General features: G+C 39.7%; 10 protein-coding genes across 18 annotated transcripts in view; 7 read left to right on the top strand and 3 right to left on the bottom strand.

Annotated features, from left to right (window-relative positions):
• Window positions 1–53622, top strand: part of khdrbs2 (KH domain containing, RNA binding, signal transduction associated 2) — an 86414-nt gene extending 32792 nt beyond the window's left edge. The window contains exons 4-13 of one of the 2 annotated variants that reach the window (XM_085477934.1): window positions 3039–3185; window positions 12747–12874; window positions 15189–15375; window positions 35164–35246; window positions 35917–35975; window positions 43504–43600; window positions 46064–46116; window positions 48677–48770; window positions 49830–49897; window positions 51770–53622. In XM_085477934.1, the coding sequence (XP_085334060.1) occupies window positions 3039–3185; window positions 12747–12874; window positions 15189–15375; window positions 35164–35246; window positions 35917–35975; window positions 43504–43598 (699 nt within the window). In that variant the 3' untranslated portion in view covers window positions 43599–43600; window positions 46064–46116; window positions 48677–48770; window positions 49830–49897; window positions 51770–53622. The other variant, XM_085477933.1, reaches the window with a different exon arrangement.
• Window positions 53623–67249: 13627 nt separating this feature from the next.
• On the bottom strand, window positions 67250–95844 carry prim2 (DNA primase subunit 2). Of its 2 annotated transcripts, none has more exons than XM_085477930.1 (14): window positions 95590–95844; window positions 93334–93483; window positions 93090–93202; window positions 90147–90241; window positions 89925–90045; window positions 89070–89165; window positions 87951–88088; window positions 83235–83302; window positions 82449–82521; window positions 82023–82208; window positions 73737–73863; window positions 73469–73551; window positions 70351–70419; window positions 67250–68128 (listed from the first exon to the last, which is right to left on the bottom strand). In XM_085477930.1, the coding sequence occupies exons 2-14, from the start codon at window positions 93476–93478 to the stop codon at window positions 67901–67903; spliced, it is 1542 nt and encodes a 513-aa protein (XP_085334056.1). In that variant the 5' UTR covers window positions 93479–93483; window positions 95590–95844; the 3' UTR covers window positions 67250–67900. The 2 variants fall into 2 exon arrangements, with proteins under 2 accessions (XP_085334056.1, XP_085334055.1); XM_085477929.1 differs by lacking the exon at window positions 95590–95844 and adding an exon at window positions 94316–94430.
• Window positions 95845–95876: 32 nt separating this feature from the next.
• On the top strand, window positions 95877–102948 carry rab23 (RAB23, member RAS oncogene family). Its single transcript, XM_085477931.1, has 7 exons — window positions 95877–96240; window positions 98380–98613; window positions 99522–99607; window positions 99867–100023; window positions 100152–100234; window positions 100334–100426; window positions 100531–102948. The coding sequence occupies exons 2-7, from the start codon at window positions 98459–98461 to the stop codon at window positions 100662–100664; spliced, it is 708 nt and encodes a 235-aa protein (XP_085334057.1). The 5' UTR covers window positions 95877–96240; window positions 98380–98458; the 3' UTR covers window positions 100665–102948.
• Window positions 102949–103523: 575 nt separating this feature from the next.
• On the bottom strand, window positions 103524–106085 carry bag2 (BCL2 associated athanogene 2). Its single transcript, XM_085477932.1, has 3 exons — window positions 105964–106085; window positions 105571–105680; window positions 103524–104315 (listed from the first exon to the last, which is right to left on the bottom strand). Exons 1-3 carry the CDS (start codon window positions 106083–106085, stop codon window positions 103921–103923), a joined length of 627 nt encoding a protein of 208 aa, XP_085334058.1. The 3' UTR covers window positions 103524–103920.
• Window positions 106086–107377: 1292 nt separating this feature from the next.
• Window positions 107378–115585, bottom strand: znf451 (zinc finger protein 451). 6 transcript variants are annotated; one of them, XM_085477925.1, is made up of 14 exons: window positions 114681–114891; window positions 114535–114577; window positions 114371–114434; window positions 114044–114127; window positions 113829–113942; window positions 113195–113306; window positions 112664–112811; window positions 112430–112556; window positions 112183–112342; window positions 111862–112000; window positions 110208–111724; window positions 110070–110138; window positions 108738–108803; window positions 107378–107520 (listed from the first exon to the last, which is right to left on the bottom strand). In XM_085477925.1, exons 3-14 carry the CDS (start codon window positions 114428–114430, stop codon window positions 107480–107482), a joined length of 2637 nt encoding a protein of 878 aa, XP_085334051.1. In that variant the 5' UTR covers window positions 114431–114434; window positions 114535–114577; window positions 114681–114891; the 3' UTR covers window positions 107378–107479. The 6 variants fall into 6 exon arrangements, with proteins under 6 accessions (XP_085334051.1, XP_085334052.1, XP_085334054.1 ...); XM_085477926.1 differs by lacking the exons at window positions 114535–114577; window positions 114681–114891 and adding an exon at window positions 115507–115585; XM_085477928.1 differs by lacking the exons at window positions 114535–114577; window positions 114681–114891 and adding an exon at window positions 114898–114953.
• Window positions 115586–118151: 2566 nt separating this feature from the next.
• On the top strand, window positions 118152–221494 carry dst (dystonin). 2 transcript variants are annotated; one of them, XM_085477919.1, is made up of 105 exons: window positions 118152–118511; window positions 118833–118864; window positions 120025–120213; window positions 124116–124329; window positions 140564–140625; window positions 142788–142877; window positions 144526–144624; window positions 145442–145519; window positions 147978–148070; window positions 157087–157253; window positions 157455–157567; window positions 157677–157783; window positions 157867–157986; window positions 158236–158331; window positions 158424–158551; window positions 159946–160039; window positions 160125–160279; window positions 160373–160841; window positions 160939–161067; window positions 161186–161263; window positions 161370–161531; window positions 161780–161884; window positions 162096–162191; window positions 162276–162401; window positions 162489–162641; window positions 162734–162888; window positions 162997–163123; window positions 163292–163475; window positions 164081–164238; window positions 164329–164507; window positions 164606–164744; window positions 164830–165023; window positions 165137–165299; window positions 165377–165460; window positions 165677–165784; window positions 165876–165974; window positions 172152–172298; window positions 173471–173559; window positions 173645–173753; window positions 174331–179742; window positions 179846–179992; window positions 180109–180324; window positions 180403–180546; window positions 180637–180873; window positions 181570–181722; window positions 181811–182044; window positions 182155–182439; window positions 182716–183264; window positions 183681–183857; window positions 184694–184817; window positions 185488–185696; window positions 185820–186137; window positions 186221–186387; window positions 186524–186680; window positions 187080–187206; window positions 187394–187444; window positions 187705–187940; window positions 188087–188216; window positions 188489–188688; window positions 188786–189284; window positions 189393–190861; window positions 197525–197686; window positions 197786–197956; window positions 198474–198640; window positions 198780–198939; window positions 199161–199487; window positions 199644–199728; window positions 200424–200665; window positions 200761–200967; window positions 201061–201180; window positions 201313–201420; window positions 201508–201726; window positions 201814–202017; window positions 202329–202560; window positions 202788–203014; window positions 203119–203241; window positions 203326–203427; window positions 204261–204362; window positions 204716–204889; window positions 205150–205305; window positions 205571–205768; window positions 206097–206225; window positions 206790–206960; window positions 207943–208098; window positions 208442–208648; window positions 208906–209025; window positions 209556–209725; window positions 209805–209964; window positions 210501–210695; window positions 210782–210910; window positions 211267–211410; window positions 211700–211888; window positions 212014–212143; window positions 212336–212499; window positions 212587–212749; window positions 212834–212988; window positions 213069–213143; window positions 213344–213361; window positions 214189–214305; window positions 216180–216297; window positions 216929–217042; window positions 219055–219245; window positions 219494–219604; window positions 220153–220279; window positions 220397–221494. In XM_085477919.1, the coding sequence occupies exons 1-105, from the start codon at window positions 118328–118330 to the stop codon at window positions 220651–220653; spliced, it is 23511 nt and encodes a 7836-aa protein (XP_085334045.1). In that variant the 5' UTR covers window positions 118152–118327; the 3' UTR covers window positions 220654–221494. The 2 variants fall into 2 exon arrangements, with proteins under 2 accessions (XP_085334045.1, XP_085334046.1); XM_085477920.1 differs by lacking the exon at window positions 144526–144624 and having other exon boundaries at window positions 216929–216994.
• On the top strand, window positions 166463–172200 carry LOC146695620 (uncharacterized). Its single transcript, XM_085477921.1, has 2 exons — window positions 166463–169618; window positions 169789–172200. Exons 1-2 carry the CDS (start codon window positions 166679–166681, stop codon window positions 171787–171789), a joined length of 4941 nt encoding a protein of 1646 aa, XP_085334047.1. The 5' UTR covers window positions 166463–166678; the 3' UTR covers window positions 171790–172200.
• Window positions 221495–222823: 1329 nt separating the features above from the next.
• Window positions 222824–239215, top strand: LOC146695618 (uncharacterized). The gene is made up of 26 exons (XM_085476735.1): window positions 222824–222902; window positions 223965–224088; window positions 225188–225581; window positions 225682–225759; window positions 225854–225949; window positions 226031–226084; window positions 229819–229872; window positions 229975–230028; window positions 230101–230154; window positions 230284–230337; window positions 230425–230478; window positions 230557–230610; window positions 231012–231065; window positions 231166–231210; window positions 231288–231341; window positions 231436–231489; window positions 231580–231633; window positions 231775–231846; window positions 231932–231967; window positions 232870–232914; window positions 232995–233027; window positions 235146–235292; window positions 235775–235951; window positions 236673–236763; window positions 238539–238616; window positions 238877–239215. Exons 1-26 carry the CDS (start codon window positions 222824–222826, stop codon window positions 239077–239079), a joined length of 2292 nt encoding a protein of 763 aa, XP_085332861.1. The 3' UTR covers window positions 239080–239215.
• Window positions 239216–247766: 8551 nt separating this feature from the next.
• On the top strand, window positions 247767–271748 carry col21a1 (collagen, type XXI, alpha 1). The gene is made up of 29 exons (XM_085477918.1): window positions 247767–247890; window positions 251972–252099; window positions 252227–252781; window positions 252955–253120; window positions 253212–253440; window positions 254519–254689; window positions 255954–256031; window positions 257152–257226; window positions 258375–258437; window positions 258860–258913; window positions 258997–259050; window positions 259141–259194; window positions 262948–263001; window positions 263087–263140; window positions 263216–263269; window positions 263642–263695; window positions 265411–265455; window positions 265549–265602; window positions 265674–265727; window positions 266741–266794; window positions 267348–267419; window positions 267758–267793; window positions 268417–268461; window positions 268830–268862; window positions 268953–269099; window positions 269205–269259; window positions 269342–269533; window positions 269612–269689; window positions 269826–271748. Exons 2-29 carry the CDS (start codon window positions 252003–252005, stop codon window positions 270011–270013), a joined length of 2865 nt encoding a protein of 954 aa, XP_085334044.1. The 5' UTR covers window positions 247767–247890; window positions 251972–252002; the 3' UTR covers window positions 270014–271748.
• Window positions 271749–272801: 1053 nt separating this feature from the next.
• bmp5 (bone morphogenetic protein 5) lies at window positions 272802–286249 on the top strand. The gene is made up of 7 exons (XM_085477917.1): window positions 272802–273736; window positions 276144–276336; window positions 280280–280428; window positions 280790–280987; window positions 284752–284828; window positions 284954–285064; window positions 285197–286249. The coding sequence occupies exons 1-7, from the start codon at window positions 273244–273246 to the stop codon at window positions 285344–285346; spliced, it is 1371 nt and encodes a 456-aa protein (XP_085334043.1). The 5' UTR covers window positions 272802–273243; the 3' UTR covers window positions 285347–286249.
• Window positions 286250–288358: the final 2109 nt, after the last annotated feature.

The raw sequence follows: 288358 nt of genomic DNA, 5'->3' as shown, positions 1-288358 counted from the left end.
CAGTCTGGCTGCATTAGACGTTATGATTCTCACATGCACCTCGAGTCAGGTAATGTCTAGATATGTTCAGCTCTGCAGTACATGTCTGGAAACAGCATTATTAATACAAGACACATGCAGTTATTAATATTTATTTTACCAAGATCAATATTAATGCTATACATGCAAACACATTTTTTTTAAAAATGGACCAAATAGATTGAGATTATCTGCAGAATAGATGAAATCAGTCATTTTCTGTGTGATAATACCAAATATCAGTTACAGAAAATTTATATAACTGAATAACTGAGACTAAGTAATAAGTGTTTAAACTTTGTATTGTAAATAGAAATTAATACAATAAAAGTGACCTTTTATGGACCTAATGGTGAGATGGAAAGTCTTCCTTTTGAAGGCACTGAGATGAGGATATTTTTTTTGCACCATCTAATTCTTGGATGTACCTTGGCTGGTGCAGGAGTTCATTTACAATTTTGGCTTACTGCCACTAAGTCCATTGAGTTTGCTCATGTGCTACATTAACTTGTCTTTGGTGTGCTAAATTAAGTAAAGAGGCACTAAAATGTTAATAACAGTCAAACTGTCAGCAAAATAACAGTTCATTTACCTGCATGCTTTGCTGAGATTGTTATACTGAGCAAGCGGCAATTTTAATGTTCACTATGTCCCCTGCTATGTCGCTGACATGGAAATTCATCTTGAGGAAGACACGTGTTGTTTTTCTAGTCCTTGTCCTTATAAAGTCCCCGGCTGTATTCACCCAGCACACAGGACAATAATAGACTCTTAACAGTTGACTCTTACCAACAATGGCTACATAATGATCTGATTTTGCTTGGTGTTATCTGAGGGGTATTGATTTTGTGTACGGTCTAGGCAAGTCTGAGGCATTCTGTGATGAGACTGGCTCCCAGAGGTCCTGAGTGAAAGGCTGGCAGCCTTTCAAGGCATCTGGCCACAAGGCAGTGTCGAGCAGACGCCGCCAAAGCCCTATTACATTCAAAAGCACATTGCCTACACACATTTCTGCCACCTTATCCAGTTCCACATTTAGAAGCATCAGCCCAGCAGTAGGGTAAGGAGGGTAGGCTGGGAACATTTTCACAAGAGCACCTCACAAGCTAATATTAAACCATATGCTCAATATTACACTTCGTGTACAAGTAAGAGTTTATGTGGTGCTTAATCATAGAGTTGAAAAGTCCTTATTTCACCTCTCTGGTTCCAGACTATTTCCTGGTAGTCAAGGTTAACACCGCAGGCAGGACAGAATATTGTTTATATACACAACATATAATCCTTACAGCAGTGAACCACACAATAGCTTCAATTAAGCAGGCAGTCACGCTATCTAGCGTTTCAGGGACAAATTACTGTACCAGCTTGCAGACAGATTGGTCTGCCCACATGCATGTTTTGATCAGATACACAATAACCTAGGCTCGCTGACAGAGAAAGTGAAAAATGATGACATCTTGGGAGAAATTTTTAATTAAAGCCGGCTTCTCCCAGAGGGAAGGCATCGGCCCTGTGATGCAAGGACAAAAGTTTGAAGCCCCAGATTGGCTGATAAAGTAAAGTGCATGAGTGGCACTCTCACTTCTCTTAACAGCCACCATCAAGGTGTCCTTGAGAAAAGCACTCAATACCCAACTGTTGCAGCGAAGGATGAATGAAAACAGGTTTAAAAAAAAATCCTTAGTCAGTCTTTATTCTGACATGACTGAATATTCTGTACATTGTTCAGAATGCAGCCGCTGCGTTTGTAACTAGTACAAGTAGAAAAAAGGCCTCACATCACTTCTGATTATTTGTTAAATGTGGAATTGATTTAACGCTCCTTTTAAAACACAGTTACCACTTGCCCCGAGCTATACTGCAGATCTTTTAAGCCGTTAATGTCAGTGTGAAGCCTAAGGCAGGTCTCTGCAGGGCCCGGGTGAAGAATTAAAGGTGCTCCTGTGAACAGAGTCTGGAGGAGTTTTGTGTGGGAGTCTGTATTGAAAACATGTTTACTTCGGTGCACAATGTAAGATTGAGATCAGCGCAGTGTGCCCTATCCAAACTGAACTTTCTCTCCTGAAATTCTTTCTTTTTGCCCTGCATCTTTGCTAAATGTGCAGTGCTGCGTTGCTTTAAAGCAGTGGTTGTTATTATTTCCCTGGCATGACTTTCTCCATAAGCTGACAAAAACTCACTTCCATATCCCACAGCTTTTACCAAATATTAACAATGATAGGGGAAATGACTACTAGAAAAGCATCCAGCTGGAATTCTAGCAAGAATGGAAATCAGTGTGATAGCTTCAGCAAGCATTTGTTCATTTTCCCATTTAACTTAATTTTGATGGATATTTTCCTCTGGCAATCCATTACCTTTCTCTTCCATCTCAGAATATTTATTGAAAGGTTAATGCCTCACCTGTCCACCAGGAGACCTCACTCTGTCTGCCTGCTTAGTACACCTGCTCCTCAACCACCCTGAAATCTGCAATAAACACATAACAAAAAACTGATATCAAAATTAATAATTAATCAAACAGCTCTTTGATAATCCAGCAATTTATGCAGTAGTGCAATTACTATGTGTTAACCCGAAGCTTGTATTGTGCTCTTTCAGTCAAGACCACTACAATAAAAAGACCATTCTTCAACATGAAGTAAATGATATCTGGCGGCATGACTCTGTTCAGGGACCCCCTTCGCGCCTGGCATGTGCAGACGTGGAAAGCATAATGCGGGGAGAGCACACCTCCCCGCCCTTTTCCATCTGCATACATGAGGAGCTTGAGGCAGGGAGAATGATGGGAAGCCCCCGGCACAGAACTGATCAGTGACAATAGATAAGACATAAAAAGCATGAAAAGGAGGAGCTGGGGTGGAGGTGGCGTTCCAAAGCAGTTTACAGATGTGCAGCATCTGTAGGGAGGATAAATGGCGCCTTGATTTATTCAAATTAAACATTTATATTAATTTGGTGAATTTCTAAAAAAAAAAACACACAAAAAACTTCCCTTCCTCTTCTATTTTTTACAGGAAGAAGAATTAAGGAAAAGCGGGGAGGCCAAATACGCCCATCTGAGTAACGATCTGCACGTTTTAATTGAGGTCTTTGCTCCACCTGGAGAGGCCTATTCCCGCATGAGTCACGCCTTGGAGGAGATAAAGAAATTCCTAGTACCAGTAAGTTTAATACTTTACACGATTTTTCTTTGTAATTTTTATTCCTACACCGTCCTGTACAGTACAAACAAGCGCATTTACTGCTGACTTGACCATTTCTTCATCACCCTTATTAGCATGCAGCAGTACTGAGTTTACAGTATCGGGGGTTTGTTTAAATAAGAGGAAGATACGAGCGTGAAGCTTTTCTCTGCATTACAACTACCGTTCGACACTACATGCCCTTAGTTACAAATGAAAAATAATGTATTCAGCAATTAAAGTGCAGTATGGAACAACTTCCAAGACTCCAGCAACCTAGCCTGGAGAACTTAGCAATAATTAATGTGCAAGTTGTGTACTCTCGCTGAGTTTAAGCTGTAAATATTAATCAAGCTTTGCAAATGTGACAAGTCTAATAGAGGAGCTGTGCTGCATGAGTCTGCTTTATGAAGTTCATGCTTCTTGCTATACTGAACCAATATTCATGCAAGAATTTTGTCTTGGTGGGCCAGGAGGATGATGATACCGCACTGAACAAAAGCAGCTACTAATGACTTCACAAAGTCTGCCAAAAAACAGTAGGGAAGTACCTGATTATAGATCCGCTCCTGATGTTTCTGTGTGCACGCTTTTAGGGAGAATGCTCGAAAACAGTGGTTAAACACTCCATCAGAAGTTAAGCTAAAAGCCAAGAGAATCTATTTATGTGTTTGTTGGCTGGTGAAAGGGAAAACTGATGGGAACAATTTTACCACTTTCAGTTCCTTGGTGCATTCTTGCTGCTCCTAACACAAACTTGTGAACATGTGACTCATTACCAAGTGGTGCAAAACAACCACGAGAACTTACCCGTGCTGTAAAGTGTTGCATGCAAAGCAATTAGTTGAACCTTTAGCAGCTTATGTTTAAACCTGCTTTTCTAAGCCTTTTCCCCCTTAGTTTCCTATTTTTGCACCTGTGAGAAACTCAGTAATCTCTTCTAAAAAAGGACCCCTCTTACTTTTTTTTAGTAAACTGCATTATTTGATGCTAATCAGTGTGTACACAGGACCAGCCGTGATATAGGACTAGTTGTTTTTTAATATATCCACTCATTCAGAGATTTTAGGTTAGTTATTTTAGATCTTTTGTAAAGATTTGTCTGCAAAATGACCTGGGAAAGAAGCTTTTAATTGCAGTAATCCGAAAATGATTACCGTGGAAGTACATTTTGGGCAGGTGGATGTTAACAAAAATGCTCCTTTAATCCAAAATGAATGCAAGATTAAGAAAACTGTTAAATGTTGCTAGTTAATCAGACATTTCCAACACTAATTTCACGCTGAGTTAGAAAAATAAACCCCGTATTTACTGAAATTTGAAAAAAACACAACGCAGTAAGGTAGGCAACATCAAAATTCAGCTTACACCTTCTCCACATGACAATAAAATCACATTAAAAAAACTTTAGTACCAATTTCAGAGCACATGTCCGCTGCCTCGGGCATATTATTAGGATTTTGCAAATAAACTGCACATAATGCAACACAGCAGGCATCTGTCAGTAGTAGTAGTGACAGATGTTTCACGCCTCAGGTGAGGAGTGGCATATACATGTCCTGCTATTTTTTTTTTAATTGCTGCATAATGCATTAGGAGCTGCATTGTAAAACATGTTGTCAGAGACGTGCTCTGATAAATCGTGAAAAGCAACATATGGTTACAGGTGTATTTGCGGTGTACTCATGCATATGTGAAAGAAAAGTTGGATGAAGCCTTTGTGGACCCAGAGTGAGCTGAGCAGTGTCTAGTAGCCGAAACCAAGTAAAGAAACCAAGCTTAGCAATGCTGTCTTTAAAGACACAACTATAGTAGAACAGGATGCACAGTGCCAGAGCACTACAAAATGAACTCTAGCAGGCCACTGGTATGAATGCCTCTAACCAAACAAACACAAGCAACTTTCATGAGGGAGGCCAGAGGCCCAGACGTCGTCTAACGAGCTCTGTGCTCACTGCTCAATACTATGGGAGCAGATTGGCCTTTGCCATAAAATACCAGAATTGGCAGGTCCACCACTGGTGCCCTGTGCTTTTCACAGATGAGATCAGATTCACCTTGTGCACATGTGAGAGTCATGAAAGGGCCTGGAGAAGCAATGGAAAACTTTATGTTGTCATTGTTCAGCATGCCCAGTTTTTTGTGGATCAGTGATGGTCTGGGGAGGCACATCCATGGAGAGATCCACAGACCGCTACAGGCTAGGCAACGGCACCCTGACTGTTGTCAGGGACCTATTGTCAGACCATATGCTGGTGCTATAGTTGCTGGGTTCCTCCTAATGCCAGAGTATCCAGGCAGTTCCTGGAGAATGAAGGAATTATACCATTGATTGTGCCTGCCTAACATGAATCCAATAGTACAAATCTGGAACATTATGTTTCCGTCCAACCAACATTGCCAGGTTGTGCATCAGACTATCTGGAAGCTCAGTGATGCTGTGGTCCAGATCTGGTAGAAGATCAAAGGACCACATCATCAGGAACATGCCCACGCTTTGTCAGGCATCTATACAAGCACGTGGGGGGGGGGGGGCACACAAACTACTGAGTATTATTTTGAGTTGCTGCAATGAAATTTCCTTCTATAGGTTAATACATCATATTTCTATCAAATGATGCAGCATCCTTCTGTTTCTAACACATCCCACCCCATATCATTATAGCACCCAGCATGTTTTTTCCCATTGAGATCTGATGTGTTTTCAAAATGTTCCTTTAATTTTTTTTCCTTTTTTTAAAAAAAGCCCTAAAATATCCATCTCCTAAGAAACTTGGCAGCTGAAAAATGGGGAAAAAAAAGAAAAACCCCAAAGCCACAACAGTCTCTCAAGAGCACACTCCCAGCAGTATAGCAGAAGTTTACTCGGTCCTTCTCATCTTCACTTGTCTCTTTGGTCTCTCTTTGCCGAGTCTCCTGCTATTGCCAGAGCTCACTCCTTCTCTGTGCCAGGCATTCATCCCAAGAAAACAACTCCATGGCCTCCCAGCCCTGGGTGCCTTTGCCCATCTTTTTTTCCTTGCTTTGTTGTGGCGCTCTCTTGTCTCCATTTTTAAACATGGTTGACAGGGCAAGTGTGCCTCATTGCATTCATTTGGTAGATGCTGGAAGGACGTTAGACAACCCCCCAAAAAGTTTCAGAAAACATACAAATATCATACCAAAATAAAAACATGAAAACTATAAAATAATAAAATCTATTAGCAGTAAAATATTACGATGTGGCACCAGGTGACACATTAACCAAAACTTGCATCACAGGTTTCTTGGATTGGTTGTTAGTATAATTAACTACATAGGGACCCATGCTGAATGTCAAATTACTGTAAAGAAAGATCAAACTTGTTTTTCGCACCCTTCTTCTTTCTGCTCTGATTGACTCTCTGTTGGAGCTGGCCTCAAGTGGCCATTTGAGGAACTGCAGTTTATTGCAGGGGTCAGGTTCCATACTGTTTTATACTTGACACTGACTATTTTGTAAGAGCCTAATTATATTCAGCTACTCTTTTAATATGTTCAAAACAGAGGTTTCTTTTCAGCTCAATAGGAAATGTAGAGTGTAGCTCATACAGAAGTTGATCATCCTGCCACAAACATGCTCGATTTGAATCAGAGCTCCCCCGTGGAAACCTACCACTGACTCCCGCTGGCATTTTGCTGGATTATGCTTCATAAACCAACATGATGCAGCAGGCAGAGTCACAGAGATGCGTAGCTGTCTACCACAATGCCACATGCGTGCTATGGTCACTTTTAATTAGACATTAGCATCAGTTGATCATTTGTTGGCCATCAGAAACAGAGCACATACAACTAGATCTGAATTTTGTCAGAAGCTGATACAGAAAGCTTACCAGGACTTACAATGAAGCAGAATTGCAAATCAGAAATCAGTCCTGTTAGCTCACAATTTATGCATCTAAAAAGAAAAGAAAAGCCTAATCAGTGCGTTACTGTAAAGACAGACGCTTGTGAGGCCTTCATCTTGGGCCAAACTGCAGTGGAAGCATTTTGGCAGATAGCCGGTGACACAGATACTTTAATGAGATATACACTGCTTATTTGTTTTTCCATAAAGTCAAACAAAATTAAAACTGCTGTAAAAACTGACCCAGGTGTGCTTGGGTTTACTCATACTGCACTATCCTAATTATTTGGCCCAGACGTCCTGGGTGAGGAAGCTTAGAGACCACCTAAAAAATTGGTCAGGGATGCAGAGTTAAATATTCTGCATTATTATCTCCATAATAGAGCCAGACTGTGCACAGCTAATTGCTGTTTGTGTTGAGCTAACTTTGAAAGAACTTGTAATGTGAAAGAACTTAAAAAAAAAAGATGCATTAGTTAGAATTTGATTCTTTAATAGAGCTTATCATTGTATTATATACAACTGGTGTGCAAAAAATATGAAGTCTTTTATCTAGTACAGAGGACAAGATATGTCTGAGCACTTTTCCTGAGGCAGTCTATTCCCCACTCTTTGTTAGATACACCTTTCAGCCGCTTGGTAATGCAAGTGTCTAACCAGCCAGTAACATGGGAACAAGTCAAAGCATTTAGTCATGTGAACATTGGCAAGACAAGCTGCCGACTTTCAAACTGAGCATCGGAATGGGGAAGAAAGGTGACTTTGAATGTGACATGGTTGTTTATCAAACCAGTCAAAATATTGCCTGGTTTAATGAGTCTCAATTTCTGCTGCAGCATTTGGATGGTGAGGTCAGAATTTTGTGCAAACAACATGATCCATCCTGCCCTGTATCAACAGTTCAGATTATACTCGAGGATATATGGGAGGGATAATTCACTGGCGCACTTTGGGCTCCTCAGTACCACCTGAATATAATTCAAATGCCACACCATACCTGACTATGTCCATGCCCTTATGACCACAGTGCACCCATCTTCTGAGTCTTAGTATAACTAAGTGTTAATAGGAAAATTGTACTTAGTAGTCAGTATAATCTTTTAATGATATAAGTTTGCATATGGTAGAATACTGCATGTAATCATTTGTGTGTAGAAGTATATAGTTGGTGGCATATTGAAAGAATGTCTCATCCTAGGAGGTCTGTAACATTCCAGGGTGTTCACCCCCACATCCTAGGAGCATGGGAGAGGTCGTACCTTGTCTTATTGTTTTATGGTAGGATTAACGTAGTTATGTCAGTTTTAGTCTAAGTGCCTTCTTTACATATAGATGAACTGTTGGATTTTCCAGACCAGCAGGTTAAGGGAAGTCGTTTATGGGGTCACACACACACACACGTACACCTCCACATTCCAATGTAAGGAACAAACGCTCACTGAAGTATAAATAAAGACCGGGGCAGTTTCTCAGCGCGAGTCTCAGTTCTGGAGGCTGCCCTTGCTAGCAAGAAGTTCTGTGTGTTTCTCTTCTCTGAGTCTTTACTGAAGAAGTGTTTTAGAATATATTTCTTAACACTAAGTCAAGTTGCTTCCAGCAGGTTAACACACCATGTCACAAAGCTTAAATAATCTCAAACTGGTTTCTTAAACATCTCAGGGAGTTCACTGTACTCAAATGGCTTCCACAGTCACCAGATCTCAGTTCAACAAAGCACGTTTGGGATGTGGTGGAACAGAAGATTCACATCATGAATGTGGAGCTGATAAATCTGCATGTTTTTATCACGTCAAGATGAACCAACATCAGAGGAACGTTTCTAGCACCGTTTTGAATCTATACCACAAAGAATGAAGGCAGTTCTGAGGGTCCAGCCTGGTACTGGCATAGTTTACCTGATGCATAGCACCCACATTTAAACATAGATTTTGTTAACACCTTCAAATTCAAATACATACATTCACACTGCCAGACATTTCTACGAATCCAGTGAGTCTCTGAGTACACAGCTTTTTGATTCTTCAAACACAATAATAGCACTAATAGCACGACTCTACCCCTTAAATGCATTATGTTGGGAAACAAAACAATCTTATATAATCACTGTAATCCAACAAATGTCACACGATTTATTCAAAAACTAAGACTGATCCATTTTCTTTGGTTTGTTCATGTCTTTTAATATGATGTTTTTGTTGGATAAATGTATTTACCTTGTTCAATACTGCCGCAGGTGTCAAAGGTGATCTGACATGACAGCGTCACTTATAATAAAGCTGATGATTGAAGAATGCCAAATTAATTTGACTTGTTATTTTCTGGCCACAGAGACAAATAGCTGGCAGACGCAAACATCACAATGATTGGTAACACTGCACTTCATGTGTTGACCTCTTTAAGTCTAACTTAAGCTCTGTGAAGGGCATTGCATGTGTACAAGGTCATGCATGGTCAGAATTAATCACAGTGTGCAAACAATCTGGCTCGAGAAGCCTCAGCTTGGGCTTTATCTCTGTATACTCATGTTAACACCTTTGTCAACAGTCTACTTTCACAAGCTCTGGCAGGTTTGTTGAGCTTTGAATGAGCTGCCAGATTTCTTATTAAGAGCTCTGCCAGTCTCCTTGAATTAAACAGAATGCTGTAGGCCTTATTTGTTCATTATAAGAACGTGCACAGTCTGTCACATGTCCACCACCATGGTTTCATTTTCTTCTTTCACGGTATGTTGGTGTCAGTGTTTTCAGTCTTTATAATCTGTTCATCATATGGCCTGTGCATGACACACAGCCTGTTACTGTAAATGAAGACATGTCTGACATGCTGCAATTTAATGAATGCTCAGTTTTGCTGCAACAGTATCGAATGTGTTCACATTCACCGAATCAAGGTTGCTCACTATAACAATGATAAAAATTTCTCTTTTTTTCCACCTCAAAATCATGCTCCATAAACTTCTTAAGAAACAGTGAAGGTCAGACATGTAAAGAAGGAGAAGACAATTTAAGTAGAGAGACACTAACCTCTTGTTTTTAGATATTCTTTCTATGGTTTGAAAAATGAACAGTGTGTGCTGCAAATCCTTCGACAATATGTGGCTGAAAAATTTGATCCTGAGGAAAATTATGAATAAATTAAAGAAGAGCGTGATTGCAGATTTGTCTGCTAAAACTGACGACTGATAACAAGTCTGCAAAAAGGGTTACATTTCACACATTTAGACAGTTAATGAGTTCAGATTTTTTTGTGTTCACACAGAATTAGTTTAATCTAATAATAAGCTTTTGTTGAAGATCTGATTACATTCAGTCCTAACTATGCAAATCACAGAGTGGGTAAAGGATGTCTTGTAATATCCTCATGACTAAATGTGATGTGATCCATAAGCCTGGCCTGTAGGTAGGAAAGGACTAAACTCCACGTCAGGGGTATTGAACCTGTGCCTCTGGCTCCTTTGTCCACCCGCCCATGACAAAAAAAACAGATGACTTTGAAAATAGAAATAAAAAATTGCATTTTTAAACCATTTTTATATTTATTTAACATTGTTGTAAATGATAACTTGCATTGATTGTCCCCTAAACATAATAACTGCTGATGCCACCCTTGGCAGCAAAAACTGTAATCAAGCATGTGATAACTGGCAATGAGTCACATTATTGTGGAGGAATTTTGGCCCACTCTTCTTTGCCAAATTGCTTTAATTCAGCCACATTTAGGGCTTTCCAACATTAGGAGCCTGTTTACGGTCATACCAGAGCATCTCAATGTGATTTGAGTCTGAAATTTGTCTAGGCCACTCAAAAAAACTTAATTCTGGTTTTGTTTTTGAAATTTTTTGGTTCATTGTCCAGCTGCATAACCCAAGTGAGCTTGAGCTTCAGGTACAAACTGGTAGACGGACATTCTCCTTCAGGAGTAGAGAGCAGAATTCATGGTTCCATCACCAAGCAGCAAAGCAGCCCCAGACACTACCATCACACTACCACAGAGTTTTTTTATGAAAAACTCTGTTAGTTTTGCAGCAGATGTAACGGGTCTAAAACCTCCCAAAGAAATTCAGCTTTTATCTCATCAGTACACAGAACATTTTCACCAAAGTCTTGGGGAACATCAAGATGTTTTTTGGCAAATGTGAGCCTTTGTGTTCTTTTTGGTCAGCAGTGGTTTTCTCCTTAGAACTCTCCCATAGATGCCATTTATGCCCAGTCAGTTTCTTATTGTTGAGGAAAAGAGGCCTGCAGCTCTTTAGATGCTTTTCCCTGCTCTTTTGTGACCTCCTGGATGAGTCATTGAAGCGCTCTTGGAGTATTTTTGGCAGACCCACCAATCCTAGGAAGGTTCACCACTGTTTTCTCCATCTGTGGATAATTGTTCTCACCATTGTTCACTTGAGTCCCAACCCTTAGAAAAGGATTGTAACCTTTTACGGACTGATAGATGTCAATGCATTTGTTTCTAAGCCTGTTCTTAAGGGTTTTTTAAATCATGACATGATGTGTTGCTTTTTGAGGACTTTAAGCCTACTTCACTTTGTCAGACAAATTGCATCCCTTCCCTTCTCTTTATCAAGGAGAAGGGAAGGGATGCAATTTCCTTTTTACACAGGGCCACATAAATTTGAACATCTGTTTCCCCCCTTAATAAATAAAATCATGATTTAAAACGTAGATTTTGTTTTTATTTGGGTTATCAGTGTCTAATATTAAAATTTGTTGGAATGTGAAGTGTGACAAATGTGCACATACAATGGACACCACAAATTGGCTCTTTCATGAGTAAAAGTTGAAATTGCTGCTCATAGTAACATATATTGGGTTTTTATGTTTGTTCGAGAGGACGTATTTTTTTTGGGGCTCTCCTTTTAGTCTGTGACACCAGATCATGCGGTCGTAATGTGCTGTCATAAGCAGTGACAGCCAAAGAAATCTGTTGCTGCCTTGGTGTCATTATAGAAACATTTCGCCCATGGTATTGAATCCCGTGGACTCGGTTTAAGTGTTTCGTAAAAAAAAAAAAAAAACCCACACTTGTTTATCTGTCACCAGTGACAAGATAATGAAGGCTGTTTTGTCCACTCCCTTATCTGCTGTGTCGCGATCCATATCATGTTGATAGCGGGCTGAGAAAAATGGTTCAGAATCGCAAGATAGCGATATTCCACGCAAAGTTGTTGAAAGTGTCAATTACAGTCTGTGTGCAGACAAATCAAGGGCTATTTTTGTATTGCATTAAAGTGAGAAAAATATTTGTCTGATTTAATTTCCCGTTTCTGTTCTCCTCATCCAACATCAAGATAAATTTTGCCCTAAATTTTTTGGTTAGACACCTTTTCTTTTTAAAGGCCATCTGGGAAGTTAACACTAGTCTTCGAAACCTAAACAGGAAAATAGTTTTTCTTCTTTCCCCAACAAACCCGCGGCTCATTTGAGAAATATTTATTGCCTTTTTCTCCACCACTAATCTTTCCTCTGCGTTTTGAGTCAAACCATAACCAAAAGATTCTTCACTGGCTAGTCACCGCTCAGCAAAGCCACAAGCTCCCCTTGGGTGTCGAGATAATTTTAATTTGATGACATTTGCTGCTGTTGCAAGCATCTGTTGCAGTCAGAAGACAAATGACCTTGTCTGTTTTGTTTTCTTACGAGACGTGCTGCATTTTGTTTCCACAGGATTACAATGACGAGATCAGGCAGGAACAACTCCGGGAGTTATCCCTGTTGAACGGCTCTGACGAATCAAGCAGAGGGAGGAGTGTTCAAGGGAGGTGTCTACGACCAACAACCGCAATAACCACAAGGTAAAGTTTTAATTACACTCACAAGCACACATAAATACATAATATTTATACAGACACTTCTCATCCTAATTATTAGTTTATTTAAATTATTTTTTATTTTTGGTGTTTTATCATTTTTACTGGTGTGTTTCTTGTGTGATATTTAAAACCATTTCATTTTATTTCTACTCTTTTATGAATTCACTTGCTTACATCTGTGCAAAAGCCAAACTCACATTTCATTTCTTTATATTCTGAACTGCATTTTTTTAAGTCTTCTTAAACTATACTTTTATGTTTGAAGGTCTTTCCGAGTTTTTCCTTTGGACACTGGCTGGTTTATTACCAGTTTTTAAGCGCAGACTTTGTACTTGACCACTTGTTTGTTAGGCCACTTAATACTGACCTATGGAGCATTCAAGCATAAAAAAATCACCCAAACCAGTCTCATGTTTACACAAGAAACAATTCTAAATTGCTTCAGGCACTTTTTACTTTGTAACTTCTTGGCTGCTGCTAAAACTTCTTTAGCTGAAGTATCCGAAAATACTTGAATTTACCATGAATGGCATAAAATAGTATTTTTGCACCAACAAAGTGATTCCTAAAGAGCTTGTTGCTGAAAACTTGGTATATCTACAGCAACAGTATCTCAAAGTCATGTCTTTAAGAAATAGCAAAAAATCCAGCAAAGATGGAATACAGGACCTGAAATATGCGTCTACTGTTCGCCCAACCTCATTAGAAATCATCACCATGGAAGCACAGCTGTCAAAAAGCCATTCTTAAACAAGGGAAACAGGAAGAAAAGGCTGAGGTATGAAAAATTACACAACAACTGATTTTAAAATCAGCAGCAAAAAGGTCTTTTGGTACTCCATATTCCATATCTATAGTCTATATTCTTCTGTAAAACATGACAGGGGCTATGTCATGGTTTAAGGCTGGTTTAAGAAAAACAAGATCTCTCATGTCTAATAGTCAATGCAATAAAAATGTGTAATTTTATGCATTTGCAGGTAATACAGAGCCTAGCACCTAACCTGCTCTGAATGACAAAATAAATGTGTTAAAAAATAACAATGAGGCACCCACCTTCATGGTGAATTTTGACATTAATTGGTTCACCTGTACATGTTTCTGTATTTTATGCAAACCAGTTGTGAGTATTCCTAATCATATTGTATTTAATATTTTTTAATGGTTTCTTTTCATTTTTTTTAAATTTAAAATGTGAATTGTTTTCCGCGTAGCTCCTGTAGGCCAGCCTATGCAGAAACAATAAATGCTACAGAGCATTTCATTGGATCAGACGTTCACGCATCCCTCTATAAGTCTCCTTTTGAATTATTTATTTATCTAATTGTTGAGCAAACTGACCTTAATCTATGTGAGCTATGAAAGTCCCTCTGGAATAACCAGGTAGAGTGTGCCATGAAAGCCTGGCCTATTTCTGGCAGCACATCCATATGAGCAAAATCCACCAGCAACATTGGGACGCTCCCAATTCACCACCAGTACCACCACTTTCTTTTCCAGATTTTCCCCTTATGCTGCAATGATAAGCGATTTTTGTAAATCTCCATTAAAAATATGCACCAATAATTCCCATTTGAGTGTCTGTATTTTTGGATCACAATAGGTTGCCAGCTAGTGAAGAATAAGCTGGAGGAAGACAAATTGCCATACCCTAGCTGTATCATGCTGTAAAAATGTAAGTTAGCAGAAAATAGGCATCTTTGCAATGTTAAATCCTCCCTGCAGTCCCTACACCGAGCATGAAGTCGAGCTGCTGGATAGTCAGACTTTTATATAAAGAAACAACCTACCTTAAATTCCTCATGTCTGCCCCAGCCCTTTGGCCCTTGCTCTCCACCGGTGCATGTCAAGTAACAACTTGCTGTATTTGAAAACTATACCTGTCCGCCTGCAGCCTGACATTAATCAGCGGTTTCAGGCAGATGTGTTATCGTGCAAACGGAGACATGACATCGCTCTGTCACATTTTTGAAATAACCATGTTGCATCCCACAGGCATGTTTGCAGAGCAGACAAAACACAAAGTGACACTCGTCACCCTTCTGATCATAACAAGATCTACCCCAGTGCTGTGTTTATCTTATGTTTCACCTGAGCACAGTGTAAGGCAACCACCAGCTGTGGCAGCGTGGACGTATGCAGCACTAAAAAGGATTTAAATATAGTTTGAGGGGTTTTTTTTCTTCTTAATTCCACTTTCCCACTTAATTTACTGTGGCTTATTTATGAGTGTTGCACAGCAAGGTTCTTAGGGCAATGTTGAGGCCATGTTTGTTTGCTTTTTTTGCTTTACCAGGGGCCACAGAGGCGCGGGAAGGAGCGCGGCAACACCTCGGGGGACAGCGACGGCAGCACACAGCAAACTTCCCACGACAGTTTTGACGAGGGAGGTACAAGTCCCGAGAGCCAGAGGGGCAGCAGCAGCAAGTGTCGGATACAGGCCCCCGCTGTTAGCAGTCACACATGAATCATATGACGACTATGTAAGTCCAATCCTCTTTGCACACACTGAAAAGTATAGCTGATAGTAATTTTACTTGAAGTGTGTGTAAATCAGACTTGATTTACTTCCCTTTCATGTAATCTGGATGATTCGTGCTTTACATGGAAAGGTAGGGCATTCTGGGACATCTTTAAAAAGTAGGACAAGCAAGTATTACATTGTATATTTGCCTATTTTAAATGTTAAAAACTTGCAGAAGCGTATAATGATGGTTTTGGATCATTGAGTTCGACATAGTTGCAGGCAGTGATCGGTTTCCCTTTATCTCGTTTAAAAGCACAACATATTTTCCAAACTTATGATAACTAATGATAATTTGTCACACTAACTTAATAAAATGTTTGTTTGTTTTTTGTGTTCAAAGTAAGATTAACCTGTAAACAAAGTTTTCAAAGAAAAGGAGGCAAGAACCTGAACACATTTTTCTTGTTTTTCACCGTTGCCTCAGTTCTGCCACACAGGCAAGTCATGCTTTGACCTGACCCAAAAAAAAGCCTTAAATCGAGTATCTTTAACTGTGTAGCCTGATTTATTTTTGGCTGGCTCGGGTTAAGCCATCATAGACTGTGCTGAGGTTTGATATGTCTCAGCTTTAAACTCTGTTTATAGTGACAAACCTTCATCCTTGTACCCAGACACTATTTTTGACTGCTGTGCACAGCTTTTTAATATGGTAATTTGTGTGTTTATTCCTTACCCTGTTTTTAATTTGATGTATTTATTTATTCATTTGTTATGAGATATTTTTCAAAAAAAGAATTCTGAAAGCGTTATCGGCCCTCTTTGAGAGCCACTGTATTAGATAAGTATTTTTGCACCACTTGCACATACATTTATGCTAACTACAGACTGTTTGAGGAACAGCCCAGTTTAGGTAGTGTAGTATCCCAAGTTTCCATGTACATCCATGCAGGTGAGGAATCTGACCTGGAATCTGAGAAATGATTAGCAAACAGACCAGCTTACATACTGTTTAAAACACAGGCTATTTGAAAATAATTACTGGTGTTATTGGTTTGGAGTTTAATTAAAAAAACATTCATGTGAGCTATGGGAACTCTCTTTGTCTCCTTAACCCTGTGTCATATTAGACACGTGAGTTTTTGTGCATCAGCAGTGTGATATTTGGCTGTTTTTGCCCCGAAAAACCCTGAACAAGCAAAACCAGCACATTTAATGCAATAATTATAGCAAACATGATACAAATAAAACACTAAATTATTTTTTTTTATTTGCCCTAAGGTCCAATAAACACTCCACTTTTTAAAAAATTCTAATTTTCTGACAATTATTTAACGGTTCAGGCTTTGCACACCGTAAAAAAAAAAAATCCTAAAAAAACAGTAATATTCCGGCAGCTGGGATGACAAAATAATACCAGAAAATAACTTTCCCATGAAAATACGGTTATTTTCAGTAATGGCAATATAGTTTGTTGCCCTAATTTTACATGGGATTTTGCCTTTTTCAAGTGCTTTTAAACATTAAATTGGGAACTATTTAATGTGATTAAACAATGAAACTACCTATAAAAAAGGTCAATGAATGTGGCAATATGAATAATAATATTTAAATGTACAGAAATATACAGTTAACAGTTGGTTTAAATAACAATGGATTGCATTCATATAGCACTTTATAAAACCCTCAAAGCGCTTTACAATTCCACTTTATAATTCCCCTCAGGGTATCACCATTAGGTGGTAGGTGAAGTGTCTTGCCCAAGGACACAACGACCGAGAGTGTCCGAGCCGGGACCCAAACCGGCAACCTTCTGATTACAAGGCGAACTGCCAACTCTTGAGCCACGATCACCCTAACTAACAATAATGATAATCATTGTAAAAAAAGTTTATACGAATCATTTTATATATTTTTCCATAGCATTACATTTGGATTTAACAGTTCAATCTTTCAAATAACGGACAAATATTTGTGAAATTATGATGCATTTGTGAATGTATTTTAACAATCAAAATATGCATATGTATAGACAGTAGGGCTGCCACAAACGATTATTTTGATAGTTGACTAGTCACCGATTACTTTTGCATTAGTCAACTAATCAGATCATGCATCCATTAGACGTACAGCATACATCTGCTCTTATATAACTATCATTAGCTTACAGCTTTAAGTGTTTAAGGTAAGTGCTAACTAAAAATAAAGACAAGATGATAGTTTATTAAATTTTAATGAAATTTGCAGATTGTTTAGGTGAAGTTTAATAAACTCAGCCATCTGCTCCTTGCTATCTAAAAGAAAAACAGCACACCGGAGTATATTCTCGAGCATCTCACACTTCTGATGATCAGTTGCCTGGTGACGTTTATTCAGCTGTGTAAAAACTATAACTTTAATCTCAGACAAACTGACTTACTCAGGAACAAATAAAATACTAAAAAAAGGCCAAACAATAACATTGTTAAGTTATCTAAGTGACTTATATATGTTTAACCTGTGTAGCGAAAGACGGCGGTGGGTGTTCTCACGGGCTCTAGTGAGCCTTGCCCCCGGCTAGCTATCGAGCTAGTGGGTAACAGACGTCTCGGAAAACGTCGGAGCGCTTTTGAAAATATGTGGTGTCTTGATAAACTGAGAAGATATTTGAGGTTTACACAGCTACGTTCTCGCCTGAAAATATGTTAAACGTTTATTTTGTGACCCAGAAAGAATAATAAGTGTAATATTAAAACTAACTAGCTGCCGCCATTGTTGGAAACTGAGCTGGGCTGGCTATGAATTCTGGGACAGAGCTACTTCTTCTTCTTCGGGGTTTAACGGCAGCTGGCATCCTTGTACATGCAGTGCTGCCATCTTCTGTTTCAGTCCGTTATTACACTCTTAAATCCTACTACTTATTCCTGCGTCTTTTGGGATCTTACAAAGCTTCAAACGACGCGTCGACGATTTTGATAGTCGACGTAATCGTGATTAGTCGACTAATCGTGGCAGGCCTAATAGACAGATACATTTAAAAAACAAGAAAATTATGTTTTATTACTTTACAGTGATTTTACGTTCATTTACATTTGACATGTAAAATCACAGTCTATTTATGTGAATTTAATGATATTCTAGAAGAACAGTACAAACCTGTAAAATATACAGTAAAATACTTTTATATCACAATTTTTTTTTACAGTGCAGGGTTAAGTAAATTGTGCTGTAAATGTAAGAGAACATTGTACAGTGGGTTATCAGAAACCCGTGAAGCTCTGCATTGGGGATACAGTCGCCGCACTATCAGCTTGTGAAGAGAAAATGCTGCATTTCAAGGCATAATCAGTGCCTTGACCGGCGTTCTGTAAAATCTTTTATATCACTTCATATAATGCCATGTTCTGTATCCAAAAAAGAAATAAATCTTCAAGGCTTCAGTTTAAAAGTATGTTGTCTTCAGATATCACAAATTTCTCAAGGTCATTTTTCAAAAGACTACACAAGGTGAGCTGTAAGTTTCATCCAAATGAAAAAAGGCAACACTTTTACCAGCCTATTTCCTCAGAGCCTTCCTGCTAAGAAAAGCCCCCATGTGTGCAGGCAATTGAAGATTGGGCTGTCTGCATGGGGAAATGCACAAGCGCAGTCTCATTACCAAACCAAATTGAGTTCTGATGTAGAGCCTGTGTATTTCTGTGGAGTGAAGCGGGGCATTTCTTCTCTTTGTAATTGGAGGTTGGAAAGGAGGGTGGGAGCACAGAGACTAGGGGATTATGGAAAGATGAGTTTGTCCTGAACATTCTCTTCACTCATATCTCGCTTTGCTATTTTTTTCTACTACATTACGCAATTTTCCTTAAGCATGTTTCCAGATTGCAGCAAGGACTTTTTATGCAGGTCCTGGCTTTTTTTATTATTATCATTTTCTTCCTTCAATGAGTGTACATGATGCTGTATGACTTCTTGTTATTTCGCTACAAGAAGCCTGCAAAGAACAGTCTATTGAAACACGACAATATATCAGCAGCAGTTGCTGTGATTTTGTTGCTACACCCTGTATTTGTCTTTAGGAAAATATAGCGTGTATCAGTATTGTGTAATTTCTCCGGAGACTGTTGATTGATGGACTCTGTCAAACTGTCAGTCTGTCTCATAAATGCAATACTGTGAGAAAGTCTATAATTGTACCTAATCGAGGGTGGTATTGATTTATAACTTCAAAGGAAAGCACAAGGAAGCTGGCGGTTATCGTGTATCATTGTTTGCTTTATAATTTATGAACAAAGTGCTTTCTCTCTATCTTTCTCCCACAAATCTCACCTTGCTGTATCCTTTACACCAGCGCTCTTTCCTCCTTCCTGCCAGACCGAAGCTCTTTGTGAACCGATTCCAGTTAGTGATGCTACAATTTTCACATCATCAGTCAAAGCCAGAGATACGTGCTCCTTCATTAACATAACCATGCTGAATGGCTTTTTTTAAAAGTCATATAGGCAGCACACAGTGGGGGATCTGCTTCAGATGTGTTATCATTATTCGAAATACCCTTTTAGGAGCATCGGGATGATCACTGTGAAGTCTCTGGACTATTACCTGCACCTATTCTTACTTTGGCGCCTCCGGAAATCATGGACGTTGCATTAGGGAGCTCGGAGGATGCCGAGTTCTTACGTGCAGCTCTATCAAGTATATACTTATACTCACAAACACTATATTAGTAGACAGCGGTAGGTAATCCCAGTCAAAAAAAGGACTTTTTTCCACTTTAATTTATGGCTAAGCATCCAAAAAGTTACCGTGGATATTTTTGAGACACCTTTCTAAAATATTTGATTTGGCAGGATTACAAGTACTAAACCAACTACTCTGTTGCTGTCTTCTCCACGTGTACACTAGGAGCCAGGGATCTCCGAGGCTTGCACACCTACTCTGTTGTTATCTCCTGAGAAGGAGTTAGAAATTAATTGGTCATTTTTTAAAATCTCTCCTTTAAAAGAATATGAAAACTCTGCCAGCACAGTGGTGCAGTGGTTAGCAGCATTGCCTCCCAGCAAGAAGGTCTTGGTTTGGAATCTGGGTAGTCCAGACATGCAATTAGTGGGGTTAAGTTTAAATCTAAATTGGTCATAGATGTGAGTGCAAATGGTTGTCTCTTGTGTTAGCCCTGGGACAGCATGGAGACCTTTCCTCATTTTGCCCTATAAGGTAGACAGATCTACATATGCTCCAGCCCCCCTCACAACCCTGTATTGGATAACTAGAAAAACATGGACCAATGGATGAAATCAAGCCTTCATACAGTAAACAAAGGTTTATCCGCCAAAAAAGTTACCTAACTCTTTGATGATAACTCAATCTTTTTTTTCCTGCAGCAGTGAAATTTACAATTTTTATTTTAGCTTCTGCTTTTACACACAGTCACGACAAGTTATTAATATCACTGCGCTTCTGGTAGAAACCAATTTGCATAGCAGTGCTTATTAATAACCAGCACATACACATGTCTATATGTACTGTATGCATTGTGTAGTTTAGAGTCAGTGTGTTGTGTGCCGAATGAATGACAGAGTGTTGTTTTCTCCTTCATTTGAGGTGAAACTCCCGTAAACCTTTCTGCTGTTTTGCGGGTCATCATGTAACGGGGGCTCCTCTGGAGACTATTGTGATGAATGGACTCTGTCACGCTGTCAGTGTCGTAAAACTAATACAGTGACAGTGACCATTATTGTCCCTTTTAAATGATGGCAACAATTCACAAGTGAAGTGGATTACAGTGCTCTGCCATGGAGCGAGTTTAGGGGGTGTCAGTCTAGACATTGAGTCCGCGGAACACGTTTAAACGGTGTTTCTAACAGATTCTTCACGTGCTGACATTTGAAACGCTCCTAATCCAGAGATGATGACAGCCAGGCTTTCACTTTTGAGACAATGTATTAACATATTGCAGATGAAGTGCACCCAGAACATCTGCTGTGTGTCTGGTGCAGATCTCCATGTACTACAGTGAAGCGCCGCTGGGCTTTTTGCATCATTTCAGATAAACCGATAAGCCCTTTAGTAAAACTTTAATCTGTTTGCAATCACTAGGCCATCATTTTGGTCCTTTAAGGTTTGGTGTTCCTTATATTTTTAGTAAGATTATAAAAAAACACCCATAATACACTCAACCTAAGTAGGCTTCGCTTTCAGTTTTTCATCTATACCTTGATACATTTTAATAAACAGAGGAAAATAATTTGAAATATAAACAGTTAATGCTGGGTTAACCTTTTCTCAGTTTGTCTGATAGATATTTGTCATGTTTATTAATAATGTATCTAAGCAATCAGCAGCCGGTCTGCATGAAGCTGCTGCAAAATGAATCTCCCTTCTACCATATTTTAATGTGAAAGTGCTCAAAATCCAGATCTGTTATCCAGGGAAAGAAGCCTGTTTTTCAGTGATAAGGTATCTACAATTCCAGCGAGCGGCGACTGTCTTCAGTGTCAGTTTGTATTTTTGATTGTTTTACAATTGTTCCAGACAAAATGTCTTTTCCCCATCGAGGTTTTGGAGTACTGTGGGATGTGGCTTTTTTTTTTTGTTTTCCCAACCATGTAGGCTGCTTTTGATGATTTTGTTTTAAGGCTGATTTTTTTTTTTCATGTTTTCCACAAAGCACAGTTGGAATTGCTCTTATTATTAAATGTATTGTAGTCACACCACAGGAGCTTCTTCTCCCTACTGGGCTCTTACAGTATCTGATCTGATGTGCCAACACTTTTCTGGCTACGTGTTTTTGCCATTGTGGGATTTAAAGCTTTGAATCCTGGAAGATCGTCTAGATTTCCCATCTTTTGAGATATTAATAAGAAAATTACTCATCTCAGAAATGTCATTGTAGGTGTTGCACTGAGGTTTGTAATTTAAGTCGCTGCTGAAGTGCTAAAGTTACCATTAATAGCCATTACCTACTGGCATTGGTGGAAGTATTAAGGAATGAATTTTACTGATCCCCTAGAAAGAGCAGCAGAGAAACATTACACTGTAATCTGTATAAGTTACTCCATGTGAAAAGTGCAGATGGAGAGCAGAGGAAGATTAAAGATGTGATGAATGGAATTTTGTATAGCCTGGGACCATGGCCTTAGTTAAAGATCAGATCCCATCTAGATCAAATCTTATCTTTTAATGTCAGGGCTGATGACAGAAGAGAGGAGTCTGAGAGTGATACAGTGTTTCGTCCCTGACAGCAGACCATGAATTGTACAAATTGCTGGTAAAAATTGAAACGCATTGCTCGGTTTTTTTAAACCTGAGCCCTGCAACCATACTGAGGCAGCGCGGGAAATGCCATAATGTGATTAAACACAGAGCTTTGGGAGGCTTTGAAGAAAAAAACTCTAATCTATCAACTGTGGAAAAAAAGCAAAAGGACACCCTTTTGAAAAGGGGGGAAAAATTCTCGCCGTATCATCTAGTGCATGAACATAAAAAATGTCTAAGATTTGTAAGGTTCTGTGTATTGCTTAAAGGAGGGCAGTTTTCTAAGGGCACCATTGTGGGTGGGATGCACATCTGCTATAATTGCTTCATAACAATAGGTTCAGATACAGTGCTGAGTTCACATTTGTTATATTAATTATGGAAATTCTTCATGCAGAACTCTCCTGTTCATTAAAACAGATGTATGACACATTTCCTCTGGATTATTGAGTAGAGGTAAAGACTCAGGTAGAATGCATTATAGCCTCAGTTGTATCATCAGGGACTTAAGCTACCTGTGAGGGTATACGCAGACAAACATTTTCAAAGTGGAAAATGTCTGTTGTATTTATTTATTGTCTTCTTGAGCATCCCTAAACCTAGAGCGATTGCTTAATGTCCCTAAAGTAATCAAGGTTTGAGCTCATCATAATTATTCAGTGTAGTAAATATTATCATCCTATCAAATTTCCCATGGCACAATTTCAAGAGTAGCGTTCGGAAGTAAACTTGTATTTTATGTGCGTTCGGAACAACAAAAGGTGCATGCTGATTGAATTTGCACAGGTAGAAAGCAGCGAACAGCAACATCTATTCAGTGAGACAAAAGGCTGCAAATCTCATTTCCCCCCACATTCCTGCCACGTGGAGAGGCATTCACAGGCTGCTCCCTATGAAGATCAGTCACTGTCAGGGGACATACAGGTTGTCAATTGATAATGAAGCACAGTGCTAAGGGCCTTTAGGTTCTCGCTGTCCTAATTACACTGAGTGAGAACTCTCCAGCCTTGTGTTAACATTTGATTTATGTCCTCTGCCTTGTTGAAAAGGAGCAGTGTTAATTGTTTTTACAGATGAACGTCAAACGAGAGGAATCAAGCCTCATTAATTAGAGGGAGCCGTATTTACACATAGCACCTCTTCAGATCTGCATGTTTTGTTCATGAAACTAATGCTAAGGTCAGGAGTACTCGAAGAAAGGAAAGGGTAAACGTTTTTATATTTTTTCCTTTGAGTTTTGAATCACTGAATGCTGCATATCCCCTGTGATGCTTTTATTGCAAACTCTGTCATTTGAAACATACAGATATAGTTTAGCTTTAACCCTTGTATGGTGTTCGGGTCTGTGAGACCCGTGTTCAGTTTTTTTCAAAAGAAAAATTAAACAATTATTTTTTCACGTGTAAATGTGTTGTGTCTTTCCACTCACTCCACTTGATTATAACTGATTTATTTATAACATTTTATATAAAAGAAAAACGAGAAGCACATTAATTCATAAATGTGATCTAACAAAGGTAAAGGGAAAAAATTAACCATGTTTGCTGTTCATATGTCTTGTAATTGGGATGAAGTAAACATCTGTTGAGTAATTTAACATAAAATTGTTTGATAGTGTTAATTTGGAAAGCCAAAACTCTAGCGGGTCCACCAGACCCATGAACACTGGCTGAGTAACAAAAATACGAACACCACACAAGGGTTAAAAAGAAATGTCTTACGACAAGGGTAACCTACCTTTTTTTGCAGCTTTGCAACTGTATCTCATTGTGTTCCTCAGTGGATAGACTTTTCTGGGTTGTCATCACACAGTGCAATTGTAAGCGCTAGTATAATCCATCATAAACACAACTTCAGATGCCAAAACAAAACTGCTCCTTCATGACTCATGAACAGTCATAACATTGCTGTTTGCACATAAACGATGGAGGTGGCTACAATAATCTCACCATCGGTTTGTGAACTACCGTTTTAAAAGCTGAAGTTGAGCTTTTTAGTCTTTGCCATTTTGCTCATGAGTAAGCGATGGATCATACTTAGAAATGGAGGAAGCTGCATGCTTGTAGAGTAGAAACCTGTCAATCTCAAGGTAGCCACAGGATAAAGATATATCTGCTACTTTCCCTTTTTAAATAAAAGTCTTATTTGTAAAATAAAGGTCCTGCTGTATTAAATAAGACTTCAAACTAACATCAGAAACCATTAACTCAAAGGTCATTTTCTCAATTCATTCTGTACAACTCTTTTTTGTAACCCCTGTTGTTATTAGAAAAATGTGGCTGACTTAATATGTCACCTTGGACACAATATCCATCTTTTTTTATATCTGCTTATAAAAAGTTAGCAAATTGTATGCTGACGTGAAATTAAGTTCTTCATTGCTACATTACTACTGTTAATATAAGACATTTTAACGAAATCAGCTGGTTAACAGAGCATGGTAATGTTTAGTGGTGGCATCCATTGATTAATTCAATATAAATTTCACTGTATTATTTTTGTTTTTGATGTGAACAGATTAAAAGAAACTGCTCTTAAATCAAGTGCTTCTTCTAGAGGTTTTAGAGGATCCACAGCAACAAACACAAAGACTTAGATTTTGTAAATTATAGTAAGATACAAAGTGTTGAGTTAACCTTCACTTATTTGCATTTTGCTAGAAAAATGGGAAATAGGTGGAGCAGGTTACTGAAATGTGCAAACACACATTGAAACACACTATATAAGGCGAGAATAGAGTTTGTACAACTCTAATGAGCTTGAAAGTCAATATTTGTTATCACCACCTTTGTTCTTCAACGCAGCCTGAATGAAGGCTTTCTGGTCATTTCTTTAAGTGGTCTTCAGGAATAAGTTCTTTAGGCTTTAGGTCTTGAAGGACGTTCAAAGCTCATCTTTGGATGTTAGATGCCTTATGTTCCATTATCTGTCAAGATGATCCCACACCGCTTCAGTAAGGTTGAGGTCCGGGCTCTGGGGAGGCCAGTCCATGACTGATAGTTTCATTGTGTTTTTCTGCAGGTATACTTTTTTGCACTTGCTTTGTATGCAGGGAAAATGAGACAAATGCAGGCTAGAATAAACTAAAAAAAACACCTTTATTTGGTGGTTTACTGACGTCCATGAGCATAATTGAAAATCAGCAAAATTCAAAGTCAGAAGACAGAAGGGAACAAACACGAGGGAACAAATACTGAGATGACAAACAGGAAAGATAAACAGCCACTCTGACAACAACTGAATGAGAGACTGAAGCTATACATACACATGAGGTAATTAGGGAGAATGGAAACGTCAACAACAACAACAAGACTAAGCTAAAACTAATTATGAAAACGCTAAAGTAAAACTAGACACTATAGAAAAGACCAACAGCTAACAAAATAAAACAGGAAGTAAGACACAACTAAACAGGGGTAACAGATGAACTTGAACAAGGCAAAAGACAAACACATAAACAACACTGACAGAGGGACAGAAAGGGAACAGAGGGAAACTAACCGAAAACAAACGCCACAAAATCATCAGTAACTTAAACTAACAAGAACTAAGGACTCAACATATAAAGGAATCCCATTAGAATCCCAACTTAAAGCAGGAAAACAAAGATGAAAAGAACTCCCAAAGAAGCCAAAAATAAATCCTACTCAAAACACAACAGTGAACTCACAAAAACTCAAACCCCATGACAATGAATACTCGCCTTCTGGTGAGCTGAGCACGCACACATCTATCTCGTAAACAAGTAGCCTCAACAGTAAATTGGGCTGTGGGATGTTAGGATGAATTCTCCCTCTGTATCATTTATTGATTTTAGATTTCTCTTTTTTGTATCTGTAACAGTGACACAAGTCTTTTTATCCTTAAAATAAATATACTGCAAGTTTTCCATGACTTTACATTGCAGCAATGATGGAAGTCTTTTTAAATGATTATTTCACAGCTGACTGAAAATAATCCCCTCTTATATTTGTGGTCCAGTGTGAAGATTTTTTTTTTTCGTGTGGGATTGCTAACAAAACGGTTAATTACTTAGATATGCACGTTTCTGACTCGCTGCCTTTGTGAGGAAAGACTCATGCAAGAAAAAAGAGAAGTATAGGATCCCCAGAACAACTTAATCCCTGACATAATCCCTAACTTTAATTTAGTCAAATTCGTGTTCACACAAATAAAGCCACACAGGAACCAGAGGACTTTGAATCAGCATTTCCCGACAGGAGATGGAGAGTGTGTACTAGTGCTTTGAATGTAATTTCTTTTGTATAGCTGTACTTGATGTCCTTCACGCTGATAGCTATGCTTTTGTGACAGAGAGCATTACCAGAGGCAGCCACACCTAATACAAGATGCAATTACTCCATTACATAGACTGTATATGTTCTTTTATTACAGGCAGACTTGGAGGAATATTGAGCTATGAAGCTCCCGTCCGCCATCAACCAGTTTCACTGAAGCTTTCAACACATTTTATTCTGCTGATTTAAAATCCATTCAGCCTTTAAAAGGAACTGAACACTTGCATGTATCATAGTAAAGCTTGATTCGAAATAGCAAGCTTGGAAAGGATTAGAAGAGATTAGATCATGATGAAAAAGAAGCGTAAGCACTTTAAACTCCACTAAACCTCTTTAAATGAGCATGATCCAACAATTACAAAAAGAGACAATACCTTAGTCTACTGTTCTCCACACCCTTTGGCCTTACTCCAGTTTCAGGTTATGCTGTTTACATGAACCTTTGGTCTGCTGGGTCTGATTATCCCTGCCGTCATGAATAAACCATACAGCAGAATAGTGTGCTCTCTTCAGGCAGATCGTTCAACATAAAGGTGTTAGTTTGGTTTCAGAAGTGGGAAGTGATCCCCAAAAGGTGAACGCTATTTCAGATTTCACTTTAACAAATAAAATATGACATCGCTTCTTTTTATAAATCATAATCAACTCGAAAGCATAATTTTCTATCGACCAGACTGACGCGATTAACAATAAACAGTCGATGCAGGTCCCTCGTGAATATGGACTGACATTATGCTCTTCCGGGGATTAGAGTGGGTGTTAGAAATAAAATAATTGTGTGAGGCTGATATCTGCAGCAGCTATTACAGTTCCTGGAATTAAAGAAAGTGAAGATATTCTCTGTTGTGGACCAGTCAGTATACCGTGACTCATTGCTTTTGTTTTGTTCCTCATGCTTTAATTCAGCCATACAAACAAGTACATAGCGGTCAAAATCACACAGATGCCAACATCATATGATTGCCAAGTGGTTGAGGGGGCACTGGGGAGCAGAAAGGCATGGGTTCCATACTCAGGAGCACCGTGTGCTTCATGTCATTCTTTTATGACTTTCTTTAGTGGTGTCTCGATGCAAGAAAAGCAATAAATAAATCAAATCTAGTAAAACACAGAATGATAAATAGTGTGTTTATGTTTTTTTTAGTATCTTAGGTGCAGACTGACTTTTTTTTACCAGAGAGAAACACTGAAAAGTTGTTCCAATAGCTTGGTGTTATGCTCCATGGGCACCTGGAAAGTGTTCGATAAAGGGATTTTTCTGAAAATCTATTAAAAATCCTTGCAGTAATGTATTAGAAGACATAAATCCTTACATTTCTCCACAATTCGGTTTTTAAGAAATAAAATGATTATTATTTTGTTCGCTGATGTGATTACATGACATGAAATCAGGATGCTTGTGGTTGCTGTCTGGTAAGGACAAGCCAGATTTTGCAGAATCTGCCACCTGATGCACTCTGGCATCTCCTGCAATTCAAGGCTCTGTTGCCCACACCAAATCAGCTCCAGTTCTCTTCTGTGTTTTTCAGCTTTTGGGAACAAACTTGTGAAGCAGCACCAGATGTTTAGCAGTTTTATAATAGTTTAATAATAAAACAAAGAATTAATAGTCAAGATAGTCAAGAAATAGTCTTATGTACTTCATTTAGCTCCCTTCTCCAAAACATTTGTAAGCATCAGAGAATTTCTGCACTGACATGCACATTTTTCCATCAAATTTTATATATTTTATGCAGGAGGTGACATATGCAATGCTTCTAAACCACGCTCCTCATGCTTCACAATAAATAATGCCCCGTCTTTAAGGGCACAGCACCTTATCTTTCAGTGATGTTCACTTCCAGCTTATAACTATAAATAAAAAATAATAATTTTTGAAAGTCAGTGGAGGTTGAATCTATTTCTGACCTTTGTTGGTTCCTGCAATATTCTGATCTAAAAATCTCCTCCAGAAAGTTTCTCAAGGAGCAAAACCCTTGGAAAAGGTCCACTATGCCATCATATAGGTTCATATCATTTCATTCCCCAGAGTGCACAGTAGCAATTAAAACCCATCCTAATGAGTGTTTTTTTGGTCAAGTTCTCTCTTTTCAGAGCTGTGTTTTGGCACCTTGATAACTGTGTTCTGTTTAAAGAGATTTGAGTCATAAGTCAAAAGAAACTAAAAGTGATTTATTAGAAAGTGACAGCCTTCACAGTGGGAAAGAACAGATGATACTAATATGACAAAACACTTGAGGAATATGTTCACATGTCACTGTAATGGATGAAATATTAGAGGATTTAATGACTGAGACCTGTTAACCACGCTTTCTGAGCTTCCCTCTTCTGAATGTTAATTCTTATTTGAACTGATCCAAAAACAGGGTCCCTGCATAAATAAGCTGAGAAGAATCCTCTGTAGAAGTAAAGAGGCACAAACTGGATTAACACACCATCTGAGGCAACTAGGGGATCTGTAATAAGAATCATTTTCTACGTGCAGACTCTGACAAGTAATAAATGATATATATATATATATATATATATTAGGGGTGCAACGATACACAAAATTCACGGTTCGGTTCGGTTCGATACTTTGGTGTCACGGTTCGATATTTTTTCGATACAAAAAAATGTTCATGCCTTTTTAATTTGTCATTTATTAAAATTATAAATATATATTTTAACTCAAAAGCACAGTTTTTAAATTTAACCCTAACCCTTGTGCGTGTTTTTTATTTTGACAGCGAATGCGCACCTGCGGACCACTTATGTGCAGCCCTGGTTATTTAGCTCGTCATATTGCAGCCACAGAAATTCTTTTGTCCATGAAACCATAAAGCTGCACTTTCTTTTTGCCTTATACTCTGATTTGTCATAACTTCTCCGTTTTGTGGTGAGCTTTTCTTTGGCTGTCACTTCTTCACCCTGACCTGTCTTATTTGGCTCAGCAGAACTAAAATATATATCGTGCTGCTTTTACACACGCACTCACATAAGCTCAGCGATTCTCTGCGCGATCAACCTCTTACATGTTTAAGCTTGCTGCGGGAGATTTCACTTGTCATGTTTGCATAGTAAGCTAACGATTAATAAGACGATGTCAGAGGAATTGGTGCACAAATTATCATCACTCACAGATCAGTGCTGTCGCTCTCTATACACAGTTCGCACGATTGCAAAGTGAAAGCAAAAAAACGAGCGCAAATTCAAACGCGATTTCAATATGTCACATATTGACAGTGGCTCACCAATGCCAATGACATAATTACCCAGCTACATTTCTGAAAGAATGCAAAAGCATTGACATATATTTTTCCTTCCTACAATAGCCCGACGGGCAGGGAAGAGATAGATTTTGGTAGCCCGACTGAAAAAATCGCTAGCCCCAGGACGTCGGGCTAGCGATATTGCAAGCCCTGTATCTGATTGAGGAATCACTCATTTTGGAAAAGAGAGTTTATTACAGAGAAATGTCTCTTTCCAAAATAAAAGCTATACTATCCGCTTCTTCTGGGCTATATTCTCAGCAGCATAAGGAGAATCATGTGCTAACAGCTGTCTAAATGACTCCGCTAAAGTTAGTAGCATGCTTGTTGTTTTTGTCTTTGCACTAGGATGATGTTGGCGTAAATGTGCAGTCATATTCGTTGTGTTCCCACTAGTGCTTTCAGGTTAATCTCGTTGAAATGACCTTAACGCCACAACACGGCAAATCTCCGTTAACGAGCTACCGCCGATCGCCCCGTGCATGGGGCTAGACGGCCAGCACGTTAACGAGCTAACTGCGCTAACACACTAGTTCCCACCCATGTAATTGAGCATTGCATGGCACATCCAACATACTGTTTTACTTTAGTCCATGACGCGCTTACCTTCAGGGTCATATGTCACATGAAAACCAAAATAATTCCAAACGCCAGATCTGAATGAGGGTGGGGGAGGTTCAATTTGCCATGTTGCAAGGAGAGCTTAACTTCTGTCTCGCTAGCTTGCCCTGCGCTCTTCCTTCTTACAATGCTGTCTGTGTTGAACGCTCAGTAGATCTGCGCTCGACAGTGCAGCCTAGGCGGAGTAGTCGAACGCAGATTCACTGAGCGCTCAACACAGACAGCATCGTCAGAAGGAAAGTTGATAAAATAAATTACAAATGTTGTATTGTTCGATACATATGCGTACCGAACCGAAAGCACTGTATTGAATGGTTCAATATCGATACGAGTATCGTTGCACCCCTAATATATATATACATATATACATTAAGTGTAGGGCTGCTCAATTAATCGAATTTTAATCACGATTCCGATCTGGGCTTTCAACGATCATTAAAAATGACTAAGCCGATTATTAGCCCCTCCCTCATTTATCCGCGACACCTTAAAGGCCGGTCCGTGAAAATATTGTCGGGCATAAACCGGTCCGTGGCGCAAGACCGCTGATTAAGAGGACCCGGGGGAAGCTCGGAAAGCTAAACAGAAGTTATTTGGAGAGGAGAGAGTGACTGCCGTTGGTTGAAAAGAGAGGTAAAAAAAAAAAAAAAAAACTTCAGTGGTGTTGCACACTATTTTATATTATTTTTTTAAAGTCATTGTTAACCCTTTAAAGCTGGTCAGAGCAGCACGCTCCGTTTTGTGTAACTATTTTTAAATCCCTGTAGAACCTGAACCGTGTAAGCTAGTGTTACAATCCAATGTTGTCAGTGTTTTGTGTGACATAACGTAACATAAACGTAACATAAATGTCTTCGCTGGAGGGTCTGAGGTTTATGTTACGTTCTAGGTCTAGGCGTGTCCTGAACGCAACAAAACATTGGCCCACCACACTCCACCCAAAACAAGAACCCAAACAATAGTATCTTTTAAAATGCTAAGCAGCCATTTATTTGCTTCAGCAGTGAGCAGTGCCAAAAATAACAAACAAAACTCCCTAATGGTCCCTACGCTTTCCTACCCAAAATGAAAAACCAAACAAAAGACAATTCACTTACCTAACTTCCTAAACAAAAACAGGAGAAAACGTAATCAACAAAAATGGCTTCTCATGCCTACTAGGCTTCTGCAGTGAACAATATATACAAGGTGAACAAATTACTCAATTGCTACTTTACAAATCTATTTACAGCTATTTACAAAACTACGATACCAACACCACAATGATCACAACCCATGACAAACTGAAACACAGGGCTTAAATACATAGAGGGAGCAATCAGGGAATGGACAACAGGAGGGAAACACAGCTGGGGCAAATCAGAACTGACGAGACAAGGAAGCGGAAACTGAACACACTGAGATAAGACAGACCTTCAAAGTAAAACAGGAAACACATAACAGTCACGCCTAACACAAAACACTGGCAACATTGGATCGTAACACTAGCGCAATAATTTGTATTGCATACGAAACAGGAGGAGTTGTACTTACATCTTATGCCATCAGCTTCTCCTCGGTCACGGTTTCCTTCCACATACAGTGGGGCAAAAAAGTATTTAGTCAGCCACCGATTGTGCAAGTTCCCCCACTTAAAATGATGACAGAGGTCAGTAATTTGCACCAGAGGTACACTTCAACTGTGAGAGACAGAATGTGAAAAAAAAATCCATGAATCCACATGGTAGGATTTGTAAAGAATTTATTCGTAAATCAGGGTGGAAAATAAGTATTTGGTCAATAACAAAAATACAACTCAATACTTTGTAACATAACCTTTGTTGGCAATAACAGAGGTCAAACGTTTACTATAGGTCTTTACCAGGTTCGCACACACAGTAGCTGGTATTTTGGCCCATTCCTCCATGCAGATCTTCTCGAGAGCAGTGATGTTTTGGGGCTGTCACCGAGCAACACGGACTTTCAACTCCCGCCACAGATTTTCTATGGGGTTGAGGTCTGGAGACTGGCTAGGCCACTCCAGGACTTTCAAATGCTTCTTACGGAGCCACTCCTTTGTTGCCCGGGCGGTGTGTTTTGGATCATTGTCATGTTGGAAGACCCAGCCTCGTTTCATCTTCAAAGTTCTCACTGACGGAAGGAGGTTTTGGCTCAAAATCTCACGATACATGGCCCCATTCATTCTGTCCTTAACACGGATCAGTCGTCCTGTCCCCTTGGCAGAAAAACAGCCCCATAGCATGATGTTTCCACCCCCATGCTTCACAGTAGGTATGGTGTTCTTGGGATGCAACTCAGTATTCTTCTTCCTCCAAACACGACGAGTTGAGTTTATACCAAAAAGTTCTACTTTGGTTTCATCTGACCACATGACATTCTCCCAATCCTCTGCTGTATCATCCATGTGCTCTCTGGCAAACTTCAGACGGGCCTGGACATGCACTGGCTTCAGCAGCGGGACACGTCTGGCACTGCGGGATTTGATTCCCTGCCGTTGTAGTGTGTTACTGATGGTGACCTTTGTTACTTTGGTCCCAGCTCTCTGCAGGTCATTCACCAGGTCCCCCCGTGTGGTTCTGGGATCTTTGCTCACCGTTCTCATGATCATTTTGACCCCACGGGATGAGATCTTGCGTGGAGCCCCAGATCGAGGGAGATTATCAGTGGTCTTGTATGTCTTCCATTTTCTGATGATTGCTCCCACAGTTGATTTTTTCACACCAAGCTGCTTGCCTATTGTAGATTCACTCTTCCCAGTCTGGTGCAGGTCTACAATACTTTTCCTGGTGTCCTTCGAAAGCTCTTTGGTCTTGGCCATGGCGGAGTTTGGAGTCTGACTGTTTGAGGCTGTGGACAGGTGTCTTTTATACAGATGATGAGTTCAAACAGGTGCCATTCATACAGGTAACGAGTGGGGGACAGAAAAGCTTCTTACAGAAGACGTTACAGGTCTGTGAGGGCCAGAGATTTTCCTTGTTTGAGGTGACCAAATACTTATTTTCCACCCTGATTTACGAATAAATTCTTTACAAATCCTACCATGTGAATTCATGGATTTTTTTTTCACATTCTGTCTCTCACAGTTGAAGTGTACCTCTGGTGCAAATTACTGACCTCTGTCATCATTTTAAGTGGGGGAACTTGCACAATCGGTGGCTGACTAAATACTTTTTTACCCCACTGTAAAGCTTTGCAAAAATTGCATAAAAAGCGCTTGCAGCAACAAAAACATAATATTCCAGAAACACGCTTTGCCAATCCGATCAGCTGTTCGTAACACTTCCCACAGTGAAACAGACGTCACCGCTAACTATCGCATGTCCGCCATTTCCTGGCCAAAACCGGAAGTGACGTCATTTTCGCGGAAATGTAGTTTTTTTACTTGTAGGCCTTAAAAGCCTATACTGGTCATGTTTGACTTTTCTAAATAGTTTCTGGGATGCTTAGAACTCGAATTGCACTGCTGGAAATAGTTTATTTTGATGCACATGCTGTTTTCTTTACTAATTTGCATCATAGGATTGTTTTTTCGTTTTTCCTGCAGTATATAAAAATTGGTGTCTCTCCAAAATAAAACTATGAAGACACTCAAAATAAATTTCCTGTAGTTGTAAACTATTTTTTGCAACTTTTTTGTATTTAAAGTTTTGAGGGATAAACCTCTTAAATTTCTCCGTAGAAATATATGTAAAAAAACCAAAAACAATTTTCAATTTTTTTGTAGTTTATTGCACTTTTTTGCAATTAATGTAGTTACTATGGACTTAATGTATACATATTATTAAAATATGGGCTATAACAGTTGCATAGCAAATTGAAATGCTCCCACAAATGGCACTACAACATGTAAAAAAATAATATAAGCTCTGGCGGACATGGTTCTATAGTAGGTCTTAAAGGGTTAAATAAATATCGTCAAATAATCGAGATCTCAATTCCAGTGAAGATAATCGTGATTATCATTTTTGCCATAATCGAGCAGCCCTAATTAAGTGGTTTCTAATACTTACAGGTTGTTGGCAAAATATCTAACTTTAGGGCTTGTCTGTGGGCTGCGTGCTGTTTAGCCACTTGTATTGTTATCGAACACGAGTGTAAAGCTCCTGGCTGCATTTTGTGCTTATTTTCTGAATAGCTACTTATCAATAGTGCAGATCCATATTGCAGCTTGAGACTCAGAAGGTGTCCAATAAGCTTTACCAGTGAGACATGCTCCCTGCGAACCTTAATCAATAATCCCTGTTGGACATTAATTTTTCTGTTTCCTCTCCCATTACCGTCTCACTGTAATATAGTTAGCCCATGGAACTAACTATTGATTATTTTTATATTATTTATCTCCAACCAGTTAGACTGGATAGAGATGTGGAGACAAGTCAATGTTAATGTTTACCGCGTGTTCCCTCGCAGGCCTACGACGACGGATACGGTGGAGAGTATGATGATGAGAGTTATGAAGCCTATGAAGATAACTACAGCAATCAGTCAAAGAGGTAACGTTAACACACACACAGCAGGAAAGGCTTTTTCAACTTTTCTCAGTTACCATCCATCTGTTGTTACAATACAGAATGTTTAAGGTCCACTGTGACCAGCTGGGCCATCACAGGTGTACATTAGAGCAAGAAATCCCCAAACCAACAATGACTTGATCCTAACAGCAAAGCTACAGTATGTGTGTATACTAAAGCCTGATGAAAGTGTGCCAGAGACGTCTGTTGTCTGTTAAAAACACATCAGTGAGCAACTTGAGCAACATGGGCACAGTAGTTAATCCCACATACACCATCATGCTGCTGTAAATATTTAGTGATGCACTAAATCCGCAGCTGAGTCCCCAACAAATGGAGTAAAATTTGTTCAAATTTGCCCAGCTTTTCTAGGAATAACTTAGCCCTTCTGTGGTTGAAGATATGTTTATGACCACTTTTTAAAGATCTGTCTCTTCATTAAGAACTAATAGATAAGGGCTGAGTGACACAGACAGTGGAGAGGACTACTGAGAGATTTTGTAAAAAAGTGTTTGGTCTTGTTGATAATAGAACTGCAGTCCTTTCCCCCCCCAAAGAAATCACATTTATTCCTTATTTGACAAAAAAGAAAAGTCGTCTGCAGCTTATTATTTTTTTCTTTGACCCGTGTTTTCGCTTCATCTGCTTTCAGCATTTCAGACTATTATGAATATGGGCAGGGAACCAGTGATGAATCCTACAACAACTATGGTAAGTAGAGCTTATTTTATACCGACAAGAACAGAAATGAGTCACTGTCTTTTTCATGTATCCTCACTTTTCAGTACTGATACTCACTATAAATTGTTGAATCCAGCTAAAATGCAACACAACCCCATTATTAAAAATGAGAAAATGGGTTGATTATTTGATTAGTCGATTCATAAAAATGATTTGGCAGCTGGATGGCTGATTAAATGGTGAAGTCCTTTTTCACCTTGCACTGTGCTCTGCAGTTCCAGGTTCTCAGCTGTAAGAATGTGTTGATTTTCTTTGGTCCTGATTTTCTTTAGTTTGTACATCGACCGTTTTTTGGCATCCAGGTCTGAAATCTCGAGTTTTTACAGCTTACAGAAGCCAAATATTTCTCCAATCATCATGGGTTAAGGTAATAAAATACACCATTTAATATGTAATGCTTCATGGTCATAGGTCAAAAATCAGGGTCATTCAGGAAATTAGGAAAAAGCTTTAGTTTCCCCTGGAACATCTCAAAAATGTATTTGGGGGACAATAATATATCTTTTTCTGAGCTCTTTAAAACATTATTTTTAAGTAAAGACATTTTATGAATACACAATGACACAAAAGAATTAATATTCTACACCAGGGTTTTAATAGTTTTGCAATTTTCATTAGTTTTTATTTTTATTTAGTTTTGACTTCAGATTTTCAATTTTATATCAGTTTTAATTAGTTTTTACCAATTGTTTGCTAGTTTAGTTTTTATTTTTTTGAAAATCCTTAGTTTCAGTTTAGTTTTGATTAGTTTCAGTTATAGTTTTAGTTGTGTTTGCAATAATTAAGTGTAACAAAATCCCAGTTTCATCATATCAGTCATTCTCTTCTGCTTATCCTTGGGTATGTTGCTATTCCAGCTACCATACCCTGCATCCTGGACAGGTCGCCTGTCTGTCGCAGGGCTAACACGCAGAGACAGACAACTCACATTCCCACCTATGGGTTCTTTAAATAAATAAATAAAGGCAGATGAACAACCATTGATACCAGGCAACTATAAAATGTATAACTTGGCCCCAATGAGACTATTAACTCTTGCAGCACCGGGTGTTCATAATTTTGGTTCAAGTGAATTGATAAACTTTTTGAAGGCAATTGACTCACACAGTTATGTAGATATTCCAGTCCTGTTGTCTCGGGATGCATCACGCTGCCTTGCCTGGGGTTAGCGTCTGTTTCTGGGGATGAGGGTTACCTTCTCAAGGTAAGCTAGGTTAGCCTTCTTGTGTGAGCTTTTCAAGTGCACTTTAAAGTTTGTGGGATTTTCTTCCCTTTAGAAATGTCCCTCATAATTTGTCTCTTTCCACTACAAGACACTTGCTTTATCCAAAACACAGTCATATTCAAAGTAATCCCAAATTGGACTCTGGCGCTTTCTCCCGACCAGAGATGGGCAGTAATGCGTTACTGTAATCCGATTACTTTTTCAAGTAACGAGTAAAGTAAGGGATTACTATTGCAAAAACGGTTATTAGATTACCGTTACTTTCCCGTAGGAACGCTGCGTTACTGCGTTACTAAAACCTTGATTTCTTTTGCGAGAATGTCTCATGACAGTGACGTAAGTGAGTGCGATGTTCGTGACAACAGCTGTATGCAGATCAACAATGGATAATATATCGAGTGCGGGAGAGAGTATGAGCGTGCAGCATTTAAAGTGTGGAAGTACTGATCTTACTTTGAGTTTGATTCCATAAAAAGTGACAAAAACATTAGTGTCCGTTGTGCGTGGGAAGAAAACTTCTTTTTACAGCGAAAAAAACCCCTAAACTTCCAAGCAAGCACCGAGTGCGCTACAACGTGATGGGAAATTCACAGAGAAACTCGTGGATTCTTCCACTGACTGCTGCGGCACATCTGCACCAGGGTATACCTCCGCCTACCCCACTCCTGCTTTACAGGTGAAAATAGAGCAACAGGACCGCAACAGGACTCTTTGATTTTATTTATTTTCTGCTGTGTTTTACTTGCATCTATTTGAAAGAGTGAGTGTAAACACACACACACAAAAAAAAAACTTATGTGCTGGAATGTGCAGAAAATAGGTTTAAATATTAAACAAATTTCTTCCAGTCAGAGAATGTTGCATATAATAAATTTTTGCTTGATGCATAAAGTTAAAAGATTAAAACTAATAAAACAAGTTTTAAAAAGGGGCCTTTCCATTTGATTACATTTTGTATGATGGATTATGTAGAAAAAGTAGAATTGGGCTGAAAGATCTATCGCTTTATCACCTATTCAGGTTGTAAAACGTGTTTTTAAAAAGTAACTAAGTAACTAAGTAATTAATTACTTTAAAAAAATAAGTAATCAGTAAAGTAACAGGATTACTTTTTGGGGGAAGTAATCAGTAATTAGTTACTGATTACTTTTTTCAAGTAACTTGACCAACACTGCTCCCGACTTTTCCTGACATGATTCTGCGCGTGGACGGAGCAACAACACAGACGACTCGACTAACGTACTGCCACCTGCTGGCATAATTAGACAGCAAGAAATAAATCTGGAAACTAAACTTCATTTTCACCCTTGACTATTGTATGACACGCACACATCAATGAAAACTAAACACATTTTTGCTATAAATTCATTTAATTTTAGTTAGTTTTGTGAACACTCATTACAGTTTTAGTTAGTTTTCCTTTTTTTGTTTTTATTTTTATTTCCGTTAACGAAAATGTTTTTTCACTTCTAGTTTTCGTTATTTCGTTAGTTTTCGTTAACGATAATAACCTTGTTCTACACTACATTTCTATATTAGCAATGCTGACATCAGCACAAGTAATCTGTGAAAATAACGCTGTCATTATTCAGGATTTCAATATTACCAATACTGACATTAGCATAAAACATAAATGTTTTAGTATAGCCCTTGCCCTTTGGGGGGAGTTGTGCTGTCTGATTGCACTTGTTTAATAAGACATGATGCATATTTCTGTTAATTACACTCTCTTTTAGACTCAAATAGATGATAAACCAGAGTATGCTTCAGGGCTTGGCTAACTTTTCACTGAAAAGTTGCCACTATAAATGGATTCAGTGTTCATTGTTTTTCAGCCAGCTCTCATGTCTGTTATCAAAAAACTACGATGGCGACATCAGAATACAAAACCACAGATAACCACAACCATAATCTACAGATGTGATCAGAAGGGCTGAATGACACAGACAGTGTTGGGCATTTGTTTCATGGTAATTTGGGCTCTTTGTGACTTCTTCAAACTTTTCTTTTTCCAGGGTGGAATGATTATACAGCATACATATTTAATGAGTTTAAAAAGAAAGAATTGGGTCCACAGGTTTGAATTTATTTTGGATTTTCTGTGATCCACACAGGATCAAAAGAGTACATACAGGCTTAAATGTATACCATATCCCCACTGATATTTGGCTAACTGTCCATTAATAAGTTATACCTCAAACAGACACTTTTGGTAGCCATCAGCACTATTTAGGCATAATTGTGGCTGGATAGTTTACCGCTCTTCTTAACAGAATTGATAATGGTCTTTTAAATTGGCTGGTGTCCTGGCATTGAGCCGGCTTTTAAGCACAGGCGAAGGTTGGAGCTTTGGGAAGTCCATTAAGTAAGCTTTATGTTGGCCTAATTTATCCATTTCAGAATCAATTTGTTCTGTTTTTGGGATCATTCGACTGTTTCCACAATTCAGCTGCCTGCCTAGTTGTTGATCAAAGATATTAATTTGTAGATAGAGAAGGTAGTTCCAATACTTCTTTGCATCCTCCTTCTCATGTACCAGTACCAGTGGCAGCAAAACAGCCAGACTATGATGCTACCACCAACATGCTTGAAAGTTCCTCCTGTCATTTTGACTAAATAACTCAATCTTTGTCTTGTCTAAAGACAAAACTTCTCCAGACAGCATTTGACTTTTCGATGTGCTCTCTCTTCCCATGGCAATGTCAAACTCACAATACAGTGATGCTGGTGTTTCAGCAGTTTGCAGTTTATGGAGGTTGGTAGATTTATTGATCCTGAACCTTTTCTTTTCATTTAAAGTTGGGTTGGTAAAGTAGTGACACACCCTAATTGTAAACACTTACACATCAAAATTACGTACAATTGTTTCAATTGATGATCTTGGCCCTGAGAGATTTTTCCAACTTGTGTAAATTGTAGAACCTTGAGCACCACTTATTAAAAGATTTAAGTAAGTGTATGTATATATTTGAGCCTGTAATTTTGACTCTGTGTGGATAAGAGAAAATCTACACAGTCAAAAATAAATTCAAACTTGTGAACACAAGTCTTTCTTTTGTAAAGTTATTAAAGATCTATGCTGTTCAATTATTACACCTCGGATAAAGAGAAGTTCAAAGAATTCAGTAAAATCCCAAAATTACCATGACATTCATGCCCATGATGAGTGTATACAAGCTGCTGACCACTACTGTAGTATTTTGCTATCGATATAAAGTGAACACTTTTGTATTTTTCACTGTTGTTCACATAAAAACAAATATATTTTGGTTCTTCTGATTTTTTTTGTTTGTTTTTTTATTGTTTAAATAATTGAAGCATTACGTAAAAATGAAGATATTGTTAGATGCAGCCCTAAAGACTCTTTAGAAGAGTTTAATATTGTGGCGACCCACTAGAGGGCACCACTCACACCCAAGCTGGGAGGAAGGGTTCTGCTGCTGTGTTATATCCCCAGAGTCGGACCCCGGTATTCGCCCGCGCATGTCGCCTCAACCCCATGAAACTGTCCGTCGCTCGGGAGGAGTTCGCGGCTATGGAGCGCCTGGGCATTGTGCAACGCTTGAACAGCGCCTGGGCCTCTCCACTTCACATCGTGCCCAAGCCAGATGGGCGGTGGCAACCTTGTGGGGATTTAAAATACGGGGATTTAAATAACCTTACAGAGAACAACCGTTACCCGATTCCCCACATCCAGGATTTTTCCGCCCATCTTGCCGGGACCTCGATTTTTTTCCAAAATCGATTTGGTGCAGGGATATCACCAAGTGCCAGTGCGCGCTGAGGATGTTCTGAAAACCACTGTCATCACCCCCTTTGGTTTGTTCGAGTTTTTGCGCATGCCATTTGGGTTGAAAGGTGCCGCCCAGACCTTTCAGCGACTTATGGACTCTGTTTTGCGTGGGCTACCTTTCGTTTTCGTCTGTCTGGATGACATATTGGTGGCCAGCACGAATCCTGATCATGAACCCTTCGAAGTGCCAGTTTGGTTTACCGGTCCTGGATTTCCTGGGGCACCGCATCTCCGATGGTAGCGTGGTCCCGTTGCCAGACAAGGTGCAAGCCGTCGCAGCTTTTCCGCGTCCCGCCTCGGTTAAAACATTGAAGGAGTACCCGCTGACTGGTCCCCTGACTGCCTCCGTGTGTTTTCCGCGGCGAAGTCGGCGAAGTCCGGCATCTGGCAGCCCCTCACCTTTTTCAGTCGTTTACTACAGACATTCAGCACGTGGCTAGTAAGCGTTTTGGTCCCCCCGCTGACATTACCTCGGACAGAGGCCCTCGGTTTGTGTCGGAACTTTGGTCTGCGATGGAAGGTCCACCGCACCACGGCATACCACCCGCAGGCTAACGGGATGTGCGAGCGGTTTCACTAGTCACTCAAGGCCGCGCTCCGTGCTTCTTTAACGAGTGGTAACTGGGTCGACCGTCTGAGGCCCCTTTTCTGTCACTGGCCCGGTGCACCACTGCATGCCAGATGTTTTTGTTCAGCAGTCGTTGGAATCTTCTCCTTTCATTTTGGTTTGGCGTGACGCCCATCAACCCCCCTTGCGTCCGCTTTACGACAGCCCGTTTCGGGTTATTGCATCAGGTCCCAAGCATTTTGTTTTGGATTTGGGGGACGGTAGGAGGTAGTTTCAGTGAACCGCCTTAAGCCTGCACACGTTCTGCAGAATGCTCCTGTGGTGCTGGCCCATGCCCCCTGCCGCGACCGCCCACCTGCTGCCGGGACGTTGGACTCTGACCCTCCCTCTGAGATCGCTCCGTGCCCGCCGGTGCTCGTCCGGCCAGCAGAGGGTTCGGCATGTCTTTCCTGGCCTGGTGGACCCACAGCCAGTTCTCGGACTCCCCGTTTCAGCCGTTCTGGACGTTTGATTAAGCCCCGGGTCCTGGATTGTTTGGGTGTTCAGGGGGGACATGTGTGGCGACCCATTAGAGGGCTCCACTCACACCCAAGCTGGGAGGAAGGGTTCTGCTGTGTTTGGGCGCAATATGCTCAGTTTATGTTTGGAGGTGAATCAAGTTGGAGTGTAAAACTAGAGCTCCTGTGTCGTGTGTCACATGCCTCCATAGTGTCATATTTTTATATGATATCTAGCACCAGTGATTTTTTGGTCAGCACTATCCATCATTCTGTATTTTGAGAAGTTTTCACTAAAGACAGTTCCCACTAAAGTATTAGCATTACTAAAGGTAATACCCTACATTCATGGGCAAATAGTAGAATAGAAAGAAAACATTCTCAAAAATCCTTTGATTTGATTTAAAGTAAATCCTGACAAGAAAAAAATGTTGTGTTGACCACACTTTCCTGGCTGACACTGCTGCACTGCTATACAAAAAAAAATTCACAGCCGAGAAAGAAAAAGAAAACTGTGGTTTCGGCCCACTTGCAATCATCTTCACCCAGGGAGCCACTTCTGTGTGCATCAAATTCCTCCTACCTTCCTGGCTCCTCGCTGCATTTGGCCAGAGGAGTAAATGTGCCAGTGGAAGCTCATGGGGCTAACCAGTGCCTATTGCAGAGGTGGACTGTTTTGCCTTTTGGGCATGTGCCTTTAAAGGCTTATTCCAGAAAGCTGTTACTATCGGCTGACTAACCTTTGCTGTGCCCAAAAACAAACTCGCAAAAAAAGAAGAAAAAAACGCCAGTTTGCAATTTCCAAATCAGCACCTGCTCCAAATTTTATAAAGGAGTCTCTGGATTTCAACTAAAAACATTAAGAAACATCTAAAACTGCTATTTAAATAAAATTGCATAAATCACCAGAAGTCGAGTTACAACCTTGTCACATGACAACGGCGATAAGCCGGATGCCACAGCAGGTCTGCGGGGCTCATTCATTTTCAGCACAATGAGTTGTGCACTGGGGTGTTGAGGTCAGACCAAACCTAAACCAACGGGGCAATGATTTGATTTTCTGCTTCATAAACACTTTCTTATTTGGGAGCGGTGCGTTGTGCCTCGCAGCAGAGGTGGGCATCTTTATGTAATTTGGCTCTAAGGAAGGAGCTGCTGACAGTCGAATCTCAGTGTTGGTCCGTCAGAGGGCAAAGAGCTCATGAAATTAATTTTGTGTGAAGAGAAGCCCCCATAGTACCTGGGATATAATTTGCTTGCTTAAATTTTCTTGTCTTTGGTAAAATAGATTTAGGAGAGGCTAGAGAAGAGAGACAGTTTGCCTTTGTGACATGACGTTTCCGTTGTGAATGCAGCAGCTTTCTGCAATGCGTTTTTAACTCTTTTTTTCACCGTTTGTTTGCTTTAATCTGCAGAGGAGGAGTGGGGAACTACCCGAGCCAGTCTCAAAGCCCCTGTTTTACGGCTGACGCGAGGAGGCTACAGAAAACATCCTTATGGCAGATACTAAAGGTGGTCCAGACCTCCAATTCTCAGCTATTTATATCTATTTTTTAAATCCATTATAAATGTTGTAACAGTTATTTTATTTTTGGCCCATCTTCTTCAGAAAGTAAAAAGAAAATCCCCACCCCCACCCCCATAAAGCGCATAAAGCAACAATTATTGCAGTATACTGATGTTTGAGCCTTTTTTTAACAAAAGAGACACTTAACAGTTCTCATCCATATGCAGGAAGGTTGTTCTTGGCTGTTTAAATGCCCTTCATTCCAGCTCCCTCTGCCCTAAAACATTAATCTGCAGATTTATTCTTGTGGGATTTGCGTGACTAGTTGGTTTCCATTTAGTGTCTTTAATGTAGTGATTACTAAGGTCTAATAGCCAACCCCTGTTCACTGTGTTAAAGCAGGCAATCATAGAGACATAATTTGACTTAGAGAGCCTATCAAAACTCTGCTGCGTCTCTCTACTTGCTTTAATTGCTAAGGAGACTTCGGTGCCCCACATAATAGAGGCATTTTCGTGGTGTTGCGAAACATCCAGTGATGCCATGTCCGTTTTTATCCACCGTGACACGCTACTAGATGTGGAAAACAAGCAAAACTTTTTCTCATTTTAGTTGTGCCTGTTCTTCAAATACGAGTTTGTCTAGGGGGAAATTAGTTTTGCCCTCTTATGCGAGTATTTTTTTTTAAGTTATTCAAACCCTATTGGCACTTTTTTCCTAATTTGGAAAACGGCCCACAAAATCCAGCTTAGCTCTTTGTCAGTGACTTTACAGGCACGATGAGTCTTTAACCAGCCACAGCTACGGAGAAAATGTGTTCACTTTAAATTTGAAAAAGTTTTTTTTTTAAAAACTTCAACCTTTCTCCAGAGTTCACTGATTGGTGGCTGCTGTCTGGTTTAAATTACTTCATGGAGAAATTCAAACTGATTTCTTCAAGGCAATTTTTTTTCCACTTTTTTGATGATTTGGTTTAGTAAAAATAAAAACTGTTGCTTTTCTCTCACTTTATCTGAACAGAACTAATCTGCAACTTTGATTTGATTTGCAAAAACTATAACTAACCAACGGCAAGTCTAAACACTCCCCACAACACAAATAACATTAAATGCAACAAATGGAAACCTATCCTGAAGAAGAGTTGAAGACCTGAGTGCAGAGTGTCTAAATGACCTAAAATTTTCTTCTAAAAAAATGTTTAATGTTGAAATATCAGGCAAAATTACCCTAGGCCATGTTGTGACTTTAAATGATACAAAATGATGTGAGATCATGATCGTGCAAAACACAGTTTTGGTTGAAAGCAATGTACAGTGTGTAATTTCTAATGCGTGCTTTGTTCTGTGTGTAATCTGTATTTGTACATAAGGCATTTAATAAAAACAGCATAAACCTCCAACACAGTGTGTAAGACTTTCTAAATAGCAGCCTGTGAAGCATTAAATTGCTATTGTTCTGCAGTTTGTTAACGCGATACGTGACGCAATTCAAGCTTCTTGTTTCTAAAACCTAACATCTGCTTGCAGGTAACGGCTAACTCGTTTCATAAAGAAAACCCACCAACCTGTCCCAAATGAATCATTTGTAAAACACCGTATGTTATCCTTGAATATCTGATCACTTTCTTAAGAAACTAATAAATTTCTGTTCTTAATTCATTCTCTGAAGTTTTACATCATTAAACAGACACTGATTGACTCTGATATGGCGTTTAAAGAGGTAAGAAGTCCTCATATATTATCATAATAATGCCTTAAAAATTCTCAGCATTTGGAGCTTAAAGAAAAGCATGTGGGCAATACGGGATTTAGATGCTGGTATTTACCTTCTGATTGAATGTCATTGCTGAGGGGGGAAAACAACGGCCTCAGCAACTCATCAATGTCTCTGCTAACGCCTTTCTGCATTTCTGTCATTTAACCTGAGAAACCTGCTCTGTAACTTTCCGTTCTTTAAATATCGAAGCTGAGATCTATTTAGCAATTTGAATTCTCTTTTGTGATTAGTACACCTGAAGCCTGACTCTCATTAAGAGTGTAGATCACGGGACTCAAAGGAAGACTAAACACTAAGCAGGTAACCCTAATGATAATCCTAATCTAACCTCCACTTAAAAAAAAGTAAACCTGCCCGTTTTAACCCCAAATAAATGCATTGTTGAATTAAAATCCCTTCCCATCTCTAACTAGATCCACAAGGAATTCAGCTGTTATAAAAGAGAGAATAAATTTTAATAAAAAGACACTAAAATATTGTTCGGCAAACTAAACACCACATCGGTGGTATAAAAGTAATTCTAATAAAATGTCACTTTTATAATACCTTGAATTGGTTTACTTTTTTCACAGTGATGGAATGTAACAAGGCTTGTGTGTAAATATTGCATGCATGCATTCTATACTTGTGGACTAGCGATGATGCATAGGACCGATTCATTCTTTATAACGCTGATTTGTTCTTCTCCGTAGATAAGGAAACACACCGCGGTGTGTTTTGGTCAAAGAGGAGAGGAATGTAATAGGTGAGTGGAGACACTGTCACGACCTCAGTTGCAGAAATAATCAGTGATTCACACTTTTAACATGTAAATGGGGCATAATTGGGAGAGGATTAGAAAGTTTCTTCACTGGATTCCTTTCGCACATTCAGCAAAAACTCTAAATGCTAACTTGAAATCATAGGTGACACATTAAAACCACCTGAAAACTCATATATGTTGATGTCTGAATGTTCATTTTAACGTTAGCTCACTATCCACAGTATTATAAACCACATTATGTTTGTTTATATTTCTATGATTAAGAGCAATATTTTCTTGCGGCTGGCTGTGTCACACTTGAGGGATTGAAATATAATTTCCATCTCGTGGAATATTCTGATAGATTCTCTATTAATGCTCGTTTACATTAGCTGTAAGTGTGAGAGCTTTCACAGGTCTGACAGCTCATTAAGAACACAATAAAGCACAGACATGCAATTAAAATAATGGAAACAAAAGATGTATAGGAAGCAGAATCTAACTAAAACTGCAATATAATTAGAAATAATTAATCATCTGATTAGAAGAATGGTAGAGTACTGACTGTATGAGATTGGCTCAGAGTGAAGTATTTGCGCTGCGCAAGGCAAGATGTTAAGGTCAATTGTATGTGCAGAAATGAGGGGGGAGGTTTTGGAGTTGCAGAAAGCAACGTGTGTGTTATTGCCAAGATTATATGCTGTCAGTCTTGCGTGCTTTTGTCTCAGCTGGACCCGTTATTGCACATTTCCTTTCTGCTGTTCAGTAATGCTCTTATTGTAGCTCTGTGTGCATTTTTCACTTCAGTTTTTGTTTTATTACTCTGCAAATACAGTTCCGCTTAATCCCTACCCATATGGAAAAGATATATATAAATCTTATAAAGTTTGTATCTGTCTTGTGTGAAACTTGTATGTAAAGCATATAAGAGTGAAAACAGATATAAGATCCCTTGAAAAATTATATAATGAAACTTGTATGTTTTGGATACTTACGAAAACAATGTATGAAAGTAATGAGAAAGTGGCCACTTTCATGAGTAAATCATGTAAGCCTTATATGATTTACTCATGAAAGTGGCCACTTTCATGAGTAATCACATATAAGTTTTTACTATTTCTTTTCCATATGGGTATGGTCAGATACCTGCTGACTTATTCATAACTCGTCCACTTCTATTGACTTTTTTCAATAGAAGGGTGCGTTTTGTAACACCCGTGCATGTCATGCATAACAAGATATATGCACCTTGTGAGATGTAGCATCAGTAGTTGTTTATATTAGTGCTGAATCGTTGAGAATAGAATCGAGAGTTTTCACCTCTCACACTACAATCATTTTTGATTATGCATTTCCACAATAATACACACACAGCTTATTACAGCTGTAGCATTTACTAATTATTAACATTGCTTTATCTAAGACCTTCATCGCAACAGTTGCACATACCGTTATGAATGTCATTCATTCATCCATCCGTCCAAGGGCAAAAGTCCCCACTGGGAAAAAATACTGCTTTTAATCAAGGACAAAAACTGTTTCTATTAGTCTCTAATTCTTTTTACTATTATTATTATTATTATCATTATTATTATTATTATTATTATTATTATACCCGACCAGTTCATTACGTACACCTTTTCAACTGCTCATTAACACAAATATCTAATCACAGCCAAATGGCAGATACCCAGTGCATTTAGGTGTTTAAGCACGGTCAAGAACCTGCTGAACACAAGCATGTTGAGGGTTTAAATGGTCCGGTAAATAGAAAATATCCAATGAGCAGCACATCTCTGGGCGAAAATGCTCAGAGCCGATAGAAAGACTAGACTAACTTAAATAACCAAGTAACCGAATAACCAAGGTTTGCAGAAGAGCATCTCTTATTTTACATGTCAAACTTCAAAGCAGATGTGCTACAACAGCAGAAGACCACACTGGGTTCCTCGCCTGTCAGCAAAAAACAGGAAACTGAGGCTACAGTTCACTCAAAACTGGACAGTAAACAATGGTGAGACAAGTCTCGATTTGTGCTGTAACTTCCAGATGGTAGGGTCAGAATTTGGTGTAAACATGAATGGATCCGGTTACCTTGTATCATAGGTAATGGTATGGAGAATAGTTTCTTGGCACTCTTTGGGGACTTTAGTGCCAACTGGGCATTATTTAAACACCACAGCCTACCAGAGTATTGTTGCTGATCCCTTTATGACCACAGTGTACCCATCATCTGATGTGTCATGTCACAGAGCTCAAACTGGTTTCTTGAACAAGTCAATCAGTTCATTGTACCCACAATGCCCCCACATTTACTACATGTCAAAACAATAGAGCACCTTTGGGATGAGGTGGAATATGAGATTCACATTGTGGATGTGCATCTTTCCATTATGGACATATATATAACCTATAGACGGGGGTAAGAACTGCTTTTGAGCAAGCCTCAAACATACCTCACACTACCACACTGACATTGTCCTACATTTCTGACAAAAGTCATGTACTGTAAAATTAAGACACAATCATAATTGTTGCATTGTCATTGTTTACTCTTCTCCAGAGCAGAAGAAATTGAAAACGGCTCCTACAGACCTGAAGATTACACTTTGCCATCAAGCAAGTTCAGGTCCTTCACTGGCCGGGGAAGTATCTAGGTAGGTACGCAGTGTCGTCCTCCATAAATCACCTGACAAAACAGCTATATAATGCCTCCCTAAGCAATAAGGTGAAAATGTTTACTTGGGGAACATATATAAAGAATGTTTGTGTCAACATAATGCAATATTCACAAGATGTCGTCAATTTGTACGTCACCAGTAGCATTGTCACACAGGATATTTTCCAAGGTTATTTTCACAGTGTAATATTGTAGGCTAGCAGTGAGCCGCAGCACTGTGCGTCTTATTAAATGAACCCACAGAAAACAGCATTTTCATTGAAAACATTTCAGCGATACTGCAGTTAATTAAAAGGATTACATGTGATTGTTCAGTTTTTCTTTGAACAAGTGCAGGGGTTACATGACTGCTATGAATAAATTATAGATTAAATAGCTGAAGTTTGATTTTTATACTTGCAGTATGAATCGAAAATAGTTTCAGTAGTACTTTTCCTCTTAAAACTAGCTCTCCTGTTTATCTGCACCTATGAGTTGGAAGTAATCATTGCTGCTGGAAACTCTGTGCCTCTCAGTGATGTTCATGCCCCCTTTGCCAGAAGCGCTCTCGGATCCATTTTCATAACAAGCCTGCCGCCAGCTCAAGACCAGCCAAGAGATGAAATCCCAAAGCCTGCTATGGATGTTGATGTATTTCTTAAAATGAATGCCGCTAATAAAACTGCTCCCACACTGAGATTACAAAAGGGATCTTTTTAAATGAGTCATTATTCATTGTGACTTTTTTTTTCTTTGCACAAAGAATTAAACTCATGAAGACTTTGCAGTTGTCTTTGCATCTCCTCAGATGCCATTAGTCCACGCACGTATCCATGGTGATTCTTGTACATTGCGCAGACCTTTGCTGCAGCCTCAGGCACTATAAAAACCAGCAGCTGGTTTTTTCTCTCTTTTTTTTTTATAGCAAAAATGTTTATGCAGCCTCAATACTCCTAATAGAATACACAAAAGCCGAATCAGTAAAGATTCTCTTGGATTTTCATCTTTGCTGATGAAAAAGTAAAGATCATTTCTTTCCTCTGTTTGTTGCACACAGAAATAAGTTTGGACTTGGAGAGAAGGGATGATGCAACATGATGGAAAGAGATTACAGATCACAAATAGGTAAGGAGATACTGGTAACTATGATCATTTACTTTGCTCTTTTTTTAACCTTTTCATTCATATTTATTCATCAAGAGGTGATCTGATTTATATTTAAAAGGAAATTCTCACACTCTGGTAAATCTTTCTCCAGTTTTGCAGGTATAGCAGGAAACTTTTATTAACACAAACTTTTATGGCTAACCTGCTTTAACTGTGTTAAAGCAGGTTAGCCATAATTTCTGTGAGGAATCATCAAGTGATTGTTTTGATATTACTTCTTCATTATAGTTCCCGTTGGCCTGTGTAGTTGTTTATAACAGATGAGGTAGCGCTGTTAAAATCTGGCATCAGTAACAATGGCCAAAACACTCTAAAAGTAAAACACTCACTGCAATGAAGCTTTTTTAACACAAGTTAGCTGAAAGCAGGTCTGTGAGAAAATGGAGTTATAAAGCACTTTTTTTAGCTTACCTAAGCACAAAAAGAAGAATTTTGTCCAGCCAAGAAATGATATTGATACATAAAACCTACTAAATACTATAAAACCATTATGGATTTGTATGTTTTTTGTGCAGATTAAGCAAATTAACTGATGAACTGCAGACAAAACCAGACTGGCTGTTCTGTCCTGTGTCCCATCTTTATTGTTTGAATTGTATGATATTGTATTTATTTCTTATACAGACCTAAATAAATAGATATAGTAGACAGAATACAGCTAGAAGGTAAGTTTGTTTTCTATCATTCCCAAGCGGTGTACAAAGTCACACTTTGGAAGTGTCATCACTGACTTGGTAATCAGACAGGAAAATAAGTATAAATATAAATGATAGAAAATAGTCCTTGCACAGCTTGAAGTTATATCAACACATTCTGCAGTCGTGTAATGATACCATCTGCTTATGGGTTCAGACTGGCTGTGAGAGAGACGGAGACATTCACAGACATGCAACATGCTGCAGGCTAGTCGCTAATTCTGTAAAGCAGCTGTGCAAGCAAACGATGGCTTCACACTCTTTATTGACAGCTCTCGTGCTCACTTTCTTATTTTCTCAAGTAATTGCACCTATTTGTTTTTAACAAGACAATAAAAAGCTCATTTGAAAAGGTCTAGGTGAGAGAGAAGAGGTCTACCTCTTTCCATATCCATCTCAAGGACGAGCTGATTGTCTCCGGCTAAAAGCTGCGTCTCTATACAAAACATCACCCAGGATGTCAGACGCGTGTTGACAGATTATAACTGGGGGATTCATAAAGAGACAGCCAGTGGATGGAGGCGAATTACCGCACTGCATTTGATGCACATCCAGCCAAAATGTCAGACTCGGGGCTCAAAGGCTCTCCGCATAAACAAACAAACAGCTACACACCAAGGACACAAGTGTCATCTGTCATACAAATCAGAATCCATTCACACGACACGACTACATGTTTGTCACATGAATAGCTCCATTCATTGATGTATAGAAAGAAAAGAATCATTTGACATTTTGGGAAACATTCATTCATATTTCAGAGTCTGATAAAGAGGGTCCATGCCACACAGGCAGAAAATGGTTAACTTAGTCTATTTCTTCATTAATTCTGCAAGCTATCTATATCTCTATCTATGTAACTCAATCTACTAGTGAGCTTCAGAAGACCTTCCTCCCTGATTTTCAGGTTGATTGACTAGGATTGACTGGGAAAATCCAGTTTTTATTCTAGGCTTTATAATTAGAGTAGCAGCACAACCATAGTGTCAATCTTCTCATCCAATTCTTGCCAAGAAAGTAGAATATTACAAAAAAGCAAACCTGTAAAATGCTTTTCAACTATTTACTTTTATCAGTTTTTTTTTTTTTCCAGCAGTACACAAGTCCATTTACCTCTGCTCTATTTGTGTTACAGGTTGCTGTGCACTAAGAAGACAGCAGGTCACACTCCTGGTGGACAATTTTTTTTTTTAATGTTTTTATGTGTGCTTACGCCCTTAGACTACATGTGTATTATATATACAGACTTTTATTTATTTATTTAGTTTTGACCTGTAAAAATCTCCCAAGGTTAGAAAACTAGGATTCCTGTTTTTGGAGCTGAAAAGTCCCATTCATTTATTTTTGATATTTGAAATGCACTTTTGGCGTAATGTCACTTCTGTTCAGTATTCTTTTATTTTGCTGTGGCCTAAAGTGAAAATATATATATATATATTTTTTTTTTTAAAAGTCTCAACACGACTGCACCTTATTTTATTTAAAGGTGCTGTCATTTGGTGGCTGTTGTCATTACCAACCTGAGTGCACCCTGTGTCTGTTCCCAGCTCTCTAATAAATGCTTCAGTTAGGGCTGCCAACACGAACATGTTAGTTCATTAAATAAGTCGAGCCCACTGCTGGCATTCTGGCCAAGTGTCAAAGCTACTTTACGGGCCCGACCCGTCACTGCCTCCACAATACACTCCAGCAGCCAGTCACAGCTCACCTCTTGTCATTTTCAAAGTGGTAGTCATAATGAACGGTGCTGTCTCCAGCTCTACATATGGTTCACGGTGATTAACGCTTGAGATTGATAGAAGCAATACAAGCTCCCTACAATTCAAATAAATGTTCACGACTGTCTTCTTTCTGGATTTGTGTGTTCGTATTTGATTTACAAAACAATCGATTGCCTCATAAACCAGTCGCACCAAACCTTCTCGCGATGTGTTCAAGTCAAACAGCTCGCAGGTTTAACGACTCAAATTTGATGCGGGTGTTCGTCTTTGTGTTATCTTTTCGGGTGGAAAGGGGTGTTGTGAATCCGCTCAGATGAACAGCAGACTTGTTTCGTCAAAATATCCACCACCACCCCCCCTCATTCTGACATTGGTTTAATTCATTCGCTCGATGACATAGACTCCACAGAGTCAGTCAGACAGCATGGCATTTATCTTCCTGAAAAAAATCACTTGATCTAAATATCGGAAACACAAAGACACCAAAGTGGGTCAGGATCTAGGCGAGTACCCAGAAATGTTCAATGATGCAAAACAGAGCATGGTGATAATTCTCACACGCACAGCATTTCCTCTATCCAAGAACGGCTACCTGAGCAAACTCCGCTTTGTTTAGACAGCTGGTTTGATGAGCCAGAATAGAAAACGAGGGCTTATAATCACCAGAGTCTAAAAGAGCCTCCTCACCAGTGTAGTGCTTGTGATGAAATGGTGTGCAGAGTTAGAGCCCTGGATGTGTTTTGATCATTTTCATGTTGTTTCTCTGGCCTTGCGACAGCAGGCTGGGATCCAGGTGACAGTAGGTGTGTGCTACTGTAAGACGACTACCATAGCTGATCTTAGCTTCCTTCTAGCACCAAAGCCCGCCCCCTTAACTCATTAGAGCTGCAGTAATTTTAGAAAGATGATGAGCTTTGACATATTATGTTGCACTATGCACATGGATCAACTAAGGAGGAACTGAACTGAACTGCTCTTCCACACCTTCATAAATACAGTATAGTGCCGGCTGAATTCACCGCAGTGTATATTAAATAATAAAGGCTTCCATTATAAAAGGAATAAAGCAACACAAGAAGTGCCTCTAAAAAAAATTAATTTTCTAAGTAAATTTTGGATCCCATCGGAATTTGCTCGAGTCTCTTTCTATTAAAAATAAAACCAGTTCTCACTGAATAATGTCTTAAAGCAAACACTGATGTCTGCATCTGTTCCCAGTGAGTGTTTTTAATGCATAATGTAGACAGCTGTAAGCTTCTGCATACATCTCCTGTTTAAGATCACAAATATTTATGTAAAAATATCTAATATTTCCTTGGCAACTGAGCTGCTGCAGACCACAAACACATATAGTGGATAAACGGGATAAATTGTGCCTGAATATGGCGCGTGGTCTAATGATGGCAGGTGATTTATATCTCGTGTCTTTTACTAGAAACAGATATGCTTTGTGTTTAACATCCAGTCTGAATTAGTGCAGTTTTACTAATACAGATGGATATTTCCTGTCATCCTGTATTAAAAAGTCAGTGCTTTGATTCTGCCCTGCGAGCTTGTGTAAATATGTGATATTTCGCCTTTTCACTTATCTGAAAGGGAGCTTCAGGTTAACCCTCAGCTGTTGCTTATTATCCCGATCTGCTGTATTCTTTCCAATCTCATTCACTGCTGCTTGTTACAGCATGAATATATAACCATTAGATATTCTTTTATACATGGTGTAGATTTTATTGGAGTTTTTCTCATTTAAGGTGGGCTATTCTAGTCTTAAAAACCCAAAAGTCCAATTAGCTGACAGACTACTCAAGATTGTAAAAAATGAAGCCACAGCAGGTATCTTTTTTTTTTCTCCCAGCTCTTTAATATTGCGCATACACCCATGGGTAACACTGTTGGATAAATGCTTCCAACAGGCAACACTGTAATGTAGCTGTCAGGATTCAGAGTCACAGATGTCCCCAATGAAACCCTTTTGTTTTGCCTTCATTGTGTTTTCTTTCGCAGCTTTGGAAATAACACACAGTTGTTCATTTTGATCTGGATGGCAAAAGTAAACAACAACTATTGCTCGGAGGGCAAGGTGATTCATGAGGCCCACATAAAAACAGCCAACAATTGATTCAGCCGTTGATGCAGTCAAAGTCATGTTTGAGTCTTTTTGTCCCTGGGTGTTTTAATGGAGAGCACATGACAAGTCTGCACTTCCTACAGGGAACTCTTTACAGCCACACAAGGAAAATTAGATGTGCCACATCTCAGGAAAGGGCGTTCAGTGATGGCTTCAGCTAATGCTAAAAGTTTATATGTCTCAACACTGAGCTGACAATTAGTGTGTGCAGTACGAGCATGCTCATAATCACTCCGAACTAAATGTTGTTTTTGTAGGTCCATGCATATTAAATCCCCTGCATAACCTAAACATAACATATATACACACATATTCTGTTAGCACGTGTCCAACGTGGAGAAAATGTGGTAAAAGATGATCAATTATGTAACTTATTGAATCAAAAAATAATAATGCTGCTAGTTAAAATGCGGGGTACAAAAGCCAGCCAGTTGGTAAAATAAATTACAATTTCTGTGCTAATAGAATTTATTCATACGTTTCTCTTTCCCTTGCCTCGTTTTGCTTTTTAGTGAGCTCGCTTAATTTGCTCTTGGCAAGAAGTTGATTCTAATTTCCTATAGGAAATTAGAATAAGCACATATGCATGTATAGAGCAAAGCCTGCAAACTCGGGAGGCAAAGAGCAGTACTGATTCATAGATATGTGGCCTCACATCATATATCAAACGCACTCTCTCCATGTTATTGTCTGCATAAGCTGCAAAATGTCATGTTAAATTTACTGCCCTCCACCACTCCAGTAAACATCCACCTGTAGGAGCCATACGTACTCACCACTCCCCAGCTACTGTAGGTTAATGCATCTCAAAGCAATAAAATGCTGTGGAAAAATTCATTCTTTTCATAACCTTACCATTAAATGACTGAAGACCATGCTATCACTGTGCTTAATTGGCCAAACAAAACCCAATGATACATTATGGGGGTTCAGGTCACACTGGGTTATTGCTATAGAAGGTTCAGACAAGCTGAAGGCCATTATCAAAGGAAGGCTTAAGTAACACCATCATGCCACACCATGGTGATGCAGTAAGTTGTGGCACAGGAGCCCTGATCAAGTTCTGAGTGTATAAATGAACTTACATTTCAGAATTTAGAAATTTCTGTATCGTGTAGCATTTATTTTTCGTTGATCTCTCTGAGTTTCATGAGCTATAAGCCAGAATCTGCATTTATGCAGGCAGACACGTTCACAATGACCTGATGAAGTGAGACAGTTGTTGTTAGCAGATGGACTGGTCTGAGTATTTTAGAAAGTTCTGATCTACTGGGATTTTTCCACATAACCATCTCTAGGGTTCAGAGAGAATGGTCTGAAAAAGAGAAAATATCCACTGGGCAGCAGTTCTATGCGTGAAAATGCCTTGCCAATGCTAAAGATCAGAGGATAACGGTCAGACTGATTCAAGCTGATAGGAAGGCAACATTAAATCAAATAACCACTTTTACAACCAGGGTATGCAGATGAGCATCTCTGAACACACCAAACCATGAAAGCACATGAGCTACAGCAGCAGCAGGCAACTGTGGGTGATACTCGTGTCAGCCAAGAACAGGAAACCGAGGCTACAATTTGCAAAACTGGACAACAGAAGATTGGAAAAACATTGACTATTAAGCCTATTGACTACTGAATCTCGATTTCTGCTATGACATTCAGATTGCAGGGTCAGAATTTGGCGTAAACAACGTGAAAGCTTTTACTATCAGCGTCTTTTAAAAGCCACAACCTACCTGAGAATTGTTGCTGACCATGTTCATCCCTTTATCACCACATCTGGAGCCATCATCTGATGGCTCCAGCGGGATAACTCACCATGTCACAAAGCTCAGGTATTCTCAAACCGGTTCCTTCAGCAAATGCCCTCCACAGTCATCAGATCTTAATCCAACAGGGCACCTTTGGAGTTCATTTAATGAATGTGCCTCTGACATATTTGCAGCACTTATGTGATGCTTTCATGTCAGCATGGACCAACGTCTCTCATGAATGTTTCCAGCACCTTGTTGAAAGAATTAATGCAGCTCTGACAGCAAATATAGTACATACACCCACCAGTCACTAACAATGTGATATTTTTTAATTGTCTGTTAACTATATAGGCTTACTTAGGCCTCTATGTAACCAAAGGTTAATTTTAATATAATCACAGACAGAAACAACATTCCCAAGTCACAGTTAAGGCATTACTGAATTATCCCTTCACTGCTGCATTTCTTTACTAAAATGCTCTGAGGGTTGCTGCAGCAAGCTGATGAAATCGATTACAAGCTTACATTGACTTCACCTTATCAGCGAGGGAACCCTCGGGGAAGTATTAGCACTTTGTCTCAGTGAATGTTTTTCACATCATTTTCAGGATCGAAGAAAAGCCAACTATATGGGAACTGCACACAGAGCCTCTCTGGCATTTTGAATTAACATTTCTCTTAGTTTTTCTCCGCAGACTTACTTTTCAACCATGATGTGTGAATGGCAAGGAAATGTTAACAGGCCTTTAACAGAAAATTCTTCTTAGCCTGAATGCAGGCACTTGACGGATTACTTTAAACGCTCAATTCTGTAGGTTTTGAGCCTGATTTGATTGTGATGTACACATTTTCATGTATAAAGCTAAGTATGACATAGATTCAATTGCGGGTGAAAAATATGAGTCATTAGTCAGTGTGTGTTTGGTGTTGGAATTATGCTGTAGGGTCACACTGATGTAATTCAGGAGAAGAAAAAAAGGTATCTTTTTGTAGCTCTCTCTGAAGTTGCTGGCACACATGTGAGGTCTTGACCAGCTAAGACATCAAACTACAGACAATTATGGGGCCTGGGAAAACTGCAGTTCTCTATAGCGAGTGCTGCTTCAGACCCTGTGAAGATGAAACATGCATGTGAGTAGTGCAAAAAAAAATCCCACCTCCCCGAGGGGTGCCGAGGCTATGAACTACAAGGAGGAGATTAACCAATGCAGCTGTGGGAGAGAGAGAGAGAGGTGAGCTCCTGCACCCCACCCCCGCTCTGGCTGAGATTATTTCAAAACAGATTTATTTTTTAATAAATGTTCAACGGCAGGTGTGATTTAATGGAGCGAATAATTTGTGTCAACTTCCACGGCCCAAAGGATGGTTTGTTCTCTGAGTGATGAATGCAGTGCTTTTGAGAGAATAAAAACAAACTTACCAATTTTAGAATATACTGATGTTTCACTTTATGGCATTCATTTTCTTTTTATAACTAACCATGTTTGAGAAGACAGCAAAGACCATTCCTCTGTTATCTCATTTCCCAAAATGTGCCTGACAACAGTTTACAGAGATGAGCAAAGCGGTTAAACCAGCCTGCCTTCAGGAACTTACAAAGGGATACATCGTGTAAGGTCTTCATCTTAAAGCAGGCTTTAGATTTGAATTGAACGGCTAAGAAACAATACATTTTGACAGTGTTTTCATCTTACTGTAACACCCCCTTAAGGAGGTTATCTGCAGTAAAAATAAAGGGGCAAAAAAAATTCTTTTGTATCATTCAATCTCAAGGGGGCAATCTGGTGGATTGGCGAGATCTGACTGCTCAATTTATCAACGTCAAAGAGACAATCCAGGAGATTGCTCCCAACTCTTTCTTCCCCCCCTCACACTGCCCATCTTTCAGTTTCTTATCTACTGTCTGTTCAGACTGCTAACTCAGTGTCAGCTCACGAAGCATCAACAAGCTCCAGCTCTCCCTCTCCACCAACATCCCCCTGCAGGGAAAAGGGATGGGCACAGAGCTGGTTGATTGTCAGTGCCATTATGTCGCCCCAACATCTCACAGTCTCCACTTCCACAATTCCCTCCATTAACAAGGGGGTTCGCTTCCCATTTCCCCTTTGATGTGTCACACTCTGCTGCAGATTTGGTTTTAATATGTGTGACAGAATCCACTTAACTGGTAGTAGGAAGACGTGAGGGAGCTTCTTCTCCTTCTTTTTTTCCTGTGGAGAAACAGCAGCCATTCAATACAGACATCACATTTAAATTCAAGTGGGAGTTTCTGAGAATTAATTTAAACCAAAATCAATTATAGATGAGTTATCATCAGATATTTGCAGTAGGCCGCAAACGCATTTTAAAAAAAAAGTTTGTGTTTTTACTTAAAGGAATAGTTTGATTTTTAGAAACACTCTAATTAGCTTTCTATTAGATAAGAAGCCATTTATTTTTACAAAAAAATTTTTTACTCCCTCTTGTGATGATAACATATTTTACTTATCAAGTCACTGATGCGGTCTGAGAGAAAGCAAAGCGAGTTTGAAAATTTAAAGGTGCTCAAACTTATACTGTGATTATTTCTACAGTCGTGTGTTTATAATAATCCAAGCAGAACATGCACCCAAGCAAAACGAAGGAAAGCATTGTAAACAAAGATCTAAGTCATTTTCAAGTCAAATATGGATGCACAATATGATCTCATTAAATCCAACCTTCAAAGCTCAAATAACTCAGGGGAAAAATAACTAGAGGGAGAGAGAAGAAAAATGTAAATGTACGTTCAGTTAAGCAAACTTTGTAGTGTTTGGGGGCGGAAATAGATGGTCACTGTTTACCAAGCCGTTTGATCCAGAACAATACGAAGAAGCGTAAAGCCAAGTCGCATGCGTGCTGCTGCTGATTAAAACATTCCTGCAGGAGCGAAGGGGATGTTTAGAGCAACTAACGCACCACTTTCACGGGTTTTGTCCAACACGAAGCGACAACGTGGCTGCAGGTAAGGCTTAGAAGGAGCGCGGAGTTTGCGAGCGAAGTTAATCGCATGAGAAGAGACTCACACATCTGTCAGGTTAATGAGACAGCACCCGCAGGAATAGTGATGCATTTACATACAGCTGCAGGTGGTTTTGTGTCCAGTTTTGCAATCAAGAGTTTTGTCACGTCTCGAGGCTAATTTAGTGTTTGGGAACAATCTCGATGGCAAATATATTGTTTCTTAAATGATCATTTAGAGCCCAACATCACACTTTACAGCACTGCAAGAATTGCCAGGATTCACAAGAATGAGAGAAAATGCTGATGGGAGTGTAACTGATGCTTCCATCTGGTGTTACAATCAATACCACGCAGTGACACCGAGAGACGGTAACGGACACTCTCGGTTCTCTACATTTAGATCAGTGGAACGATGCCAACAGGTGCACGGACAAAGACATGTGGTGTGTAACACCTACAAATGTGACAAAAAAATCAAAACAAAGTAAAATGCATTTTTTAACTAGTCGTTGTGGGATAATTGAAAGAATCTCACTGTAAACACTGGTTTAGGATTATTTTCCAGTTCAATAATTGTATTTTGTGTTTGTGTGTGAAATATAAGCCACACCCATGTGGGAGTGGGGATTCCACTCTAGTCCAGCTGAGTACTGAGAGTAGTTGATTGGTGTGGATTTGGGCCCTTCTCTATAAATAGGACAGAAAGGCAGAAACAGGAAGGAAGTATGTTGTAGGACACGTTTAAAGCTGGTGAGAGAAAAAGGCATTTTAAAGGACAATAGTTTTAACCTGGCCTGGATGGTTTAGCTGCTAAAATAATTAAATTTTACTGGAAGGAGGATTTGTTTTAATTTGGGTTTATATGGATTTGTTGTGATAAAAGACCGGATTGGAAACTGCTGGTTTGTTGGACCTGTGTATTAGGAAGTTTAAGCCTACTCTGTAATTAGGGGGTGGCCAACCAGAAGAAATCGCTCACGACCTGGAGGAGAAGAGCTTTAGAGTTGTATTCCCAGGACCTGCTGTGAAAACGTACTCCCTACAAATGCAAAGCCTATCAAGGTGGGTAAAAAGCCTTTGTCGGGAAGATGCAGACCTTTTCCTGTTTGTAACCGTGGTGGCTTCAGCTCTTGAATTCCAGGCCAGAACTAAGCCTTCACTCCTCTACTCTGCTTAGAAAGAAAAATAAACCTTGTGTACTCTATTTTAAGTGAGTTTGGTGGTTTTCTACTCGTCACTATTAGAACTTTTTCTTTCTTCTACTGAGGCCTTTTTGTTGCCCACTTCTTAACATTGTGCTGTGCGTTGGTATCCGTAGCATCAGTATTCGGATCGATCCGCTCTCCTCTAATTTAAAGCCACCAAAAGAAAGTACAATCTTTCACTTCTAAGGTTTTACATATCAGGACATAATAAAAATTATCTAGTCATTACCATACATATTACACAGTGTCATTATTTATTTAACTAAAACTAAGCTAAAATGAAGAAGCAGCAAGTACACTTCATGATTCAGTAGCTTGTAGAACCACCTTTAGCAGCAATAACTTGAAGTAATGGTTTTCTGTGGGTTTATCAGCCTCTTACATCATTGTGGTGGAATACTGGCACACTCTTCTTTACAACATTGTTTCAGTTCATTGAGGTTTATGGGCATTTGTTTATGCACAGCTCTCTCCACGGCATTTCAATCAGGTTGAGGTCTGGACTTTGACTGGGCCATTGCACCTTGAGGTTTTTTTTCCCCTTTTTCAGCTACTCTGATGGAGATTTGCTGCTGTACTTGGGATTGGCAATTTAAAGAGGGTGTACTTTCTTTTTACCATGACTCAGTCTGTGCACACACAAAAAAATCATTTCTATTCTAGTGGTTTTCTAGGGCAATAATTCCCCATACACAGGACACAAGACATCACTAAATGATTTGAGAAGTATAAAATAATGAGTGCCGTATGTTACAGCCTTCGCAATCACCATCATCCACCCAGAAAGGCCTATGAGAGATTTTGGGGCACCCTGTTGCCATTCTCCACCATCATGATCAAAACACCAAATGAGGACATGTTTTAGTAGAATGTAGAATTCCAGAAGACTTCCAGAGGCCTGGAGAATCATTTCCAAACAGCTACCATAAAAAACAAGCAGGTAAATGAGGATACTGAAAGAATTTAAATCTGGTTGAATTAAACATTGACTCATAAACTGAGTCCTGTGAACTTTACTGCATGCTCCGGATGATTAAAATACTCTGAACAATGAAAATCAAACAGAAATGTAATCAAAGCTCTAAATGTTGAAAACGGTGCTTAGTAATAAAAAACACTTTAAATAGAAATTTCCATTATCGGTCTTGCAACAAACTGCAACACAATTGTACAGCCACTGCCTTCAACTTTGCAAACTAATCTAGCAGGGCAATTTCTTTAATAAGTGTCTCCATTATTAGGGAGTCATATGAGCGCTCACGGGGAAGTGAATTTGTTGAAAATTAAAAAATATTTTCCCGATTGGTTGTGTGGCACATCAGTCGTTTTAGCTGCTGTTAGTGGATGGAAGCAATTTTGTTTTTTACAGAAATAGTTTGTCTGCCAGAAAATTAAACACCCAAACAATGTTGGTTTTATGTTTCAGAAGGGCTTTGAGATGGAGGACAGACTCTGAATATTCTTTTTTTTTTTTCCTTCAATATTTGGATTATACCGCTTAGGTTTATTGGGAAACCACAGGAATCAGATGCTTAAATAAAACTACATTCATATTTACACACAGATACACTTAACAGCAAACCTAAAGAAGCTTAAAGAGCTTTTATTAGACCTTTTTATTGGTCTTTGTCTGCCATATACTGCTACAGTGATGGATGCTCCTGTTAAAACATGACCAGAGTTTCAAATTTTAGATCAGCAAATTTACAGACAGCTCAGAACATGGTTTCTCAGTTTACAGTCCAATAGTTTACTCACTTGGATGTGTGATGTCAAAGAGATGTGATATCCTTACCTTTCTTTGACGGGTAAAGTACAGCCAGGCACACAGCTGTGGCTGTACTGTTTTAAACTGTGAACTGTGCAAAGCAATTCTAGTATATCAGCAATAGTGACCTAGAAAGAAAGTGTAATAGATCCACTTTTAATAAAACCAACTACCTTGATCAGTTTGAACACTGTGGTCAGGTTACGTCTTGTTTTTCATTATCTTGACATTTTAGAAATGTATTAAATAGGCTGTACAGTAGCCACATGGCTAGATATACAGTTAGGTCCAGAAATATTTGGACAGAGCTAACGTTTTGTACATTAATACAATGGCTTTTAAATAAAACAACTCTGATGCAGTTCAAGTCCAGACTTTCAGCTTTAATTCAGTGGGCTGAACAAACATTGCATACAAATGTGAGGAACTGAAGCATTTTTTAACACAATGCCTGAATTTCAGGGCTTCAGAAGTAATTGGAAAAATGAAATAAGTGAAAATAAAAATTTCCATTCATTTCTAATACTTGGTTGAAAACCCTTGAAGTCTTGAATTCATGGACATCACCAGCTTCTGGGTTTCCTCCTTTGTAATGCTCTGCCAGGCCTTTACTGCAGCAGCCTTCAGTTGCTGTTTGTTTGTGGGTCTTGCTGTTCGAAGTTTTGAAATGCTCAGCTGGGTTAAGATCAGGTGACTACTTTGCCATTCAAGAATATTCCACTTCTTTTGTTTAATAAACTCCTGGGTTTCTGTAGCTGTATGTTTTGGGTCCATCTGTATTACAAAACACTGCCCAATCGATTTGACTGCATATAGCTGGATTTGAGCAGACAGTAAAGTAATTCTGTATGTATGCCCGAGTTCATTCGGCTGCTTCTGTTCTGTGTCACATCATCAATAAACAGCCAGTGTCACTGGCAGCCGTGCACGCCCAAGCCATCACATGGCCTCCGCCGTGTTTTACAGATGATGTGGTATGCTTTGGATCATGAGCTGTTCCATGCCTTCTTCATACTATTTCCAGAACTGAACTTTACTGAGACTTGGATCGATACGCTTATCTCCTGGAGAGTGTTGTGAAGGGGTTTCTCTTCACCATGGAAATTATTCTGTGATCATCCACCACTGTTGTCTCCACTGGACGTCCAGTTCTTTTTGCCGAGTTTACCAGTGCTTTCTTTCTTTCTCAGGATGTATCTGTAGATTTTGCCACTCACAATATTTTAGCAATTTCTCAATGTTTTGTTTTTTTTTTTTTCTTCTGTTTTCACTTAATGGTGGCTTGTTTCACCTGCATGGAGAGTTGTTGTCTGTTCACAGCAAAATCTTCCAAATGCAAGCAACCCACCTCAAATCAGCTCCAGGCCTTTTATCTGCTTAACTGATAATGACATAGCAAAGAAATTGCCCACACCTGCCCATGAAATAGTCTGAGTCAATTGTCCAGTTACTTTTGGTCCCATTAAATAGAGGGTGGCACATGTTAAGAACGTTTCAGTAAACAGGTAAAAAAAAACAAAAAAAAAACCTAAACTTGTGTCAATGTGTAAAAAATATTTGCGCCTAACTGTACCTAGTCAACTGCTCGTTGACACATATCTAATCAGCCAACCACATGGTTGAAACTTAATGCAAACATACACACAAGTTCATATCTATCATGTTTCATCCAAGTCGGGAACCTCGGCATCAATCATTTTGGACATTGATCTAAGTTTTGATAATCACATCAATAAGGTCACCATAACTGCTTTCTATCACTTAAAAAATATATCCAAGGTTAATTACTGTTTCGAAGTGACTCTGAGAATTGGTCCATGTAGACCAAGTGGTAAAATTATTGTAACGCTCTGTTTGCAGGAATCCCCAAATCAGCTGTAGGCATCTTCAGGAACTTCATTGGCTCCTAGAGCAATTTAGACTTACCTTTAAAATGTTTTATATTAGTTCACAAAGCTCTCAATCTCTGACTTGCTCACTGGCTGCAACCCAGTCAGACCTCTCAGGTCATCAGATTCAGATCTTATAATTGTTCCCAGAATCAGATTTCCCTCTGCTGAAAGTGCTTTCAGTTATTGTGGTCCTGTTCTTTGCAAAAGGCTGCCTGCTGATCTGAGATCAATTATATCTGTGTGTACATTCAAAAACAGACCATTTCAATTACACATGTCTACAGTTAGCAGGTGTTGTTCCCCTTTGCTGTTTTCACTGCTCTGTGGCATTTTTAAATGTCTTCTTGTTCCATATTAAGTACATCAAGTTCTCATATGATGAAATGTGCTATATAAATAAAATTGCCAATTGAGGTATTTAGACATGTTCAAATGACCAGATGAAGTGGAATGGTTGTTGGTGGCAAATGGGCTTTGAGAAACTGCTTATCTGCTGGGATTCCCACTCTATGCTTTATGGAGATTGTTCAGAAAAATGGAAAAATATTCACTGAGTGAAAGTTCTCTGGGTGAAAATGTCTTGCTGATGCAAGAGTATAATAACCAGACTGCTTCAAGTTAATAGGAAGGCAACAGCAACTCAAATAACCACTCATTACCGCCAAGGTATGCACAAGAGCATCTCACAACACATCAAACCGTGAAGTACATGTAATACAGTAGCAGAAGACCACACCAGGTGCCACTCCCACCAGCTAAAATCAGGAAACTGTGCAGCGTCAGTCTCATTATAAATGGACAATAGAATATTGCATCATTTGGTCAGTGAAGCCTTAATTTCTGCTGAAACAAAATTTGACGTAAACAGCTTGAAAACATGAATCAACAGTTTGGGCTGCTTTCGTGGTGTTGTTGTCACACAAGACCTGAACAATTTTCCAGCACTTTTCTTAATCTATGCTACAAAGCTCTGAGGCAAAAGGGAATCCAACCCAGCAAGTGCACCCAACAAAGTGGCAGGCGAGTAAGCTTATTAACAAATATAGTATTGGTCAGTTCAGCATTCAAAACTAAAATGCGCCCTGAAGTAAAACTAAGTAATACCAACATTACATCTCAGCAAACATCTTACACACCACTGCATGCAGAACGGCTCACTGACTCAGTTTTACATAATGAACGACAACTTTGACAAAACAATCTTTAGTTCTTTTAAATTGAGTTTAAAGAGTTCACTCAGTAGCTGTTTTTCTTTCGTAGCTCTAACTCACATTTCATGGTCTTGTGGAAATGGTTTCGCAGTCAAAGCAGCGACTGAGTGCATGATGAACCTTCCGATTCCATTTTTTTAAAGACAGATTTTTATATTTTTTCCACTATAAAGAAAGAGGGGGAAAAAAGCAGCATCAAGTACATGACTTTAAACTCACCAAACTAAAAATCCATCCATCAATCCCCTGCTTAACTGGGAGTGAGGGGACCTCCAGCTTATCCAGCTGTCACTGGAGCTAGGCAGAGTAAACCCTGGAGAGGTTTCCAGACTATCACAGGCCTTCACCAACTTAACCTGCAACAGGCTTTTTCTAGAAAAGCTCAAACTTTTTAGATTGAAGGAAAAAAAACAAGGATGCTGGCTCATTTAAAAAGAACTAAACATTGCCAAATCCTCCCACTGAAAAGCTAACACTCCGTAATGACTGCAAATCATTTATTCGATCTGAAATAAGGACTGAGACAGTTATCAAATACATTTTGCTAATTTTAATACAGCTCAAGGGTGAGATGTACAAGTATGCATTATTAGATGCTATCTAATCCTTAAAAAGAAATAAACTACGTGCACGCAAATCTCCAAATTAACCAGAGCTGCCTCTGGTGAGGCGTACTGAATAACAAATGACACTGCTGCAAATTTAGTCCCCTGGGTAAATTTATGCTGCATTAGGACAAAAAGATACATCATGCGCTGAGCAGAAACGAACAATAGAGTCAGAGAAGTAATCATTACCACTGATGAATAACCTTTTGATTCGCTGTGGTGCTCTTTCACATCCCAACAAATAACAATTGAGTATTTTTTTTATGTTTTCTGTAACTGGCTCATAGTTTAAGCTCAAGGTGCCTCTTTAAATTTTTTAAGTGTTAGTCAATATTATTTGCCTGTGCATGGAAAACAGATGAACTTGGGGATTTTCCAGATTGTAGTGCATTCACAAAGCCGCAGTAAAGGCATGGACGTCACTTTCCATATGAGGCTTCTGAAACAAATGCTGCGATTACGTCTTGGATTATGTTTCTCACCCTTTGCGTAATGCACCATCCCCACAGTACACCCCTGGTCCATGTAATGACTACAGGAAGAAAAGAAATCACACAACGAAAGCAAGTTCATGACTAATGATTGTAAATCCATTTGAAGGAGATAAACAGTCCTAGTCAAGTGCCTGCCCACAGTCTAAGAAAGTGCCAGCTTTGTCAGATGTAGTCATGCTCCACCAAATATTAAACATCAAGGGTTTCTTGCTGACAGCAGCCCGGCTGTGCACTGTTATCCAGTTGCCTTATTACACTGAATAAATCCTCTCCATGTCAAGCACCATGCTTGGATTTTAAGACCTAATTTAATTCCAGCCATGTGCAGCTCGGGCGCTCTGATGTTTAAAGTGAGAGACACTGATGCAGGATGCTTTGCATATGCCACAGGAAGTCGTGAAACAGAAATGTGCATTAATGGTACAAATAATGTTTTGGTCATCATCAGGGACATTTGTCTTAAATTCATCTATGATTAAATTACAGATTGAGGTTTCCACAAAATGACCCAAATGTTTCCTCCAGCCTCCTGAAAAATGCATTTACATTCATAAACTAACACTGCTGTCCCTCTAATTGGATCCAAAGTTAGCAGTCTGGTAAAGTGCATAGTATGAGGGGAGATAAGAGCACAAAACTGTACCTCCTAAAGAACCGAGATTGGAGGAGTCTGTGTTGCTAATTCCACAGCAGCACAAAAAGGTTAAGACTTTTAGACAGCCACCTTTTTATTTTTTTTAAACAAATTATTGAACTGAGGCTCAAGAGGAAAGTGAGGAAATATCTCTTGACCACGTATGCTTTGAATAAATTGCATTGTGCACTAGGAGGCAATATTCCAAGGCAGCATAATACAAGTGTGGAAATTGTTTATTTTCATCCGCCCTCCTGCCACCATTCATCCACACTGCTGCCAGCAAATACAATGACATTGTTTTTGAGACAGCTGGGAAATGTTCTAGTCATCAACCCCCAAACCATGTCTCTGCCAAAATACTGTGCACTGAGAATATAAGCCATCTGAGTTCAGACCAGAGTAAAAACAAAGAAGGAAAACAAACCAAGAGAGCAGTTTTAACGCATGGTTAGGCAGAAATAAATGCAGGATCACGGACATGTGAGCAAAGAATATCATACAGCGGAAAAAAAGAAACGTCTGTGTGAATTTTTGAAAGGTTGAATCAAAACCTGCAATAAATAAAATAGAAAAAAAAACATTTTTAGACAAAATACAAAAGCTTACTGTTTCAATTATAGATTTTTTTAATGTTATTTTTGGTCATAATCTTTCTATTTTTCCTTTCCATGAGCACTGTGGTGCACTCCTTTAATTTTCTTCACTTTTTCTCCCAAAGTCTGCTATGCTGGAATTAAAAGACTGAAAGACAGATTTTCAACTTTAATACTTAAAGTTGAAGTTTAGGGAATTTGTAAGATTCAGCAGAATTCAGAGCATGTCCAGAGATACAGAATTATTTGTATGTGTATTTAAACATTTGAGAATCAGGCCTCTTGAAAGAAAGATTCCAAATCTTCTGTCATCTCGGCCAAATGTTGGGAGGTGTTTGCTGCCACCTCTTGAGTTCCGGTTGATCCTTTGGAGGCGGAGTTTTCCTGTGACCTCTGCGGAGCATCCATCTCTCTCTTTATGTCCTTGCCTCCACCCAGAAGTTTCTGGCTCTCCAGAAAGTACTGGTTAGGGTGATTGAGTGAGAAAGATGAGTCTTCAATCTGTTAATAAAAAAAAGAGAAACCACAGGAGAAGGAAGGTCAGGAGATAGTAAGAACAGCAGGTTTAGTTTTCACAAAAGTGGCAGGTTGCTAGGGCAATGATTGACTGATTCAATAAAATGTCACCTTTTATAAGACGGTCATTTAGCATCTCCGTCAGTAAGGGGGATGTGCAATGGTTTACTAATTTACTAACGATTTACTAATGAGGACAGGAGGCTTTCACAGCCACATTAGTGCGCAAAGTCACCTGCTAACTATTCTATCGGAGCACAGTGAAAAGATGAAATGGCCTTTCAGGAAATAAAAATGTCAAAATCATTCATGATGAGTAAAAAAACCCATTAATCAATTAGTGGATGGAATACAAATTCTCTTTCTGTGACCTTTTCTGCGATTTTTTTTAAATAATTAAGTAATTTGATTGATGTTTTCAAAACATTTCAATGTGGAAAAAGTAAATGATTTAAAATACCCAAACAGCGTGTCAGCATCTTCAGTTACCAAGGAGATATTTCACTGGCTATTCGTACCTATTGAACCACTAGAGTACCGGCCTTCCTTTTAATAGTATTTTAAGGTATCTGCAAGTAGTAGACCTAAATGCTAGTCCGTCAGCTCCTAACATTTTTTTTTTGAGTTGTTGGGATGATAAAAATTTAAAATGTGCATTCAGTCTGTATATTGCCATGTGAGGCAAATAAATTTATTTTACACATGACTGCAAAACATACTGTTTGCTATTTTATTATTTGTTTGCCTGGAGAAAATAAATGTACATGTAATGACTTTAACTAAACAAGTGACCCACAAATTCTAAATAAAAAAACCAATAAACAACCCAAATAGCCCCGGGAATTTTCCCCACAAAAGGAACATCAGAGCAGATGTTCAACACCAGCACAGTTTATATCAGTGAATCAAATTTTGTTGCACTACTTAATTATACGGATAATAAGGACAGCAAAGATATATTTTACCAGTAGTAACTGTTTCAAGTGGTAAGATTTTCAATATGTAAAAATCTTCCTATAATGAGCAGCAAAAAGATAAGGCACAAAATAGACTAAGTAAGTCAATCTTTAGCAAATTAGAGTAAATTAGAGTTCTAATGTATATTGAAATAAAAATAATTGACATTATTTTTTAAAAAGAAGATATGAATGTAAAGTCCTGGAAATCTACAGATTTAAGATTGACATGTAACATGATAAACACAGGCTAATGGATCTATGGTTTAAATTAAGACCATGCTGAATTGTACTACTAGATGTACTATTAATGTACTCAGCAATACACACAGGGATTCACATCCCAAACCCAGCAGACCATTGTTTCGTTTATACTGCTTTAGTAGAGTGAAGAGATATAAATCACTGACAGAAAGACTGAATTTTAAAAATCTATCTAAATTCATGTAGTGTACATTTGTATACATTGAGTCCATTTAAATAAGGATAGGAACTTGTAATAACACTAAATAGTTACCTTACTAAAAGTGCAATGTGTCATTTTCCCCTATCAGCATTAATTGTAGTGATGCCTTCCTTTTGAAACTGAACACAATCACCTGTTGGTTTGTGAGCTAGTGGTTTTAGGCCTCATGTGAGGCCTGGATCTTCTCATTACGCACCGAGTCAAATGTCAAACATGAAGCTGCCACATCCTGACTCATACCTTGCTGTTAATCTTAGTATAATATAAGTATATGTAAAGATGTGCTTAAGAGGATAGACTCAGTATTAAAGTGTTTATTAAGGTAGGATTAGATGTAAAGTTTGACTTGTTCCTGAAGCCAGAGGCGTTGCCCCCTGCTGGTCATTAGAATGAATGAACTGACCTCTACTGTCCATTCACACTACACCAAAAGCTGTGTAAATGCAGTGCATCCATGTGTGCAAACTCCAGCTGAATGACCTGAACAATCTGCAGTAACAAGAAAATGTGTTGTCACTTTCAGTCCTAGCTTTGCTGACTGAACAGGATGATGACTCACGCACATAAAACAGCTTAAATTAAATAAGCATCAACAGGGAGGCAAAATAGATTGGAATGCTATAATAAACCTATGAAAATTAAGCGGCTGTGACAGACTGCTAATGATGGATGGGATGACAGTTTTGGGTCTCTCCTGAGCCTTCATGCATGAGATGCAAGGACCAAACCCCTGCCTCTGACACAGGTACCCCTGCTTACTCCCTGCATCAAATGACTCCACTTACATTGTGTGTCAGCTCAAAGTATTTCTGGCATGCCAGCTGGTAGTGCATTCCTTTAACCAGCTCCAGGATCTGCAACAAAAGGCACAGTTCACAAAAATTAAGGTTAAACTTCTACACCTTAGATACTGATACAGCAACTCTACAGAGAATACTGTTGCCAATTTTTGCTTCCCCCGCCCTCTATTTAAAATGACTTTACACATTCCTTTTTTTTAGTAAATCATCATGACAGAAGTGAATACATCCTTCAAAAAATCTCTTCAAACCTAATAAAAACAGATCACATACATATTTAGGCTAATCTAAATATTCATGCCCTGGGTCAGCTCTTTGGAGAATAACCAGTGGCAATGATTACAGATCTCAATTTTGGGGGATTTTTTTTTTTTTTGCCTTCTGAAGCTCTACAAAGCGGAAAAGGGAGAGGGTGAACACCCAGCCTGCAGCCCAACTTTTTACTGGGTCACATAAGAACGGCAACGTTCTGGTAATAAAGCCACTGTAGTGTGCAGTGAGACTGCATACTCGGGGTGAGTGACCTGCTGAAAAAAGAAAAATCCCAAGTTATCAGTACTCACTAGGAGAGAGACACTTCTGAGGAGTCTGCCTGAAATTAGTTCCTTCATTATTCCCCAGATTCCTGAAGGCTGCCTCCAGCATGAAACTGCCACCAGCATGCTAAACACTGAGGCTGGGGTTAGATCAGTGTCGAGCTACGCACCGTTTCAGTCAGACTTTGCCGTTTTTATCAGAGCTTTAGTTTGCTTAGTGGAATATGAGGAGCATTTGCTAAAATGCACACAAATGATGGATAATATAGGAACAATACAAGCTGTGTTATTATGGTAAGGCTTTTATTTTGTGAGGTTTATTTCTGAAGGTTCCTCTGGGATTATAGAACAACGTCTTAGATTCACAAGACATTTCGTGATACTATTACAGCCTTAGTTATCTTTACCTTTTTGGTCTCTCAGAAATAAATCTCTTTTATATTCACAAAACCTCATGTGTGAATATATACCCAAACGTCTCTACAAATGCTGCACAGATTGCCATAAATTATTGACTTGTATATTCGTTTTTCACCTTTTTTTGTAAGCAATCTGCACACCATCTCCCCGCTGAAAGGGTTCAGCAATTTTTAGAAGACTGTTTATTATCAGTAAAACTCAAAATATGTATATGTAGTTGTATTTACCTGTACTGATCTTTCTGTGTAAAACTGCTCCAAATCAAAGCTGTACCACATGGCATTAGCTTGTCCCGATCAGATGTGTGACAAAAAAGGTGATAATGTAGGTAGGGTCAAGTGATTAAAGCCCAGAGACCAGTCCATATATATATATATATATATATGTGTTAGGGGTGCAACGATACTCGTATCGATATTGAACCGTTCGATACAGTGCTTTCGGTTCGGTACGCATATGTATCGAACAATACAAAATTTGTAATTTATTTTATCAACTTTCCTTCTGATGATGCTGTCTGTGTTGAGCGCTCAGTGAATCTGCGTTCGACTACTCCGCCTAGGCTGCACTGTCGAGCGCAGATCCACTGAGCATTCAACACAGACAGCATTGTCAGAAGGAAGAGCGCAGGGCAAGCTAGCGAGACAGAAGTTAAGCTCTCTTTGCAACATGGCAAATTGAACCTCCCCCACCCTCATTCAGATCTGGCGTTTGGAATTATTTTGGTTTTCATGTGACGTATGACCCTGAAGGTAAGCGAGTCATGGACTAAAGTAAGACAGTATGTTGGATGTGCCACGCAATGCTCAATTACATGGGTGGGAACTAGTGTGTTAGCGCAGTTAGCTCGTTAACGTGTTGGCCGTCTAGCCCTACGCACGGGGCGATCAGGGGTAGCTCGTTAACGGAGATTTGCCGTGTTGTGGCGTTAACGTCATTTCAACGAGATTAACGCTGACAGCACTAGTGGGAACACAACGAATATGACTGCACATTTATGCCGACATCATCCTAGTGCAAAGACAAGTGGAAGCAGACGAAAACAACAAGCATGCTACAAACTTTACCCGAGTCATTTAGACAGCCGTTAGCACATGATTCTCCTTATGGGGACCTGATATGTTTAATATTGTGGCGAGCTCAGACAAGGAGGAGACAGAGGTGTCGTTTGGTCTTGCTTCCCGTGAGCTAGCCAGGGAGCACATCTGCAGATGAACACTGCCGCTAGCTAACTGCTCAGCGCGGCAACCGCACAGCAACAACAACAACAACACACAGGGCGCCCTCTGACCCCGGAAGGACACACCGTCGCAGCGAGAGGGCGTCACCCGTCACTATGGCAACATAAAAAAAATAACATAACTGTACAAACAGAACCCAGAACCCCCATTAGAACCCATGAGAAATGCAAGAAATGCATTATTGCTCAGTCTGCAATATCTTTCCCAGAACAAACACCAATTGCAAATAACATACTAAAAATAAACCTGAAAAATCTGTTTAGAACAGCGTACTATGTTGCAAAGAGTGAACTACCACTGGCAAAATTTAGCAGTCTTTGCAAACTTCAAAAAGCAAATGGCCTAGATCTTGGTTCCACTTGTCTCTTACCCGTGACTTCAGTGGAAATTTCAAATTCAGGATCTGACACAGACTGATTCAAGTCCTACACAGTTCTTACAAGTTCATAGAAATTTCTGTTCAATTAGAACCAATGATGATTGTAATTTTTATACAATGTTGTAATTTGTTTTTCAACAATTTTTTGATTAATGTTTTGTTTCCTTTACAATATTATACTTTAATGTATAATATTGTAAAGGAAACAAAACATTAATCAAAAAAATACTCTTTTTTATTTTATATTTATTATATATATATATATAAAAAACAAAAGAAGCTCTATTCTGCAGGGGGCATTTACAATATTTAAGACAAACTGCCATTGGCTACTAACATGAGTACTATTTGGTGGTTTCTAAATTATTTCTTTGACAGTTTTTATAAATCCAATAAGATTGCTGGCTGAGTTTTGTGAGACTGAAGAAGAAACATAACCCACATGCTGTCCCCAGTCAGAGAAGGGAATTGTGGCTAGAGGGCTGTTCAACCATTTGACAAACCGACTGTGGACAGATGGCACCCACCTGATTGATTCCACTGGGAGACACTTTGTACACTTGAAGCTTCTGCTTCAGCAGCTCCGGGTCGCTGTGACGGAATGGACATCCTACAAAGATAAGGCGGGATTTTATTTAAAGGGAAAAAATGCAAATAAAGAATTTCAACAGTTGGAAGAAAATAAAGGAGCATGAAAGCACATTAAACTATAACTGCAGATTTGCAAAGATTTAGCGAACACAAATGTGTTACTGTTTCCAAACCAACCACTTCTTCCAACAGCCGTCAACTCACCATGATGGTCTCCTTGGCTGGGTGGGTTTGATAAAATCACCTTCATGCAACTGTAGGGGGTGTAGTCTGTTCGCTTTCCTTCTTTGCCAAACATGTGGCGGATGCTGTAGGCATATGCTTTGTCAAACTACAGAAAGGGAGAGAAGGAGAGAGGAAGCGAAAGGCATTAGTGAGGATGAGAGTGTAAGAGGGACAAGGTAAGGGTGAAAAGAGTCATTGTCATACATCATGTCAGTTTTGACAGGGTGTTTTCCTCAATGAAATATAGAGCTATTAGAGAGAACCTGCTGTAGAGGTGTCGCCACACTCGAGATAGTTGAACCACGGATGCTGTAATATGGCCATCTTTCTCAGAACTTTTGCCCACTGCCCTGTAGAAGGACTCAATTCAATATGAAGTCTATTTTAAATTCAACAAAACAAGGCCCCAGAACACAGTTTAATGTACACAGCACTTTTGTAATCCTCAATGTGCAGCTCACACTCAGATGAGCAGTTCAATCCTCTAAACTGCTCTAATGAGTTTACTGTAAGTAAAGCAAGCATTTTATATTTCAGTACAGCAGTTGTTTGTGTGAATGTCTGCCGTTCATTGTGTAACAGGCGTTTTGGATTCAACCTATTGAAGGTGACATGCTCAACATGCCAGTCGTTTTAGCTTTGACCTGCCCAGAGTAGTACCCTGCCTTTCGCTCAGTGACAGCTGGGACAGGCCCCCTATGATCCCAAACTGGAAAGCAAATTAAGAAAATTGATGATATTATGGGATGGATATGCTGAATACATGGACTGTAATTACTACTCTTTAAATTTTATAGACTTAAAAAAAAATAGTGAGATTTCTTGACAATGAAAATGATCGTGTTTTTTGCCCTGCATAAACATGAATATTTTCATTTATACTACAACTTTGCATTAGTACTAACCATCAAGTGTACAGTCAGACTGAATTTACACTCAGATAAAGCCAGGTCTTGTTATATCTTATTCAACAGTTCAATGGCTTAAAGGCAGCAGAACTATGCAAATCCTGGTTTGACATCTTGAAAACCCTTTACCTGATCTGCCCTAAAAGTTGGAGATCAAAGTCAAGGACACATATGAACTGTATTACAGACCTCTGAAATCCTTCTCATCATCTTCTAGCTGGTTATACTTTTTGATGGGGGTCATTTTACACAATCTTTGCAGTGAACTTTTTATTGCACAGTAATTCTGTGCAGTCATTAAAATGCATCGCAGTGACCGTGCCTTTAAAAATCCGACTGTAAAATACAGGGAGGGCGCTCTGACAGTGGCAGAACACAATCAACATGACTGCACCCATCATAACACATTAATGTTGCAATAAAACCCTGCAAACTTACTAATGTGCCAAGCTGCAGTGGCAATTTAAAAACTTGTAAAACCTTCTTTAAGTACGATAAATCAAATAATAAATATAAGAGGTCTTTCCTGATTTAAGACTCCCTTACTCTATTAAAACAAAGCACGGGAACTCCACAAGTGTTACAGCATATTCAAGATGTTACCTGGAATTTAAAAAACAATCATTTCTAGGCTAAAAGTGACATAAAGCCTCAAAAACCATACTAAACAGTCATTTGTCCCAGCAAAGCTGAGGTAAAGCACAACCTGGCGTGTGAATGAAACCCCTCTAAATGTGTTTTTTTTATGTTTTTGTTTTGCCTCAACCTACACTTCAGATAATCCTGGATATACCCCGATACAGCTGACCCCCAAACTGAGCAAATTTACAAAAGATGCGTTCAATGGAGTTGAGCCAAAGCTGCTCTTATGCATATCTTGGCTCATGGGACTACATCACTATAACATCCCCCCACACTCTACAGCACATTCACAAAATCCTGAATTAGGTCACAATCAAAAGGGATTACTTAAGAGTGAGTGAGAGTGTGTGTGTGCGCGTGTGTAAACTTGGCATGGCTTCTTAGGCTCAGCCCATAGTGACTGATGTGCTTATAGCTCCAATCCCTCTCATGTTAAATACCATTATAATACATTTCCCTTTCAATCTGCACAACGGGCCTTTTCACACCAAAAAGCTACAACATAAAGGTGAGTGACTATAAAATGCAGGAGCAGCAGTTCAGTAGTTTGATGTTGCAGAAAAGAAGACATTGATCGCTTTTTAAAAAGGTCATTCACGCAAAATTAGCATTTAACTAAATATTTGAAAAATTAGAGCAGCAAAGTCACTGAGACAAAATCTGTAACTCATGAAACAGTTTAAACTAAATGGGAGGACTTAAAAAAACTTCACTGTGACAGTTGGAATTTTAAGGAATTTTTAATTTTAGCCTATTTTGACATGTCAAACTAGGAAAGCTGTGTGTGTGTGTGTGTGTGTGTGTGTGTGTGTGTGTGTGTGTGTGTGTGTGTGGAGGGGGTTGCATTGGTTTCTTCAGCTTCAGAGTCTGGTGTTGCTGTCTCACTGTCAAAAGTGTCATGGCTGACCGTTCTGCCTTAAAAGCACAGGGCCACAATGTTATTAGCAGCACCTGTGTCATATCTGCTATCCCATGTCATAACTTTTGCAGTAGGTGCCTATTATAGCTTCACCAATACAGAATTTGACATCACTGCCATGACACATGGGCTGTTATTCTTTACCGACAGATCCCATAAATTTAAATTTTGAAGAATTGTGACCAAAATATTGCCACTGGGTAGCTTTTAAACTCAGCATGAGCAGTAAAAATAAAGGAAAGTCTCAGACTATCTGGCTTTTAAACATTATACATCACATATGTGATTTACTGGCAAATATTCTGTTAATTTGGGTCTGGAATTGAGTTTTTCAAGCTGCTAAAATAGTGGTCCAAGAGGAGAAAAGACACAAAAATTCTAATTAATTCCTACATCCTGATGCTACTAATGAGTTGAATGTTGTTTAAGAAAGAAAGAAAGAATAAAAAGAGAGAAAGAAAGACAAAAATCATCTCAGGATTTATTTAATATGGGGTAGCAACAAAGAAGCGTGGGGCTCCTTTTAAATTATACTGAGATAAAAATAGCAAGGTGCACATTTGTAACACATCTCCAAAAGCAGTTAATATGACATGTCATCTAATGACTCATTTGTTTAACCTACATTATGAAAGAATGTGTCAGTTAGTGGAAGTTAATTAACCTTAAGTTAACATTTGAAAAACAAGTAGTTTAAAAGCAGGCCAACCCCCTCAAGGCAATGCAACACACTCAAATGTGGTACAAATAGACACTCCTCCAAATGAATTGGCCAACTTCTGTAGCAAGAATAATGGATAGATCAAGTTGATTTCATCAATTTTCTCTCCCCCTCTAGTCTAATATTACATTGCCTCTTCCTCCGGGCCTCCCTTTTGGCAACGCTGCCTCCCATCTTTTTCCTCTGTGCCTGTCGCATACTAATGAGCAAGCTTTGTGCAGCCTGGCACAAAGTGCAGTCCCTGACACAACACATACATCACAGAGAGCTGTGATCTGGTCAGCGTGATTCTGCTGCCTCTGCTGTGGAAGAAGAGCAGAGCTTTGTGCACAGCTACTTGCTCTGAGAACTTGTACACGGGACCCAAGCCACCTCTGTACAGGGTGCTAAAGAGGGCTGTGCTATACCATGGGGCTCTCACTGAGACTGCTTTACTAGGGTTAGTAAAGGGTTAGTAAATTAACAGCTTAAAAAAAGTGAATGGAATGCCTTTGTGGCTCAAGTAAAATTCCTTATTTAAATATCTGCATTCAAGAAAGAAAAAAAAAACCTCACTGAACTAAACTCTAAAATAGCTATCCTGACATCAATCATGGTTCGCATTAGTGCAAAACTATTTCTGAGTGCTCCACAAATTATTCAGTGATATTTTTACTTTTCATCTCCTTAGTATGCATGCATCTGTATGTTCTCCAACCAGAATTACCCTACTTTAACTATCTTTTGGAGTGAATATCTATATTTGAAATGGCAGAGTACATCTTTTAATAACACTCCTATTAACCGTTCCCAGAATACAAACACTACATATTGCCAAAAAAATATGCCTATTACAATTCCAATCAAATTGTATGTCCTAAACATGCAACTTTTTGTGGCTTTTATGGATTGCAATCATGCAATAAACAGCAGTGAACAACAGTTTCGTGTCTCTTCGATTAATATTAGACATCAGGGTTGCTAAAATTCATTAGCCTCCCATTGATCCCATGTACACCCTGCTTCTGCAAAGCTGGTCTTTCCCATGCAGCAAAAAGATTTGAACCTTACAAATGACAAAGCACCTGCTTTCTACGCAGCTACAACCATGTGCATCTTTGTGTATCCATTCTGGTCAGAATCCTGTAATCTGTTTCCTCATTACTCTTTCAACTGAGGCACCAGCAAGAAACAGGGGCTCAAGACAATCCCACATGCTTGGACAAAATGTCTGGCTGATGCAAAACATGACCCAGACTGGAAAGAGCGCAGGCTACCTGGGGTGACACGACCAGGATGCCAGCCATGTGATCTACTACTACAAATTAGTATTCAAAGACTACAGGGCTCTGGGATCAAGGCCCGTCCATAAGGACAACCACACCAGACTGCTACATCAGGTGTCTATTCAACTCAGCACAATCACTTCTTGGCACTTGCTGTGGAGTAGGGCTGGGCCATATTATACCGTTCACGGTAATACCGGTATAATGTTAGGCAACGATAGGAAAATGAAATATCGCGATAGAATGGGAGTAAAACGCGCATGCGCAGTGCCTTTGTTTTCATACGCACATGGCCGATTGTTGAGTGAAACAGATGAACCAGAATTGGTTTGTAAAAATGGTGCAACTTCAGTGATGTGGAACTGGTTTGGTGTTTGTCCGTCAGATACACAACAAAGCACATTTTTTTTCAGAACATGCAAGCGGCCGTTGTTATTGTCATATTTGTCAGACTAAGATGCTCTTAAATCTGGGAGTAATCTGGGTCCTAAACTCCGTATGCTTCAGGTCAAACGAACACTGCAGCATCACTTTGAGTTAAAAACTGTCTAAATTCTTTCATCTTTAATAAAACGATCAGCATTGCTGCTTTACCAGGTGTAACTATAAAGTTCAACTTCCAGGCATCCATGAAAACAAAAGTTATTACATTTAACGGAGTTAGAAGTTAGCAGGAAGCTAGCGGAAGTTAGCTCGCTAGTTTCGCTAGTTACCTAAGCATGATATTGCATGTTCTGACTGAGAGATTTCTGAAAAAAAATCAAACGTACAGCTCTGCTATCACTTCCAACATAAATGAAGACAGGAAACTAAACAGCAGTGACGTTTGTAGGGTTACTGTAGTTGGGCTAGCTGGTATATAATGATGTGCTACGTGATCGCTAGCGACACAGCTATGTTAGCATAACATAAACAGTGAAGCTGGAGGACGAACACTAACACTTTTCCACTTATAAAAGTTAACGTGAAGGTTCTTCATGGTTAGAGACAAATGCAATCGCATGGCAGGATGCTGTAAACGGACCAAACTTCAGTCAGGAGAACAACTGAGATAATCCATCCACAATATGAGGTTAGTCATTAATATACTGCAACAACATGGGAATAGAGCAGCTGCCAGAGAATTCAACATTAATGAATCAATGGTACAGAAGTGGAGGAAGCAAGAAGAATGAGTTTAATAAAGTTTGATTTATCTGACTGCTTTGTTTCACTTAATGTGCCTTATAATCCCGTGCACCTTATGGTCCGAAAAATGCGTACTGCACACTGCAGTTTAATGTTGCAAAGCACCTCTTTTTAACTTCAGTGGATATTATACATGGTTATGCTCAGGATATGTCAGCCCGTTTCTACTGGAAATGCCTTTTGGTTAAACTTTCAGCAAGGAATTTGCATTTGCACTGTTACATTTTTATAAAGCTTTAATGTACATAAAAACCAGCTTCTTGTTTAAGTGAAAATAAATGGAAGGTTGTCTTTTTGCGCTAGTAATGTTGTGGAGTTGTATTTTGTCTCGCATCAATTATATCGTCGGTTATATCGTTATCGCAAATTTTCAAATATATATCGTGATAAATATTTTTGGCCATATCGCCCTGCTCTACTGTGGAGTCTGTTAATACTGTATCTTTTGATGAGCACTCAAAGCTGCAATCCACTTATGTGTGAGCTCTGCATGGATGTCAGCATTAGTCAGATCCACAGTATTTCTGCACATCTTATAAAATATAAATGATTTGATGACAGCAGGTAAAAACACCTCATTCGCAAGTATTTTTGCAACTAACACAACAAACGTTTTCTCAATGCATCTTTTAATCTAGAACAAACGCACCAGGATTTAGAGGTTTCCAGACTTCAAGACAATGAAAGGTACCCATTTAAAGAAAATAAAGCTGACAAATATTTTGGATTTTGCATGTTGAGTGGTGCATATAATTAAAGTGAATAGAATTGCTGACTAATCAGCTCTTAAATTAGGTTGGAACAGAGCAGCAAACAGTCATAAGGTGTAACAGTGAGTTCAGTGTGGAAGAGCAAAACACACTCAAAGAACTGGTTGAGTAAGGTATGCTTAACCCGATATGTTTAGATCCCAACTTTAGGAGAGATTGTTTTCACATCTAATGAACATTAGAGTGCATCTTTTAGGAAACGTGATATCTCAAGAAATTCCCAAATGCCCACACTGTGGATGGAGCATTTTAAAACAAAAAGCCTACTCAAAAACCACAGGGCAGCCATATTTCACGTCTAAGATAGCCCAGACAAGGTGAGGCATGTGAGGAGGTTTCCCACATTCTGTAGTGCTTACTGTAAAGGCAACTAAAAAAGCAATTTGATACAACAAGAGAAATTAAGAAGTTATTTTCTTGATAGATGATAAGGAAATGCTTTAACATTTATCTGAATCGATGTACGCATGCCAGACCAATTCAGAGACATCCCATCTAACAAATGAGGTATGATCACAAAGTCCTGCAATGCTGCAAACCAAAAATACTTTGTGCGCTTTGATGCATAAAGCATCAAAGGGAAGGCTTGAACTGTGGTGAGTACAACACAAAGCGCTCGAAAATATGCTTGTTTATTGACATCAACAACAAAGTCTCCACCTTTAAAGGCTGTTATTTTTCACACAGAGAGGAAATCCAGCATGCATGGCGAGTAAGTGTGTTCATATCGCTGGAAGCCAGAGGTGAATAAGAGGATGGCTTTGAAAGTGAATAGCAGCATAGTTTGTGCTTTTAATAAACCCACTGAACTTTCTGATCACACCTCCTAAAGTATCTGCAACTATGGTGAATCAACACGGGAAACAAATCTCCCCGGCCCTGTTAACATAACACAAACAACACGATCATATCCAAACTTTTAGAGTCAAGTCAAAAAAATCTAAAAAAATTAATAGTCTAATAAATTTATATTTAAAGCCTTGCAAGACTAAAAAGCATGATTCATAGCTACTTAACTCCACAGCATGAAATTCTATTTGTTCTATCTGAGCTGGTCCATTATGTGGAGTCTCCTGTCACTTCTCTCTCTTACTCACATAAAGAGTGAGCGTTTTCTTCATGCAGAACAATTTTAATGTCTTTACTGTGTCTGTCTCCTACCGAGAGACATAATAACCCAACTCATAACCACTTCAGTTTTCATTAGCCTCATCAAAGCACTGAGTGCACCTAATGACACCAGTGAACTTTCCTTCAATCAATAAAGCTTTGATGGAACCACTTAATCTCCAATAAAAGCAGCCCCACCCACTGAAGTGTTGAGCAGACCAGACCAAAAACCCTCAGTCTGAGAAATTCAGACATCACTGTATCACTATATTTTACTTAACTTCCAGCAACATATGTACCATCATATGTTGTAAAAAAACAAAAAAAACCAAGAATGTTTTGAAATGGGATCAAATTTAGCCTGTAAAATTAAAAAAAATAAAAAACTGTAGCCCGTATCATTTCTGGGGTGGATGAACGGTTACCGAGTCAGGGCTCGCAAAATCGCTAGCCCAACGTCCCGGAGCTAGCGATATCTCCGGTCGGGCGACCAAAATCTATCTCAACCCCGCCCGTCGGGGTATATGATAACCCGACGGGCGGGGGCTGAGATAGATTTTGCGAGCCCTGCGAGTGATGCCTGTATGTTATGTAACATTTTGTTGACAATGAACCAATTATGAATAGGATGGACTGAACCACCCTTCACCAGGAGAGCAGGTAGAAGGCATCTGTTGACATCTTGTTTTAAAGATACTCAGAAAATATTCATTTACAAAGCATTAAAATGTATCAACATTACCTTGTCTGCATCCACTTTGCCTCTTATGAACTCCATTTTCCAGAACTGCAGTGCCTGCTCCAAAGACAGGCCGATACCTTTGAGGAAGAGACCGTATTGCATCCGACCTCCGTGGCGGAGATGATGGTTTTCTCTAAGAGACTGGTGGAGCTGCCTCATACACAATGGGAATGACTTCCCTGAAAGCTGTAAGCAGGTAATTGTTAATGACAAACCTGAAGAAATGCCTTATATAATTTATATTTTCCTATAAGTACATATTTTGTATCTATGGAGTACAAAGGATATTAATTAAGTGAAATTAAACACCACATATTTTTGTATTCACTGCCCCAGACCAGCAATAAGGCCCTTCTATGCAAAAAGGCACCTTGAAGAATTTGCCATGCGAAGAAATTTCAAGAACAGATGTTTAAAGCAACTTACTGAATCAATCTGATCCAAGGAGATTTTCCCAACATTCTTCTGGATGCTGTAATCCTGTCCCACATAGGCATGACTAAAAGAAGAAAAACAATACATTATACACGTGTGTAGTTGTCAACGATCTGCTGATTCAATGACAGCAGAGCCTCAAACCTGTGCACCAGGAGCTTCATATCATAGCTTTCCTGGCTGAACAGCACCTGTAGATGCTATAGTACTTTTGGCCAGTCTATTCAGTGTTTACTGTTTGCCAGGAACTTAAAGTAGAAAACTCAAATGATCTTTTTTAGATACATTCAGCAGATTTAAAAGTATTATACAAACACCCATAACAGCTTAAGATGACGTCTTCAATTGTCTTGCTTTGTCCAACCAAGACTACAAATAATAAAAAGAAGCCAAAATCAAAATATTTTCTATGAACTCAAAGATCTATACCATTTATTCCCTTACCCTGTTCTTAAAACTGCGACTGTCTCTCTACCTTGTAATTACCCATGTGAACTAACACGACTACCATCCAATATTTTCTCCCAGAAAAGCAGCAGGCATGGTAGATAAAACAGTGCACAAGTTGGATATTTCTAGTAACCTTATGCTGGAAGAATTATGCTGAACACGCACTAAGGGGCAAAAAGTTTCCACAACATCTGGACTTTATTTAAAGTGTCTGGGTTAACTCAGACCAACCAAAGACACTTTGGTGCAGAAGATCAATTGTGCTAGAAGTCTTTTTCATGGCCACACTGGCGAAACAGCAGAGATGTTATTCATCCTGCTTCTTACCTGAGGTGGTTAAGGAGAGGTTGGAGCCGTTCATCAGAATGCACTGCTGGTAGCGAGCGAGCCGTCAACTGCAGGAGAGATGGGCATCACATGAGTAATGGCAAACAGTCTAGGTCAAAGTGTTATAACGGCCCAAAGTTGCAGGTTAAGTGCACCTGATTCGTTTTAAACTATTTGCACTTTAAACTAGCGCACAGAATCTCGTAATTAAAGCTGTCTTTCTGGAGCGCCGTTATCCAAACAGATCAGAAACGTGTAAACAATTTAAACCAAAAGTTAAGTTCGCCACAGTATCTATCATTAAAGACCTTGATTATGTGTTGCTCAGTGTTTACTAATTTCCAACGAAAAAAAGAAAAAAGGAAATTGCTAGGAAATTGTGCGATCAATCCTGCGACACCTATGTGAATCCACGACATTCAAAACAAATTACAAAAATCCTGCTTTACTAAATTTATCCTTGCAGCCTCTTGTCAGCTTAGTGTATCAACGCCCTTAAGAGTGATAACGTTAATGCATCTCCACGCAACCTTGGCTTAAAAAACAGTAAGATGGTTTTTCTGACTTCAAGGTGAGCAAATCATCTACGCAACACATTTTAACACCATCCTAAAACATGTGACAGCAACTGTCAGGCTATTCTTTACAACATCCTCCGACTTGAAGCTTTCGCATGCTGTCTCAGTCTAAAAACAGGCAGCTGTAGGCCTGAATTATGTTTTTTTTATTTAAAAAAGAAAAAAGAAAAACAAGAAACACCCCTAAAGATCCATGTTCATTCCTCTGCAAAAAAAGCTTGAGTCTAAATCCTGACTCTTGACTTTTAGTCAGTTCCAGGTCTGCCTTGAACCATGCACCAAAGACATTTTAAGATGCAGCATTCTGTTTGTTAAACTGAACAACAAACCAATAAATGGAGTCACATGGAGAGGCAGCTTTCCGTTTCATACCTTTTTAATGACACGTTCTCTGTGATGTCCCCTTGCTGTCCCCAGCAAAGGAGAATAACCATTACAGTAACACACTGGCTCACTTACAAGAATACTAGTTTTGTTGAATTATTCCATTCCAGCAGTTAGTGGTCTGGATAATTACCTGAAAATTGGAGAATTGCAGAACCGAACAACTTTTTCATTTGAGCTTTATTTTTCTCTTCTAATTTCTAAGCTGGTCCTGCCTGAACAACTGTTGTATGTCAACAATAGTGCAAATGCAGTGACGTCGATCGTGGCTCAAGAGTTGGGAGTTCGCCTTGTAATCGGAAGGTTGCCGGTTCGAGCCCCGGCTCGGACAGTCTCGGTCGTTGTGTCCTTGGGCAAGACACTTCACCCGTTGCCTACTGGTGGTGGTCAGAGGGCCCGGTGGCGCCAGTGTCCGGCAGCCTCGCCTCTGTCAGTGCGCCCCAGGGTGGCTGTGGCTACAATGTAGCTTGCCATCACCAGTGTGTGAGTGAATGGGTGGATGACTGGATATGTAAAGCGCTTTGGGGTCCTTAGGGACTAGAAAAGCGCTATACAAATACAGGCCATTTACCATTTACGTCCTGTACTATACCATCCACGCAAACGGGTTTACCGACACTGGTTATACTACAACCTGAGAGGTTTTCAGAATCACAGGGAAAACTATGATTCTACTACACCTAAATGCTACACTTCTTTCTTTTTGAGAAATAAAAAGCACCAAATTGCTCTGCATTTATTCTCAGGTACATCTAAAACTACTCTCAGAAATCACAATCCAATCATTCTGGTTATCAAACAGTTCATTTAGACAGAAGGGAGTTTTAGATAAGTAGTTCAAATTGCCAGAGAGCATTTTAGCTCAGTGGCTCAAAGAAGCCCACTCTTTGTCATGAGGACACGGTATTAACTGAGAAGACAGTGAAAGTGGCTACTCTGTTACAGTGACAGACAACGTAACACAACCACATCACAAAGGCTGAAGTGTGCATTGAAATGATTTTCTCTTAGAACTGCCGCTCCTTTGTTTAAGCTACCGTTTAACTTAAAATCCGTCGCTAAAATCAGCGCTCTAGTTTAAAACACTACACGGAAGACTGATGTACAATTACAGAGGGGAAAACAATATGAAAGGTATGCACGGTAATGGCTGACACATATTTTGCAGGCACTGATAACATACTGTATGTGAAAAAAGCAAATGAAATAATCATGAAAGGTCTTTGAAGACAAATAAAAATAAAAAGTGATTAGTGTTTGTTTTTTTTTAAACAGGTGCACTTTTGATAAACTCAAAGGTCGTCTTTGGCTGTGTTACAACATGTGGCCGTACAAAGGAGTAATTTTGTCATGTAGAGTAAATGTATGTCTATCGTCTACTGGTTAATTAGGATGTGAGAACCTGGGTATTGATGTTTTGATGTCCAAATAAAGTGAACTCTGACCACCCGATGTGGATCTATACCAGGAAAAGAGCCAATTTTCAGCAAAGGGTGCCAAACTATAAAACACTGACCCCTCATATCGATCCAATATTTACTCCACCTTACTGTACCAATTAATGAGCAGAGTGTGGTCTACTTCAGACAACTTTGAGTTTCTTCCTACATTTTCAGCTTCTTGTGCCAAAAATAAAGCGACGTCTTCTCTATAATTCTTTTAAACAGTGGCTTCTCTAATCTCGAAATATGTGTAATTCCTGTATCCACCGCTCTTACCACTCTATAACACAAAATGTAATTCACAAATACTGGTAATTGTAATGAAATAAAATATTGTTTTCTGTGTCTCAGTACAGCAAGTCATCTATTTCAAGATTTCTTGCCTAATTAACGTTGATTAATGTCAATTCATAAACCACAAACTGACACTGCCTTTAGTTGCTGCTCCTTGTGCTCATTTCGCCATCTGGACTACTCGCCACCATGGAGCTGAGCTTGGGTTGTCTTCTCACATATATTATATATTTATTTTAAAAAAGAGAAAAAAAAAAAGGGGAAAAAGGCCTCTGGTTCCCAAAACATTGCATTTCAAGTCCCTCAGGACATTCTAAGCAATGCAAAAGCTTGGTGATACGGCCCCATCATAAACCCCCTTCAGCAGCCTTTAAAAAAAACATCATGCCTGCAGGGACAATAAGCACTTTCCTACTAGATGTCCCAAATCTTTCCTCCAGATATTTTCTGCCACATGTGCATACTTATTCCCCTCATTTGAACCCTGTGTTTCTACCATTTCCCTCGGGGCACTGAAAGCAACAATGGCAATTTAATAATTCTCCTTATGGAATCGGGGATTCTGCATGCACAAATGGCATGAAAATGGCCACTAGTGTAAAATAATATAAAGTGAAGGTGTGATGGAGTGAGTCACAAATAGGGCTGGGTATCGTCACTGATTTCTAGAATCGATTCGATCCACGACTCGATTCAATTCTATTTAAATCTGGCAAATTTTGCCTCAGACAGTCAGAAATATTATAATTCAGATCAGTACATTTACATATTTTTGTATCTATAAAAAGGAAGCTGACACTCGCAAGACTTTATCAAAGGTGTGAGCGTCACAGCAGATACCTTTGTGTCAAAGTAGCTGAAGATAAAACACAGAAAAACATGAAGGTGATTTTCCTGGCCTGGGATTTTATAAAAATATTCTGCAGTACATCAAAAATGAAAGAAAACCATTAATCAACATATTAACATTACCTCTGAAGTTACAGCGGTTTTATTAGAGACACGGCTAAGCGTTTTGCATTTTGCATAATTTTAAAGAGTTTAAATTTGTTCAGAAGCCTATTGAACGGCAGAAATTAGGTTTTCTTTTCGGAAGTAAGTAAAAGGGAAAAAAACAAAACAGCGGCCGACAGCGCTGTAAATGGTAGACTTGTGTGTAACAAGCAAGCGAATAATGCAGAAAACAGATTTTTAGACGGGAAACTGTTCTTGAAGTACAGAGAGAAAGCGAGAGAGAGAGAGAGAGAGAGCTGTGCATGACGTGTGATTTTATCGTGGTGGAAGCAAAACAGCAAAAGTCAGAGGGAATTCATGACGATGTTTTTGTGAAGCTTAGTTTGGATCTTCTTTTGCTGCTGGTTTGGTCAATATTGTTTGGAGAGAGATAAAACTAACAGCTTTAGAATCGCCGCAAAAAGGGTGTAAACACAAAGCGCAGACACGCCGAAACATCAGAATCAGCGAGCTGTCGGCTTTCAGCCCCGACCGTGTCCGTGCCGTCGGGTGAGAAATGCGACATCTCACTGATTCTGATCCGTTGGAGGCTCCGAGCTTTGTGTTTACATCTTTGTGCAGAATCCGTGTACCTGCTCTCATTTACTGTTTTAGCTGTTTGGTGGTTCTTGAAATTTTGTGAGGTTTAACCTGAGATTCTGGCGTTTCGGTCAAAATAAATTAATATTTAAAAAAATCGATTCAGGATTTTAATGAATCGATATCACGTTATCCAAGCCAGAATCGATTTTAATCGATAAATCGATGATCAAAACCCACCCCTAGTCACAAAGGTGATGATTAAAGATAGTATTGTACTGGAGGCAATAAAATGGGCCTACATGTGTACTGTAGTCTGAACAATACTGGAGTTCAAAGCATATTCAGATTTGGAGGTTTTAAAAAGCTCAGATTTAAGTTTGAACTCTTATGTTTAGGCTTAAAAAGCAACAAAATGCTGAGAATTCTCAATTGTGCTCCTCCATTATTGTGTTAACAACACAAAAAAATAAAATTTCACTTACTGCAAGAGCTTTAGACAGCCTTGTGCGGAAATCATTGAGAACAATGGTGACAATATCCTGATGGGGAATGTATGCATAGCCTTGTTTGAGGTACACTTTCCTCAGTCGCACAAGATCCAGGGCATCTTGAAAAGGCACCTTTAAAACATAATGACAGTTGGAGGAAGAAAAAAAAAAACAATTAAATCATTAATGTGTTCACAGTATAAAGGCCAGCCGTGTGTCCTTAGTAATTTGGCTGCTTAAATTGTGATCCAAGGATACAATTTAAGCTCAGCAAACCAAATGGGATGATTTACATTCTCCCAGTGAAAATGATTGTCAGTAGCAAGGAAATTTAAATTAAACTCTAGCTTTTAAATTCTGTTAATAGAAAAACTGCATTTAATCCATTTGCATGTTAAATCATTATGAGTAGAGACCTGACTGACAGAACATAATCACAGCCTTTAAAAGATTTGCCTACTATGCACATCGGAATATACAACATAATGTCAATGCATTTCTTTAGTAAGAGTAAGATAAACACATGTGGCGTTGTAATTCTACATTTGGAAAAGCTGGATTTTTTCCATAATGTTGGTTTAAACTGCCCCGGGGAGAAATATTTGCTCATTTATTTCATATCGGTGATGATCTGTCTCTATCTGATGAGATACTGGCTCCAGGGGATGAGGGGTTTATTAAAAAAAAAAAAAAAAAAAGTAGCGCTAAGCAGACAAATCAGAGTTTTACTCCAGTGTATAAAAGTACTCTCACACATGTAAGCATTACACAATAGATATGATGCAAATGAGAAAGCTTGAGGGGTAATTTGTCCAAGTCTAATACTGGACAAAAAGAAGACGTTACTAGAATTCAAAACACAGGATCCAAGATGTTCTGCAAAGTCTGACCAACCTACCTTACACCATATATTATCCTGCACTGTGCTATTACCTTTAATGATCGCTACTTCAAAAACTCTCCTGAATGACTCTTAACTATGCAGAAAGAGAACTCGAGCCATCATGACACATCAACCTAACAGGGCCACTGTCTAGATGTCTTGGAAGTTACATTCCCTCTGTGGTGTGTTCGTGAATATAAACTATAACCTACACTATATATATGTCTCACCTTGTAGAACTCGTGTTCCATCACCTTGATTCCACTGACGCCAAAGCTGGAGTTTATAAGTTGATCCTTCAGCGCAGTCTTCTCCTCGCTGCTAATCTGAAAAGTTGTGAGATTTCATTGAGGAGTTGCATAAGCTGAACTGTTAATATGATGTTAATAAGCTTGTGGAAAACAAACATTGTTTAAAAAAACAAAACAAAAACCTAAAGTTGGCTTTGCATTCTTGCTTACACCCCGCCACCACCATGTTATCCAAACCTACTGTAGTTCTTTCCTTTTGTGAGCCTAAAAGCAAAACAGAGACTAAGTACACTATATAATATATAGTGTAAACTATATATATTATATTTATGTTTTGGGATTTATTATTTAAAAAAATAATACACACATATTTGAAATATAATTTTTTTCACAATTAAATCTTTTACTGAATAGGGCCAACTTTTTAAAGATGGAAGATGTTATGATGATTGAACAGCTCCACCTAGTGAAAATACAACTGAACACCACTATGCTGTGTATAGAAACAACTGGCATGGATTTAGGCCCGTGTCCTCAACATACTCTGAGCCTGACATAGAAACAAAATCCAAGATATAGTTTCTAAAACACATTATGGTAAAGAGGCACTTAAATGTAAGTTAATCAAATATAAGTAAGTAAATTTTCAAGGTGATATAAAAAAAAAAAAGACTAATTGTGTGTTTCTGAATAAGTCACTATTACAAGAAGACAGAAATTCCCAGTTGTAAAAGTTCCCAGTTGGAATTTTTTTGTGGTAAGCCTCCTCAACTTAAATTTCCAGAAAAAAAACATTTTTGAAATATGTCAAGTGTTTTCTTTAGGAAAGCTTACTGTGTCATAATGGAGATTATTCTTGTGAAGAAATGCCAGTTGTTGTTTTGGGACCAACTCAGTAAAATGGAAGCGGAAAAGATCAACTTCCTGTTGTATAAACCAGCGCCTCAGATCTTCCCTTTGAGAGACAAATGGAAATAAACATTTATCTTTTGCAGCTGAACAACTTATATTCTGACCACATTTTCCAGTATTCCTAAATGGAGACTAAAGACTTACGTTTGGCAGTAGGCCAGTCTGAGAATGAAGTGGGAGATATGGTCTTTTCTTCGTTTTTCATATTCAATTGGTCCACTTTGAGATTTCTTGTCATCCTTAAGAGTTAGAAAACAATTAGTTAATTTGAAAGACAAATAGATGTCAATCATTTAATCATCATTCACCACTTCTTGTCATGTTGTACAGTTTTTGTTTTATGTACATATATGAAAAAATTATCATGTACTAAAAGTCATGTTTATGGTAGCTGTACACTAACTTCCATTATCTCAGGCTCTTGTAATTCAGCATAGGGTCTTAAAATGTTAGTAAATGAGTCACGTTTTCAGCAACACCCAGCAGTGTCTCTTCTTTACTAATACAAATACATTTTATTGCTAAATCATGCTATTTCATCACTATTGCAAAGAGAATTTGATGGATCCTGCGCAAGCTTAACTCCTCAAAGTCAATACTGTGTCAATACACATCGAGCTAAACACTGGTCTCACTCTAAAAGCTAGGGCTGAACGATATATCACATTTGCGATAATATCGCGACATGATCAAGTGCAATTTTCTAACCGCAAAGGCTGCGATTATACTCTGGACATGTCCAAATTCATGGGCTGCATCCTCCTGAGGCCGCATTTGTAGACCGATTACATCACAGCGACGCGCCGAAGGCTGTCCAAATTCGTAGACTCCTCCGAATGTAGCCGACAAATGCGTCCTCCTTTTCCCCGAATTTGAAGGATGGGTCGGGTGTGTCCTTCGTGGCCTACCATATTCCAGAATTCACAGCACGGCCCAGCCAAACTCCAGTTTCCAACAATGGCGGCCGCTACTAAGTTTTAAAATTACTCATACTAATCTTTCTGGGTCACAAAATAAACTTTTAACATATTTTCAGGCGAGAAAGTAGTTGTGTAAACATCAAATATCTGCTCGGTTTATCAAGATATCGCATATTTGCAAAAGTGCTTCGACGTTTTAGGAGGCGTCTGCTACCCACCAGCTCGATAGCTAGCCGGGAGCTCGAGGGTTACTGATGCGGCCGAGAACGGCACAACTCCCGGCACATCATTTTCAGATCACCGCGGACTTTCGCTGCTCGGGTTAAACGTAATATATAAGTCACTTAGACAACCTAAAAATGTTATTGTTGGGCTTTTTTCAGTGTTTTGTTTGTTCGTGATTAAATCGGTTTGGCTGAGATTAAAGTTATTAGATTAGATAAAATAAAACTTTATTAATCCCCCGGGTGGGTTCCTCCTTGGTTTTCACACAGCTGACTAAACGTCAAACAGAAAACTTATTAAACAGAAGTATGAGACAGTCGAGAATTTACACCAGTGTCTGGTTATATTTTAGATAGCAAGAAGCAGACGGCCGAGTTTATTAAGCTCCACCGAGACAGCGGTGACGCTAATCAGAAGGCTAGACCGTCCAATTTCATGGCCGTTTACTTCCGGCCTACCCGACCGTCTGAGGACCAGTGCGGCCTCTTCAGCTTTGCCTCTGCCACTTGAAGATGTCGTGAAGACAGAGTTGAATAGTTACCTGTTGACCCCTGTCATTGACGGAGAGGATGATCCCTTAGCCTGGTGGAAGGTGCACAACATTCACTTTCCACGACTGTGCAAGATGGCCCGCAAATATCTGTGTGTGCCAGCCACAAGTGCCCCCTCAGAGCGTCTGTTCAGCACTGGAGGGAATATAGTGACCTGCACTCGCTCATCCTTAAAGCCAGCAAAAGTAGATATGCTGGTCTTCCTAGCAAAAAACCTGTGAGCTAGGATGATTATGGCTAGCTGAGCCATACTCATTGTTTATACAATTGCTATTATGTTTGCACTTTATGTCAAATCAAATCAAATCACTTTTATTGTCACATCACATGTGCAGGTACATTGGTACAGCACATGTGAGTGAAATTCTTGTGTGCGAGCTTCACAAGCAACAGAGTTGTGCAAAATACAATAATGTAAACAAGCAAAATACAAGAATGGCTACATCTGAAACTAATAAATATATGTACAATATATAATAGTATATGCATTTCTGGATGTGTATACTAAATATTTTTCTACACGTGTGTGTGTGTGTGTGTGTGTGTACACATATTTTACAAATTAAATGGAGTAAACAATAAATAAAATATATAAAAATGTGTAATGTTACTGACTGCAGAGATCAGTAAGATGTGTGCATTTTTTATTTATTAGTTTTATTTATTTAATATTATTTTTTAATTTAATGACTGTCTAGTAGTTCACAGATGTCGAAAAACTGAGTGTGGTAAAGCCACCGATTTTTTTTTATGTATATTTCTGCAATCTGCACATTGCACTGACTTTCATTTTAATGTTTACACCAGGGTTCCTTGTCAGCACTTTATGCTCAGATGTTTGTAAGCTAAAAATAAACTATTGTGTATGTTCAAATATACTGTTGTGATTGAAGAAGTTAAATAAAAATGTCAGTCATCAATTCATGCATCACCTCATGTCATCATAACAGAGGTCTGTCTGACAGGAAAGAACAGTTTAAAATTAATGTAATATAGTATTGGCCATACTATATGATGTATTGCTTGTCTTTGTTTAATAATACAGAAGACAAAGACCTTAAAAAATAATCGCATATCGCATCGCAATCGCAATATTGGGGCAAAAAATCGCAATTAGATTATTTTCCATAATCGTTCAGCCCTACTAAAAGCTATGCCAGTTTATTAGATATGTCTCACTCACAAGGGGGGGACAAGCACCATGAAGTGCGGTGCGATATTACAGGACCCTAAACAAATCCAACCCCTGTGTTTTCATTAAAACACATAGCGGGTAAAAGTTTAAAAAGAAATCTCTTTGTGATAAAGCTTTAGTTGAAGTTGTTGACAACACAATGCAATAACTGACTCATTAATACTGTTTAAAGGTGCACAATGGGAAACATACTCACAGCATCTGGTCTGTAAGGAAAGTTCAGAGCTTTAAGCTGACTCTCAAGTTTGCGTCTATACGGATCTGTAAGCTTGACATGGCTCACACCCAAGTTCTCCACAGTCTTCAACACTACAGTGGCATTAAAACAAACATTACAAACCACATGTCCTAAATAAAATGTATTACACAAGAGCAGAGAAAACAATGCTTACAGTAATTTTCATCATTTGATTTCACAAGTAGTATGAGACAAATCTTACACTTCAGTCGTTCCGCAGCAAATGTTTCAAATTCAGAGAGAGAGATGTTTTCAAGAGGAGGCTGTCCATAAAACTGCAGGTGCTGCCCATAGAGCTCCGACTGAGGGATAGTGCTAATCTTCTTTTTTCTGCCTCCAAACTGCATAGTGCCTGATGGTAAAAGAAATCAAGCATGTTTTAATGTACCACTTGCTAACAAGCTGGGTCCCAAACCTGCCATATCTGATGTAGTGAGCCATTGACCAAAGCGACATTCAATACAAATTCATGGAAATTAAATAAGCTGTTCTTATTTCAAACGCATAACGCTTGATTTTGCCATTTTCTCCTTACTAGGAGTTGAATAAATAAAACACACTATTGTGGAGAAGACCCGAGCCACCATTAAAACGCTTATAACTAACAAACATTAAGAAATTCATTGAGCTTCTTTGATTTCAAACGGTAAAGGATGCTGCCATACAAAATCAGAACAAACGAATTTCTGCACAGCATCTGCTATTAACCTTTAACCAGTCAGTGCATAAGTGGCACCCGGTATCACTTAAAGCAAAACTTGGCAAACGGAGCTTCTCCTTGACTAATCGTCTCTTCAATCCATAGCTGAGAGACTGTGATGAAGAGTCGAAATGTTCCTGACATCTAAAAATCAGCCTCTGCACACAAACTGAACTGACAGTGTGAAGCTGTGTATGTTTTGTTATGTTACACTGGCTCAGCAGTCAGTAACTGTCGTTCTCATAAACTCAATTTCTACATTTAAGGCTAAATGTAGCCGCTAACAGAGACTATTTAGCTTAAGTTAGCAATAGAGCCCATAGCAAGACGTTAAGGGTAGTGAAAAACAATCCAACTTTGACGTTTGCTAGGTATCAGATTTGAGTTTAAACTGCATTGAAAAGACCGAGCTCAAAAACAGCCCGAGAAACTTATTTCACGGTTGAGGAGCAACAAGAAGCATATAATACTGTCGTTACATTACCGATTAGATGAAGCTTTTAGACTCCAAATAACGCAGTCCCGCCAAACAAAAGGGGCTGTTCAACAAACGCGGGTAAAAATATGACGTTGCATCCGACACCGGAAGAGAACGAAAGTTGTGAAGTGGTGTGTACTCGTTTTACTTTTTAGGACAGCCCGCCCCGTCTCTCAAAGTAACGATGACCTCCATGAAAAAAACAGGCAAACAGTTTCTTTTAAAATACTATTACCCAAACTTGGCTTGAGCCAAGACAAGCCACTGCTATTTCACACTATGTTTCTATTTCTGTTTTTTGGCGTTTGAACCAAATCCGACACAAACTCACGGGCGCACGTGTATTACATAACAAATGCCCCACTAAAACGCGGGTTCACCTTATCTTCAAATCAAGAAAATCATTGTTTTTCAAACGATTAATAACAGCTTTGAAATTAAACTTTAAAATTTAAAGATATTAAAAAAATCATACAGAAACCCCTTTCCCAAATGCCCATTTGATAAGGTTGGTTGAACTGATTTTCTTCTGAAATATCACTACTCCACAGACAGTTTACCTATCAGATCAGCAAATTTCCACAAATAAGGATTACTGGCATTGTCCTTAGCATATAAACTTCTCTTCACACAGACACTGCATATGGATATACGGGTGTGTATGTAGGAATGAATGAAACACCGCATGTTTGACACAAGAATGTTAGATTTAAAATAAACAGAATATATTCTGTAAAGCACTTTCAGGAAAGGTTTAAATTCCATGTCATTTATTCCTATGATTTTTGTGGTCGAAATAGATCAGACATTTCGCATTTATTTTTCCACTGTATGTAATCCAAAGTATTCTGTTTTGACGTACAAAAGTTTTGTATTTAGAGAAATTGGTAAATGGTCATGTTATATTATAGAGACATTTTAGTTTATTTTGTGGCTAACTCAATAAACAAAACAAAACAAAAATTCTAACCCAAATTCTGCTCATTTTTGGTAAGTTTCATATGCATACAGTAAAATGAACCTATACAAAAACAAACGTCGGTACGTTTTTAACTAACATCAACCATTGCTACAATTTTCTCAGCAGACGGTTAGGTGTTTTCTGCCTTTTTAAAAAAAAATGAAGCTGCAGTTATTTAAAGTTATTTAACAAACTATTTGATAGTTTCACATTAATGACACATATTCAGAAAGGGAGAAACTGTAGTGGAAAGTACATTTACTCCCTTTTAACACATTTCCGTGTTTCTGCTTTATAACATGCATTTTACTTCACATACCTGAAAGTAAAATTCACTTTTTAATCCGGTTGTGAGTAATTTTCACACGCTTTTTTCTTGGTTGTTGTGATCCGTCCACATAAAACACGCGTAGAAGACATATATAATGGTTGTGAATAAAAAAATATCAACAATAATTCAGCGTTTAAACAGACGTGACTTTTAGGGCTAACATATGAGAACTACAAGTGTTCCCAAGACTCCCGAGGACAGAGGCGCGTCCACGCCGACTCTCTTGCTTTGTGCATTCTTTGGCTCTGCTGCTTAGCAACAAACACTAGCGAGCTAGCCAACAGCCTGCCTGGCTAGCTCTCACGCGCAACGTAGCTCACTGAAATAGGCAGCAATGCATATCCATTCTATAAATGTCATGAGAGTGACCTCAGGTGTTGACAGTCAATAAACGGTATCTTTCGTTTAGGAGAGAACGTTTTTGCATTACACAGGGAAGAAGTCGTTAGCGAACGGAGCAGAAGGTTGTCTTTCTTCTGTGAAAAGTGGCTAATCTTAGCTAGGCACCCTTAGCAGCGGAGTCTCTTGCGTCTCTTGCCACGGAGAAGAGCGGCGGGAGGCTGTAGATATGTGGATGTGGGTTAGCTGACTGCATAGCTCGCCTAATGTCATTGGATGAGTTGTAGCGTCGTTTTACAGGTAAGAAACTGCACGCTTCTTTGGCATGCTTTCCCATCATTTCTTCACCGTTTATTTCACCCAGCTTTAACGCACTACCTCGGGAGCTGCTCTGTACTTCAAGGGGAGCCTCCTTTCAGCAATTCAACAGGTCTTATCTTGACCAAGGCAAGGGATTTGAGTGAAGAAGAGGAGTGGGAAGTTGACTTCAAACTTAATTCCCATCAGAGACTATGAACGCATTACATATAGCAAAAGTCTTCGACAGAGTTGAATAGCTTAGTTGCGTGTCATGGCGTTTTGATCTGTGTTATTCAGTCTTTGCTTCAAAAAATTGTGGTGCCCCGCCTTGAGGCCTGGACAAGTAACGGTGAGTCTATGAAGATGACTCACTGTCTAGCAAAGGGGGGTGTATTATCTGCTTCATACTGAGCAGAATTCAGTACTATGTGCATAGCAATGTAAAACATACCCTGCTACCATGTTATGTAAAAAATGCAGTAGGCCTGTATATTTCAGATTCTGTGTTATCACATTTGTATTGTATGAATATGGTAATGATGACCTGAAAGCCCAGAATTTACTCAGGACAGTTGTTTGTGCAGGTATGGAGAATATTGTGTTTAAATGTGTAGCTGATACCTGTCTTGAAGTGTTAAACTGCACCTTCCAGTCACTTCTTTAGAGCTTGAAAAAAGAAGGCAGCTGGACTTCTTTCAAGAGGCGTTTTCCCTTAAAAAAAACAAATGATGGAAAGTCACAAGTATTTACCCTGGGGGTACCCTTTTGGAAGTGATCCTTATTGATAATGTGAGTCACCAAATGAGCTAAGATGTAAAAACAAAAAAAAAACCCCAACTTGGGTCACTCACATTACCATCAGTGGGGGTTCAGAATGAAACCTCTGTGAGGTCTTGCCCTAACATGACCTATTGAGATCACCTGAGGAGAGTTGTAATTCATTTCAGAAATGTGGGGTATAAGACATGACCACAGTGCAAAAAGATTGCCCCACATTGTTGTTGATACTAAGAGCACAATTATTCAGATCTCATTTTCAAACACTGTTAAAGCGAATCATCATCATTTATCTAAATCTGAATCACGTTGCTCTGAACTTATAGTAGTTATAAATAAACAATACATAACCAGCTTCTTAACCTCCCAGTTTGACAGTTTCTGTGATGATAAAACATATTTAAAGTACAAATCGCAAACCGACTACACTTGAATAGGAGAGGACTAGCTGCTTGAAAGGAAGAGGAGGTCTTTGCTCAACTAAAGAGAAATGCAAAGTCAAGACTTTACAGTTTACAGAGTTTACATTAAAAGATGAGCATACTATTCTATTTTCAGCTGTGTTTTGCCTTCATGTTATACCAACTGATGTGTCATTCAGCTCAATTACAGATACATATTGTGACTCAAATTCAAGCAGGCTGTTGAACACTACAGTCACGCAGTAGGCTGTCAGTGTCCACTGAGAACAGCTTTCCCACAATATGTTGTTTAGCATAGCACTCAGCCACTCCAAGTATATAGCTGTGGGGACACGGTTGCTATGCGGAGTCTGCAGTTTTCTGCACTAATGGAACAATAAACATAGTGAACCACCTCTCCAGTCAAGCTGAAAATTTGTTTTACAACAGTTAGTAAAATGTGCACCCATAACAGTTTAAAAGCTAATTACAGACATTGTGTATGTGACACCATGTATTAGAGTGCAATGAAGTGCTTGTGTTGCTGGCGAATATGATAATTATACTATTAAGCCTATAAAAGTTGAGTTGTGACTGTTGGCTATAAAAATGTATTGTAAAACATTTTTTAGGCTTTGACAACTACATTTGTAACAGTATATTGACATATCAAACTGAAAATAAGTTTGATTAGTATTAAAAAGAAGTAGCAGTCAGTTGCGCCTCTGCTAATTTGCTTGATTGTCAGCCGCACTTTAACAGCATTTATAAGTAACTTATAAACTGAGTAACAAAGTTGGTTTTCATCATATTTGTTCAACTGACAATGTCTCTGAAGTGAGTGATTCATATATAAACCACATTTGAGTTGCACTTGTCCAGTGTTTGTGTGGCTTTTTTTTTGTGTTTTTTTTTTTTTTTTTTTTTTTGTAGTATCTAATATTTTATTTTACACTTTCAGCCGGTACATGTGCTCCCATCACAGCTCTGAAACAATACAGGCACAGTGGAACTGAGAAAATCAGCCAGACGTCATCACCATGTTGGAGGAGGACATGGAAGTGGCCATCAAAGTGGTCGTGGTCGGCAACGGAGCTGTCGGCAAGTCCAGTATGATCCAACGTTACTGCAAGGGCATTTTCACTAAAGACTACAAAAAGACAATTGGAGTGGACTTCCTGGAAAGGCAGATACTGTAAGATGTTCATTTGAAAGATGTTCCACATTATTTATCAGTTATAGTCTATAATCAAAGTCACAGAGGGTCTGTTAACTAACTACAACTTCAGCTGTATAAAATTGTTTTACAATATTAAATACATATTGGAATGTGGAATCCTGTTGGTACCCACATTTTAGGTTTAATCAGAAATTACTCTTTTTTTAAAAAACTGAATTTTACTAAATTTGACACATTTTACTTAAAAAGGCCACTTTGTTATATTATATTTAGCTTTTATTTAATTAACATTAATTATTATTATTTAATATTTTATTAACCACAGCACAGTGGTGCAGTAGTATTGTGGCCTCTCAGCAAGATGGTCCTGGGTTTGAATCCACAGGCTGGCTCGGGCTTTTCTGTGACTGCGTTGGTTCTCTCTGGGTACTCTGGTTTCCTCTGACAGTCCAAAGACATCCATGTTGGTTAATTAACCAGATTTTTTTTGTTTTATTTTGTTATTTTACTTCAATTCTTCTATTGAATGCCTATCTAGTTTTTACTTATTTTACTTTACTTAGTAACTGTGTACTGTATGTATGTACGCATGTATGTCATTACACTCCTGGAGGAACAAGAGCCCTCTTGAGTTAAATGAAATAATTTTCCACCCTAGAAGAAAACATGATAAAATATTTTTTTTCCATGTTATAAATAATAATTAAAAGAGAAAGTTATTTGACGAGAATTTAAAAAATATATTTAAATATTATTACTTTTGTTTATTGAAGGAAATGTTTTATTCCAAATGTCTTAAAATTGTTGTTTTTGTGATTGTCTATTAACATAGAAAAACAAGTAGAGTGTGCTGAGTAGGATATAATAGGATATTATAGATGGATGAATATGTAACTAGTCAATTTTTTTTCTCATCGTTTTAGTGTAAATGATGAAGATGTCCGATTAATGCTTTGGGACACTGCTGGGCAGGAGGAGTTTGATGCCATCACTAAGGCCTATTACCGCGGTAAGATTGCACCTCTGCAACAAATAACGTTTGCTTATCCCATATTTCTAGGCTATTTCTAGGCTTCCAACCAGTGTAAGTGTAAGCACTAGTATATATATACATATATATTTCCTAGAGGGCTTATTCTTAAATCCAATCTGTGTTTTTGCTCTTGGACAATGAATTATGCAACATGTTCAACATGCTTTTTTTTTTTTTTACAAGATGTAACAGCTTGAGAACGTGAACTGTTTGTGTATGTGATCTTACTTTGCAGGTGCGCAGGCATGTGTGCTTGTCTTCTCCACCACAGACCGGGACTCATTTCAGGCTATTGACAGCTGGAAGGAGAAGGTGGAAGCAGAAGTTGGAGATATTCCCACAGTTCTTGTGCAAAACAAAATTGACCTCCTGGAAGAGACTGTTATAAAAAAGTAAGGATTCGGTGGTACAGAAAAGCAATTAACTGTTAAAGAAAAGAGTGCTGACTGTTTATTGAAAATAAGCCTGTTAATTTAGAAGAAAATTAAGAAGTGCTGTATTTCCTTCACTTGTACTGCAGTGAGGAGGCAGAAGCATTGGCTAAGAGGCTTAAGCTAAGATTTTATCGCGCTTCAGTGAAAGAGGACCTAAATGTGAATGAGGGTAGGTTACTGAAAATCTGAACAACTGATCAGATGCAAGTAAAATGGCTTGTTTCTTAATGTTACTGTCATAACATTTCTGCTTGTTGTCTTCATTTAGTTTTTAAGTATTTAGCTGAGAAGTATCTACAGCGACTCAAACAGCAAACAGCAGAGGAGACAGAGGTGGTCCACACAACAAGCAATAAAATAGGTAAGAAATCTTTTTTCGTATCACAATTTAAGCTCTGGTGTTTTGTTTTGTTTTTGTTTCTTTTAAATAGCCTTTACTCATTCTTTCTGGGGTTTTTTCCAAAGGTGTTTTTAATACAACAAGTAGTAATGTCTGCAACCAGAGCTCCAGCAACGGCAGAGAAGTCATCACTTTGCGTCCTAACAAGCAAAGAACCAAGAAGACTAAAAATCCCTTTGGAAGCTGCAGCCTCCTCTAGAGAAAATCATTTCATTTTACTGACCGACAGTTATTTCTGACATTAGATTGCTCGTTATTGTAAGCTGTTGAGGTAGCGACAGTTAGTGACCAAAGCTCACATAGACTGGGAAACACTACACTACACTATATTACTTTATTAACCTAATGTTCATCTTCCTCGCCCCATGTTGATAGGTGTATTGCGGTCTCGAATATTCATCAGCGATCTGGGCACAAAACCTAACCTTTGTACATACTTGGATCCTCCTAATGGTTGCCTTAAGAAACAACTGCAGCTACAGTATGTTGTGTTATTAATCTAATGATGCCCAAAACAACTGAAGTTCTAGCTGTTGGTGCAGGTGGATTTTCCCCCTTATGGCCGAGGCTTTTGCTCTTTCTTTTTTTTTCACTCTTTTTTTTTTTTTGTTTGTTTGTTTTAATGAAACTTGACATACCGACTCTCATCAAAGTATGTAACAGCAAAAGTTGCACTCCATCGAGACTTTTCCTTCTGTACGTGGTTATTCTGTTTAACATTTCAGCTGTGCAATACATTTGCATGTATTATAAAAGATAAGCAGATTATTTTATTCCATATTTTTCTAACTGTTAAACAGATAATGGTTCAAACTATATTCTTCGTCCTGATTGAACGCTGAGTTAAATCTCTGCGTGAAGTATTTTTGTACGAAGCACAATAGCTTTGACTGATCTTATGTGCCAAATTTTCTCTTTCTGAGCTGTGGTTAAACATGTGCTCTCATAGATATAGGTATGTAACCAAATATCAATAACCAATGACACAAAAATAGTCCTTTTTCTGTCTGCTTACACTTGTTAAACAAATTATTTTAGACATAAAACACCATTTACACTAAAAAAAATCTGTTATTTCAATCATAGTACCTCAAGTTACAACCAATTGTCAGTTACAATACAATACTATGCTTTTGATTGCAGTTGTTTACATTGTTTTGTTTATTATTTCTATAGCTTTGACATATATATTCAGAGTACATTAAACACAATACAGAATTCTCCTATTAGTTTTTTGACCTGGATTGTGAAGAACTTTCTCCAGACTATAAAAAAGGAGCTGTATTGGGGCCAGAAAGTGAAAAGAAAAATGAAAGCTCACTGCTCAGTAGGTACTGTACCTGTGGTGTGGAGTTTAGGGCGGGATGTAAACGAATGCTCTCAGAAGGTGTTACAAAAAGTTGGCAATCAAGAGGGGATGTTTTGCTATTGAAGCGCTTACGTGTGCCTGATTATGCAAGAAAATTACATTTCTTTCTAACTAAATGAGAGTACTCCCAGAAACAATCTCCCAGTCCTAATCCTTAGTTTTCAATACAACTATCTGTGAAATGTATAATGTATTCACCTTTCCTTCTGTTTTTCAGAACTCATTATTGGGTTACACAGGTTTACCAAGCACAACAAAATATTTAGTAATATAGAAAAGTCTTAGATTAAATCTTCTGTCTTGAATGAACATTTCCTTAGTAGTTTCAGTTGTAGCTATCTAATGGAATTATAATACATAGGTCATCTGGGAATACATGTGCATGCATGCTTTACTCTTAAAAGAAAAAAAGATTTCAGATCTGTGTTCAGAATTTTTTTCTATTGTGAAAATACCAAAAGGTGCTTAAAATGTGTTCTACAGTTACACCGTTGGTACTAAGATTGTGTCACATTTCAGTTTCCCATTAGGGTTTTTTTTTTTTTTTTTGTAAACTGCTGTTTTGAGACAAGCAAAGTGGCATAACTGTAATGCATGCAGGCCTTTTCCCCTCCCATATCAGTGAATGTTTAATCATTACAATGCCTTGTCAATGTTTACATTCTTCAGAGTACACATTTTAATCCACCCTTTTGCTGTTTTTTTTTTAATTGCCTTCACAGTAGATCTGTAAGTAATGTTTTTCTCAAGCTTGTGCTAGTTTGTGTTTACTTTGTCTTTTGACTGACTTGATTCACTGCACTTTATCATTAAGATGGCGTATAATTTTAAAGAATCAGCAGTTAAAACTAACCATACTTAAGTGCTGTCACTCAGGTGTAATCTTTGTGTCTTAATTTTACTTTTACTTTTTCTCACATGACTTCATTAGCAGATTCACACCTTTAGAAAGACAAACCAACTTGTGTTGGCTTTCAGCCTGAGAAAAACGACACGACTTGCAGTTTTGTTGTGTCACACCCTGGAGTGTGCCACACAACTGTGTGTCTGTTGTTTTGTTTGTGAGACAGTGTTTAGTGGCAATCTGATATAAATAAAAAATTTCTTGAGCATCCATTGTATGATTTCATGACAGTTTCTTTAACCAGAATGTTGTTATTATTTTAACTGGGTACATTTAGTTAGAGTGAATAAGGTTAGGTAATTTTAGAAGTGCAGACAGTTTGGATAAAAGATGGTTATCTGTACCCGTGGCAGTTTTACAAGTTAATAAACAACTAACATGGGTGTAGAAGTTTAGCCTTGCTCTTAGTACCTTGACACGAGAAACTCATACCTCATGATCCTCATATTCTATGTTATTTCATATCCTTATGCCAAATGCCAAACAATAGATGAGTTTGCTCAAATGCCATCCGCTGGGGAAGAGCAAGTGATAATATGTAGGGCTCCTAGACAAAGGCAACCTTTACTTACTTAAAACATTGTATGCCCTTTGCACTGCTGACATTGTTTTTCTATTTGACACAAAACAACTAAGTGTTGTAAGTCTCGATTTTTAAATTTGTCCTATAGATTATCCTCTACACCACATGTGTGGACACGTGGTGTAGAGGATAATGCCTCTAAATAAACAGAGGCACTTGCCACATGCTGCACTGTATATTTAAAGAAGTCTCTGCCCGACACTCATAAGACAACAGGTTTATTTCGTTTTTTGACACGTGATCTGAAATAAAACTCATATGTGCAAATACAAAATAAAATCCATATATCTTGTGTTGATTTCACACAAAGAGGTAGTGTGTGCACTTACAAAATCAACTACCTAAATTTAAAAGTGAGGCAATGAAACAAAAAGAGAGTTGTTTAATTCATTGCTGTTCAGAATCTTTTACTGCACTAGGTGCATATGTGAACACACACGTACATTGTATAAACATTAAGTAACCAATATTAAGTAGATCAATGTAAAAATGACAATGATTTGGTAAAACTGGATATTTGTTGCTCACTTTTCTTGCTACAAGTAGCAGCCTTCTGAAAGCGAACATTCAAGGCACATTTAATGCTTTGGTGATGAGTCTTATTGACTACCGTTTGCTTTTGTGTTCTCGAGTTTTTGATGATCCATAATCTTGATGTTCTTTTCAGCATTTTCAACATTTCTCAATAGAGTCTCCAGCCTCCGCTTTATGTTCTTCTGGTCCTCCAGAGCGCAACCGATCACAATGGCCTGAAACTTCTGGTCGATGGGAATGGCCGGTGCTTCAGTCACACATGCGGCGTGCAGGGCCAGCAGCTTCTGCCTGCTCCCCTCCATGTCGTCCAGCAACTTTTTCACTATTTCATCTATGATGGATGTGGCTTTTTGTAGCGCCTCCTCCTGCTGCGGGTTTCTGATTGTCCCAACAGAGATTTCCACAGACAGCGTCCGGCCCATTAAACGGTCTGCAGTTAAAGTTAACTCCTCTCTCTCTCCTAAGAGACACGACACACAGGGGAAAAAATTAAATAAAATACATTAAGTGAAAAAATACATTTACCACAGATAACTAGGTTTTGTAAGGGGTAGCATGTTGGCTAGATTTATCTAAATTCAAATCCTTGCCCTTGTCTTTATTATCTGAAGTTTCCATGTTCATGACTGTGCTCAGTCTACCAGAAGCCAGGGACACAGTTATTTTATGCAGTGTAAAACAACAGGGTGGGCTTACACATCTACACTTCAGATCTGCAAAGCCTTTCTAAAAAAATTCTCTGAGAGACAAAGCAGCTGGTGTAAAAACAATCTACAGCAGATAAATAGAAAGAAAATCAAGTCTGCTGAATTTGAATTTTCTGCCTCAAACTGTCATCAGTATGTATGGAGGAGGTCAGGAAAGAGACACAGCAGTAAGTATCAGCGGTGTTAGGGATCTTGTCAAAATTGATGAATTATGAACACAGAAAACTACCGTCAGATTTTGATCCACCATGCAGTACCATCTGGAAAGCATCTGATTGGCTTCATTTTTCTGCATGACAATGATCCCAAACACATTGCTAATGGATTAAAAGCCAGACAGAGGAAACACACAATGGAACACTATCTGTAATGGACTGGACTCCCCAGAGCCCAAAGCACAACATTACTGAAGCAGGGTGGGATCGTTTTGACAGAGAACAGAACAAAAGGCAGTAGCCCAAATTCTGTTTTGCCACATATATTTTGTATTTCTATTTATTTGTGCATGTTTTACTACATCACTGCACTTATTTCCACTTTACTGTCAATGTAGAAAGAAATAAGGAGTGGCTCAAGACTTCTGCCTAATACTGTACACTGTAATGATTTCTTTGCAAGTGGACGCTTTCTTTGGAAACAAAAAAAAAAGAAAAGAAATACGGGTAATCAAATAAAGACTGCAGGTGGTTTTCAATGAGCATGTTCAGCCTAGTTTAGTGCCTTCATTAAAATAGAGCTTGATGTATAAATGACATCCATGAGCTGTAAACAACTACTTGGGTGGAACTCTTTAAATCCTCAGACATTCACGAGCCCACCTCCACCCAACAGCAAAGTTAACTTTCAAAGCGTGTCTTCATTGGATCACAATGTTGCAGTGGCATCAGAGCAGAAAATACAGGAATTCAAAACACAGCAAAATGATACTAGGAGGCTATATGTTCACAGTGACATCAACCAGCGCGTGACTTTTGAGTTCAAGTTGTGATAGTCAGCAAGCCGCCTCACCAGCACAGATGTTACGCATTTCTTGACTGTTCTGTAGAGATTGAATCATTTCCAGGATGCACTCCCTTTCCTGCTCCATGGCCGATGCCGCTTCGCGTAAAGACTCCACCCTGTTGGAAACAACAAAGCATGACAATAACCGTCCATTGAAAAGCATCCTTAAACTGCGAGAGTAATGATTATGATGCTGTGAGCTACGAACCTAAAGCAACCCACCTATAAAACATGTGATCATTAACTGTTCTCGGAAAACCGCTAAGAAATTAAAGCTACTTTTATGGCACATTTTAAGCGCTGTAATAACTTGTTATAGAAAATGTGAGCAGTCATATATATCCCACAAACGACAATGCTTGAATAGGTGGCTCATGCTAAGGCCCGTTACTTAACTACCTCATTTCCAGCTGGTCCAAACTTTCCAGCAGCCGCCCCGAGCGATCTGCCATGGATAGCGTCCTGCTGAACTTGCTACAGGTAGCCTCGTTCATCTTCGCCTGTATTTTTGCCTGAGCCATGATGATGAACACCCGTCACAAGGCTGATCCGTTCCGTAGTAAAAACAAATCCCGTGTGCGGTCAACTCCGAGCTGTCCAGCTGACTGTAGCTCCACCGGCTGCTGCTGCAGCGCCCCTGGGAGAACATTTCCAAACATGGGCTGTGACTTCCTTCACTCACTCCTCATAGAAGCTTCCCGAGGAGCCCAGAACTATGCTCTCAAAACGAGGGTCCGAGGACCCCCTGAAGGACCCCGGAAACGGCCGTCCGGCCCACAGAAAAACGAGCTAGGATTTAAATTAATAGGATAACAGTCACTTTTTTTTGATCAACAAAACTAGTTAATAGACTTTGCTGAATCCACCACCAAAACCTTTTAACTCTGACAGTGATTTATGTCAATGACTAAAGTACTATAAAATATATATATTAAAAAAAATTATACTATATTGTAAATTCCTTACATTACATGAGGAGTTTTTACTCACCAACAAAGGCATCTTCACCTCTGGCACTGCAGTTAGCCTGGAGCTGCCAAATTCTACAACCAGGAGCCCAGTGCTAATTAACTTGTACTGTGTCAGTGCAGAACACCCAAGACTTACCTCATAGTCAACTATCTTCAAAGTGTTTGCTCTTTAGCCAACTTGCCCAAAATCAGATATCTGGCTTGTAACAGCCAAGGGAATGGAAACTTTGACGGATATATTGCAGTTGAGTACAATATAATAATTCTGAATTCATATTTTCAGTGTTAATCCATGAAAAGGAATTGGCTACCCAGATCAGTGTATGCAGGGATGAGCTGTTAATTTTATCCAAGAGCCCACATGAGAAACTGGTACTGCGGTAGTCCCAGTTTGTAATGTGGGCCCCTTGGGAACATTAATTGCTGGGTATACGAGTTTTACTCGAGTGCACTCTTAAGTGTGTGCACCAAATTAACACATTTCTGGAGCACAACAATTATGTGAATTTATATTGCAGACTTCTGGGTATTGCAAAAGCTTTTTCCTTAAGAAAAATAATCTAACATTCTAGCATAGAAGGATCAGGATTCACATGACACCATGCGAAGAGTCTGTGACATACAATACACTGGAAAACAGAGCGCAACTGGAGACACAGCACTGTGGTCACATGTTCAGCTCAGGCATCTTGCAGTGTGGTGGATGCCATCTATAGCACACGTGTCGAAACACTCTGGCTCCTCACAAGTATCAAGCTTACAAAATTGCAAATCTGCAAGGTTCAGTTTGGTGTCCACTTACTGCAAATAATGAAAAACGCAGAAAAAGTAAGAAACAGGACAAACATTTAATTCTTTATTATATTCTGAACACGTTACCTTGTACAAAACATTCTAGTATAACGTTCGATGAACAGCATGTTACAAAAGCACTACTGGCTTTCTCAGAACTCCAGGAGGCTTCTTTTGAGAGCTTCTTCCAACTCTGTGAAAACAAATTACACGAGAAAACCTTCATTCATACCAGCATGGCCATATGGAAAACACTACAAACTGCATCATTTCAACAACACTGAGAACATTTTATGTTGACCACAATGTCATAACTTTAACATTTCTATTCTTTCATATCTCCAAATCTATTTATAGTGATCCCCAAAATGTTTCCTTCGTCTTTGAGCCAGCAGAGCCTTTAGGTCATCCACACTCCCCGCCCCCCTCTTCATGACTGATTGGAGTTTCTTACTCCATTCAAGAGATCAGCATGAATGCTAAATTTGGACTTGTCTGAAAATAACACCTTCAAAAGCTGCAGACTTTCTGTGCGTGTTATTTGTAAATTTAAGCCTAGCTGTCCCAGTCTGTGAGCTGGATAGTTTCCACTCCCCTCTACCCACACTTTGGCTTTGAAATGAGCTGTGTCTGTAATCCTGCTCAAAGCACTCCTCTGTGGCGTTTCTAAGCATTTTTTGTAATCTGATGGTGGCCTTTCTGAGTGCCTTTTGTTCCGAGGACTGACTTCTCTCTTCATCTTTCTGAAAATATTTCATAACCATGGAGGATTGAAGATTGAGATGGTCGGATGAACGTGTCATCCTATGCTTGAGCTCACATCACAGTCTTTTACTGTTTGTCCCCAGTAGGAAGGGAATTTATGAATTTCTGAAGAACCTGTTTACACAGATGTAATTCATCACATTACTTTCCGATTTAAGCAGCAGGTTCCTGCTTTCTCAAATGTAAGCCTGACATCATTTTAGTACACAAAACTACAGTCGAGTTTCTCTTTCATCCTTTTGATCAAACACATTCTTTATCTCGATGTTTGTTAAATGTGTTCAAATTCCTCCAAGCAGTGAGTCACGGTTCGATTCCTGGCCAGCCAGACTGCGAGTGCACATCACACTGCATCTCCCATATTTCCTGTCTGTTCCTATCTAATAAAAGAACAAAAAAACTCTCCCAGAAGGCTGGGAATAAACCTCACTGAACCAACTGTTCAAATATTTTTTAAGCCTGCATGTTATCCATTGACATTTTCATTCCTTAATGTGCAGGGCAATGTTAACAATCACCGACTGTATAACTTACTGGATGTTTATCTGAATACAATAACAAAAAAATACAATATGTCGTATTGTACTGACTTACAAACTGTTCAAAAGAGAAAGAGACTATATCCTCAGCCCTGCACACACATACCTGCTGACTCTTGTCCTTCTTCTGCGCTCAAAGACAGCGCGCGTTTCATTTCATCATCCGATTCAACTGTAACAGAATACAGAGTCGTTTATCCAAGCTGTTAAAAATCAAGATTAATGAGGATACTTTAAGACAAGTAAATCAGTGTGTTTTTGTTTGAGAGGACATTCATAGGATTAATTATGCAAATAATTATTAGCAGTTGAGCTAAAGCAAGAATTCTCTTTAAACAGACAGCCGTTAGGGTCTCATGACGAAAAGAGAGAAAAAAAGAAGTAGCGTTTATTTAGTATCCAGTCTTTTCTTTCTAGTTACAGGTGACAACAAAATTATTAGTCCCCTATTAAAATAAAATAAATTAAATTAAAAAATTTTGTCCATTTCAAACTTGCTCTAGTACTTTTTTAATAGAGCTAAGGATTTTCAATATAGGATTACTAAACACACTAGTTTTCTTTAGGAAGCATAAATTATTTCTATTTGCACACAATAACAGAATTGTTTCAGAATTTTTTTTTTTTTTTTTTTACCAGGGTCAATAATATTTGCTCCCTGAGAAAACTGGCCTTTTTATTTAGCTATAGCAAAAATCACCACTGTGCAATGATGTGCTTTATTTTTGTAATGCTCAAAGCTTTTAAAATCATTAAAGCTGTGGGTTCATCTTCCAATTTAAAGAAAGCATAAGAACCTCAAAAAGAGTTTGAGTTATCATGTGAAAAACACCTTTGTCAAAGTCAAAGAAATCCTGAAGGAAAAAAAGATATGAGAAAATTTTTAAAGAAAACCAGGAAAATTGGGTCTGAGCAGTCACTTTGTCTTTCAACATGACAACATAAACAATAAGTCACTCCTGGTGAAGAACTACCTCCAGAAGACCAAAGTCAGCATTACTGGCTGGACTGCTCAAAGACCTGACTTGATGTGGGGTAAACAGAAGACCAAGGACTATGCCAGGAGCCCATCAAATCTGAACGCATTTGAGAGACTCGGCAAAGAGGAATGGACAGGGATTGCTCAGGCGATGTGTGTGAGACTTGTTGAAAACTACAAAAAACTATTGCAGGCTGTTATCCAGCAAAAAGGATACACAACCTATTAGCATCAGGATGACTTATCTGGTAGTTTGTGTAAATAATTTGGTTCCTGTGTGCAAAATAAAAATAATGTAACCAATAAAAATCTAAGATTTTTTGAAAAGCTGTGATTAAAATTCTTTCCTCTGTTTAACAGCACTTTTTAAAAAAAAATAAAAATAAAAATTCATAGGGGGACTAATAATTCTGGCCTCATCTGTATATCAGTGATATATATGTATAGTTTACTGCCTACCTTCCTGCACTTCACTCTCGTCATTGGTGTGATCAATGTTCAAAAATGTCAGCGTTTCGTCGTCAATCTCTGCGAACATGAATACAAATTAACATCCAAAAACAAGACATTAAATGTGAATCATTTTAACAGATTTACCATTGCTGTCTGGTTTGATCTCCGCAGCATTAGGTATTATTGGAGTGGTGGGTTCGGCTTTTGAGCTTTTCCTGCAGGTCCTGGAACTCATGCAGGGATCCAGTGTACAATGTTGCAAGTGGTAGTGTTTATGGAAACTCGGTACATCCATAAAACTCTCTTGGCAGTCTTTGCATCTGATGTCAAAGCTCCTGTCCAGGTTCAAGGCTGTGTGTTTTGTGTGGACATGAGTCTTGATCTGTGCATAGGATGGAACAGATACATCGCAAGGCACACAGATGTACTGGCATTTTTCTTCCGCAGCCAGATTCCTCATGCATTGTGTGTAAGTGGCTTTCATGTCCTCTTTACTTTTTTCCGAACCCATGCACGGGCATGTAAACTGACTGGTCCTCTCAGCGGCAGCGGCAGCATCAGCGGCATCTGGCTGAACAACTTCAACCTCATCCATGCAGTAGTAGTCCTTACTGTGAAGATTCTTGTAGTGCTCAAAAAACTCCTCCTCAGATCCAAACTCCATGCTGTCGCAGAGGCCGCAGAAATAGGAAGTTTTTACAAGCCCATCATGCTCATTCATACAGTGTCTCCGTACGGTGGACTCTTTGAAGAACTTCTGTGGACAGTGTCCGCAGACGAATCTCTGAAAGCTGTGACTACTAACATCGCTGCAGTGTTTACGGACGGCAGCCTCCGAGTCAAAGACATCCTCGCACATCCTGCACATCCAAGACTGCTCTACTTTTGATGAAGACACCTCTGTGCTCAGCTGGACTTTGGCCACAGACGAGGAGTGAAATGTGACGTCACTGCTAGTGGATGGCTTGACATCAACAATTATGGGAAGCTGCTCAGGCACTTCTTGTTCACTGAAATACGTGTGTCCGCTGTGAGCTCCGGACACGTGTGACAGGATGTCTTCGTACCGAGGCATTTCCACTTTGCACTTGCGGCAGTAGAAGAGGAAGTTTGAGAGATGAGCGCCCCCGTGAAAGCGACTCATATGCAGACGTGCAATGGAAGACTCCCCCATATGTTTGCCACACACGCCACACTGATGGAAAATTTGGTTCACAGCCAGAAGGTGCTTACTGGCTCCAGCCTCGTCTGAGAACTGAAGACCGCACTCGCAACACCAAGCTGTTACGCTCCCGCTACTGGTAACAGTCACACTTGTCCCCAAGCTCTGCTGTTTAGCTGGAAATCTGTCATGGTCATCGCTCTTCCTGTTTCTTTTGAGAGGTGTTGCAAGGCCAGTGGTCTCCTCTGTGTCTGTTGAGTCTCTAGCTCTCTTCAAGTGTTGAATTTCACTAAACCTGCAGTGCTGAAGAAGTGCTTTTGCCATTGTTTGGTTGAGTTCAACTTCATGCTGCATCGACTCCCTGTGTCTCTCAATTTCAGCTTGGCTGAGGAAGATTTCACAGCAGACAGAACACTGTCCTCGCACTTGCAGCTGATTCATGACCTGCACTATCGTCTTGTCAGCTTTGGCCACAGCACAGCCCTGTCTGCAGTACACACTAAAAAGAGGAAAATGAGGGACAAGGGCCATAAAAATGAGTTTCATAAAGGATCTGAATACAATCAGTGAAATATATATAAAGAGGTTTCACTACATTCAAATGTTGTAAAAAAACAAAACAAAAACAAAACATACTTAAAGTGAGCTTGAGCTGCTTGATGGGAGATCAGTACGTTATGACACAAAGAGCAGCGGACACTGAACGCTACATCTTTGCACAAGGCGATGAGACGATTCTTGACATGTTGAGGGACAGGGACTGGCAGCGGACTTCCTGTGGGTTTTTTAAAATCAAATGTAAAATAAAATGCAAATTGGCTCATTTAGCTACTTTCCAGTATCTAAGATCCTCTAGAACCACACAAACAAAGGTAACCTGAGTAAATATAAAATGCTGTTTTTAAGTAATGATTTTATTTATTAGAGGAAAAAAAGAAAAAAAAAGAAAAAAATTACCTCTTAAGGCGAGTGAGTCTTTGAAGTGGCTTTCGGCTGACATGTGCTGGAGACACTCGTCTCTGAGGTTGAAGAGGTTGTAGCAGGCAGGACATGCAAAACACACAATTCGCTGATACATCTGGTTGATGCTATGACCATCGGCATTAGACGAGGACACCTAGTAACCAAAACAGTTCTGAATTATTACACCATGCAGGGATTCAGGCTGCAACTTCTAATTGCACAGTCAGAAAAGTGCACAGACCTTCGACTTAACGTGGTTCCTCCAGGATTCTTTGGCCTGAAAATTCTTTCCACATGCAACACAGGCAAAAAACTCTGATGGACTTCCTTTAAGATTGATAGTCGGGTCACATGGGGAGTGATCAAACCTGCATACAAGAGCTTTTACTCAATACATGTGCAAGAGACAACCATTTTTTGTGAGGAAAACAGTTAAGCCGCTGTACCAACACACTCACGAATGAAGAATTATTACCTTTTCAAGTGTCCATCAAGGAGGGAAGCATTATCATAAACTCGACCACAGTTAATTACTGGACAAGTATGCCTAGTTGAGATAGTTCTGTGGAAAGAAGCTCTTTGTCTTCCCTCGGAACCAGCACTGATCGCTCCAGGTTTAAGACCTAGATAAACACAATATTGCAGTATGTTAAGTCCCACAAGCCACTCCACTGACAACTATAACAGAAAATTGCACCAATAAATCATTGATTTGACCCCGGTGGATGCAAGCCACTCTACACCACTAGAAGGTTTGTTTAGAATTCATTCAAAACATTTCAAGCCATTGTGTTTACAGATAGACAGAATAACATGTACACATGCAAACACTACCAAAAACATGACCTCCTTGGCAGAGGCAATTAGCATAATGATAGAAATGTAAAAAACAAACCAAAAAGACAGAAACAAACAGCAACTACGTAACAGGAAAATGTTTTAAAAGTCGTTCTACTTATTTGAGTAAAACAACTACAACAGATTTCTAATTCCGATCAATAATTACCTGGCATCTTTAACCACATGTCTACACAACGTTTGGCTTCCTGATTAATCCCATTTACAGCGCTAACAGCCAGCTCCTGTTGTCCATGAGCTTTTTGTAGGATCTGCTTCTCCTGAAAAAGGGACAAAGACGTAACACGTAAGATATTTGCCTCACATAGAAAACACAAAACAAAACAAACAAACAAAACAACACATCAGTGAAAACCAGCTGACTGTTTAATGTTGGTTCTCCAAGTAATGTTGCATGTTATGAATAGACTACCTTCCCCATTTTTTGTGCCCACAGGGGGGCACTGCTGCTCATAAAGTTGGGCTTAATCTACCCATACACTAACCCAGTAAAATCTTGGTGAGGATCTAAAGTTGAGTTTAAATTTCATGTTCTTTGTGAATATGTTAATGAGCACATGTATGTGTTAGCAATTTAAAATTCATAGTAAAATTTATTTTACAACAGTTCACGTAAAGCATAAGGCAATGCATCTTTTCTTTCCTGCTGTGCATAAAAAAAAAGGTACAGATCTGAATGGAAACAGTGAAAACAGAATCAATTTTCTGACAGGCTAAATGATTAATGAAAGTCCAACAAACAACAAATGACAGTGGCTCAGTTTATTTGTCAACAACCTTACCTTGAATGCTCTGCATTTATCTGCTCGTTCCTTTTTCTGTACAGCCACTTGGTGTGCCAGTCTGTCCAGGGTAGATGTAACACGTGCTTTATGTCGGCTGATTTTATCTTCAAGCTACAATTGAAAGAAATAATGTGTTTTTAAGAAAAAAAGGATATTAACATATGAATTAAAAGGATTAAATAACCAAATGATCTGTTTAAAAAAAAACTTACTGTATTGGGCAATGATGAACATCCCTCATCCTCACTGTCACTCAACAGGTCAATACATTCCAATACTGGTCTGAGAGGGCCCTCCTGCATTAAAAAAAGAAAAAGAAAGAAAAACATCAACACTATTTCAGGCTTATAAAACACATCTAAAGTCCAAATCATAAGGACCTGGACAGTATGAGACATCAGTGAATTGAGAGAAAAAATAGCCGTCTGTTTATTAGGCTTCATTGACGTGACAGTGAACAATGCCACTAGTTTGAAAACCAAAATGTTATCATTTTCAACTAATATTTATTTAATAGAGCCAGAGTGCATATGACTTACTGATACAAACTCGACTTCTTTTTCCACCTCATCTTCATCTGCGTCAACTGTGGAGGACATGTTCCTAAAGGTAACGGGAAGATAACACACGTTTTCAAGCTGGAGTACGTGCTTATAAAGCTAAGCGACAGTTCTTCGGACAACACAGTAACAATTATAATTACCTCTTTTGGTGCAATTAGCTTAACAGTTACGTTTAAGCTAAGCCTGAACAACACAGACAGTTAGGCAAAGGAAACAGTAGCAGCTGGATAGCTTAGGTCTCGTAGCAAATATGCGAGACGTTGAGCAAACGAATATTAGCATGCACCTTTTTTTGAAAACTTCTTGTCGTTGTCAAGCCTTTTAAAAGTAGGAAAATACGACTTGCTTTAACGAGGGTCACCCGTGTAGAAATTCAACATGGGGGCATAGTTTCTTCCTCGTTTCGCCACCTCATTTAGTACTTCTCTTCGGTGCTGCCTCTCATGTGGGAGCTGCTCTACAGCAACTATTCAACGACTTAAATCAGTGTTGTTGCAGTATACCTGTTAACCAGCGGCGGCAGGAGTGAGCTGCGAGCTTCTAAACAGCACTTCAAAAGTGGAACGAAGAAGAAGTTACGCGCCACTACACTATGGTGGTGCGTTCACGGGCTGCATGAAGTTCGATGATCATAGTATGTAAATCAAAGCGATTTTTACACACATTGAAATGATCGAAGTTAAAAAGCCCTACATGTCACCGAGAATTCACTCATCTTCTGCTGGGGGATTGTTCTACCAACCATACTCTGGTGAAGACTATTATTAGCAGTGATATCTCCACTCTGAAAGAAATAACTCATGGGTCCCAAACACTCACTGTGTGAGATATGCAAGATAATATTATGTTGTGTAATGTTAGATTTTTAAAAAATTAAAAACTGTAAACGAGTGTTTGCAGTTTTGGCGTTTTCACACCGCTTAACTAATGTCCGCTTCGTAGGGTATTACTGGAAGTGTTTCTGAAACTAAAACCCCCATTCCCACAAGGTGCTACACGACCTTCTCTAAAAAAAATAAATGGATGCCGACGAGGGGCTAACGTCCGGTAAAACCGATCAAATGCGGCATAACTGAGACTCATGGTTTAAATTAAGATAAGCATCGCATTACCTGTGCCTGTGTTGCTCACTCTGTCAGATTGGTAGCTCACTGCTACAACATCCCAAATAAACGTAAACGCAGCTAGTCCGGACGTCATGACGTCATGCGGACGCGGGTGCGGTTTTTTTGTTTGCAGAGTGTGCGCCGCGTGGACGGAGCTTGGGCTTGCTACAAAATACACGAGAGAACAAAGTCCGCCTCTGCGCTCTTATCTAATCCGGGTCGAAGCGCGATGATGTTACCAACTACAACTATTTTAATATTCTAGTTATCCCCGCCAGAGGCGCCAACTTTACCTAGATTCATATTTATGTATCATATTTAACATCGTTTAGTGGAGAGATGAATTGTACACCTTCATATACATAAACACCAAACACATATGTAAATAGCAGCATTACATGGTGCTCATCTGCGCCCTTCTCTACCACGTTGTTGAATGCAGAATACACATCTACTCTATTCTGTAATTCCAGTTTCATCATGCATTGATTTGCAAATCTCATAAACAAATATTTTATTCACAATAAAAAAAGTATAACACATCTCAAAAGGGTGGGGGATAGGGCCATGTTTACTGCTGTGTAGCATGCCCTCTTCTTTTAAAAGGAGTCTGTAAACGTTTAGGTTCTCTAATGAGTCCAATTGTTGGACTTTTGGGAGAGGAATCTTTTCCAATTCTTTTCTTATATGGGATTGTAGTTGCTCCACATTCCTGGGTCTTCTTTGTTTTATGTTATTTTGTGATGTGTCAAATGTTGTCAGTTGGTGAAAGTATAGAGTTTAGTGTCACCTTGTTGAAATATGCACACCTTACAACATTGATTGTGGCCTTCCAGATGTGCAACCACAGAACAGTTTTGTACTTTAAAAGAGTCAATTTTAAGGGAGCTTTGTCCCAGATCAGACAGCAGCATTTCTGGATCATGTTCACATAAGGTTTTCTTGTTTGCATGCCTAAGCTTTAACTTGCATTTGTGGATGGTACTGTGAACTCTGTTCAAAACACATGCAGTGATTTCCATAGCAGGATCATCAGGTTCGTAATGCAGCGCTGTTTGAGGGCTCAAATATCGCAGGCACCCAATTTTGATTTTCTGTTGATGATGTTATGCACTGTAGACAATGAAATATTCAAGGTCTTCACAATTCTACACTGAGGAACGTCATTCTGAAACTGTTCCACATTTTTTAACCTCGTTTTTTGCCGACTGGTGAACCTATAGCCATCTTTACTTCTGAAACACTCTGTTTTGACCTGTTGGCACTGAGCCTAGTCCCTTGCAACATGCTACTCCAGCTGTTTCTTTTTAGCACCACCTCCAGGCTTTAGTTGCCCAAATCCTGACTGTTTCTAGATGTGCTGATGACATCAATAATAATAATGTTGTTTTTTTTCATGAAATAGTAAAATGTCTTAGTTGAAAGATTAGATTTTTTATAATGTTCTATTGTGACTAAAAAATTCAGTTACAATCTGTTTTTATCTACATTTTATACAGCATCTTACTTTTTTGGATATGGGTTTCATTCTGTTCTGTTCTCTTCTATTTATTAAAACTCATATGTTACATATTTGACACAGGCAATATGATATCACTGCATTTATGGCAATATGCAGTGATATTTATAGCAGGCCATGTAGTTAGAAAGTTAAAGCCAAGCACACAGACATAACCAGGATTCAAACAAGGTGAAAGAAGGTCTGTAGGTTGTGTTTTGTTGTTGTTGTTGCTTTTTTTATGACAAATGATAACACCTTCAGACATTTTAGTATAGCCTTGTGCAATCTAGGGCATCAGTTGCAGTTTGTAAGTACACAGCTTTTACAATAACTTATAAAGCTGACATTTTGTAACACAGTTTAATTCAATAATACTGAAAGCTGTACTCTTAAACATCAAAGATGACCTGATGGATAATGAGAACTAATTCTTTTATTTGAAAAATAAAATGTCGATTTTTATGTCTAACTATTGGGATGATTATATTTGTAAGTTGGTAAATGTATGAGTGACACATACAACTATACATATGTTGTTATACGTAGGTGGAAAACTATTTATTTACTAGTCTAAGAATTTAAATAGAATAGTCGTAATCTACATACCTACGCCCACAATGTGCGGTGTTGTATAAACACGTGTTTTTCTCCTGCCACACTTTGCTTGTCTGAGTCTTTCATTTAGCAGAAGGAGAGATGATGTCATCTCACCCCAAAATTACATAACCCGTGTTGGCTTATGATCAGAGTTTCTGCTCGCTCTAATCCTCAAAGTATCTGTGCATAGGACCTGCCTCATCTCAGCACCTATCATACATTTTAAAACCATACTGGGTAGACCTGCTCTACAAAATACAAACGATATTTCATTTCCGGCCAAAAACATGCTGTATGTGTATACAGTGGCGATGACACTCTAGATCACATTTAAAAATATTAAAGAAATATATATCCACCCTACTAGTGCAGTACATCCACGGGTCTACACGGATTAGTGTCATTTACTATTGCAGCGTTATTCGTGTGGGCAGCCCCCTCTGCAGCAGAGTGATGCTGGGATGAATCTGCTGACTCTCCCTGCCCCTGTTAAAAAATAAATAAATAATTTAAAGTGGCGTCTCTGCTGAGTCATGCATTGTACCCCACAATAATGATATCAATAGTCTGGGCTGTCCTTTCTGGACCCGTGCGCTCTCCACGGTTTACTGTGCGATGCTTCACGTATGTCAGTGAGTGTCTTTATTCTCTTGCCGAGTTATCAGCGACATAACGGCAGCGGAGGAGCCGGCTGTCTGAGGCTGCCAGATCTGCCCTATATCTCGTCTTATGATGATCGCTGCGGCGTTTTTGGTCCTACTAAGGCCGTACAGTATTCAATGTGTGCTGCTGTTGTTGTTGCTTTTGCTGGGGACTATTGCGACAATTTTGTTTTTCTGCTGCTGGCATCGCAGGCTTCGTAATGGAAAGCATCCAATAAAATCTGTGCTCTCTGGACGCCCCAAGAACCGCGGTGAGTAGCGTACAGGCCAGCCGCATCTTCTCCTCCTGACAGCTCAGGGTACATATATTCATGTAGCCTACAGACATTAGAGATACGTGTAATCGTTCATAGTCTGATTATGTTTATCTTTTGTATATAAAAGCAGAGTCATCACTGTTAACGCCTGTTCGGGCTGTGAGACTCAGAGGTGATGCTGTGCGTAAAGTAACCTGAAGCATCTTAAACTTGTTATTACTTCTGACCAAATGCATATCTCTTAGCCGAGCTGCAGTCATTGCAATGTTTTACATCCTAACATCTTTTTTGTAACATCTGTTATCTGTCTTATAGTTGGCCTGCGAACGCATCATTTTCGATCAGAGGTAGGATGAACTTTTTACATAATGGCTTTGTCACCTAATAGCCAGGAGGAATGATCACTTGTGTTAAAGTGAGACTACATTTAAGCTTTAAGCTGTGATTTAACCAACGCTTCACCTTAAAGAGCGTTTCTTTTAGACTTTTATCGAGGGCTGCATGGCTATTTTAGGGTCTATGCTGTGCGCAGTGCGCATGTGTTATCAATAAATGATGTGGGTGATATTGCAGTTTCACTACTGTTTTTCCCCAGAAACACATGGGTTAGAGCTAACTCTGAGTCCACAGAAACCGCTTTTTTTTTAAAAAAAAAAAAACGATCCACAATATCATTATGTTAAATGTCATTTGGTGCTGACGACTGAAAACACGAAGACCATTTTCTGTCGATCCGTTTCCGTTTTAAGCTTTTTTGCTTTCAAAATAAAAGTAGAAATGGTTTAAGAAAATAGCCATGTAAGTACTAAGCTTTTAGCCTGGAAGAGAATGATTACGAATAAAAATAAGCGCTACAACAGCTATGCTAAACTAAAAATTAACATTATGTTATGGATAAAGCTGTTTTAGTAGCCGGTTTTAATCTTCCTGACTTGGCCTATGAAAGAGATAACCTCTTTTTAATTACAATTGCAACTATGGAGTTGTTGGAAACTAATGACAGTGTAAGGTTTTAGTAAAGCTATTCTTTATTTCAAGTGCAACATTGGCAGACCAGTGTTATGGCCAACCACACTGCTATAGAATAGAATGCAGTTCTCTTGTTTTTATATTTGCAAAACCAAAAGCTTGCCTTCATTTGTAGGTCATGTTATTGAACCACATGATACAGAATCCCTACTGACTCAGTACTTTAGCTGGTAGGGATTCAGTATCATGTTCAAGGACATCAAATGCAGGGCAGTTTTAGAGCCTTAATGTTGTAAAACAGTGTCCTCAATCTTTAAGAAAACTTGAGATACATGTAATTTCAAAAAGCACATTTTCTCTTCAGAGTGACTGAAGTTTCTGTGTGATCAGCCTATAAAGTAACAGCATCCCACCTCTACTTTAAACCTGAACTGCAAACGCTGTAATTCTTCATAATCTAACACAGCTTTTAACTTCTTATGCTAAGGTATGCTTAATGCATAATCTGTTACCAGCTTGACATGTTCATGTTCCCCAGGGCTTCAGGCACAGTCCACATCGCCCGAGAAGGAGCATACATGCTCGAGTGACAGAGGAAAAGCCCAATCTGGTCGAGGTTCCTGAAAGTGAACCCGATTCATCATCGTCTCTAAGAAAACGCAAAGTGAAGAAGAGAGTCCTGCCAGAATTTTACCAGTCTGTACAAGTCACCCCTACACGTAAACCTGTAGGTACCCCACTTCACTGTTACCATTAAGAGTAATGATAAAACAATACGCTGGATTTGCTTGCTCCCCTCAACAGGAACATCACAATGTACATTTGATTCTGGGAAAGGAGTGCTAACTTGCTCTAGGGCAAAGGGGAGATGCTTATTTAAGGAACCTGACACTTGGGTGTGCTGTTGAATGATGGGTTTCTTCCCAAGAAATGAAACGTTGCTGTGCTGGTACTGCAGGGTGTCTTGTTCAGTTTCTAATCATCATAATCAAGACCAAACATTTAAAGATTTTTTTTTTTTTACTGCCAATCCGCTACCTGTACAGGACATAGTGAAGAATTGAAATACTGTCTCTCCCTAGTCTTACTATAAAGAAGAATTAAGAAAAGATAAAGGACACTCTAAGGAACTACTGCCACTATGTAGAATAGTGTCAGTGGTGCAAGATATACATTAAATAAAAAAAAAAAAGTAGCCTTTGAGCTGTACATGGACAGTAGTGCAAATAATCAACAGCAGCATTTACATTTAAAAATTTAAAAAAGATATTTACCAACAGATCCTGTAATCTTTGCTTTAAATATTTTCCCCCAGAAATTAAAAAGTACATGAACTCAACAGAAATAAAGTATTCTATGGATATGCCCCATGCCGCGGTGTTTTAAAGGAGCTGCATCATTAAAAAGGTTCAGTGGACTCAACAATCCAAACATATTTCACTTAATTATAACAATAATTATAGTAATAAACTCTGGTTTTGCTGCAGCTTGAAGTTCACAAGTGAATCACCCGTTTTATTAGATTTTATGACTCCTTAAATAATTTGAATTAGTCATCCTAGCCTGCATGCTAGTGCGTGCCTTTGGAAGCATAATATGGTACGCTCCCTGTGCCCTTTAACTCACCGCAGTTTTAGATCTTCACCTTTTCCACATCTCCACCTTCTTTGTGTTATCTTGTCTGTGAGCTGCACTGCTTGAGAACACGACTGGGCCTGTTGTCCTTCAATACTTTTGTCACTTTCAGATTGTGCTGGTAAAAATTTACAGTAAGGAAAGACAGGGACAACATTTGACCCAAAGACCGAGTGGGTGGGGGGATAACGTATGATTACAGGAGCACAAAGCAGAAGAAGGAGGGGACCTCCCCTTAAAGAAGGTGACTTACAGAAACAAAAGGTGCAACCACATTAAAGTCCTTTGGTTTGATGCCCTTTCTTTATGTATTGCTCCTCCAATCTGGGAATATATATTTGAATTCCTGAGACAGAAATTCTGATTTCACAAAATCATCTCATCTGTGGGTGTTTTTGAATGTGTCTGATTCAAATGTGACTGCATTGAGAATGTTAAATACACTAACCAGCATACAGCATACCCCTACTGCTTTACATTGGTGTTGTTTAGTATGAGTGTATAAATTTAGACTGACAAACTGTCCAAAGGATGATATTGATCTCCTCACACCCATCACTGGTGCAGACTCCACCAATAGTTGTTTGTTGTGTTGCAATACTGTAGATAACAGAAACACTTTTGTGCTTTTTACTATTTAACTGGTCAGCAGACAAGATGAATAACAACTTGACTGGAGCCAACTATGAGGAAAGACTTATCTATGAGATGTAGTCATTTGGCTTCTGAACCAGATGTTTTGCTGCCACCAGTTAACATTTTATGTGACGTTTTATTTATACATTTGTTATGCAGGTGAAATGTTTAACCAAGGATTAAGAAAAAGATAAATGATGCCATGACACAATCTTGTTAGTTTAACAACACAGCAAGAAAAGGAGGTTTGCAAATTACTTGAATTACAATGAGAATAACAATTAAGAGATGAATGCAATTATGAAAACAACAAGATCAGTGAGCACGGGCCTAATTCAGGCCACAATACATCATTTATAATGTGTTTACATGCCTAGCTCACAACAGTGTGTTTAAAATGAATAATCCACCATGGTTCGCTTGTTGTGATAAAACCAAATGTTCTTTGTGTATGTTTTTTTTTGATAAACATGTAATCTATATAAATGACACTGACCAGCAGCAGAATACAGCTTAAACAAGCAATTTCAGCCCAGTGTTGATTCAAACCAGGTCGTGAGTGGAAAAATTTGGTTTCTTTTACAGTAACCAAAAGAAGTCTTCACCGGTAAAGAGTAACCTTCGTGATGATCATGCTCATATTATTTTTAGCGCCAGTAACAGCTCTTGGGCAAAGATTACGAGGTTTTAAAAAGTAATAAAGAATCATCTACTTCCCCAAGTGATGTGAGAGTGGATCTAATATTTCAGCTAGTCTTATGCCTGTAATTTTCTTTAAATGAAACTAAGTGCAAACGGACTTCTGAGAACATGCTTTTATTCCAGTAGTAAGTTAGTACTAACTTTCCTCGAATCGTGCAGTTGTTTTGCATTTTATGAGTAGGAATTATGAAGAGAGCTGATAAAAACTGCAACACTAAGCTGCACTTTTTAGGACTGATCTCATCCTGATGAAAAGTGATGCGACAATTAAAAAAAAAAAGGCTGCTAATATTAACAGCATGTTGCTTTTATCAGCTCTGCAGACAGCCATGAAAGCAGTGGCTATTTTAAGCCACAAATCACTTTCTGTCACTCCAAAGAAATAATATCCTCCACTTTCACAATCTGTGCAGAAGCTCTAGGTTTACCTTTTAATAACACAGGACTAAGAGGAAGGCAGACCTCTTCCTTTCCTGTGCACAGATTATCTGTTTCAAGTGTCATTAAACTGCACTTTTGTCACTTAAGTGGTTGAAGTTGCTATAACTTTGCCCCACCCTATCCACTGGGCTGTGCTTGCCTGTATTTGTTCTCTTGCCCAACCTCAGGTGTGTTAGGGTGCAGCAAGGAATTGCAAAAGAAGGTAATCCATTTACCAGTCCTGCCTTTGAGCGTTTTTGTTGTGACTTGTGTTACAAAAGGAGAATGTGTGAGAACTGAACTAATTGGTCAATCCTGGAACTAAATGTCAGTTAATTTGGTTTTGTTCTAAAATATATATTTCTGATTTAATATTTAAACCAAGTGTGTCGTGTTGTGCAACCGCTGGACTCTGACTAGCACAGTGGTTTACTCTGTTTAACACTTCAGTGTCCATCCGCACGTAATTGTGTAACTGTGTGCAAAGTCAGAGCAGTGACCCAGGGGGGTCTGTTGTGGAGTCCTCGCCATGGTAATCAGTGGGATTACCCCCCGTCTTCATATTAACCCCGCGTTTAAGGTCGCTATTTGTAGCAACACATCAGATTTGTACAAGGATGGCGCTCTAACACCGCCGTCGCTGCTCCTGGAGCTGCTGTTGTTGGCTACCGGGTATGACGCGCAGACACATGCATTCTGCTCTCCCATCACGGTCCAGCTTTGCCTCGACAACACACAGCGTATCATCCCTCCAGCCCTCTGGAGATCTGACATCACCTCACATCTTTAATGCTCCGACAAGGAACGAACGCGTGGCCGGAGCATCACTCAAAGGGCGTGGCACCTTGTGAAAAATGTCTATGAAGTCTGAAAGCCAATAACACGCATAAGGATTCTTTTCTCTCTTTTTTTTTTTTTTGCCTTTCTTCCAGCTGACAGGTCTCCATGTATACAGTGGTAAGTGTTGTCATTGACCTGGCGGGGGAGCCAGATACTATTGATTTCGCATCGCTTTCATTTGCCTCGTTCGCTTATTGTTACGGGTCATTTGGAGTTGGTGGATCAAGTGTGCGTCCTCACACCTAACGTGCCCATATTTATGCACCTTGACCCGCGATGGTGAGGCGGGGAGGGGCTGGGTTGTGAACGTTTTAATTGCTTAGCTGTGTTTCTCATACATTTAAAGACAAGCATTGTTCTTTCCACCCTTATCCCCATTTTTCTTTTGTCTCACAGAGCTCCAGTTCGGGCAATCCTTCCCTACACTGCTCCATGTCTTCCTCGGCGGATTTTTCGGACGAGGATGAGTACAGTCTTAAATCTGGATCGGCGTCTCCCGCACCCGGAGACACTTTACCCTGGAACCTGCCGAGACATGAGCGGTCCAAGAGGAAAATCCAGGGAGGATCCGTGCTGGATCCGGCGGAGAGAGCTGTGCTCAGGATCGCAGGTGAGGGGGAGTCTCCTTAATATGGAGTTATTAGATAGCAATGTGCAGTAAGGACAAAAACCGTCTTGGGATATGTTACAATCCCCACATATGATGTATTTAGAGGAAAAAAAATGACAGACCTCCTTAAGTTTATTATTTTCTCGTGAGCTCAGGTTTATTTGGGGACAAGCTTGTCTGTAGTGACGTGGATCTGTGGCACATGTGATGGTATTTTGGTCTACCTGTTTTCTGCTTTTAGACTGATGCTTTAAACCCAACCAACAAAAATGTGATTGTCTAGTGTAGTTTTAACATTTGTCCCTTGTTATTAACCAAAAAGTAAAAAATTATAATAATAATAATAATAATTTTTTAAAATGTATTTGCTGATATGCACAGTCACAGTACACGTTTATTGGCGCCGAAGTGGGTAATTAAAGCTTTTTGTCCCCCTGCCATGGGCTGGCAGTTTCTTCACACTTGATAAGTTGATCGGAAAACTTGTTTTATAGCACGTAAGCATTTTATAATGATACTTTGACTCTAATTAACGCCGTAAAATACGAGAAATAGCGTTTCAGATACAGATTGTCATGCGTGACGCGTTCAATGAAAGCTGGGTATCCGTAGATTTAATGTAGAGCTTATGTCGGCGACAAAGATAAATATACGATTTCAAACGTTTTGTTTGGGCCAAATCAGCCAAAACCGCTCGGACACGCGATAGCTACACGGTCTCTATTTGGAGAGGCTGACAAGAATAGGCGTTTATTTTTGCGCACTCTAAAAAAACGAGCAGTTAGCATGATTCAGCCCAGTTTTAAAATCCTACTGAGATGAGGTCCTTCCGGTTTAATGAAAATCACTCGCGATAAGATTTTGAAATGGCTTTAATTTATCCTTAAAGCCAGTATTGATTTAAGTGACATGCTAAAAAAATGAACCTTAGGTTGTTTTTTCCAGTGTAGCCTGTACGACAGTCATTCCTATCAATCTGGTGAAGTCCGGAGAGGAAGTGTCGCCTATTGGTCGGAGCGCAGACAAGGGAGGGTTGTAGGGCGTTTCCTTTCGTACAACAACACCGCCGATTACACTCTGAATCCACACACATACACACGCACGCACACACTCACTCGTGCTGTGTTCCTGTCCGTCGCTGGTGAATGTCCAGTTTGGGAAGCCCGGGTTATGGCTCAGTACGCACCGCCGGCTTATGCGCTTTCGGACGAACAGGAATACCTCCAAGCTTATGAGGATGTATTGGAAAAATACAAAGGTAGGAGAGTCAGTGTTGAATGGATATGTGTCAGCTTTAGGGCGAAGAAGAAATTGCCTGATTGCTGCTTGACAGTTCAACAAATGTCAGCCTGCTCCCCCCGTTCTCTCTCTCTGGTGACTGGCTGGTGTTCGTGTCTTTATCACTGCTGTGGAAAAAGTGGGAATATTTCCTGCATGACATCACATTTAGGTTGATTTTGAATAGTCCAAACAAAGGGTTTTTGTCATCATAGTTGTTCACTAAATAGGAGGCTTATTAATTATTTTATTTAGCTGTTATATTAAAAACATTAGTCTTGAAATATGTTTAGGAAAAACTCTGATTGCAAGCGTCAAGGTCCAAGTGGATAAAACAAGTCTTCAGTATGAGCAAATCATATTTTCAAAATGTAAATTATTATTATTATTGTATGTTTAAAATGATCTCGCTTACAGGAATGAAATTCAAATGTCTGGTGCTTCAGACCTGGCAGGACAATGACATAGCAGGCTACGCGTCAGCTCTCATCAGTAGCTTTCTGGCTGCTCCTTTTGGGTCTATCTCATTAAATAGAACAAATCCATCACACATAAAGGGCTAACTTCATTCAGCATATATGCGACGGCTAGATCTTGACATCTCATAATCATGCATTCTCGTAGCAGGCCTCTGGAGATCCGGTAGGGCAAAATTCAAACAGACAGTCATGCTTTCAACTCTTGTATTTCCTGTTCATTGAATCTGAAGCATCAGAACAACATGTAACTATTACTATGCCCTGTTGTACCAGATAGTTGTTGCGAGTATGTTCTCTCAGCTGTTGAGTATTTTAGCCAGCAGGCACAGTCAGCTGTGGTATAAGGCTTAAACGCCCCGACTGCACTCTAATGGGATCATATGATGTAGCATCATTAGGAATCTGTGGCTGGTGTCTTCCGGCAGAAGAGCTGCAATAAGACAACAAGCAGACTTATTTTTGAGTGTTCTTTTGCCATCACAGCTAGTCTGTGATCCGCTTTAGATGTTATAAACTGATTTTAGGGAAAACGTTAACTCTGCATCAACAGTTGCATGAAATATGAACTTATCAAGGAAGGGTAAGGTGCTTCTTTTCTGTTTTCCTCATCATTTTAAGAAACTATTTTGCATCAGTCTGAAGCATTGTCGTTGCAGAATAATGCTTATATGTTACTGTTTAACCAGTTTATCACTATGTCAAGAAAAATGAAATAGGTTTAGTGTCCTTGTTTTGGACTTATTGATATTATTCTGCACAGAATTGTTTGGACAGACAGACCCTGGTTAAAACTTAAGGTTTGTTTGTGAGTTTTCTTATAGCCAATCTATTTTGGTTACGTTCTGCACTTCATCGGAGAAAAAAACAACAAACTTTGACGGTTAAAGTAAAAAGATTTTCAGTATTCATTTACCAGAGTCTGTTAAAGAAAGCAGAAACACATTACTTATGAGCTGAAGTGATTCTTTACAAAGTTCTGGATTGTTTGCATCTGCAGTTTTACACAACAGGAGCAGTTTGATGAAATTACTGGATTGAGTTGCCTTAATAAGTCGTGTTTATAAGCGGATGATATCCATATGGAAAAGAAATAGAAAAAACTTATAAAAGACTTGCATCAGATGTGGCCTACTTCATATAGTGAATCATATAAGGCTTATATGATTTACTCATGAAAGTGGCCACTTTCATATATTGTTTTAGTAAGTATCCAAAACATAGAAGTTTCATTTATATAATTTTTCTAGGGATCTTATATCTGTTTTCACTCTTGTATGCTTTTCAAACAAGTTTCACACAAGACAGATACAAACTTTATAAGATTTATATATATCTTTTCCATATGGGTAATGCTGATAAATCTCTTTAAATCAATCCTGTGCAACCTTTTGTTCATTAAGTATGTTGTTTTCTTCAGAGCTGAGACATTTTTCCATTGGACGTTGTCTAAAAATCGCTTTATTTTTTATTTATTTCCAGTTGATACGATCACAGCCTGAAGCGTCTCTCCATGTGATGGCCAGAGTATCAAAGAGTCGCTTTTTCATAGCAAATTCATCAACAGTAGCTAAGCAAACACAGACCAGTAAACAGAAAAGCCAGTGAGCAGGCTAAGAGACAGATTTTTGTTTGTTTTGTTTTCATTTTTACCTGTTGAAATTCAGGCACACTAGGCCTCCGTGATGTCAGGAAACATTTCGGTGTGCGATAACATTTCTCAGTAGTGCAGTGATGACAAGATTTGTGACAAGTAAAGAAATAATGAAGTGTGCATGTTAAGTATACACTTCTATACTGTGCCTTCAGCTTTAAGACTTAACCATGAATACTCTGCGCTCACTGAATAAAGCTATTAGATAAATTATGTCAAACATGTTATTAGTGAAAATAGAATAGTGGTGCAGTTTTGATGCTCCTTGTCAGCTTAGGGCTTTCTGTGTGGAGTTTGCATGTCCTCCCTTTGTTTCTGTAGGTTTTCAGTGGATGCTCTGCCTTCCTCCCACTGTCCAAACATGCTTGTTAAGATAATTGGTGATTGGTGTGTATTATCTGCGATGGACTGGTGCTCTGTACTCTGCCTCTTGCCCTATGACAACTCTGATAGGCTCCTGCAACCTCTAAGAAGATAAGCAGTTTAAAAAAATGGATGGGTAGATAATGCTGCACTGGGTCACTACTGAGTGTGAATGCTTTGTTCAGTAAATAATAACTTTTATAATTGTTTGGTATCAGTTATGTATTTATCACTCATGCTTATAATGCAAACACAAGGAACGTATACGTTTATTATGCTGATTATTGTCCTTACACTTTTGGCTTTAATATATTATATTACCTTCTGTACACTTTACCATTGAAGAGTTAAATCAATTTACAAACATACTGTGGTTCTGAGCTAATGTGAGTTCATAGGTCTTAGAATTGCCACAATTGCCATCAAATGAGGGCAAGTATGTTGCTGTTATTATACCTGATGTAGGAATGTGGCACTAATTAGGTACTTGCACTAATAATACGTTAAACAGAGCGACTGCTTTGGGTTGAACTGAAATTCAATGCAGGGTACACATACAAAAGACTGTAAACTCGAGGAATGAGTTAAAGACATGTTTTTTAGAAACATGCAGTGCTTAATGGCACTGGGCAGTGGCTGTATGGGATCACACTGTTCTAGCAGAGCCTGCTTGGTAGGCTGTCAGGATGAAGGGGCCACTGGGTTTCTTAACAGCTGATGATCCTTCGAAATCAGGAAAGATTTAATGGATTAACCATTTGGTGGTTCAGTCAGCTTTTCTTGCAGTTCATTTTGTTCTTAAGAAGTTTGATGGCCTGGATGGTTTTATTACATTGGAGGAACAATGTAATAATTGAAATAAGAACCCCACATGCACATGTTTTGCCTGCTGATAAAGGAGAATCTTGCTGGAAATGTTTATTTAACCAGTAAACTTTACAGTACACATACATTTTTGTTTGCAGATTTTAATAAAGCACATTACACAAAATCCTCCAATTTTGTAATAAATTTTCAAGAAGATGTGTACTGTAACCAGCTAGGTACTAAAAATGTGTGTTATTTGCAAGTACTCATACAAAGCACTGAACCAGTCTTTAGGATGCCTGTTCTGTTTTTTATTAGGGTGTGGTCTGCCAGTGTGTCTGTCAGATTTCTCTCTGTGAGTCTCTGTGCTCTTCATTATGACTTGCAGGACTATTGCAGATACTTAAAAATATCTTCGTATGATTTAAGCTAACCCCTTTTAATATTTTTATTGCCTTGTTTTATCACACACAGAGGCAAGTGAGAGCTTTGCATGTTTTGCACAGTCACTGCCTTTGTCCACCCTCCTGGGCTGTGCAGCCCAACCCCTTTGCTCTATGTCGACAGCCCACTCATCACATTCAAATGGCCTAGTGGCCCACACACAAAGCAGGCTGGCTGTATGGAGACAGTCTGCTACCGTACAAAAGATACTTTGTTTTAATGGAAGCAAGATACAAGTTGCAGACACATGTTCATGTGCCATGGTGATTAAGGTGATACTCCTGAAATTCATTTATTTATAGGAATTTATTTAAAGGAAGAAAATGAGGTTTGTCCTGCCATATTATGCATCTGATAGCTGCAGATTCATTTGCTCATGACAGAAAAATTACATTAGATTTCTGGATCAGTTTCTGATTTCAGCTTTATCATCTTTTTCTTTTTTTTCCCGCGTCCTGTTCGGCATTGTTGTCTTGAATTGTTGTCCGAAGGCCAAAAAATGCCAAACAGATGTACTTTCACAAGTGAAGCCTTACGGTTTTCACTATAATTGTCCACTTGATAGTCATATTTTATTAGAACTTAACTAGTTTTTTATTATTTTGGATTATTACAACCATAACGGACGAGACTGGGGAGCGGAAAAGGGGAAAAAAAGGAAAGAGAAGTTGGGAAGAAAGTTAACAAAAGGAGAAGAAGGGAAAATAGAGGACATGAAAAGGGATAAAGAAAGAAAAACACTGCTTCAACAGCTGTTGAGAAAAAAAAGCAGAGCAACCACAGCAACAACCAATATATGCATAAAAAACAATGTTACTGGAAAACACACAGTAATAGTACAAGATTTTTTAGAGGCAGCAGCAGCCCAAGATAGTGTGTTTGTCAATACCTGCGTGAACACCTGTGTGAACACTTTTATGTACACCTGTTTGTGTGAGTGCGCTTGTGTTCGTAATGTTTCTCCATGTAAGTGGGTAGCTGAGGACCTGAAGCAGACATGAAGGAGACCTGGGCTCCAGACATCCTCAGGCCCCCCAGAGCACGAGAGCTTCAGTAGGACCACCGCAGGTACTACCGCGGCCCCGACTCAGAGAAGAGCAGAGGAGAGACCCAGCATCCATGTTGCAGAAGCACCAGATGGCTTCAGTGGTGCACTGGAAGCCAGCTATCCCAGAGCAGACTGAGCTCTGGGCCCAGAGACCAGAGACCCAAGGGCACCCCAGCCCCTAGCAGAGGCTCAGCCCCTAGCCCCTAGCCAAGATGCATTCCTAGATCATACTGCTTCTTATCTACAGTCAGTAATCAAATGCCTGATCATTTTCTTGCTATTGGCCAGTACATTTTGTTTACAGCAAGTGCTAAAGCATGATGTTGTTCTTGCTGCGAGGTCCTTCACGGATCTAATCAATAAATCTCATTTCAAAAAAACATAACAACTCTTAAAACACTTCTTTACTATTCCCTTGTCTTCAGCGACAGAATTGCAACTTACTATTTTTGTCATATCTATCTATCTATCTATCTATCTATCTATCTATCTATCTATCTATCTATCTATCTATCTATCTATCTATCTATCTATCTATCTATCTATCTATCTATCTATCTATCTATCTATCTATCTATCTATCTATCTATCTATCTATCTATCTATCTATCTATCTATCTATCTATCTATCTATCTATCTGTAATATGGCTTTACTGCAGTCCAGTGTCGTTGCATTAAAACAAATCTGTGCCTGAGTGCAATACATGCTCTCTGTTGTATTTATATGCTGTCATGGTGATGAGACCAGCATGACTGAACCTCATTCCACAGGCCCGCTTAGCTCCGCTTACATGAGATCATCTTGTGAGTCTCTGTGTCCCACCCCTGACTCATGCTCTGGAGCCTTTCCTCTCCCGCTCCAGCAGCAACACCCTTCTCTCCCAAATGCAGCCGTTGCTGGGAAGCAGTGCCACAGTGGCGCAGTGGCAAGAGGAAGCAGGTTTCCTTGCTCCATGTTTTAAAGTGGAACAGCCATTAAATGAGTTGTTCCATTGCTTTTTGGTTTGCCTTCACATCACGAAACCTGCTGGTTAAAAACCATTTCAATACTCTTGTGATTATCCTTATACCTTGTGTAACTGGTGAAAATGAAAACATTATGAATTCATATTAGATTTAGCTATTGCTATGCTCACTTGTAAGAAATTAATGTAGCATATAAGCTTCGCAATAATGGCAAATTAGTGGAAAAACCTGAATGAGTGCACGGGGATACCTGCTTTTGTACAGCGTGAAGGGAATCATTGTTTTGACTGAAAGTGGAATGGTGCTAATCATATCTTATTATTCCTTATGAGGAAGTATCTGTGGGAAAAAAAGGCAGAGTTATTTAGTAAGGACCACTGAACCACCTTATAGATACCATTGAATATTCTGTCTCTTTTAATATTGTAAGAACAAATCTAGATAATTATTAGCTTTGTGTATCTTATACAGTTGAACTATGCATCCATCCATCCATCCACCCATTCTCTTCTGCTTATCCAATTTAGGGTTGAAGGAGGGGTTAAAACTATCCCAGATACCATATGGTGAAGGGCAGGGTATACCCAGGACAGGTTGCCAGTCTGTCAAAGGGTTAACACAGAGAAGCAGACAACTATTTGCACTCACATTGACACCTATCAACAGTTTAGAATCACCAGTTAACCTAACCCCAGTAACTACATGACTTTGGACTCTGAGAGGAAGCCCGAGTACCTGGAGAGAAACTGGGAGGGAAACTAGGACAAAATAATTCAGAATGATGGAAAAATGTGGCTTTGTTTAATTTTGTTTTATTCTTATGGTCTGTAAAACAGTGTGAATTGTGAATCGGTGTTTCTTTAATTTCAAAAAAGAAAAAGAATCAGTTGTTGATGTTGAGTGGTCATTGTTTTACAACAGTGGAGAGCAGCAAAATTTGAGTGCAATCTGAGTGACGTCTCAATTAGGACGTTGGCAAACGTTGTGTCGGGCAAACCTGGCCAACAAAGTTATGAGATGGGCTTGATGTGTGTTATGACAAGTGTTTTGTGGGCTACATATAGAGTGAACCTGTGGCTGATTCACCTTGAGTCAATGGTCTTAGTCAAGGCCAAATATGGCGCACAGAAATCTTCAGATATGGGCCACATTAGAGCCAAATATTCATTGGTGTCATGGTCCAATAAGGCAGGTGCAGCTGCTGAAGAAATGGAAGCTATTGGATTGTTTGCAGCTGTGTGTGTTTGAGTGTGTGTGAGTGTGTGTTTTCAAGCAAGTGCCGTAAGTCTGTATTTATGTGCCATTAGCTATCATTAATGGCTCTCTGTTTCCTCTGCTGGACTTTGCTGAGTACCTGAGTAGTTACAGCTCATGTCTGTGGGTAAGCTGCCAGCTTCATCTTTATGCTCCATTTGTATTTCATCAAGGGTCAGTTCACCCATGGGTGTAGCAGGGCGCATCATTATTACACCAGAAATGGTGAGAATAGTCATTAATTATTATTTTCTGTCTGTGTATCCAGCTAAAATTGCAGCTACTGCACGTTTTCAGAAAGCGATGGCTCTTTTAATTTAAGGATATGCAGCATTGGTTCATGCTGTCCCGTTTTTAATGTAGAGCCTGCACTTTCTCAGCAGCAGTTGTAGGAAAGGAGTCATAAACAAATTAATATTATGGTTTCTTCTTTACTTTAGTCTCCAAAAAAGCAAAGACTGACTGAACAGGCTTCTCTGAAGGCTTGGCAACCTGTTCCAGTCACATACCTCTGTCTTTGCCCTACCCTACTGGCTACAATATTTCACTTACAAAGAATGGGAAAAATGCACCTTCCGGTATCTCCCCCTCTATGATGTTTTTCTGTCTTTGTTTACACCAGGAACAATGATGTCAGCGTGCCTATTAAAACACACACTGATTGCAGCTGATCATATTGAACTGAGCCACCAGTCGTCCTCTGTTGTGATTCAGCTTATATAAACCTCCAATTTATAGTTTGACAGGCATATGCTGTTGAATAATAGAATCAGTAATATTAGGTTGCTGTAAGTTGCAAGAGATTTGATGTTTAAGGGCTGACAGTCTCTCGGTCCTATCACTATTTTTTTTTCTGATTTGATTGACTGTGGTATGTGTCACGTGTCTCTTACATAGCTCCATCACCATCACATTAACATTTCATTTTAGTTTGGATTATGAGTTATGGCCCTCAAAGCTATATAGGGCTGCCACGATTTGTCGACTAGTCACGATTACGTCGACTATCAAAATCGTCGACGACTGATTTAATAGTCGACGTGTCGTTTGAAGCTTTGTAAGATCGCAAAAGACGCAGGAATAATAGCAGGATTTAAGAGTGTAATAACGGACTGAAACAGAAGATGGCAGCACTGCATGTACAAGGATGCCAGCTGCCGTTAAACCCCGAAGAAGAAGAAGAAGCTGTGTCCCAGAATTCATAGCGCGGCCCAGCTTAGTTTCCAACAATGGCGGTAGCTAGTTAGTTTTAATATTACTCTTATTATTCTTTCTGGGTCACAAAATAAACGTTTAACATATTTTCAGGCGAGAATGTAGCTGTGTAAACCTCAAATATCTGCTCAGTTTATCAGGACACCACATATTTTCAAAAGCGCTCCGACGTTTTCGGAGACGTCTGTTACCCACTAGCTCGATAGCTAGCCGGGGGCTAGGTCACTAGCGCCGTGAGAACACCGGACTCCCGGCAAATTGTTTTCAAACCCACCGCCGTCTTTCGCGACTCAGGTTAAATATATATGAGTCACTTAGATAAATTAAAAATGTTATTGTTTGGCTTTTTTTTAGTATTTTATTTGTTCCTGAGTAAATCGGTTTGGCTGAGATTAAAGTTATAGTTTTTACACAGCTGAATAAACGTCAAGCAGACAGCTGATTATCAGAAGTGTGAGATGCTGGAGAATATACTCCGGTGTCCTGTTATATTTTAGATAGCAAGGAGTTTATTAAACTTTACCGAAACAATCTGCAAATTTCATTAAAATTGAATAAACTATCATCTTGTCTTTATTTTTAGTTAGCACCTTAAAAGCTTAAAGCTGTAAGCTAATGATAGTTATATAAGAGCAGATGCTGCTGGTGCAATAAGCTGTAGTTTTACGTCCAGTGGATGATGATCTGATTAGTCGACTAATCGCATAAATAATCGGTGACTAGTCGACTATCAAAATAATCGTTTGTGGCAGCCCTAAAGCTATACCAGCTTAGCCGTAGACTGTGTTTATCACTAATTAGGAAATGCGATTATGCTATTTAGGGCAATATGCTAAGATAGCAAATATGGTATGTATTTGGTAAACATTCTGACTCGCCATTGTCTTTATGTACATGTGCGCTTCAGAAGCATAATGTTAGTAGAAGAAAAGGCAGTTGAAGTAGTAGTTTAGACTGTTTTTCCTCTACTTGATCTATTTTTTGGTAAGAAAAAAGAATTAAAATAATTAGCAAAACATCCAAAATAAGAAACTGAAAATGCAGTTAAAGTATCAAATAATCATAAGTAGCCACGTTTTGCATCTCCATATAGATTTTTTGGGGGGTAGAAAAATAGCTCAAAAATGTCTCTTTCGATAGCAAAGGTTGCCGACCTTCGATTGACAAAAACCAGGGGTCACCAGCATGTTGGTGTTTTGCTCAAAGCGCCACTCTTCTAATGTGCAGCCTCACAAAGCCACAGCTGTAGGCCACGAGTGTGCACTCTTGCTTCGAAACATAATAAGCGTTTAAATAATAAACACCATAATTATGATGTAGAGTGATATAATAAATAGATTTATTTCAACATTTTCAAAAGGAACACGCAAAGACTGAACAGGTTTTGTCCTGATGGAGCATTTAGTGAAAGGTTTATTTTTTTTTTTTTTTTTAATGTATGTTAGTGTATGAGCAGGATCACCACTGTGTGGAGGAGGGGCTTATTATTTGAATTATTTGAGGTTTTTTTTTTAAATGACCAGAGTCACTATTAAATAAAGGTGCAATGGGTTACCTTGTACTCTAAATAAAGCACACAGGCCTTTGCGTACTGAAGTGGCTGCAGCATAAGAGCTGTGAAAGGAGGCCGTTGAGCAAGAACGTTCAGTGCGTCCTCGTCAGTGGGTTGAAGGTTGAGTGCTCTTGAGTTTAGGCTTTATGCTTGTTTTTATTTCCTTCACATATGAGAGCAAAGGGATTACATAGGGTGGACTGTGATTGGTAGAGCTTTCTTTGCTCCTCTCAGAATGTGAGGATATTTTAGGCATTGTGACATAACAAAATACCAAAGGGTGTCCCTGTCCTTCTCTGCCAGATGTTCTCAGGAAAACTGAAATTCATCTGTTTGTGTTTCTGCTTCTGTTTAAACAGAATGATGAAATTACAAATTGAACAGCCAGTCAAAGGGTAGGTTGTACTACTGCTGGGTTGATTTTTCATTTTCTGAAAGTCAGTTGAAAGCAAATTAGAATCTGAATTGTTTATTTGGGTACAAAATCAGTTTCATGCGTTGAATATGTAGTTTTGAATATGCAAATTCGATGCTGGAGAACATATCATAGGATTTGATCCGTTTTGTTTTGCGCTACATCAATCAGATTCCAAAATCAAAGGATACAAACTTATGCAACTTTAATCTCTGTTCAAATAAATACATTCACTTCTATTACAAGGACGATTTCGCTTCACTCATCTTTGCGTGGCAGAAAATGAAGGATGTCACCTGAGTGGCACAGATTATGTAGCCTGCAGTTGCAGGGGCAGCATGGTTTAGGGTTGTAGCTATTTATAGCCATGCACATGTGCTTTGCTGAGGTCTACAAATAAGTGTCTCAGGCTGACCGTTCGAATGCTGTGGGTGGACTCTTGGCTTGCACTCGGCATGGACTGCAGACCGAGTGCACACAGGCCTCACAACAGTGTTATGCTCATCATCTAGTTTTATACAAGACTGGCTGCTGTGGCTAATGATTCACAGCACTGCTGTTTGCTGTCATTGTTAAAAGAAACGATTCACTTGAATATGTTCACACACTGCGATGTAAGACTGTGCAGTAAACAACACCTTAATTACTACCAGTTTGACTTCCTGCCTCGGTGTAAATTTGCTCATCGGAAGAAGGTTTTGATAAATGCATTCTGTAGACATCGCCTGAGGTTGTAGACGTTAGGATGGTGGTTTGTCGGGTCGGGCTTTCTACAACTTGTGATTCTTCAAACATCAACCGTTTAAAGTCAGAGGTCACAATCCAGTTATCCGGTTCCCAGACTTTTGGTGGAGGTGAATCATCTACCAAAGTGAGAACATTTAAACAGACACGTACAAGCAATCACACGCTGTAAGTTTAATTACTTTGCAAAGGTTTCCGAACATCATACATTTACTACCTCAAGTATTGAGTTATTAATTAGTTCATATGATGTTTTCCTCACTTTCTTACTTATTTATTGACAGTATCATAGTTTTTGGCATCATTCAGATAACTGCTAAAATGAACTGCATGGATGTTGTGTGTCACTGATGTAACCGAATGGGGTTGAGCCAGTATATTAAAGAGATTTCATCTACATACTCAAATGATATACTAATTCAGTATTTCAGTAATAAATAACACATGTTTTAGTCATAACTGAAATGCTGTATCAGTATCTACATGTTGACTTGTGACAGATGGGCGATGTGTCCAGGGTGCACCCTCCCGATCACCCTGTGACAGCTGGAACAGGCTCCCACAAACCTGAACTGGATAAGTGGAAGAAAGTAGATGGCTCAAATGCACGTTTGCACAGCATTGTTTTAGCACAATAAGGCCTCAGCCACACAGGCCAAGAGCATGGCCAGCAACCTTCTGGGAAAAATGTGTATTGCTGGACCGGTTGGTGAGCAGCTGCTGGCTGTCAGTGGGTCACAAAGTCACAGTGTGTGCTAGCAATCGCTAGCAGGGGTCACTTTGACCGTGTGCAAGCACTCGGCAACCAATCTTCTCAAACGACCTGTGGTTGTCAGGGGTGTCATTGGCCTGTCTCTACGCCTGTGTCACTGGAACCTTAAATGTGGCACCGCATATAAGATGAAACAAAAGTCCAAGCAGTGCAATCATAGAATTTATTAACTGTAATAAGTAAGTGTGCGATAAGGCTGATAAAGTTTTATATCATGACGAGACGTTTGTATAAACACATTAGGTCTGACTTTAGTTTAGAGGGGCTGAGATTGAGTACTTGCTGTTTAATATCTGATCTTCACTGATTTCATAGACAAATAATATATCACTAGAATTATAAGGCATAGTTTTCAGGCTGCACTTATAGAGCACTTTTATTCTTGTTAAGTCCTCAAGAGGGCACCATTCCACTAAACTCACTTTAATAATATTTAGGAAGCTTATTTACAGAAATGACTTGCTTTGTAGCACATAATAATATGCTAAACTGTTCATTATCTATTTATACTGTATTTAAACATGAATGGCAGCAATAATGTCAACCTGATTGCCATGCTGTGACATTTATTGATATGAGTGTATTGACTGTGCGCTATCAGTAATCTGTGAAGTATGTGAAATCATGTGCTCTAAGGTTATCTGTTACTGACTGTGATTGAAAGCTGGTTGATGACACTTCTTTCAGCTCCTGACCTCTGCTCTGAGCTGGAGAGTTTCCTGGAAAACTTGCCCAGTCAATCTATATTAATGAGCTTTTCAGGAGAGGTTTATGCATTATGCAGCAGAGAGCTTAGACATGGGCATTACGCAGCAAATTGGTGTCCTGCTGCAGAGTGCACTGCTTTATTTCTGTGTGATTCAGCTGCACGACGGAGTCACGGGGACATTCACATCAGCAATGACACAGCAGTGCTGCTGGGAAGGGGTTTCACTGCATCACTCTCGCTTTTCCTTTCAGTTTGCTTCTCCTGATTAGTTTTGTTGCACTGTATCTTTTTTTTTAATTCAGTCTTTGAGCTTTGTGCAGATTATCAAAAAAGTAATAGTTATCAGTCCAACCCACTTTTGAATTCTCAGCTGCTTTTAATCATGCACTATTTTTAGATGAGCTAAATGTACAAATCTGCAGAGAATACAGTCACAGAGCTCTGAAGGCGCCCTGTTCTGTAAATGCATGTTTCGAGCTTCATTATAAACCTGAAGGACTCTTTCCCTTCACATGCAAAGCTGCTATATCATTGAAAAGGGAGCTTATATACTGTGTGGGCATCTTTCAGACTCTGTGACTCCACAGAGAATATGCTGTCCTTTATAAACTTAGGTAGATACAGAGTGGCTCAGTTCTTGTTAGAAACTAATGCTTTCAAAATGCAGGATTACAATATTACAAACAAATATTATAGTTATGTATATAGCCATGCATTGCAATACAGTGTGTTGGATGTAAGTATGCAAGTTTCTGAAGCATCATTTGTCACTACAAGAGCACTTTCATTTTTTGTCTTATATAACTGTGATGTTCAGTATGATAAGAAAACAGATGAAGGACTTCAACTAAAAACTGTTATTATTCATGTTGCGTAATAGGAGGTTTTGGCCATTCTTTGACTTAAAGTGTTCTCAGTTGTTTTTCCTGGAGTAAACATTTTAAGTCTTGGCGGCAGTTGAACAATAGAAAGATGATTATTTTTGCACTCTTGAAAATTGGGGCTCACAGTTGATAATGTTTATATTGCACAAGATGCATCTGATATGTGAAATAGTTAAGTGAAACATGATGTCATGAGAAAGTGTGATACATGGTTTAAAGAAACTAGTTCTTTGTTAATAGTCAGCTAACAAGGAGCAATTTCTCCGTTTTCCTTTTTTCCATGAAGCACACTGACTTTCTTATATGATTTTTGAGCGCTGCTGCAAGATAAACAGTGAACCACATGGAAACCAAAATTAGCAAGCCGCCATGGAAAACCTGACAGGACTCGTTCTGGAAGTTTGACGAGAGAGGGAGTCACAGCTAGAGCCCTAGAGGGTGGTTGGCAAGCAGGCGAGAAGAGGGAGACCGTTGCTGCTGCCTCTTCTTCAGTCACTTATCCGCATGGCATCTGTGTACCTGGATCGCGATCCTCTCGACAGCCCTCAGGAAGGGGTGCAGACAATGAAGTACCGCCTAATGACAGAGAGGGAACGTAGGGAGCGCTTGGTAGCGCTAATGTGCTGCATGGGTTAGTGTTCGTCTTACTGGTTTTTGTCATTTCCTTAAAAAGATTAGTCATGCCTGTACTTGCTTCTTACTAACTGCAGGTAAAATGTCCTTACGCAAAACTTATTTTGCAAGCCTAATCTTCCACGCTGAAGATTAGTAAAGACAGGAGGTTATCTGTGTTGTTCGTCTGCAGTAAGAGCTTCAGGCTTCCACAGTGTTGCTGGAATGAATGTGATCTGGCCGACAGATGGTGTAGTCATGTTATTGATTGAGCATGTGAGTTTTTTTCTGTTCAATGAGGATAAGTTGCTGGAAGCTGGAAGATGTGGAATCAGGGGAAATGAGTCATAGCTGTGGTGACAGGGTTGATTCTGGTTTGCCTCTGCCAGTGAATGGACGTCCAACTCAAAGAAAAATATGATGAAAAATATTAAACAAGTCACTGTTTAGAAAAGAGTGTAGTTTTTCTCAGTCGTTATTATGTTACTGAGAAACATATTTTAAAACTTAACTTGATTTCATTTTTTAGTTTTCTTGTTTTTTTCTCCTTTAATTGCATCCATTTGTTTCCTGGTTCCACCTATATGCCATTTTCTGCAAGAAGTCTGGCTGCTATGGTGACGCAAAACAAAAAAACACTGTCATACAGTTATTTCTGTCTCTTTAGAGACACTGGGGCATATTTTCTCTACTTACTTTTCAACATGATTTTCATCAAAGCTGTAAATCCACAAACTAATATTACAGAGTGACTTACTGGCACAGGAAATATATTATTTTATTTGAAACACTTACAGCACATTTTAGATGCCCGTCTGTGGGGAAAAACAACCACCTTTACCTTCATACATACATTGGGGAAGATTTTATTTCACACTTTGCATAATGTCCTGTTGCTACTTTAAACACAAAGCATCCCAAAAGGTTATGTAGAATAGGTATGCATAGCAGGATTAAGCTTCTTTAGTGGTGGCATTTACAAAAAGGGGTGTATGTTGCCAAAACACCGAATCTAAAGAAAGTGTTTTTTTTCTCTGCAGATGAAAGAGACAGAGTGCAAAAGAAGACATTTACAAAATGGATAAACCAGCATCTGGTGAAGGTAAGAATCATTGCTGATTTATGAGTGCTTCTTTTGAACTTCTAAATTATTTTTTAATATCCCAATTTCTGTGTCCATGGCGTTTATAGATTCAGTCTGAATGCTTGCTAGTGTTCCAACATTTTTTCTCCACAGCAGCTTGAAAAACCATTTTCATGTTCTTCATTATTTATTGGCTAAGTAATATGACTTTCCCTGTTAGGTCTTAACACGTTAACATTCCTCCTCAGATGTTATTAAAGCTTATTAAAAGTCATTTAGAAGGACATGCTCTGCTGCACTGTTGCAGCAAATGATTGCCTTTTGTTGACTCAGGAATTTGAAATGCTTACTGTGGCGTTTTAATCTGTGTGGATTTAATGAAACACTTTAGCAGACAGACAGACAAGCACCGGCACGTCTCGTCTAATATGTCTTTGTAATAAAAGAATCTGGGCGCAATTTACAGTGTTGTCTTTATGAGGTTCTTGCATAAGTGGTACATTAATCACCAAAGTCTCAATTATGTCCAGTATGTAATGCGAGTTATAAATATGTAGTTCAGTTACATTTTTTTCATTTGCTTCAGTTTAAATAAAGTCCCTAAAAAGAAAAGAAAACATAATGAAGCAGAGAAAAAAGTGAGCTGCTCATTAGTTCTGATTAGTTCCTAATCCTATGCTCCTGTGAGTAGGACGTCTTTATCTGTCTGTATTAAAACTGAATAAATGCCAATACGACAAACATTTTGAAGCAAAAATAAATGTCCGGCTTTGTTCTGTGCAGCCACTTAATCAGTTTGCAACTCTTTGCATTAGCTTCCCGAATGAGGAGCGTTTTTAATCCATTCGTAGTCAAATGTGGTGTCTTGCAAAAATAAATTCAATGAACAAAGCAAAATATAAAAAAGCATTTTGACTTTATATTATATATATATATATATATAGACATGCATGCATCTGATTGCTATTAAGATTGTGATATTTCTGGTCTTGGAAGGATGGCTTGCACTGAAATGCACCTATATGCCTAAATTCATTAAGTTTCTGCCATGTGATTGGCTAGATATTTGAGTTAACCATCACTTGAACAGGTATACCTATTAAAGTGTCTGGTTAATCTGTATATGAAATAAGCGTATTTTGTGCTTTTCATGCAATTATCAGCAAATACGAGGATAAACTTGGAATAAAGAACTGATTTCTTAAAATCAGTCCTCTATGGGCCTCCTGTTATCAGTGACTGGTTATGACTTATGGATGGTTGGTTACATGTGAGGTTAAGCAGAAATGTTTTATTATTTTCAAAAGTAAAAAAAAGGGTGAACGAGAAGAATCTACTAGTTCCTACCTTGAGGAAATGCTTGCTACAGCTTGCATCAACACACCATGTAAACTTTACCACAATCTTGGCAGAAGAAATAAGGAAATAATGTCTTCTGTCTGTACATGACACATCAATAAATCTATAGATAGTAATACCATCAGAAACGTTTTACCCCTAGTTGTTTCAACTTGACTTAATGGTTTTACTGTAATATTTACATTGTATTCTCTGATCCACCGACAGATTTCGGGCCACTTTAAGTTATTGTAATGTCTGTGTGAGCAGGCCTCAGATGTGGTCCCGGAGAATTCAGAGGTGCTGAATAATAGTCGGGGACCTGCTTTGCTGATCCAGTAACATAAGGGTACAGGACTATTTTGGCTCTACAGCTGTGGCCACTATCTGCGATAACAGTGCTGGAAGCCCTGTGTGAAAGCAGGTCATCGGGCAGCAGGGTGATTTCAGAGGCGCGGTATTTAGGGCAGGAAGGAGAAATTGGCCTGCTGTAAGGAGGAAGCATCAAACTGGATTTGCAAAGTGCCTTTCGCAGGTGTTAAGATGAGGTGTCACAGTGATATCCTGCTACAACTCAACAGATTCAGCGTGTTTTAAGAATGTGATCTAAAACAAGTTTTCCCAAAATTAGACCTTAAATGAAACCAATTTAAGTGATTGACACATGGAAGCATCAACAAAAACAATGACTGCCATGCCAACTTTATGAATGTGATAGACCTTCATTGTTTGTGAGATCTGTTCTTAAAATGTTTTTAAAACTACATTAAAAAAAAAAGAGTCTGGTATTAATATGATGCATGCAGTTAGTTTACAGTGTCGTTTCTTCCCTGTTTGTGTAGGTACGAAAGCATATAAATGATCTTTATGAAGACTTACGAGATGGACATAACCTGATCTCGCTGTTGGAGGTTTTGTCTGGAGATACACTGGTGAGTTCATGTTTTTCTGTTACTCTAGTCATAAACACTGACAGTGTTTTGGTACTTGTGGATCCAGTTGAATTCTTAGCCTGAGGAGTTTCCTATGAGACCAGTCTTACAAACCCATTCAGATTCTCATTTGACTTTAATAAACAGAGTGCGAGAACTGTTCTTTTTCCCATGGGGCACTATGTCATACCATCTCATAACTGATGCACTGGCCCTTCCCTCTTCTTACTCACATGGCTTATTGTGGGAGGGAGGGATTCTTGGGAGAAAACCATCCAATCACTTTTTGTATCCACCAAAACCCACTCATCAAAATCCCACTTTTAATGAATTTTCCTCTCTGTCTTCTCTGTGACATCAATGCAACTTCCTCATGTGGTCATTCTTTTAATTTTTTGAGCTGTTCTACTCAGTCTAAGATGAATGTGAGCAGTAGAGTATGTCTTTTGTTTTTTACATTCACATTTTGTTACTTGTTTATTTGTGATAGTAGTAGCAGTATTACTTCTCAAGTTGTGCCAAGCTCATGTGGGATTTGATATAACATTTAAGTAGTCTGTCATTCAGAAATGTAAACTCTAAATCAGCTCTGTGGTTGCCCACTGTGGTTTCTGACACATTAATTGGGGCACTTAACAAACTTGCTAACAAGCTTTTTCGCCCTCTAACTCCTGAGGCTGCTTTTAAAACAAGTGATATAAAATGTTGCATCACAGCTCAGAGGAATAATCACTTTACTTTCAATGCTTCACTCAAAACAACTAAAAAACAGTCTCTACCCTCATGAGCACGAAGCAATAATTTAGAGTAAAATGCATGTGAAATAAATAAAATTCAAGGTTCATTTATGAAAACAATTAATTATTAAAGAGGATACACTTGGTTTAAACTGATGTATGCTAAACACGTCAATTTAATTTGACAATATGCATTAAATTAAATATTTTTTATTTGACTTTATATATACGATGTAAAATCTTTTTAAGTGGGCAGAATTGCATTGAAAAAATATAAACAGTTAAAGTCAAAGCATTGGGATTTCTTTAGCAACACTTTGCTGAAGCCACTTTCTGTCATGCAAAACCTGGAATGACCAGGAAGTGAAACTGAGATAGATTTTTTTTCCCAACATCACCAGTCACATTTTTTTTTTTAAATTTCTGTTTCTGACCAGCATTTAAAAATATGTTAATCTGCAGTATCGAGTAGTCGTACTGTGAAAATGTATACTCAAACAAAACTGAAAGTAAAAACTATGTAGCTGCAATGCTTTGCTCCTGAAGTACTGCATGTTTTCAGTATTGAAGTATTTCATTCATCTGTTAACCTGTTAATCCTTTATTTACCCGAAGTACGTTCAGATATTTTTTGTGCATACTGTAGTACATGTCAGTGTTAATATGTTGCTAGTCTGTATATTTAGACTGCATGTAGTCCCATGCAAGGAATCCCAGCAGTTATTCCCCATTAGTATGACTAACTTTCATCCTCCTGCATATCTGTTTTCTGTTTACATCCCACTTTCCTCCTCCTCTGTTCTCCACTCTTTGACTTGTTTCTGTCCACTGTCTAACTTCCTTATGATTTGGCCGCTGTGTGTGTCCATGTCTTCCTCTTCTTCCCCATGTGTTGCCTTTTCGATGATAAGCCAAGGGAGCGTGATTTTCTGAAGACTTTGCGGTTGGTGAGTGGGACAGACGCATGTGCAGTTGAGCAGCATGGAGACACAGTGGATGATGATAAGGGGGTACGTGTGGCTTGCCCTCCCACCCCCTTTAGTAACAAACTAATTCAGGGCGTGCTGTGACCAGTTAACAGAAGCACAGACACAATCCCACTATAGGATTTGTGCTTACTGTAGTCTAAAATACTTGCTTTAGCAGGGACGAATTTTACAACTTGGCCATTTTATTTTTCCTTCTATGAAGCACTTTGTTTCATAGTCACCTTTTTTCATGAGCACATTATAAAATTTCTTTCATATTAGAATGTGATACCGATGGCACAGAAAAAATGTGCCCTTGATCCAAAGACCCAGGCTTTTTAATTTTCAGTTTTTGTTCCTGTTAAAAAAAGACAGAGCGATTTGGCTCACTGATCTTGCAAAATCATTAAAAAGATTCAATAAAATATGACAGAAGCTGTCCATGAAGCTTGGGTCTTTATACTCATTTCACTAGCTTTGCGCATCATTAGTCATACAGTCAAAACTCTTCAGTCTTGCGTGATGATCTGGACATTTTTCATATGCTGCTTTTGAGAAGAAGGCTTCAAAAGGGGAACTGAGTACCATTCACTACCCAAATGGGGTTTATATTTATGGTGTCATTTCATCGTTACTAAACAAAATAAGGTAGCTGAATGCAGTGCAAGTCTTTAGCTGCTGCTGCAAAGAGCTTTTGTGTGTTTGCTCTTTTATGTCATCTTACCAGAATAGTGGGTAAGAACCTTAGACGCATGTCCTGTTTCCTCCATGTCATTTGTATTGTTTTAAAATGTGTCCTTTAACATTGAGAAGATCCTGATTTGCACACATGGCTCCCTTTCCCTTTTTATGTCCACAGCCTCGGGAAAGAGGGAGGATGCGCTTCCACAGACTCCAGAATGTACAGATAGCGCTGGACTATTTAAAGAGGCGGCAGGTAAGGAATAGTGACTGGAGTAATTTCACCAATATTGCCACACACTCTTTAAATTATACACCATCAGCTTGACTATTGGAAATCAGCTTGCATACAAAGCTGAAAAAACTGCTGAAAGTTTCCATAAAAAGTAGCTGTAATTTTTATACTTTGATTTGGTAATGAATTAGAGTTAGATCCAAATGTTTTTGGCCAATTATGCTTTTATTTTGGTCATTTGACCTCTGTATTCCACCACAGTGAATTTTAAATAAAACAGTTAATATCTGATATAAATGCAGGCTTTCAGCTTCAATTCAGGGGGTATTACAAAAGTACTGCATTAACTGTTTAGGAAAGCAGTTTTTATGGACAACCCCCCATTTTCAGAGGCTCATAATTAATTGTTTAGTGGTTAGACATGTTCTCTCATTATTCCAGATAAAGCATTAATTCCAGATTTTGAGCTGGAGCTTTGCAGCTGCTCACTCTAAATCTCGATAGGAGTCCCGTGGAGGCCGTCATTTGGCTGAAAACCCAAAATGAGCCAACTAGAGAGATATCTAAGATTTTAGGAGTGGCCAAGTCAATAATCTGGTACCTTCTTAGAAAGGAATGGACTGACCTGCTCAGAACCAACAAAAGGTCTGCACAGAAGACAACAAAAGTAGAATATAACACAAATCTTTATTTGTTTATGAAAATCAGCTTCTTAATATCTAACCCTGTCGAGCCCACATTCTTGAGGAGGTAGGTGTATCATTACCAGATTTTGCATTCAAGAGACCCTTTCATAAATAGAAATACAGTGGGTTTGCAACAAAGTGGAAGCCACTGGGTGCTCTCAAGAAACAAGAAGGGCAGATTAGAAACAGCCAGAGCCACAAGTAAAACCAAGATAAATTTTTACCAGCGTGATGGGAAGAGAAAAGTATGGAGAAGGAGAGAAATGGCCTTGGAGCATTTCACCTCATCTATCAAACATGATATAGAATATATCATCGGATGGGAGTCTATGACTGCCACTGGAACTGGGTCACTAGTGCTTATTGATGCTGTGACTGCTGATAGATGTAGTAGGAAGAACTGTGTACAGAAATGTACTTTCTGCTCAGATTCAGACAAATGCTACAAAACTGACAGACAGAGCTTCACAGTACAAATGGTTAATGACCCAAAGCACACTACCAAACCAAACCAGGCTCTCTCAAGGAAAAAGAAATGGCATATTCTTTAATGACAAATGAGTCACCTGATCTCACCCCAAGAGAGCATAATTTTCAGATGTGAGACCCAAAAGGAAGCAGCAGCTGAATGTTGCTGCAGTAATGGCCTAGCAGAGCACCTCATAGGAGGAAACAGCCTTTGGTGACATCTATGGGTTTTAGACTTCAGACAGTCATTGACTACAAAGGATTTTCATTCAGCTACTAAAAACAGCCCTTGCAATGCTTTGTTAAACCCCTTGAATTAAAACTGAATGTCTGCATTTCAGTTACATTGTCATTTGATTACAATTTGATTAATGTGCAGTAAAATTGTTGTGTTGGTGTACAGAGGCAACATTAATTAACTGTCTCATGCCCTCAAGAACCTATGGATTTAAGTACACATAAAGGCTTACAAATGGTTTACACAAATATATCAGTTCATGTTTAGGGGTAGCTATCTGTTTGTTTATACAGCAAAAAAGCTGATATCTGGGTTCAAGCAGGTTCTCAGACACTGCCACCATCAGACACAGCTGGATTCATGGCATTTTTCTGTTTCCTTACAAAAAATTCATGAAACATGAACAGTAATAGCAGCATTTAAGGAGCGCTGACTGCAAATCCCAACAGTGGGATTTCAGAGAGCTTTGATTGCATCCCCCTCCCCCACCATGCTCAGGATGAGAAGATGAAGGCAGCCTGGTTGAGCCACAGCCAGATGTGACGTAAGGCTCGAGACAAAGGATTCATAGATTGCAACAAATGAGTTGTCCTATTGTTTTGCTTCAGTACATACCAGACACATGATGCAACTTCTGTAGTCATAGCATGTAAACTGTTCAAGCTGAACTTTGATTGATTACAGCTGTTACAGATGATCTGATGGGCAGTGGATGAGTTCCTTATTAAATGCTATAATATCTAACCGTGGTCAGACTATTTTCGTTTTTTAGTAGTTTCCTGCTTTATTTGAAGGGGGTGTTTAAAAAGTGCACTTTTTTCATTATATTATGTTATAAAACGTTTAATTACTACAAAACATTAACGAGTTCCCCTCAGTGCCACACTGTGATTATGGTAACGATCTTCCCTAGCACAATACAATGGCGACTGTGCCCTCTTGTGGTGGTTGTGGAATGACAGGCATAATATGGAAGAGGAAAACTCATTGTTAGTGCTTAAAGGTGAATATATATAAAAAAAGAAGAAGCAGGCTATGACTACTTAAATAAGTCTGCATGTGCTAAATTTGCATTTCCTTCTACCAGGTCAAACTTGTAAATATAAGAAATGATGACATCACAGACGGCAACCCAAAACTGACGCTGGGATTGATCTGGACCATAATTCTGCACTTTCAGGTCAGTCTTGCACTCCAGTTATTTTTGTCACCCTCATGCTTTTAATTGCCAAGTAATTAAGATCTTTGCATCCTCTGCTTTTGAATGTCTTGTGTTGGGCTAAATGAGGTCAGATGTTTTAAAATTAGTTAACGACATTACTTGGGTGTTTCTGTTTTTAACCACAAGGTGTCAAAGTTGTGCAGCATTTGTTATGCTGAGTTTAGTGAAGGACATTATTTATGTTTTCAGTGTTGCCATAGCACCATAGCACCATAGGGGTCCAGTTTAGCTTTCCTATTAAATTTGTATGATTAACTTGCTGGATTGCCCAATAGTACAAGAGTTTAATGAATTTTCTAAAGGCTAAAGTGAAGGAGACTGCTACATTTTCATAAGCACCCCTACTGGCCAAAGCCATGCCACTAATAAAAAACTGACAGATCCCTTTAAAAAGTAAAGTGTAGAGACAACGGGTCAGAACCTACAGACACCCAGTCTGTACTTTTATAATACTGAAGAGGTGTTACTGGTACAGAAGACGAAGAAAACGTGTATTTTAATGCCTGCAGAAGCTAACAGCTTAAAATGTTTTCAGGAGTTATAAACGCAGTAACACAAAAAGAATCAACTATTAACTTCATCTAACCTTGGACTGTCTTATTCTGCTGGATAAAAAGGCGCAACAGTTTGTGGTGACATAGGTCCTTGTTACCGTGGTTAGTTTTGATAAGTAACTTAGCGACAGTGTTTACTTAGATCATACCTAAGTAAACACTTGTGAAAAAGTACTTCGTAACTGTTGTTGTAAGAAAATAACAAACTACATTCGCTGTTTCATGCAAACGTGTGGGAAAAGCAGCATGAACATTTAGAAAAGCCTGATGCTTTGAAGGATTTATCTGTCTAGTCTGATGTAAAAACACAGCATCCTGTACATGAATTTAAGCCATGTAAAGTGGAGACTGTAGGTGTGTGTGGGTATGTTATTTGTTGGAAGGCTGTTTGCTTGATATAAACATCAGCCTTATTATGATTCCTGAGGAACATACTTAAGGACACTACAAAAATATCCAAAAATGTTTACAAGTTAGACGAAAAATAACCGCTTATTGATTTCATATATATTTATTACTTTAGCCATTTTTTCTTGATGCCTTTTAAGTTTCTTGAAACCCCTCTCTGGATTTCATGGTGGTCATATCCACTGCGATGAAAGCATCTGCCATCACAAGGCCCGTCTTCCACTGTTGGGATGCACCAAAGAGAAACTGTGTCCCCTCTCAGGCCCTGGAAAATCATCCTGTTGGGCATATACACTGGAAGTTCATCGCTGTCACATTTGGTAGATGAATTGCTGTAGCCAAAGGGTGACCCAAGCACCTTTCTAACTTCTTGATGTTCACTGGGCAGTAGGTTCCCCCCAGCCACAGTCCTGGCCCAGCCACCGCAACAGACCACCACTTGCAAATAACCCTTCTTTCCAAGATCATCATCTCACCACGATCATCAAGACGACACCCATAATGCCACTGTGATGGGACATGCTTGCTATACTTCACTGCTTCATTTGTCAACCAGAGATGTCTTTCTTTGCAGAGGCTGACTCCACATTCAAAAAAAGTCTTGTATATTTGCACTAGTCCAGATTAGTAGCTTTAGTTAGCTCTTAGTGGGTGCTGACCAGCAGTAGATTGGTTGGCTTCCTTCGTCACCCTGTTGGCAGTAGCAGCTATATTTACAAATGATATAGATAATTCTTATAGATATCGATATCCATATAATACATCTCCCCTCCAACATGAGCACCTGTAACGCCTCCCGTCTGAAGGGAACGCCTCTGTCGTACCTTCTGATATTATTCAGTGTGTTTCCTGTGTTTGTTGTTGCACTGGGAAGTATCAGCAGCATAATTCTACTGCTTCTATTATAGCCCCTCCAGTAGTATTCAATATCAATTGTGTAATTTAGAATCACTATCATCACCTCTGATGGTGTTTCTTCACCCCTGCGTGAGTGTCATCATCTGGCCTGTGCACTTGATGTGTGAAGTGCTTCGTCACAGCTTGGCTTTGCTTAGACACAAAGCTGTTTATGAGCACAGGGATGATGTGACAAGTTGTTACAGACACAGTTGATTCATTTGTAATTAAGTTTGTTAATATTTTAAACATAGTAAAAAAAAAAAGGCCATTTCTTTTGATAAGAATGAGTTCTTACCCCTTCTGAAGCTGGTTTGCCAAGTGCCATACCCTCCATCAAGCCCATCATCAACATTCATCTCTCTGGGCTTTTTTCTGTCTTTCTTGACAATTTACTTTAGTTCATGTTTAATTCATATCCAGTTGTAACATCAGATGGCTCCTAGCAGCCTAAAGGGCCTTTAAGGAATATTAAATGTCTAAACAAAAGGGAAATTACTGAAAAAGATAATTTTTTTAATGTTCTCAGTATCTCGGGAATGTTTGTGCACACATTGGTACAACTAAGCATTAATGTGCATTAACAAAAAAAGCTTTGGGGTATCGTGTGCTCTAGAGTTGGTTATATTTCCTCCTGAATGCTCTCAAAAATATTCTTTCACTGAACAGTGGCACATTATGCCAAGCGAGCTAGTCTGCATGTGCGTGCCAGAAGAATGTGAGTGTCCACCCAGCATGCAGTCTTCTTCTGAAGTCTAACAGCATGCAGAAACTTCACCCATCTCAATTTCTTTTGTTAGATTAACTATGCTTTTGGCACGTGGCAGTTGTGAGTCAGAAGAAAAATATTGCAAAAATAATTCTGTGTCTTACAGGCGTATAGCGTTAATAGAACAAACATCTGTCTGACTAGCCCTGAGTGAATTAATGGAGGAAAAGTAGCTGATATAATTTTGCTTGGACATGCTGACAGGTAGCGTCTGCGAGGATGCCAACACCTGCTGCTGTCGGTCTCACGCAAGCCCTTAAGCTGTGGATGTGGCAGCGAGGGGCCTGTTTCTTCTTGATTTAAAAAGGATACAAGGATACTTCAGGAGAGAACTTGAGCTTTACTGAAAGTGTACAGCTTTGGTTTTTATTAAATGTCACAGCTGATAGCACACTGGCATGTATGAACTCAACACTACTTTTATATTGCATGAAAACAAAGGGTTGTTTCCATGACACGCTTTTCTTATACCTGCAGGCTACTTTATTATGACTTATGCAAATATTTGACTTCAGTTAACTCGTTATGTCGCTCTTCATTGTTTATTCCTGTGTGTGCAAGAGGTTTCCTTGCTACACAAAGCCGATGATATTCCTATTCTCAAAATGGTGCACACTATATTTATCTTTATTTTTTTTACCTGTGACATGGGGAACTAGTACAATATTAATTTTAGTGTGGAGGGCTAGATGCCGCTGGCATGACAAAGTACTGCTGCTGCTGACTGAACCAGTTTGTTTTACCCTAATGAAGTATCACTCTTTCCATGTGTGCTGTCATTTACCTAACACACACACACACACACACACACACACACACACACACACACACACATTGATGAGTGATTCATTCATGTTTTATTTCATTCACTATAGAGCTTACCATTAACAAAAATCCAAATGCTAACACACTCTTTTGAAGATATTAGCATGTTTACTGTCAGATGTATGAACATAGGCTAATACTGCAGCTTGGCCAACGTAGTTGTCTCATGAGGTGAACGTGAGAAGAAGCAGGAGTGACCGGCAGTTTGGACTGTGCTGGCTGTCAGGTGACTTTGACCTTCAGGGACTCGTTTAAATGTTACTCTCAAAGCTATTTTAAGCTTTCCTGTGTGGTGGGATTATAGTTACACTTTAACACACTTATTATTCACTTTTTTCCCTCATTTTTTCTGCAGTGCGTTTGCCCCGCTCTTTCTCAGACAGTGTTTTAAGTGTCCAGTGTTATATAATTCTTTGAATTGCTAGAAGAGTTTTATGCGGTGAATCATTTCTCGGGCACAGCATTTGCCCCCATGTGAACTGCTGCCATGGTGATCAGCTGAGATCATATTGTTTGGTTAAACCATTGGACTTAAGCCCAACCTCTGGCTCAGCCATTGTGCAGAGTTTGAGCGATAGACAAAGTGAAAGCACTATGTTGTCCGGCTCGGATCTGCCTGAGCTTGTTCTGCTCTTTGTGGCCTATATATGTTGCTGTTTTTCAAAGCCGTTCTGACTCGTCGCATTAAACGGAACTTTAAACTTGTTGAACCAAATTCTCAAGCAGCATAGCTCGTGGTTTTCTACTGGCATGCACTTTCAGTTTGAGATCCTTCTCCTCTTACCCAAAGAAACATTATGGCATTACATAAATATTAGGACAGGAAAGAGGCGGCTATCATATGCGTGTTTACTGTTTTGTTGCAACAGACTTGTCATCCTGAAACAGGTCTATCCACGACTCTTTTTCATTCCTGCTCTGAGGGCTACCAGCACACGTCTGTGTGTGCATTTATGGTGTTTGTGCTGGATTATCAAAGCCAGAGAAATGTTTCAAAGGTCAAAAAAGATTCCAGTGTCAGAGGAGAGACGCATGAGAGAGCAAGTGAGAAATGCAGAGTGAGAGAGACAGAGAGAGCGAGGGGCTGACCGGTTCTCCGCAGTCAACAAAAGGACGGAGGCAGCTCTGCTCTGAGTGGAGCCAGCTTTATGTCTGGCTGCCCTGCTAAGCGCTGCTTACGGTGCTCTACTTGCAAAGCTGTCAATGGCTTCATGTCGATGGGATCCTGCTGTTTTAGATTGAGTAGAGCTTACTGGATACTTCGCCTTAAAACCGGTCGCTGTTTGGAGCTTAACATTGTGGATGTTTAGGACACCATATGATTTACAGCCATGGGAAACACCTGTGGTTGTGTTCGGGGTCCGAAAGAGGAATATTATTTGGACCCCAAAAGGGCTCCTTTGAGACCTGAATCCAAAGATCTTAAAGGTCGCCGCTATTTTCAGAGGAAAAAGAGGAAATCGGAAGACTTAAAGCTTGCTGGATCTCTCAGAAGTCCTGAAAGTGAGACTTTTGTTACAACCAAAGCAATCTGCAGTGGTGGAGAGTGTAAAAATGACCCAGATGGCAACACAGGAGAAAACCAAACCGAGCTGGATGAGCCATCAGGAGTGGCCAAACCTCTATCTAGGCAAGACAGCATCAGCAAAGGTGTTTATGTTGGAGAAATACCAGTTCTGATCCTTCGGGATGGTCAGACTCAACCTCTTGCCACAAGGTTAACGTGCAGGTTGGAAAAGTTTTCTACAAACCAGGCAGATGGTGACAGAAGGAGGTCCTCTGTGGAAGAGAAGCTCCATGGTGTCAGCACTACTTCCAAAGGTGTCCCGGCTAAGGAGGGTTTGCTTGTAAAGAAGCTTCTACAACGCCAGTTAAGGAGGGCGGTTAGCTTTGGAGCAGTGGAGCACACGCTACGGACACTAAGGGGTAATGACAGACCTGGAAGTGAGGAAACCTTTGCCAAGATTATATGGGGCTCTCAAGCACACCGAAGGAGGAGACGGAGGGCCTACACCTGCTCTGGTTACGTAGAACATGCTCCAGCTCTGGCCAAATGTATTTCCAGCGAACACGAGGTAAACCAAGAAACCATGTGCTATTTGTAGGCGGTACAGGGGTAAATCATGTAGATTAGGGAGAAGTCTGATACTGTAACAGTGCAATGGTGGTGTCCAAGTACATGATAGATGATAAAATAGGTCACTCTGCATTGTTAAAAGCTTTTTGTAGACACAATAACTAAAGATCACGTGAGAGAAAACGATTTGAAAACCATTTAGGTCACATAATCACATTAGCTAAGAACTATTGTTTTGAACTGAGAAGAATATACTGTAATAGAATAATTCATTATACGTGTACGTTTTTGTATATTTCATATAGAACATTTTTGATTTGCATTAAAAAAAATTCATATTATACTGATGATCAGTACATACAGTACACAATATTTTAACAGTATTTCAAAAATAGTTTATAAATATGGAAAAAACAGTGAAAATAAGCTCATAATTGTTGTTTTACCATTTGTGAACGAGTGAAAGCATTTTGTATAAATGTGTTTTAATGTGCGACTATTCTGCACTCATCTCAATGCTTAGAGAGGAAATTCAGTATCTGTACTTGTGTACCTGAGATTCACTGATTCAATGCAAATCTAATATTTTGGTCCAAACTTTTGTGTGTTTGTTCTATATAAGGCACATCTATAGATCTCCTTATAGACTGAACAGTTTATAATATTACTGTTATTACATCTAAGAGTTGAGATGTATATGATTCATTTTTGCTTTGCTCAGTTGGCAGATGACTTTATCTTGAAGTATGGGAGCTATTTCTAGTGTCATGCTTCTTCGAAACTTGTTTGTCATTATTCTTCCTCCTTCAAACAAAATCTACAAACTCCTGTTGATGTTATCTGCGTTAGCTGGCTAACACTATCAGGGAATGCTGAGAATCATTCAAATTTATCTTCATCTTCATCTCTTTTGGTCATTAGCAGCAACTTATGGTGAAACAGAGAAGAGAGAAAACTGTAGTTCTCCACAGAGTAAAGTTTGGTAGGAGATAAAGTAAATATCTGTGGTGCATTATCAATTGGCTGTTTGGGAGGAAGTGTCAGATATGTGACAAAAGTATTTGCGCTTTCATATTTAACTTTGTATTCACGTATGCAACAAAAAAAGTGTAACCTCAAACCATTTTGCAACTCAGTCACATCAGTAGTTTTTGGCACTTTTTCCCCCATTTGTTTACAAAAATAAACAAAGAAACCATATCAGAAAAATAGTTACTCAGATTTTGCTTTTGGATATTTAACAGCTCAATTATTAATTTGTATTTTTACATATTTTTATTATAGTATTGTAGCTTCAGTGGGTTATGGAGGCTAAAATGTGCAAAAGTAAACGATATAGTGATTCACCCTGAAATGCATCCCTGCTGATGATCCACCAAATTGCTGTTAGTCTTATTAAATCTCCTTTACCCTTGTGTTGTGTTGTGGTATGGATGCCACAGTCATATGAAGGCATTCAGTTAAATTAATGAAGTTAATCAGATTAAGCTCTTTAACACTTCTATTTTTCACTTTGAAGAAAGCTGTGGTTACCCTGGCTTGTCTGTAATAATCCCTGGTTGGGAAGTTTGACTTACCACCACAATCATTATTAAGTCAGATCTATACTCAAGTGGAAGATTGATATTTTGATTTGCAGTCATTTATATTTGGTGGCATGTTCTGGGAAATCAAAGCCCTTTCACGTGTATACATGCAAACAGGAGACAGAAGCAGCAAGTCCTCAGCACAGAACATGGCGTCAGTGACAGATATGAGATTCTCAATGTGAAAGCTGGAGCTGGGTTGCAAAGCAGCTTGCAGATGAGCATGTAAGTGCTCTAGCAGCCTAAACAGTCTGATTTCCTGTATGTCGGATAGTGAGTTTTATATTGATATCAGATAAGCAATCAGCTGATGTGGACTGGCATTGAGATCAGCTGATCTGCTGGAATTGTGGCTATAATATAATAATAATAATAATAGTATAACTGTTGCATAATTGTGCCCGATTGTGCTCACTATATATGGTTTCCGTTTAAAGCATAAAAGGACTAAAGTGGTGTCCAGTTAAACAGAGGTTTATACATCGCTGTATTTTATTCATGTGTATGTTAAGGATTTTGTTGTTCTTTTTTTGCCATGTTTTTTGTTGTTGTCACCATGTTCCCTACCTGAATAGATTGATTTACTGATCAACTGACTGATGATTTACTGAACTGACTGCAGTTCATTCTGTAAAAAAACCACAGTCTGTGATTTTTCTGCTTTATGTGTAAAGCCTGTCTCTCATGCATAATGTTTCCATACTTTCGGCTACTTGGTATCTGTGTTCCACAAAAACAAACTCCTAGAAAGTTTTGAACCAAAGTTAAAGAGATTTTCCAGATATGAAAATAAACTTTAAAGCTAGTGCACCAACCACACATTTTTAATACACGTTATAAACACGCAGCTGTAAAATCAACCTGTGACGTGGCAGTGTTTGCTTTACGTCATTATACCATACTGAAGCTGTATAGTGTGCTGTAAAACTATTGGATAATTTATTATGCAACTCTGTCTCACGTTGCTGGTATGTTGCAGACATTTTCAGCAAACTTTTTCATCCATCCATCCATTCGCTTCCGCTTATCCTTTTCAGGGTCGCGGGGGGCGCTGGAGCCTATCCCAGCTGTCATAGGGCGAGAGGCAGGGTACACCCTGGACAGGTCGCCAGTCTGTCGCAGGGCTAACACACAGGGACAGACAATCATTTCACTTTTTCATGTTAATCAAATCAAAACTAAAACTTTCCTTATAGAGTTGAGTATCCTCACTGTGAGCGAGTTATCAGGCACGCAGGTGTCGATCCAGCAGCCATTTAAGTTACAGCCATTGGTGTTGCTGTTCTTGCATGCCCTTCCCCTCATATTAATAATAATAATAATAATAATAATAATAATAATAATAATAAAATTTTTTTATCTATAATGCACTTTCAAATAAATTGCTATTTGAAGGTAAAAAATGGGAAATAAATAAAAACAATACAGTTAAAAACAGATAAAACAAAAGAGAACAGCAATAAGAACCAGTAAAAACTTTAGGCATAAGATTAAGACCAGCAGGATAGAGTGAACAAGCTGGTCTTTAACTTAGCTTAAGTTAAAGATGGGGCACGAAAAGAAAAAGCACGCTGCCCAGTAGTTCTTCTTCTGGCTTTGGGAACTTTTGGAAGGCCAGGGGCCTGAGATTGGAGAGGATGGGATGGAACACAGAGGTGCAAAAGGTCAGAGAAACATGAAGGTGCCAGACCATTTAAAGCCCATTATAAAACAGGCAAATCAGTGAAGATAAAGTTTTAATGCCACAGAGCAGTGCATCGCAAGTTTATGTGTTTGATTTGATGTCTTTGAACCCTCAGGCGTGGAAGTCATGCCATTTCATTTCTGCGTTTTGTTTTTTTGTTTTGCCTTGCGGCAGATCTCGGAGATCCATGTGACGGGAGAGTCCGAGGACATGACAGCCAAGGAGAGACTGCTGCTCTGGTCCAAGCAGACGACAGAGGGCTACGTAGGTGTGCGATGTGAAAATTTCACAACCTCGTGGAGGGATGGGAGGCTATTTAATGCCCTTATTCACAAATACAGGTACTATAACAAACACACACACAACACAGCATGTTTTTGCAGAACAATAGTGCTTTTGGTTTTCTTTTGATTTATTCAAAAAATGCAGCTAATATGGACATCACTGCTTGAGTTTATTTTTATAGCTTTAGTTGCCCTATCCTTACAGTAATACACCGTGTGTACCTTACCTCTACCTACCTCTGCCTCTTTCTATTACAGACCGGACCTTGTGGACATGAGCCGTGTGTCAACACAGACCAACCGATCAAATTTAGAAGACGCATTTTGTGTAGCTGAACAGCTGGGGGTGGCCAGACTACTGGATCCTGAGGGTAAGAGTCACATACAGAGTCATTCAAATCATGAAAAATAACTCTCAGAGTGCAGCTTGCTCTTGTTTGCTGTCATTCGTGACCCCTGGGTTTGTACGTTTCTCATCAGATGTTGACGTCCAGTCTCCTGATGAAAAATCAGTCATCACCTACGTCTCAACACTGTACGATGCCTTCCCCAAAGTACCTGATGGAGTTGAAGGAGTTAGTCCTAATGTAAGTTAAGCGACTTCAACGAGTCCAAGTTAAAATGCTAAGAAATCCCTTATTTCTCATGATTCTTCTTCTCTTATAAACAGGACGTTGATATCAAATGGGTGGAGTACCAGAACATGATCAAATACCTCAGCCAGTGGATCAAACACAATGTGGCCATAATGTCAAGTAGATCATTCCCCAATAACCCTGTAGAACTCAAGGTATGGCACCACAACAAGATGAGCTCCAGTTATCCCGTTTTACACTGTGTTTGGAATGTAGGCATATCTGTATGTCTGAAAGGTAAAGGATAATTGCAATTTAATGCTCAACTTAAAGCGATGCTAATGATGTGAGAGGGCAGCTGCATCCGTTTGCTGCATGAGAGATTATTATGCAGGGGGTACAGAAAAGTGATCGGACACTTTTAAATAAGTTGTTTTTTATGTAATCTGCTCTTTATTTTACAGGCACTTTATACACAATATCTTCAATTCAAAGAACATGAAATCCCACAAAAAGAAAATGAGAAAACAAAAATCAAAAATCTCTACAAAATGCTTGAGGTACACATGTGCACGATTGGATTACACATTTCCTGCATTTATGGCCTTACGCACTGTAGCGATAATAAGTGTGCCGGCGTTGTCCCTGACAGATGTGGATCGAGTTTGGACGTCTTCAGTTACCCCCAGGTCATCATCCGAATGATGTGGAGAAGGAATGGGGTAAACTAATTGTCGCCATGCTGGAAAGAGAGAAGAGCCTGAGGCCAGAGGTGGAAAGGTAGGTGTGCACTTTTTCTGCCCAGGCTCATCCTAATGTGATTTAAGGTCTCATCTTTATAGTCTCTATAAACTAATTTATTTATGACTTTATGGTTTTAATGGGCAGAAGAAATTAACTCTGCTAATGTGTAGGCGCATAAGTCAAAGTAGTGGGTATTTAATATGACAAACTGTGTGTGTGTTGGAGGTCACATGCAGAAATCAAACCATCACTGATGAGCTGCTTTTCTTAAAAAAAAAAGGATAAACATGAAGACACATGCTAAGTGAGTCTGCAAAATATTTTCTGAGGGTGGCGTGAGGAGAGTGCTTCGGTGTCGTATTGCAAGCCTGCTAATGGCTTTAATGAAACCAGACACCGATGGTCAGTGTAGCATGTCGGAGAGCGATTTGCCTCATTAAAGCAGAAATCCCCCAACTGATCTAAGATCTCGTTTACATGATATATTTCAGCTCAGGTTTACAGCCAAAGTGCATGCTACGCATATGATGAGGATGGGCTACATTCTGCTTGAATAATGAAGTGCAAAGTCAGCAGCACAAAAACAAATCTCGATTATCTTGATTCCTGTGTGGCAAAAATTTGCAAATGCAATCAACACAAGTTTATGTCAAAGTGTGAACCGACGCAGCGATTTTCTTTGGCGAAGGCTTTCAAGTATTTGAACCCCATCTGTTGTTTGCTTTACAGTGTAGCTGGTATTTCTATGGAAACTCACACATCACCTTCCCAAATTCCCTATGAATGATGGTCGTTTAGACAAGTTTACATATCAATTCCTTCCTCCATGGTCTATAAACACATCATATTTACTGCATTATTTCAGGGTGTGGTGAAAACTGGCAGAAACAGCAATTACAGCAGTTTGGCTGTCCTCCAAACAGACTCAGTTCTGACAACGCTGGACTGTCTCAACCTGCCGTTTAATTTTTATTCCCCGAGGGCGGCATAGTATTTCAGGGTGGGAGTTTGTACTCGCTCCTCACCTGGCTGTGACACTATAAATATGAGCAAGTTGAAAACAGCTCCCTCAGTTAGGTCTGCGAATGCTTTCATCGAGCTGTCGAATTTGGAGCCCGATATTGTTTCGGGGGATGGTTAGGATGAAAAACAGTGATTTTGTCTGCAGTAGGAGTTTTGCATTGTAAAGTAAGATGGCTTATTTAAGCGGGAGCAACAGTAGTTTCACCAGCTACGGCTCTGGTGACACCGTCTACTCTGAGCCTTTACAGATTAACAGCTCAGTGTTTCTCAATAACAACATTGCCTATGGATCCAGGTGAGCGCACTGTGTGACAACTCAATTTTTTCTTTTTTGGGGGGGGAGTTAGACATTTTGACTTTAAACAAGTGAAAACAAGTAAAATAACTTTCCATCTTTGTTTTTTTAGGCTTGAAATGTTGCAGCAGATTGCCAACAGGGTTCAGCGGGACTGTGTTAACGGCGAGGACAAGCTTGCACTGGCGAGAACGGCCCTGCAGTCTGTAAGCATGCACTCTCAGTTTAATACTCCAGCAAGCTGTGATAAAATAGCAATGAGTTGGAAGTCCTTTCTTTTTCTTTTCAAAGGATGCAAAACGTCTTGAGTCTGGTATTCAGTTCCTAAATGAAGCTGAGATCGCTGGCTACCTGTTGGAGTGTGAGAATATTCTCAGACAACAAGTAGTGGATATCCAGATTCTCCTGGATGGAAAATTCCCATTTGCAGATCAGCTTGTCCAAAGGTACAAAGTACATCCTTCTGTATAAATAAAACACTGAAATTTCCTCATGTCATTAAAAAAATATGTCTCAAATTGTCATCTGCTTCTATACAGGGTGTCAAAACTCCGCGATGATCTTCTAGCCCTGAGAGCCGAATGCTCCTCTGTGTACAGCAAAGGCCGCACCCTGACAACAGAGCAAACCAAAATGATGATCTCAGGCATCACACAGAGTCTGAACTCTGGCTTCTCCCAGAGCATTAACACTAACCTGACACCAGCCCTTACTCCTGCACTCACCCCAGGGGGAATAGGTACCCCTGGGTCCACCTTCACCTCCAGCCTTACGCCGTGCCTCACCCCATCCTTGACTCCTGCCTTGACCCCGAGTCTGCAGCCTGCATCAGTCCAGAGCTACTTGGGGAGCGGTGGTGACATGGTCCCAAGTAGCCTCAGGCATTTGAAAAACATGCAGATCCGGAAGCCCTTACTGAAGTCCTCACTGGCAGACCCCAGCTTGACAGAAGAAGAGGTCAACATGAAGTTTGTTCAGGACCTTCTAAACTGGGTAGAAGAGATGCAGGTGAGCATCTCTGATTTATAACTTGGTGTGGGTTTATTTTAAGGCACTTAAAATGAGATGCTGAGTATCTGTGTTGAGTTTTTTTTCTGTTGTTAAGATGGAGCTGGAGCGTTCAGAGTGGGGATCTGATATGCCAAGTGTGAAAATGAATTTAGATAACCACAAAAATGTACACAGAGTGATCGAAGAATTCCAAATGAGTCTTAAAGAAGCCAAAATAAGTGAAGTAAGTATTTCTTGCAGTTGCATAAATTTTTGTTAGCTGTGTTAGAAACCCCCCCCCCCCCCCCAAAAAAAAATAAAATAAAAAAAATAAATAAATAAACATGTTTTTCTTTTCTCAGATTCAGATGACGATGCCTTTAAAGCTCAGCTTTTCAGACAAACTGAACAAACTGGAAAAGCAGTATGAACGACTCTTGGTGAGAGATTTGTCGAGCTTAATATTCCGAATTTATGAATGGCTTTCCAATAAATACTACAACTGCTTACGTGCTTGTTTTTGTCTGACTCGCCCGTCTCTTTCAGAGCTCATCCAGGGAGCGGCAAAGCCACCTGGAGAGCCTGCATGACTTTGTATCACAGGCAACTCAAGAGCTCATCTGGCTGAACGAGAAGGAGGAAGAGGAGGTTGCCTTTGACTGGAGCGATCGCAACATTAACATCTCCAAAAAAAGGGATTACCACGCTGTAAGTCTTTGCTTGTTGAAGCTAGTAAACCTTCCATCAACAACGATTTGGCTTTCTAGTTTTTGCTTACGTTATAGCTCCATTTATTTAATGAGGCACCATTCGCATCAAAAGGAACTGGGGCTTGAATGTTTAGCTTTAAACTTAAAATCAGTGAGACGGGATATGAGATTTTGTTAGATGATGGACTAACTGGTTTTATGCCGTGGCAGAATGCCAGTGATGCTCAGCTTAATGTCTTAATACAGGACCTGATGAGGGAGCTGGATGAAAAGGAGGAAGCCATCAAGTCTGTGCAGGACAAGGCAGAGCGCCTTATGCTCAAGAACCACCCAGCCAGGCTAACTATTGAAGTAAGCCCTTTGTGTTCTTTGTGCATCCTCAATATGACAATTAAGAATCCAAATTTTGGACTAGCAGCAGTGACTCCACCCTGCATTCATCTTTCACAGCGATTACAAGATTATAAAGTCCTGATTCAACTTGTAATTTTCCAGTTATGATGCCAAGATATGTATGTATTTTTTTAATCTGAAAAAATTAATGTTGGGGTTTGTTTTTAAGGCATACAAAGCTGCAATGCAGACCCAGTGGAGCTGGATTTTACAGCTCTGCTCATGTGTCGAACAACATCTCAAGGAGAATGCCATTTATTTTGAGGTGAGTTGCTGCCGTGGACTGTTTCAGCGAATGCAGCAAAGTGTTTGCCACATCTAATTCAACTCTCTTTCCCTCACTGTGCAGTTTTTCAGTGATGCCAAAGAGTCCATGGATTACCTGAAAAATTTGCAGGATTCGATTCAAAGAAAGTACAGCTGTGATCGAACAAGTAGCCTACACAGACTGGAGGATCTCATTCAGGAGTCCATGGTAAAATGACAGAAAGATATGAAGTGTGTGTGCATTTAAAGGCGAAATGAAGAAAACACATTTTTTTGTGGGTTTCTGTGTCCTTAGGACGAGAAAGAGCAGCTCCTTCAGTACCGCAGCACTGTGGCTGGGCTGGTGGGCAGGGCTAAAAATATTGTGCAGCTCAAGCCCAGAAACCCTGAAAATCCACTAAGATCCTCCATCCCTGTTAAAGCGATCTGTGATTATCGTCAGATAGAGGTACTATTATTGGTGCCGTGAATCACCACATTTAATCTCGGTTTATATAAAACATTTATAGTAAATCAGTTACGGTTTGTCAACTCTTTCAGATTACCATTTATAAAGAGGATGAGTGCGTACTGGCCAGTAACTCTCACCGGGCTAAGTGGAAAGTCATCAACCCAGCAGGTAATGAGGCGATGGTTCCCTCTGTTTGCTTCACTGTCCCTCCACCCAACAAAGAGGCCGTTGATATGGCTTCAAGGTGAGTTGGTAGGATGCTAAGTTTCCTACAGTTCCCCTATAGTAATCTTTTTCACAAATTTCATTGACGCAGCAAATAATATTAATAATATAACCTTTGCTTCTGCAGAACTGAGCAGTTATATCAGAACGTCCTGGCACTGTGGCACCACTCCCACGTCAACATGAAGAGTGTGGTGTCTTGGCATTATCTAATGGCTGACATTCAAGCCATCCGCAACTGGAATGTGGCTTCAGTATGTCGAAGTTTGTTTTTTCAGACTGCAGTCAGTCGAGCTTTTCTTTTGACGATCATTTGTGATAATCACGCTTCAGTTTGATAACGATCATTCTAAGGAAAATGCCAGTTTGTGTTATTTACACTTGTTTTTATTTGTTTGACTGTTTTGCTCTCATCACTCCAGATAAAGACCATGTTGCCAGGTGAGCATCAGCAGGTCTTGAGCAACCTGCAGTCCCACTTTGATGAGTTCCTGGAAGACAGCGAGGAGTCAAAGGTATTCACTATGGCGGACTGCGCGCAGCTCGAGAGAGACGTGGCGGCGTGTAAGGAGTATTACCAGGAACTGCTCAGATCCGCAGAGAGAGGCAAGGCTCAAATCTCCCTTCCCCTTCTGCGTAACAACAAGCAGCTTGTGTACATTGTACAAAACACAGCAAAGGGAAACACATGGCTGTTAAGCCTTTTAAGCCTTAAGTTAATACCTATTGGAATTACTCTGATTTTGCTGTGAATGTAAATACTGCACTGATATGCCGTTAAAGTGTTATGTGTAGTCATGAATTTTAATTTTGGGAAAATTTGAAGAATATTTGTTCCGCTGTGTTGATACATATGCACGTGGGCAGTATTCACATATACAGTATAAAATATTTGCATTTCCTTTTAAAAGATTGTTTTTTTCTCAATGCACTAGTCATAATTTTCTCATTTTGGGACTGACTCCACCTCAGCAGAATACAAAGTTCAGTGGATTGAGCTCCATTGCATCAGACCTTACTTGACCTTATAGCATAATAAGGGTGCCACCTAGAGGCAGTCAGTTTAAACTGCAGTATTTTTGGGTTTAAATTATTTTCCTTTGGATGATTTTCAAAATAACGCAAAGCTTTATATTTATTACTCTCAAAAAGAAAAATGCAACCAAGATGTCAGTATTTTTAATAGACTTTGATCCTTTTCTGTTACACAGAGGAACACGAGGAGTCGGTGTACAATCATTACATCTCGGAAATACGCAACTTCCGTATGCATCTGGAGGCCCATGAAGAACACCTGATCAGGCAAATACGCTCACCCCTGGAAAGAGATGACCTGGAGCAGAGTCTGCAGCGTATCACAGAGCATGAGGTACACATTGCAATACTCATTTATGATACTCGAGAACTTCGCTGTTATTGTCAGTTTAAATCATCCCCCCGCCCTCATCTGCTCTCGCAGAGGAAGACGGCAGAGCTGAATAAGCTGAAGGAGGATCTGGATGCCATGAAGGAGAAGTGCGAGCTGTTCCTCAGACAGGCCGCAGGTTCTCCGTCTGTGGCAACGCTTTCATCTGAGCTCACAGTCCTCATTCAGAGCATGAGCCAAGTGTACTCCATGTCTTCCATTTATATGGACAAGTAAGAGTTTCCCTTCATTGTAATTAGGTAATTCATTTATATGTATGTTTGTAATACAAAAGAATATTAGAACTAAAGACCTTTTTCTTCTATTGCAGATTAAAAACTGTGAGTTTAGTGGTGAAACACAGTCAGAGTGCAGAGGCGCTTGTTAAGGCCTATGAGTCCAAACTCTATGAAGAAGATGCCATGAACCCTGATGTCAAATCCATTGAAAATGTCATTTCCACACTAAAGGTGTTACACCAACATGATACAGTATTTCACCAACACACCCAGTGTTTTGACTTCACTTGTTAACCATTCCTGCTTCTGCACACAGCACTGGCGGACAGAGATTGATGAGAGACAGGAGTCATTCCACGACATGGAGGATGAGCTGCAGAAGGCGCGACTCATCAGTGACCGCATGTTTAAAGCGCACAACGAGCGCGACTTTGACCTCGACTGGCACAAAGAAAAGGCGGATCAGTTGAGCGAGAGGTGGCAGAACATCCACTCGCAGATCGATAGCAGGTTTGGCTTTTTTCATTTATTCATTCTGAATTAAATCAAGCACACCAGCTGTTTTTGCAGAAAATAGTCAGTGTATGTATTGATCACTAAAAGCTTATCCAACCAATTTTCAGGCTCCGCGACCTGGATGGTATCAGCAAATCTTTGAAGCACTACAGAGACTCCTATAGTAGCCTTGATGAATGGGTTAGAGACATGGAGGCAGCACAGCTGAAGGCCCAAGAACACAAGCCTGAGGATAGCAAGGCACTGGCTGAGCTGTTAAACAAACAAAAAGTAGGACAACACAGAAGTTATTCACAGCAAAAAACATTTATATAGATACACAATGTATTAAAATGTGTGTTTTTCAGATCCTTGTTGCTGAAATTGAGAAGAAACAGAGCAGTATCGACGAATGTCAAAAGTACTCAGAGCAGTACTCATCTGCTGTTAAGGTGAAGCCATTTGTTGTCTTTAATTTAGTTTAACCCCCACTTTACAGTTCTGTTATCTAAACAGTAACGCATCAGGTCTGCAGGCTTTTGCAGAATATTTTTTCTGAATAGTGCAGCAGTTAGTCACATTTTGTTGACATTTGGTGAAAGGAGACTGAGCAATAATAATCTAACAAAAACTAGTTCACCATCAATTCATGTGAAATTCTTTTTTAGGATTATGAACTTCAGCTGATGACGTTCAGAGCGATGGTCGACTCCCAGCACAAATCTCCTCTCAAGAAACGGAGGATGCAGAGTTCTTCTGATGCCATTCAGCAGGAGGTGAAACTTTATTTTGGCTTTGTCAGCAGAAGAAATGAGTTCTGTATGAACAACAGTGCCTGCTCAGTAATATACTTGGTTGTGTTTATAGTTTATGGATCTCCGAACGCGCTACACTGCTCTGGTGACTCTGATGACTCAGTATGTGAAGTTTGCCAGCGAAACGCTGAAGAGAACTGAGGACGAGGAGGTGAGTTATTCTTGCTTTAACACATAAAACTTTCTGTGGTAACAGGGATTCGTGTGGCACTTTTTCAATTTCAATTTGTTCACCATTTGTTTCCTGATGCCAATGTAGCTGTATTGTCGCACATGGGCATGCTTCCTGGGTGGTCTTCTCTTTTTTATCAGCTTGTTTTAGTGGCTCACAGCACTTCCACTACTTGTCTACCTTGACTTTTTGACTCACTCCAAGACAATTATCCCAGATGGAGGTCTCATCGTGAGGGAAGAGAGTTTGCTTCATTGTACAAAAGAAGCAAAGGAAATGGAGCAGTGCATGTCTGCATGGATGGTAGCTCCTTCCTGGAGATATTGACTTGCTGGGATGAGAAAGCTTTTTTCTAATTCTGCTGCAGTAGATCTTATATGTCTCTTTTAAATGTCTCTCCAGGAATCTGTGCATTAGTTCTAAAGCTTAGTTTTGACATATAAAACTATAACTGAAATAAAATCAAACCTAAAATATTGATGGTATGTTTGCAGTTTTTAGGCATTTACAGTACAACTATCTCTTCTTTTATAAACAAAACTCATTAAGGAAATTCATGGAGAGATTGTTTTATTATTAATGGCGCTAATTTACAATGTCTACAGTGGATGATTTGTGTTTTTTTCCCATTATAGAAGAGAAAAGCTTTTGAAAGAGCAGAGAATGAAAGGTGGACAGAAAGCATGGAGCTCCAAAAAGCTACAGAGGATATAGAGATTAGTCAACTTAAGCAGCGGGTCTGGGAGCAGGAGGCTTTGCTGACTGAGAGGCAAGAACAGTTGGAAAAGTTGGAAGGAGAAATAGAAACACAGCAGAAGACAATTGGTGATCTAAAGTGTCAGAAATCCCAGCTCGAGCATTATCTGAATCAGTATCATGCTAAATTAGAGATAGCAGTTAAAGACAAAATGGCAATTGAGCAGGAATTAAAGCACACAAAAATGTTAATCGAGCAGTCAGAGGCCACGTGGTCTTTGACTCAGAAGAAGCTAGACGATTTCTTAAAAGATAGAAACGATGGCCACGATATTAATACCCAAAGCCTTCACAGAAAAAAAGATGTGGAGGAAATAGACTTTGCCACTGTTCATGAGCTGCAAAGCCAAATCCATGCTAAAAGTGTGGCTCAGCAGCCTTTGGCCTTTGACAGCCAGTCAGCAGGAAACTGTGAGCTGAGATCATCTGCATTCAGAGAAAATGACAGCACGATGGTGGATGTTCTGCAGCAGAAATTAGAGGAGCTGGTCCTGGTCCAGAGAAAAGCAGACATGGCTGAAGAAAAAGCACAGAGTTATAAAAAGCTGTTGGATGACAGCAATAACAGACTGAAGAAACTTCAGATGGACTTGGAAGCTGAGAGGATTAGCATGAGACAGAAATCAGAGGAACTCCAGCAGGAAACACAGAACATGAAGAAATCCATCAATGAGCTTCAAGACGAAATCAGATCTCTCAAAAGAGCAAAGTCCTCTCTGGAACAAAACATGTTTTTTCACAGCACTGAAATAGAAGGCCTTAAAGAGCAGCTGAACATCGCCCATGGAGAGCTGCAGAAAAAAAGCTCCATTGAACAGGAAAATAGTTACAAGATTAACAGCTTAGAATTAGACCTGGCTTCCAAGCAGTCAGTAATAGATCAGCTGAAGTTTAAATGCAGTGAGCTGACGAGGATGAATGTCTCATCGGAGAGTAATATTCAAGGTCTTCACATCCAGATGGAGTCAATGGAAAAAGAGAGGTCACTTTCAGAACAAAAGCTCAGGTCTTTAAGGAGAGAGATCGACAGCTGGAAACAGCAAGTTCAAACAGCAAAGGAAGAAAGTAGCTTAATGAAAAAATCTGAGCAGGCGCTGCAGGGCAAGTGTAAAAATCTGGAAGCAGAACTTCAAAAAAGTGAATTAGCTGCTTCTCAGTGGCAGGCGAGAGTAGATGAGATGAAACAGATCAATCTGGAGATGGAGGAAAATCTAAAGAACATCAAAGCTAAACTGGATCAGGCGATGATGGAAATTGACAGCAAGGATCAGCAAATTAAAATCTTCAGGGCTCAAGTAGAGGGCACCAAATCACAGGTCAGAATTATCGAGGAGGAGCTGAATAAGAAATCGCAAAGCTCTCATGAGCTTCAAATTAAACTGCAAGATTACAGTGAGGAGGTAAAGAAAATGACTGAACTGCAGCAGAAAATCAAAGTTCTCAGTTCAAGTACTGCCAGTTATGAGAAAGAAATAACCTCTCTTAAAACTGAGCTGATGTCAGTGCTTTCTGACAAGAATTCGGCAAATCAAAAGGTCCACATGCAGAAAGCTGAAATCAATGATTTGAAAGTGATGCTGAATGCTAAAAATGCACAACTGCAGAAGGAATGTGCAGAGAATCAAAAGCATCTCAGTAAAATCAAAGCTTTAGAAGATGAGCTTTTCAAACAAAAGCACAGTTTTAAGGGGTTAACCAGCACCTCGGAGAAAATGACAGAAAACGTAAAGCAGGAACTTTACACGCTTCAGAGTGAGAAGAGAGAAACGGAAAGGAAAGCCGAGAACCTGAACGCTAAACTTTCAGATTTAAGCTCCTCACTGCAAAGAACAAAAGACGAGTTAGCGAAAGAGGCCCAAGAGAGAAAAGTCAAAGAGTCCAAACTAATTCAGCTGGAGGCTGAGCTTCAGAAAAATAGAATAGCAATCAAAGAAATGATGTCCAGTTCTGAGAAATCCAGATCAAACCTACAAAATGAGAATACACTTTTAAAGAGGGAGAAAGCTGAGGCATTAGAGAAAAGCATCTTATTGGGATCTGAAGTCAGAAAACTGAGAGAAAACCTTCAGCACGCCCAATCGGAAGCCGAGCAAAAGCAAATAGAAAACGCTGCGCTTCAGCTGAGGTCCCAGCAGATGGAGGAACAACTGGATAAGTGTAAGAAAATGCTGGAGGAGTTAAAGAGCAAACTAGAACTCCAGAGAGAGGGCTATGACAGGCAGTTGCTGCTAGTGAAAACTGAAATAGAGAGAAAAATCATTTTACTGCAGTCCGAGCTCACAAACGACAGCGAGAAATCCAAAGTGCACAGCGCTGAACTAGCAGAGATGCTGAATAAGTATTTCAAGCAAGACATGAAGCAGATAAAACATCAGAGCACAGCTGATTCAAAGCAACAACTGGACCAACAGCTTCAAATCAAAATGGACAAAGTGCAGCAAGAGAGAACGAAGCTCGAGCGAGACTTGTCAAAAGCAAAATCTCAAATAGACGAACTCGAGGAAGAAAAAGTCGAACTCAAGTCAAAAATCAGTGCTATGCAAAGCCTTTGCAATGAGCAAACGGGTGAATGGACAAAGTTTCAACAGCTGTTGAAAGACAGCGAGTGGAAACTCACAATGAGAGAAAATGAGGCAAGATCTCTGCGGGAACAAATAGTGCTGTACGTCAAAGAGGTTAAAGGCCTTCAGGAGAAGCTTTCGACACTCGGATTAGAGGCGACTCAGTGCAGTTTCCAGTATGTGAAAGACAACAAGGCTGATCTGATGAATGCAGATGTCGCTATAATGCAGAAAATGGTGCACTCAAATCAAGATACAAAAAGCAGGAGAGATGAAGAGATTCTCTCAGTGAAAAAGTCCTCACAGGTACGCACGAGGCTGAATTTTGCATTACAGGAACATAATAGTGCATTTATTAACAGATCCAGTATTTTTAAATGCAGTATGCTCCTTTCAGTAGTTGTTTTTTTCTGTTAGTTGATATTAATAATTGTAGCTGTAAAAACTTAATAGCTCTTCCAATGTCACATCTACAGATGGCAACAACGGAGAACAAAATCACCCTTGAAGTGATTAAACATGTCAGACAAGATAAGAGGGAGATCATTCACAGTCAAAGCCTTCAGCAGGATTCAACAACAAACTCAATGTTGGATAGCTCCCCTTATCAAACTCCCGCTTTTCTCAAGAAAGATGTGCAAAGTGTGACTTACAAGAGCCACGTTAACACTGATTTCCAAAGCTCTGTGACAGCACAGGGATACATGGCTCTGTTGGGACTTAAAGACAAACAGCTGCACGAAACTAATGTCAGCAAGACAAAAATGTACCAAAGCGCATCAGAGAGTAGTATAACAGACCGCAATGGACAGCAGAGCGTGACATATTCAACTCCCCAAAAGCTCCCAGACCTCAAAGGGGGTGTAAGCATTCAAAATATTGTCAAATTTAGGCCCTCGGATGAAGAGTACATCGGCAAACCGGCTGCTATTGCTGGAATTTATGTGGAGTCGAGCAAGAAGAAGATATCCTTCCTGGAAGCTGCTGAGAAGGGCTTCCTAGCAAAGACATATGCCCTTGAGTTTCTCGAGGCTCAGGCTGCAACAGGAAGCCTTACAGATCTGGCTACCGGACAAACGCATTCAGCTGCCGAGGCATTGGAGAGGGGGATTATAGATCCGAGCCTGAAAGACAGACTGATGGAGGCTGAGAAAGCTATTAGTGGCTACATCTTTAAAGGCAAAAAGCTGTCTGTGTTTCAGGCCATGGAGGAAAGGATTCTCGATAGATACAAAGCCAAAAAGATCCTCGAGGTCCAGGTTGCTACTGGAGGACTGATAAACCCAGCAACTGGGGTCAGGGTAACAGCTCACATTGCTGTAGATCAGGGTCTTTTGAACAAGGAGACTCTACAGAGTCTCTATGATCCAGTCAGTAACCCCAAAGGTTATCACAACCCTGACACTGGACAGAAAGCATACTACTCTGACATACTGAAGGCATGCTTGTACGACATCAGTGGTGGAGTGTTTCTCTTTCCGTTTGGTCAGAGGCACCTAACAAGCACATCTCCTGCCAGCTCTCATAGGGTGTCAGTTGTCAACAGCAACTGTGGCACTGAGATGTCAGCCTATGAAGCATTCAAGGGGAAACACATTGACAAGAAGACATATCTGTTTCTGTCACAGCAGGAGAGTGAATGGCAGGAGAAGTCCACAGCTGACCCCAGTGGAATCCCACTTCACGTCATTACTGATGTCAAAGGTGGCCGACAGCTTTGCCTTGAGTCGGCTCTAAGTCAGAGATTCCTGGAATCGTCTGAGCTTGAGAGCTATCGCAGAGGTCTTCTTAGTATCACTGAGATCGCAGACATGATATTTTCAAGAATGGTTGTTGTGGAAGATGTTAACAGCCCCATTGCTGGACTTTGGGATGTCACTCAGAAGAAAAGGCTTTCGGTTTTTCAGGGTTTTCAACAGGGCTTTACTGACAGAGCTACTGCTTTGCGGCTGTTAGAGGCCCAGGCCTGCACTGGAGGTATTTGTGACCCGTCATGTGGAGAGAGAGTTACCCTCACCGAGGCTCTCAAAAGAGGTCTTTTGGATGAAGCACTGAGTCAGCAGCTTCTGCAGTTTGACCAAGCACTTAATGGCTTCATTCATCCCAAGACTGCAAAGACTTTGTCTGTTTCCCAGGCTGTTCAGGAAAATCTCCTCCCAAAAGACGCCGGTTTCCGCTGTATTGAATTCCAGCTCCTGACTGGAGGATTGATAAAACCTGACACCCACGACAGAATCTCACTTGAAGAAGTCGTTCAGAGCGGACTCGTTGATAAAGTTACCGCCACTGTACTCAAAGACGAGAAGTTCCACACCAAAAGCCTCACCTGTCCAAGGACCAAGAGAAGAATTACATTCAAAGAGGCTCTGGAGAGAAGCGTGTACGACTGCCACACCGGGTTAAGGTTACTGGAAGCTACGAAATCCCACGGTTTTGGACCAAAGTCAACATTTCATTATGTTTGGGCATATAAATAAAAACCTGTCAGTTATTATAGCATTAGCCTTTGGTGGGGTGGATTTAAAGTCAGTGAGTCTTTTCTCGTTATCTTTGACCTTTTGATGAACAAAGATGCCTCTTGTGGTATTACCAATGAAGTCTCGCATTGCTAAACTGGTAAAAAATATTTGTGTTTCAGTGCTGCTGATTCTTCTTCAGCTCTGACCAAAACAGTTTTTCAGTACATGGTTGTCCAAAGCTTTCTTGTGTTTTCTTCTTTTGGTTTTTGCTGATTTTAACTTGATCATGAATGGATTTTGACAGCTCTCTTCCTGTGTTTTGGTTTATTTTTGTAGCAAAGTTAACAATCTTGTTAAAAGTCCGTCTATTTTAATTCTAGAGATCTGTTGATGAGGAGAAGAGAGAGAATGGTGATAAGGTTAACAAACTATTGCAGTGGATGTCCAATGTGAAACAGACCGTGAGCAATGGTGGGGATGCTCTGAAAGATAGTAATGCCAACACAGATGCTTCTAATAAGCCGCAGGTAAATAATGTGTATGTTCCTGGTGTGTCCTGTTTTTTTTATTATTGCTAACTTTTGTTTATATATGAATTTTTTTTAATGACAAAAACACTCCAATCAAAATGATCCCACCACCCTTTGCTGTCACAGCGTTTGATTTCTAATAAAACAAACTGTTTACTTCCTGATTCATTTTATCCATATATGTTGTGAAGCTCATGGATTTAATTAATGCACTTACAAAGACCTACAAAGATAATATGAAATACTTATTTCATTTTATTCATAATAAAAACAAATGCATATGTTGCACAAGCACCCATATTTAATGCACTTCACTGAATAATAAATGACGTCAGTCTCACGGGTTATTGAAATATTTTAACATGTGGCCCAAAACTGATATTATTCACCTTAAGGTTACATGAAATTTATATAAAACTATCCCTGATGTGTTCATTATATTGCAAAAGGAATTAAATCATGGCTAAATAGTGGTGAGAGGCAGTTTATTATCACGGGGTCCATAATTAAATCTGCCCAACATAAAAGAATAGAAAATAAAATAAATGTGTGAATTAAAGAAGTTTAGATTTTCATTACATGTCATTTGCTAATGAGATCACTGACTTCTTATATATCTTTTGATGTTAGTAGTGGACCTTTGCATTTCTGTAGTAATACTTTCATAAACTTAAATAAATGTCTGTAAAGTAAAATCACAATTCAGTAATTACAGTGTAACATAATTAGACTTTATTTTGTCAAATTATGTCAAAATCACCTTCCCCTTCCCCTTATTATGTTTCTGATATCATGCCCCTTATGTAAAACAGAATAAAGCACAATGTGCACAGTGCTATCAGAAATAACAGTGTTAAAATTATAGCCTCATTAAAGACTGTGTAAATCAGTCAAGTCCTCTTTGGGAGAAACACTAAAATGTTATGTAGGTTTCCATTGCTAATATTTATTGCAAAGTTGTTGTGTGCAGTATGCTTCATGTAAATAATGAATCATGAAAAATTTAATTTAGTCTGTAAAAAGTATTTGTGTGTCTGTGTGTGTGTGTGCATTTTTGAGGATTATCTTGTTTTTTTGTTGCAATTGTAAAGTAAAACTACCATAAAAGTCACTATGCATCATTGACTCTAACATGGTGATATGCATGTTGTTGCTGTTTGATGTTCTAGGTGTCAGTGGAGGAAATCGTCACTAAAAAAGAACAAATTGCAGAAGCGCTGAGGTCCACACAAACGATGCTAAACAAACACAGTGACAAGTAAGCCTCCTTACCTGGACTAGCATGCAAAAGACTGACTGGTAAAGCTAGGGGCTTCATCCTTAATATTTTTTTGTCTTTACAGAATGACAGAAGAGGAAAGAAAGAAGGCCCAAGAGCAGCTGCAGTCTCTCACTCAGGCCTACAATGAACTCTCCCAGCAGTGTTCAGATCAGACTCCCTCTGCAGATGAGGTTGGATTATAGGCTTCGTGTTTATTAATGGAGTGTGCCCTATAATGTGTTGGAAAACAGTGCCCCCTGATGTTCGATTGCATGTCTAACCATTATCCTCTTTTCCCTAGTACAGTGTTTGCCAAATTCTGTCGCACTTTCTCTTAGACTGGCTCCTTAGGAACAGAAACTTAGTATGGCTGAAACCAGTCAAACCTGAGTATGCTGTAAACATGCTAATTGCACCAAGCTGTGGTCTGATATTTCACTTCTTTCAGTGTGCTTAAGCTCTCTTTAAGAGCTCAACAGGATAGCAGATATATAACTTTACAGTGTGCTGTGTGACTAATGACACTCTTTTTGCAAGATGCTGAATGCTTATATTCCAGATGCATGATAGCTTTAAATGTACTCTCCATCACCCTCCTGTTGCAACCCCGTTGCAGTCTTGCTCTTGCACAAACGCTGTCTTAACAAACCCGTGTCTGTGTGGTGGTGAGTATAGATTTTGTCTTGCCTCAGTTAGTAAAATTTGAACAAATTTTGAGGCTGAAGCCAAAGCTAGTGAGATTAATTGTCATGCTTTCATTTCCTGCAGGATTTCAAACCCCTTGATAGGATTGGGACTGGAATGACTGGCCTGATTGATCAGAGAGGTTTGGTAAATCATCAAGGGGCCCTCCTAACCTCTAACCTCTCTGAACCCCAATTTCATCTGGGGTGTGACGAAGCTATTGAAGAAAATCGCATCTACACATCAACGCTGAATCACTTGCCAGTGTTGAATGATTCAAGCAAATGCATACAGAGTTCACATGTCTCCTCTGTGTCCCTGTCTGACATAGCAGCAGCTAGAGAAGGGTCCATGTGTGAAGATGTGATCATAAAGATAATAGAGGCCAGCCAGGTCAGTGATGAAGTGCAGATGTCCTACACAGGGGACACGATGACCCTGGAGAAGGCATTTCAGTGTGGTTTAATTCCTGCTTCTGTCTACGTAAACATCCTTCAGAGGAAAAAGTCTCACCAGGATATGATAAATCCTGGCACTGCAGAAAGTCTGTCTTTTTTAGAGCCTGAAGAGGAGGGTGAAGCTTGTGAGGCTAATAAACTGATATTCAAGGGCCTGAGCAGAGAGAGCTCAGAGACATCAGAGGGGAATATTAACAGTGTGACTTCGGGTGGTTTTAGTAATCAGGAGATTATGGTGAGGTTGTTAGGTGCTCAGGGGGATCTAGAAGGTCAGAATGAAACTGAGGTGTCAAATGGTAACTTCCAGAATGCTGGAGGTGGGCTGAAGGTGGATGCGGCCATTCAGTGTGACTTGATGAGCTCCAGCAGCACACTCATCGTCCTGGGAAATCAGCAACAGTTCATGGGACTTGCGTTGCCTCACTCTGGGGAAATCCAAACGGTGTCTGCCTCGCATGAATCTGATTGTCAAAGCACCTCCAGTGAGTTTACCTGCAGACTTTTTACTAATCGAGGGAAAATAGCAGCATTTTACATTCCAGAAAATTCAGAGGTGATAGATATCACTACCGCTATTCAAAATGGTTGGATCGACAGTCACACAGCAGAGGTTCTGAAATCCATAGAGATCCCAGATGTGCTGCCAGATGTTGATCACCTTAGTGAAAAGTTTTCATCTTGGCTCACTTATAAAAAGCTGGCAGTTGATGGGTGGCCTCATGATGGTTCAGAAGTTAATCTCCCCTCTCCCACGGAAGCAAAACAGTTATTCATCTCATACTTAATGATGAACAGTTACATTGATCCAAAGTCAGAACAGAGGGTTTTGATACTTGATGATCAGTTAAACAAAATGGCTCATGCTTTTCTTGAAGACACGCTATTTTATCCGAACGATGATGAAGGTTTGACTGATTTGACTTTGTTTGATGCCAAAAATCCTTTTGAAGACGCAGATTCTGAGATGTCGCTACACATAAATGATGAATCAGAGGAGTTAATAAAAAACACAGAGGACGTGTTTGATCGTTATGACTTTGTTTCCCAGACCGGCGGGAGAATCACCTTTGATGAAAACACACAACACACATTTGAGCCTCATAATTTCGTTTCCTCTGGCAATGGAAGAATAACCTTTGATGAAAAATCGAATAAAAATGACAAAGCTTCAAAACACGATCATGCCAAGGACCTTTTAGTGAGTAGTGACATTGATTTTAACACCAGAGGTGTAGAGGTGGAAAACGCGTTTGAAAACGACACATGGTGGACAAAGTCAGATCAGTTTGAAGAAGGAATTTCTGGAAATACTTTGAAAAAGGAGGCCGGAGATTATGCCAGGGAAGGTCTTGATATTCCAGGTTCTCTAAATGTGTCAGTCCCTCACACATTTTGCTCTGGGGAAAGCAGAAATATTAGCTCACCTTCAGTGATGATTGGCTCTGAGTCCTCATTTAAATCTTGCCATCAGGTGCCACCACAGTTTTTAAGCTCTGAGGACTCAGTGGAGGGTGGAAATGAGTGGAAGAGTGCTATTGCGCTTCTGAAAACCCAAATGGAGGAAGAGGGCATTTTGGACGTCACCTCTGGGAATTGTTATAACCTGCAGGAAGCTCTTAATAAAGGATTAGTGGATGATAAGATGGTACTAGAGCTGCATGACTCACAGTCAGAGGAAAAAAATCCCATCCTGATGGTTGAGACAGACAGATTTTCTGGATTAAAACAGGCATTGTCAAGCAGATGTCACACAGAGCAGAGCTTTTTGAGGTCTCATTGCAGCAGGAGCATTGGTGAGGCACTCCCGCTTGAATTAGTCAGGGATTCAGATTCGCAAGACAACTTTTACCCAGAGGAAAACCGTGTTTACTCTCTTTCTGAAGATCAAGATCTGGGTTTAATTCACGCAGCTGAAAACACACAGCAGGTGATTTCAAGAAATGCTGCTGTCACGGTGCTTGATTTAGCCAAAGAAGAGGCTAATAACAAAGAAGGAGAGAGTGAAAATAGAAATCGAGAGTTGGCGTGTAAGGCAGTGGGGAGTGTAGAAACAATGACTAATAAAGTACATCTTTCCCTTCCATCAGAAAGTGGTAACATGCCTCAGATGATCTCACCCTCTTATTGGAATCAGGTTACAGCAGAGCGTATCAATCATATAGGAAAATTGCCTTTAGGGGCTGAGGACAGTGAGTCACACACCTTAATGGATAGCGAGCTGACAGGAAGAATCTCTGGCATCAATACTGATTCCAAAAACCAGACTCAGTCTGCCACTTTTGCTTATCACTCCGGTAAATCTGACAGCATACCCAGTGATGATGATGTTTTCGGTGATGGATATGATACCAGTGTAAGAAAACAGACATTCATTCAGAGTGAAACCGGCACGTCAGTTTCATTTTCCAGTGCTTTGTCTTTGGAAGCTAGAGTGGAAGATGAAAGTGGGGTTCGGTCAACTTTGGGCAGTGAGCCAGCTCCGAGTGTGGATTACACATCGCTTGGGGATTTGGTTGAGGGTGCAGTCATCTCGGTTTCCAGGGGTAATTGTAACTCTGTGAAAAACAGGGCAGAAGATGTCAGAATTGCATTACGTCAGCAAGCAGAAAGTGATTATAATGATGAATCTGAGCCCAGCAGCTGTCAGAGAGATCAGAGCCTGATTGCAGCTGTTTGTGAAAGACCTCCAGAACAGCAGAGCTCCTCTTCTGAAATACCTGCTGTTTACAGCAGCATAACAGCAACAAATACCATCAATCACAGCAACTATGATACTGAAGATACAGTCCTGACTCCTAAAGATTTCTTAGGGTTTACAGATGGTGGAGCAGGTGATTCTGAGAGGCCTTCCCTAGAGAAGCAAAATGATGACATTCTCACTATTGATGGTGAACAGATCTCCACAGCTCTCTGTCAGCGAGATCAGAGCCTGATTGCAGCTGCTTGTGAAAGACCTCCACAACAGCAGAGCTCCTCGTCTGAGTTACCTGCTATTTACAGCAGCATAACAGCAACAAATACCATCTTGCGCAGCAACAATGATATTGAAGATTCAGCCCTGACTCCTAAAGATTCGTTAGGGTCGGCCCATGGTGGTGCAAGTGATGCTGAGAGACTTTTCCAAGAGAGGGAAAACAATGACCTTCCCTCTATTGATGCTGTATCTGTCTGTCAGGGAGATCAGAGCCTGAGCTCACCTGTTTGTGAAGGACCACAACAGCAGAGCTCCTATTCTGAGATATCTTCTGTTAATAGAGACATAACAACAAGTACTATCAACCAAACCTACTATGATATTGAAGATTCAGCCCTGACTCCTAAAGATTTGTTAGGGTTTACTTGTGGCCTTACAAGTGATGCTGAGAGGCTTTCCCAAAACAGGCAAAACAATGACATTCCCACTGTTAATGCTGAACAGATCCCTGTATCTCTCTGTCAGAGAGATCGGAGCCTGAGTGCAGGTGTTTGTGAAGGGCCCCGGCAGCAGAGTTCCTCTTCTGAGTTATGTGCTGTTTACAGCAGCATAACAGCAACAAATACCATCAATCACAGCAACAATGACATTGAAGATTCAGCCCTGACTCCTAAAGATTTGTTAGGGGCGGCCCATGAAGGTGCCGGTGATCCTGAGGGGCTTCCCCAAGAGAGGGAAAACAATGATATTCTCACTGTTGATGCTGAGCAAATCCCTGTATCTCTCTGTCAGAGAGAACGGAGCCTGAGTGCAGCTGTTTGTGAAAAACCTCCACAACATCAGAGCTCCTATTCTGAGATATCTTCTGTTAATAGAGACATAACAACAAGTACTATCAACCAAAGCTACTATGATATTGAAGATTCAGCCCTGACTCCTAAAGATTTGTTTGGGTCAGCCCATGGAGGGGGAGGTGATGCTGAGAGGCTTTCCCCAGAGAAGCAAAATGATGACATTTTTAATATTGATGCTGAACAGATTTCTGTACCTCTCTGCCAAAGGGGTGCACCTGTTTGTGAAAGACCTCCACAAGAGCAGAGCTCCTCTTCTGAGATACCTGCTGTTACAAATACTGTTTATCACAGCAGCAATGATGTTGAAGATTTAGCGGTGACTCCTAAAGACTTGTTAGAGCCAGTGCTTGGTGTTACAGGTGATGCTGAGAGGCTTTTCCCAGAGAGGCAAAACAACAGCATTTTCGCTATTGATACTGAACAGATCTCTGCATCAAGAACGGACACAGACGATCCTGATAGTGATAGAAATGTGTCCTGTTTAAATCCATCGTTTCCCTTATCAGACAACTTTGGACAGCCTGGAAGTAGAATAGGAGAAGAGATGAGATCTGATCCTATAGAAGAGGATCAACGTTTAGAAGTGTGTGTTTCTGTGGATACTCACACAGTTACGGATTTCCTGTCTGAGAGCAGTATAATACCTGTTGTTTCCTCTTCAGGCCCATTAGTGTTTTCTAATCCTGGAAAGACATATGCAGATGACCAGGGGGAAGATATTACACACAGTGATAAGAGCAGTGGTTTGGAAAGGGCACAAGCTCAAGATTCTCAAGATGCCCTTTCTATAGATAAGAATAATGCACAATCTTTACATAAAAACAGTTTCCACGAGAGTAGCACATCTCAAGGATTCACAGACAGCAGTCACCCAGATCACCTCATGAATTTACTGAAGCAAAATTCTCTCAGTTTAGACAGCGAGGACATGAGGAAAGCAAAACTGATAAGCCAGGATGAAAGAGGAAGTCAAGAGACAGAGCAGTCTGATGCTCCAAATATCCAGCTGCAGCTGCTGCAGGTTTTTAAGACTGTTTCCACAAGCCAAGACCTTTCAGTGCTTAAGGAAGTGATGGATACCCTCAGCAGCGCTCTGGGGTGTGAATCACAGCAGGAACAGTGGCACACACTGGAGAGCATCAAAGAGGAAAGTTCAGAGGGAGAGGATGAGGAGTCGGGAGAGGATGACGGTGCTCCAAAGACTCACCAACCATCTGTTGAGGCCTCTGCCAGCTCATATGGCTGCAAAGTTGAGGAGGTCAAATATAAGGTGCGGTTTATTTTGGCTGAATGCTAAGCTCATCATTTCTTAGTTTTGGACATTAGTAACATCTGTTTCTTTTGTGAATTCATTTTTTTTTCTTTACCCACAGCTGTTCTCCATCCACGATTATTTGGAGTGTGTTGGGAGACTGCAGGATCACTCTGATGTTTTAGAAGATGCCAGAAAAGACCTCTCAACCCCAATACCCACAGACAACAACATGGAAGAACTGCAGAACCAAATAGACGAATGTCAGGTTAGAAATGACCAGCTGAAGCCCATTTGTTTTTGAATAAATGATCGATTTTTAACATATTTCAAATGTCAACATGTGTTTCAGTTCCTGATCAAATTCTTTTTTTTTCTATCTAGTCTCTGCAGTCTCAGCTTTCTAGTCTGGCTGATGTTCTGACAGTCGATATGGAGAAAGCCAAACAACTCATAAACTCTGCTGATGAAGACGTTCCCCAGCAGATCCACCACGACTTGGCCTCGATATATCTGGAGTTAGAGCCAGATTTTACTGCTGTGTCTCAGATGTGTGCAGAAAGAAGCAGCTCTCTGATTCAAGCGATGGAAACAGGGAAGGTCAGTCTTAACACAGTAATTAAAATACAATAATATAGCAGTAGCATCAGCCACTAACCCCTTTATATATGATTTTAGGTACACTTGGAATCAACATATCAGCAGCATCTCAGTGATCTCAATTCGCTGGCGGGGCTCATTCAAAATAACTCTGAGATGTTGGGTGTGGATTTGAACACATGTGATGTGGACACTCTGAAACATCTGAGCCAGCAGAATAAGGTACCTTAAATTGCAGTTTAAAGCATTGCACAGCTTGAGTAAACAAGAGGAGAAAAACCCTCAACATCCTTCCATGTTTTATTTTCCCAGGACATGGAGGACCATCTGCAAAAAGAAGCCAGGCTCAAGTTAGAGGATGTCACGTTTGATATCCAGTGCTTTATTTCAGAGCACACTCAGTTCCTGAGTCCGGCTAAGAGTAGCTACCTCCTCAAGTTCCTCAGCACCACTCAGCGAGCATTCAGAGACCAGATAGAAAGGCTTGTAACACAGAAGAGTGCCTTAGATGTCCTGCTTGATGCCAGAGAGAGAGAAAACCTGGCAGAGGTCTGCCTGTGTATATGTTATAAATATATCATTTCACTGAGATTTTTCCTGGAAAGAAAAAGTGTAGCTCTGTTTTTGTTGCAGTTTAGATTGACATTTTCAGTTGTTTTACTTGAATTTAAGCTGTAAATCTGAGTGGGTTTTTATTTTTATTTTAGACATTCTGCATGTTTCAGTGTATTCTGGTCTGAGTTTGTTGTTTCTTTTCCAGAGTTTGAGGTTGTAAGTGCTCAGAGAAATAACAGCATTGCATGCTTGAGTGCTCGATCCCTGCTGCAGACTAACTTCTGTGCTTGTTTTCATTCTACAGGCTTTGAGACTCCGGCGAACATTTAACTGGACAAAATGTGCTATCTCTGTTGGAAAATGTCCTGAAAAACAAACAGACTAACACACAATATGATGTCCTCCTGTGCTTTTTAGCACCATGGCAACAAATTGGCAAACAGCATGTTTACAGCAAACTCGATATTTACAGTGGTTTGATTTAGGAGAGTTTATTCTGAAGCAAACTTTGCACGTTACCTCTGTGTGCTCGAATTCTTGCTCCCTTCCTTTCCTTCCTTTCATTTTCATTATGGGAAAACTATTTTACACCTTTGATGTTTGTGTCTACATGAATGTTTTAGTGAGAATAGATTTGCGCAACACGAAATTTAAAGATATAAAGTTTGACCTTTTTTTTTCTAATGTCAGTCTTTATTGGAGAAACAGAAGGAGTTTACAGACAAGTTGGCGGACGTGTGTGATAATCTCACGCTGACTGAGAACCGCCTGATTGGCCATAAGCAACAGGCTGAAAATGCTGAGAGCATTACAGACCTGCAGCAGTACCAGCAGGAGCATCAGGTTTGTCATAACTTCACTTGGTTTGCCCTACAAAAAAATATATTATGCTTCATTCATCAGTTAAAAAAACGTTCTGTTTCTTCACAAGGCTCTCCAAAAAGACGTGTTGACAAACGCCAGTGCCTTAAATGATGTGATCAGCAGTACTAATACATTTCTCGTGGAAAACCGAAGCAAGATGACACCAGATCAAATCACCGCTATTGAAAGCAAGCTGGAAGAGGCTAAAAGCAAAGCCAAGGTCATCAACCAGCGAGCCGAGGACTCCAGAAAAGATTTGGAGAAAGCTGTCACGACAGCCATACAGCAGGAGAGCGAAAAGGTTTGGCTTCCTTCCATGTGTGCTTTCTGTAAAAACTCTCTGTTTCCTGAGAATTTGAATTGTATGTTAGAGTGAAATCAGCATTGTTAATGTGTGGTCTGTCGGCACAGGCAGCAGCTGTCGAACAGCTTGAGGAGAGTAAGAGCAAAATTGAAGGTCTTCTGGACTGGATTTCCAATGTAGGAAATAAAAACAAGAGCAGCCTGGATCAAACAGACCATGTAAGTCAGGAAAATGGAAACCTGCCAGAGGAACCTTCAGCTAAGGGACTGATAACAGACGATGATAATGCCAACGGAAACGCTTTGCAGGCCACTGAAAAGGATTTTGGCAGAGAGACCAGTGGCGAGGACAATGAATCCCCGAATCTTGATAAGCAGTACCAAGGGCTCAAGGTATAGTTAGTTTGTTGGAGTTTATTTATTTATTTTCAATAGTGATTCATACCATTTTTCCTAACAGCTCACAATATTAAGATTACTAGACTGAAAACATGAAGCTGTCTTAATAACTGAAATATAACGTGTATTAAAGAGATGGTGGAGACAAGAAATGCCTCTGAGTGTTTTCAAAACATTAAAAAATAGATAAGACTACACTTAAGGTCTCAAAAATGTCTAAAATATCTTATGGCATACTAATAACATGTTTTGCTATAATTGTGACCATAGGCCCATCACCAGGAGATTCTGTCCCAGCAGCAGGATCTGATCATGGCCACCCAGTCAGCTCAGGCTATGCTTGACAAGCAAGCCAACGTGCTGTCTCCACTGGAGAAGGAGGCTTTGCAGAAGAACATCCAAGAGCTAAAGGAGCGCTATGAGACGTCCCTGACTCAGGCTGAGCAGCAGATGAAGCAGGTGCAGTGTGTCCAGGAGGAGCTGAAGAAGTTCCAGGACGACTGTGAGGAGTTTGAAAACTGGTTAAACCAGGCTGAAGAAGAGATTTTGGAACTGGGAGCACCTGCAAGCTCCCTTAATATCCTCAGTGATAACCTTCAGCGACAGAAAAGCTTCTCGGAGGATGTGATTTCCCACAAAGGGGACCTTCGCTTCATCACTATTTCGGGACAGAAAGTGCTGGACGTGGCTAAGGCATTTGGATCAGCTGACCCGGCAGCTAAGAATCCGCTGCTGCATGTGGATACTTCAGGGACCTGTTCTGCTGTCAAGGATAAACTAGATTCAGCAGCCAGTCGATATAAAACACTACACTCACAGGTATTTAGTATGCAGCTGATCAGAATGGGCGTAATGGCTTATTTTTCCCACTGTGTGGCAGCATCTGTCCTAATAAAAAATAAACACCAAAAAAAGTTTTAAATGGCAAATTAATTTTTATTTAAATGTATATAAGGTTAAGGTTAAAGTTGATGTAGTTTAACATGAAGCTGATTTGCTGCACAGAAAGTTTAGAGCTGTCCTAGTTGGAATTACAGTGGAATAAATAACAGAAAACATTGATTGAAATTAGATTTGAAAATATTATTTTATAATATAAGTAAAACTGCAGCACCTCTTTTAGTTAACTTTACTGTGAAAATGGCTTTTTGAGATCGAGATCTTATGGTCAGTTATTTTTGCTATTATTCTTTTATTTAAACAACCAAAGTGAATCTATTTTTCTTTTGTCACAGTGCAATCTGCTTGGCAACAACCTCAAAGACGTGGTTGACAAGTACAAAAAGTATGACGACTCAAGCACCGGTCTTTTGAAGTGGCTCAACAGCTCAGAGGAGGAGGCGAGAAAGCAGCAATCAGAGGCCATAGCAGCTGACCCTCAAACGCTACAGAAACAGCTGGAGGACACCAAGGCAAGAACCGCAGCAAAAAGCTGAACTAATTAGGCCTAAGAGTTTAAAGTCAAGTCAAGAATGTTGTGTTGAAAAGCCGAGATTTGTTTCAACCCTGTGGTATTTTTTTCTTTAATCTCATTGTTATCCCTTGTTATCGAGGCCAAAGAGAATTCATGTGAAAAGATACTTTTAGACATTTTTTTGTGTTATTTTTTGTGTTATTTATCCTCATTATAGCTTTCATCAACTCGGCGTCAACTCTAAAGGTTAGGCGCAATCCAAGCACAGACAGAAGGAACAGCCTTGTTTAGACGTGACAGTTATAGGGGTTATAAGGGCAATAGACCTTGCCTCGCCATATACAGTGTTTCCACTGACTTAAGTGCAACAAAGTTATTTTTAGCTTTGCGTTTAAACTCAAACCCACATGTGAATAGTTTAACTTTGGTCATTTGTAGTGCGCATACTCCTACGAGAAGATAACGAACTGGGCTGACAGAGCTGTCTCTGTCAAGGCTTTGGCTGCAGCTAGTTTCAACATTTCTCTGTAGCGAGGTAGTGACTTACAGGATAAATATGCACAGATAAGAGCTGCCTGTGAGCCAACCAAGAAACACAGTACTTTGGGCTTGGACTTGAAATCACTGCAGAAATTCTAAGCACTTCTCTAAGAGTAATTGTGAAGTCACATAGGTGCATTCAGCTAACCAATATTAAACCCAGACACGATCGCTCTGAGGTTATTATCATCAAGTACGCTATATAAAAAGAGTAGATTTTGTAGAAACAGAGCATGTATTTATGAGGATTGTTTTTTTTTTTTACCTTTCTTGTCACTATTTATTAATCTCCAGGTTTTACAAGGTCAGATGATGGGGCACCAGACTGCTATTGATTCTTTACGTAAAACAGCTGAGTCTTTAATAACATCTGAAGGTGACCTGCTGAGCAATCCAGATGAGATCCAGGAGACAGTAGGTGAGAAAAATAAAAGTCAGCTGCACAGCATGATCTGTATATCTAATGGCTCAATTTCCCAGACAGACATTAAGCCTAGTGTCCTAGACTATGAACTTTTTTAATGAAAGTCTGCACTACTTGTTCTTTTAGTCTGGGCCTAATCCATGGTCTGGAAAAGCTACTCAGGGCTGAAGGGACACCCAAATTCCTGCTGTTCAGATTTAGACCTTTTAAATAAGTAACTTGAAAGGCAGCAGACAGTTAAATAATTTGGAAGTAGTTTTGGAAAATTTTACATATTTTAAACTGCCCTGTGAAATACTAATCGAGCACTGTGTTAATGTAAAAAAGAAAGCCATGATTTATCAAGCTAGGTTGGTGTCAACATACCACAAAGAGTTCACCATTACTTTACTACAACAGAAAAATGTTATCAGTGTGATTCATGGCTTTTGAATCATTTGTGTTCATTTTTCCCCAGTTATTGGTTTCTTGGCATGTACTTAAAATGCTGTTACCTCAACCAAAAAGCTAATGGATGTCCTTTGCCAACATTATAGCCTAAACAAACTCATAAAAGCCAAATATGCTTCTACCTTAGTTTGAAATGTTTACCTTATGGTGTGTTCCAGACAGCGAGACATGATCCTGTTTTAAGCAGAACCTGATTTGTTTTCGTGCGTTTTAGATGACATAGTGGAGCGTTACGACAACCTTTCCAAGTCTGTAAGCGATCGAAATGAGAAGCTGCAGATCACCCTGACTCGCTCTATGAGTGTTCAGGATGGCTTGGATGAGATGATGGGATGGATGGAGGGAGTTGAGGCCAGTGTGGAAGAAAAAGGGCAAATAACCTTGGACTCTGCATCTCTTGGAGGCATCCTGAGCAAAGAAGCAGTATGTGGTTTTTTTGGTCAACATTTCAGCGCTCTAATAATGCTAAAATTTCGTACCAGCTTCATATTTATTTTAATAATCTAATAAAACTTTACTGTTTTCAATCTTTTTTTTTTGTTTAAGGCTTTAGAGCAGGACATAGCAAGTCGCCAGAGCAGCATCTCAGCCATGAAAGCCAAGGTGAAGAAGTTTGTGGAGACGGCTGATCCCTCTGCTGCCGCGCTTCTGCAGTCTAAGATGGACTCTCTCTCCCAGCGCTTCTCTGATGCGTGTGATCAGCACAGGCAAAAAATTGCTACTCTGGAGAAGCTGAAAGAAAAGGTAGAGCAGTTTGAGAATGTAGCCGAAAAAGTCCAGCAGTTTGTTTTGAAGCGCTCACAGGACCTGCACGAAACAGACGGCCCAGGGAAAACTTTCAATGAACTGTCTCAGCTAATGCAGGTGTGTTTAAAAATTTTGACTATTTTCTCACTAATCTAATTTCATCATGCACAGATTAGCTGACAGATGATATTTTTCTGCAGAACACCAAAGCTGATATGGCTGAATATGCTGGTGATTTGGAGAAGCTGCAGACTTTGTCCAAGGAACTGTCTGAAATAAGCCCTGATGGAAACAAAGCCCAAATTCAGAGCAAGCTGGACAATCTCTCAAATGTTTTCAGCACCTTTAAAGACACCATCAAAGAAAAGTAAGTCTGGAAGAACAGGGTTTTGCTATTTTTAACTCTTAATTTTGAGTTCTTTTTATTAACTTTAACATTTGTGCATTGTTTGTAATATTCAAATGGATGCAAACTCTGACTGATTCCTCACGCCTGCTTGCAGGGAAGAGGAACTGTCATCTTGTCAGGACCAGCTGGGAGAGTTCAGATCTGCAGCTAGCGCTCTCACTAAGTGGCTGGAGGAGGCTAATGACAAAGTACCTGCAGATCAGCCAAGCAGCAGTGAGAAAACTCTGGAGAGCGACCTGCAGATAGTCACCGTGAGTCATGAGATAAATACAAAGTATATTTTAGAGAGAGTGTTATTTTTATATGTGTTTTATCTTACTGCAGTTAAGGTGCTGGAACAGAAGTCACTGCTGTTTACACATTGACACAGCAGTTTGGAATTCATGGGTTTTGCAATAGGTAGTCACTACGTTTTAGTAGATTATAGTCCGAGTCTCCTTAAAGTCCAAACTACCCAAATGTGCTTACTCTGCCTGCTAATGACAGCTAAATAGTTGGTATCTATACAGGACATATCTAAGAGTGAAACAGTGCGCTGTCCAGCAGAGAGACTGTTTTCTTCACAGAAAAGATAAAAAGATCTGTCTGTCTGTCCATCTACCCATCTATCTATCTATCTTCTAAATGACATATAATGAATGTTTTATCAGGGATTACTAGATGAATGGACATCCAAAGGCCCCATTGTCCAAGACCTGAACACTAAAGGATCGACGCTGTGCAACTTGATTACTTTCCTCACATCACCTACCAAGACAAAGACTCCCAACAAGTCGGGTAAACATCAGCACACATAGACTCGTGTATATGAGTCATAAAACTGAATCAGATGGGTAGTGTTTGGGTTGTCTTCTGAGTGTTGTTTAATTACTAACTGTTAAAGATCATTGAAGGATCTGGTGCCATGAGTTCTGGTCCATCTGCTTGTTCCTAACATAAGCTTTGTTTCATGTCTTTGCATCAGCTCTTACTAATGGTGATGGTCCAGCAAGCCATACCTACCTAACCAACAAAGGTAATGAAGTGTGTATGTGGGTGCTGCTTTGTCATCAGAGTGTATGTGGTCCATGCTGCGTAAATAACCTCTAAGTATCTTCAGATTACAACTATTAGTTAAAGAAAAAAGACAATAAGAAATGTCCTCATATTCTGAATACACTGTCCTATACCATATAGCATGTTGCTAATGTATTACTATTATTAATATCTCATGCTGACTATAAATGTCTGGAAAAAATAAAATTATAACAGTGAGATTATTTTTCATATCCTCAGAGCTGATGGTTATTCAGCAGAACATGTCTTCCATCAATGTGGGGTACACGGACCTCGGAGAAACGCTGAAGAATCGCTCAGCACAGCTGAGTAGTTTGTTGCAGAAGGTGAAAGAGGCCCAGAAGGAGACAGATGACATGATGCTGTGGCTGAAGGACATGAAAAAGACCGCACAGTCCTGGAACAGTGCAGCCACAGAGAAAGACTCGGTGAAAACACAGCTTGAACAGCAGAAGGTACAAAAAGTGTTGCTGCTCTCCACGTGGAGTGTTACATTTAATTATATAACAAAACTGCATGTGGTTCTCACTGTGAATACGATAGCCATTGGACAATCTTAAAAGAAATCATTAGGTATTTATGATTTGTTTTGCTCTTTCAGGCATTTGAAGACAACATGAAGCAAAAACAAGAGGCGCTTCACAAGCTCAGAGAGAAGCTTCTCGACTTGATTAAGACTCATCCAAACTCACCCGAGGCAGCAAAATGGAAGCAGATGCTGGCAGAAATAGGTGTGGTCCGTGGTGTTGGCTTCAAATGGCCTCGTGTTGTTTATGTCTATGTGTCTATGTTGACTTCTAATGTTGCATTTAATAAATTCATTTATCAAAATGTGAGCCTACCTCAGTCCCTTCCCCCGGTACACTGGTTAAATTAACACATGTGTTGTGCCAGGTTGTGAATAGGTGGGAGGCTTGCTAGGAGAACAGTGGGACAGAGGACATAAAGGTGCTGTTGTGCTGACTAATGGACATTGGTGTGATTGTTCTGTCCTCCTGTTCAGATGCTGCCTGGGCAGACATCAGTGGCTCTGTTGAGGAGAGGAAGCAGCACCTGGAGCAGTCCAACAAGAATCTGGACATCTTCCAAACAACAGAGCAGCAGCTTGGTCAGTGGCTTTCAGAGAAGGAGCTGATGATGAGTGTCCTTGGACCCCTCTCCATAGACCCGAACATGCTTAAAATGCAGAAGCAACAAGTCCAGGTTAGAATGGCGCCTTTGACTCATTTTCACTGAGCATTTCCTGAGGATTTCTTAAGGTGTGCTCATCGTCATCTGATATTCTTTCTCTATCCCCCAGATCCTCCAGAATGAGTTTAAGAGCCGCAAACCTCAATATGAACAACTCGAGGAAGCTGCCTCCGCCATCCTAAGCTCATCAGGTGATCAGGACCCTTCGAGTGGGAAGCTGGTGAACGAGCAGCTTGCTGCAGTCACTCAGAAGTGGGCAGGCCTCACAGGACAGCTGGACCAGCGAGACAGCCTTATTGATCAGGCAGTGGTGAAAACCGGAAAGTTTCAGGAGTTACTGAGGAGCCTCAGTAACACTGCCACTCACCTGGAGAGTCAGCTCACAAACCATCAGGGCCTCAGCACGCAACCTGATGCTGTGAAGAAGCAGTTGGAGGATGCCCAGAACATCTCGGCTCAGCTGCGAGAGGAGAAGAAGAAGCTGAAGGAGGCTGAGGCCATCAATGAAGAGCTCACAGCGATGGTGACTGAGGACTACCTCAAAGCAGACCTCGCAAGGCAGCTGGAGAGTGTTTGCAAGCCTTTTAAGCAGTTGGAAGAGAAAGCAGGTTAGTGTCCTGAAAATTAAAATCTGTTTGGTTATATTGTATAAAACTCACTTTATCGCTGGTGTTGATCAACTTACTGAATATGTTTTCCATATTTCTCTGTTCCAGCAAAAAGAATTGAACAGTTAAACTCCACCTTTGCCAGTTCTCAGCAGTTTCATCAGACTTCCAGAGATTTACAGTCATGGCTGGGTGAGAAGCTCCAGGACCAATCGAAGCCCAAACCTATCTCTGCCAAAGTGGAGGTTCTGCAACAAACTGTGGAGGAGCACAGTAAACTCCAGAAGGCTCTCGGTGAACATGAGAAAGCTTTTAATACAATCATTGGAGAGGGAGAGATGCTTCTGCACAACATTGATGGTGCAGAGAAGTTAGCACTACAAGGTCAGCTTACTACCCTCTCATCCAACTGGGAAGAAGTGAAGAAGAGCTCCGCAGAGCAGGCTGACAAACTCCAAACTGCTCTGATGAGATCACTGAAGTATCAGGAGCATGCGGAGAAGCTTAACTCTTGGATTCAGGAGTGTGAGGCTAGCGAGGGCCGAGTCAAGCTCACCGTTGATCCTGCTGCTGTGGAGACTTCCATTTCTCAGTTGAAAGCTCTCCAGAAGGATGTTGATAAGCACAGAGGGTTGGTGGAGCAGCTCAACGCAGCTGCAGATAGCCTTCTTGAAGTGGCCAACACAGACACTGACGCTATAAAAGAAGAGAAGGCTAGCACTGGCAAAAGAGTAGACAATATAGTGGAAAGTCTGCAGAGCAAAAGGGAATCTTCAGAGAAGATCTCGCACACAGTAAAGGAATTTAATGATGCGTGCAAAGAGGCAAAGACTCAGCTTGAGGGAGCTAAGAAGCAAGTGGATGCCTATGAAACACAGGGAGTTCAGGCACACAGCAACAAGAGCCTAACCAACATGAAAGCCCAACACAAGAGTTTAGAGGCTGTGCAGAATCAAGTAGAGCACATGAAGGCCTTGGCCAAGGACCTTGTGGTGGATGTCCCAGATGCTGAAGGAGTGACAGACCTCTTACTACAGGCAGACAGCATAGAAAAGGACTACAGCAACCTTAATAAGAAACTGGAGGAGACATGTCAAGCATTGGAGGGTAAACTGCAGGGTATCGGACAGTTTCAAAACAACATCCGCGAGATGTTTGCACAGTTCACAGAGCTGGATGATGAGCTAGACAGCATGTCCCCAGTGGATCTCAATTTGGACACTCTTAAAGAACAGCAGGACAGCATTCAGAGTTTTGTGACTAAGCTGCGAGAGCTCATGGCTAACACAGCCAATGCTGGAGACAGCTGTAAGAAGATGTTAGAGTCTGAACCCTCACCTGACCTTCTGGGCCTGAAGAGAGATCTGCATGCTCTGAGTAAGCAGTGTGGCAAACTGTTAGACAGAGCCAAAGGAAGAGAGGTCCAGGTGCAGAGTACTCTTACAAAGCTAGAGGAGCTGTATGGTAAACTCAATCAAATGGAAGATAAACTCTGCAGAGCTGTGGACAAGGAGGCGTCCCAGGAGCCAGTCAGCATGGAGACAGAAGTGATCAACCAGCAGCTTGAGGCTTTTAAGGTATGTTTGTCCTGATCTGAGGCTTTATTTTCAGTTTTTTTGCCTGATAATATGGCATTTTTAACACATTAAACCACAGTATATCTGCACCTTTTTGGTTTGTGATTTCCGGGAATCAGTGTTGCTACAGTAGTAAAGCTGATGATCATTGTTGTAAGGAACTTTATACCTCCTCATACATCTAGCTTATTTCAAAAGTCAGTAATTTCCTATGATCATAAAAAAATCTCAATTTTTGTGCCTTGCATTCACTTTTTACTTTTGGAAAAGCAGTAGACATTTGATATCTTATCATGTGTGCTGTGTTTTTGTCAGTTTCTACTCTAACGATTTTGTTTCGGATGTAAGCCCTCCAAAATAAAGTTAAAGCTTAATATTTTCAAACTAATTTCTAGCAACACTGAATATAATATAATAAATTCAACAATATCTATAACAATATATATAATATATCTGATATTCCTGCTAAAATTACATTTTAAGCATTAAAGTAAAAATTTTCATTTTACAATAGTGGATTAAGTGCTTTACAAAAAAATGAGTTAAGAATGATCTATTTTTTTGCTGGAGGGTTTTTCCTGTAAAGGGGAGTTTTTTGTTTCCACTGTGCTTGCTCACAGAGGATTGTCTCATTGTGGTTTTCTTAGTTATTCTTAGGTCTTTACCTTACAGTATAGAGCACTTTGAGGGAACTGTAGTTGTGATCTACATAGATTTAATTGGAATCCTGCTTTAATTTTAAGCCTAAATCTGGATTCCGTTAGTTTAAAGAAAAAAAAGAACAACTTTTAAAACCTACATATACATGCTGTCTACCCACAGAACCTCGCACAGGAGAAATTATACCAGCACACTGAGCACACAATCCTCTGGGGACTCCTGGTTCATTTAGGGCATCTGGTGTCAACAAAAGAGCTAGGGCTCCATATGCAGTGATGGGGCAAAAGGGAAGGGCCGTCATAGCCAGGTGGCTGCCAGCAGGGTGTTGCTTGATTTTATGATGACGCTGAGCCTGCATCTTCCTCTCTTAACACAGATATGGTTGATCCAAACCATTGCAACCTGATCATCTGCAGCTCTGAGCTCAAAGTCGATGTCTGTTATTTTGACCCCTGTTGGTAAAGACATTGCTGTCATTTTTTAAATCCCCTGAATAATATAGTATTTGTGCTCAGTTAAGTGTCCATTACAATTGGTGAAGCATTTTTAAATCAATCAATAGGTTGATTATTTTAACTATCTGCTATGTAATTACAGCCTATGCCAATGAACACTTTAATCCCAAAGTCTATAAATTCTTGATTTCAACTTTTGCCTGTAATTTTTGGATTCAGTGTGTAAAATTGATAGACTTAAGCGTATTGGAGCGTTATTGTAGGGCCTTTAAGCATATTGGAAAGTTTTACAGACATAATGGTTTGTTTTCAAGTTAATCGAACTCTCACACATTGTTAACAAAATTATGGGTGCCTTTGCTGATATCACTTAGGGATCAAACATGGGTTAGCCAGTACTAAGGTTCACAGACGGATGCAAAATATTCTAAAAGCTCCTAAATTCCTGTGGATTCAAAAGCAGATTAACCTATATTTGCTGTAGAGGTGCAATGATGAAGGCCTTCTTTATTTATAGTATTAGTATTTACCAAAATCCCCCAAACAATGTAAACAGCTGTGTATAGGCAAACCACACAGATCTGTCCTGTATGTAGGTCAAGGGATTGTTTTTTCTCAATTAATGGGGAGCTGCACTCGAACAGGGGAGCATCCAACCCCCACAAGGGATGCTTGTATTAAAATATCATTGGGGTAGCAAGGTCGGAGGTGCCTGCTTCTAGTGTGGAGTTTAGTTTAAAGAGCTTGCAGGGTAGCTATTAACAAAGTGATTGATTCAAGTTGTTGCTAAGCAGCATTGTCACGGTGATTCACCCCCCAAGTCTTTGTCTTATTGCCACTCTGCGTTTAGAGGGCATACACGGCCTCAGCTGTCAGCGGAAAATCCTCTTTACACTCATTTGTAACAATATCAGGGGGGGAACGGTCCAGGACAGCAAATCAGTGTTGGACCTGAAGTTGTTTCTTTATTTAGCAGCAGTCTGGATAATTGTGTCATCTTCTTTTTATATCCAGTGAATCAGGCTATTTTTTGCTGTTGGTTAAGTGGACTTTATTGGCAGCTAGTGAGCAAGAAATAAACAGAGAAAGACAGCGCTTGGATTCCTTTCTTTCATGTGCTGTTACCATTTTAGGTCAAGTTTCGAATGAGACGTCTTCGACTTCATGTGTTTGCTGTTGTTTTCCCGTGAGTTGTGTAGGAGCTTGGAAGCCCTGTGTGTCTTTATGTGCACCCAAGGTCATGTTTTAGTGACTCAACTGTACGGGTGGGGGGCTGGTGTGGCAACTTTTTCTCACTGTTGAGACATTACATCAGTGTCTCTTGCAAGTCAAGACAAATGTCTACCTTCTGAATCACACTGTAGCTACTCCAGCTCATTGAAGGTGATGATAGTTGTAAAAAGTGTCACTGGAGCCACATTATTCATTATTCACAAAGTCATGAGAAATTATTATTAATGTGAAACATGAAACCCCTGTGGGCCAGCCGAGCGGTGTAATGGAGTTGTTATGTTGAGTTTTTACTCATTAAAGGTTTCTAGTGTTGGAGAGAGCAGACATAAAGTTTAGATGCAATAGGATTTAAAAAAAAAAAAAGACCCATCTAGTGTGAAAGCAGTGAGTTTGAGTGAAATGTTGTTTCAGGCCATCTCAACCAAGAGTTGGGAGTTCGCCTTGTAATCGGAAGGTTGCCGGTTCGAGCCCCGGCTTTGACAGTCTCGGTCGTTGTGTCCTTGGGCGAGACACTTCACCCGTTGCCTACTGGTGGTGGTCAGAAGGCCCGGTGACGCCAGTGTCCGGCAGCCTCGCCTCTGTCAGTGCGCCCCAGGGTGGCTGTGGCTACAATGTAGCTTGCCATCACCAGTGTGTGAATGTGTGTGTGAATGGGTGGATGACTGGTTGTGTAAAGCGCTTTGGGGTCCTTAGGGACTAGAAAAAGCGCTATACAAATACAGGCCATTTACCATTTACAGGCCAAAAGTAATAACTCGATAGAGACGAAAGCAAAGCAAAGCATCACTGAGATTTGGTAATCCTTGTAAGAAGTGCACACACGCCCTCGAACACACACTACATGCACTCTAAATAATGTTTGCTCATCTTTGGTGATAATAAAAGAGCTTTACTCAATTTAAAAAACAAACAAACCACCTCTTCAACCTTTAGTGCCCTCTACTTTTGGTCTTTAGAACTTAAATAAAATGTAGTGTTCACAATTTATGAAAAGTTTGCCAGGTTGTAAAGCTACATGTAACTTACAAAGAGTGACAAAGAGACCTGTAGCAGCTGAAAAGGAAAAATAATTGGTATTGATATATTGAAATTTTCAGACTTGTCCCAGCTTCACACACGCTCGCTTTAAAATTTTGCTTTTTTATCCCTAACGTCTTCCTCTTTCCGTCTCTGCTCAAGTGTGCAGAACTGGAAACCGTGGTTTGGGTTGTTGAAATTCACGCAGAGCTGCTGCGGTGCTGACAATGCAGGAAACAGATACAAACTCTTTTCATTATCTCCTCTCTATCCTGCATTCTTCTCCTACCCCCGGTCAGTGGACATTAAAAAGTCGCGTCATGCACTTGGCAGAGCCGTCGGTGTTAAATTACCTGGGACCTGTGCCTCCCTCAGCATTCCACTGTAATTAAGAATATCTGTGGGGTCCACAGCAACCGTCCACGAGAAGAAAGCAGAGGGCAAAGCGAGAAAAGACGGAAAAAAAAAGTGTGTGTGTTTCAGCGTAGTGTGATGTCATCACAGTGAGAGCTGGTGCGTACTGCTTCCCCTTCTCATTTCCTCAGTCACTGAAGGAAAAAAAGGGAAAAGTGAGAGTATGTGTCATGATGCAAACATGGGTTAGAAGTGAAGTCATATGGGCCGTGCGGACATAAGGGGGAATTAAACAGGGGGGGAAAAGGGTCATATGCCCACCAATCAACATGGGCCGGAGCGGCTCAGAGCACAAAAGGAGTTGTGGCAGATGTTGTCTGAATAATGAGCGGGGGCGGGGCATGAAACCCTCTGCCAGCAGAGTGTCTGTCAGTGCGAGGGGAGCGATGGGAGAGGAAGGGCAGGCTTTTTTGTTTATCCAGGAGTACTAGCTCTCCTCAGAACTGCCTGCAGTTTTTAGTGGAGCCTGCTGGATTTGTTTCTGGATATTTTCACTTTGCACTGAGGATTTTCCTGAAGTTTACGTGGATGTTGTAAGGATTTCAGGAAAAAGGAAGCACTTTCTACCAGAGGAATAGTAATTATGTATTTGGCAATACTTGGAGAAGAGCCCAGAGGAATATATTTTTGGAATAGGTGACTTTATTGAAAGACTGAACTTTCATTCCTTTTATGGAATATAAAGTTGTTTTACAGTCCGAGCATTTTTGGGAGATATTGTTTGAATATTTTTGTATATCCAAAGCCTTTTGTTTTGAAGTTTGATCATCTTAATTGTGGCTGAATTTGTAATTTGAGAGAATATTTTATTTAAAAAATAGTTGAAATGTTTTATGTTCAGTTGTTAGCTTCTCATTTAAGAGAGGACAAACAGTGTTATTTTGCACACAGTTACTTTGACCACATGTTGGCTTCTTTTTAAACTACTCAGCATACACTAAATTTATACCTCAAAGGATTTCAATACCTCCTTTATATTTTTTTGTTGTTGTAAGCTGTGACAATTGTTTTAGTATGGGCAAGCCTCTGAGCAGACCAGATTGCCTCAGACAAAACCCTTCCTGTGTTGGGAAGGGGGAGGAGGAGGATATGAACATTGATGACTGCTATGTGCCCCAGAGATCCATTTATGACACCGTCCGGCTCAATGAGCAAATAGACTCGGGCTCTAAAGGTAGTCTTTCTTCCCGTCACTTCACAGGCAACCTCCCTTACACCCATCGCACGTTAGACCTCAGCAGCCTGTGTGGAAATGGAGCTCTCACTCCTTCTAGCTCATTTGAGATCCAAACCAGAAAACCTGTCACGCTAGATGAGCGTGCCATCTTTGATGGACTTAAGCTGAATGGGGACATTATTAGGGTGAACGACACAGTAATGTCGAAGTCACGTCTGCAGGGAGGAGAGAAAAAGGACCATGGCGGTCATCATCGGCGGTCATGGCGGACTTTTGCCCCCACTAATTTGGGCGAATACGCAAGCCGCAGTGGAACAGTGAGTTCTGGTAGTGCGGAGAGGCCTGGCCTGATCAATGGCAAAAGAGGACAGAGTAGGACCAGCTCACTGACATCTGAAGAGGACTCGGGTTTGTACAGCCCTACTGTGGAGAGGGAGCGACATGGTCGTAGATCCCACATAAGAACAGGCCCCGGTACAAGAAGCTTCTCATCTTCCGAGGCAATGCATGTGTCTGGGGACCTGAAAACAGGGCGATCGCTCAGCTCAGGGCAGGAGGACTTTCCTTTCTCGCCTGTGAGGGACAACCAATCTCTTTACCACAGTAGCAGCTTGGTTCAGGAGACAGAATCCTGTGGGAGCAAGGTTAATGAAAGGGATAACCTAAGCAATGGAGATTATAAATCTTCCACAGGGAAGTCATCTTCAGGGTCAGCCTCCAGAGCTCAAAATGACACCCCTGGATGGCGTTCCAGGACTTTAACAGACTATGATGAGCTATCCACTGCTGAACTGTTAGAGGATGTGTCATCTCAGGATGACTGTGAGTTGGTTAGTGTGGTAGTGACACAGCCTGAGACTTACGGAAACTCTGTAACTCTACCCACGGAGAGCTGCCAGCAAACACAACCCGGTACTGTACAACAAGGGGCATCCAAATACAGCATGGAGGAGCTGGAGGAGTTTCTGCAGTCACTGGAAGCCTGTCTGCCTAAAAGTATACAGACATTCCAGCACGCAGGGGAGCAAGAGATCGAGGCTTTACTGAATGCCATTGCTGCGTGCCCCGAAATGGACCCTATGGGCTTATTGACCCCACAGGTGGCCCAAAATAGTTTCTCCCTCCATTTCTGAACTTTTGACCACTATTATGCATCTCTTTAGATACGTTTTTCATGGATGATGGATTGGTGTTTGTCTTACATATCTGATTACACGATGGGTGAATGAGGTTTTTCTCAGCAGCCAGACTGGAAGTCTGTCTGCGTGATTGTGTACAGCTGGGATTTAACCATTAACCAAGCTGATGACTCCTTAACTGGTTAAACAGTTGAATGTGTTAGCTGGATTTTTAAAAGTTAACCAAAAGTGTTGATGTGGCGATTGTAGTCTCTGGACATGAATAATGAAATAACTTCCTGGGATTATGCACTGAATTTATGAATTTTTATGTGTGTCTTTTTTTTTTTAGCTGTTTTTGAACTAACTTATAAAACAGGACATTATTGTAATTCACCTTCTCAAATTCCAGATTTGTTGAATGAATTCATGGAAATATCTGTTCTTTCCATACACATAATGCAAGTTTAATTGGATTTGTATGAATGTGATTTTTCAAGGCCACAGGAAATAATGTCCTGAAGATTAATGACATTGTATTTTGAGCAATTCTAAAATATTCATTATGATTTGTTCCATGTCTATTTAGGCTTTTCAGAAAGAGGACATTGATCCACTGCAGAACCAGCTTCAAGACATCAATTCCCTCGGGCAGGGTCTGATCCAGAATGCTGCTAAAGGCACTAGCACTAAGAAACTCGAGGACGACCTGGAAGGTGTCAACTCTAAGTGGAATACCCTCAACAAAAAGGTTACACGTGTTTGTGTTTTTTTTTCCATTGTGAAAATATGAAGACTTGACCTTGGCCCTTAAAACAGGTGACATCTATATTTACCATTTGGTCTGCAGATTGCTGAGCGTTCAGCCCAGCTGCACGAAGCCCTCTTGCACTGTGGCCAGTTCCAGGATGCTCTGGAGTCCCTACTCAGCTGGTTGACTGACACGGAGGAGCTCGTGGCCAATCAAAAACCTCCGTCTGCCGAGTTCAAAGTGGTGAAGGCACAGATACAAGAGCAGAAGGTAAGCCAGTGGTGCAATCACAGATTCACACAAAGAGAAAACACATTGAAGTCTGTTTTAATGTTAGCACTTCAATACTTCATGTTTGCTTAACATTGGCCCCGCCATTAATTTTATTTAATTGGCATTAAATAAAATTTTAACTGACTTTTTATTTTATTTGAATTTTATTGAATTTTATTTTTATTTTATTTGTATTCTTTCACTTATTGTTGCATGTGTGTTGTTGCTGCCTGTGTTTGAGTAATTTCTGTAACTGTGAGACATCTGCTGCTGCCTATCTTGGCCAGGTCTCCCTTGAAAAAGAGGTTTTTAATCTCAATGGGATCTTCCTGGTTAAATAAAGGTTAATAAATAAATTAATTAATTAATTGTTAAAAACAAGTGTGGTACACAAAGCTTTGTGTTTAAAGAGCACTTCTTTTTTGTTGGGTAAATTTACTGGGTTTTTTTTTTCTTCAAAATAAAGCAATGAAAAGGCACCCAATGACTCTCTTTCTTTGTTTGCCTTTGACAGCTCTTACAGAGACTGCTGGACGACCGAAAGCCGACAGTGGAGCTAATAAAAAAGGAGGGAGGGAAGGTTGCTGAACTGGCAGAGTCTGTGGATAAGGAGAAAGTGGCAAAAGAGATTGAATGCCTGGGACAGAGGTGGGACACGCTTCTCAAGAAGGCTGAAAACAGGTTAGTATAAACACTGCAATGTAAAACCATAGACTGCATATAAAAGATGGGTGGATCCTCAATATTTAAAAGCGAAGGTGCATTCTTTCTAATGACCAGTAGGAGTAAGTCTGTTGGTTGGTATGATTTCAATCTCCAGGCACAAACAACTAGAGAGCATCTTAGTGGTGACTCAGCAGTTCCATGAGACTCTGGAGCCGCTGAGCGAGTGGCTGTCAGCCACAGAGAAACACCTCGCCAACTCTGAGCCAATAGGCACTGAGACTTCTAAGCTGGAAGATCAGATATCTCAGCACAAGGTAATATCCATCATTTTTCATCATTTCCATTTGTTTTCATGCTTTTTTTAAACTATCAGTTAAGTTCACTTCAGTTTTATTCATTTTGCTTGTTACTTGTAAGTTTGCGCTTCTCATTATTTCCCATTCATCTTTCTAAATTTCAGTTGAATATTTTTTATCACGTGTTTGTTTTTTGTTTGTCATGTTTTCTTGGTCCATTTCCCATCCCCTGCCACCAGGCATTAGAGGAGGAGATTATGAATCACAGTAAAGACCTGTTTCAGGCTGTCAATCTTGGCCAAATGCTCAAAACTGTGAGCTCAGTGGACGATAAGGAGTTTGTTCAGTCTAAACTGGACACCGCTCAGGCCAGTTACATAGAGCTCCAGGAGCGATGCAGGAGGAAAGCTGAAATGCTTCAGCAAGCTTTGGCAAATGCCCAGCTGTTTGGAGAGGATGAAGTGGCTCTCATGAACTGGCTCAACGAGATACACACAAGGCTGAGTGAAGTGTCGGTGGAAGACTACAGACTAGAGGTTCTTGAAAAGCAGCTGGCAGACCAACGGGTATACACTCCTCCTCAGGCCACACATTTTGTAGCCCTTTCATTTAAGTTGCATCAATCATGTTTCAGTTTATTTTGCTCTTTTGTGTGTCACCATAGGAACATTTCTTGTTACTCTCAGTGACTCTCTGAAGTCTGTTTTTTTTTTTCTTTTCAGGCACTGCAAAATGATATTGGCTTAAGGAAGAAGAATGTTGACCAAGCCATCTCCAATGGGGTAGAGCTACTGAAGCAAACAACAGGCACGTCTTCATTTATCAGTGTAGCAAACAGTTCTGTCTCTGTACTACTCATCATAAGGTTTATTGCCCTTTTTATTGAGCAGTGACGTTTTGCATGAATTACGTTGTTTTCACATCTATGAACTTCTGCAGAGAAATAGATTTCTAATTTTTCAATGATGGTGAGATAACACCTGTCTGTCCAATGGGATTTATATTTGTTTATTGCCAACAGCCAGTTAGCTTAGCTTAGCATAATAGAAATGCTTAAAACACAGTAGCTGCTAGCCACCATCTATTTAATATAAATCTCCATATAAGTATATATTTTGTAGCAAAAAGAGAGCCCTGGTTGTGCAAATAAGCACGCTTTGTTACTTTTGGACAGGGGCAGGTAAACTTAAGGTTATGGATAAAACCCCTGTTCTCTGATTTGCATAGTACAGGACAAATACAATTTTTAAAAAAACTCCTTCTATGTTTGCAGCCTTTGTGATCAGCTTAGCTAACCTTCAGCTAGATGTATGTTGCTATAAATTTAATATGCAGATTGTAAATGACAACATTGTGTAGGATGCAGGCTTATTCTTTTCTGTTAACCTCATGAATTTTGGCCCGGAGTTCAGCTAGCAGGAAGTTGTTAGCATAAGGTATCTCTGTTTTAGAACAAAAGAAGCATATGACAGTGAACATTATTATTTACTTTATGTCTATAGGTGATGAGGTGATCGTTATCCAAGGCAAACTGGATGGAATAAAAACAAAATATGCTGAGATAAACTCTATGAGTGCCAGTGTTTTAAAGACACTGGAGCAGGTTTTGAGTCTGTCTTCTAAGCTGCAGCATACTCACACGGATCTGAGCTCATGGCTAGAGAAAGCAGAGGCTGAGATTAACAGCTTTGCTCATCAGGAGCCAGTCGGCGAGCAGCTGATTCATTCACAAAGCAGGCAGAAGGTAAGGAGTTCTACAACTTTGTCCAAAACATTGTAATTGTATTCATACAATGCAGCAATGCATTTATTACTTATGAACTGGTGCTTTCTGTCCAGGCCATGTTGAAAGAGATCAAAGACCAAAAACCAGTGTTGGACCAGCTGAATGAGTTGAGCAGTTCACTCTTGGATTTGATCCCCTGGCACACTCGTGAGAGTTTGGACAAACTTGTGTCTGAGGATAATGAGAGGTACAGAGCTGCCTATGACACTTTGACCCAGAAGGTCGACCAGATCAATGCTGACATACTCAAGTCACAACAGGTAAACCACATAACTTAACGCACTGCCTTTTATTCTCATTCGACTGTCTCTCTCTATTTTTTAAATGTATCTCTTGTTTTTTCTTGTTTCCAGTTTGAACAGGCCGCAGACAATGAACTCTCCTGGCTGACTGACGCTGAGGGGAAACTGCTATCGATGGGTGAGATCAGGCTGGAGCAGGACCAAACCACAGCTCAGCTCCAAGCACAGAAGGTTAGCCGTGTGTGTGTGTGTGTGTGTGCATGTCTGTGTGTGTGCGTACAGATCTCTATTTAAACAAATTAGAGTAAACACAGTGGTTTCTTTTGTTGACATACAGCCAAACTCACTCTACTGGTTTTACAGATTTTCTCCATGGACATCATGAGACACAAAGATGCTGTAGATGAGATTGTGAAAACAGGAAAGGCCATCATGACCAGCAAAAACCCAGAGGAGAAAGAAATCTTAAAGGTAAGAAAATATATTTCAAATTTCAGACATTTTTCAGTAAGAAAATGGACAGAAATTTCAAAATGATTCTTCTTGGGCTTCAATCAGGCCAAGACACAGACTCTCCTCGAGAAGTATGGTGTCGTCAGCCAGCTGAATTCAGAGCGTTGTCTGCAGCTTGAGCGAGCCCAGTCTCTTGCCACTCAGTTCTGGGAGACCTATGAGGAGCTGGGGCCATGGCTTCAGGAAACTTTAAACACCTTCAGCCAGTTACCCCCGCCTGCCATTGAGTACGACACGCTCAGGCAGCAACAAGAGGACCTCAGGGTAAGTGGTCAATGTGCGCTGATGCTCAACACAAAACATTTAATCACATAATTAAAAACTAAACTGATCATGTCACATCCTCTCCAGCAAATGCGGGAACTGATTGCAGAGCACAAGCCCCATATTGATAAGATGAATAAAACTGGTCCTCAGTTACTTGAGCTCAGCCCAGTGGAGGGTGAGCCCATCAGAGAGAAATACACAGCTACTGACCAACTTTACACCAAACTGAAAGCTGATGTCAAGCAGAGAGCTGCCACTTTGGATGAAGCCATCTCCAAATCCACTCAGGTAAGCAGTAGCTGTTTATTAGGTTTGATTATTTGATAATATATGATTATTGGGAATAATTAAGTTGATCATAGTGATGTCTGGTGCAAATGGTGGTCATAGTTTGCAAATGTAAACATCAACATTACCTTGGCTGTTAATTGTCTATTCAGTTAGTTGAGTAGCTTTTACATTTTTGAATATGTGCAAATTTGTCAAAGTAAAAAATAATTATACAGACGTGTTCTTGTTTCAAGGTAACTTTCCATAATAAAAACCCATGATATAAATTATATATGCAAACTGACGTGTTTCCTTTCCTCCTTTTCCAGTTCCATGATAAAATTGATCCCATGCTCGAATCCCTGGAACGGATCGCTGAACGCCTCCATCAGCCTCCATCCATCTCAGTGGAGGTGGACAAGATCAGGGAGCAGATTACAGAAAATAAGACGGTCTCTGTGGATTTGGAGAAGCTGCAGCCATCTTATGAGACACTGAAGCAACGAGGTGAAGAGATGATCGCACGATCCGAAGGGGCAGACAAGGACCTGTCTGCCAAAGGTACGGTATAGATATGCTTTCAATCATTTTTTATACATTTATTATTATTTATCAAACATCAAGCTTTTCTCCAGGTGCATGTAGCTTTTATGTATTTCCTTTTTCAGGATAACTAACGAATCAAGAAAAAGTCCAAGTTTCCCGCTGTAAATGTTGCTGTAAACGTGGAAAAACTTTCTTTGCCTCATTTTGTATTCCTCCTAATTGTGACTTTTTCTCTGTACAAGCTGTGCAAGACAAACTGGACCGCATGGTTTTCCTGTGGAACGACATCCAGGCATTGGTGGAAGAGCGGGAGGCGAAGCTGCTGGATGTGATGGACCTCGCAGACAAGTTCTGGTGTGACCACACCGCCCTCATCGTCACCATTAAGGACAGCCACGACCTGCTGAGGGAGCTGGAGGAGCCCGGAGTCGATCCTTCAGTCGTCAAACAGCAACAGGAATTTGTGGAGGTAAATAAAAAACCTATTACTTTTGATCATTAACAAATGGATAATTAAGAGAGGTGGTGCACTTTGATTATTAAATAATTAAAAAAAACAATGCATCCATACAGGGATTTAAGGAGGAGATTGATGGGCTGCAGGAGGAACTCGATGGGGTTCGAAACCAGGGTGCGGAGCTCATGACTGCCTGCGGGGAACCCGATAAACCTGTGATAAAGAAGAGCTTGGATGAAGTAATAGACTACACTGAAAAGCACTCACTCTACAGGTTTTGCCTACAAGATAATCATGCTAAAATATTTGTGTTATTTTTTCAGGTGAATACAGCGTGGGAGAATCTCAATAAGACGTGGAAGGAGAGAGGAGAGAAACTGGAAGAAGCCATGCAAGCTGCTGTGCAGTTTCAAGATGGCCTGCAGGTGCTTTGATCACTGCCTCAAGAGCAACACAATCAGAAAATTAAAGGGTTTAGAATATTTAAAAAGTTTTGAAACAGCAGACCTTTTCCAAAACTTCCCAGTCACGGTTCTCGTGGTTTTTAACTTTATTTGATGTGATCTTTTGGAAGCCTAGGAGTAACCCTTGAAGCTATTTTATTGACGTGGGGTTTCTCTCATATATCAGGCCTGCTTATAGAACAAAACACTGAGCATGCAAGTTAATAAGGGTTGTCTCTGCCTGTGTAGCTATCCTTGGAAAAACCTGGAAACTGTTCTAAGGGTCATCAAACCACATCTTTATTAATATATATATAGAGGTGTCAGATTAAGAGGGAATGTCATCTTTAAGGGCTAAATACTTAATATCAAGCTACACAATATACAAGCACTTGTACAGTGAGCCAGGGAGTTTCCGAGGCCTTTTGATGAAACCACATATTACCATGCAGTGTATCTAACAGTTGATATAACATCTCATGAGAGCTCTACTGATTTTGAAACACCAGCCAGAGCGTGGTCGTGATATATTTGGCTCAAACATTAACTAGTGTGTAAGAAAGTTTCACGGTGAGGAAGGATTCTTTTACACAAGTTTAAATCTCCTCTTTGCACTTCTTCAGCACATTGGCATGTAACCTCAGGGCTTGTTTGGGTTTTTTATTTCATTTTCTTTGTGTATAATTTTCTAATTTATCAGCCAAACAGACCAACTGTAAGATTCAGGGCATAACTTTAAACTCAGTTTGAAACTTGACACCCTGTGCACCCAGCTTTGTTCTCTCACTAACAATGGTTTCCAACGCTGTATGCAGGGTATGTTTGACTGGGTGGATATTCTGGAGAGCAAGCTGGATTCAATGTCACCTGTGGGCACGGATCTGGAAACCGTCAAGCAGCAGATTGTGGAACTCAAGGTACAGTCTTGTAGATTTGTTTTGTTTTGTTTTTTTAGATCAAAACATCATTCACAAAAACAGAAATATTATTATTGTTATAGCTCTTCTCAGACTTTTCAATTCTTTTAACTTGACTCCTTGATGTTAGAGCAGCTGTGTCAAACACCAGCTGTGTTTATGCTGAGTTCTCGATTCATGGTCTGCTTTGTGTTAGTTCAAAAGCACTAAGAAAATGGCTTCATAAAGTAGCCGGATTTACTTTGATGTACAATAAGACAAATCTTGTTCTGAAAACACAAAGCTGGTATTGTCTGTGCGTCCTTCTTTCTGTTGACTGATTGGGTGTACCGCTGCATGTGCTGGGTTGCCAGGAGTTCAAAGGAGAAGCGTACCAGCTACAGATTGAGATGGAGCGTCTGAACCACCAGGCCGGCCTCCTGCTGAAGAAGGTGACAGAGGAGGCTGACCGCTCCGCCATCCAGGAGCCGATGTCTGAACTCAAAATGCTTTGGGACAACCTGGATGAGAAGATCATCAGTCGGCAGGTCAGCGAGAGAAAGAAGCAGAAGGGGAGCTTCACACCGAAAGTGCAAGCTATATAAGAAAACAGAAACGCTGACACTGATATCTAAATTTAAAAGGAATGGCAATATCATGTTTAAACAAGGTCTGCAATCATTCTGTGAAATATATTGTATAGTACCTCTACAGCTTCTTGTGGGCTAGAAACCAGACTCAGCAATGGCTTAAACAGTTTGTTTTCTCTCCCTGCAAAATTAAATGGTTTAATCTGTCATTAATCCAGCACAAACTGGAGGGAGGCCTTCTCGCACTGGGGCAGTTCCAGCATGCACTGGATGAGCTGCTGGCCTGGATGAGCCACACTGAGGAGCTGCTCAATGAACAGAAAAATGCTGGAGGAGACCCCAAAGCCATCGAGATAGAGCTCGCCAAGCACAACGTATGACAAACCTCTTATTTTGTGGTTTTTTAGGGGGCTATTTTTCAAATAAGTCCTTTCAGTTCAGTTTAGTTCAATTTTATTTGTATAGCCCAGTATCACATACAAAAATGTAAAACACTTCACAGGCATTAAAACCATATTAAGTAAACATTTATGGTATCTGTCAGTGTGCTGTTTATTACAGTAAATTAGTCATTATCCACTTTGTGCTTAATATCCATCTGCACAACATCTTGCCGTTCCTGCTGATTTATCTCTGCAGGTCCTCCAGATAGATGTGTTGGCTCACAAGTCAACAGTCGAGACAGTGAACAAAGCCGGCAATGATCTGGTGCAGTCCAGCGCTGGAGAGGAAGCTTCTAGTCTGCAGAGCAAACTGGAGAATCTGAACCAGCGATGGAAAGCCATCCTGGAAAAGACGGAGCAGAGGAAGCAACAGCTGGAAAGCTCTCTGCTTCAGGTATATTAAAAAAAGTTAACCTGTGTCTCATTTCTTGTTAAATTGTGAGAAAATAGTTTTTAGGTCGAAGTCAAAAAGCTCTGCAGGGAGGAGAGACTTCTCTCCCTACCCCCTTCTTATTATTCGATTTGCATCCTGAAAGCTAAAGTAAATCATTCTATTGTTTTCACTTTAAGGTTTTAATTCATTATGAAACAGGCTTATAAATACCGAGCTAAATGAATCCAAGGAATTAAAAACTCACACATCCTCCTCTCTGAATCACAGGTTGCTAATAGCGAGTGTGTGAGGCACCTTTTGTCCTGACTCAGGTTGAATTGTGTTGCAGGCTCAGGGTTTCCATGGTGAGATAGAAGACATGCAGCAGTGGCTGAAAGACACAGAACGTCAGCTGTTGGCATCAAAGGCTGTGGGAGGCTTACCAGACACGGCCCGGGAGCAGCTTAACGCCCATCTGGTATGTGTTTAACAATATGAGAGGCTGCATACAGATGGCAGACTTGGGAGGAGGTGACTGTCTTTTCTGTGTTTTATCTGAAGTGTGAAAATTAAACGACACTACAAAATACACTACTCTCATTGCCCTGCAGTCTGTGATAAAAAAGACCTCTTCAAGTGTTTCAAATTGATTCATCCGTATCTGACTATAATGAATTTAGGAATGTTTTCCTGCTTTGTCTTCCTACTTTGTAATGGAGACACTTTCACAGTGAGCTCTCCCTTAAGAGGCAGCAGTGGTGACAGTTCAGGGAACTGAAAACAGACAGATTACTTTCATCAAATTAGTAACATTATCCTGGTCAAATGTTTGTGAGAAACATGCTTCTGAGATGCTCGGCATGACTCACCATGCTCATTCTTTAACCATTTTCGAGTTACATTTGGACTAGCGACTGACAAATTCATCCCATTGAACACTGCAGAAATCCAAAAGTAACAATAGATCGGTCTTTAACTGTAATTCAGCCTGTTTGACAAAACCATCACTCTCCTCTGTGTTGTTGTTTTTTTTTCCTCACAGGAGTTGTGTTCTGCCTTTGAGTCAAAAGAGGAGCTGTATCAGGAGCTCCAGAACAAGGGTCAGCAACTGCTAACGATGATGCCCGAGGGTCCAGACAGTAACACGGAGCAGGACCTCGCCAACCTGAAGGAAAAATGGGAAGCAGTGCAAGCGAAGGTCGCTGAAAGAAAGGTAGGGGAATGACTGAATGGCTTTCACTGCCCTTAGCTTGATGACTCAGGATTTCAGATTAAGGGATCGCTGACACACACTTGAGCCATGACTGTGTGGTTGAAAGCTTCTAATCCCAGTGCCGATAACCAATGGTGTAAAGACAGAGCGCTGGCGAGGACACACAGGATGCGGTTACACTGTAGATCAGAGTGGAACAACAGTGGTGTCATACGTTTCCACAGTGTAGGGTTGACAAAACATCAGCTAATATTTAAGCCAAATGTCATCATTCACTTTGGGTTTTTTTTAGTTTTGTTGCTAAAATGTATAAAACACCACCACTGCTCTCAGATATGGTTCTCCTTATTTTAGCTGCTTCAACTTTTACTGTAACATCTTGCTTTTGCATCCTATTTACTTTGGCCCTCTTCCCAGGAAATCAAAGTCTGGTAAATCTTAGCGCTGGTCAGAGCTGCTGGCCAAACTCTCTACAGCCTTCCCTGTGATACCTCTGCAGTCAAGTGGCTTATTTTTCTGTAGGACATATGCACTGCTACAATACAATTCCATATTTAGCAAGACACTCGACATGACCCACGATAAATGGGAAAAACACATCAGCAGCCGTAATTCTCACCAGGTTTGTAATGTCATTAGCACAGCATTTACTGCCATGTGATGACCCTGAGCCACCGGCCTCAGCTGTACCAAACGGATGTTTTTCAGTGATGGAGTGGCTGTTTCCTTTACTCAATTAAAACCTCATGATGCCTCAGCCATCAGTCCCCTCCAGATATATTAACTTCCTCTCTTTAAATAGAGGTCATGTTTGGCACTGTTGAAGTGCAATTGTATCCCCCGCAGTGCCCTCTTTATCTGTTGCTATAACAACCAGAGATACTTTACACCGCTAAACAATGCACATGTGTTATAAACAGGATAGCGCTCTTTGATTTTTGTCCAGTATTACTTCAGTTTTTTTAACGTTTCGTCTCCACAGGTGAAACTAGAAGAAGCTTTGACTGTGGCTACAGATTTCCACAACTCCCTGCAAGATTTCATCAACTGGCTAACCCAAGCAGAGCAGACGCTGAACACAGTTTCGCCCGCTTCCCTCATACTGGAGACCATCATGTTTCAGATAGATGAGCATAAGGTACGTCTTTGCACGTGGAGGACAGGCCTTCTGGTCCAACTTTGCTTGATTACTAGACATTACTGCGGTAACGTCTAGTAGTCTTATTGAGTCGGTGAGAAATTAAAATTATTAGTACCCTGATTACCGGTTCATGATTACCAGCTCATCATTCTGCTTTGTCTTAAAGCCAACAATGACTTAATGGCATCTGTATTATCCTTGAGAACAGCGCTCATTAGCACATTACCCACATGACTTACATTTCCTCTGCTGTCAGTTGAAAAACCTTTATTCCTTTTTTATTGTTAGAACATCTGGCCTGAATCCTTTCCCTTTTCTCCCTCGCATTGTGTCTGTGCAGATGTTTGTGACGGAGGTAAACTCCCACAGAGAACACATTATTGAACTGGACAAGACGGGCACACATCTGAAGTACTTCAGCCAGAAACAGGATGTGGTCCTGATAAAGAACCTGCTGCTCAGCGTGCAAGGGCGCTGGGAGAAGCTGGTGCAGAGGTCTGTTGAGCGGGGTCGTCTACTGGACGACGCCAGGAAGAGGGCGAAGCAGGTACTGTTCTGTGAATATTTATGCTGAGTTTGAACAGGCATGACATCAGGACTTTTTATTATCATTGGAAAGCTCTGGAAATAGGATATTAAACCTGTTTCTTATTCTTTCTGCAGCCTATTACAGAACTTTCTGAATTATAGGGCCCTTCTGCTCCAATCATGCTAACATTAAGCAGGGCTCTGCCATAAATCTAGTGAACTCATACCTGTTTTTAAAATGCTTTACACTGTTTTTTGTTCTTAATTTTTCATTAGTTCCATGAAAATTTCAATAAACTGATGGAGTGGTTAGATGAATCTGAGAAGACTCTGGACTCTGAAGTGGAAATTGCCAATGATCCCGATAAAATCAAGACGCAGCTGGCACAGCACAAGGTAACTGAGAGAAAAATGTGTTAACACAGCCAGAGACATGGAGCAACATCTACAAAAAACGTTTCATTCATTAAACAGAAATATCTGAAACACCAGAGCTGGAATTTGAAAATGGGATCTGTTATTTGAAATTACAGAGTCAGTAGAATCCAAATGCTTACATTGCTGTTGACTATTGTTGTGTTTGTGGTGTTATGCTGGGAGATTGTGCTAATCTTGTCATAATCCCTGAATGGACCAAATGTTTTAAGGCTGCCCTAGCTTTTGGATACATTTAATCTCTATGGAGCAAGAGCTCTTGAGTTTTGACCTCCTTTTTGTTCTTCTCGCTGAAGACTGTATTCTTAATCACAAAAAGCACACACCACACGCAGATTAAGATACTGTTTGACATGCCAGTAGTAATAATAATAAAATCTCTTGAGATGATTTGCTGTTTCCATTTGAAGATAGAGGCATTATGAGTCCACTAAACCAGACCACTTGGGGGTTGTGTATATTATTTTTCCTTTTTTTTCCCCATCGTGCAGGAGTTCCAGAAAGCTCTTGGCAGCAAACACTCTGTGTATGATACCACCACTCGAACAGGACGGGCCTTGAAAGACAAGACCACTCTACAGGATGACAGACAGAAGCTGGACGACATGCTGAGTGAACTGAGGGACAAATGGGACACTGTTTGTGGGAAGTCAGTGGAAAGGTGAGGATTTTCTCCCAATGAGGGTTGTATTTCATTCTGCTAAACAGCCTCACTGTGAATATTTTGTTCTGTTCTGCAGACAAAACAAGCTGGAAGAGGCCTTGTTGTTCTCCGGCCAGTTTACAGATGCTCTCCAGGCTCTTATTGACTGGTTGTACAGGGTGGAACCTCAGCTGGCTGAGGACCAGCCCGTACATGGAGACATAGACCTGGTTCTCAACCTGATAGACAACCACAAGGTAGAGAACAGCACCACACCGAAGACCCAGGATCCCTTTGTTTTGTTGATTGGCCCATTTGTTGCTGACGTTAGTGGCAGAAATCAAGTGAAACCTTTCACTGCTGCCACGCCCAAACCTTTTATCATTCCTAACACAATACAAGACGAAAGAATCTTAAACTAACACGGGGGATAGACAATACATTAAAACAACAAAAGGGGAGGCATTGTATTACTTTCTCATTGAGAGTCTGTTTTCTTTCGGGTTGTGTATTGAGCAAAGCTTTGAAAATTGATGCTGGTGTGTTTTTCCTTACTCATTATTAATATTATATTAATAACATTCTTTGTGTTAGCATTTTATTGAAGTAAGAGGACAACAGATACTAAAAGCACCCTGTTTTATGCTTCTTGTCATTGGGCCAGCTGTGAAATAGAGACAAAAAGATGTTTTTTGAAATAATGTTTAAAATTAATTTAAGAATTTGTCATTTAAAAAACTGGATATTGTTAATATTTTGGCTGACTGTGTCCTCAAATGTCTCGTTACTGCAGGTTTTTCAGAAGGAGTTGGGAAAGCGGACGGTAAGCGTCCAGGCCCTCAAACGTTCAGCCAGGGAGCTGATTGAGAACACTCACGATGACTCCTCCTGGGTCAAAGTCCAGATGCTGGAGCTGAGCACGCGCTGGGAGACGGTGTGCAACCTGTCTGTGTCTAAGCAGACCCGGCTGGAGCAGGCTTTGGGCCAGGTATTCCTGACAGTACTCCAAACAATCACAAGGTAGAAGGTAAGTAAAGTATGTTAGCCTGACATATGCGTCTTCTCCCACTGCAGGCTGAAGAATTTCACTCTGCTGTTCACATCCTGCTGGAGTGGCTAGCTGAGGCAGAGCAAAGTTTGCGCTTCCATGGCAGCTTGCCCGACGATGAAGAAGCTCTGCGAGCGCTTATCGAACAACACAAGGTAAAGCAATGCAAATGATTCTGCTTTTTTTTATTTCAGAAAAAAACTTTTATGTCTTAAGTTGTTTCATATTTTTGTTGCTTTATTAAAGAAATAAAACACGTTGCCAATACTTTGCTTGAATAAACAGTTAAGATCCTGACTCTGTAATTGCAGCCTGTCTAAAAGTAGATGGCATGCTGCTTTCAGTGCCAAAAATATTTTTCTTAACTATGAGGTCATCTGATTAGAATTACTGGGCTCTGCTCCGGTTTTAAACCAAGTATGAGCAATGTTTTGTTTTTATTTTTAGATATGGGATGGGATAGTTTCGAATCCCAACGCTTTTTCAATTTAAAAAAAAAATTCTTTTAAAGGTGTTCATGAAAAAACTGGAAGAAAAGCGAGTGGCTCTAAATAAAGCGGCCAGTATGGGGGAGGCCATTCTCAGCATCTGCCATCCAGACTCTATCACAACCATCAAGCACTGGAACACCATCATTAAAGCCCGCTTTGAAGAGGTCAGTCCACTGTTTCATACCTTCAGGTTTAACAGAACACATTAACCTATTTTGATAAATTAAAATAAGGAAGAATTACTCATTTTAACAAGGGTTGGATCAGAAACTCTTTATAGCACTCAAAAAATCAGAGAAAAAGTTACTATGGATAGTCATTATATAAAAAAAAGTAATAATGATTCATCTTAGCAGGTAAACAAAATCAAGTTGTGTGCAGTTAACTTGATTTCAGTGTATCTGAAATTAATTTAGTTATTAGTAATATAAGTGTATTACTGCTGTTACACAGGTGCAGGCTTGGGCCAGACAGCACCAGCAGCGACTGGCCACAGCCCTCACTGAGCTGCTAGCTACTCAGGAGCTGCTGGAAAATCTTCTGACGTGGCTACAGTGGGCTGAGACCAACCTCAACGACAAGGATAAGGAGCCACTCCCTCAGGAGATCGAGGAGGTCAAAAACCTCATAGCAGAACACCAGGTACATCAAAAAAGCAAATGATAATAAATCAAATTTTATAACTTTCGTTTTTTTTTTAATTCCATATTTTAATGATTGCGTGGGCATTCAGTTAACAGTAGTTTACTGCTGCTCGCCCCCTGCAGGCATTCATGGAGGAAATGACCAGGAAGCAACCAGATGTTGACAAAATCACCAAGACACACAAAAGGAAGGCTGCTGCGGAGCCCCAGATCCAGTCTCAGATCCCCGTGTTGGACAAAGGAAGAGCTGGAAGTATGTATCCAATCACTGTTCCTCATAGAGTATGACCCGAGCCATCTGGCCATGCTCTGAATCACTTCAGGGTGACACGACATCCTCAATTTGCCCATTTTAGCACCTGGAATGATGTCAGTGTGAATGCATTCCTCCTGATTATATGGTGGAAACACAGTCATTTTAAAGTTTTTTGTCTTTCCCTTACAGGAAAACGTTCTCCCACGCAAGCGATGTATGCGTCATCAACACAAGCTCCCATTGAAACAAAGAACCCACGGGTTAACCTGCTGGTGACCAAGTGGCAGCACGTGTGGCTGCTGGCTTTGGACAGAAGGAGGAAACTCAATGATGCTTTGGACAGACTGGAGGAGGTAATCTAGCAAAATCTGCAGACATTTTTCTGCAAATTTCTAGCTTTTTAGTTATTAATGTTGACCTTTCTTTCTTTATCTGCTCAGCTGAAAGAATTTGCCAACTTTGACTTTGATGTGTGGCGGAAACGTTACATGCGCTGGATGAACCATAAAAAGTCTCGCGTCATGGACTTCTTCCGCCGCATTGACAAAGACCAAGACGGCAAAGTGACGCGACAGGAGTTCATAGAAGGCATCCTCTCCTCCAGTAAGTGTCAGACTCAAAGCTGAAAAACATCTACACCGCTGAACAAAATGCTCCTTTTTGCAACACTCAGTGTCTCTTCAACAGAATTCCCAACAAGTCGTCTGGAGATGAGCGCCGTGGCAGACATCTTTGACAGAGACGGTGACGGCTACATTGACTACTACGAGTTTGTAGCAGCTCTACATCCCAACAAAGACGCTTACAAACCACTAACAGATGCTGACAAAATTGAGGACGAGGTAATAAGAACGCCTGCGGCATTAATTTCACATTTTCAAATGTGAGGCGTCGCTTAATAAAAAAAATGATGCGTTCGCAGGTCACGCGCCAAGTGGCAAAGTGCAAATGTCCAAAACGATTCCAGGTGGAGCAAATTGGTGCCAATAAATACCGGGTAAGCACATTTTTATGTGTTTGGCTTATCTAACAGTGAAATTTTTTTAAGCAATACAAGCTGTGACATGGTTATGAAATAATTTAAAATAAAAGACTTTTCAGGGAATACTCTTGTTAAAGGTAAGTGTTGAACATGATGACAAAAGTGCGAATGTGTGCTAACCTTTTTATATTTTTTATTGTTCCTCACATCACCAGTTCTACCTTGGAAATCAGGTACATCCTCTTTTCTTTCCCTCCTTCTCTTCTGTGCCTTATCGAGCCTTGCGTCCTTTTTTCGTTTACCACGTTTGCTGTCCAATTAACACTTTCTGCCCAGATTCCTGGCTGATGTTCTCAGATGTTCTGGAACTCAGAAGTAGAAATAAAAAAAGTCTATGGCCTGCTGATTTAATCTAACTTTATTTAACACTGGCCTGAGATGTGTGTTTGGTCTGAGAATTTATGGTAGCTTCACACATAACTCTAAATCTGATTTAAAATGAGTAAATGAAAGAAGCATGCTTTCAAGTTTTATGGCAGTCGACGTTTATGTCCAATCTAAATTTGTTCTTTTCACATAGGTTATGTTTTTTGGGGGGAAATAAGACTTATTTGCGTTATAATTAGTGCAATTAATGTTTCTATATATATATATATATATATATCTGTATATCTGCTTTTGAGTTTCAGAAAATGCAATATTGGCGTGCCAGTACCATTTCAGCCCATATTTTACTGGTTCATGGGCATAAATTCATCTGCTGGGCATACAATAATGCTTTCTGTGTGCTTGCCTTTGGTGCTTCAGTGTCATGGGAATGATTTACCTCAGCACTGGCTGACACTATTTATTACATTATTTGGGCAACTTTGATGATTTCAATGAACACGTTGCTTTTCACTTCTCTTACTTTGTTAATATGTGCTGGCAACCTGCATGTCGGAAAAAGGTCATTACTGAGGGGTCAGTGAAAGGGGATAGGGGCGTTAGTGATGCTTTATGAACTAGTTTGTATTATTGTTATCACACAACAATAAATTAAAAATAATTCTTTTGACAGTTTGGTCTGGTTCACTGCTTACATGACTCCTTAATCGGCGATGAGACAATAGCAAACAGGGAAAATCAAAATCTTACCCCCCACCTACACGTTGCAGTTTTGGAAAGCTGTATTCTGGTAAATGGTTATTCTTAAGCTGTTTCTTGTGCCTCCTTTTACTCCAGATCATCATCACCTTTAATGTATTTGATCACTAGACTCACCAGTGGCATTAAATCATTATGATAATCATACAAGTGCAGGATTTTTGTTATCAGTTAAAGAGATACCATATGATAATAGGAAGTTAGTGGACCGTCATCAGTGTTTGGTCATGTCTGCGTGTCACACTGTGGTGGTGGATTTAGACAGAAGTGATTTGAACCATTCCTCATGTGTGCCATTTGGAGCTAGCTGCATTGGATCTGCATCAGTGTCAATGCATCCTGAGTATTTGTAGCTGTAGAAAGTGCAACAAAGTGCTGGATTGTAGGAGATTGATGTTTGTGCGTTTGATCAGAATGTGATGTTGATTTTGACAGAAAGCATGCACGCTGTAATTGCAAACTCCGTTTTTGTGCCTGATGCTCATGGTCTCATCCAACTGGCTGACATGTGTGGTATGCCCTCATAAAGCTTGAATCATTCTCCCCATAACATGCTCACTGTTCCTATGTCTGCTATGTGTGGTAGGTGACATGAAGTCAAATTATTACACACTGGGGCCCCCTGGTGGTGTAATCATGTGCCTTCAGTTATGGTGTTTTTTTTTCTTCACAGGCTCCTTCTGCAGTAAAAGTGGAGTCTTACATTGCTGAGATAAAGCCAGACACATAGACATTACAACCAGAAACCACAATTACACAGTGATCACTGAAAAAAGAGAGGAAAAAATAGGCTGGTTAAGTTTGTAAAGCTGTGAAGTTTGATGTATTTACTGCTTTACAACATCTCATATTAAGTTAACCCTCAACAGCAGCAGGTATGAATGTAGAGCCTGACTGATGATATGGCTTTGAGGCTGATTCTGATAGCTCTAATTAAAAATACAAATGAAATTATATGATTAAAGGAAAAAACGTTATTTGCTAATCTGTCAGCATCAGCATTTATTGGGATTGATAAATGAAAATTAAAAAGTAAAAAAGAGACGGGAGAAATAACCATTCAACCATGTTATGAGTGTTGATGTGTGTCCACCAGAGGGCGCTCTGAAAACATTCCGAGCAGAGGTGGGCATGTAAATAAATAACTTCACATAACCAATGTGAGGTTTTTTGTGCATGACAGAGAAAAATATATTGGCCATTGGAATATCATTGGTACGGGTATCAGTAAAAATCATTTGGGCTTCACAAAATTCATGATAATGTCACAAAAAGCTCTTTTTGAACGTTATGTTGTGTAATTATTTTATTGTCTTATTTACACAGATACCAATATCCTGTATGGGATATCTGAAGTAAATGAATATCAACTAACAAAATCAGTCAGGCTCTACTTCAAGTTGTAGTGTATAGTACATGAATCAATGACTATGAAGTAGTCAGTTCACTGTAGCATGAACTCAATGAGTAACTAGAACTAGTAACTAGAACTAGTAAAACAATAGCACACGCTTGTAGAAAAAAAAAAGTTGGATTGACCTTTGTGTAATTTGTGTTCTGTTGTGTCTGAGAATGAAAAGATAAAATTCATGTTTTTGTGTCAAAATCTGTTTGTGTTTATGATTGTATGTCTACGTGTGTGTGTTTAAACCTGTACAACATATAAGAGAAACCAGAAGCAGACGTGAATCTTTTCCGACAGGTCGTTTTTGAAGCTCAGTGAAATAATCTGGATGAAAGCCATCTGCTCCCCCACAATTAAAATAATTAGCTGGAATAAATGTAACTCTTCATTCCACTCTGGTTTCCAGTGTTGCACAGCTTCTGGTCTGCAGTGTGGATGTGCTCACAGGAAGGTCAGGTTTTTCACACATTCCCCTCTCTATTTTCCTTCCCCCATCGCAGTTTGGAGACTCTCAGCAGCTTCGCCTTGTGAGAATTTTGCGCAGCACTGTGATGGTGCGGGTGGGAGGAGGCTGGATGGCACTGGACGAGTTTCTGGTGAAGAATGACCCCTGTCGAGGTGAGTTCAAAGGTTAACTTTGAGGAGTCACGATCCAATTTTGTTTAAAGGTCAGCTGTTGTACTGACTTTCACTTTCTTTGTTCGCGTGCGATGAAAGAATTTGATTGTATATCATTGTTTTTTACTACCCACACATGGAGGATGATGATGATCTGGATTAAGATTACTGTGTATTCTGTGATGTTAGCTCAGTTATTGAAACATGAAACGTAACTACTGTCCAATGTCTATTTATATAGGCCTGTTTGAAATGGCAACTTGGAGCTTAAAAATAGAAGATATATCACATATATCGATAATTCATGCAATATATTATATTATATTATATCTTTACATAATATACTGCAATTTTCTGAGGGTTAAAATGAGTTTATTTTCTTTTGTTCCCGCTATCTCAACACTGAATGCTTGAATGAGATAACACAGTTAAATCATCTGTTAAAAATATATTTCATTTGTAAGCATATTTTTATTAACAGTGCTGCCTACATATATACTTATATATACCATAATGCGACCCACATTTAGCTTTGGTACTCCGACATGTTTCTGCTAGCATCTGTATTAATGATCAATTTCTGTTTTTCCCACTAAACCCGCCTCCTGCTCAACATGAACATTTCTTCTAGTGCATCACCACGGGAGCAAAATGTTGCGCTCGGAATCAAACTCTTCAATTACTCAGTCTCCTATAGGTTGGCAAATCTCAAACTTTCTCACCTTGCTCCATGAACCCACCAGTGGTATGTGTGTCTGCACATCCGAGCTTGTGTTGGTCCTGGTGTGTGCCGTACTGTAGCTGCGTGTGAGCGCTCAGTGTGAAAGAATGTCATCCTCGGAAACCGGCTCCACCTGCAGTCAGCTGTCGTTCAGCTGCGGCTGGTTTTCATGCATGCAGTTGTTTGTGGGAATCACATCACCTTCGAGCACTTCAGCACAATGAAACTGGCTCATTTTACTCGCGCCGCATGTCATAGGGAGCTCTGAGTCAAGCTTCTTTTTACAGTCCAGGGTTCGAGCTGTGCTTATCTGACTGTATTGCCTGGTAGTATAGGCTCCTTCATAGGGGAAAATGGTTACATTGCCTCTATGAAACACACGCCACAAAACCGAAGCAGTATTTCTTACACCATTTACTTTGTTTGACAGGGTGGCTTAGTGTTTAAAACTGCATGCAGGTCTGTTTGTTTTCAATGTAACCGTACTGTTTAGTTTATACACTGTAGTTTAGTTTCCTATAATTCTTCTTCTTTGGTTTGTGAGAGTGTTTAGACTCACTTTGATTTATTTTAGTTTTCTCGCTGTCACTTATTCCACTACCGTTGCAACAGGAACTGGACGTCTGTTCAACAGTATGGATGAGATATGAAACTGCATGAGCTGTTTTGTTGTTGAGTCACATCATGATAACATTTCATTGGTCTGTTCTTTGGGGTCGCCTGGAAATTGCTGTGTAGTTCAGTGATGATTATAAGAAAAATACATTGGTAAATTTCCAATTCATGATATTACCGTTAGAAGCAACAGATTTCTACACAGCCGGGAATACAGCTTAGCATGCAGTGTTGTGCACGACAAGACATGCACAAGTCTGGAGCCACCCCTCATTTCTTTATATTTTGCATCGAAGGATCCAGAATGTTTGGTAAATTTTTGAAAGTGGTCTTGAGCAATAGTTCTTCTGGGTTTCTGGAGGTCTTTCAAAATGTTTCTTTGGACATTGGCTGCTTTTTCACTCATTTTTATTCTGACCAGCATCAGAGGAATGCTTTTTGTTTGTTAAGATGAATAACACCGTCCTGTGAATCATTAAAACATAAATCAAGGCACTTTACGCAGTGTTATCTACACACAACAGACAATCTAGCAAAGAGCCAGTTTTAAATGGTATATTTAGGTACTTGGTTACTAAGAGCCTGTTGCAAAAACTCATGTGGCTGTCAGGATGCAATTTTTAAGAATAAGGAACAGAGAAGAGGCTGATGCGCACCAAATTAGGCAAGAACTGTACTGAAAATAAGTGGCAACATGTCTTAAGGAGTGATAAATTTAAATTTGAAATTTTTGGTTCAAATAGTGATCAATATGTACTGAAGAAGTCAGGACAGACACAGCAGTAAGTGTCTGCAGCAATCTGTAAATCTCAGTGGGGTTCTGTCGTGGTTTGGAGCTTGGAGTCAGTGGTGTCGGGGATCTTGTCAAAATTGTTGGAATCATGAACAGAAAAAACTACCATTAGATTTGGATCCACATACATACAATACCATCTGGAGAGGATCTGACTGACAACATCGTCATTTAACAGGATGACAGTGATCCTGAGCTCACAGTGAAACACTGTCTGTCATGGATTGGGCTCCCTTGAGCCTGAAGCTCAACATTATTATTGTGCAACAAAATGCAGCCAACATCTAAAAAAGAAATTTGAATATCCTTCAGTAAGATTGGAGAGCTATTCCTGAAGACTACTAAGTATCAGAAACTATAAGAAGCCTTTCATAAGAGAGTTCAAACTGTGCTGAAGAATAAAAGCTCATTAGAATTGTTCAGACTTCGCCTCATATACTGTTTTCCCATTTACTCTCAGTCTGCATGTTTTAATAAATCTCGGCATCTCTTTCCCATTTTTCTGGCACAATATAAAGAAATGAGGGGGTGGGTTGTTAACTCACCATCATCTTAATCACCATTAACACAAAAATAACAGTGACAGGTGTATTTGTGCATCATGGCTCATTTTGAGTGTCTTTCTTAGCTAAAGGCAGGACCAATGTGGAGCTGCGAGAGAAGTTCATCCTCCCAGAGGGAACCACTCAAGTGATGGCAAGCTTCCGCTACAGAGGCCGGAGGTCTCGGCCTTCATCTCGAGGAGCTTCTCCCAACAGATCCACCTCCAGTCAGAGCCTCCCCGTCCCCATCAACCCAGCAGCGACCAGCACACCCAAGGTGAGAGGCTACATCTGCCATTAGAGCTGGCTGCTGCCTCATTCTGTCTCACCCCCAACCTCTCCACCACCATCATGATTTTCCTCTCATTTATCTGCTTTTTAATTTGTTTTTGTTTTTTTTAATTACCCTTGCAGAATTTGGTCATTTTGTTGTTTGATTTCTGTGTTTCTTCCATCTAGTGTTCCTGATAGTTTTTGAGTTTGTGAATCCATTTCTCTGTCTTTTGATTTGCCGTTGTTCCCCAGAATCCCCAACACATAACCCGCAATTATGATAAACCATGGCTTACAAACAGCAAACCCTCCACTCCTCTTAAATCATCAGACTCCTTTGGGAGCCAAGGTTCATCCTCAGAGGTATAGTCATAATGCAGCACATGATGTGAAACACTTCAGATATATGACCCAACTGAAATCTATTGAAAAATCTTTAAAAAAAAAAATAAAAAAAAGAAGAAGCAAAAAGTGCCTTTTTGTAGATTTATTTCTGACTTCATTGGATTTGAAGATGCAAAATGAGCTTATTAGATTTTATTTGGGTTTGTAACCTTTATTTTTCTTGAATAATTGGCTCAATCACTAGCTCTTTTCTTTCCTAACCTTTATTTTTTATACCACTACATCATGTACAACTTCATATGTCGCCTCTGCATGTCATTAATGTCTAATGACGTATTGCTCTGCTGTACATGAATTCTTACTAACTGCATCTGACAGATACACCTCAGTTATGGGAAAAATTATGATTTTACTAAAATGTTTCTTTTTTTTAAAATAAGAATTAAGACTAATTTTTATTACATATACATACTCAAGACTTTTATTTTTAAAAATTTGGTCTTCTATTTTTTTTTACTAATAATTGCATCTGATTACATTTTAATAAAAGTTTGTTTCTTTCGCAGAGTAATGCGGTTCAAGGCAGCAAATTGCGTTTGCCTGGGTACCTGTCCGGCAAAGGATTTCAGTCAGGTGAAGAAGGGAGCTTGATCAGTGCTGCTGTACTAAAAGCTCGAACGCAGGCAATAGGTGGTGAGTAGAAAGCATCATCTTTGCAACTTTTTCTCCACATCTATCCATCGCATTCACATGTAAATTTGAATTCCTTTTCAGTGTTTCTTAAAGTGTTTCCCGATTTTATCTCTCTAGAATCGAGAAAAAATTCCAGCCGACCAGGAAGTAAAGCCGGAAGCAGAGGAAGCAGTCGCAGAGGAAGTGACGCCTCCGACTTTGACATCTCAGACATCCAATCCGTGTGCTCAGATGTTTCCGAGACGGTCGGCGACTCTGCCAGAGCGACGCCGCGCTCCGCGTCCCGTCAACACGGAGGGAAACCCTCTAAGATCCCCACACCTCAAAGAAGAATGACCCCTACAAGCAAACTGGCCAAGGGATTGAAGCGATAGACAGTGGCCTTGAAAACAAACAAACAACAAACCCAGGAGCTATTTGCACCCTAAACACATAATGGACACTGGAGATGTGTAACTTAAAGAAAAAAAAGTAAAAAAGACTGCAAATGTGTCACGTGTTATTTAAATTCTTGCAAAGATGTAAAATATTCTGTTAAGAGGCAATATGGTTTAATATTTTGTGAGAATGGAAAGTCAATGGCCTTGTGTATTTGTTTTTAATGTATTTTATTTTTTGTGAAAATATGTCAAATTGTTTTTATTGTACTTTATTTTTATTTATGCAAATCCCGAAGAGGATTGATGAACACTAGAAAATCTGGGAATGATCAAGCCGAACTAACATTTCTACACTAATGAAGGGCAAAGATGCAGGATAGTGCTCTAAGAGTTACTGAATGTACTATTATTTATGTATGCTTTTGTTTGGAGTAGATGGTGCATTATGGTACCGTTTGACACACTGCGATTATCTATTTAAGTGCTATGTTATACTGCCAACATGCATTTAAAGGGCAATGCAATATATTACAATAAACCCCACTAAGCACTGCAGAAGCCTTCGAAAACCCCTATTTAAGACAAGTAGCAAAAACCTCGTAACCATGATGCTTTTATGTACCCGTTTGTCAGCAGCTGCAGCCCGTCTTTTGTTTAACCACCTCACAGCAAATGAGTACTCTGACCTCGAAGAGGTACCACTTCATGTAGACATTCTCTGTGCACCCATGTCAATGTATGGTTAATTTCGGTAGAGCTGAAATTGTTACTGTAACATTACTTTGTAATAAACCTGCTTGCAGAAAGCCACCAGAGACTGGTGTGCACCACAGAATCGCCTCTGTCTCCTCTGTTATTTTTAGCTGCATGGGCAACTTCACAATGGCCCTGTAGCTCTGATGTTGGTCACACCACCAGCCAATCTCTCAATAGCTGTCTGAAAGATTTCCCTGAATAGGCTCCGGCCTCCCCGCAACCTTGATTTGGATAAGTGAAAGAGACTGGATGGATATTTCTCGTCATCTCTGTTTGTCTGTCAATTTTTTTTTACATAAGCTGGAGAACTTGGGAAATGGGAACTTGTTTTATTAAGCAAAAACAGAACAGTTTATGTTTTGTTTTTTTGGGGTTTTTTTTCATGTGTTGCAGGTATTTATTGTATGCAGTATAATTCAGCAGTGTTTAGGTGCAGTGGCGGGTTAGATTGAAGGTGTGATCTTTTCTACATGGAATGTTTGCAGAGCGTCTTGCGTTTAGCTGTGACATACTGCATCTTTCTCTCAGAGAAACTGATTTTCCGAAGGCAAATCACTAAATTCAACTATTTTTTAGCATAACTGATCAAAATTTTGATCAAAGTTCAAGGACAGGATTAGTTTCCAACACTGAAGCATCATTTCAGTAGTTTTAACTTGCATGAAGTATGCCTGCACCTCTTCAATGTGGTGACGCAGGGCTGTTTAGTCGTCTTAGGTCTGGCTGACGTATGAGAAGAGAAGGATCCTCTGGGGACCAAAGGTGGAGTGGAGCTCAGGGGTTCTCAGGGATCCTGTGATTGAATGATCCTCCTGCTCAGCTCAAACACCGGCCCTGTGATGGCACTTTAGAACGGTTTAAATCCACACACCAGAAACTGGGAAAGATCCATCAACGGGAACTCCCAGAAGCTTCACAGGAATATGTAAGTAATTCTAATATTCCATACAGTTTTCTTAACTTTTACATTTAATACAATTTAAGGAGGTAGCAGGAAAGTTTTAAAAGCAATAAATGATATCAGGTTGTTGAGCTGAGGACATTTTAATTGGATCAGTTACACATGTTATCTAGTTTTGTAATCATAGTATAGGTAACAATCTAGGTGCTTAAACTGCAAATCATTTGCGTAGGCAAAGCTGTAACTACAGCTCATACTGAAGATAATCTTGCAATAAAACATAGTCAGAAAAATGCTTTCTTATTGGTATTATTATTACTCTTAGTTTCCTTCTATTCTTTTGATATCTTTAACCTTTGTGCATGGGTAGGGAGTACTTTTGGAAGACATCGGAGGGTTTCACAAAGCCTATATTAACATAGTGTGCGACCTGATCTCTTAGAATTATTGGTTTGTTTAATTGCTGTATTACAGGCACTTATAATTCCAGACATCAAAAAACTGAAAATGCCAGCTCAGAAAAATATGCTGGTGTTTGTGGCTCTCTTTTCTCTTTTGCGACTGGCCCAGTGTCAAAAGTTGCCAAGTAAGTTTGCATTTTTTAAATGCGTAACCTCATATTACTGCCTATTTTCGAATGTATAAAAAGAACAATTTTTTATGTATCATAACCAAATGTAGACAGGTGTTGGTTGATTGTGTGGGTGCAGCTCTTGTTATACATGATGCCATCTAAACTCAGATCAGCCCTTTGTGGTAAAAAAAAGTAAACGGCAGTTATAATCCTAAATATCATATTAAGAATTAGTTGTTTTTTTCTTTTTCTTTTTTTCTAAACGGTAGCCCACTACTGTATTCTGACCAGCAGATGTCACTGTTTGTCAGCCCAGTGCCTGGTCCAACAGCTGCTCCATGCCAATATGCACAGTAAAAGGTGTGCAGAGGTCAATCTAGGGTTAAGATTTGCACATTAAACTTTGAACTCCTGCAGCAGAGTTACGCTATCACTAAAAAACAGTTATCGTTGTGTTTTTATTTCTCTTGATAGAAAACAGAGCAGCAAAAAAAAAAAAAAAAAAAAAATGAGAGAAATCAGGAACAAATGTTTTGAGGATTAGATTACTATTTGGAGCCAAAGAGTGTGCAGCCTGAAACATTTTTTTTTTTTTTTACATTTTCTTAGCTATGGTGTCCTGTTCAGTATCCACAGATTAAAGTCACAAACAAGCCAATTCACATAAAAATAACCTGGCAACAGTGTTTTCCAAAAAATCTAAGGCTAATATTTCTTAGCAGGTGTATATTTAGGTCACAGTGTCTGTAATCATAAACATTCCCCAGCTTTAATCTGAACATTTACAGAAAATTCTGCAGCAATGCTGATCTCATTCAGAGTGCAGTACAAAGCATCCAGTGTTTAAAATTTAGTGGTTAAATTCACCCATGAAGGAAAATAAACAGCCTTGTTGTGCTAATGGGTTTAATGGATTACCTCACTGATTAGATGGCATTAATAACAACACTGAGTAATGCATCTATCTAATAAAAGTCGGTGATATCAGCAGTGACGTAAGATTCAGAAATAGTCCAACACCTTTGATGCTCAACCAGTTATAAAGCAAACTAACCTGAGTGTTTGTGCTGCGAGGTTTTGACTTACTGGAGGAGTTTCATGTGCCTGACTCAAGAGGAGTGAGGAGGGTGGACGGCTCTCAACCTGAAGCAGTGGCCTACCGTATCAACCCCTCCATCCATCTACAGAAGTCCATGAGGTACAGATCTGCTAAACCTCACTAGAGCTTAGAAATAATTAAAAACTAGCTTAAGAGCACTCTGAGAACTTCCCCCGAAGGTCTACACTAAAACTTTGATGTTTTATGTTGTTTTATTATAATATGAGGATGTCAGCCTCCTCTTATTGGCTGATGTCTGACCTTTGGCCTATGACCTTGAGGCATTACATGCTGACTTTTAATTATCTTTATTCATATGACTGGAGCAGAACTGCCTGAAATCTTTAGCTTCTATAAGCTGTGAAAACTTGAGAATATAAAGATATAGTTATCCGTGTGCGATTTTGCCAAACCATAAGGCGTCATTGTGAAATCCTAGGGCATCATGCTGACAAAATAAAAAAGTTTGTTGTACAGCTCTCTTCATTCCCTTTCATATAATATATTACTTGATACGGATCTCAAGTGGTGTAACCAAGGTGTGTGTAGGAGTGCACACTGAATATCAGGTGTGGTCACAGGTGCAGCAGAGGACACCTCTGATCACACTGCATCTGGTCAGGAGTGCAAACGGAGCTGAGTCCTTTAATCTTTCAAGACTGGTGTTAAATTTCTCTTTGTTGAACAACTTAACACTGACAACTGTGTTGTGTCTGCAGTATGAACAAACAACTGTGGTGTAGGATTCTGGTACAGGTGTCACTGCAGGTCAAGTTCCCACAGTAGAGCTTTTTCACATCAGAGAATTTAACTTGTCACAGTAGGAAAATCACAGGTGTTAATGATGGCTTCGTTTTGCTCAGAGAGGGAGGTCCTGCCTTTGTGCAAGTTCACCGTTTAAAACATCTGTTTTAAAAGCTTAGCAACATCGATTGACACTTTATTATGTAGAAAATGCATTTTAACATTTTTTTTCCTTTTTAGTTTTGTGCAGACTACAGCTGTAGATTAGCTACCAAGCTAACTTTGGCACTAGTGATATATAAAACTCCACCACCACCATAGTTCAAGTGTCTCAGTTTTTACTTCTTCATATAAAATAAAACTATTAAATTCCCAGAATTTTTTTGCTGATTTTTGAAATAAAGTACCCTCTGTTTAGTCACCCAGCCCTCTAAACCTGATTCTTGTGCCACAGCGACGTGTACCCAGATGGACTTCCCTCCGACTACTCGGTCATTGCAACATTTAGGGCGACCAAAGACACTGCCAAGGAGTCCTGGAACCTGTGGCAGATCAGTGACCCTGAGGGACAAGAGCAGGTTGGCCTTCGGTTCCAGGGTGATACACGTTCCTTAGACTTCTTCTTCACAAGCCCCCATGGGAGCCAGATGCTGAGGACCTTCCATGGTGTGGAGAAGGTCTTTGATGGAGAGTGGCACAAGGTAGGACTGAGTGTGAAGGGCAGCCAGGTGAAACTGCTGATAGACTGTGAAGAGATCAGAGTGGAGTCCATTGATGAGCCAAGGCCAATCATCCACCAAGGATATACCTCCATTGTAAAGCGTGCTGCAGGAGATCGCTCTGTGTCTGTATGTTGACACTTTGCATTTGCAATTATCTTAACTAGTCTTTGTTTTGATTTTTTTTATATAGCTTTATTTTCTCATATTATCTTCCGTTTCTTTCAAGGTGGATTTACAGCAGATGGAAGTGTCATGTGACCCAGAAAAGGCCTATTCAGAAGGTTGCTGTGAGCTCTCGAGCGTGGTGAGTCATCCATCTAACATTACTGCATCTCTGTTTTTAGTGATAGGTGTGGAGTATGTGTGGAGTCACATGGTTACCTATATGTCCATTGCAGTGTGGAGGATATGCAGTGATCGGCCTCACAGGGGGAAGACCCTCTTGCAAATGTATGCATGGGCAGCCTGGCATCCAGGGCGCTCCAGGACCAAAGGTGAATGTCATTCTGCATGCAACTGGCTCAAGTTGACAGACAAGTTGAATCTGTCATGCCATATTTTTTATTCTTCTGCAGGGTCATAGAGGCCTTCCGGGAGAGGATGGAGACCCAGGGAGACCAGGGAACTGGGTAAAAAATATACAATATTCCATGAAAGCGTCAAACCTCACTGGATGAATGCATACTGCAGTATACAATACATCACGTATTCTCAGCATGAGCAGAATCTTCTTCCTCTTGCCGCTCAATAAAGAGTTAAGCTGGCTTGTGGGTGAGGGAGACTGTAAAACTTTCATTCGTGAGACAGCAGCAAAGCTGTGGAAAATGGCAACAGAGGCACAACTGAGAGACGACAGGATGGAAACAGATCTGGAAGCAGAAGCGCTTAGCGATAGTAAACACGGGGGCTCCATTCACAGTTCGAAAACTCATGTTGAAGAATCCTAGATAAACATGAACCAACATGAGCTGTTGTTGTAGCTCTGAAATATGCATTTACATCTTAAAATTTAGGCGCTGTTGTTTTAGAATACAGGATTAAACTCAAACTGGCAAACGATCACAGGATTTGTAATGGTTTTGCTTTCCCATTTGGAAGAAACCGTGCCAAACGTAATGAATCCCACACACAGGAAAACAAGGCAGTTGAGCAATAACCATGCCCTCCAAGTGCTTGGTAATGAGTGGCATTAGACTGCTTAACTCTTGTGTAAAAATTGTCAAATGTATTGTTTCTCTAAAAGGCAAATTCTTTTACAAGAGGAGGACTGATTTGGGAAAAAGAGAAAAGGTGTCAGAAAATTCGAAAGATTAAAGCATTAGGCTAACGGAGCCAGTTATACATGCATCAGTGAATGAATAAATACTCTCACTTTTCTATCCTTCAGAGAGCTGCAGACGTGATTATTTCCACTTTAAATTTATGACTTGTTAATCTCTTTGATGCTTAGCAGTCACTGTTATTGGCACGGATCAGAAAGTCTCTGAACATGTGTTTAAAGAAGGAGCATTTTTTTTATACTTGTGCGTCAGTTTGGCTTTTTAACATGCCCTTTGCTCTCAAAGAAATCTCCCATGCTGCCTGAGTGTCGACTCACATACACTTAGAGCACATTTCCAGAAGTGTACATGCTACATTATTCATGTCCCAAATTGCGGCTGTAGCGCCTCTGGGAATAAACATCTGTCTTGTGTAAGTGGTTAGAGTTTTGATCTCCTGCTGGCTTGTGAAGTACACAACCCCAGCTTGATTATCTCCTTCCCTGCTGGCATCTGACGAGGGCATTTCCTGGCACAGAGGATATGAACTGGCCATCTCAGGTGGTGGGTGGTCCTTTGCTCCTCTCAGCCTCACTGCCTCTGATATGTCATAAAGTTCAAGGTCATGCCTCTCGGCTCACTGTTTAGAGGTTCAACTCCATCCAGCTGAGTCTGCGTAAAGACAGCTTTAAGTGAGATAGACAAATAAACTGTCACGACAAAGGCATCCTGGCCTTGCTTAATGTGTTTGCTGACTTAGTGAAATGCAGCCAATTGGGAAACACTTTTCCTTCTACTACTAAGGAACTCAGCATCTGTGCAAACAACAGTGATCCATGTTATACCAAGCTTTCCTAAATAGTGCTAGTGTATATTTTTCATTGAAGTGACTAATATGAGAGCGCTGACATTTACAGTATTTAAACTTATTTGTATTCTCAGACTAGTTTGACAGTAAGAAAAATAAATGAACTTGTTCCAAATGGTAAGCTTAATACTTGGAAGTTCTAGCCTTGAAAATGTTAGCTTAGCATTAGATGGTCTAGTCTAAGATCAAAAGATTAAAAAAAGAAATCAATCAATGATAAAATAGATACTACACCTATCTATTACACATGAGCACCAAATGACTGATCTTAAAAGAGACTAACCAAGTTTTTCCCACCTCTCCCACCAGGTCAAAGTGGGCTAAACTAAACTCACTCTATTCTGGCTGGGGGCTAATTTTTAGAGCAATAATGTGACATTTTAGGAAATATACTGTCTCATTTTTTTCTTTCTGCTTGGAATTAAATCAAAAGATCAATACCAGATGAATATAGAGACACGGTTAACAACTAGATAGCCAGCTTTTTCTCTAAAACACAAACAAAAAGGCAAAACAAATCTTCCTTTATTTGCCAAGAACATTATTTACTGTGTGCTGCTTTTATGTTTGTCTAAATAATTTGCTGTGACACTGTACAAAGCATTTGTCCCACTCTCTACTGAAAGCTATTTTCACCAGCTGTGCGTCTAAATATCAGCTCTAAAGCTAAGGTATTAACCTTAGCTTTAGAGCTGATATTTAGGCCAATTTGTTGCATAATAATAATAATAATAATAATAATGTTGCATAATGGAAAATAAGCAAAAATAATGCAAAAACAAACAACTGATTATATGGTAGACTTTGCAGTGTTTTTAATCTTATGTTTTAATAATAATAATGGATTGGATTTATATAGCACTTTTCAAGGCACCCAAAGCGCTTTACAATACCACTATTCATTCACTCTCACATTCATACACTGGTGGAGGCAAGCAACAGTTGTAGCCACAGCTGCCCTGGGGCAGACTGACAGAAGCGAGGCTGCCATATCGTGCCATCGGCCTCTCTGGCCAACACCAGTAGGCAAGTAGGGTAAAGTGTCTTGCCCAAGGACACAACGACCAGGCCAGAGAGCCCAGGGATCGAACCGGCGGCCTTCCGGTTACAGATGTGATTCTTAACCCCTTGAGCCACGGTCGCCCGTTATCATTTTGACACAATGATAATGGTTTTGCTACTTTAGCTAATGGTGGGAAAGGGAAGCAAAGAATTGTATTTTTATTTAAAATGTGTTCTGCTGCCCAGTGGCATGGTGGCTAGCACTGTTGCCACACAGCAAGAAGGTCCTGAGTTCCTTTTCTTTCTGTGTGGAGTTTGCATGTTCTCCCCGTATTTGCGTGGGTTCTCTCCCGGCACTCCTGCTTCCTCCCACAGTCCAAAGACATGCAGTTAGTGGGGATAGGTTAACTGGAAACTCTAAATTGCCCATAGGTGTGAATGCGAGTGTGAATAGTTGTCTCCATCTTTGTGTTAGCCCTGTGACAGACAGGTGACCTGTCCAGGAGGTACCCTGCCTCTCACCCTAAGACATTGTGGATTGGCTCTAGTCCCCCCACAACCCTGAAAAGGATAAGCGGAAGTGAATGGATGGATGTTTCTTTCTCTATTCTAGCTCTGTCTTACAGTGGCCAAATGATCATTTTGGCTACTCCATTTAGGGGTTGCCACAGTGGATCATCTGCCTGAATCTCACCCTTTCCCTGACTCATCTGTCACACCAACACTCTGCATGGTCCCCTTCACTACATTCATGATTCTTCTCTGTGGTCGTCTTTTTCTCCTCCTGCCTGGAAGCTCCATCTTCAACATCCTTTGTATAGTATATCCACTCTCCCTCCTCTGCACATATCAAAACCATCTCCGCCTCGGCTCTCTAACTTTGTCTCCAAACTGCTCAATCTGAACTCTCACTCCAAACCATATATGACACCAGCTTGAAGATCTTCCCTTTTTCTGTCTCTCTTGCTGCTGTCCTTCTGCCCCAAATCACCCTGTCACTCATCTCTCTAGCACTTCACCTTTCCTCCTTGTGTTTATTAGGGATGAAAGTCTGAAGTGTAAGAGACTCTTAGTCTGATGTATCCAAAGTTTAACGACAAAAATCTTATTAACTTGTAATCAGTGAGAACAGTCACCGTTAATTAAATTTTACGCTGCTCCCCGGGCCTTTCACCAACAAATAGCTGTTGTGCAAGAAGTCTTGCTTTTGATTAAGTCAAACTTTATTTTGCAGGGCATAAGGGGGAACACAGGAGATTATGGCAACATTGGCGAACCAGGCCCAAAGGTGAGATTTGTCTTTAAACGATCCCATCAGGGCTGCACTTCACTTTGGCTCGTTCTCAAGATTCATTAATGAAGCCTCATGTATGCATGTATGTATCCTCAGGGTGAAGAAGGAATCAAAGGCGAGAAAGGAATGAGAGGACCCTGGGGCCAAGTGGTAATTTATCATTTTCTTTACCTCAGAATTTTACAAATGATGATGAATATTAATGGGATGCTGTGTTAACAGGGAGACAGAGGTCCCAAAGGGCTGAAAGGATTAAAAGGGGCAACGGGCTTTACGGTAATAACCCTTTTGAGTTCTTGCTTTAATTGGCAAGCCACTTAATGAAGTTATAAGTTTGTTGTTGTAGCTATATAACTTTATAGATGACTCAAAGAAATTAATGTTGACATTTGACTGTAATTACAGGGAATTCAAGGACCACCTGGAGACATTGGAGAGACTGGAAAATCGGGAGAAGCTGTAAGTTAACCTTTCAGGCCCAGTGGTAAGTCCTTAAGCAAATCATTATATAATTACTGTATAGCTAACATTTTGACCTCCTTGAAGGGTATTAAAGGCATCAGAGGATATGAAGGGATTCCTGGGTTTCAAGGAGTTAAGGTATTCAAGTTTCCTGACAGTTTACTTAATTTTTCCCTCATATTATATAATCTGAAACTGTTATGTTTTTATTTTTAGGGTGAAAAAGGGGCTTCTGGTGCAATAGGGCGACCTGGGCTTAGAGGAAAGCAGGTGGGTGGTTGTGGGATTCCCTTTTCCATGATCCATAAAAAAACACTCTATAGTCTTTGTGCGCTTCCTTCAAAATCCCCTTATGTGAGCATGAAGGGCGCGTAAATCATTTTTAATGTTGTAAAACACTGGAATAGAGCTATGTTTTTGGCTTATGTGCCGTCTCCATAAACAACATTAGTTCATGTGGCTGGATTTTGGCTGAGATCTGAGGGCCTGAACTATATTAACGTAAGCTGGTGAGTCACTGGAAGAAGGGCTTGAACTGCAGCGATAACCTACATGATACCTACACTGCATGAACTATATGAGGGCACGTCCTATTAATTTACTACTGAAACAAATGTATTGCAGATAAAGCAACATTTTAACTTATGTCACTTTGTATGATGAATTTACAGGGCATTGTGGGAGATCCTGGAGAAAGGGGAACTCCTGGACTGAAGGGGGGACCTGTAAGTCACAGATCAACCGTGGGGATATATTATTTTGCTTGATTAAATTTATAACAACATAATTTTGAATTCTTATGAGTGTTTTTGTCTTGAAATCTAGGGAATTCAAGGACCTGTGGGCAGAGCTGGCACCATAGGACCAAAGGTAATTCACTGCCAACACACTCAGCGCATCACACCCGAGGGCTCACTTGCACTTGCAAAAATAATATGTCTCCTTAGGGCATTATTGGAGATCCGGGCTTACCTGGCAGAGATGGTGATCCAGGAATAGAGGTATTATATTCTTCTTATAATGACATGTTTATGTAGAATTTTGGAAGCAGTGCCCATTTATCATTATACTGTAAATGTCATCTGTTCTCTACAGGCTTATCAAGGACCACAGGGCCTCAGCGGAAAACTTGGACAAAGTGGAGCAAAGGTAACTCACTGATATTGTTAAGTTTTGTAAATAAGTGTAAAATGTAGTTTTTTTGGCAGATTAATATCTGGCCATTTGTTCCTTTTACAGGGGGAGAAAGGCACCCTGGGGCCACCAGGAGAAATAGGTCCCAGAGGGCAAACTGTAAGTCACATTTTCAGGCATTTCATTCACCAAAGACAGCACATAATCCATTTTGTTTGTAAAGTAGTTTGCCATCCTAAAGGGAAATGACAAAGAATAAAGCTGTAGCTTAGGTTGGTTAATAAATGTTATATCCTCTAGGGCCCCAGAGGTTACAAGGGTTCTGCAGGAAAGCCAGGAAGACCTGGATTTATTGGCCCACCTGGACCCACTGTAAGTGCTCCAGATGACTTTTCTTAACTCTTCCAAACACTAGTTCATTTTCTTCGAGCTATTAAACCATGTCATCTTTTTACAGGGACATGTGGGCATGCCTGGAAAACGAGGGCCCAAGGTAATACATCCCTATCCATTACCCATTTGAGAAATAAAATGGGGGCAAAATTACTGTTAATGGTTCAATTATAGTGGCTATTTGGGAATCATTTGCTGGGTCAATGAGCCACATAGAATTTAAGATTTACAGATGGATTCTCTGTCCAAACCAAGACATTTTCCTGGTTTGGAAAGCAACCTTGTATTTAGGTAACAATGGTAGGTCCAATTAGATACTAGACAGCACTTTTTTATAATGTTGTATAAACCATCCCTAATTTCGCTGCCCACTAATGTAACATAAGTTGGTAGAGTTCGAGGAAACAGTTTAATATGTCAAATCAGAGGCTGCTGCTCAGGGCATGTTGGCTCAGTGTATTTTTGTCTCTCCATATGGACAGGAGGTCACTAAAAGTGCTAAACTCCCCCACAGGACCTGCTCTCAGTGTTTACAGTACATCCCACACCAATGAAAAGGGGAGATATTCATGCAGAAACCACTGTTTTACTTCACATGAAGAAGAAAAACAAATAATTTATGTAACAAATAAATCAATAAATGAAAAGTAATTTAAAATAAAGCATGTTCAGAAGTGTTTTCAATTTGCAAACATGACTTTCGCATATGGGTTAGGTCAGCATGGATGGACATATGGTATTAGAATGCATGCAGGAGATATGCTTATTGAAATATTTCATAGCTCTACAACTGGATCATCTCAGCTGTCAGCCCACAGTGGATGTGGGATGAACACTGGCAAAAAATGATAGAGTAGAGTAGCTAACAGTGTTGGACTTTAGTGTATGGGACTAACCTGCTAAAGTATGTGTGGGACTGCTCAGTGTGAATGTGATCAATATAATGAACCAAAATAATTGCAAAAAATCATGAAAATGTTATTTTTCTTTTGCCTTGTACAGGGTGACACGGGAATCCAGGGTATTAAAGGAGTTAAAGGTGTACAGGTACTGCCTTACTTATCTTTTCCCTGTTGCTCAACATATTCATTTTTTCTATCTTAACATCAAATTAATTTTTTTTAAAGGGAGAACAAGGAGTTAAGGGCCCAGCAGGACAGGTGAGATTTCATACATGAGACTGTATGTGTGTTTTTTTCTTAACGATAAATTGGAGCATAATAATTATAACACCGACTAATGATTAAAAGTCTTGGTGTACAACATTCATTTCAAGAACAAACTGATTTAAAGAGTTCAATTGCAGTTACAGGAAAAACGTTTTGCACGCTGTGTAATTACTTGAAGTTCCAGACTCAGTGTCATCTAAGTGAGAGAGAATTACAACATAAGTTTTGCACTTCTTACGAGTTTATGCATCCATATTACCCCTTAGTGTGCTCACTGTGCTGCTGCTTGTTTCTAAGAATTCTGAAATTTTAAAGTGCATTGTCTACAATTGAAAATTAAAGGTTTCTCAGTTTGTTGAGTTCCCATAGTCTAATAAAGGAGATATGGAAATAGCTTTAGTTTGTCACAAAATTGAAGTGAAATTAATTGTATTCATTGAACACAATTCTGAACATGATCTACTAAAGACCAAGTTATGTGTTCAACATAAGTTGCCATAATGATCTAGCCAGGTCAGGTCACCTCTGTGACACTGAAAACTCCCAACTCTAGGCTCGACCTACTTTGCTAAGTCATTAATCTTGCTTTCTAGTACACTTTTCAAGGTGTTCAAGCCAAAGTAAGAAAAAAATGGATAAAACTGAACACTGTTGCTACTTTTCTTAAGCAAAAGTCTTCTCCAATGATCACATCAAGAGCACAACCTGCAAAGAGCTCGGTGGTAACAAAAAAACACTTTAATAAAACTTGCTACAGTGTTTAAATGCCACTTGAGAAGACTTAAAAATAAGAATGATGTTACTGGAATTGCACTTTGCAACACGTCCTCGGTTTACAAATGTCCACGGAGATGTTCCACAACACATCTGAGACTCTGTTCTGCCACAGATGAGACTTAAGTGGAAATAATGGAACTGCTCAGCAACACCCAAACTTCATCCCAACCACAGATGGTGTAGGGAGTATCATGATTTGGAATTGTTTTGCTGCCTTACCTCTGAAAGACGTGCAGCCATTGAGATAAATTGTACAGGTGAATGTGAGGGCAGCATCACATAGGCTTAGGACAATACCCCAAAGCACACGAGTAAGACAGCACAAGAATTATGGAAAAGGGGGAGGGGAAACAAAAAATCCCTTTTCTGATTTTGATTGCTGATCTTGACTCAGTTGAGCTTTGGCTTGACTTGATGAGGTCCGTTCCATCAAGAACAATCCAAGAAATGTTTTGAAAGACTTATTGTAGGAGCAATGGTCCAAATTTCCTCTTTATTGTTGTTCAAGACTCATAAGCAGCTGCAGGAAGTGTCTGCTGAAAGGAGACACTTCCTGGCCAGTAAAGGAGAATGCGCTGAGTGATTACTCAATGCGTTGAATAAAGGCATGAAAAGTACAAATGTTTCTGTGTTATTAGTTTAGATTGCAGCTATAACTGTGATTAGAGCACATTTTAGGAATAATCAATTCAGAATTCCTGGGAATTCCAGAGGGATCACGAACCTTTTTTCCGTCACTATAAGCTGTCATTTGCAATCAACCCAGTTCTCCGATTTAATATATCAGGCTAGTTGTGATTAGTTGAGTCACTGAAGAGAGGAGTTGTGCAGGTGTGGAGTTTCCTAACACTATAATATTTCTGCAGCTACGGCGATTAGAAAATCCGATCGTCACATGATACGAATCCATTAAATAACATTCCAAACATATTTAGAACATCTGTCAATGTGATAAGAACAGAAGCACAAATGCACTAAAATGAATTCTGCACATTTCTCAAAGCTCTCTGCCGGATTTAATTTCTATTTTCAAACGTCCATAAAAATATCATGTTTTTTTAAAAATATATTTATACATTATACTTCCAGGGCAGGTTTTGGGAGGTTGAAAGATTTTACTCTTTAAATGTCTGTTTACACTTTCTTTATTTCCTGTATTCAGTATAACATTTGTCCCTAAACCTATAACCATTCATATCATTCAGATTTTAAGCAGTTAATGCTTTCCATAAAGCTTGCATCCATGCAGAAGTGATTACATGTTGTATCCTGACGTATACGCTTGCTCCATCCTTAATCGTGTCCTGCTGATGTTGTTAACATCCTGTGTAGGTTGGAGACAGGGGTAAGCAGGGTCCTCGGGGAGGACGAGGGAAGCGCGGGCCTGCAGGCCCACCTGGACGTTCAGGTCCTGTCGGAGTCAAGGGTGTTCGAGGTGAACTTGGACCAGATGGTTTTCAGGGGCCGCCGGGTCCCCCAGTAAGTAAAATACAAGCCTCCGGCTTTTTTTTTTTTTTGGCTGATACAAATAACATTTAAATGCTTACAGTATAGAGTAGTACTGTTTGTATTTAGCTCTGTAACTGACATGAAAAGCAGTCTCTACTATAATTGGCACGTCATCGTTCTGTGAAAAATGGCACAGAAAGCGCAGAGTAATCATTTGCTCTAGTAGTTACACTGACTGGCACACACAGTGTTTGGTAACAGCTTTGGTGTCAAGAACACATTTAAACAGTGTCTCATTAGCCTGCAGTTAGTAGTGAGTCACAGCAAGAGTTTTGTTTAGTGTGGCTATAAATCCATAATGAGCCTCGGGAAATATTGTTGGCTTTGTTCGCTGCATTTCCCTCAGAGAGGCAGCCGTTGCTTCAGCGTGCCCCGTCCTGTAATAATCCATTTTACATGTCCCGTGGTTGGAATCCTTCCAGTGATGGATGTGGTAATGATTTCTTACACAGGGTCCGACCCTCCCTGCTCAACACGTGATTGAGGTTTGTAAGAAAGTGGTCCTGGAGCAGATGTCCATGTTTGCCAACTCAGTGAAGAGGACATGTGCTGCTGTCTGTCCTCTGTACGGGGATGTTCCCATGGGTGCCCCTGGTCCCCCTGGACAGAAAGGACCCCCCGGACCACCTGTGAGTTTTACACTTTGGGTGTTCACTGTTCAAGACATATCAGTCTACACTCTAGGAACATTTACTATAAAAAAAAAGAAAAAAAATTTGCACATGTCCTGTGCAGACCTTTAGCTTAAACACACTGTCAGAATCCAAGTACATTCTCCATACATTGTTCATTATTGTCTGCCTGGCTGAGTAAAATGCAAACACATTGCGAAGGTCTGGACTGGACTAAGAGAGCTGAAGTATTTGGCAGAAAAGCTTGGAATGAAAACATTACAATTTTCCATGTCTCCATGAGGACAAATAAGGAGTCACAGACTAGACACTTGGTCTGTTTTGCATGGTTTTTGGAAAGTATCAAGGCTGTCCTTGGATTAGAAAGGCTTTTCCACATTATTTTACAGTGTAGAATCAATTCATGTCCCACAACTCCTAATCACAATAACTCTCTGGCTGATAAATGTTCTTGAAACCATGACTATATAAAAATATTCCTCTATATTAGATTTTGGATGGTAAGCCTGATGTTGTGGCGTTTGGTGCTAAAACAAGTGATGCACCAATAAAATGCAGTGTTTTCCCATCAGAGTATTGAGTTATCAGCCAAATAAATCTTTTCAGACTTTTTGTTCAGAGCTGGTTAGAGGTGAAACAGGACTTAAGTGGTGGCCAGGTTCAAGCTGAAAACACTCAAAAGATTAACAATGTGTTTTCCTGTTGATGATGTTGTCAGGGGGATCCTGGTAATCATGGCACGGAAGGAGAAGTGGGCCCACCGGGATTCTACGGAGAAGCTGGAGAAGCAGGCCGAAAAGGAGAAGCAGGTATGGATAACAAACAAGGGAGACTGTATTTATGAATACAGTCTAATATACATGAAAAAATAATAACTAATCAAGGTTTATTTTAGGTAGAATACGTGCTGGAAAGAAGGCTATGATATCCTATACTTAAACAGACATCATTTTATTTTTTGGCCTCTTACCATCAGGACAAAACCCCCCAGAAATACATCAGTACATTATGAATGGAACGCTTACTCAAAATACATGGTGTCTGACTCTTTTTCAAGTTCTTCAGGGCAGCAAATTGAGCTGCGCTGCATCACAGATTTTGCACTGTCGTAGAATCATGTCCCAAATGGACACTACTGAAAAAGAAATCTCTTGAGTCTTTTAAGCGTTCCACCAGCCCAGCATCTACCTGCACCCTTCAAGGGCTCAGGGTCCAGGTGTGCTCTGTGTGATCATATTTTTGAGCAACATGATGATGTCATAATATCTGATATAGATAATCAACATCAAGTTTTAGCCGTGTGCACAGTTTGGTTGCTCAGCTCCTGGTCATGAACGTGTACATTTTCTTATTTATGGTTTGAGGCCTGAGTGTGATGTCACGGTCATACCCCTGCCAGGCCAATGAAACTGAAGAATATTTATAAGGTGTTTTAAACATTAATTTACCAGTGATCTCAGTAACACGTATGGTGTTTAATCAACATCAACAGCTTGGTCATTAGTAGAGTTCAGAAAGGAACTGAACATGATTTCCTGAAATATAGAGTTTGAGTAGTAAAGTCAGAACTCTGGCAATTACACTCCAGTTAAGCTACATAGCGGCGTCTAGATGCTGATGGTGGCAAAGATGAAACATATGTAGACTTGGATGAGGATCTCTGTCTGGCCAAGATGAGGTGGAGATGGGAAGAATGTCACAGGCTGGGTCTCCGACCCAGCACTCTGAGTTTTCTTTGTATTTTTTGATATGTTATTAGTTTGTGTTATTTCCTATTTGCCTTTAGTTTAGGCAGTTATTGTTCCTGGGTTTTCTATGTTTTGGGGTTTTCTATTTATTTCATCACGTATTAGGTCTGTTAAGTTGTGTTGTCATTTCCTGTTTTATTCTGACAATGTCATGTGTTCTTTGTTCATTGTATTTAGCTTTCTCTCCTGGTCCTGTCATTAGGTTTATGTCTGTCAGCTGTTTTCCCCCATGTGTCACCACTTCCCCTGATCACCTCATGTCTGTATTTAAGCCTTTTGTTTTCTTCATGCCATTGTCAGTTCGTCTGTTTATTCTCACCAGAGTTACAGTCATAGTCATAGTCTTAGCCTGTTTATTTTCCACCTCGGTCATAGTTATAGTTTTTGGTCTTAGTACCTTTAGTGTTTTGTTTCTTAGTGTTTTGCCAGTTCAGTGTTTTGTTTCTTAGTGTTTTGCCTGTTTGCTTTGGTCTCTTGGTTCATTTCCTGCCGTCATCGCAATAAAGGTTCACTTTTCTGTTAATCATTACTATTCCTCGTCATCATCTGCTTTTGGGTCCTGTTTCCGCACACATCGGCGCACCCCGCCGTGACAAAGAAGCTGGGTCACACACAGAAGTGAGGCTAAAAGACAGAGTGACAGAAGAGTACTGAGAATTAAAGGGAAAGAGGCTGATTGGTTCATATGAGGCAGCCAAGAAAATGATAGGACCAGAGTGATGACTACTTAAGTTTGAGAGCATGGCGAAGCGGAAATGATGTAAAGAGTAGTCTAGCAGCCCAAACATATAGATCTTTCTTGAACTCATGCATCTGCGTGTGTGTTTTGATTGCAGGTGACAGAGGAGAGCAAGGTGATAAAGGAGCCAAGGGTTACGGCCTGCCTGGTAATACTGGAGACCCTGGACCAAAGGGTACTTTTAACTTTTTTTTTAACTGAAATTAAGGCATCAACTGATGTCGACATCTTTGCTAAGCATGTTCAGCTTATTCTTAGTTTTAAATTCCAGGGAAAAGGGGCTGGTGTACAGTAACATGAGTACTTCTTGGACAGAATGAAACGATTTTTCTCTGGAAGTACGCTGGTCTTGGAATCTGCACAAGAAGCATTACTCAGCTCACTGAGCAGACTGCACGAACTGAAGACTAAACAATATTTTTGACTCCGTCGCAGGTCAGCGTGGACGTCCTGGCAGAGCCTTCAATGGCCAGCCTGGAAGGCAGGGTCAAAGGGGGCATACGGGCCGGCCTGGGCTCAGGGGCCATCCGGGTCTTAGAGGACCTCCAGGTGTGTGCGTCACCTCTGGGTGTGCTCAGCTGAACTCCACTGGTGGGACACCGCAGCCAGCAGAGCGAAGGTTGAGGAATCAGCCATAGATGAAGAAATATAGATGTTCAATACTGACCTTAAAGGAATAAAACATGCATGATGTTTGTTAGAATCTGATACGATACATTTAAATTTAATGTAAATATGCAAATCAAACGTGAACTGATCGTGTGAGAACAAAAGTGGTGCAAAAAATATATTTGTAAAAAACAAAATTACACATCTTTATAATAAAAATCCATTTTTGGTAAGAGAGCATGTTATTGTGTGTGCAACAACCATGTAATGTTTGATGGTTGCTAATAATTGCTAATTAATTCTTAATCAATTGCTACACTGTGCATGTATTTTTGTAAACTGGCACTGGATGCTAGTGTGACGTTAGTGTGCTGCACAAATTCCACAACAGTACATTCCCCTTCAGTAATATCGGAATTGAATCTTTCCAAAAGTCTGGAAGAGATTTATCTGTATTTTAATATTATTATTATTATCATTGCTTTAATTGTCTGGGTCAGACGATGTTACTAAATGCTTAAAGTGTTCCAAAAGCAAAGAGAAACATTCTTGGTGTTTGGACTCGGTGAGCAACATGCAGTGTTTGAATAGGGTGCCAACTTGGAACGTAATATCAAGTTTGGGTTTTTGATTTCTTGTGAATAATTATTACCTTTGTTGAGGGGTTTTGCACTGCATTCACAGATTTTCCTATCTCCAAACCCTGTAAACTGATTTACAGCAACCATCACTACAGCAAGTAAGTACGAAGACTCTGTAGTCTTATTTGAAATAAGAAATCTGTGATTGTTCATTTTGTATTAGACATGGAAAAATGAAACCCCAATTAAAAATGTATTTTTAACTCTGGATGGGTGTTTCCAGAAACTCCTCGAAGCAGAAAAATCCCACACAAAGATGCACTTACTGAATTTTCTTATAACATTTGCCAACAGCCATCACAGTCACCATGATGCATTTTAATAAAATCGGGTGTTGGTGTACTTTTCAGCCTTTTGAATTTTACACATCTGTGAGTCCTTGCATTCAACGAGCAAAACGTTTCAAAATCCTACAACAATGACACAAGCTGCAATGTTTCCTACAGAGTAGCTCTTTAACTACTGTTACAAAGCTTTTGCTTCACAGCAGTGCAGCAGAGTTGGCTCAGTCTCAGCCTTTTGTGGACTTTCCAGCTGAAAAAGGTGCTGCTTAAGTGGAAAGGCTCTAAATTGCTCGCGGGTAAGAGGTGCTGAGTCTATCTATCTGTATTTGCCGTGTAGTTGGCCAACGCCCTACGCGGGGCATTTCCCTGCTTTGTGATCCATTCATGCTGGAAAGGTCCCATTAATCCTGCAGCCCACAAAGGAGTCAATGAGTTGAGAAAAAAGATTTCTTTCCACTGTCCAAATCTGATGAAGAAAGAAGAAACACACGTGGAACGCTGTGTGTGGCTCCTCTCAGTGTCTTATGTTTGTCTCCTCTGCAAAGCCCATCAAAAGTAGATGGTCATCCTCCAGACTCTCCGCGACTGCAGCATCATGTGTGCCATGCTGCTTTGTTTTGCACCATCAAAGAATGCTATAGCAATCTCTGTCATGGAAACTATTACTAATCCATGATTATCCTCCGAGTTTTCGCTCTGTGCTCAACCACTTGCTTCAGGACATGCTTGCTATTTATCTCTGTGGCGAACCAGACAAGTGATCATGATAAATATGGCTTAATGCGTATGAGTTGACTAAAAATGACTCAGTATAGTTGAGCTTCAAAGTGATGGCACCAAATCAGATTAGATTAGATAGAACTTTATTAATCCCTCGGGTGGGTTCCTCTGGGAAATTCGATTTCCAAAAAAGCACAGCACCGACAGAAGTTACAGAGTTAAATCAGAGATTCTCATAGAGCTGTTTTATGTTGTCCTCACACAGTTACTTAAAATTTAGCAACAGCTGCCAGACGCTGTAAATGTTGGTCGATACGAGTAAGAAGCCAAATTTATAGTCATGTTTTTTGTAGAGGTGAGAATCAGCAAAGTGATAATAAAGACAAGCAAACCTTTCATTAATGTTACTTTTTAGCCCATTCACAAGTTTTAATATGCTGGCAAATGCGATGGCACTGTATGGGCAGATGACATAATGATGGTTTCATGCAGATATATGATTTTCCAATTTGGGCAAACCAGATTCATTTAGTTTATTAACAGACTTCAAACTGATTCATCCCTTCTCTTTTTTTAAAGGACAGGACATTGGAGTTCGTCCCAGATATAAATGTTAAATATTATGGGGTTGAGTTTTGTGCAAAAATGTCTTCTGATCACGAAGGAAAAAGAGGGCAATGCAAGAATCTGTTAAAAGGCCTTTATTCCCTTTGCCTGAGACTGTGGGGCCATATCATGGGAATCACTTACAGTGATGAACAGCCAAATACAAAGGAGGCTTTTAACTGATTTCAGCTGTCTTTGATCTGCCTTTTTCCCATATTATTGCCTAAAGGCGAACTTGTTAATAAAAAGAAGTTACAGAATTTGTTGTCATACTGAAGCATTTACATTTTCCATACAGAGAGAGATCTAATTAAAGGGGACAAGTCTCTGGAACAACACCAAGAGGTGGAGCGCCGTTCTTCTAAAACAAATTCCCTCATTTAGTGTTTTGATAATGGTTGGAGATAGCACTGATACGGGCAAAATAAGGATCGAATATGTCACCAATTTTCTAAGTAAATATATTTCTAAAGGTGCTATTGACATGAAATTCTCAGCAGATGCCTATAAGAACCCTTCCCATTCACACATGCAAAAAAATTATCAAACTATAGATCTCCATAAGTTATGTGCAATAATGAGAAATCAAACAGGGAACAAGTATTAAACACATGAAGAAGGGAGGTGCAAAAAAGCATTAAAGGTCACGAGCTGAAATCTATCAGCAGATATAAAGTATTCCTGCCACTTACTGCAAATAAATATCAGCTGCTTGGCCTATAAAAGGGTGTATCATTACCAAGGTGGTACACATTAAACATCTCGTGAAGGGTAAAACCAGTTACAGAAGAATTTTACACTACTGAAGGTTCTGGTGAGCACTGTCGGTGATAAAGAAGCATGTTGAAGACATGTTAACCCTAACCCATTTAAAGATAACTGAACAACATACAGATAAGCTTGTGAAATGCTGTGAGAATATAGTGTGGTCAGATGAGACCAAGATTCAAGTCTTTGAATGCCATAATACACGGCATGTTTGGAGGTCAAAGGCACTGCATATCACCCCAAAAACACCAAACCAACAGTGAGGTTTTGACTTGGGAGCATGATGGTGTGTGGCTGTTTTTCAGCATATGGCACTGGCGTGCTTCATATAACTGAAGAAAGGATGAATGGAAAAAAGTACCGAGGCATTCTTGATAAAAATCTGCTGCCATCTACCAGGATGATGAAGATGAAACTCGGGTGGACGTTTCAGCAAGACAATGATCTCAACCACACAGCCAGGGCAACTCTCCACCAACTGCGCTTAGAACTAAAGAAGCTTCTCGGATGAGAGGTGAAACGTCTACAGAAAACTTAAAGAAGTCCAGACAACAACATTCCTTTTCCTGTTGCACTGGGTCAGTAAAAACAATGGGTTGTGTAATAATTAACCAGTAAGAATAAAAGAAAATCTACACTCTGCTGCACAAAATTCTGGATATATTATGTGTGTGCACACTGTTGTACTAATCAGGAATCACTAGAAAAAGGCTTAGGGATAAGTGCTGTATCACAAGTCAGAAATCAATGAGGAGAGAACATAATTTTTGAAGCAACAATTGCACACAAGACTACATGAACACATTTATATACCTCAGAGACAGAATAGGTTGTTTCCTCAAGCAACATGTGAATGTTTGCCAAATAAAAGCTCAACAAAGACTCCTTTTGGGTTGGGATAAAAAATACTAGCACATGACTTTACCCAAGGAGACTGTGGTTTGTATCCTGTGCATGACCGTCTTTTGATTGAAAGATTCCAGCTATTTTTTGTTGTTGTTGATTATGCTCTTCTCCAGTCTCTTTTTGGTTGACCAAAACATCTTGGGTTGGTTTGGGAAAAGATCATAGTTTGTATTAAAATAGACCCCTTCACAATGTTTACCACATGTTTGAAAACCTTTCTGGAGGTTGGATGAAGTCGGCCCTATCTATCTATCTATCTATCTATCTATCTATCTATCTATCTATCTATCTATCTATCTATCTATCTATCTATCTATCTATCTATCTATCTATCTATCTATCTATCTATCTATCTATCTATCTATCTATCTATCTATCTATAGTTGCACCACCATCAGGGATTTTTCTGCTCCAATCCCTAACCCTGTTACAGTTTTTCTCAGTCGCTTTGGTGCGTTTCTCAGATCAGAATTGAAATTCTCATAACTATTAGTTCAACCTCCACAACACTCAGTCATTTGTGCACATCATAGTAGCAATTTCTCCTCTCTCTGAACAAACTGCAAATGATTTTGGACATGAATCAGTTGCTTCCATACATTTCCCTGCTGCTTTCTGACATTTCCATTTGCTTATGTCATGTCAGTCAAAAGTAATCATACCTATGGATGCTGAATAGTCGTTCCCAATAAAACTAATAGTCATACATCCATTGCTTGAGTCATCACACACAAAATTGTTGAACTAGTTATCACATGCCAAATATTGGCCATCTGTCAAGCAAATCCTATACCTTTCTGTATCATTGTTCCTGGAAATGTCTCCGAAATTGAACAATTGATCTCGGGTGAATTACAGCTGTCACTCATGAGGAGGCGTGTGAAAGTTTAGTTGTAACCAATGACAAACAACTTGTTCACTGTCAATTATGGATGAATCCTGTGAATCCCCAATTGGCAAGCATATATAAACTGCGCAGGAGCTAGTGTGTACCATTTCTACACTTCTGTGACACAAAATGGAAGGTCAGCACCGTGGAAGAGGGGTGAGGATGCGGGGAGGAAGGGGAAGGGGAAGAGGGAGAAGAGGCAGATATAGGCGGATTCCTAATGAAATAAGGGCTACAATTGTGGACCATGTTGTCAATCACGGCCTCACCATGGAGGAGGCTGGTCGAAGGGTGCAACCCAATATTGGAAGAACTACTGTCAGTTCAATCATTCAAACATTCCGTAGGGAAAACAGGTATGCAAACAGTAATACACTGTACTGTACTGTGCCATCTCAGACACATCACATGTTACTGTACTGTATTTGCAATTTCACAAAAAGTTCACTCTGCACCACATAGGATTGTAAGACAACCTCGCGGAGGCGGAAGAGGGCCCCTTTTTACCCCACAGCAAGAAGAAGCCATTTGTGCAATGGTCATTGCAAACAATGCAATAAAGCTGAGAGACATACAAAGCGCTGTCATAGAGAATTACACGGTATTTGGCAATATTGAATCTGTTTCAATTTCAACAATTGACAGAGTACTCAAGAAAAATTAAATCCACATGAGCAAATGGCCTTGCTAGCAGCCATGGATGCAGCATGTGACGACATCACAGCAGGGTCCTGCAGAGGATGGATTCGCCACTCCAGGAGATACTTTCCTCGCTGCATTGCGAGGGATAACATCTGTTGTGATGTAGATGAAAATATGTGGCCAGACAGACAGGAACGTCTGGATGTGCCAGAATGATTTACTGTACTGTTACATGTGCTGTTTATTGTTCACATTAGTGCACAGCTCTACCAAATGGGTGATTTTATGTTTACATGTATTCTACAGTGCACAAGTGACTGTAGCATATTTTTCTTTTGCACAATTCTGTAGGATTACAAACACTTCTACACAATGGAAATGTGAAACGTACGTATTCAGTGTCTCAGTTACTCCCAAGACTCCCATAACATCTACAGTGACTTTACTGCACATTTCAGATGGCTGTACAGGTAGGCCATAGTGCTGTCGTCAGCATTTTCAGGTGTCACCAATTGTTTTTGCAATGGGAAACACTGAAATTATAAACTGTCATAGTGGAAACATGACAATGCCATTTGACTATCTTGTTCATAAAGATGGTGTCAAGACTTTTCATTTTGATGGCACTGACAGTTTCATTGACATGGATACTTGCTTTTGAGGTATGGATAATCAATTCTGTGCATGTGACGTGCTTTTGCAGGCTATCCACTAGGTTTTGCAGTTTGCACTAATTGTTTTGGGAAATGCACTAACTGCTGTGCAAATGTTAATGGTGTTCTGAGAAACGCACCAAAGCGACTGAGAAAAACTGTAACAGCTGTACAATAACCATGGCTACAGTAGCTGAGTCTGTGTAGTTTTATTTGAAGGAAGAAATCTGTCCATTTTGTATTACACAGGGTGGTAATTGTTGATCATTTTTAGCCTTTTAGTAGATGTTTGCATTATGATCTGCATTACTGAGCATTTGTAGATATAAATGACATGTTATTGTCATAAAATTAAAATGATAATAATAATGGATTGCATTTATATAGCGCTTTTCGGGGCCCTCAAAGCGCTTTACAATTCCACTATTCATTCACTCTCACATTGGTGGAGGCAAGCTACAGTTGTAGCCACAGCTGCCCTGGGGTAGACTGACAGAGGCGAGGCTGCCATATCGCGCCATCGGCCCCTCTGGCCATCACCAGGTGAAGTGTCTTGCCCAAGGACACAACGACCGAGACTGTCCGAGCCGGGGCTCGAACCAGCAACCTTCCGGCCAACTCTTTGAGCCACGATCACCCTATTTGATTGGATGCTATTGATGGGATGCTTGTAGGTCAACATAGGTAAAAAACAAAACAAACAAACAAAAAAACAGGCCATTTTAACCCATCTCTATGTGGTTGCCAAGTATCATGATGGTGCCATAATATTTCTTGTATAACTTGTGTAAATATCAATGATGATTTAAAAAAGGGGTACTAAAATGTGAAAACAGGTCACTTTTAGCCAAATGCTAGGTGGTTGCACAGAATTATGATGACATCATGATACATGGTATAGATGAGAACCCTCAGAAACCTAAGATGCAACATTGTGCAAAGTTTTACTGCTCAAATCCTGATCATGTAGGAGCAGTTTGCAGACAAACAAACAAACAAACAAACACACAGACAACAGTTTTGTGTATTAAAGTAAGATTAATCAAATACGACTTATTTATTATTTCATGCTTTCCGTAAAACAGCTTATCTTAAGTGTCCTGTGCCATTTACTTGAATAATCTCAGATCAGATATTTCCAGATATGACCACTGACTAGATTTCTTCTAGCATAAATACACATTCTCCTCTGTGGTTTCTTTGATGATCATCTCCTGTTGGTTACAAACTAAAGAGACAGGAGATTACTCAGCATTGGAAAGTCTGGTCTCACCAGAAGGCTGGCCACTCCCAGGTTCCCAGCACCAAGTTAGTATATGCCTGTGTGATCCACCAGAGTGTGCTGAGGCTCAGGGTCACTAAGGGCGTCATCAAGGAACCACTGCTGCTCTTAGCGTAAGATGACATTTCTATTTTTAGACATTTTATCACTGTGCTGTCTACCAATTTGGTTTACCCTATAGAGAGGGGGATAATGTATAGAGTAGTATAAGAAGAATTGTGCAGTTTCCTTTTTAATTCTTGATGTAATTACAAATGAAGAATAATCAGAAATAGAAGTGTGGAACGCTGGCCTTTTTAAAAATCAAATCTAGTTTTATTTAGCATTACAAATCCTCATTATTACTGGTAATTAACATGATAGGAATCTTACTTTAACTGCTTAAGTACATCTACTTGTATTAAATAACTTCAATAAATTTCACATAATGAAATTAAATGTTAGTATTCCAGTTGTTTTAATGCAAATGAGACATTTTTGAGTTTTTCTTGCATTGTTTTGGCTATATCTACAGTTGCAAAGGTTAATTTTATGCTGCACTATAAATCTGTTGTGATGCACTATTCTGTATTTTGCTCTCTGAGTTCCAGCCTTGCACAGATTTACGACTGTATGCATTTGTCTTCAAGGCAAAGTTTAAAAACTGTGTTGTTCTGTACAGTGTGTCAGGCTTTTTGGAGCCTCTAGCTGCTGTTGTTAGTTGATGCAGAGCAGGCTGCCCCTGAGTACAAACATGATAAAACATGTTAGTGTGGATCAAAATGAAATCTGCCTGCTCTGCAGATAACAGATTAAGTTGTGCATTTCTAATGACTTCCAGCTGTCTGTGCAGAGAAAAGCACTGCAGTAGCTTTTCACACCTTGTTCATTGCCGACTTGTATAACATGATCTGCTGCCCCATTGAGTGGTGAATTGGAGTGAGTAAGGGGGAATTCAAACAGGGGTAGTGCAAAGTATTGCTGAGCACTCTTGATCCTGGTGAGGGTACCATGGAAGAATACAATATGTGTGACTCAGTGCAGCAAAAATTGTATGCTGCTTGTCCTGCAGAAAACTCCATGTTCTCTGGTTATGCCTTAAGCAACAATCCAAACCCTCAACACTTGGAAAGAAGTTCTGCTCATTACTATTATTTTCCCTTTGGACTGTTGGAGATGGGTTGTCTGGTTCACTATTTCATGCTCTCCTTATCTGCTTCTCTTTCCACCCATGGTAATTGAGGGTGGCTGCGGGCCAGTAAAAGTCCGGAGTGAGGGGGCCGGTTTGAGAGGAAGAAGGACAGAAACAGAGGAGAGCTTCTAGAAAGGGCAGGCTTTCATTCAGCAGTGAAACATGTGCACTTCTCGCGAAATCCACTTTCTGTGAATCTGGGGCTGTGAACAGTATTGATCACTGGCTCTCAATGAGAGGATTAATGGGAATTCAGACAAGTGCTTGGACGCTTACTGGTAACTTTTGACTTCCTTTCTGTTTTTACTGACTTAAAGATGCTGTTGTGCTGTATAGGTTTTTTGTGTGCATAGCAAAACAACTGTTTGCTAATTTCAAAGTGTTTGTTCATGATCACTGACATTCACATGTTGACATGATTTTCAGTCTGCTGTGTGCTATAACGTGGTAACATTGCTCAGATTTGACTGCTTAGTTTGGTGTACTAGACTTGTTGCAGTTGCATATTGAAGACGTTAAATAAGTTATCAGTCCCTTGTTTATGAAACTATCCTAAAAGAATGAATGGGATTCATCTCAGGATTTTTTTTCCTGGCAATTTCTCCTCTCATAAAATGTTTTTTTCTGTCATATTTCTCAAATCTTTGCAAACATTCTGGATAATGCATCACTGTACTGCATGTATTGTACTCGTGCACTTTTTTTTTAAACATATGTAAGAATTGCATGCATGTCAAGCACAGTCATCTTCATAAATAAGGAATGAACTCATTTAAAATGGAGATGTTTGCTGAAAAGCTATAGGACCTCTATGAGCTAACGTTTTACAACGCATTATTTAACTGTTTGGATTAGTTGAACAGATTTCCACGCAGAACAACTGATAGGGTTTGGCTTTCCCTTGTTGCTTGAAGAATTTGGCAGCAATAAATCCCCTCGATCTTGGCAAGTGCTGCACATGCTGAACAGCAGTTGTTGTTTCTGGAATGGAACAACTTCCTTTAGCCAAATTTGCAGCAGATAATTTTAACTTCAGCAATTCACGTGGAGTTAAAGTCTGCAGTTGCATTGCGCACACTACAGAAACAAGACAAATAGAAAAATGTGTTAATTTTCTCCCGTTGCGAGCTTAGTAATAAAAAGTGCTATCATGGCCACATTTCAAGTAAGGTGTAATTATTAAGCTTAAAATATGAGGTCTGATACTCTCATTAGTATCTGTGATGACTCAGTGTGTGTCGCCCACCCTGAACAAGTGAAATGTTATCTGGGGAAATGTGAGATATCATTTGTTCAGCAGCTTTCTGAACAGCATTTCCAGCTGGAGCTAAAGTGCTACTAAACTAAGCTTCACAAAAATTCTATTAAAGTGGAATAAAATGCAACAAACAACAGATTCAGCACAGAATGAGTGTCTTGTGGTAGCTATTTTAGACCTTTTAACTTAGTTTTATTTAATCCTCTGCATACCAGCTTCACTGTTGAGACCACCAAAAACAAAAGCTGGAGGTTAATAGCGTCTGTGCTGCCTCCAATAACACAAGAGATCAGTGCGCCAGTGGGATGATTACCTGCAACACGAGTGCACCTGTTAACTCTGCTACATTATGCATGAAGGATGATGGCACGGCACGTGCAACGTTGTTTTTTTTTATCCCTCGATGAAGGATGACTCCCTTCATCATGACTACATGTGTCTGGTCACCGTCCACAGCTGGAATTTGACTGTCTGATGGCGCAAATCATTTCCATGTGGCTCGAGCAGAGGTGTAGAAATACTCGGTTTGAGGAAAGTCAGTTGAGGGGAAAGTCATCCTGGCTGGACGCTGCCAGTGAGGGGGTTTTCCAGCAACCTCCTCCAGCTCTCTAGCGGGGGAAAAAAATTCTGAGGAAAACGGCTTGCACAACGACGGCAGCTTAACGCCTCCTTCAGCTGGTGTCACTTCCACGCTGACTTTACACAGTGGAAAAACTTAGTTATGTTAAAGAGTGTGACCGCTCTTTGCCCGCACAGGAATAAAAATACTTGTGAGGCCAGGGGTCATATCCTGCTCTGTGTGTTCGTTGACCTTCACATGTCACAATTAAAAGCTTCAAAAAGGTATATGGTCAGTTTTTTCCCATCAAATTCCTTCCACAAGGCCTGAGTCTTTTACTGCATGCGGCATATCTGGTCCTCATTTGTAACCGCTTCCTTTCAGCATGTCAGCAGTTTCTTTCTTTCACGTGTTGGGAACCACTTTAACGGATGATTTAATACAAGAGCCAGAGAAGCAACACACAGTTGTATGTTGCACTCTCTAGTTCATTATGCTAAATATAAAAACAAAACTTTCATCGTTTTACGGTGTTGTTCATATGTCTATTAGAACAAACATAATGATCACTGCACTGCAATATAATGCAACCGCATTAGTGCTTACTTGTAAAATATACTAAAAAAATACAGACACGTATTTTTTTTAGTATTAAGTACTGTTAAAAGACAAACTCTGCTTTGTGCACTTGCCTTGAAACTGCTTTATTTCAGTATCATTCAATGACATTGTTGTGCAGGTGGATAAGTAGAGGCTGGGAAGTGAGATCACAATGGAGTTTGTCAATTAGTTAATAAATTGTCAGCACAAGTGAGGCTAATGTAGCAGAGCCAGAAAAGTGATGAATAAGCCGAAGAGAGTTTAAAATAATATGGAAGAAAAACAAAAGTGATTAATCATAAGTGCAAAACACTTTAGCAGGCATCTCCCCAAACTTTCATTCTCTATGTTCATTTCTGCCAAAACTTTAAACATTTTGCCAGAGTGTACAATAACCTTACTCTTAAGAATGACCCACCTGACAACATAACTGCTGTACGTCTTTAGCAGCATGTGGCAGACACCGGTTAACATTTCTCCATGTGCTGATGGGAAAGAAGGAAGAGGAGGAGGGAAAGTGTGGGAGTGAAGCTTTTCTGGGCAGGCGTCTTGTATTTGGGCCAAGGGTGGGCAGAGATTGGCAAATGGCAGCAGATTTGAGGAAACAGCTGATAATCCCACAGGAAACACTGAGCACTGGTTTTCAGAGCAGTTGTGGTCAGAGGTCCAATAAATTGTTTACTTGTGAAGCTGACAGAGCCATGTGAGGATGTGGTTGATGAGGCTTGAAGGGAAAATGCTTAGGTGTACTGAGGCGGCGGAGGCTGTGCGGTGAGATCGGAAAAATATTGTGCGCCACATGAAGGAAGGATGCGAGGGAGATGTGAGGAGATTAGTGGTGCTTATTAGTAAATATGGAATTTCTGGAGTCACGCGGGAATTGTGGCAGCATTGGAGCGAGGAAGTGAATGTAAGCAAATACAGTATAACAGGGTTTATACCTGATGGCAGCAGTGCGAGTCAGTCATGTCGTATTCTGGGTGGCTACTGAGTAGTGCTGTCAACAGAGCATGATACCCCGGAGCTTTTCCTTTTGCGGTTTAGCACTCTAGGAAAAGCGTAGTGTGAAAACTTATCCTGCATTATGTCACAATTACATTACCTTATGTGTGGCTGATGCCAAAACTTTTTGGCTTAGGGTTAGTGTAACTTTAAGATACCAGTAATAGCATTCTACTTTGAATTTAAAGCTGCTCCAACTAATATTTATTTTTAACGTGAAATAAATCAAGTACCCAACTTTAATGTGAAAATGTCACTTTCAAGGATGAATTATTAGCTGACTCTGCAGTATCTCGGCTCTTTGCATCTTTTTAAGGTCATTGTCTTTCTGTTTTTTCCCCCTACAACTTTATTATTTCAGTTCATTAGCAACACAGTGCGATATCTGCCGATCACCCCATCTGTTCTCTGCTTAACTTGGGCCTCAACCTGACAACAAAGTTTACAGTATAGTTTCTGATAATGGACCCAGACAGCTTGACGAGACATTGATCTCTAGTAATATCTGTGGCGGAGACAGTTCTAAAAAAGAAAAAGCACAAGGGGATAAACATTAAATGCATAACTAGAGTATGAATCATTAATTCACGGAATTGCCATGACCTCAAAGCGTAAATGCTGCACAGTTGCTTCTAATTTGCATGTGTACACAAAGCTTGAATCATTCATCATCATTTTGAAAAACCTATTATGTGGCCAACATCCTTGTCATAACTTAAGGTATTGCACACCCTGTATAATCACCTACATGTGGTTTGGGGGTGAGCCAAAATAAATGTCAGCCAAGCATTTAATAATAACAATAATAACTGGGAAAACAATAGCCTGAGTCATTAACTTTTTTCAAGGCAAGAAATACACAGTGACCATGTCATAAATACATGCATTGTCCATTTGTTTTTCTGTGCTATACAAAGCATATTTTTCCCTTTTCCTGTAGGTGCAAATTTGGAACTAGTTACTGCTCCGTAATGGGTTACAAATCAACATCCATGCATTGTGTGTTAAGATGCCTGTGCTTCATGCTTCTCCATTTCTTTAGTGCGGCTCAAGATGAAGACCTAAGAAGTAAGAATGCTTCTGTCTTCATTTATCACATGTAACGCATTACATATCTAGTAGCTGTTCAACTAAATATGATTTATTAAAACGTTTTTTTTTGCATTGCTAATTGTGCACTTCTTGTCCACTTCAGGTTGTAGGACTGCACCATGTGATTTGGTCTTTATTCTAGATGGCTCGTGGAGTGTTGAAGATGTCAATTTTGAAATAGTGAAGCGATGGCTAGTCAACATAACGACGAGCTTCAATGTCGGGCAGAGGTTTACCCAGGTTGGAGTCGTCCAGTACAGTGACAGTCCCCATTTAGAAATACCTCTGGGGAAGCACTCCACCAACAGAGACCTCATCAAGGCGATGGAGTCCATTGAATACAGGGGGGGTAACACAAATACCGGGGCAGCTATTGAGTTTGCTACAGACAGACTATTTGGCCTCTCTGAGCGAGCGAGCGTTTCCAGAATTGCTGTTGTCCTCACAGATGGGAAGTCTCAAGATGAGGTTCTGAAAGCTGCTGAGGCAGCGAGGAAAAAAGGAGTAATCCTGTTTGCAATTGGTGTTGGTCCAGAGACAGAAAAGGATGAGCTGAGGGACATTGCAAACAAGCCATTTTCAACTTATGTCTTCTCTGTTGAGGACTACAAAGCTATTTCCAGGATCAGGCAGGTCATAAGACAGAAACTATGTGAAGGTAAGCAGCTGTTGATTGTTGTCTGTGTTTTTCCTCTCCAATATGATGAAGTTAAATGTGTTCAAATGTTACTCTCGTGCTAGTAGTATAGTGTTTTTTCTTAATATAATAAAGAACTCCATTTGTCATCCAGCCTCTTGTTCTGTCCTTTTTATTGCGTTTCTCTGTTACAGAGACTGTTTGTCCCGCCAGAATTCCTATAGATTCCCGTGACGAGAAGGGCTTTGATATCTTGTTACATTTAAATCTGGCAAAAAAAGCTAAGAACACTCAAGGGACGTTTTATGGCTCTAAGGCCTATCAGGTGACGTCTCGTGTCGACTTGAGTGAAGCTACACGGTAATTATGGATGCTTTTCTCTTTTCTTTATCATCTTTATGTATGACAAAGTATGACACGCTGACCATCTTCTATTTATTCTATTTTTCAGGAACCTTTTTCCTGATGGCCTGCCTCCTTCATATGTTTTCGTGGCCACATTGAGGTACAAAGGATCACTTGCAGAAGAGGAGTGGGACCTGTGGAGAGTACAGACACGAGATGGTAAACCTCAGATGGCGGTAACTTTAAACGGTTTTGACCACACCGTCATGTTCACAACAACCAGCAAGGCACCAAATGGGATTCAGACTGTTACTTTTTCACAACAGACAGCAAAGGTAGGTAACACTGTGTAAAGGCTGTATCCTCTGTTGTTTTGTAAGAGCTTTATTAAGTCAAAATAACTGTTGTGGTGTCATCAGTTTAAGTTCTCTTTGCCTTTCAAGACAGCTCCAGCTATTTCAGAGAACATGAGGATGTTTAAGAGGAAGACAGGCTAATTCAAAACAGATTTGCATTATGGGAAAAGAGGTAAAGCCCATTTAGAAGCCATACAAGTGGCTAAAAGTTGGGCTATCTCAGCTTCTAAGGGTTTCATTTGGACCATTCTGGTTCAATCTGTCTCTTGTACCTGTAATAGTTTTCTAGTTTTTACTGATGCTTTTAAGCTGTACTGGGTCATTTATCTTCTCTTCATGTTTTTGTACAACACAACAAAACAAACAGGTTAGAATATACAATAAATGCGATTTCTTTTTCAGACAGAAAGACAAAACATGATCCCCACTGGAGTTAAGTCATAAGTGCAATACATACATGAAATCTTCTTTCTCGCTGAAACACCTGATCAAAATGATGATCTTGGTTCTCACTTTTAGGTCACATCTCAAAACTGCCTGGCAGCACTTTGCTGTTGTTTGTTTATAAAACTGTGCACATCCTTAAAACTGAAGTGGAAAAATGTCCTAAATGAGTATTGTGAGATTGTATGGTAGCTATGACTGCCAAACAATCCTTATTAAAGTGTGTAAGGGTCAAAATCTAATCCTGATGCCGGCTTTGTATAGCTTTGAAGAAGATGAAACTGTTGCAAAGCAATGTACACAAAGTTTTATTTTAAGTTTACCTATTATGCTCTTCTTTATAGTTTGCCATATACTCACTCACTTGTTGTTCAAACCTTCTGTTTGTGAGGGGCAGCCAATGAGAAAAAGACTGTTTTCAGACAGTGAGGGGCTGTTTAAAGGCCCAAACTGTGAATCATGCAGAGCTAATCTTCTAGAGTCCAAGAAAAAGAAAAAACAACACAGATCTGGCAGTGAGCATAATAGGTTCCCTTTTCATGTGTTTATCATCACACTAGGTTGTTTTAATGTGTTTTGGCTATTCTTGTTTTTTTTTCTATGATAAATGAAGCTGTTTGATGAGAAATGGCACCAGCTACGTCTGCTGGTCACCGAAGAGGATGTCACTCTTTATGTTGATGACTTGGAAATTGAAACCTTATCACTGGAGCCCCCTGTTGGCATTTTCATCAATGGAAAAACCCAAGTAGGAAAATATGTCAGAAAGGAAACAACAGTGCCAGTAAGTCTATGAGCATTTGTTTAATGAGTAGCTAAGCAAACTCAGTGCCGATATATGTTTTTAACTAGATCACATAATACCATGCAGTTTACTGCTACCTCCTAGGAGACATGTTTAACTCCGTGAGTGATAAATCCTTGGCAAAAATGAACCCTTTTGTTCACATGGTCTTATGAATCGTTGTTTTATTTGTCTCAGTTGGCACCATTTGCACTAAAAATGTTGTATTAGTAGTGCTGTGTTGTAATTTGCTCCATAGATAGATATATGGAGGTCAGTTCTCAGTGAGCCAACAATAATCACACTGAAAAGAAGAATAGATGTGCTCTGCACTCTAGATGTTTTCATTCTTATTTTCAGTTTGATGGAACACAAACAGTTACATAAAGGAGCCCGAGGCCCATATGCATGATATAGATGTGCAGGTTTCTCATGTCACCGTTGTGCCGCAGTGTTAGTTAATGCAATAAGATTCACCAGAACTAAAACAAGACACGTGAAGAACTGGGAAGCATGAGAAAATCCTTTGTTTTGAAAGAATACCAACTTTTATTCATTCAACATTCCTGGGAATATATTCACATGAACCACAATATTAAACACAGTGAATGTTTTTCTATGTGCTTATCCATTGTCATAAGGACCATGAATTTCTGAGCTATTTAACAATGTCAGTCATGGTATTATTTCTGAATAAACACACCTGTAATTGAAAAAACATTTTTGTTATTGAGTCTTTATAAACACAGAAAGATAAAACCGGCCAATTTACACTAACATTATAAGTAAAAATAGTCATCCAACTAGAAATTATATTATTATATTCAAACCTATTTAGGTTTAAAGTCAGTGCCATTATCAAAGCTATGTGTTGATCTGGGTTTTTTTTTTTTTTTATAATGTAAATTATTATTATTATGCTCTCATGGTAACTGAAGTGACGCAGTCCCTGGGACCTCCTGGAGACGTTTCACTGCCAGCACAACAAACCAAATAACCAAATAATGGAAGAATAGCGTAACAACACTGCAGAGCATTTGTGCACACTGAGGGAGGTCTGGCAACATGTAGCAGCTCAGCAGCCAATCAGGGCACTTATTTTTCTTCAGCAGTTATACAATAGCTGTTACAATTCATTAGTGGCAAAGCACCGATAAAACTAAAATAAGTATCACGTAATTGGCCACATATTACAATCTGTTTGTCCCCAATATCGGAAGTTTTGTTTCTAACAACAACCTCTTCCTTTAATTTTTTTTCCCAGTTTGAAATTCAGAAACTTCGCATTTACTGTGACCCTGAGCAGAACAACCGGGAGACTGCTTGTGAAATACCTGGAGTTGTAAGTATATGAGTCTGCTTGGCCCAACACCTGTTTTTCCATCCAAAAGATAACGTACTTTCACCTACTTTTCACCTCTCCTAATTACATCTGCTTCTGCTCTGCAATGCGCCCCGTGATGGCGCAGCCAAAGATTTCATCCTCAGTTAACTCCACACCTCAGACTGTACAGTGATGCTTTCTTTCCTGTTATTTCATCAGTAGTCGGTTGCAACGTTACAAGCGAAGGTGTAAGCTCAGTATATTAATTTTAAGACACATCTGTTCATGCGGAGAATAATTTGCTGGAGGAGGACCCGTGGCTCAGCTTCAGAGATGTTGCACTATATTTTTTATTGCCTGCTGGCTCTAACTGTGTTTGCAAAGCAGTGGCCCGTTGTTGGCTTGGGATTTGCTACAACCGCAAAAGCCAGTGCCAAATAACTGTTTTTCATGTGAAGCTGTTGGATAAAAATATCAAAAGAGACAAGATGAGAAGCCTAAAATTACAAATGCTTTCCAAGTATCGCTACTTCTCTCCTCTCTCTGTGTGTGCTTTTCAGTGGTTTGTTTGGAATCTCCAGGATTGGTCATCAATTTTCTTTTGAATGGAGGCTCTCCGACACCTACATATCTAGTGTACATATGCAAGTAGGCTAGAGCTAAACATAGTGAAGCTGTTTATATCATGTTATCAACTCTATTTTACTATTTTTAGAATTCTTAAAAAATTTAATTAAAAATGACAAGAACAATTCATATGTAAGGATGTTATTTATTCATTTGCTCGACCACAGGGGATTGTAGGGTTTTTCACTTACGATGTAGAGCGCCTTGAAGTATTTGTTTGTAATTTGGTGCTATAGAAATAAAACTGAATTGAACTGAATTTTTAAAGCCTGTACTTGTCGTTCACCTTCTGATTTTTCAGAATGTGTTGTTTTTCTCTGTTTTGCATCCTTTGAATATATATCCCTCTCTCATGGTTTGCAGCTTTAAAGTGGTTTCAAGAAATCGTGATGCATATTTTCAGTTTTAATGAGAAAGACCAAATAACCCAAAGACTAAACCTTAATATCAGAGCTTTGCAGATTATGTTTAGTGTGTGGCTGTGATTTCTTGTTATGCTTGGTTATTACAGTGCTCTGATCGCGTTGAACCGACTCCAGAACCTTGTGTTTGTCCTCCTGGACCTCCCGGACAACCAGGAATGAAGGTCAGTTTTTTTTTCTGTCTCTTTCCTCACAGTCTTTGCCTTTTGTCGTTTTGCTTTGCACACAGTATCTAACCATGAGATCGCTCAGACACCCTATTGCCCTGTTCATATTAAAAAAGAGCTGAATCTAGTCACAAGATCTTTCTTTGCCTGTGTGCCAACACTGCAGACACATTGACTTTGTTCCTGCTTTGGCATACATTGTTGCCTTGTCCAGCCCCTCAGTGTCCAGACTGCTCATTAAATATTTGCTTTAAGCTGTAGCGGACTGAAGAGATTAATTATCACAAAAGCAACTTTATCTTTAACAGTATGAATTTATGTGTAAACTCAGGAATGACAAACTGTATTAGGGCAGAACTCAAACCTTCCCTCTCTTATAGCTCAGCCTTAGTGAACTGTGTGCAGACATCCTGTAAATGACGAGCACACGTTGCACTTCACCAACAGATCAGATCCTACGAGCTTGTGAAAACAGATTGTGTCAGAAACGGTGCTGAGTGGGAAGTTTTAGCACTTTAAGCTCTTAAGCACACAGTTACCTGCTGAAAACTAACAGTATTATAATTTATGGATGCACCAAGTGGTCTTTTTTTCTCCAGTGAGGCTTGCTATGGTGTGTTTGTGTGTGTAAGTTTGTCTTGTAAGGACATGTACGGAGTATTGTACTTTTGTTTTTTCTTAAACCAAACCAGACTGCTGTCAAAGATAAATACTGGGTGCAATGGAAAATTACCAAAGTGGGAAATAAAACCTACATGTTTGCCATTATTGATCACAGGGTATCAAAAAGCCCCGGTCATAAAAGCCGTTATACAAGGACCTCAGAGAGATATAAGCTTGGCAAAAGACTCTCTTTGTTAATGTTTGTGTTTATAAGGTCACCGGTATGCTTTTATTACATTTACTAATAGATCCAAAATGCTGGGAACATTGCTGGCGTGCAGATGTTCTTTAAGACCCCACATGGTGCATCTTACATTAGATAAACAAGCTTGCTAAGCATTCTTTATAGATAAATTAAATCAACACTGTGAGAAAGTTTACTGTTACCGGAGGTGTGTTAAATGGATTACTTTACTGCTTTGAGACTGCATGATACAGTTTTAATCACACATGGTTGAATAACGTCATTCCACTTTCTTTAGGGAGAGCAAGGAAGCATTGGTATTCCTGGTCAGCATGGTCCTCCTGGTGCTGATGGTAAGCCTGTGAGTACTACATAGTTCAATATACAAACATAATCACCAACAGCAGCATCCACAGCAGCTTTTGAGAAAGCCAGTTGAGTATCTGTGTCCAGTAGATCATAACGGTTTTCTTCTTATTCATTATATGTGGTCAGGACTGCTTCAGAATGTTAAAACACACTGGTAAATGTGCTTACTTTCTTAATTTTCCAGTGGTTAAATAAGAAACATCTTTGCTTATAGCAGCACTGGCAACATGGTGGTGATTTTGTGTGATGAAAACTATCCAAAAGTAAACCACATGTTCTACAGCATGATCAAAAACTCAGAAAAAGCATCTGCCCGCAGCCTAGAATCACCCAGAGAGCATGCACACAGTGGAGGGGATTCAGATGTTTAAACAAACGTGTGCATCTCTTGTCTTTTTTTTTTTTCATTTCAAGGGTATCCCTGGGCTTAGAGGAATTCCAGGTTTCCCAGGTTCGCCGGGAATTAAGGTAAATCAATAACCAGTGGATGAAAAGTCAGTGATAAGATAGTGTTGAAAATTTAAAGCTGCTTTCATTTTCCTTGTTTTAAGGGGTCACGTGGACCAGATGGGTACAAAGGAGAGCAAGGGAGGCCCGGTGTTTCGGTAGGAAGGTCAAATAACACTTTGTGGTGTCACGCATGATTTTGTGGCGACTGATAGACATTTTTTTTAAACACAAGTTTATTCTTTCAGGGTGAGAGGGGTATTCCTGGGTTACCGGGGCCACCTGGACAACCAGGCGAGAAGGTGCTGATGTTATTTATTATTTTCAGCTGTTGCCTCATTTCTATTCATTAATATAGTATCTAGATCCAGTTCCTTATATTTCTGTAGAAATCAGCTCAAGCATGGAAACTCTGCTATAGCTGGAAGGGAAAAAAAGAACAAGAAACGATAGTTAAAAGTAGAAAAACACATTGAATTTTCAAGCTAAATCTTTTTTTTATGAGATCAAATGTAGGATTGAGAGGAAATCCCTGCTAGACACATCAACTTTGAACATTGTTGCATCAATCACTCCAGAAGCCATATGTTTTGAAGATAAAGCAGATCCATTGGGAGAGTAAAAAGTACAGCATCTATAGTGTGGAACAAGAGAGCAGAGAGAGCAGGAGGGTCATCGGAGACCTTTTAAATGTGTTCATATTTCCTGACTTTTGTACCGCCATTTCCTAGGAACGTTAAAAAAGAGAACCGGGGGTGCATCTTCTTTCCTCTTGGTGTCTTGTTCAGCCCGAGTTGCATCTTCTCCTTGCTTTTTAGTCTATAACTACAATATTTAAGGTAGAGGTCCTAGGACTGGATTACAAGAAGTGCGGTTAATATTTAGTTGTAGATAGACCACGTGATCTGAGAAACCAAATTAACAAAACTGATCACGCCTTGACAGAGGACTATATGTGTCACATGGATCTCAGTTAGGAATAAACCTCATAATTCTGGAAAAAATACAAGTGACTAGCAACCTGCCCAGGGTTTACTCTGCCTCTCATCCCATGACCGCTGGGAAAAGCACTTTCTGACCTATGACCCTTATTGGACAAGTGATTTTCAGAAATGGATGGATGGAATCTCTAAGCCTTAGATGACAACAAAACCAAGTTATGGAATCAAGACTTACCCACAATAAGTGGTGCATCAGCTAAAAAACAGCTTCCACTGTTTAGTCACACAAATAGAAAATTATGCATGTTGTTATATGATAGGATACATCATATGTACGCTGAAATGTGCCAGCCACCACAACAGGTCCAAATGAAAAAATTGAGAAAATTTAAATTTTATCCAGCAACAAGAAAGTCTGAAAATCTTCCTTGGAAGGACATTTTTTCGTAGAAATGACCATTAAAAATGAATTAAAAGCAAGCGAAGCCTAAGTGATCCAGCATTTTTTGCTTATTCGATAACCGAAACAGCAACAACAGACACAGCAGAGTCCCTTTTATGTTCATCTGAACAGCATTTTGTGTTTAGCATTGCTTTAAAGTTCACTAAGTTAATGCAGCTGCTGCAAACTGCATCATTTCTGTCATATCATCAGTCATCAGTGGGACCACAGGGGCCCCCTGCTATTTGGCTGAAGGGGAGAACAATTCAAGCACTTAGTATTGGTCTAAAAACTTCTCTCAGCTGACTGCTGACACTTTTCTGCGCCTGGAGTAAATCCTCCTGTGCCATCTGTCCCGGACACATGTGTCCAGGATGTATCACATTAGGTTTTTACAAGCTGCTGGACGGTCTTCTCGATAAGCAGACACTACACTATTAAGGACCAGGTGAATTTATTTATTTATTTATTTTATCCCATTTCCAGCGCTCTTTTGAAATCCCATAATTGGACCTCTACTTGTGTTACATTCTTCTGGCAGACAGTGACTTACAAGAAGTGAATTTTAACCTAAGTGGAGCAAAAGCTAAATATCATCCAAATGTGGGAGTACCTCTTTTATAAACAGAGCTCTAAAAGATTTTTGTGTTACGTAATTGGTTTGGTTTGGTTTGTTAGGTTGCTTGCAGGACTCTTAAAGATATGCATGAAGATTTTACCAGAAATAGGGTCTGCCCAGATTATAAGTAATAAGGGGTTTGGAGTCAATCTAAATATGAGTCTAGATCCAGGAACTTTTGGAAGAATTCTTTACCATTACGAGAAATGCAGAGAGACATTGTCTCAGTATCACAAACTAGTCCAGATCCAGATATCTTTCTGGATCCAGGGATTTAATTCATGGATGGTGTGGAGGGAATTTTTCAACCTTGGCAGAGGCATGCAGTCTTGGATTGCTCTTGTTGAGTAAGAGGTAGCAGAGGTAGTCTGTTTTTTAGTCTCCGTCAGAAGATGGACAGAGGCTTTTCTGCCCGGACTTCACTGAAGGACATTCCACACACATTGTGAGGCCAAAACAGTGAAAAGAGCATTATTGGACTACATGCATGAAATCCTCCTAGCTGTGGGAGAAAGAATAATTATATCATAAATTATAACTATTTGGCAATCAGCTTTAAATAGTCTAAATGAAACTATCAAACCAAATTTCCCTTCATGTCTGGGTCAAAAGGCGTTTCCTCTCGGCTATTGTTCTGTTTCCAATGCAGAACAATAGCCGAAAAACCTTTCCTAGCAAGGACCTACGAAAGCTTTTCTTTAGGTTCCTCCCTTTTCAGAATAAACTGTTTTCTTTGGATACAAACATGTTTCAATCTGCCTTTTCAAACTATTCCCATATAGTAAGACCACCAAGGGTGCAATCTTTTTTTCCTGGCATAGGATGTAGAGAACAGAAACATGAGATGTCTGCCAAATTAAGCCAGGAGAACAGAATTCAAGGTTATGTTTGTGTATTTGCAGTCTGTGGTAGTTGTTCATGGCCGCAGTCATTCATCACCCTTCAATGAACAATTTGTTGCTAATTATGTGGGCATCCAGCCTGTGATATTGATCTCTGTAGTTTATTAACACTGTAACTACAATGGTGGCATTCATTTCAGCAGAAATCAATGAAAACCGCACCCCTGCTTCGAAAGTAAACACACCTGTTAGCATGAGCCCCATAGCAAAAGCTTTCTGCAAGTCACTGGTCAGTCAGCTTATAGTGCAGTCTCCAAGAATGTCCTTCTTTTAAGCTCTGTGTTGTCATATAGGTTGGCACATCTTAGCATTTACAAGTAAAACAAAACCCTATTTATCAAAACTCACTGCAGCGTGAAGACCAACAACAAGCTTTCATAAATGCTTCTTTAATCCCTCTGCCATAGCTCATTTGATATCCATTGCAAACAAGATTACAGTATTATAGCCAGGGAGATTTCTGATGTGTTTTTTGAGACAGTTGAGTATGAGAATGCTACTGGGTCATGTTTATTAAGTGAACAACAAATGGGGCTGAGACAGAAAGAGAGAAACGTCTACACTTTTCCAACGGTGTTTTTTGCATTCAGCATATTTTTGCAAACAGAATCTCAATAAAAATGTCGCCCACCAAAGTCACTGAGTCAGCCAGTAACAAATGTCATCTTGGTATTGCACTATACAGTAATTTGTTCCTTCTTGAGGCCATTAGCATAGTTTTGAATGCAGAAAAACAAGTGATGCAATTCCCCGTTTGTTCCAAAATTAGGCTTTTTTCCTTCTGAGTATGTTATAATCCAGTGACGCATTGTTCCCTTAACTTGGCAACGCATAACAGAAACTTTACTAATGTCTAGTTTTGGGTCAGCAAGTGCAAATTTAAAAATATCCAATGATGCAATACAACATGCCACTCCCTGAAGTTTCAGTCTAAATAGTTAAGTTCACTGTTTATCTAGGCAACAGAAAAGACCACTGCTGCTGCATATTTGTGACAGAGCAGACTTTACTATGAAGTTCTCTGTCTACATTATGGGCCTCAGATTAACAAAAAGTTGTTTGCTTTTCCATCAATGTATATCACAAACAACTCTGATACTCTGGAGCAGATGTTGATACACGACTGTCTGAAGGTGAAAATCTTTCCTTAGGGTGCACAAGGGACCCCGGGAGCAGCAGGGTTACCAGGAAAAACTGGACATGTGGTACGTGTCCACACAATCCTGAAAGTAGTTCAGAGGTTTAAACATGAAATATGCATGCTTTAACTGGCTGATTGTCTACTGTCAGGGAGAAAAAGGAAGTATAGGACCTCTTGGGCCACAAGGTCCTCTGGGAGAACCTGTATGTATAAAAAACTGAGAATCGACTCACAGCCCATCATAATTGTGTATATAATTAAATTTTCTGTGATTTCAGGGTCTACCTGGGAGAGATGGAAAGGGTGGATTTCCAGGAAGACCTGGTCAAAAGGTCTGTTTGCTCTGACAGTGTAGTATGTTACAAAGCTCATTCAGGGATTAGGGGAATAATAGTGACACGAGGTTGGATGAGTGCACACACTCCTAAAAGACTTAGTTGTTCCCCTATGTTGTGCTGTTGACTTTTGGCAACCATGGAAATCGAATCATGCATAACCAAGTGTCCCTCTTGTCCTTTTCCAATTCCCATCTTTTGTAAACATCGAGCATGAAGTTCACATTTTAAATAGATGTCGACTGACTGACTCAAATTGACTAAAATGTCGGGCACTGTGATTGAGCTGGCATGTGGGTATTGGAATTGAGGGCTTCTAACTATAAATTTTGATGAAATTAAATGTCAGTTTTTTTCAAATGTATTAAGGGAGAAGCTGGAGCCAGTGGTATTCCTGGTACTGACGGAAGGGAAGGCCATCCTGTAAGTCATAAACACACACATAGACAGTGCTGATCAAAGGTTTGGTATTTTCCAGGTTGTTTAAGCTGCTGCTATTGTCTTGCAACTTTAATTGGAGTCCTAGACATTGAAGACTTGCATGAATATCATATTGTTTTTTAGATTTTAACTTTTAAGCAAAGCATTTTGAACCAGAAGTGCAGAACACATAATGTTTTACAAATGTTCTAGCATGAAATAATAGTAGAAACATACAAAGAGAAGAGTAAAGTAGGCCACTGCAAGAGCCGATTTCACGGATCATGCAGGTTTGCATGTATAATGTTTTTTGGTGTATGAAGACTGCAGTGTTAACACAGTGTCAGTACGAAGACTACCCCTGACAGGCAGTAAATTAGGGGTATTTCCCCTGTAGTTCATCCCAGGATAACCCTGTTATGTAACAAACAGACTCATGCAGTGAAAGTAACTCATCGGGGGAATGCTGTGACGCTCTGGCAAATCTGTTTTAGGAAGAAAGTCTTTCAACTGGGCAGCCACCCCACTGATCATGATTATAAGCCTCGTCCAAACTTTTGCGATGGGTCTGCAAAAGATGACTCAGTTGCTCCACAAGGCTGTAAGCCATTTTCCCCCATCAGAACAATAGCGCTAGCAACGTATCCAAGGAGGCAGGATTAGAACTGCGCTTCCTCAAGTTAAAACAAGATGCAGTTCTCCTTTGTAGGTCCCAACAAGGGGATTTCTTCACGTGTTGGAGAGGACTGTGTGTTCACGGCAACACTATATACTCTCTCACTGCCTTCCTATCCCATCTGTCCTCTATGCACACTGAAACTTCAGTGTAAGGCAGCATCTGAAAGCATTTATTTAAGAAAAGCCCATATGATATATGATTTACTCATGAAAGTGGCCACTTTCATGAGTAAATCATATATAAATCATATAAGGCTTACATGATTTACTCATGAAAGTGGCCACTTTCTCATTACTTTCATATATTTTTTTAGTAAGTATACAAAACATACAGGTTTCATTATATAATTTTTCAAGGGATCTTATATGTGTTTTCACTCTTGTATGCTTTTCATACAAGTTTCATACAAGACAGATAAAAACTTTATAAGATTTATATATATGTTTTCCATATGGGAGCTAACTGAAACACAAAAAAGTATAGTAATTGCTGCACGCTGACCTTAAAAAACTTTCAGTGCATTAAACCATTCACTTAAAAATTATTGCATTTATCTGCAAATACAGTGTATTTAACTGAGGTTCAGCTGAGGCACATAGGGTTTTTCCAGGGATCTATGTGGTTTAGTTTAAAGAACAAACTTAAATTGCAGGAAATAGTTTGATTTGGGGGTGATTACATTTACTAAATTGTTACTCACAAGAATTTAACCTCAAAAAAAGCCTCAAGCTACTTTACTCTGCTTCTCATGTAAATTAACCAACCACATCTGGGAAGCATAACATTTTGGTAGGCATTTCTCCATCCACAAGGACTAGATAATGTTTTTTTATGGAGAGAAAATAACAACAATTGCTACTGACACAATGAAATAATCATTTCACAACAATGGTAAGGCATAAAGTCAAACGATGCCTTTGAAATTTTATTTTAAAAAATGCCATTTCTGTTTCTTACAATGCAAATCTGTAGCACTGATAGTCATATTGTCTTCTTTTCATTATTAAATATACTAACTGGAACACCACGTTGCTCTTAGGGTATGCCTGGATTGCCTGGAAATGCAGGCCTGGATGGACAAAAGGTAAGAGCTCCTAATGTATGTGCAAAGCAAACTCAACAATGGTTTTGCTTTATTAATTATGACTATATTTGACTGATAAGATTCTCATTAAAGGGAGAAGTTGGTGAGCCTGGACCCAGGGGCTTTAAAGGATCGACTGGACCACCTGTAAGTTAATAGCTGTTCTTGTTTATGTTTGATCTGAAGAGTTAGCAACACAGTTTTGCCCTCTTTTGCAGGGTGAAATGGGATTACCTGGTGAACCAGGTTTGCAAGGACCGATCGGACTGAAGGTAATGATTTACACCTGTTAGAACATCATGTTTGAGGTTCTTCAAACAGCTGTGATGAAAAAAAGAATGAACTTAGTAGAAATAATGGCTGACTTTGATCTTACCAACAGACATTTAATACAGGATAAACTATGAGGTTAACGTGAGTTTATCCCCCTCCATAGCCCTCGGGCTGTGAATGCACTAGTTAAAAGTGCGACACAGAGACATCAATAACTTAAGATTAATCCACATTAATCCATGCTTGCATTAGTGAGCAGCAAGCTCAAGCTTGATTGAAACTGTCTCCAATTACAATGCAGTGCAGCTGCCTCCAAGTACAGCAGATCAGTATGGCATGATGTCATGCATCAGTATATATATTGTCCAGCCGATACTAAATGAATTGCAGCACATGATCACATTAGTTTGGATAATGTTGAATCTTTGATGCTTTCTAAGCTTTGAGGAAAAACAAGAAAAAGTACTTGGCCGGCAGCATTGCATGTTTTGTTTGGTCCCTGTTTTGCTATAATACACCTTAGAACAAGTAACGATCTTCTGGCCTCTCCAGTGGAGCTAAATTAAGCAACGATCAGGATCTAGTGCTTTCGTCAGTGGAATTTTAGTGGAAATGTAAGCAGTCTGGGCTTGTCTGGTCTGGACACGCTGTCTCCTAATCATTTTTCATTAGCTGATCTGCTTTTAACAAGCCAATGCGTATTGGTGAATGGCACACAAGTGAAAACGTCGTTTATGGACATGCAGGCACTACTTTGATTTTATGGCTGAACTTCAGACTGCAATTACAGAGGCTTGTTCAGCTGGAAAAGAAAGCACCGACTAGACACAATTAAACTTCAAACTGCACAATCCCAAAACCTCATGAAAGTATGCTCAAACTATGGCATGTATCACTGAAAATGAATTATGATAAGAAAGCAAAAATATCAGCCACATAATAGGATGCGGTTTGGATGCTATCTCATTGTATTCTTTCTGCAATCTAAAATGTGTTTTATCTCTTAATTAAGGGGAATATGGGTGAAAGAGGAAGTCCGGGCATAAAAGGCACACCGGGGCTTGCGGTATGTTACCATTTAAATATGAACCAGATGAGCAAGTTCTTTTGGAAGCTGATAATTAAAGCAGTATATAAATCAAAACCACAGTACACACTGATTAGCCACAACATTAACTACAAACCACACTGACAGGTAAAATACATTATTTTCCTTTATTTAAAATGGAATGTTGTAGTGGGAAACATTTGGCATTTAAACTTTGATGCATACTACATACCTAAACGGTGTTACAGACCACAAAGGCAGACAATGCACCCTGCCACACCACAAACACTGATCAGGAACTGCAAAAAGAAAATGACAAACTCCTATAGAAACTCCTCAGCTGCAAAACCCATTGAATACCACCGTATGACCCCACAGAGGCCCCACTCATTAATCCAGAAGCTCTACAACCCTAAGCTAGACCCTACAGGACACCCTGACAGGTCCTATGCCAGTGTTCTGAAGGGTCTGGTTATGATGTTCTGGCCGAACAGCATCTTTCTTAAATAACAGTTATTTCTTTTGTTTGCTTCCATTTTTAACTACTGGGTTTAACTGCATGCTTTTAAAGGGCAGTGCAGGGCAACCAGGAAGTCCAGGTCAACCAGGGCACCCAGGCATGCCAGGAATGAAGGGAAGCAAGGTATTTCCATGATCTGTTTTTGTTGATATCACCAGAATTTTAACATCTAGTCAGAAATTCAAAGTATTCTCTTGATTCCAGGTCAGGGTTAAGTCTGTTTAGATTGTGAAATTTAGGTCCATGGTCTGCAGAAATAGCAGTTATAAAAATGACTGAACACTCATATCAATTAGCCGTAAATCACAATCAGATTTGTAGGTAATATTTGTAATTTGTACAAAAACGCTACAAAAAGTCTGGTGTTAGGTTTTTTTTTTTGTGATATGCACAGACTTTAGTGTGTCTAACTTTAAAAGCATGTTATAAAATGAAACTCTGTGCCTTTGTTGTTTTCACAGGGACAGAGGGGGAATCCAGGTGAAAGGGGCGACATGGTAAGATTCAAGACAAAATTATATTGCAGTCAGCACAAGTTAAGCAGATCAAATAATGGTTAGAAAATTGAGAACACAACCTTTGTTTTACATTAGCGCAACATCACCTTTGGGTGTTGGATTAAGATTTGCTTCTGTCCAAAAACAGCAATTACAGTGAAACTGTGGAACCTCAAATCAAAAGTCTATTCCAGGCTTGTGTCTGCTGTCTGGAAGGATGAACCTCTCCTGATGATGGAAGGTTTTTTGGACATAGAATTCATAATAGTTCAGTCTACTAATATACTTACAAATCATTATTATCACATCTTGTATCTGGATTTGGAAGCTTTCACGTCAGCTTTACTTGCTTTTTTGGAACAGGAGGTTTCTCTGATCTGGGATGTAAACAACATATTTTTTTAATTTAAGCAATGCTAATGAGAATGAAATGGCTACACTGAACTACATTAAAACTCAATACTACTATAAATATGTGTCATTCTTCCTGTTTTAAGTGAATTTTTTAATGGATAGCACCATCTACAGTACTTTGCATATACAGCATTGGCTGAAGTCTGAAACCTGATTTTATGTGTTTTTTTTAATATAATCTAATGTTGACCTAATGATTTCCACACCAGGGGATGAAAGGTGAAAAAGGAGAGCAGGGGCGGCCAGGGGGTGTGGTGAGTTAATTTTGAAAGGCTTTGTTGCATCATAACTACACGTGTAAGAAAACAGTTTCTGGTACAAATGCATAGTTTAGCGAGATTTAACTAAATTTGGACAAGAAAATTAGTAGATAATATTTTTTCTTCAATACCTCCAAAAATCAGATTATCTGTTCATATTTTGGAGTTTGATGCCTACTATTCTAGTTTGTTTTTATTTTGTTTTCTTTTGGGGGGGGGGGGGGGGGGGGGGGCATAGGCCTAAACACACAAATGCTAATAAGTGGTACGTAGTGAGAATGATAATAATAAATGTCAATTACAGTGCTTTTCAGAGTGTTTTATCATCTTTTTAAATTATTTATCATTACTTTGATTGACAGGGATCACCTGGTCCAATGGGTCTGAAAGGAGAGGTATGTCAAGCTCAATAAAGCAATTACCTTACCTCAGTGTAACATGAATAATAACTAGTATTACTAATAATGGGGTGGTATCCTTGCCAGAAAGGGACAGCAGGGGATCTGGGGCAGAGAGGTCAAGAAGGTCAAGTTGGACGACCCGGACAGCCAGGTCAGTCAGGCCAACCAGGCCCCCGAGGGTTGCGGGGAGATATGGGCCCTCCTGGCCCACCTGGACCCGAAGGAAGATATGTACGTGTGCCTTATACTGTACTAACAACTTGTTTGTAATGGTTTTTTGTAATCGTGTTATGTATAACTTAGTGGTTGGTCGTGGTCTATCACTTTATATTGCAGTTAAGTGCAATGTCAGACAATCACATTCGGCAGATATGCAGAGAGCTTCTTCAGGGTATGTATCATTTTAATCTACCTGCTGAACATTTTTTATGTATTTTCCCCAAATGAAACTATCTCATTATCAATCCTTCCAGCTGAGCTGCCTCTATTGATACTGAGCAATCAGCAGAGTAGCTGTACCAGGTGTCAAAGTCAGCCTGGATCTCCTGGCCCACCAGGTCCAATGGGGCCCCAGGGACTCAGAGGTCTTCCTGGGCTTAGTGGTTCTAGGGGACTGCCAGGCCACCCTGGTCGGCCGGGGTATCCTGGGATTAATGGTCTCAAAGGTAAAATAAAGGTCAAGTTAGTCGCATATCCTAAAACTTTCTGCACAATCTCTCTAACAAGGACACTTGTGTTTGCAGGAGAACCAGGTTTCAAAGGGGAGAAGGGGAGCCCTGGTCGGGTCATGATTGGAGACCATGGGCCTCCTGGACCTCCAGGTAAAGAAAATCACAGATTTATTTTCCATTCATTTGATAAGGTCATGTAAAAGTGCAGAAGCACTTTTAGTGGATATCTGGTATTTAGCTTTCAGCTGTGTTCCATTGTGGTTGCTTGTTATTTATATCTCCACAGGTCCAATGGGTCCGGAGGGACATGGTAAACCAGGTACTCCAGGTAAACCTGGGCCCCCTGGTCAAAATGGCCCAGAGGGTAAAAGTGGTAATCCTGGCATCCCTGGTGAGCCTGGTGTGTGCGATCCATCCATGTGCTATGGAGGCATGATGAGGCGGGATTCTTACAGCAAAGGCCCAAACTATTGACATAAGGCAGCATCACTGCAGGCACCAGTATAAAGCTGATGCAGAACAGATATTCTCAGGAAGATCTCACCATTACAGTTCCTCTCTGACATGGAAACAAAACGTACCTCTTCTGACACCGTTTATGTGACACCTTTTATGCATCCCAGTTTCTTTGATGGTATTTTGTATTATTAGTCATATGGCTTTGAACATTCTTTGAAAATTTAATGGTGTTAAGAGGATTAATGATTGGCTCCAGTGAATACCTCTTATCCAAGCACCTTATATGAGGTATCAAATGTGCCAGCCATGTAACGCACGGTACTCACTGCATTTAAGATTACTACGCATAGACTCATGCACACCATCTATGAACACACTACAGCTAACAGTTTGATGGATATCTGGGTTTGTGTATAGGTAGGAAATGTAAGTGCAGTGCCTGTCGTATTAGGTGCAGCATACCAAACGCCAGCAAACATAAAGGTCTAACCAAGATTTTATTGCATATCAAGAAAGCTTATTATGGTTTTCCAACACAATCTTACCAAATCTTCTGCTTTGCTGACAAAAAACATACACCTGTTTACTGTTTGAGCCTTATATTTAATCTTGATGAAGAGATGAATTTATAATTAGAACTAATGAGAACACCTTTGAGTCTGAGGTGTTTGTCAATCCTGCTGTTGTCTGAAGCTGTTGGCATTTAGTCAGCTCAGAGGAAGGACCCATTTTGAGCCATGCCATCATTTACTTTGAATGAGATTTATGGCATGCACTGCATTAACATCAACTAATTACATGCACACCTACTTCAAAACGTGAGGTGTATGTGCAGATTACACATACAGTCAATTATGTTGAACATTATTTACATGCAACCTTTCGATTCTTGTGAACCACACCTAAATAAACCCACCATTTCCAGTGTGACACCTATCAGTATAAGGCCTATGTGTACATACATGTGCAAATTGTTTGTGAATTCTAAATGAATGGTGATTGTTTGGTCACATCTTAATATGGCGTTACTAAAGCGTTTGACTGCAGTTGGCTGACATATTTGACTCCTAATAATCTTGAAGTTTGTACTGTAAGTCCCTGTGGCTGGTACACTTTCTTATATTGCCCCCTTGTGTTCCTTCACTGCATGTTTCGTTATAAGATTTTACTGCACATAGGGCAGGTGCCACATGTTCCACTAAAAAACAGAACAACAAAAATCAACACTCAAACACACACATGAAAAAACAATGATGATTTGTGAATTGATTCGTGATGAATTATCACAGAAATTAACAAGTTTCTGCGCAAAACTGTGACTTTGATTGCCTCTCGCTGAGTACTCACTCCTGGAAGCTCGAATTCATAAAGCATTCTGACTTTTGTGCGTGAAAACTTTTTACAAAACACATCACCCCGGTTACCCTCCTACTGCAATACTTCTCCATTCATTGCCATGTCTTATTTGTTCTATATTTAGGATGTAAAATATATATATATATAAAAAATGTGCCACCTATGAACACACCAACACTTTAGTTTCACATTTTAATCCATTTATGTTCCCCCAGCTTACCTTTCATTACTGTAGCAGGTATTTTTTTTTTATTTATAAGAGAGGCACATCACATTTCAGCAGTGACCTCTCTTAAACATCTTTTGTAATGTTATTATTTGGTGTGAAGGTATGACTTTTGCCATTTTTATTTTCTTTTTTAAAAACTAGAATTAAAAAAAATCTTTTAAAGGATTTGTGAACTTTGTTTGGCTTTTGCTGTCCTGTCTCTGAACTTTACGCGTTTATTTCTGCTCTCCTATCACATCACTGATCTCATCTTTCACATGGAATCGTGGGTGTGGTTTGCACTTGGGAGTTTCCACTCAAAGTGAAGCATCAAAAGGGGATTAAGTACGGTGATGGGTTTGGAAGAAAAAAGAGGAGAGAGATCATCGCATGGCTCGTCGAATTAGGACACTGCTTTAGGAAACTTGGATGAGCGCAGCTTCAGCTAAAACGCTCTGTGGCTGGCAGGGAAACTTCAGAAATGACTAAATGTTCGGTTTTTACGCTAGATGGCGCTATGTGGCAACATCTTAGTATGCGTATGAATTTTTCTAAGAAGACTTCCTTTCCACCCTGTTTGGACAGTAGCCACTCATCACACGTGAATCCCTCTCTGTTTATATGTTTAATTATCCCAGCATGGCGGCTTTCGCTTGTGTTTATTTAATGTCCCATGAGGGTGAAGCTTTCTGCAATAAACTTAAATACTCATGTTTAATTCTTGCTGTTGAGTGAAATGATGTAATTTTAAATTAAAGCATATAACCACGTGCGGTATGTGGTTTACAGCAGGCCTTTATCTCCTCCCGTCCTGAATTATGGCTTTACTATATTCTCCTTGTTTGTTAGTGTATTTAATATTTCCATACCTGTGAATCCTCCATGCATGATAAAAACATGACCCTCGTTGTTTTGCGGTGGATGCAGCTGAAACCCTCTTTTATGAAGCCTTCAATAACTTGAGGTGATTAAAAGGCTCTGTCATTATTCTTTCACTCGTTAGGAAGGCCTCTCGGATTTCAAGTGTCTCCTTTTACACTCCTGAGTCGCCACATTCATCATGGGACCTGGCTGAAGTTTTATTGCGGCCGCTAGAGGAGGATGCAAAAACAAAAGCTGAGGAGTGTGGGGTGGACTCAAAGGGCAACTAGCCCCAATACACATTCTCAGTGGGGAGGAAAAAAAGTGAGAGAGAGGGGGGGAAAGAAAAATGCGCGCCGGGGCATGAGTCGAGTGCTTCTCTCTGCTTAATTTTGACACAGTTCAACACATTTCATCCACTTGGAAACTCCAGGTTATCCCCCGACGTTATGGGCGTACCTACACGTTTTTTCATCACAAAGGAGTAAGGTGCGGGACGGGGTCACACAGCTCCATAAATACTTGGTGTGGCTGAGACTTCGGATGGATCCTGGAGGCGTAAATACTGCTGCTGGAGGAAGCTCGCACACAGGAGAGGAGCGGCGATTTTTCTGCAAGCTGATACCTCATTTGTAGAAGGGCAGACTGCTAAAAGCCTCCTCAGTTACCACCGTGAAAGTTGTGGTGCCTCTGGCTAATATGGAAAGTCTATGATTCCGTGTTGGCACAACTATAGCATAAATTGTTACGCTTTTTTCTCTCCCTTCACTGAGTGCGATGTAGTTCATCTTCACATCTCAAAGTGAGCTGATTTGTCAAGATGACAGCGCTTACACCTTTGAACCGTGCCGTACTTGGACTTGCGTGGAGCTGTTTGAGTTTCCTGTCGTGCGTGCATTGCGTTTTAAGTGACAATCATGTGCACTCCAGTTTTATTTACAGGAGGTTGCGCAATCACGAGCGCAGGGAGATACAGAGAGAGATCCTCTCCATCCTGGGTTTGCCTCACCGTCCCAGGCCCTTCTCTCCCGGGAAGCAGGCGTCCTCCGCGCCGCTGTTCATGCTAGACCTGTACAACGCCATGGCCGTGGATGAGGAGGAGGGCGTGCAGGAGAGCGCAGGGAAGAGCTTTAGTGCCAAGGCTCAAGGGCACTCTAGGAAAAGTTACTACAACCCCCAGCATGCCGGCTACTCCCGTGTGGCACAGCCTTACCGAGCGGCCCCTCTCGTAGGCCACAGCCCCGCACTCACCACAGCGCAAGACACCAACTTTCTCAATGACGCCGACATGGTTATGAGTTTTGTCAATTTGGGTAAGTGTCATTAAAACGGGATCAATATCCACACGTGCTATAAATCAATATATACATCGGGATTATGTGCAGGTGATTCTTGGTTATCACGGACACTGAAAGAAATTGACTTATTCATCTTTCACTAGATTTCTATTTCCTCGACAGAGATAAGTGAGGGATTTTAAACTTTTTATTTCTCTTATTATAGATGACATTAAGGCAAATCTTAAAACACCAACATAAGCTGAACGAGCCTGCTTTTTGGGATGAAAAATATTACCACTTATTTCTGGAAAATAACCGGACACACGTACAATATTTTTTTAGAGAAACCTGTGCAAGCTCTCATACGAAACTTGCCGAGGAGCAAATTCAAGATTTATAATTTTTGAAAAGACATTTGTGCATCTAAATGTAAAAAAATAAAGTTCGTCGTCAGACATCAGTCATTTTCAGAGTACCGAGGGGTTGCTACAGACTCCTGTTAAATATTTTGTATTTAACACAATCGAGCTGAACGTTTTGACCCATCAATTTGTGCTGCTTTCTATTTTTTTCTGAAGTCGCTTTTATGTATAATGATTGTGTTTGTTCGGTAGCTGCGACCCTTAACCCAGCAGTTCACAGCGACTTATCAGATGACTGTCTGACCTTGAGAAAATTGGCCTAAATTATTTCCTGTTGTTAAAAGAGGGTGATACTGACTGATACTCATATCTGAGGTTCTGTCACTAAGAGAAACCACAAGCCCCTTTCATAATATTTGTGCTATTTGTACCATTTATTATTCCATCATGACATTAAAAATATTCGCAATATTAATCAAAATATTACACAGTCCTGCAGAACTGAATATTTAAAAACAAATCCCTGTAACATATCATCTACAAAGTTTCACTATTTTATTCTTTAAGGATTGTATTTTCCAAAATACAAAGCGAATTTGTGGAGACTTGCTTGTAACATTATTCCCTCACCTTGGTCTCAGCCCATCTGTTTCCACTTACCGCTACACCAGGGCATGTACACTGTCAGGCTTGAAGGCTCTGCTCTCATTCTGGAGACTGTCAGTGGAGTGTTCAATGGGGCTCTGTCTTTATTACAGTACACTCACATATAGCTACTGACCTCAACTGTTTTAAAATGTCTATGTGGCATTTTATGCGGTTTAATATGCTTACGCTAGTATCAATAAGAAGCCAGCTATTCAAACATCCAAACACACAAGACAGCATAAAAAGGGGGGCTTTTATTAATAAAACATCCGTCATTTGATAATTTCATTACAGCCCAGTTAGAACCAGCTGAATAAAACTGATATCTTACATTTTTATTTAATATTTTGCTATTTCAAAGGTAAATGCTCTGTGTTCTCAGTGACACTTCTGTTTCAGATTACCACCCGTGGCTAATATAATGGAACGCGCTCAGTGGGTAAAAGTCAGAGCTGACCTCTGACCTGTTTGTGCTAAGTAACGGCAGGCGTTCCCTCTCGATAAAATATCAGGGAAATGCACTGCATGATATCACCGTGGATGCCAGAACATCCGCTGACCTCAGCCACATGCCTTTACTCTGCTACCAGGTGGAGGTGAGAGATGGCCGAGGTCACTTTGTCAGCATGTCCCTAATGTAGGTACACTGGAGCTCTTTGATGCTGAAATTGAGGACATATATATATATATATATATATATATATATATATATATATATATATATATATATATATATATATATATATATATATATATATATATATATAAAATCAGATGCTTCCCCTTAGGAAAAAAAAATAGAAGCTGTGCATATCCTCCACTTGTCTCCACATAGGTATAAAACAAATCCACCGATTAAAAAAAAAAAGACGAGCCTTAAAAAGTAATCTTATATTATCTGTTATATTAGAAATATTTTACTTTCAAGCTTAAGGGTTAGCTACTTTTTATGAAGCCTAGCAGAGGTCAGAATGAGGTCAGAAAAGAGGTCAGAGTAGACACTCATCTGATGCTGAAGAATCCTGTCTGCTCTTTTTCTTACTTGAGGAGCAGACGAAAGTGTCTTTAATTGAAATCAGCCTGTTTTTCTTAACTGACAGCCCATTCATCATGGCCAGAGAATGCAGTTAGGCACACAGTAGAGGGCCTGTCTGGGAACTGCTACCTGTATTGAGTTGACTGATTTAATGAACTGGAAAGTGCTTTTGTTGGTAGTCAAAATGTTTGGATTGGACCTTGAATGTGAAAGAAGATGTGATAAATTACACTTTTTTCCTGCGCATTGATGCTGGCATATTTTCTCCTTTAAACAGCTTAAGAAGCAGTTCAGGAGGTGAACTCATACATTTATATATATATATATATTTTTTTTTCATCAACTTTTCTTCCCGGTAGAAATCAACTTTGTCATAAAGTATTTTCTTTTCCAGTGGAGAAAGATAAAGATTTTTCTCACCAACGAAGACACTACAAGGAGTTCCGTTTTGATCTGACTCAAATACCGGACGGGGAGGCAGTGACTGCAGCTGAGTTTAGGATCTATAAGGACCGTAGTCATGGCCGCTACGACAATATTACCCTGAAGGTGACCATATATCAAGTCATCAAAGAGTATCAAAACAAGTAAGTGCCAGACCAACCACAACTATGTATTAAATGTTCATATTAAATGTGATTGTACCTCTGTAGTCCTGAACTGTTTAACTGGGTAATCTCTAAATAATTTCTGATATTTTTATTACATAACGATAGCTTAAAGTGTCCAGCAATGTGTAACTAAAATGCTTTACCTCAACCAGTTGGTGTTTGCTGCTTTAGTAAACTCATGAAAGTGTTCTTTTTACTAATGCTGCTACTTGCATTTAACTAAAAATGTCCCAGCACTTCTTGGATTACAGTTTAAAGGACTTACTGCTTCATTTTATGGGCATAAAATTATTGTAGATAAACAAGGGGGAAAATGAGTCATAAAGTGAGTCAGTCTTTTAAAAAAAAAGAACAAAGACAAAGGACCTATGTTAAGTTTGTTCTCAGTTATTTAAAGGTTTAGTGAAATGTAAAACAGGCTGGAAGCTTCTTCCTTGTAGTGAAAAAGCAGAATGAAGTAGCCGCTACTGCAAAAAGTGAGAACTATTTAAAACTATTTGCATCTCGATTTGTATCTTATTTCATAATGGCCATTGTCTGTCGGGGGTTGAAACTTTCCACTTGCAAAGCACATCCTCCCATCTCAAACTCTGCTCTCCTTCATTCGCACCATGTCTGCCTTACAAATATAGTTCACGGATAAAGAGAACTCCATTAGCAAGTTGGCCACTTATGAAGCTTGGAAGGTCCGTCAGTTATCACTCGTCTTGTGTTGCCTGCCAAGCTGGCTGTGTCCCAGATGAAACCACGAGGGCCCGTATCGGGAGGGGGTTGGAGGCTCCCTAGGGTGCTCCCGTGGTCACTGTTATGCCCGCCACCTGCCTGTCTTAACAATATTCCGGAAGTTTAAAGCAAGACATAGCTGAATACACAAGGGTGCACTTAAAAGTGGGCCCACATTTGCTTGCCAAAAATGTGTGTGGGTGATTGAAGGGAAGATATGGCCCTCCGGGGCTTTGAAAAGGTCCAAGTCAATGGACTCTACCATCTTAAAGGGGAAGAATGCTCAGTTCATGTTTTCACACATGCTTTCATGGAGAATAGTGTATTTGAATTAGTGCTCACAAACAGGTACGAGTCTTTCACAGTGACTGAAATCTTAGAGAACAGTTTTCTGGATTTTTCTGTCATCATAAAAGCTTAAATGCAGTTACAGTATGAGTAGGGTTCATTTGTAAAGCCATACAGATTCTTTTGTGTTTGCCTCCAGCACGTTAGGCAGAATGCTGCTTATAGACACAGACGAGTTTCAGCCTGTGCCCTTAATGTTGTTTTATATACTACACAAGTTGCTGGAGGTCTGACTCCCTTTTAAACCATATCCTCTTCACCTTGTACGTTGGAAGCGGGTGAAGTTGTGCCACAAACCTCTACTAAGTTTCTACAAAATGCTGATTATATAAATACTCATGATTGCCAGTGGTTCTCATTTGGCCCATTCAACAAAATCAGTTTAGCACAGATTGAACAGGTTGTGGTCTCTGTAGCAAATTTAAAACCATTTTGTTAGGGTATTTTAGGGGTTTAAGAGACTGACAATATAAAGCTTAGAAAATCAAATCCCACTAAAAAAAATGTTTCCTGTCCACATGTTCTGCCATTTACTTAAAATAATAAAAGTTCAGTAAAAGCAATGGCCAGTGATAGAGATAATGTGTTAAATAGTGCATGAGAATAACACTGTATATAAGATGCTGGTATTGGGGAAGTCTGTGGAGTCTGTAACCAGAATACACTTTATGTATGTATTTGAGGACTAATAAGTTCTTTGAACTTTAAGCTGTTTTTTAAAATTTATAACAGCACAACTTATTTTGCTATTTTAAACTTGCAGGGTTTATGTTTACTTGCTAGTGTCTTCACTGAGTTAATGAAACACAGAAACAAAAGCAACTATGTGAAAATGCTCTACTTCGTATCCATACAGGTTGTCAAATGTATACTTAAAGTCAGAGTACTTGTAGTTTCAGACAACTGCACACCTATCTCAGAGTCACACCTGCTCTGGTACTGAACTTTACTGCTGAACATGAATTCCTAATGGAAAATATTGACTTGTGAACATAGTTTGTTAAACACAGAGCAGTCTGAACAGTTACCACTCAGCTTTGGTGTTCAGTCACATTCTCTAGTGACCCCAGATTAAAATGTAGGATAAACATTTGCACTCTTGGATACAGCTACAAACCTATACCTACTCAGGCTAAATTATCACAGGAAATAAGCTAAAAGCTACAAAAGTCAAAAAGGAAGTTTAGAAGTATGTCATGCATAAAGATTATGCTTGATTTTTATTACACCTGCAATAAAGACATAAATGGTTCCTGAAGGACTGACGGAAAATCTTGGTTGTCTCTGACCAGCATCAGGCAACCACAAAAACGTAACAGGCTCTGCTTTATCTGATCTGCAACTTGAAAGGAATCCAATGCAAATTAGGAAGTAGGGCTTTTTTTTTTTTCAACTTTGAGTTGATTGAGGCCTTATGTCAAGCTTATGTTAAAAAACAGCAAAAGAAAAACAGCTGATATGCATGATTCATAGCTCCTGAAAGTTCTGAAGTACTGGCAAACCCTGTGCCCCACGACTCTGCTATTTATTACTAGTGAAAGGTTTTTCCAACAAAAGCACCGCTTTCTTTTCAGGTCCAGCACACAGTAACGAGTTTAACACTCTTCCAGACCAAAGTTTTTATTCATTATCAGGAAAAGCATAAAAACATAACAAATCAGACAAACAAGAGAAAGAAAAAAAATAACCCAAAAGAAATCACACAAATTAAAGTCATTATATATCTTTGCAAGTACACATATGGGGGGAAAAAGAATGAAAATGTTTGATTTCCAAAGGAGGGAGGGAAGAGTTGCCACAGAGTTTGGAATAAAGTACTCAGTCATGATAAGATTCAGTCTACATGTTCTAGAAAATAATGCCAAGTACATGTGCACTCACCAGCCACTTTATTTTCTCAGACATTTTGGTCCATATTGATATGATTACACGGGTGATGCAGATTTGTCAGCTGAACATCTATGATGCCAATCTTTCATTCCATCGCATCCCAGAGGTGCCCTGTTGGATTAAGATCTGGTGTCTCTGAAGGCAATTTGAGTACAGTGAACTCATTGTCATGTTCAAGAAATGAGTTTTAAACAGTCTGAGCTCTGTGACATGGTCCTTTATCCTGTTGAAAGCAGCTATCAGAAGATTCAATTCAATTAGGTTCAATTCAATTTAATTCAGGTTTAGTGCCAAATCACATCGACAGTCACCTCAGGGTGCTTTATGCCAGGGTAAATATCCTACAGCAAAATCAGACAATCTCCTATAAGCAAGCACTTTGTGAGAGTGGGAATAAAAAAACTCCTTTTTCATAGGAAGAAACTGAAGAAAGTGTCATGACCAGTTGGAGGGTAAGGGGAAAGGGAGTATAGACAGAAAGCTGGATACATTGAGGTCATAAAGGGATGGTCAGCAACAATATTCAGGTAGGCTGCAGATACTAGGTGGGATGGATCCATTATTTCATGTTGTTTAGGCCAAATTCTGACCTTAACTTATATTTTCACAATTTTCTGTTGTCCAATTTTTGTGCACGCAGACAAGTTCTTTTGGTTAGCTTGGTTTTAAGAAATGGTTATTTGAGTTGCGTTTGCGTTTATGGCCATTCTTCTCTGATCTCAGTCGCTTTTCTTCCCCATTCTGAATCGGTTTGAATTTCAGCAGGTTGTCTTTACCATGATTGAATTCTCTCAGTTGCTGCCACGTGAATGTCTGATTAGACAGTTGTGTTAACAAGCAGCTGAATGGATGTGCCTAACAAAGTAGCCAGTGATATATGCACCAGCTGTTTTTGCTCATTTTAACTGTAGCTTATTTAGTGCAGATGTTCATGACATTGTTTTCATTGACTTTTTAGAGATGCAGAGACGTTCTTACTTGACTCCAAAAAGGTCCAGGCATCTGATGGAGGCTGGCTAGTGTTTGACATAACAGCTACCAGTAACCACTGGGTGATGAATCCACAGCAGAACCTGGGCCTGCAACTCTGTGTGGAAACTGTAGATGGCAAGTGGAGTTCAGTTTTTCTTTCCATTACTTTTTTTTCTCTTGTAATCGCTTTAGATTTATTTTAAACTCCTAGACTTTTAAAAGGTCAACTTCACCTTTCAAGACAATCCACAATGTCTGCATTTGATTTTACGAAAATGTTTTATGTGACATCAGGTCAAATGTCTGGCAGTGTTTGGATTATGATTATTTATCACCAATTCCCACCAATTAATTGCCATAAATCAAAAAAATTAAGATGAGCTGACCTAGTTTTTGTATTTGTACTTACTCTGAAAGCAGTCATAAATTTCTAAAACTACCCATTGAGATTAAATGTTGTTTTAAAAGTTTTATTTACCTTTTTATTTTTTTAAAGGACGAAGTATAAACATGAAATCTGCTGGAATCATCGGGAGGAACGGGCCCCAGTCCAAACAGCCGTTCCTGGTTGCTTTCTTCAAGGCCAGCGGGGTGTTGCTTCGCTCAGTCAGAGCTGCTGGTGGGAAAAAAAAGAACCACAATCGCAATAAATTGAATAATCAACAACAATCCTCAAAGGCACCAAAAACTGGAGGTAAGTGGGCTTAAAATTCAATTCAATTCAATTTTATTTATATAGCGCCAAATCACAACAAAATTCGCCTCAAGGCGCTTCATAGATACAGAGAAAAGCCCAACAATCATATGACCCCCTATGAGCAAGCACTTTGGCGACAGTGGGAAGGAAAAACTCCCTTTTAACAGGAAGAAACCTCCGGCAGAACCAGGCTCAGGGAGGGGCGGGGCCATCTGCTGCGACCGGTTGGGGTGAGAGAAGGAATACAGGATAAAAGACATGCTGTGGAAGAGAGACAGAGGTTAATAACAGATATGATTCAATGCAGAGGGGTCTGTTAATACATAGTGAGTGAGAAAGGTGACTGGAAAGGAAAAACTCAATGCATCATGGGAATCCCCCGGCAGCCTACGTCTATTGCAGCATAACTAAGGGAGGATTCAGGGTCACCTGGTCCAGCCCTAACTATATGCTTTAGCAAAAAGGAAAGTTTGAAGCCTAATCTTAAAAGTAGAGATAGTGTCTGTCTCCCGAATCCAATCTGGAAGCTGGTTCCACAGAAGAGGGGCCTGAAAACTGAAGGCTCTCCCTCCCATTCTACTTTTAAATACTCTAGGAACAACAAGTAGGCCTGCAGAGCGAGAGCGAAGTGCTCTAATAGGGTGATATGGTACTACAAGGTCATTAAGATAAGATGGGGCCTGATTATTTAAGACCTTGTATGTGAGGAGCAGGATTTTGAATTCAATTCTGGATTTAACAGGAAGCCAATGAAGGGAAGCCAAAACAGGAGAAATATGCTCTCTCTTTCTAGTCCCTGTCAGGACTCTTGCTGCAGCATTTTGGATTAGCTGAAGGCTTTTCAGTGAGTTTTTTGGACATCCTGATAATAATGAATTACAGTAGTCCAGCCTGGAAGTAATAAATGCATGAACTAGTTTTTCAGCGTCACTCTGAGACAGGATATTTCTAATTTTAGAGATGTTGCACAAATGGAAGAAAGCAGTCTTACATATTTGTTTAATATGTGCATTGAAGGACATGTCTTGGTCAAAAATGACTCCAAGGTTCCTCACAGCGTTACTGGAGGCCAAGGTAATGCCATCCAGAGTAAGAATCTGGTTAGATACCATATTTCTAAGATTTTCAGGGCCGAGTACAATAACCTCAGTTTTATCTGAATTAAGAAGCAGAAAGTTAGCGGCCATCCAGGTCTTTATGTCTTTAAGACATTCCTGCAGTTTAACTAATTGGTACACCAATTAGTATGTTATCTGGCTTCATGGACAGATAGAGCTGGGTGTCATCTCCATAGCAGTGAAAATTTATGCTATGTCTTCTAATGATGCTGCCTAGGGGAAGCATGTATAATGTAAACAGAATTGGTCCGAGCACTGAACCCTGTGGAACTCCATAATTAACCTCAGTGTGTGAAGAGGACTCTCCATTTACATGAACAAACTGGAGTCTATTAGATAGATATGATACAAACCACTGCAGCACAGTACCTGTAATACCTACAGCATGTTCTAATCGCTCTAATAGGATATTATGGTCGACAGTATCGAACGCTGCACTGAGGTCTAGCAGGACAAGCACAGAGATGAGTCCACTGTCAGAGGCCATAAGAAGATCATTTGTAACCTTCACTAAAGCTGTTTCTGTGCTGTGATGAGCTCTGAAACCTGACTGAAACTCTTCAAATAAACCATTCCTCTGCAGATGATCTGTTAGTTGTTTGACAACTACTCTTTCAAGGATTTTTGATATGAAAGGAAGGTTGGAGATTGGCCTATAATTAGCTAAGACTGCTGGGTCTAGAGATGGCTTTTTGAGTAAAGGTTTAACTACAGCCAGCTTGAAGGCCTGTGGTACATAGCCGATTATTAGAGATAGGTTGATCATATTTAAGATCGAAGAATTAATTAATGGCAGGACTTCTTTGAGCAGTTTTGTAGGAATGGGGTCTAAAAGACACGTTGATGGTTTGGAGGAAGTAATTATTGAAGTTAACTTAGAAAGATCAATTAGAGAAAAAGAGTCTAACTTAACATCAATGGTACTAAGAGTAGCTGTAGATAATATTACATCTGTGGGATGATTATTGGTAATTTTTTCTCTAAAAATTTTACTTGTGAAGAAGTTCATGAAGTCATTACTAGTTAACGTTAAAGGGATTGTTGGTTCAAAAGAGCTCTGACTTTTTGTCAGCCTGGCTACAGTGCTGAAGAGAAACCTGGGGTTGTTTTTATTTTCTTCAATCAGTGATGAATAGTAAGATGTTCTGGCTTTGCGGGGGGCTTTCTTATAAAGCAGCAAACTATTTCTCCAGGCTAAATGATGATCCTCTAAATTTGTGACACGCCATTTCCTCTCCAGATTACGAGTCATCTGCTTTAGGGTACGTGTTTGAGAATTATACCACAGAGTCAGGTACTTCTGATTAGAGACCTTAGTTTTCACTGGAGCGAGCTACAGTATCCAGAGTCGTACGTAGTGAGGAGGTGAAATTATTAACAAGATAATCGACCTCTGTTGGGGTAGCGTTCAGATAGCTGCTCTGCTCTATGTTGGTACAGGGCATTGAAGATGATAACAGTGGGTGGATTATATTCTTAAACTTAGTTACAGCGCTTTCAGAAAGACATCTACTTTGATAAAGTCTACTCTCCACCACTGTGTAATCAATTATTGTAAATGTAAATGTTATCAGGAAATGATCAGACAGGAGGGTTTTCAGAAAATACTGTTAAATGTTCAGTTTCTATGCCATATGTTAAAACAAGATCTAGAGTGTGATTAAAGTGGTGGGTGGGTTCTTTTACATTTTGAGAGAAACCAATTCAGTCTAATAACAGATTAAATGCCATGTTGAGGCTGTCATTTTTAGCATCTACATGGATGTTAAAATCACCCACAATAATTATTTTATCTGAGCTCAGAACTAAATTAGATATAAAGTCTGAGAAATCAGACAGAAACTCTGTGTAAGGCCCAGGTGGACGATAGATGATAACAAGTAAGACTGGTTTCTGAGTTTCACAGCTGGGGTGGACAATGTTAAGCATCAGGCTTTCAAATGAATTAAAAGTCTGTCTTGGTCTTTCATTAATTAATAGGCTGGTGTGAAAAATTGCTGCCACACCGCCCCCTCGGCCTGTGCTTCGAGGTTTCTGGTAGTTAGAATGACTCGGGGGTGTTGATTCATTTAAACTAACATAATCATCCTGCTGCAACCAGGTTTCTGTAAGGCAGAGTAAATCAGTTTGTTAATCAATTATTAAGTCATGTACTAACAGAGACTTGGAGGAGAGAGACCTAATATTTAATAATCCACATTTCACTGTTTTACTCTTTGGTTCAGATGTGGATACTGTATTGTTCTTTCTTTGTAATTGTTTATGTTTAAGTTGTTTGTTGCTGGTTTTTAGTTTGTTATTTGTCTTTTTGGGAGCTGACACAGTCTCAATCATAGTTCTGCTGTTCTTTGTTCTTCTTCTCAAAGTATTTTCTTGATTTCTTACTTTGGAAACAAATTTGTTTATAAGTGGCTACACATGATATTTGTCATTTCGATAAATAATCCAGCACATTGATTAATGCTTATTATCCACCAATTACCATTATAAATGAAAGGAATTTTACTTCAACTTTAAATGTTGGGTGTATTAATAATTCTCTGAAACATCCGTTAACTCCAAAAGCAATACATTCATAATAGCATGTTGTAGTAAGTTAAAAAAATAATTTCTTGTCATAAAAAAAGTACTATTATTTTTCAGATTATAACACCAGTGAACAGAAGCAAGCCTGTAAGAAGCACGAGCTTTATGTCAGCTTTCGGGACTTGGGTTGGCAGGTAAAACACAAATATTCGACATCTCTTACAATGAAAAAATTGTTAGGTAATCACACAAAAATGACTCATTTAGTCAAATTATGAGATAATCAATCAGGTATACTAAATGTCTTCTTTTTCTAAAGGATTGGATCATTGCACCGGAGGGCTATGCTGCTTTTTACTGTGATGGCGAGTGCTCGTTTCCACTCAACGCACACATGAATGCAACAAATCATGCTATTGTGCAAACTCTGGTAAGCATTCTTTAGAGTGTATCCCGCATGCGTGTTGCAGTAAAGTCTGGCTATAAGCTAATAACGTTCTTACCATTTGTAACTCTCTGCTGTTGCACCTCTTTAAACTCTACTTTATGCTCTCATTTATAGGTCCACTTAATGTTTCCTGACAATGTGCCAAAACCATGCTGCGCCCCAACCAAGCTCAATGCAATATCAGTACTTTACTTTGATGACAGCTCAAATGTTATCCTGAAGAAATATAGAAATATGGTAGTTAGGTCTTGTGGGTGCCATTAACGGGCGAGGCCAATTTTAATTTATGCAGTCTGGCATGGGAATTGCTGGAGGTGTGATGTCATGTTCAGTATTATGTATATAGAGTTTTATTAATTTATTTTCCTTTTTAAAAAAAATAGCACTGAATATTTTGATATTTAAATGATTAGGACAAAATACTGATTTTACTTTACAACAGTTATCATTTAACTTCTGTGTCCGTTGGCATATACTTTGTATTGGTTAGGACTGTATATCTTTTATGAGAAAACTGTTCACTGGAGTCACTATGATCGCTTCCTCTTCTGTTGTTTTCTTTTCTCCTTTTTTTTCCTATACATAGTGTGCTACAAACGCTATAAACACTGTATTTCAATGTTAATTTCTTAATGAGTTCATTCCCAGTTCAGAACGGTAATCGTTCATGACAGACGCATACAGAATAATGTCCCGCGATACTGTAACACAAGCACATTTTATTAACAAGGGGGATCTCCATATTATGCTATTAACACTAACGTCTCAACTTCAACAGGCTCTTGGAAATATTTCAAATTAAATCGGATCACAGGATTAAAATAACACACTGAGCGTTCTCTAATATAAACCAAACTGCCCAAAGCTGTTTTCAAGCTGTCACCGTCTTTCAGCGTTGATACTGTTTCACCTTTTCCAAGCCAGTTTTTTTTCTCTGGTGTTCTCAGAAAGGGAATATGTCAGTCTGGAATGAAACACGTATAATGTTGAGTGTTCGCTTATTTTTTTAACAATGTTTATCTCTTACATAAACACTGTTTCTCATTTCTCTGTGGACTTTGTCATAGTTACATCTTTGCGCCGCACATATTCGATCTCATGTTTGGAAAGTAGTGTATCTTAACGTAGAGTGCTGTGTATTTAATAAATGTACCACTTGAAAGCTCTTATCTTTGCTCGGCTTTTATTGACTTCGCAGCTTTTCTTTCTTCATTTATCACGCACAACTATAAATCTGTAAGAAGAAAGAAAAAATCCCTGGTGAAATAAATGCATTATTTATTGTTTCTTATTTGTTTTTTTTAGTTTTTTAGGTATTTCTGTTTGGAATTCTGTGGATCTTTTACTCACTGCTGCCAAACTACCGTCTCAGATTTATCAATGTTTGACAAGTATGATATAAACTAGAAGTACACCCACAGAGCCTGATGACATGCTCTTAGGGAGCGGTAATGCTAAGTAGTACAGTGTTACCAGCGAGGCAATGCTGTGACCTCCGATACCAGCCCAAAAGAGTGATTATCATGAGAATGACAGCAGAGAAAAGCAACATTTTCCAGATTATGGTGGAAAGTTCCCATCAACCATATTATTTATGTGACATGCTTGATACATATATACTTACCGGCATGCTGTAAATTCACATTTTGTCACTGCCCATCTGCTTCGAGCTAAGATTCAACCTTGGAAACAAAGTGGAAACCATAAACAAAACCGAGTGAGTGTTGGTGCACTCATCCATGGATAAGCAGGACTTCCCGAAAAGTGCGAGGGAATGTGCTTTTTCCAAAAAAGTACTATGGTTACGCAGAACTCTTCAATGGTCTTGGAAATGCAGGGATTAGGTTAAGGATTAATATTTATTTGCACAACTGTGTTGACCCTCACTGAACACAGGATATGTACTGTTGCACTTTCCCCCTCCACCCTCCCTGTTTTATAACATTTTTTCTGACATGGCAGAACATTGAGTGACTGTATTTCACTTAATTAAAAGCAGTGGCTGGCCTGCCCAGATGTTATGTGGGCTCCATCGAAAAGGAGTGTTGACATTCAGTGAATAGAAGAGGCCACCTGCTAACTTAACTCTTGGCTTGAGGGGTGATTTGCATTCCTGTGGCCTGTTGCCTGGCATGATTACTCCTAGCACTTAACAATCCCATCTACTGTTTAATATGATGGATTCTTTCCAATTCAGCTACATTTCTTCCTTGTCTGTAATGCAGGAGCTGCTATGAATGAGCTTCTATTTAGGTTCTCCAAAATGACACAACCCTCCTCTACAGTAACCTCTTGACCACATGAAAGGGTAACAATTGCCATACTCGGGGCGGATTAATATAGTGGCCCCTTTTCCTCCGAGACCCCCGCGGTCAAAAGCAGCCAGCAGTGAGTCAGAGGTGCCTTGACATTTATCAGATCCGCACTTGTAGTGGCCACTTCTGAAAAAGGTCACAACCTCTGGTAGTTTACCTTTCCTGAATGGTTGCTTGTGAATTATTCATGCATCGTGCACTCGGTTTATAGTACATGTCACAACATGCTGTTGGCTTTACATAAACATAGTTGCATAATGTTGAGATGCGTTTCCATGTGCTGATATTTTTTTTCTACCACAAACATGTTTATCCTCTTTACCTGATTAAGAAAACAGAGGTATCCATGTCAGCAGCTGTTAAGAACATGTTCTTTTATTCAGCAAACAGGATATATTTATTAAGGAGACATCATCTTGAAGCTCCTACCTGACTGGGCCAAAAGTCACAAGTGCTTGAGGATTTAGGTCATTTTAATGTAAACGAATCCACCACCACAGGAAATGCTTTGACCCATGCTGAAAAACAAATACAAAAATCTGCTATAACGTGCCATTAATCTTGTCAGACCACAAACAGAGGTGGCCACTTAGAGATGACAAAATTAGAATCACAGATTAATTTTTTTTAAAAAGAGGCAGAACGTTGCAGTCTTTTTTCCTTTTTAAAAATGTAATTCCTTTTAGTGCAGTGAAGCATATCAGTCATCGTCTAAAAGATTTCCATAGTCAAGAGGAGCTGGTTCTAAATGGGTAAAACTACACAAAAAGAAATATTTTAGAAATACTGGAAAAGCAAAGAAGCTGGGATATGCTCCAGCCCCCTGCAACCCTAATAAGGATAAGCAGAAGAGGATGGATAGAAAAAGCAAAGTATTGTCTAATGTAAAAATATCATGCCATCCCTCCTTACTTTAAACTTTGCTTCTAAGGAGCCAGACTTTCTTATAATGTTCAAGTCT

Source organism: Copadichromis virginalis, linkage group LG13 (genome assembly GCF_057382275.1).
Source record: "Copadichromis virginalis isolate Kocher_CV1m ecotype Utaka linkage group LG13, C_Virginalis_male_GT1.1, whole genome shotgun sequence".
NCBI lineage: Eukaryota > Metazoa > Chordata > Actinopteri > Cichliformes > Cichlidae > Copadichromis > Copadichromis virginalis.
Note: the sequence above shows the minus strand (reverse complement) of the source record. Positions and strands in the feature narration are given on the sequence as shown.

What these genes read in the sequence shown, in the direction of transcription:
- LOC146695620 (XM_085477921.1), top strand. Translation starts at nt 166,679, where the DNA reads ATGGAGCTCCAAAAAGCTACAGAGGATATAGAGATTAGTCAACTTAAG. An exon ending in CAGTGAAAAAGTCCTCACAG is followed by an intron (nt 169,619 to 169,788) that starts GTACGCACGAGG and finishes TCACATCTACAG; the next exon opens with ATGGCAACAACGGAGAACAA.
- col21a1 (XM_085477918.1), top strand. Translation starts at nt 252,003, where the DNA reads ATGGGTTACAAATCAACATCCATGCATTGTGTGTTAAGATGCCTGTGC. An exon ending in TTTCACAACAGACAGCAAAG is followed by an intron (nt 253,441 to 254,518) that starts GTAGGTAACACT and finishes TGATAAATGAAG; the next exon opens with CTGTTTGATGAGAAATGGCA. An exon ending in CTGGTGCTGATGGTAAGCCT is followed by an intron (nt 258,438 to 258,859) that starts GTGAGTACTACA and finishes TTTCATTTCAAG; the next exon opens with GGTATCCCTGGGCTTAGAGG.
- LOC146695618 (XM_085476735.1), top strand. Translation starts at nt 222,824, where the DNA reads ATGCCAGCTCAGAAAAATATGCTGGTGTTTGTGGCTCTCTTTTCTCTT. An exon ending in CTGGGCTTAGAGGAAAGCAG is followed by an intron (nt 230,611 to 231,011) that starts GTGGGTGGTTGT and finishes ATGAATTTACAG; the next exon opens with GGCATTGTGGGAGATCCTGG. An exon ending in TGGAGACCCTGGACCAAAGG is followed by an intron (nt 238,617 to 238,876) that starts GTACTTTTAACT and finishes ACTCCGTCGCAG; the next exon opens with GTCAGCGTGGACGTCCTGGC.
- bag2 (XM_085477932.1), bottom strand. Translation starts at nt 106,085, where the DNA reads ATGGCTCAGGCAAAAATACAGGCGAAGATGAACGAGGCTACCTGTAGC. An exon ending in TTGGACCAGCTGGAAATGAG is followed by an intron (nt 105,681 to 105,963) that starts GTAGTTAAGTAA and finishes TGTTTCCAACAG; the next exon opens with GGTGGAGTCTTTACGCGAAG. An exon ending in AATGCGTAACATCTGTGCTG is followed by an intron (nt 104,316 to 105,570) that starts GTGAGGCGGCTT and finishes CGTGTCTCTTAG; the next exon opens with GAGAGAGAGAGGAGTTAACT.
- bmp5 (XM_085477917.1), top strand. Translation starts at nt 273,244, where the DNA reads ATGACAGCGCTTACACCTTTGAACCGTGCCGTACTTGGACTTGCGTGG. An exon ending in ATCAAAGAGTATCAAAACAA is followed by an intron (nt 276,337 to 280,279) that starts GTAAGTGCCAGA and finishes TTGACTTTTTAG; the next exon opens with AGATGCAGAGACGTTCTTAC. An exon ending in TTCGGGACTTGGGTTGGCAG is followed by an intron (nt 284,829 to 284,953) that starts GTAAAACACAAA and finishes CTTTTTCTAAAG; the next exon opens with GATTGGATCATTGCACCGGA.
- prim2 (XM_085477930.1), bottom strand. Translation starts at nt 93,478, where the DNA reads ATGCAGTTTGGAGGCAGAAAAAAGAAGATTAGCACTATCCCTCAGTCG. An exon ending in TGCTGCGGAACGACTGAAGT is followed by an intron (nt 93,203 to 93,333) that starts GTAAGATTTGTC and finishes ATGCCACTGTAG; the next exon opens with TGTTGAAGACTGTGGAGAAC. An exon ending in ATAATCTCCATTATGACACA is followed by an intron (nt 89,166 to 89,924) that starts GTAAGCTTTCCT and finishes ACAACTTTTCAG; the next exon opens with ATTAGCAGCGAGGAGAAGAC.
- dst (XM_085477919.1), top strand. Translation starts at nt 118,328, where the DNA reads ATGATGATCGCTGCGGCGTTTTTGGTCCTACTAAGGCCGTACAGTATT. An exon ending in AGCTGTGCTCAGGATCGCAG is followed by an intron (nt 124,330 to 140,563) that starts GTGAGGGGGAGT and finishes TTTTCTCTGCAG; the next exon opens with ATGAAAGAGACAGAGTGCAA. An exon ending in AGAGAACTGAGGACGAGGAG is followed by an intron (nt 165,975 to 172,151) that starts GTGAGTTATTCT and finishes TTTTAATTCTAG; the next exon opens with AGATCTGTTGATGAGGAGAA.
- znf451 (XM_085477926.1), bottom strand. Translation starts at nt 114,430, where the DNA reads ATGTCCTCCACAGTTGACGCAGATGAAGATGAGGTGGAAAAAGAAGTC. An exon ending in AAGAAGTCGAGTTTGTATCA is followed by an intron (nt 114,128 to 114,370) that starts GTAAGTCATATG and finishes TTTTTAATGCAG; the next exon opens with GAGGGCCCTCTCAGACCAGT. An exon ending in GTTCATCATTGCCCAATACA is followed by an intron (nt 113,943 to 114,043) that starts GTAAGTTTTTTT and finishes TTTCAATTGTAG; the next exon opens with CTTGAAGATAAAATCAGCCG.
- rab23 (XM_085477931.1), top strand. Translation starts at nt 98,459, where the DNA reads ATGTTGGAGGAGGACATGGAAGTGGCCATCAAAGTGGTCGTGGTCGGC. An exon ending in TTCCTGGAAAGGCAGATACT is followed by an intron (nt 98,614 to 99,521) that starts GTAAGATGTTCA and finishes TCATCGTTTTAG; the next exon opens with TGTAAATGATGAAGATGTCC. An exon ending in GGACCTAAATGTGAATGAGG is followed by an intron (nt 100,235 to 100,333) that starts GTAGGTTACTGA and finishes GTCTTCATTTAG; the next exon opens with TTTTTAAGTATTTAGCTGAG.